Raw genomic sequence first — 283344 nt, 5'->3', positions numbered from 1 at the left:
AATCTGAATGTAAACAGCAAACCCCAGGCACACATAGCTCTGTAGTGTGGCAGGCAGTGGCCACGGTGTTACTGGGCAGACACTGGGAAGCTTCACTGGGACTCAGGAGTTAGTTTATTGCTTCTCAGGGTGAAACCCCTGGACTCTCTTCGTGTACTTCTGTCCCAGAGCAGCTTTGACTTTTCGGAGTTAGTAAGGTAATCAGGGTGGACGTCACAGGGTATCAAGTTCCTAAGCTTTTTAAAATGAAAGTGGAACTTGAAAGGATAGTTTACTGGTGTAACGTTAAAAGGGAAAAGATAATTTAGGATTTTTACTCTATGTCCACAGAATAAACGGTATATATCTTTTCCCCCTTAGGTCAACGTTCAAGGAGGGGCTATAGCCTTGGGCCATCCTCTTGGAGCATCCGGCTGTCGGATTCTTGTTACCCTGTTACACACGATGGAACGGAAGGGTGGACACCGTGGTGTTGCTGCCTTGTGCATTGGGGGTGGGATGGGCATAGCAATGTGTGTTCAGAGAGGATGAAATTACTTAACAATTAATCATGCCTAAACACAACTGGAACTTAACCTCCTTTTAAACTAGTACAGTACTAAATCACAGTATGTGAGATCATAGGACCAACCAAAGTGAGGATGGAAACCATCTTTCATAAGAACCCAAGGCTTGACAGTTTACGTTTTTTAATGTGTAATACTCAACAAGAGAATTGCAACCAACATTGTTATAAATAAAGGATAAAGCAGATCAGTCATCAAGGGCTCCCGAGTGAACGGCATCTTCGTAACCTCCATGCTTGTCATCTTTGCTCTCAGGGTGTAATTTGATGAGATCATCAATTCGAAGAATGGTAATTGCAGCTTCTGTGGCAAACTTCAAACTCTTCACTTTCACTATGGTTGGTTCAAACACCCCTGCTTGCTTGTTGTCTCGGGGTTTACCATTAACCAAATCAAGACCAATCCTGCAATTCAGAAAAAACTATCCAATGGCTTCTTACATAACATACACCCATCCCATTCCAGCTCTTTAAATCTGCCCACTTCACTCAAATGTTCATCTTGGGAAATGTTGGGACCTTACGGTAGACCCGTTAAGACTACAGTAGCTGATTACCAATAATAAGTACTAAAAGAGTTGTAGAAAGGTTAGAGGATAGTGAGGACACTGTTTCTAAACATCATTTAACATCTTAAGCAGGGACTGCTTAAGAAGATTCGGATCACCCCAAAACAATCCCCCCTGCATCTGTGGGACCCTTGCACAGGTACAGGGATTACCCAGAGAAGCAGGAAGAGATCTGGGAGTCAGAGGTGCTAACTAAAATACACTCATGCGAACATAATCACTAGCTATCATCTTTCTGGAGTTTAAAACAAAGCTAAACTACCACACAGGATACACAGATGACCATGAAAGAGACAAGGAAACTGTATGCTTACCATTTTAGATTTTTGCGTTCTGGATTAACCTGAGCCTCATTGTGGAAAGCTCTTAACTTTGCAACCAGATCTGTGGAGTCCTGGGCAGCGTTAACTGCCAGTGTGTTCGGAATAACAAGAAGCGATCTGGCAAACTCCGCAATAGCAAGCTGTTCCCGAGACCCCTGGGAAGAAAGACAATGCACTGTCTTCACAAAACCCACAGCAGCAGCGCAGGTCTCAAGGGCATAGTAACCAAATGCCAAAGATGGGGTCCCAGGCCCTTCTTGAAAAAACATGTTATCAGATGTTCTTACCATGCTGGTTGCGTAGTTCTCAAGGTATATGGAAAGGGCTGCTTCTACAGCGCCCCCACCTGGAACCACGGATTTTGACTCCAAAACTCTCTTCACCACACAAAGAGCATCATGTAAAGAGCGCTCCATCTCGTCACACATGAAATCATTTGCCCCACGTAGGATAATTGATGCAGATGTGCGAGCCTTAGTGCTATTTCAAAAAAATAAGTTTTGTATCAGTATTTATATAAAATAAATCTACATACAAATTCACCGTAAACGCCTTAACTGAATCCTGCTCAGAGTTCCTTCAGACACAGAAGCAGTGTCTGGGCCGGGCAGAAGAGATGAAATGGTCACTCCACCTCCATCTATCACGGCCTAACATTGTTCTCTCCCACGCGTATAACCGCTCCCGTCACTGCCAGACCAGAGCAGCAAATCAATGGGAAGGCCACCTACTTCTACTCATCGGTAAGAGCTGTACGGCTTCATAATTTAGAAAGCAGCTTACTTTTTGATCAAGATCAGCTCATCATCACAAATTCTCTCCTGTACCACCTCTTCTGCTTGCCCCAACATGGAAGCTTCAAAAGTTTCTTCTCCTTCCAAATTGGCCAGGGTTGACAGAACAGTTGCTATTAAAATAATGACAAAGATCTTTAAGTACTGTTTTCCCATGAACGTTTTCATACCTGGTCTTAAATTCAGAAACACTTTTGATAGAAATAATACACAGATGCAAGTTTAAGGTTTACAGTTAGGTATCATATACAAACCACTATCCTTTTATCCTGACATGGAACTATGTCATTTTGAGGTAAAGAAATTCAGCAGAACTTTTCCAGTAACATGAAAAGTGACTTCATAAGATCTCTCTGTCGCACGAAGCGTTAAGGGAGTAAAAAGTAAAAACTTGATGTTTCTGAAGCTGCTTAGTGAGGACATTCCAACGTGAAGACACACACTGGTACTTATGGTAACGTGACACACCACAGCTGGAGCCAGCAGAGGCCCTACCTCCAGAAGCTTTAGCGATGCGTTTAAGGTCCCTTTTTAAAACTCTTCTAACTGCCATAGCGCCTGTCTCCACAAAATACTTCAGGCACATGTCATCAATTCCACCGGTGGTTAGAATAACGTTGGCACCAGTAGCCAGGATCTTCTGGATCCGCTCCTTGGTGATATCGGATTCTCTACAGAGAAATGATAACCCAAAGTCATCTTCTGTGTTTATCTAGTTCTAACTTCCATTACATACTTCCCACAAAATGAACGCACATTAAATTACATCATCCTTTCCCTTCTGTGGCCAAAATTTAAATCAATTTACAGAAAAGTTCAAAAAATTTAAAATTACCACTTGTGCCCTCCACCCCAATGGAGTTCCTAACCAAAAACTGTGGTTAGAAGGGAAACAGTGACCCTGTCTTTAGGGATCTGGCAGGTCAACACTCAACCATGCTCTGGACAAGAGATACTACAATGGAATGCAGAGATGGTGAGAGGCCAGACTCCAGCCTGCAAGGTGACACGAGGAAAGCCTGAAGACCCGGAGTTAAGAAGGGTGCAGCACTGAAAGGGCCGGTAGGACCAGAAAATGGAAAACCTTTTGTAGGGATGCTAGTATGTGGACTGCTAACGAGTTTAGTATTTTTAAATAAGAGTATTATCAAATCGGTGTCTTCAAAAGGATCCCCTGACATCAGGGTGGAGACTGCACTGGAAAGATGGAGGAACGAGGCAAAGAGGAAGTAACCTGGAGATCGAAGACCATGTCTGATGAGAACAGATGGTCTGAACAGAAGTCTCGGTTTGTGGCCGAGGTGATGGAGAGAGTCAGCCAATGACTCCTGGAGTAAAATGGTTCAGGATGACAGAGAATTCAGTTTTTGAAAGGAACATCCTTCATGCGAGCTGCCAGGAGGCAGGCAGACACAGGATGGAAATCGTAAGCAAGCTATGGGGAAGGGAAACAGATCTGAAAGAGGCAAAATACACATCACTGAAACCATCTCACTTACCATCCAAAGAATTTTTAAAGTAGAATGAATTCAAGATGACCCTCAAATTAACCTCCCCGTGCATACTGAGCTAGACTAGATGCCACACTGCGGGCAGGAGCTCGAAGCCAAGCACATCCTTGGGGCTCCGCCTTTGAAGCTTAAAGTCTGAGTCCTACAAACACATACACAAACTGTGCTAAGGCCCAGGAAGATCAAGTGGAGGAACTCATGGCATAACAGAAATTAGACAGACGGAGAAAGAAAAGCTTTTTTGAGAGACTGACCAGCTAAAGAGTAAGTAAAACATTAACCGGTCAAAACCAGTAGGCAGAGGGTACATCACAGTGCAGGGAAGAACATTACTAAGGACCAGTGGGGGAAGAGTCTGGTGGATCCTAGTTCCAGGTGTGGCCAGACCACAGAGGAAAAAAACATCGAAGAAATTTAAAAATCTGTTCCAGAGCAATGGGAAACCTACAAAAAGCTCTGCCCTTGGAAGTGATGAGGTCGTTGTAGCTGCTGTGTGGAAAATAGTCTGGGAGAGGGGGCAAGAGTGAAAACCAGGTGGCCAGCTTGGCTGCCCCGACAACAGTGGGCAGGGGAATGGAAGGTAGATGAATTTGAGATTTGAGATAAAAATCAAGTGCTTTTGGGACGCCTGGGTGGCTCAGTGGGTTAAAGCCTCTGCCTTCGGCTCAGGTCATGATCCCAGGGTCCTGGGATCAAGCCCCGCATCGAGCTCTCTGCTCAGCAGGGAGCCTGCTTCCTCCTCTCTGCCTGCCTCTCTGCCTACTTGTGATCTCTGTCTGTCAAATTAAAAAAAAAAAAAATCAAGTGGTTTTAAGTGAGAGATTAGAAGAGAAAAAGGCATGAAGTAAAAAGAGGAGTTAAGAATATTTCCTAGTGTTCTCCAAGGGTCCTCATCACTAAAGCGGCACAAGTAGATTTATGTTCAGTTTTAAACACCGACTCTGCGATGCATAAAGTGTTCATAGGTGTTTGGAGCTCTGAGAAACAGATTTGAAGTTTCCAGCACAGAAATACTATCTGCAGTCCTAGAAGTGACAAGGAGTTATCCCAGGGACAGCAGAGCAGAGCCCGGGGCCGCCCAGGCATACAAAGACCGAGGGGGCAGTACCACAATGCCATGGCCGTCTCTTCAAGTGTTTCAAGAAGGGAGTAGTCACTAGCTTGATAATGGTCAAATGAAGACTCAAAGTGTCTAGTTTTCTAGAATTTTACCCTAGGGACCACTAGTGACCTTAGCAGATGGTCCTCCATTGGAGAACAGACTAGAACCGAGAAGGAGATGAGAAATAAAATACCAGCAAACCGTTTTTGTGTAAAAAACTTGGGACATCCAGCTGTGAAGAGATGGGCAAGGCTGGAGAGTAAGTGCAGCAGGACGTGAGCGGGAGGCTTTCATTTCTGGCTAAGAGAGCTACAAATTGGCTGCAAGTAGAATTTAGAAAAAGAATGAGAAATGGATGGGGCGCCTGGGTGGCTCCGTGGGTTAAAGCCTCTCCTTTGGCTCAGGTCATGGTCCTAGGGTCCTGGGATTGAGCCCCGCATCAGGCTCTCTGCTCAGCAAGGAGCCTGCTTCCCCCTCTCTCTCTGCCTGCCTCTCTGCCTACCTGTGATCTCTGTCTGTCAAATAAATAAATAAAATCTTTAAAAAAAAAAAAAAAAAGAATGAGAAAAGGAATTAGTAACTAGAGATGCAGCTTGAGTACACTTACACTAGAGGGTCTGGCCTTTGGTGAAAGAAAGGATACTTTGTTTCCTGGGAAGAAAAAAGTACATATGCAGCTCTAAAGGAGAGAGCCACATGTTGACAAAGATTTCTTGTAGGTTTGGGTCAGTTACTGTGTTTTATTTTTTAACAAAACCAACTAACCATTAAAATATGTGAACGACAGGGGTCCAGTGGAAGCAAACAGTCAAACTGAACTCTAGCTCTCTAGCATGCTAACCGATCAGTAACTATGTAGCATCCCCGAGCACCTGGCATCCAGCAAGCAATCAATCAACACTATGCTGTTTATTTGAGAAATTGTTTGTGGATATATCTTCAACGTTAATCACGCATCAAATCAAAATTTTCATCGAAGTTATATCACCCAATCTATCTTAAAACACCAAGTCACCACCGCTTTCTAACTTTCCAGAGAAAGTTTGACTTTGGTAAAGATTAAGTTTTCCGGACACTTAGGTGACTCAGTCGGTTAAGTGTGTGCCTTTTTCGCCTCAGGTCATGATCCTAGGGTCCCAGGACTGAGTTCCACGGTGGGCTGCTTGCTCAGCAGTGAGCCTGCTTCTCCCTCTGCCTCTCCCCTATACTCATTCCGCGCCCCAAATAAATAAGTAAAAATTAATTTTTCAAGTCCTCCAAGACACCCACACTTAAATAATCCCATTGTGTCATCACCGTCCTCTGCTACGTGGCAGCTGGTTGATTACTTGCTGTTATCTAGAAGTGTAACATTCCTTGTTTTTATTTTTTTAAAGATCGCACAAGCAGGGGGAGGGGCAGAGGGACTCGCAGACTCCCTGCTGAGCGCAGAGCCCATCATGGGGCTCCATCTCAGGACTGAGATCTCCACCCAAGTCCACAACAGATGTTTAACTCACTGAGCCACCCAGGTGCCCCACTCCTTGTTTTTACTATACTTTTTAAAAATTGTCACCTGCTCTAACAGAAATATAATTTACAGACATCTCTTTCAAAGGTCAACATACCTCTGTCTAATCTGGTCCAGTTTCTCAGGGTCCGTAATAACCACCTGTACACCAAGTTTCATTTTTGTTTTCTGCAGGCTGAAGTCAAGGCAAGCAATTTTTGCATTGACTATTCTCTTGGTCATGCCTATAAACGAACACATTAAATTCCTTTATAAGAACTGTAACAATGTTCCATTTTATAAAATACAACTATTCTGAAAGCATAATGAAAGTAGTAAGAAATATTAAATTATACCATCTCTAAAGACAGATGAATTTACATTTTTATTACATTTAACCTTACAAATTTTTATGGCCTCTACCTTTCCTTAACTTGCATTTTTCCCAAGTTTTATGTGCTTACATTACACAAGTGAAACTGAAAACCTGGATGTATACTTTCCTTTCCCCTTGGGCTTTCCTAAAGAACAGTAAGTGCTGGTCTTGGATAGATCACTTAAAGGATGTATATAGTACACAGTCTACAAAAAAACAAATTTTAGCCTTTAGTATCAAATCCTAGGCCTTACCCTGGGATCCCACCACACAGTTGAGTGCATAGCCACTGATGAGCATACTCTCCGTCTGACTTCTCCCATGGGCTTTCAGAATATTAACGGAATTGACCGGGTAGCGAGGCTGGCCTCTTACATCTGTGTATTTCACTGCAAGGACAGCATCTACTACCATATTGGCGAAGAAATCACCATTTCTAAGCCAAGAGTTAAGGAGAACAAGAACATGGGAGTGGATAATGGGTGCACACAAAAATCAAGGGAATTCAAAGGCACTTCCTTTCAGCAATCTCATCAAAGAAACAAGCATTAATTATGCCTTCAAAATGATGGGAATATTATTTATCAATGCTTGCAATTCATATGACTGTGACACTTTATTATTATCTCTCCCCCAGAAAAGCAAGGAGGCAAACAATTTCAACACAGTATCACTCAGCACGAAAACTAACCAAGATCTTACTTTTAAAAAAGCCTAAACTTGACTGAACCATCACAAGGATACATTCCAATGATTTTGGAAGACATCGATGTCTTAGCAGCATTAATCAGGCAATCTCTTCCAAGTTCATCTGTGTTAATAATTAGATTTTCACTGATGTATCGCACTGCCTCCCTGTTTGAAGTGTGTGGGAGAAAACACTTATAAGTTCACTACTCAAACTTCTTTCTTTTATCACTGTGTCAAAATGTCTTAGGCACCAATTTTCTGTTTGGCCATTTCATATAGGAGGAGGACACAATAAATCCTCCCTCTTCAGATCATGGCAATTTTATCTATCCCATAAGCATAGCCAACAAAATCTATTATTGGGAGAAAATGTGGTAGTCAAATGGGAAAAACAGAAAATAAAAAACAAACCATCAGCTCTACTTCTTACTTCAAATATTACTATTAAAACAGCACTTTTTCAAAATAAAATTTAGTCATTAACAAGATTTAAAGAACACTATTTACAACTATAACATCACATAACATAAAATTTTCTCTGAATGCAAACAATCTTACTTGCAAGCAAGTCGATAGCCACTAATAACTGATGTGGGATGAATTTTCTGTTTGACTAGTTCATCTGCATTTTTAAGAAGTTCGGCTGCAATAATAACCTGTAGAGAAAATATTCATTCCTCTTGGTCTGACAGCATGTGCAATGCATATGTAAAAACAACACAAAAATGATCAGCTATTATCAACCAGAATGCTACTGATGGCGAATAACTGCTTATTGGGAATCTGGAAAAAAAAAAAATTGTACATTTGTTTTTGTTTTTGAGAGGGAGAAAGAATCTTAAGTAGGCTCCACGCCCAGCATGGAGCTGACATGGGCCTTGATCTCATAACCCCGAGATCATGACCTGGGTCAATTAACCGACTGTGCCACCCAGATGCCCTGTACACGTACACAGTACTTTACATGCGAATGGCCAAAGGCTGATAGCCAGAAAAGTGTTCTGGCTTACAAACCAGTTCTGTGGAACAACAGTAGAGAACTACACATCCACTACCTTTAAATATTAAGTGCTCAACAGAAACCAACTCAAGACTCTACTCCTCCTATAACCTATACTATTTTAGATTATTATTTGGTTTATTTTAAAAGCCATCCTTCTATGTAGTGTGTGTACGTACGTGTACACACACACACACACACGAATATTACTCTGCCATCAAAAAGGGCAATCTTGGGGCACCTGGGTGGCTCAGTGGGTTAAAGCCCCTGCCTTCGGCTCAGGTCATGATCCTGGGGTCCTGGGATTGAGCCCCACATCGGGCTCTCTGCTCAGCAGGGAGCCTGCTTCTCCCTCTCTGCGTACTTGTGATCTGTCAAATAAATAAATAAAATCTTTAAAAAAAAAAAAAAGGAAATCTTACCACGGACCAGGACATGGATGGAATCAAAGGGTATTATGCTAAGCCAAATAGCTCAGTCAGAGAAAGACATCATATGATTTCACTCGTGGAATTTAAGAAACAAAACAGGATCACAGGAGAGGGGAGGTTAAAACAAAGTAAAATGACAAAGAGAGGGCGACAAACTATAAAAGACTCAATCTTAGGAAACTGAAGGTTGCTGGAGAGGAGGTGGTGGGTGGAAGGGGTAACTGGGTGATGGGCATTAAGGAGGGCACGTGATGTAATGAGCACTGGGTGTTATATCCAACTGATTAATCACTGAACTCTACTTGTGAAACAAGTAATACACTATGTGTTAATTAACGGAATTCAAATAATCATTCTTCTAAAGACATTAACAAATCAAAAACTCTGCTTCTGGGGAAATTATAATCACTTTATTTTTAATATTGTGAACAAGTTACTTAGAAACTGTATTTGTCATTTCAGAAGAAGTAGATTCTGTTTTTTTCATAGTTTGGAGTTTAATCTAGAAATATAAACATTTCCTCCACAAACTACTGTGTCTTTAGAGCAAACTACTATTTGTTCCTTACCAAATAATAGTGTTTCTATACTACAAAACACACTACATCAGTTTGCTGGATGATCTCTGAGAAATTTGTATGTTATTGTTCACATTTACTTGTTTGCACTCCTGTTTTGAACTCACGAGATTGCCTATCAGCATTTGACATAAAAACATCTTTGGAAATTTAAAAAAAAAAAAAAAAGCCAGTAATATTATTCCCCTAGCTAGTTATAAAGAGAAGATTTTTAGGACTTCTGGGTTTCAGGTAGTGGCAGGAGAAAACTAAACTTTTTTTTTTTTTTCTTTAAACGAGGGGCCTGAATACAGGACCCTGAGATCAAGACACAGATACTTAACTTACTGAGTCAACCAGGTGACACAGAAAAAGAACTTAAAAAAACAACAAAAAAAAAAACCCAACAAAACAAAACAAAACAAAACAAACCTCTCTGAAAAAAACAAAAACAAAAAACCACAACTCCTCTCTATGTGATATATGAATATTTTTGTAGCTGAAAAACTCATGAAACTTTTCTCCCTCTTAAGTATGTAGCTTGTTTCTGACTCCTTACTTATGGCTTCACTTTATCGAAGTTTAATTTTAGGAAAACCATCTATAGCCATCTACCAGGTGACAAATTACCTACCACTGAGGTGGTCCCATCTCCCACTTCTTTGTCTTGCAGATCAGCTAGTTCACAAAGAACTTTAGCTGCAGGATGTTCTACCTCCAGTAACTTCAAGATGGTTGCACCATCATTAGTAATAGTTACATCCTAAGAAATTTGCAGGGAAGAAAAAAGACAACACAATCACCGGCAAACACAGGGCATCTCTTAAGTTAACAGAAACCCATCAGAAACCCATTATCAACTTTACTACACCTTCCAATACCAGCACTGCAATAAAAACAGAGAATTCACAGAGCTAAATGTTTAGGCACTGCTATTTTCCTTTAAAGTAACAAACAGGTGTACTCACACCAATATCATCCACCAACATTTTATCCAAGCCAACTGGACCAAGAGAGCTTTTTACAATATTGGCAATGGAAGCTGCAGCCATAACTGTAGAAATGAGAAAAAAAGTTTTTTTAATTCCACTGCTCCAAATGACAGCCATTCCGGCTTAAAGTAAGTAAATGACATCCAACAGCCTCCGGATTTTCCAAAACTACAAATCTATCCTAATTACTTAAAATAAGATGCACAGACGTCTAACAACTTCAAGGTGTACGCGCTTTCAAGAGGTTCAACAACGACAAACGTCTTAATTCGTAACGTTTGTTAGGATAAACTCATCTTAAGTATCACAGGCTAACGTCCAACCGAAATTTCCTCATCCAACTTCACTGTAAAAACCTGTCAGCGATGGGTGGGGTCAGAATCGGAACTGGACACGGAGCACTCGGCATCTACTGCAGGTTCTAACCAGTGGGGTACAATGGGCCAGTCATCTGGATACATCTGGATGGGGTACAATGGATCCAGTCATCTGGATCGCGGCCATTCGCTCATCGGTAAAATGAGCACTTAAAACCAGGCTTTTCTGGGTAATGGTCCTAAAACGCGGCGCAAAGGTGGAGATACACGCTCCTGCTAATTAGAATCGAACCTAAGAGGCTCAGGTCACCAGGACCAAAGGGGACACGAGGCGTGACCGGCACGTGTCACTGCGGGGAGCTGGATCTCCAGGCCCGGGTTTGCTTTTCCAGTTCCAGGGCCTGGGCATCCGCGGCCAACCACGCGCAGCGGGACAGATCCCTAAACGTGCAGGACTCTCCGGAATTCCTCGCCAGCGGGGAGAGGGCGCTGCCGCCCCGCCCCGAAGCGGCGAGACTCGCGCGGTCGGACCCCGGGCCCTCTCCCGGAGAGAAAGGGAAGGCGCTGCGCCGCAGCCGCGGCCCGAGCCGGGCGGGGAACCGCAGCGCCCTGGGCTCGGCCCCGCACCGCCGTGGGCTCGACCCACGCCTTGTTCGTCCTTACCGTTCTGGGAGCGGATCGCCTCCCCAGTGCTGCGGTCTCCGAACACCGACAAAGGCCCCTCCATCTTCGCGGCGGGGTACACGTCGAGTTTCACTCTCACCGCGAAAAACCAGTGTCTTGGTCCCAAGGCCCGGTGGCGGCCACAACGGCGGCGGCGGCGGCTACAGCGTGGAACGAGCCCGAGCGAGGCCGCGGGGACTGCTGGGAACACCGTTCCCCCGGCCCGGCCGCGGGGCAGGGCGGGAAGGAAAGAAGGGGTGGTGGGGGCTGCGAGCAGTGCGGAAGAGCAGGAAGTGAGGTGCCGAGAGAGGGCGGACTCAGCATTTTCGCCCAATTAGAGAACGAATAAGAAGGGCGCGAAGGCAGGAGAACGGAAGTCAGGGTCTTGCACTGGAGAAGGAAGGAGGTGCTCGGCGGAAGCTTCTCCTCCCCTCTTCCAGGCCTGGGGTGCGCGTGCGCCTTTGCACATTCTAGTGCCTTCTAGAAAAGGGGGACGGTAGGGCGGAGCTTGGAGTTGGGATGTGACGAGAGAGGGCGGGCCCTTCACGGGAAAGCTGGGCTTCTGAGCGAGTTCCGCGTGTTTGCTTTTAATGGTCTTCGGCGAGCACGTGGCGAGTCACGAGCTTGGTTCCTGCGCTCACGGGCCTAGGCTTGTGGCCCGGAGCCTGGGTTGGACGGGAAGAGCTTTACATGGGCCATACGGGAAAAATGACAACTACGGTTTCCGAAAAGAAACCCCCATAGTCCCCCATTGTCCAGCGGGGCTGCATGTGGATCCCACAGCGACGGGCGGTCGCTTTGCGACCAAAGCAACTCGACCCTGGCGGAACACGGAGCCCAAACTAGCGGGTTGCGCCCCGCCCGCAAGCGCGTCGCTGCGACGTGGTTGGCGGGCTGCAGCATCACGTGCACGCCCGCGCAGGCAGTGATTGGAGGAGCCTAGGTAACAGATCGGCCGGTCAGCCGCTGGGCGGCTGGGCTTGTTAGTTCCGGGTGGAGAGGCAGGTGACCTCGGATTCCAAAAGCTTTTCCCGGAGTTAACGTGGCTGCTGCCGGCGAGCGGCTGGGACGCCGATGAGGGAAGGGCGAGAGGCTTTTCTGAGGCTTTGCCAGCGATCCCTCAGCGATGGCGCTCCGGTCGCGGCTCTGGGAGTGGCTGCCGGTTTGCAGGAACCCTGGTAATTCTCGCTTCTCTCAGATGACCCCCCCCCCCCGGGCCTGCACATGAAGTATGCGTTTGCAAGCCGTGTTTTCTGTTAACCCCCCCGAGCAGGGAACTGGCTAACAGCACTGCAGAGACAATAGGAAATTAAGAATCAGGGTCTGTGATGACTGTACCTCTGTGACCAGACTTACCTCTTCTTTCCCTTCCGGGGAGTGGATGGGGACAGAGGTGGGGTCATAGCCCTGTTTTGTCCCTGTTTGTCATTTTTCAAGATACCTGTGGTGGTTCCCGTTCTTAGGGTGTGGGGTCGCAGCGTTCTCAACCAGTTCCAAGCCAGCGCCGAAGCCTGACGTGGACCCTCTGGAAAATGCAGCCGTGGCCCCAGAGTTCACCAATCGGAACCCCCGCAATCTGGAACTCTTAGGAGTGGCCAGGAAAGAGCGGGGTTGGGGGACAGCGTGGCCCTCCCGTGAGTTCTGGCACAGGTAATTAAGGCGGCCATTTAATCGATCCTACAGAGCAGTGCACGGTACCCTACAAATTGTTTTCATCAGTTCAGTCAACCGGCCAGGTATTTCTGGAGATTGTCTTCTCAGGAAGCAGCCGTTTGGTGGCGGAGGGGTTAGTGGGCGGGGATGGCGGTCGGGGGACGTTGCGGGGAGGCGGGGATGGGCCCGGAGAGACAAACAATAAATAGGTGTCAGGGTCAGGGAGAAAATTTAAAGAGGGTGATGTTAGGAGGGGGAGACTGGGCGCCTGCTAAGGCCCCTTCTGAAAGATAAGAAAGTTTGCCAAGAAGAGCATTCCCGGCTGAGGAGATGGCCAGGGTGGGAATGGGCTCGTCTGTGTGAACCACAAGGCCCGTGTACCTGGAGCTCAGTGTGCACAGGAGTGGACAGTGTAAGATGGAAATGGTGAGGTAGGTGGGAGACATCATTAACTTTGTAAATTGAAGTAAGCACTTCACAGTTTTTCACAATAGTGGGAAGCTGAGAGAATTGAATAAATTTTGAACTTGAAGACCATTCTTGTTGCTCTGGGGAGAAGTTTGTAAGGGGGGGGAGAAAAGAAGCAGGGAGACAAGTGAGGAGTCTGTTCTTTGTTATAAAAATGGTTATTTATTGAATACTTTGTATTTACCAGGAACCCTTAGTTGCTTTTTGTGCACTTTCTCATTTAGCCCTTAAAATTACCTTATGAAGCAGGTACAGTAATTTCCTCCATTTTATGGGAGCAAGAGAATGGAGGCTTAGGGGAAACAAGGTTAATAAGCTATAGAGCTAAGTTATAAACATGTTTTTGTCTGACCTGCCTGAGAACCAAGACACTATAAATTGTTACCACTGTGCTGCTTTTTGTTATTTACTTGGTAAGCATTTGTTAAGAATGGAGTATTTCTTACAGACTATATAAAATTGTAATTGGAAGTTACATAGGAGTCGTAACTGTGTGACACATTCAACAAACCTTAGGCCTATGGCACTTCAAAGGCATTGCATGTCATCCTTGTTAGCGAAAATTTTATGTTTTGTTGTAGAAGATGGAATAAGGTTAATAAAATTTTGCAGTTGCTATGATGCATTTTTACTCAGTGTACATAGAAAGGAGTCAAAGGGAGTAGTAGGCGGATCACTTGAATTAACCTAAAATTCTTTTGACACATTCAACCTGTTTACTTAATATTGGATCATTTAAGTAATTAGAGATCTATTTTCCCACTTCTTTTTTCCTATCTAGTATATTCACAGTATTATCAGTATAGAATTTTGGCATATTATAATAGGAAGTGACCTTAGAGAGGATGAGTCCTATGCCTTTGTTGAACAAATGGTTTAAGACAAGGATCAGCAAACTATGGCCCGTGGGCCAAAGTTGGCTTGCAAGCTAAAAATTTCCTTCCTTTAAAATGTGAAAAAGAATTCCAAAGAATAATATTTTGTGATGTGAGAATTATAAAAAATTCAACTTTATTATCCACAAAGAACGTTTTATTGTAATATACCACCACTCATTTTCACCTGGCTGTTCTAGTATTATTATGGCTGAGTTGAGCAGTTGCAGGAGACTTTATGGCTTACATACCTAAAACATTTACTATCTGAGTCCTAATGGAAAAGGACTGTTGACCTTTGATTAAGAAACTGTGATTTTGGGGGCGCCTGAGTGGCTCAGTCCTTAAACGCCTGCCTTTGGTCCTGGGATCAAGCCCCACATCGGCTCCCTGTTCGGCTGGGAGCCTGCTTCTCCCTCTGCCAACCGCTTCCCCTGCTTGTGCTTTCTCTCTCTGTGTCTCTCTTTTTCTCTCTCTGTCAAATAAATGAATAAAATCTTTTTTAAAAAATTTACAAGTATTAGCATACCACGTACACTCTTTTTCATCTGATCTTTTTCATCTGAATCCTCTCTGGCCCCTTCAGAATACATCTTTGTGTCGTTGAGGAACAGTGGTTCTGGAGCCAGACCCCTTGATTGAAGTCCTAGTTCTATTACTTACCATTAGTTGTAATCTTGCTGAAGTTACTAAACCTTTCTGTGTCAGTTTCTGTGACCTTAAAAAAAAAAGAGAAAGAAAAAGAAAAGAAAGGAAAAACGCGAGATTATTTTGAAACAGGAGCTCTGCCTGTAAGCAGGAGGACAGTGCCTGGCACAGTAGGTGCTCAACAAATGGCAGCAGCAGCACTGCCGTAAGTGCTACGTCATTCTTTCTGGTGGCTGTGTAGAATACCTCCGTATGGCTGTCTTAGTGAGCTAGCTTCTTACTGATGATTACCTTAATGATCCCAAACAGGGTAGCAATGAATTGCCTAGTCCATGCATCTCATCAGTGAGATGGGCGTATTTTCATGGGCCCAAGAGTCTTTAATATTTTGTTGCTGTGAACAGTCTGTTCAAACCTTTTGCCTGTTAAGGTATTGGTTGTTTTCTTTTTTTTTTTTAAACTAATTATAGGAGGCTCTCTTATGTATGGAAATTAGCCCCATGAATAATATATGTTTAAAGTATTTTTTGTTTCTTGCTGCCTTTTGACTTTAGTTTACTGTTTTTTTAACTGTAGAAAACTGTCAATTTTTTCTTTATAAAGGTTGGGTGACATGGTTTGATGTCCTATATAAATAGGCTTACTTTAGACTTAATCATAGGAAACAAGCTATTGCTGGAGGGGAAAGAGGTGGGGGGATGGGATAACTGGGTAGTGGACATTAAGGTGGGCACATGATGTAATAAGCACTGGATGTTATTTAAGACTGATTAATCACTTTGAAACTAATGTTACATGTTAAGTGAGTTTAAATAAACTAAATAAGACTTAGTTTGAGGATGTAAAAAAAATCTGCTTGCTTGTATTACAATTTTAGTTTTTAATTTAAATCTTTGATCGATCTTATATTTATTTTGGTGTTAGGTGGAAAGTAGAAACGTAACATAATGTAAGTAAATATCCTTACTCACTGGAGGGTCACAGAACTTAGCTCTGTCTCCTGAAATCCTTTTTTGAAGTGATGCTGTGTAATTCTCACATCTCAAATACCAGATTTCTCCTGGATATTTGAGGTTAAGTGGAAATGTTTGGTTTATTGTTACTGAGGATATCCTCATAAAGACAGAAAAAACAGCTTTTCCAAGTCAAATCCAGGTTAACTATGTTGAAGTAAGTGAAACAGACATTGTATTCTTGAGAAATATGTAGGCATTTATTCACCCGAGGCCTTTTACCTTTAGGATCCTTTTGTGATTTTCTTCTCCTCTCATCTCACTTAGGTTGCGAGTTATCAGGACTCAGCATCACGTAGAAGCGCGGGTTGAGCATTGCAGCGGCCAGGTTGTGGTTTCAGCATCCACTCGGGAATGGGCTATTAAAAGGCACCTTTACAGCACCAGAAATGTGGTGGCCTGTGAGAGTGTAGGACGAGTGCTGGCAGAGCGATGCTTAGAGGCAGGCATCAACTTCATGGTCTACCAGCCCACTCCTTGGGAGGCAGCCTCAGACTCGGTATTTTGGTTTTCATGTACTTATTTTTAAAAAAGTAGGAATTCCTGACAGCGGGTCGTTACACAGTAACAATGGTTGCATTTATTAAGTTCTTTCCATGGGGCAGATGCTGAGGTGGGTATCCTGACATGCGTGACCTCATTCCATTCATTGCAGCCCAGAGGTCAGGAGTCGTATGCCCAAGTCCCCTGAGGCTGGCTTGTCCAGAGCGAGTCTGGGGTGACTGACTGTAGAGCCACGATGTCCCCCCACTCTGCTTCCCTGTCCATGTGTTAACATCTTGTCTGTATGATGAAATGCTGCTAATCTTTGACATCTCTAGAGTCTCTTATCTGTGTCATTATTACCACTTTCTGGAAAAATCCGTGTAGGCTGAGAGTTAGCAAAGAGCAAATCAGCTGTTTTAGTTCTCTTGGGAAGTGAACTGTTTATTGTCAGCTTCCTTGTTGTGCTGACTTAACCTTTTCCTTTTTTCGGATCTTCAAAACCAGATGAAACGACTGCAGAGTGCCATGACGGAAGGTGGTGTGGTGCTGCAGGAGCCTCGGAGAATCTATGAATGAGAGAGGAGCATCGTCCCGAACGTATGAATACAAAAGCTGTGAGCTGTTCCGTCCTCCAGAAGAGAGCATCTGGAAGAACATCCAGTTTGGAAATTTTGTCTAATCATGTAACTGTGAAGTGTTGTCACTAGTTAAGGTCATCCCCTCCTCCCCTTGTGTGTTTATTGAGGGGGCAGTGGTTTAATCAAGGGCTAAATTCTTCCCCTCTCTTGGACAGAAGTATCTGAGAAAAGCTGTTGCCAGTTATGATAAACTTTGCAAGGACAAATTAAATGTTGTTTATAAGTTAAAGAATAAACACAGATTATGAGCTGTTTGTGGTTACGTGAAATCTTTGCCTTTGAGCACTCTGTGGCGAGAGTATACATACGAGGTTTGTACAGACTACTTGTTACCATGTCCAGCTCGTAGTGGTTGATCTCAATAAATGAGAGCTGTTGCTGCAGAGTGTGGACCTTTTTTTAAAATAGGAAATGTCCTGGGGCACCTGGGTGGCTCAGTGGGTTAAGCCTCTGCCTTCGGCTCAGGTCATGATCTCAGGGTCCTGGGATCGAGTCCCGCATCAGGCTTTCTGCTCAGCAGAGAGCCTGCTTCCTCCTCTCTCTCTCTCTGCCTGCCTCTCTGCCTACTTGTAATCTCTCTCTGTCAAATAAATAAATAAAATCTTTAAAAAAAAAAATAAAAAAAAAATAAAATAGGAAATGTCCTTTTCAGTTAATTATTATAGACAGTGCTGTGAAGATAAAAGGGACAAATCATGACCTTATTTGGGCTCTTGATCCCTGACATGCAGAACCAGATGTGAAAGAAGAAGGAATGCGGTGAGGAACGGAAAGTGGAGGTGGACGGGAGCAGGGTTGGCTCATGCTATTTGGCTTGAAGTGAGAATGTGCTGGGTAGGAGAAGCAGCTTGAAGTGCAATCACCGGAATCTAAAATGAAGCTGGGCTAGGTGGGAATCACCGCAGCTCTTTGACAGGAGTCAATTACATCAAAATAACTGTTTCTGGCTATCTAAGCCTGGTGCGATGAGAAAGAACCTGGAAGCAGTTAAGGTGGCTTCTAGAGCATTCCCCAATTTTTAAATGGGTGGCCTAATCTCATACAGAAATGAAATAACATTACTATTTCTAATCTGAGTGTTTGATATTTTATTTTTTAAAAGATTTTATTTATGAGTGTTTGATATTTTAAAAAGATGGGTATGCATCAACATTTTTTTAAAAGTATGATTGGTTCTGAGAGGCCTTCAGAATGCAGTGACTTAGTAGTTCCCTTGTGACCAATAAATACCCCAGTGGAGACATTTATAGGTGTTTCTTATAGGCCTGATACTTCCTTGCCTCATCTTAAAGATTGGAGCATCTCACTTTGAAGACTGTAGTTGTAGAAGGCTTTTCAAACAAGTCCGGTGTCCAAGGGAAGATGTAAAGACCAAAGACTGGACTAGTGGCTTGGGAAATTGGCAATGACAAAAATAGGATTCACCTGGACATAGGGGTTTTCTCTGCAAGGAACAGGATGGCCCTAGATCATCTCTTCACCAGATTCCCTCAGTTTGATAGGCAGTTCCTGAGGGTCTTTATGGCAAGTTTGAGAGAGGGTGTTGCAGACCAAAGGGAAGAAATAGGTGGGGTGTGGGGGAGGGGACCGGGCCAGCTCACTAGGGGCGAAGTGCCAAGCTGAGCTGATTTCAGTGTGGATGAGATGCGGCCCCTCCCCTCGCCACAGCTGCTGTGATTGCCTCCCTACTGCTGTCCCTTCGGGTGCTGCTGGCCGGTCTGCGCTTACCCTTCTCCGGCACGGTTTTCTACCACCCCTCTTAATACGCTGGGTCTACGTAAGTGGCCCCTTCCAGCAACCGCAGAGAAATCGCTGCGGCCACCTAACTGGGCTCTGGCTGTGAAGGCGGGATCTCCTGCAGCCCCAGCTGGCGGAGGTGTGCAAGCAGACACCTGTGGGCGGGCAGGTGGCGGCGCGCAGCCAATCGCCGCGCGAGCCCCTTAAGGCCGGCGGCGCGGCGGAAGCGCGTGGCAGCACGTGGCCGCACGCACCCGCTGCCCTGCGCGCAGCTGCGTGGCCATGGATGTGGGCGCCGACGAGTTCGAGCAGAGTCTCCCTCTGCTGCAGGAGCTCGTCTTGGGCGCTGACTTCGTGGGTAAGGCGCGGGGAGTCCTGGCAGGGTCCCCGCTCAGCTCTGGGGGCCGTGAGCCTGCGGGGAAGGGCAGGGGCGGGGCAGGATGGAGCAGAGAGGTGAGGCCCAGCAGGGACGGGCGCCAGGCCTCAGGAGGCTCCAAGAGGGCCCCTCAGAAGGGCGGGAGAGTCCTCCTCCCGGCTGGGCGGTGCGACGTTAAGCGGCACCTACGGCCTTGGCCCCGCTCTGGCCCAGGTGGAGCCCAGCCCATGGGATGACTGGCCTGGCGTGTCCTTGCTTTGGCTTTCTCCTTTTCGTCCCCTTGACCTCCCCTGGCCTCTTGAGCACCGACGGTGAGCGAACGCGTTTGCCATCTGCAGCACTGACAGCAAGAATAGTGGAGCACTGGTCTGTGTCTGGGGACGCTTGTCTTTTTTTTTTTTTTTGGCTCACAGGTCTGGACATAGAGTTCACGGGCCTTCGCTCTAACCTGTCCCGCCCCCAGCAGATCAGGTAAAGCCAAAGCTGCCTTACAGCTGGGCTGGGGGGGGAGGGTGCGCTCACCTGTGCCCTTGAGACTAGCATTCCAGCCATGTCCCCTTCTTTCTCAGGCCCATTGTTGGCTTTGAGGGGGCAGGATGGCACTTTGGGGTGGGGAGGGGTGTCTGGGGACCTGACTTTGTCCTCTAAATGCTGGTAGTCTTCCCTAGTGGTCAACAAGGTAAAACGCTCCCTCTGGCTGAGAGGTGCCCATCCCGCTGTGAGGCCGCGGCGCCTTCATGCCCCTCTCCTTGCGTGTGGAATGAGATGCCTGTTTTTTTTCCCACAGTCTCTTTGACTTGCCCTCGGAGTGGTATCTAAAAACCCGCCACAGTGTCCAGCAGTTCACAATCTGTCAGATTGGTGAGTGTCCTCTTCAGCCGTTTGCTAGGAGTCCCTGAAGGAGGTACCTGTGTTGTCTTTGTGTTTCCTGCTGGTAAAACAGTCTTGACCCCTCTTGGAGCGACTGGCTGTGGTTTGGGATGCTTGTTTGGTTTTTGCCTGTGTTTTGCCTGTGGGCCTCCCACTGTGCAACAAAGCAGAAACCTAGTGTAGCAGCTCCGTTCTCCTGCCTCAGTTTGTCAACATGAAGGAGTCTATACCATCTTTCAAGAAAAAATGTGTATGATTTTTGTTTACAGAAAACTTAAACAAGATAATGTTATAAGCATTTTGCCCTGCAGCCTTTTTTTGCTAATGGGGCTTAAAGATCTTTCTCTATGGGCATAGACAGTTCTCCATTTTTAACAGTCACTTAGTATTCCAAACTGAATGTATTGATTGACTCAGTTTCCTGATGATGCACATTTGGGTGACCTTTTGTGTGTAATATAACAAGTTTTATTAATTGTCCTGCTGTGTACGTATGTATTTGGTAGACTTCCAGCAGATTTTACCGACTCTTTTTCTATGAACGGTGAACATCTGTGTGTGTGTTGCTCTCTCTCCTTTGCCATTCTATTGTGGTTTTTTACTTAATAGTAAAATCTCTATGGAAAGTATATGAAACAGCGTGTGGATATGTTTCTGTTGTCCTCCCCTACTTTGAAGCCTACTTCACTTTGTGTAGGGTCTCTTTAGCAATATGGACATTTTAAAGCCACTAATTGTATAGATTTTCCTGTTTTTTTTTTTTTAGCATTTACTCTGGTTAGTTTATTTTTAAAAAAAATTTTTTTATTTACTCTGGTTAGTTTTAAAACTAGAAAAAAGTAAATATTCTGTGTTTGAAGAACCATTCACCATTCTGTTTTAATAATTTCAATGTGAATTATAATTTGACAGTTCTCCTGTTCCAAGTCTCTGTTTTCTTTTTTTAAGATTTTATTAGAGCATGAGTTGGGGGAAGGGCAAAGGAGAAGCAAACGCCCCATGAGCAGGGAGCCCCATGAAGGGCTCACTCCCTGGGCCTTGGGATCATGACCTAAGTGGAAGGCAGATGCCTAAGCAGCTGAGCCACTCAGGCTCTACATTTTCTTTCTTTAGGAGATAATCTTATTCTAAGGGCTACACAGTATCTTTAGGTGCAAAGTGTTGCTCAAAGTGTTTCCTTTCTGAAGCTCACTTCTGGGACGTTTTCTTTGGTATTCATTTCCTCCTCTTTCTTTTAGGATTGTCTGTGTTTTCCAGTATTGAAGGAGAGTCAAACAAGTACGTGCAAAACACCTGGCTCTTGCCCACTGATCTTCTCCACCTGCTCCCCTGCAACTTCTGCCTCAGGGTCTGAACCACTTGGCCCTGGACACTCCATAGTCTCCTCTGCTTTTGTGCCCTTCCACCCCGCTGTCTTCTGCAGCTTCTGGCTCATCCGAGTCTCTCCCGGCACAACATCTTTCCTGGGGGCCTTTCCCAGCACTTAAGTTCTCCTCTCCCCATTTCTGTATCTGTGCCCACAAAGCAGCAGTTACCACAGTGTCAGAATGAGGGTGTTGTGGCTCCCAGGAACCAGCAGTCAGAAAGCGTGCTGAATGCTGAATAGTGGCATCAGGGTGGGGGCTAGACTCTTCCCTGTGGGCAGGATCTCTGCCTTTTTCCTTTGGCCCCAGCGCCACTTAGTGCTAGAAATAGCCAACATTCAAATACTCTTAGAATGAAAGGAGCAGCCTGCTCCGACACGTCAGCTCTGTGAGCTAGAATTTTAAAAATGGTTTCAGCTTTTCATTCTTACATTAAAAAAAAATTTTTTTTAAAAAGATTTTATTTATATGACAGAGAGAGACACAGTAAGAGAGGCAACAGAAGCAGGGGGAGTGGGAGAGAGAGAAGCAGGCTTCCCACTGAGCAGGGAGCTGGACGCGGGGCTCTATCCCAGGACCCTGGGATCCTGACCTAAACCGAAGGCAGTTGTTTAATGACTGAGCCACCCAGGTGCCCCTCTTACATACATTTATTTATTTATTTATTTATTTATTTATTTATTTATTTTATAGGTATGTAGCCCATTCGTGTAACTTCTTTCTCTTCCCGACGACATTTGGGATCTTGGATTCAGAATTCTCTTTCCAGGCTTCTAGTGTCCAGTTTTTGAATCAGTATGGCTTCGACTACAACAAGGTATGACAGCAGAGGAGGGAAGTGGGAAGGTTTTAAAGGTTCTCTGGTCCAGCTGGGCTGAGTCCGTTTCCTGTCCCCATGAACTGTACAAGGAAGGCTTCTTTCCCTCTGCTCCCCTGCCCAGAGGATGCCTCTACTAGTCTCCTTGTTCCTCGTCTAGTTTCTCAAAAACGGGATCCCGTATATGAATGAAGAGCAGGAGAAGAAAATTAAACACAACATCCTGACTGGAAACTGGAGAGTTCGCAGGTAAAGCCTCTTTCTCTGGGGCTTCGATAGTCTCTGGGCTGCTGTTCTTCTGAGTGCTCTGGGGGTTGGTGTGCTGGCCAGGGTATGGGCATGGTGACTGCACTCCATCCTCTTTAGCTGGGGTGGCTTTGGCAGTGTGCTACCTGCCAAACACACCAGCTCAAAGTGCTGGTGGTTCTGTTCCTCACCTGAGATGAGAGCCGTCCTTCTGCACTGAGTATGATTTTCATGTTGAAAAGTGGAGGGGAGGAAAGGAAAGGCACCAGCTCTTAACTCAGGACTCAAAGGAAAAAGCAGGAGCTTCATCCCAGTGCTGCAGGGGAAAAAGCAGGTTCTGGTGGTCTCCCTGTGAGAGGTTGCACTGGCCTTCAGTGCCATCTCAGGGATGTCTTGGGGGTAAATTAGAGGTAACCTTGATGAAACCGGCCATGTGCCTTGGCCTGGACATATTGCCCCGTGTTCTTGAATCTGTATGCTCCTGAGGGCAGGTTTCTGCCTTTTTTTTTTTTTAATCCTTTATTTATTTTTAAGGATTTTTATTTATTTGACAGTGAGAGAGCACAAGCAGGGGGAGCAGCAGAGGGAGAGGGAGAAGTAGACTCATTCCTGAGCAGGGAGCCTGATGCGGGGCTGGATCCCAGGATTCTGGGACCATGATCCAAGCCAAAAGCAGATGCTTAACCAATTGAGCCACCCAGGCACCCCTCTGCCTTTTTCTTGAGCTCCCAGTGCCAGTTATCCTACTTAAAACCACCACCACTACTACTACAGAGCCCTGCCCCAGGCAGGTCCTGCTCACAAGAGTCTGGAGCTGAACTAGTCATTTCAGCTCTTTGCACTTTAGATTTTTTGCCTTTATCAGGAGGAGAGGTTAAGTTAGACCAATTTTAAACTCTGGAATGTTATGATCGAATATTGGGTCCAGATAACTACGTAGTATTGGATGGTTTCTTTTTTTAAGTAGGGTGTATGACCAATGTAGGGCTTGAACTCAATCTCAAGATCAAGAGTCATGTGTCCCACTGACTGAGCCAGTTAGGTGCTCCTAGAGGTGACTTTTAAAATTTTTTCCTCCCCTGAGATCCTTATTCTTGGGTTTTCACATAAAAATATAGCTTTTTGTAAGAGAAGATCTATTTGAATTTTTCATCTTCTGTTATTTTCAAGTGTTGGAGAAAAGTCTTTCCTCATCTCGAAATAACACTGTTTTCTTCTATTTCTAATGTAGAAGGCGCGCTTACCAAAGTTCTGTCTCTTCCTTATTTCACCAGATGGTGCTTTTTCACCCCCAAAGCTGAATTAAGCAGACAGGACTGACAGTAGTGTTTAGTGGTGGCTAGCTTCCATGCAACCCAGTGAGGCAGAAAGGGATGAACCTTGCTCCTGCGTTTGGAGGGGAAGAATCGGCCGAGTGTTTGGTTCGCTCTTGCAGAACAAGACTCAGAAAATAGTCTTTTTTGGGTCTGTTTTGTTGCTGAGATCCCAGTGTGAAACCCAGAGTCCTCCAAAACTCTTGTCGTGTTAACATCGCTTGAAGGTTCTGGTGGTTTTCCCCAATATCCCACTTTCATGTGCCTGTTTCCAGTTCTCTGGATAAAGACCAGATCAAGGTGGTGATCGATGAGGTGACACGGTGGCTGGACTTGGCAGAGGAGGGCGACTGGATGACTCTCCCTGGTATTACTGGTACGGAGGAGGCTGCTCGCCCAGCCTGGCGTTGTTGGGGCTGGTCACTGTCGCATGCAGGGGTTGTTGGGTGCGTACGCTCTCCTTCCTGGGGATCCTGGGCATTGACTCAGCACACGTGTTGTCACTGGGGTTAGATAAAGCCCTGACCCCAACTCAGAAGTGGGAGGCTTTTGACCTATTTTGACTTTTAAGGTTGAAGACGTCCAGTCCTGTTCAGTGTCCTCCTTTTATCCCAATCCCGAGAGCCCGAGTTACTCTTATTTACTTGTGTTCATCTCTGGATTTTTTTTTTACCCCCCATGGCACTGTGTGGAATCACAATGAACCTGCCCTCAATTAGTGGTCCTTGGGCCTGGTCTCTGGACCTGTGGGGTCTCAGACCCTTTCCGAGGGGTCCACCAGCTCAAAAGTATTATCAGAATCTCACTCTGGTCATTTGCCATTGTCACCGGGCATTTGCATGGATAGTGCTGGGAGGGGGGTGGCGGTGGGTAAAAGCGCACGTTGGAGCGGACCTTCCCAGGGATCCTTTTCTTCGTCACCACTTCCGGTTTAGAAACTCGAAATCTAGTTTTTATGAACTACCTTTGTGGTGCAGAAGTCACCTTTATTATAAAGAAGTCTTTATTACATCTCGGTCTTTGCTCATCCTTTGATTTTTTTCTTTCTTTCTTTTTTTTTTTTTTTTTTAAAGATTTTATCCATTTATTTGACAGGCAGATCACAAGTAGGCAGAGAGAGAGGGGGAAGCAGGCTCCCCGCTGAGCAGAGAGCCCGAGTGGGGCTCGATCCCAGGAGCCTGGGATCATGACCTGAGCCGAAGGCAGAGGCTTTAACCCACTGAGCCACCCAGGTGCCCCCATCACTTGATTTCAGTGGGTCCAAATACATGTGCGTAAAACCTTGCTGTTGCTAACCACGGGGCAGCGCTCCTCTGGAGGAAAGCGCTCATGCACATCCGAGCTGGGAGCTCAGTCCGCACCTTTTCTTTGAATGGAATGTCTTTTTTATAGGAAAGGAGGGACTGTGGTTATTCTGATTTGGGTATTTTCAGTCCTTTTCTCAAGTGAGAAGAGTAATCCTCTCACTTGCAGGAAAATAACTCACAGAATTTGCTAGTGATAAAATTTGAGCTTTCCATCAAAACCCCAAATTTTGGAAAACTCCAGTCTGCCACCGTGAGCTTGACAAGCTTCCCAATACTGAGACTGTTCTGATGGTCCATGGCTGTAGGTACAAGTGTCTTTTGTTGATCGTGTATAACGTGTGAACGTCAGAAGATTCCAGTAACTCTGCAAATCAACATTTTTCATGTAACCAATGCACAGTGTTACAAAATCATGGGCAACAACATAATGGTTTTACTATTTTAAAAGAGAACTTTACACTGTTCAATGTACATTGTTCTAAGGCGATGAATGTCAAAAGCTCTAACCCTCACACAAAGGGTCACTAGGGTCGTCCATCTCCGAGTGGCCCTGGGATAGACTTCCAGAATGGACATGAATGCTGTGCCGTCCCTGTCGTGGGGGCTCCTGGGCTTGGGTACACCTAAGAGCTGTCTCTCCTTTGTCTCCATGCATCTCTCAACTTCTGCTTCTCCTGAGAGGAAGGTGAACCACCGTCTGGATGGTTCTGTTCCAGCCTTGTGTTTCCTTGCCACAGGCTTCCAGGCTTTTGAGGTCCAGCTGGTGCTGAGGCAGGCCCTCCCCGACATCTGGACGGTTCCGAGAGACCAGGGGGTGAGTTCCCACCTGTGAGCGGGTGGTCCGGTGGCTCCTTTCTCGCTCATTCCGCCAAATCTGGCCTTTGTGAAAGGCTTTCTCCCGTCTTCTCCCCTCTCCTTTCGAGATGAACCGCTGCTTTGGCTTCGTTCCCAGGAACCCAGGATTCAGAGAACTTGTCTCTACTCTTGTTTCAGATCATAGTGAAAAAAGTGAGCAAACAGCATCGGTGGTATCTTGAGAACACCTCCTGTGACCGAGCGAGCTGTTGGAAGGAGAAGATTCTTCTCTCTGCCAGGGGTTTCTCAGTGTTTTTCCAGATGCTGGTGAAAGCCCAAAAGGTAGGGGAAAAAAAAAAAATCTTTTTCTTGCTCTCTAGCAAGTATTTCTGACCATAAAAATAGCCTGGGTCCTCCAACAAAAATAAGATTCCTTGAGATAAGTAGTTCTTTCCTGTCAGCAACTGGCTTCCTAGATCTAGCCTTGCTTTCCCCAAACAGTGACGGGGAAAGTTCCTGGGACAGGAACGCTGCGTTCCTTCCCCCATTAGGCACACGGCCACTGCACTACTAGCCGACCTCGGACTGCTGGGGGACGGTCTTCAGTTTAGACCCTCGGCAGGGACACCCTGTCCCACATCCCTCCCGCGCCCCACTAGACATCCTGGCACTGGAGGCACTGGGCCACCTCTCATGAGGGTGCGTGAAGTGGGGGTGGACTGCCGTGCGCTAGGATCGCGGTGGGTCCTAAAGCTGCCCCCTCCGCGAGAGTGCGTTCACCTTGGATGTCTGTTTTTACACCTCGTCTCTGCACCTGTCGATTCCTCCAAGTAGCCCTTAGTGGGCCACAACATGATGATGGACCTGCTGCATCTCCACGAGAAGTTCTTCAGGCCGCTCCCAGGTATGGGCGCACCTGCCATCCCCCTCTCCGCCTTCACTTGCCACCTTGCGAGGGGGGGTGGGCCAGAGTCGTCCTCTGCTGTCTCCCCACGATCCGTCGGCTTCTGCAGAGTCCCAGCACCTCTGTGCCTGTTCCCATCTTCCCGGAGTGGAAGTCAGGTGCCCTTCTGGCAGAAAAACATACGTTTGAATGGATACTCTGACCCTGTTATGGAAGGTGTCCCAGATCCTTGTTTAAAACCTTATAAAATCAGAAATGTGAGCAGGAGAGAAGCTGCCTTCAGTCTCTGCTATAATCCTAACACTTTGCTTTTTTCTCTGTGAGTTCTCACAGATTAGATCACACTATATAGTTGATTTTGTTTGGGTGTACTTCCACTTACCCAAAGCATTTGTGTCATTGACTTAATAAGTGCTGTGCCAGGGGCTGTGTGGCCTTGTCTCGTGGCTGGGCCATACTTTTCTATGACCGATGGTTCCCTGGCTGGATGTGCAACAGGGTCGTGTAGCCACTAAAAACATGGGCTCGGGAGCCATGCTTGGGTCCGCGTTCCACCCTTGGTTATGTTGTGAGCTCCAGCAAGGCACTTTCTCTGCTTCCTTGCCTATAAAATGGGTTGTAATGGTACCAACATCCTAGCATCAGGGGATTAAAGGAAGTAATGTACACAGCTAGACAAAGAGGGTGAGATGGTTCTAAGATTTCCCCAAGAAATGAATTGACAAAACATCTTAGTTGGATCATATTGAGAAAATCAGAGAGCTAGGAATAAAATTCGTAAGCTATGACCCGAAAAACTAAGATGACAAAACAAAATTGCAGGGAGAACAAGAGCTGGGTAAGAAAGGGAAAAAGGTGGGAGAATGTGGCCTGGTCCTACAAGAGCAAGGAGGTGTGGGCCGGGGGCTGAGTCAGGAGTTGGGCTGTCCCCTTATGCATTGGGAAGCCACACGGAGGTGCCGAAACCTGGGGAAGTTGTCCACAGCACAGCCCTGCCCGCTGAGCAATCTGGGAACACACACCCAGAGAAAAGCACTGGGAAGTTGCTTGTTCGGGGAGTGGAACGAGGAGAGCAAGGCTTGTGTTGGTTGGTTTCGCAACAAACTTCTTTAAACTGTATCTAGGTAGGCCTTTGGTAAGTCGATCAAAAGCTTAATTCCTTGTTGGGGCAATTCCCTCATAGCTTCTAGCTGAATTTTCTTGGATCTTCTCTCAATAGTCCCTTATAAGTGACGATTTCATGTCTGTCTTTTCAACAGCACTTCTTTCTCCCTTTTTCTGTTGGCTAGAACCTTGCAAGCTACGTTAACGTTGACTTAACCGTAGACAATATCCCGAATCGAATGGGAAGCCAGTTGGCCTTGACCACCTTGAATGGCGATGGCAGTTTGGCTTGATCTATCCATTCTCAATAATCGGGGGAAAGGAAGTTTTTCATTCCCATTTTGTTCTGTTTGTTGCTTTATTTGTTAGTGTTGGGGACGGGCTAGGTTGGAGACTCTCCCTCCCCATGTTTACCAGCCAACTCCTTTCTCTCTGGTCTGTCAATCAGAAAGCTATGATCAGTTTAAGATGAACATCCACAGCCTGTTTCCTGTTCTCATTGACACCAAGAACGTGACCAAGGATATCTGGAAGGTAACGAACGGGACTGCTTTGGGTGAAGGAGTGCTCTGTTCCAGTCACACTTTACTTTGTCTCTTTTTAAACATCGTTCCTGGAACCCTTCTCTCCTGTTTTACAGCCAGTATTGGCTTCCTTTGTGTGTTAGCATTGGCTCGTCCTGTTGGCTTCTGTTTTCCTTCCCTCATTCAGGCTGCCATGTTTTGAATGAGTTCTATGGAGCGTGTCTGATCTAAATCAGCACTCCGCACGACACCTTGTGCGGGAGCTCCGTGTAAGTGTGAGGACTGTTTGCAGCCCGCTCTAAGAGTATCAGGCTGGAGGAGGCCCCGAAAGATCTTGACCAAGGCGTAAGGTCATGGGTTTTCCACCCTGAGTGCATTACAGTTCCCCAGGGAAGCCAGTCCTGACACCGGGGTCCCACCACCAGCTCCCTGTGGTTTAGAGGGATGGGGGAGGGGTGGTATTTCAAAAGCCCCCAGGTGGCTTGTGTTGTGCAGTTAGGGAGTGAACCACACATGGAGAAGAGAGGCACCCAACTGGCTTAAATGCCTCTTCGAAGTTAAACTGAGGAACAGAGAAAGGGGAATCAGATCAGCATTTTAAAGCATCTTTGCCCAGAGTATGTTTGTTACCGTACTGCCCGGGTTTCTAGCTCTTGCACGCTTCTGTGACGCTGCTCGTGTAGCAGAGTCCTAGCATGAAGCAGGAAGGACATGGACTGATCTGAGGGGACCCGTGTAGACTCCTTGCCACACAAAAGAAGATGAGCTCTAGGGTGACCTGGCATTGCCCAAGACTCTCTGGTTCTCGGAGCGCCTGGTGTCCTACGTGTGTGTCCTTGGCCATGGCCTGGCACCTTGGAGGCATACGTATATGGAACCCCTTAAACACTCTTTGAAGGAAGGCAGTAGGGGTTGTTGCAGTCTTTCTAGCTTCGGTTTTTGGGGACCTTCTAGGAAACCCAGGGTTACTAGGTGCCTGGACATCCTGATCAAGGAATGAGGACACACGTTTGAATAGAAAGCAGGGTTTGTAGGAATTATTTTGCAGGTTCTTTTAAGGACCATTTGGTAATACCCAAAGCACATAAGAAAAGCACAAGTTTTATTCTCCCTGATTTGTTTTCCATAATTTTAGGAACTGAATTTCCCAAGGGTTTCAAATCTTTCAGAAGTTTATGAAGTCCTAAACAGGTAAGGAAGGATTTTTGTTTTGTTTTGTTTTGTTTTTGGAGCTGCCTGTACAGTAGGGTTCTCATGGCGGGGGAGGGTTCATGCCCCAGGACACACCTGCCAGTGTGGGGGCATTTTGGGTTGTGACAAGTGGGGCTGTACCGGTATCTGGAGGAAAGGCCAGGATGCACAGAACAGCCCCCCACGGCCTAGAATCCCCCAGCCGCAGCGTTGCCAGTGTTGGGGCGGGCAAGCCCTGTCTGGAGGGCCAGGAACCCGTGAAATACCTACAGCTGTTGACTGTGGTGGCTTCTGTCGGCCAGGGTTTAATTTCTCTTGATCTGTGTCTGCTTGCTGGCGGGGTAGGCCCCCGCCGATTGGACTGTTGGCTTCCGCACCCTGGTGTGTGTCATGGGCCTGCCGGCGGGCTGGTGGGTGCGCCGTGAACACTTGAGTGACTGAATGACCCCAGTACTAGGGGTGACCCTGACCTTATTGTAGGAGAAGCAGCTCCCACCTCCCCTCACAGCCCTGACTGACTGAGGCCTGGGTTGTCCTGATGGTGGGGGTGGGAGACAGGGAGGGGCACCGTGCCTGGGAAGCACCAGGGTCGGGGAGCTCAGCAGCTTCCTCCCCGGCCGGCCGGGAGGACCCGCAAACCCAGCAGCAGAGAGAGCGGGCGCCACATCGCGGCGGCTGAAGGGGGCACCTCTCTGCAAGAACAGAGCTCATCCTCTGGTGGTGGTGGTCCTCTGACCTCTGCGTGGCGCTCCCCTCCCCGCAGCGGTCTCCTCTGGGACCTCGTGCTTCATGTTCTCCTCCCTACGAGGGTCCCCCGGGTCCCCATTTCCAGGAAGCAAATACGGAGGCCAAGTGCTGGTGATCTCCACTCCCTGCTCCCCCCCTGGAGACATTTGCGGCGGCGTCTCTCCCAGCCGCCAGCACACACAAGCGCCTCCTGTGTGCGGGGCCCAGGCGGAAAGGGCTGCCCTCCGCCTGCCTGTCCAGCGTCCTGCCCCGTGGTCCTCCCTCCCCTGGCTGGGCAGTGTCCCTGGCGGGGCCTCCAGGCTGGCCCTCTCCCCTCCCTCACCGTCATCCTCCTTCTCCTGGCCCAGAAACCGCAGAGCCCCCCTCCCAACTCTGCTCCCTCCCTCCCTCCCTCCTCAGTCTTCTCTTTGTGACACGCCTCTCTCCAGGGGCTTCTATGGGCCAAGGCCCTCGGAGGTCGGGTTCTCTCATGATCTCGCCCGGTGCAGGCTGCTCCGTCGTCTCAGTCAAGGGCCGATGCATGAGGCACAAGGCGTGTGGAACAGGCCTGCTGACCGCTGTCTGGTGCCCGGCACCCTAGCCTCTCCCCACCCCGCCTCGGTGGTTCCCCTCCCTGGACTTCTGGTGGGTTTTATAGTTTTCAGCCCATTCCTTGTGGGCGCCTGTCCTTCCAGCCATTTCTTAAGTCCCTTCAGGGTTGCTCCTTGGCCCTCTTCTTGCTCATTACCATGTCCCTTGGTGACCTAAGGCGCTCCCTTAGCGTCAGCTACCACTGCCCGTGACCGTTCAGATCTCCAGGACACCCCCGGCTCGCTGCCTGGCTGCCAGGCCGTCCTGCCCACACGGCCATGAGCATCTTTAACTTGGCCTTGTTCTCGGTCCCTCGAACCCACCTCTGTGCCTGGAGCAACTCACACAAAGGCCTGTGGCCCCAGGGGCCGTGCTGAGGGCTATGTGCGAATGTGAAGGTTTTGTTGGAAATGCACAGGCTCCGAATCCAGGCGTCCTGGGTTGAAAGCCCGGCTTTGCCCCCCCACCAGCCCACGAGCACCCTTGAGAGAATGACTGCATCTCTCTGAACCTCCGTTCTACCACCTGTGACCTGAGGACATGGTTGTGGGGAACTCGCAGGTGCCGATGAGATGAGCGTGCTTGGCCGTGGGAACGGACTCAGACCACAGCCTGCGCTCGGCCCGTGTCTGTGCAGCATCCGCTGCACACACCCAGGTTCTAAGAGGTTTTGTCAGGAAACAAAGGGAGGCTTTCCTCATTGAGCACCACCACCCGTGCCAGAGCCGGGAGTGGGCCAGCCGTGCCTTGTAGTCGGTGGACTCCTGTCTGTCTGGACGTTCTGAGCGTCTCTGGCCTCTCTCCGGTGTGCCCTTCCCCTGCACGCCCAGCATCCTTGCCACCGCCCAGCCTCTTTCATTCCAGGGATGGTAGAGGCCCCACGGGTATCTCGTGGCCTGTCCTGGCTCATCACCCCTACCGCTGGAGTGAGGTTTTAAAACGTGAACCTGATTGGGCCAGGTTTCTGGTCTGTCTTCCCGATACTCCTGAAGATCCCCTTTTCCAGCCCTGGCCTGCCCACAGGGGCTTCACTGCACCTTGTGCCTTGGCTTCGCCATCGGGCCTCGCTCCCTTTCCCTCGCTGCCTTTGCGTGTTCCCCGTGATCGAAATGCTGGCCGCCTCCCTGTGGCTTCAGCGGCCCGAGTTCCTCTGGTTCGGGACTCCGGGGGTACCGCCTGCGTCGGGAAGCCCGCCCGCCCTCCTGCCCTCGGCCTCCGTATCCTGAGTGCTCCGTGTGGGCCTCGGGCGCTGCAGCAGTGGGCCCAGGCTTGCGGACACCCCTTGGACCGTGGGGTAATCTGTGGTCCTAGCTGGTGTCACGTGTGTCCCGGTGCCTCGGCTCAGCTCGGCGTGGGGCAGGTGCCTCGAGCGACCCGGCCGCAGCCTCCAGCCCTGCTGGGCTCCCCCACCTGCCCTGGTGCCCGCCTACCAAGACCCTACGTGCCTGGTCCCGTTTGTCTTTTGTTTAAGGCACCCCAGTCCTGAGGACCCTTTTTGCTCCTATGAACGCGGTGAGGAGAGACCAAGAAGGGCTTATTTGCAATGAGTCTTCTTTATCCTGTTTTTCTTCTCTACCAGCGACTTGAATCCTACCAGAAATTCCGGGCCAGTGGTCATTCACGCGAGCAAGTGTGAAAAATACGGTATGTTCCCGTGAGCATAAGCCGCTCCACGGTCAGCCAGGTACTGAGGTAGCAGAACAGGACCTGGCCTCCCCGTGGGCAGGCGTGTGGGAGGGTCATGGGGGGGGGCTCCGTGTCCCCCTCCTCACAAAGGAGCATGGCATTGCAGCTCCTGGGGGTCGCCTGATCCCCTCGGGCATGCGGCTGGCCTGCCGGGAGGCTCTCCGCCCCGGCTTCGCGCTGCGGCGGGGGCAGCGGGCTGGAGACGGGTGCGTGTGCCCTTCTCCCCACCCGCATCTCTGGAGGAATGACGGTGGTCGGTGTGCGGCTGGGTGGGGAGCAGACCCCCGGTCCAGGCCGTGTTCTGATGGCTGCTCTGCTCTCTCTCCTCTTCTGGGGCGCTGCTGCAGTGGAGACCAAGTACCCCCACGAGGCTGCGTACGACGCCTTCCTCTGTGGATCAGGTGAGGGTTGTCCTCTGAAAGGGGGCCTCCTGCTTTACGTGTGGTACTCCCCCACCAGCCCGAGGCTCTCCGTTTACTTCCAGGTGGGTTGTGCGTCACGGAAATAAAGCAGAAGTTGGCATCTTTTGATGAGGTGATCTCGTTGAGTCTGGACGTGTCTTACATCTCTAGCTTTTCCCCCCAGTTCTTCTGAAAGTGGCCCACTTGCTCGTGTGGAGAGTACACGGGTGAGTGTTCCTTCCTTCCATCCTGCTCACGGAACGGTGGTCCGAATCCCTGAGCCCTTGGTGTCAGCTAAGCCCTCGGGGCTCCTGTGGCTCCCAAAGATGGGAGGGCGCCGAATGTTGTGGTGCAGAGACCGTTGCTGACTGGGCAGCTGCCCTCCTCCTCGGGATGGCGTTTCCTACCGTCCCGGCCTGCTCTGTGCTGGCGCGGGGCCCTTGTTGTGTGGCGGGAGGCCAGGGCAGTAAGGCCCGGTGCAGGGCCTCCCCTGCCTCAGGCCTTCCCAGTGTGGTATGCTGGCTTTGTCTGTTGCCGCCCCCCCCCCACCCTGTTTCTCATAACCACAGAAATCACTGTGAGGTGGGAGGACACCTCCTTGGGGTTCACAGAGTCGGGCTGGGGAGAGGGGTAGTGAGGTGGACTAAGGCGGATAAGGGAGAGATTCTCAAAGTTCCAAATTGAAACCTCAAACGCATTCCCCCCCATGGCAGCATCACCCTTGATGCCCATAGCACTGGGCCCCGAGGCACCAGGGCCACACTTGGAATACGCATTCTAGAGCATAATCCTTGGTGTACGTGTCAGTTAAATAGGATTTAGGCCTGATGGAAGAGCGGATCAAAATTGTAACAGGCTCTTCGAGGCTGACTTGGAAACCTTTTCAGGCTAATAAAATTAATAATGATTGTGGACCAATTTATTAGCTTTGGTACTGCCTATGTTTTTTCATTCTAGTAATGACTATTATGCATAGAAATACCCTATGCTCTGCACCTGGCACCTTCCATCCTTGCGTTCTAATCCTCCTGACCTAAAACCCTCGTAGGCGTAGTGAAGTTCCGTAGCAGCCCGGACCTGCCTGGCTATGAGTCCTATGGTTCCCCCGCAGACCTGGGCTCTGGTGTGTGGTCGTGTCTGCACCGAGGCAGGGCACGCGGGGATGAGGGCTGAGGGACAGTCATTCGGGATGGAGGGCGATATCCTGTCAAGTGGGCCTTTGGACCGTGGCCTCTCACTAATTCTCTGAGCCACTGCCGATGTTGCTCAAGGAGTCTTTACGCAAGTGTCCCCGATGGGTGGTGATCACCTGAAGCTCTACTGTGTCTGGGGCTCCGGAGAGCGCTCTGTGGGATCGGTGGGTTGGGGGAGGCCTGCAGATTTGGAGGAAGGGAGGGGGAGAGTGGTCTGAGGTGGCACCCTCCCCTGTTCTGTCCCCAGACCCTTTGCTGTGGCTGAGGACGTGTGCTTGACCGCTGGTGTGCCTGATTGCTTTGGGGTTTTCTCTGTCCCTGTAGTGCCGGCCCCATGCCCGAGCCCTCCTTCCCTCTGTATCTCGACGTGCTGGCTCCCTATGTGAACCAGGTGAATCTAATCCGAGCCGGGGTTCCTAAGATTGTGAGTAGCTTTTCTTTCGCTCCTTTCCCCTACTCAGAGGCGTGTGCTGGGAATCAGCCTGGTTTCCCTGGGGACCTCTCCGAGGTGGTCTGGAAACAACCAAAACCGGAGCGAGAGGGTGTTTTCCTGCCTAAACCCACGTGGGTGCGTGCGTTCCTTCCGTCCCCTCCCAGCCCAGACACAGCCTCTCTTAGCCTCTTAGGGTTTTCAAACCAGGAAGGTTGTCCATAAGAATTGCAGAAAATCTCCTCTGCTCTTCTCCCTGCCTTCTAGAATTTCTCAGGTCCAGATTGCCCCAGTATCCGACCTCCCATCCTCCTCCTCCATGTCCGGAAGTGGCCGGGGGTCAGCGAGCAGCAGGTCTACCGTGAGTTTCAGAATCTCTGCAAGTTCGATGTGCGGCGACTCTCGCGGAACCAGTTCCTGCTTTTGACCAATAAGTTTAAGGAGTAGGTGCCTTGGTTCTCCGCATGTCCCCGCTTGTCCCCGTGCCCTGCGGCCAACGCTGCCCTTTGCAGCTGCTTGGAGCCTGCTTGGAGCAGCAGGTCTGACGTTCGCACGCCTGACCTAAGAACGTCTCTCGGCAGTGCTCGGAGCATCCTGAAGGAGTACAGGGGCCACCCCACCCTGCAGGTGTCCCTGTACCGGTACTGGAGGCACTCCCCGAACATCAGCTGCCTGTTGCAGTGAGTGACCTGGAGCACTGTGTGGGTCCTGCCGGGGAGAGCGGGGGCGGAGTTCACTCGCTGGAGGCGTGTGTGTGTTTAAAGATGGGTTTACTTGAGAGTGCCCACGAGTGGAGGGAGGGGCAGAGGTGGAGAGAATCTGAGGCTGACTCCCGGCTGAGCACAGAGCATGCACAACGCAGGGCTCGATCTCACGACCCTGAGATCACAGCCTGCGCCCGAAACCGAGAGTCAGATGTTTCACCAACTGAGCCAGCCAGGCGCCCCACCAGCGTGTGTTGTAAAGGAGTCCTCGTCAAGCGTGGTGGCCTGAATGTCCTTCAGTAGCACCAGACAAGCATTGACTGAACGTCCGCTGTGTCGGGTACTATCGTGGGTTCTAGGCTTCAGCGAGTAAGGCAAAATCCCTGCTCTCCTAGAACTCACGCTCCAGTGGGAGGTAACAGCGAACAAGTGAATTGCAGGACAGATCAGGTGACAAGTGTTTATTAAAAACAAGAGCAGATCAGGAGGTGGGAGTGGGGGGCCAGAAGGAGGGTAAGGGAGAAGTGGGGACCCCATTAAGTCTCGAGGGAGGTCAGGGAATGAGCCAGGGAGAGCACTGGGGAGCCCTGTCCAGGCAATAGGGCAGAGGCCCTTGTGGGGAGGCATCCGGGTGCCACGGGGCCGTGAGAAGACCACGAGGAGAGGCTGGGGAGGAGCGTGGGCCCGACAGAGTGGAGGGCCGTGGGTGAGGGCTGCGGGAGAAGCTGCAGGTGGCCGGAGATTTTCCACACAGGTGGCTCTGCGTGAGGCAGACTGCAGAGGGCCACAGAGGCAGGCGAGTGGACGGTCCGGTTGGGGCTCGGGCTGTGTGGTCTGAGGGACCCTGTGGTCAGAGTCGGGTGCTGTAGGGGGATCACGGCCCGCCTGGAGCAGGGTCGAGTTTGAATCAGGGTTTTTGGCCTGCATAACTGAAAGATGGGATTGCTCTGAGGGTTTTGGCCTCCTGGTTAGGAGCCATATCTATAGAAAACTGGACGCTTGAAGAAAAATGTTTGGCTCCTAGGCAGTCTTTTCTCCATCTGTCAACCTCTGATGTAAATCACTAGGAAAATGACTTGTCTGCGTGTGTCTGAGAGCCATTCTGCCCTCGAGGCAGAAGTTCATACTGGGAGAGTGATAGGAAGACAGGAACATTTGGGTGAGCTGCTTGGGGGCCTGTGCATGTGTCCGTGCTTTTGGACCTGCCCGTTCCCCAGCAGCCTGCCGCCATCCACGACCGTGACCTCTCTCTCCTGCAGGGTCTGTGGCGTGGTCACCACCTGGGCCCTCCTGGCGCTTCTCCTCGGAAGACCTGGCCACTGAGGGCAGCCGGCAGCCCTTTCCCATCTCTGCACCTCCCTGGGACAGCCATCCGTTTGGGCTTTTTGCGGGTTTTGTTTGTGTCAATCATATTTTATTTGCAGACCAATCTCTGCGGTCCTTATGAGGAACTTTGTTTTGAAGGTGAAATTCTGTAATGATTATCAACGATAAAGAAATCCTTAGATGTGGTACTTTTGTGGTCAGAACTCTTCTTTCTATAAATGGGGAGACGTCCGCATCTCTGGGAATTTCGGCTAGACCCCCGGAGGGTCTCACGTGCACACAAACTAGCATGGGAGCTGGACAACAGGTGAACCAAAGGCTCCGTTATTTCTGGGAGAGAAATTCTTGGCCACTAGACCATTTCCCAGACCTAAACCCCTACCAGCCTGAGTTTAGTAAAGGGGGAAAAAATGAAGCTAAGTGTCCGTGTGCATTTGTGATGTTTTTGGTAATGTTTTATGATATATAATATTTAACATGCACCTCAGAAACAAAGATTACCCGTGCCACAGCTGTGTACCTTGCCAAGGCCCAGTGTGATCTCGTTACTGTGTTCCCTTGTGGTGGGCCATGCTGGGGGCCATGCCGGGGCCATGCCGCTCCACACCTCACCTTGTGTTATTTATTTTTTTTTAAGATTTTATTTATTTTATTTGACACAAGAGAGAGATCACAAGTAGGCATAGAGGCAGGCAGAGAGAGAGGGAGAAGCAGGCTTCCTGCTGAGCAGAGAGCCCGATGCGGGGCTCCATCCCAGGACCCAGAGATCATGACCTGAGCCGAAGGCAGAGGCTTAACCTGCTGAGCCACCCAGGCGCCCTCAGCTTGCATTATTGTAGCTTTTCTTTATCGGGAGCTGAACTTGGCTGGGCTGTTTGCTCAACTGTGAACCTCACTTACTGACTTAGCAAAGCCTCCTTAAATTTGGGGTGAGCGGTGGGGTATAGAGTTTTTCTCTAAAAGGCAGAAGCATCAGTGGCGGCAGCCGTCCCAGTGGAGGGTGTGGGAGCTGCCATTCTAGAAGTCCCAGGCTCGTCCTGAGGGACAAGTGACCAGTGGGCTGCTGTGCCTGGAGGTTCGGGGCAGCTCGTGGTTGGACCAGTGAAAGCACACTCGTGGGGGGCGGTGGGGGGAGGAAGTTTTATCCTTTTGTCCAAATGGCATCCTAGTGGGGTCCCCCTGCCCGCCATTGAATGTAACTTTGTATGCACTGAGGAGCGCCCCCTTTGCTCTTGTGGGCTTTTGGGGCTCAGTCTCGTTAGATGAGCTCCGTGTGCAGTAAGCAAACGTGAGGCACGAACACATGCTTGGCGGAGTGTACCGAGTGACCCTTTTAACTTTCCAGGGTTGGAGCAGGACCCGAACCCTAGGAGCTGGTTTGTGTAGTTCTGGAGTGAAGGCCGCCCTGGAGGGATGTGATGGGACTTGACTCCTGTAACCGTCTTTAACGGCCGCTGCCGCGCTCACCTGCAGTGGGGAGTGTGCTGGCCGAGGCGGTCTGGGTCTGCCCGTCGCACTGTGGGGACGATGGCCACGATGGCCACGCTGCCTCTTGTCCCTGCTGCAGGACGGGGGTGGGGAGGGAGAGCAGGGGTGGCTGAGCTGCTGAAAGCCTGTGGTTGTGATCAGCTTCGTGTGCTGTTCAGAAGTGCTGAGTGCGGGGAGAGCCCCGGACTGCCTTTTGCTGCGTCCCCCGCCCCCCCCCCCCGCCACCACCCCCGCTTTCTCCTCATGCCTGGGTCTTCACCCCGTGCTTTTCATGCAGTTCTTTCTTCCACCGTTAAATGAAAAATCCAAAGCAAATCGTAAACCGTTCCCTCTGCCTGCCTCCCGCTGTGGCTCTGGCCTGTCGTCCCCTTTCAGCCATGCTTCCCTTCACCATACCCTGGCTCGCAGGCCGAGCTCGCAGCCTGCCTCCAGCTGCCCGCCCTCCCCGCGCCTCTCCTGCTCAGGCTCCTTGCGCGGACTCTGCACCCAGGTTCCTGAGCCCCTCACCTGCCTGCGGGCTCCTGTCCCGGAGGCCGCATTGAGCACCCTTCCTCGTCCCTCAGCCTGGCTCGTTCCGCTCGTCCCTGCGACTCCGTTCAGCTGGCGTCTCCTCTGGGTTCTGGATCTGCGCTGTCCTGGTGGCCCCCTCAGGGGTCGGGCTTCTCCTGCCTCTGTGCAACGCCTGCGCCGTGTGGCCGGGCGCCTGGTCTGTCCCCTCGCAGGTGGGCTCTCTGCTCTCTAGTCCACAGAACCTGTGGGGCTCTCTGTGTCCTCGTGAGCCAGTGTTCCCTGTGCTACGGGAATGGACTTTGAATTCTTTGGTGCTGCTCACCGAGGCACCTGAAAAACGGGGAGTCTCCTCATTCTGCATGATTGACATGGTTCTGCCTCTACAGCTGAGGAAAAGGACACATGGCTGCCCCTGCCCCATCCCCGACCTAGGATGTCCTCATGACCCCTGATCCTATAGAAGTGACATGACCCCAGGCCTTGCTCTTAAAATGTTGGAATCCTTTTTGTAAACGATGAGATTTTTAGTATTAGAAAGATCATGAGTGGAAATAGTAGCAGTCCTAAAATGGTCATCTTAATGTTAGCCTTTTTGTATCTTCCAAGTACCTTTTCTCAGAGATAAAAGTTCATGTCATTCGGGCACCTGGGGTGACTCAGTCGGCTAAGTGTCTGACACTTGATTCTAGCTCAGGTCTTGATCTCAGGGTTGTGAGTCAAGCTCCATGCTGGGCATGGAGCCTACCTTAAAAAAAAAAAATTCATATCATTTGTGATCACTTATGGAATCCTTCTTAAGGAGCAAACAAAGCCTGTTACTTTCTAACCATTAAGCATCTCTGGTCCAGTTTTCCATCCATTTGTCTGAAAATCCTGTGCAGTCTAATGAAAATGCTAAGTCCCTTTTGCCGCACACGATGCCATGATCCCACATTCTGGGATTAGGATGTGGGTGTGTCTGGGGGCCAGTATTCTGCCCACCCCATTCTCCAGCAACACTGGCCTAGTCAGCTCACCACAGTCCTGCTGGGTAAGTGTGTGTATCCCCACCTTACAATGACAGAGGAGAGGCTGAAGCAAACTTTGCTGGAGGCCACACTTGCAGGCAGTGACCCACAGTCTCTGTTGGGGACCCCACATTGTCACCACGGTCTCTGGAACCCTGTGGTGTTTCAACCCGCGGCAGCTCACGCACGCAGGTTTCCATCACCCTAAGCCCTCCTGGGTGAACTATCATTTGCCCTGTCCCCTTTTCCTAAAGAGAAGTACCGGATCCTAGCATTTGGGAAAGAGGGACTGCAGGGGGAGACGTGGGCTCAGCCTGCTTTGTTGTTTATACTGGACCCTGCTCCAGCCTGCTCAGAACGCAGGGTCTCGGGGTAACACCCACACGGCTCCCACCCTGACCCCCTAGCCCACTCTGTCCTTGCTTCTGTGGGCGGGCGGCCCTAGCGCCTGGTGTAGACTTGAGCCCCCATCCTCCCAGGAGACCCCCCCAGGGTGTGCGTCCCACCTCAGAGTGGAGGAACAGAAAGGAAGTGCCCTCAGGACCGCGGGAGCCCAGCAGAGGTGGTTCCAAGGTGAGCTCCGACCCTTCTGCCAAGTGCACGGACACTTCCGCTCATGAACTTGTAAGGATGATTCCGTTAGCCTCCTGTGTACCAGCCATACCTCCTGCCCCATCCTCGGCCATGTGGAGATCACTGCCCGTGGGATCCTGGAGAGAGCCACGCTCGTGTGGCGTGTGCTGCTCTGAACTCTGTAGAAGCCAGAGTTTATACATTTTTACAAATAAAACATGTGGCAGAAAACAGAAAAAGCAGGCACTCATTCTTTCTCCACCTTAAAAGGTAGACTTGGACTTGCTCTTTGAAACCTCTCTGAAGCCAATACGTATCTCAGAGACCCTGTTCCCTCATCGCAACCCCTGCTCCCTGGCCGGTCTGTGGCGGGCGCCCTCCAGGAAGGCATAGGCGGACACGGCCAAGATGAAAGGGACGTTCGGGAATTCAGAGCCAGCAGGGGAGAAACAAAGACGGGGGTAGGTTGCAACCTTAGAGTGTTTGGGAGGCTTGTGGAGGTGCTGTGTGAGCAGGGGCATTGCTGCAAAGGCCCTGGGGTGGGGGAGTGCCTGCCTATGGTGGGGGGTGGCGGTGGTGGGGGTGAGATAGGAGCTGAGGGCGAATCAGGTGAGCCCCCATGACGCTTTTTTTCCAGAGGACTGAAGCCAAGGAAAGTTCTGAGTGGGGGTAGGGTACAGCCGGCTTAGGTTTTATTTAATTTAATTTAATTAATTAATTAATTTATTTTAGAGTTTATTTATTTATTTGACACAGAGAGATCACAAGTAGGCAGAGAGGCAGGCAGAGAGGAGGGGGGAAGCAGGCTCCCTGCTGAGCAGAGAGCCCGATGTGGGGCTCGATCCCAGGACCCTGGGATCATGACCTGAGCCGAAGGCAGAGGCTTAACCCACTGAGCCACCCAGGTGCCCCTAATTTTTTATTTTGATTCCAGTTTCAGTTGTAAAGGAATGGCTGGGGCTGTGTGGGGCAGAGGGCGAGGGGTTAGGAGGCTGTTGCCGTGGCCCAGGGATGGAGCAGGGGAAGCGGCCGTGGTGGGAGGCCGTGGGCTCTGCATCCAGGTGCCTTTTGCCGGTTAGAGCCCCTGTGCTTCCCAACAGAAGGGACGTGGGGTTGAAGAGCGAGTGGAGCTGGAGATGCGGGGTCTTGGGCCTGAGCAGCTGGACGTGTGGGTCGCCGTGTGAGCGGGTTGAAACTGTGCTCTTTCGGTGTCTGCAGCGAGGGGACACTTGTACTGTCACTGTCAAGATAGCGTCTGTCATCTATCGGTGGTTGGCGACTCAGGTGAGGCAGCAGAAGGTGAGTCTTGCCCCAGGCCCCAGGGTTAGGCTGAGGGCCGGGGTGGCTGGACCGCACACCAGAGCTCTTCGCGCCGCACTGCTGGGCCCCGTGCTGCAGCCGCTTTGCCTGCTCTCCTGGCACGTGCTTCCATTTTTACAGGATGCTGTGTGGTTAGTGTACTGCCCGAGGAATGCTTTGGTTTTAAGAAAGGCTTCCAGGGGAGGAAAACCAAGGGCCACTGCCGTGCGGGAAAGGAAATTTCCTCCAGGAGATGCTACTGATTGCTGAGTGGGTGGCTGGGGAACTGCTCAGCTGCCCGGACCCCGAGGGGGCCTCACGTGCTCGGGGACCAGAATGAGCAGCAGCCCCTCTCCGCCCCCCCGGCTCAGGGCGCATCTTAGCTTCTCTGCTGGTTCCCATAGGCACAGCTGGGGTCCCGTCACGGCTGCCCATGTGGACCCGGCCGCCAGCAGGAAGGGGTGGGGGGCCGAAGTCCCGGCAGCACTCTCGTCCCCCAGCTGTGCACTCTGACGGCCGAGATGCTGCATCCCTTGGAGGAAGGGGACCATGTCTGAATCCACACAGAGCACCCGGGTGAGTCCGGAGTCGGGGAACCCCTGAGGAAGCCTTCCCTGCTGCGGGGCTCAGCCCTGGGATCTGGGGCCAAAGCTCAGCTCACAGAGAGCTCCTTCGCTGCCGGCCCTGCAAGGATCCTCTGGCAAACCCAGGGAATGTCACCAGGCAAGGAAGTGTCCCATGGTCCCCGCATTCCTTCACCAAATGCCTTCATAGTACCACCCTGCAGTCACACCCGAAGTTATTTCTAGGAGAATTCTAGATGCTTGGCCATTAAGTTGCAGGCCAGATGGGGTCCTTTCCGTGCGCTTTAGAAACTGCCCACACTGGGGACTATTTACTTACCTGGGGGTCAATCTTGTGCTATAACCCAAGACCTACATTGGCATTTGGAAAAGAAATAGGAGAATCTTAATTGTGTCTATTTTCCTTATAAGTCTCATTTTCTCGTGTGCATGTCAGTACGTGGAGCTCAGGGCACAAATTATCAATAAATACGCACATCTGGATTAATGCTCAGCCTTGCTAGTGTGATAAGAGTAGACGACTGACATCATTTGGAGACTGACCATTTCCCTTTCGATGTCAGTGTTGACTTTGACAGGGATAAAACCACCCTTGGGAGGCTGGCCCTCCAGGCAGGACGCTCGAGGATGCAGACCACTGATGCTCCCGGTGTTCTGGGTGGGGCACAAGCCACGTCACCGTGTGGCAGGTGGACGTGCCCACACTCTGGGGTGGAGTCCTCTGTCCTCCACTCTCCAGCCATAGGAGGGTTCTAGACTGTCTGCGGCGCGATGCTCGGCAGGCACAATTATCGGGTCTGATCCGGGCAGTTGTGTGGGAGAGAGCCGGAAACCACCAGTAGGCAGATTCCGAAGAGTATGAGCTGTCATTCCAAGTGCTGAATGTTGTCCGCTGTCTGAGGGTCTGTGTGAGAGGCCCGGGGACCTGTAAAGTTCAGTTCCCTGAAACCGTAGCCACGAGCTCCCAGCTGTCGTGGACCCCATGCCTCTGCCGTGTGGCCCACCAAATCCATACACCACGAGCACCTTCCCCCGAAATCCACCTAACTGTGGTCCGGCGGCCAGTGTGAGAGCCTCCACAAAGCCCTCCCGGGATGTCTCAAGAGTAGTTACCACGGGCACGTGCAGACGGGGCGCACCCTCCGTTGCGTCTGGAACGCCACTCAAGTCCCTGCCCAAGCTGCTGTTCAGCCCCGTGCAGAAGGGGAACCCATGACAGGAGCAGGGAAAGTCTGACACATTCGGGGCTGTTTCCTCTTTGTCTCCCCTTCCTCGCCCCTCAATCCCTAGACAGGCTCTGGGAGGTGGAGGCTGACAGCACGCTGACCCGTGGCCCTGGCGTCATCAGGAGCCCCAGCCAGCTTCTGCAGGGCCAGGCCGCCTCCGTGGGTGCCCCTCTGTAGGATGGCTGGGCACGCCGGCTTCTTGGAGTTTCCTGCACGCTCTGAGAAGCGCCCCCGCGCCGGTGCCCCAAGGACTTCCCCTGATGCTCTGACCCCCCACCTCCAGTCCTGGTTCCTCCCTTACGTAACCATTATGCTTTTAGTGGCTCGGTTTTTGGGGCTGAACCCTGCTGGAGCAGACATGCTCCATTCCGCCGCTCCATCACCCTCACAGCTCACGCCTGTACCTCCCCATCGCAGACCAGCCAGAGCCCCTTCCAGTCCTTGGGGCTCTAATGCAGCCGCAGGCAACAATTCCTAAGTGACTTGCTTCCCTCCTTCCAGATCCAAGGCCACGGGGCTCTCTTCCTCACCTCACTGGTCTCCATTCAATGTCACGTCTACGGGGAGGCTGCCGCCGCTGCCACCACCACATCTAGTACATAATCCCTCCCCCCCTTGTCCCTCTGCTCTGCTTTGTCCTAATTAGCACTTTGCACACACTTCATTGTTTATTGCTTGTATCTTGTCTAGCATGTGGGCTCCGTGGAGGCAAGGTCGCTGTCTTGCTTACCATTGTGTCCCTGGTGCTGACACACAGGGACTTAATTCTTGATTCTTTAATCAAGAATCAAACTCCAGGCCCAGAGCATCTGATGGGCCAGAGGGCCTTTGGCTGCTGGGACAAAGGGTCACAGACTGAAATGAGAAATATCCTCTTGTATTATTTTATCACAAGCCAGGAGTGCAAGTACTAGGTAATTGGCTCTATAACCTGAGCACTGTCAGGAAGGAGGACTTTAAAGTCACTTAAACCAGGGGCGCCTGGGTGGGTCAGTCCATTAAGTGTCTGCCTTCAGCTCAGGTCATGATCCCGGGGTCCTGGAATCAAGCCCCGCATTGGGCTCCCTGCTCGGTGGGGAGTCTCCTCCCTCTGCTCCCCACCAACGAATGCATGCACTCTCTCTCTCTCAAATAAATAAAACCTTTAAAAAATCACTTAAAACCAGAACAATTTTTTTAAGCCAAACTGATTTTTATTTTGCCAAGTAATTTCTCCAAATTTAACCGGTCTCTATTCATAAATATAGTCAGCAAGGGAACCAATGTCTTTACTCAGAGGTTCATTTTGCAACCTATTCGTAGTTGTGGATGGTTCCCATGGATGAGCTACGACTAATCTGGCGTAGTGGTGGGTACTTGCTTACTTTGCTCTGAGAGCCTTCACAGCCCCCCCGAGATGGGCTCTCTGGGGCAATTTTGTGGTGTTGATCATTTCTTCTTCACGCACTGGGGAAGATCTCCCACGCAGACGGGATAGTTATGTTTCTAAGTAGGAATCTGGGTTAGGGTCCTCCATTACCACAGAAGGTCCTTAACCCTGGCATCTGACCACTCCATTTCAAAGTCCGTGTGTCTGTCCTTAACCAGCTCAGATCTGTTTTGCCCGTCCCAGCCTTTTCAGGCAGTGCGCACTTGGGCTGGTCCCCGCTCGCTTTTGATCAAGCGCCCGTCTGGAATGAAGTTGCAAACATAATTTGAAGGACTACCTGTGCATTTCATTTCTTAGATATGCCGTGAACTCCGCTGGACCCAGCTGGATTACCAGAAGCCTCTGACTTGATATCTACACCCCAGCATTATGCTCTCTGCTTGACTTTACAAGAGACGTAGATCTTTGAATACAATAGAATGTTATTTGTCAGTAAAAACACTGATCCATGCTACGACATGGATTGAAAACCTTGTGCTAAGTGAAAGAAGCCAGTCACAAAGGACCGTGTGTTGTATTTATAGGAAGTGCTCAGAGTATGCAAATCCATGGGGACCTTGGAGAAAGGAAGGGGAATGGGGAGTGTGAGCTAGGGGTACGGGCTTTCTTTTGGGTGTGATAAAGGTGTTCTAAAAATAGAAGGTGGGGATGGTTACACAATTCTGTGAACATACTAAAACCCACTCAACTCTACACTTTATTTTTTTTTTAAACATTTGTTTATTTTAAAGAGAGAGGGAGAGAGAGAGAGCATGCAGGAGTGGGGGGGGCGAGAGATTGAGAAACCCAAGCAGACTCTGTGCTGAGCACAGAGCCCGACGAAGAACGGCTTGATCCTGCCACCCTGAGATCAGACCTAAGCTGAAACCAAGAGTCGGTGCCCAACTGATCGCGCCCCCTAGGCACCACTGAATCGTACATGTTAAGTGGGTGAATGTGATGGTATGTGAATTATATCCCAGCAAAATGTGTGGAACGACAGAGGCGTAAAAAACACCACCTGATGACTGATCTCAAAGTCTTTGCTCACCGCAACCCCCGGGGAACAGCCATGGTAGAAATTCTGTTCAGACCGGGGTATGTGTGTGTCCTCCCTCCCGGCACTGTGCCCCACCCCACCCTTGGGACAAGTCAGCTGGCACAGAACACAAGTCATGGACTCTACAGGTTTTTTCTCTTTGTTCTGATGCCCAGGAGCTTAGCGCCCAGTGGCTGGTGTCCCGATGACTCCGCCCTGCATGTTTGTAGCACTTTCCTCTTGGCCCTCCTCTCTGGTGCTGCGTGTGCCCCCCTGACTTTGGCTTTTATCTTTGTCCACATGTTTACTTAATTTATGGGCCTTAGCTACTTCTCATCCTTTGTGGAATACAGGCAAGTGAAATACACACACGCACACACACCCCTGTGGACATTTCCCGAGGGCTGCATACAGGTAACAACTTCCTCGAACCTTCCACGTCCCCCTGTGATGCACCTGGTGGGTGAACCAGGGTGACTCCCTCTTCAACAGCTGGTTTTGGAGACCCAGTGGCAACTCTCCCTGGAGTGCTAGGGTTAGTCAGCCACTAGGGACCTACTGGTAACGAAGGCCCCAGCCCCTTCTTTACACCACCCCCCACCCCGACAAAGGAAAGGAGGCTCGGATATGGATGACCCCCCCCCGTATGGAAATTGCCAGGGGTCTGGCTTAGAACTGGGCGCTCTAATGTTAGGGCTTTCTGCCCAAGAATCAAGTTTCAAATGCCATTAGAAAAATCTAGTGGGTTGACAAATTTGTATCACATATGGCTAATATTTCTGGTGGAGCCGTTTGACAACTGCACCCCGAGACACATAGGCGCCCTTAGAAAAGTTCTGTACTTTTAGGAAGGTTGTCAAAATCAGGCAGCGGTCATTTTAGTTACGTTCAAGAGAAAGATGACAGGCAATAGAGTAATGACTACAATCATTAGAACCATTTGTTAGAAACAGAAAAGCCACATAGTGGCAGCAAAAATCAGAAACCAAAAAGGGGTTTCCACTGGTCAACTCTTTTCTCTTGTATGTCCAGTATGTAGGCCTGTCCTACAGGAATCTCCTTTAAACAATATGCAACGGGCAAAAATATTCAAGTCCCAAATTTCCGTTCTTCCCTCCTTGTTTCTTCCCAGATACGTTCATAGAGAAGGTAACAGGCTTGTTTTCCTTCTTTCTCCTCAATCGTTTGCATTGGGCTTTCCTTTGCCTTTGGTTGTCCTCCTGGACACGGCCCCTTCCTTCATTAATGCCCTTGCAGGATTCTTTCCCCTGGTCCCCACACGGATTTGCTCTCTCTGAGCGGGAGCCAGAGGCGCTGGTGGCGGGGGGGGAGTGTCACAGATAGGGGGATGACGCTTTTGTGCCCCAGACACGGGGCCACGGTTGGGAGCATCAGATTCATGGAAAAGGGTTTGAAGAAAGCTTCCTGATGCCATCCCCGTGTCTGTCAAAGCAAAGACAGAACTGAGTTGAGTAAAATGTCTCTCAGTCTTTTAAAATCCACACTGGGTGGTACATCTCTTCCTCCGTATCTGCATATCCTCGCCAGCCCAGAACAAGTTCTTTTTATTTTATTTTATTTTTTATTAATCTGTAATGTATTATTTGTTTCAGGAGTACAGGTCTGTGATTCATAGTCTTACACAATTCACAGCGCTCAGCATAGCACATGCCCTCCCCAGTGTCCATCACCCCATCACCCCATCCCTCCCACCCCCTTCCCTCCAGCAGTTTGTTTCCTGAGATTAAGAGTGTCTCATGGTGGGGCACCTGCGTGGCTCAGTGGGTTAAGCCTCTGCCTTCACCTCAGATCATGATCTCAGGGTCCTGCGATCAAGCCCACATCAGGCTCTCTGCTCAGCGGGGAGCCTGCTTCTTCCTCTCTCTGCCTGCCTCTCTGCCTGCTTGTGATCTCTGTCTGTCAAATAAATAAATAAAATCTTAAAAAAAAAAAAGACACCTGAAAAAGTGCTCAACATCACTCAGTATCATAGAAATACAAATCAAAACCACAGGGAGAGGGTGCCTGGGTGGCTCAGTGGGTTAAAGCCTCTGCCTTCAGCTCAGGTCATGATCCCAGGGTCCTGGGATCAGGTCCCGCATCGGGCTCTCTGCTCAGCAGGGAGCCTGTTTCCCTTCCTCTCTGGCTGCCTCTCTGCCTACCTGTGATCTCTGTCTGTCAAATAAATAAATAAAATCTTAAAAAAAAAAAAAAACCACAGGGAGATTCCACCTCACACCAGTCAGAATGGCTAAAATGAAAAAGTCAGGAAACAACAGGTGTTGACAAGAATACAGAGAAAGGGAACCCTCCTACACTGCTGGTAGGAGTGCAAACTGGTGTGGCCACTCTGGAAAACAGCACGGAGGTTCCTCAAAAAGTTGAAAATAGAGCTACCCTATGACCCAGCAATTGCACTACTCAGTATTTACCCTAAAGATACAAATGTAGTGTCCCGAAGGGGCACGTGCACCCGAATGTTTATAGCAGCAATGTCCACAATAGCCAAACTATGGAAAGAACCTAGATGTCCACCAACAGATGAATGGATAAAGAAGATGTGGTATAGATATGCAGTGGAATACTGTGCAGCCATCAAAAAAGAAATCTTGCCATTTGCAACAATGTGGATGGAACTAGAGGGTATTATGGCAAGTGAAATAAGTCAATCAGAGAAAGACAATTACCACATGACCTCACTGATATGAGGAATTTGAGAAACAAGACAGAGGATCATAGGGGAAGGGAAGGAAAAATGAAACAAGATGAAACCAGAGAGGGTTTTTTTTTTTAAGATTTTATTTATTCATTTGACAGGCAGAGATCACAAGCAGGCAGAGAGGCAGGCAGAGAGAGGAAGAAGCAGGCTCTCCGCTGAGCAGAGAGCCTGATGTGGGCTCGATCGCAGGACCCTGAGATCATGATCTGAGGTGAAGGCAGAGGCTTAACCCACTGAGTCACCCAGGCGCCCCACTTTTTCAGGTGTCTTTTGGCCATTTGGATGTCTTCTTTGCAGAAATGTCCGTTCGTGCCAGAACAAGTTCATGGCCCTCAGGTAGTTTGTAGGGCGAAAACAAAGGTTTCACTCAGAACACCAATGGTGATTCTTACATGATCTTGGGATTAAAATTTTATTGGATTTTTGAAAAGTCTTTTTTAAAGATTTTATTTATTTATTTGAGAGAGAGAGAGAGAGAGCATGAGCGGGGGAAGGGGCAGAGGGAGTGGGAGAAGCAGGTTCCCTGCTGAGCAGGGAGCCTGATGCAGGGCTGGATCCCAGGACCCTGAGGTCATGACCTGAGCCAAAGGCAGAGGCTTAACTGTCTGAACCCCCTGGGCACCCCAGAGATTAAGATTTTAAATCTCCACAGCAGCAACTATCAGTCCTGGCAGTCGCTTGCAGAATGTCGTCTGTGACAGTCACTGGGACAAGCTTCTGTGCCAATCGTCAGAGGCGCCGGCAGCAACCTCCCCCGGCAGGGGGAGGAGTGGCGGTGCTGGGAACTGAACATGCCTGCTCAGGGCCACAGAGCCGGGGGATGTAGAACCAGACAGGATCTGAACCCAGGACAGCTGCCAGGCGGAGGCCAGGGAGATGGGGGCAGTCGCCTCGCTGGGGACGGGCTCGGGGCAGCCAGCGGTGCTGCTGTCCCGGAGCGAAGTGCCAACAGATCCCGTGTTCTGAAGGCTCTAGAAGCTGCGGCATCTCCCGTCTTGTGAACTCAGAGCCACCCGTTCCACCCCTCCTGCCCCTCACGGCTCTGTCTGTAGGGGACAGCGGCTCTCTCGCTCCTGGGCCTCGGATACCCGTCCCAGTAGCCGCGGCTCATCCTCTGTGTCTTCGTTAGAGCGTGTCCTGTTTGATGGGAATGTCGTCGCTGTAGAAGAAACAGGAATTAACTGTCCAGTGTACGTCATTTATTAGTGCCACTGGGTGGCATCTGTGTCACGTCAGAGCCGTAGAGAATATCTCCTCTGTGTAATATTATTACTCACCCACGGGCCAGCGCCGGGTGGGCTCCTTTAGAAAACTGGGAGTCGCTGCCCGACTGTTCTGGGCGGCTGCCGCGGACGCCCTTCAGATACCCGGAACTCATGCAGCGTTGTTCATTTTGATTCTGATATGGAACAAAATAATTGCCTGGGACTGTATCCTCGAACAGCCTGATGATCTACTTTTATCAAGAACCTACCTAGAGAAATCTGAGTTTCTGGAAAATATTTTGTGAGGATTTTCAGTCCGTTCCTAGGTGATGTAGCGTTTGAAGCACATTCCAAGCTGGACCTCTAAAAAGCTGTGTACTTGGGCCACAGTGTTTTTATGCTACAAAAGCATTCATTATTCCCTCCCAAGAAGACCCGGGGAGAAATTGTATTCAGCTCTAAACGCAAGGAGAGCTAAGAAAAAACATCAGTGTAGTTTCCTTTTGGAGAATGCCAATGTTTCCCTCTTTGCTTCGACCACCAGGAAGCTCAGATCAAAATCTGTAGATAACTGTGAATTCATATTAGTATCTGTGAGACTACAGTCTGGATAGCTACGTGTTAATTTTTCCTTTGGACTCAATCTTTCATCTTACCTGTGCTTCTAAGGTCTTAATTTTATCTACATCATTTATAAGCATTCATTAAAGTCATCTCGAATATTTTATGTAGTTGAGAAGGGTGAAGACAAAGTAGTAAATACATACTTATGGACGGACATGTCTTTTAAAAAATTTTTATTTATTTATCTTTTTAGTGGGCTCTATGCCCGATGTGGGGCTTGAACTCGGGACCCCAAGATCAGGAGTTGAATGCTGTGTTGGTTGAGCCAGCCAGGAGCCCCCTTGGAGGGACATTTCCTACAACTGCGGGTCTGTCGGGGTTTATTGTCTTCCCTTTCTTATTCCTTGCAGCCATGTGACCAGGGCTATGGGAACGGGGCTAATATTCCTGTGGGTCACCACAGCGGCTGGGGAAGAGAGGGCAGGGGACTAACGTACGTGCCCATCCAGGAACTCTGGCCCTGTTTGGCCCTGCGGGCTCCCATTTGCCTGATCACCTCTGGCCCCCCTCCCACTCCTGGAAGACGTGCGGGTGACCTCATATTCAGGACGGCCAGTCTCCAGTCTGGAGCCACAATCCTCTGCTTTTGTGTTTCCCACCCGAGAAATGCATTGAGAAAATATAATATAGATAAATATAAGAAGTTTGCTTTTCACGTGCGGAACGATAATCAGTTTTGCCTCGTATTTTAAGACATCTGGCAGCCACATTCACAGGACCTGGGGCAGCCCCAAGGATCACTCTGAGTTTTTCGGTTACGACAGGTGTTCCTGGGACCCTGGGCAGAAGCAAGCAGGACCCCGGCCCGAACCTCCCGAGAGAGCCAGCCCAGCAAGGCCCCAGAGATCCTCCTGGGGCACTCTAACGAGAAAGCAGAAAAAGAACTCTTCCTTGGTCTCCTTGGTCTTTAGAGCTTTCTTTATGTCATGATAGCTTTTGCGTGCTTGTCCTTTTCAGCGTGGCTCTGTTAGCGATGTAGGAGCTCACCTCTCAGTGTCCCCAAAGGGCGAGAGGGACAGTTGTCATTGGCTGTCTTCATTGTCAGCCATCTTGGGGCATCAGAGAGGGAGACAGGCCATCTCACGGGAGGGGAGCGGGGCTGGGCCGGGTCCAGGCTTCGCCCACCCTCATGAGTCTCTGCTTGAACCTTTGGAATTCAGGGAGGAAACATCGATGAGAAGGTGTGGACAACTGGGGCGGTATGTGAATAGCGTGATGGTGTCTTGTGTGGGAGACAAAGGGACTTCGTTAAAACCCCTTTTGAGTGCTGCCTCTTAGAAATTCAGAATCTCTCACTTGCTTAAAAACAGCCTCTCACTCATTTAAAAACAGCAGATTTAATTTGGGGTCTGCCAAGGGGAACTTCCTTGGTTTGGTGAAATTCCCCGAAAAATAGCTGAAGAGATAAAAATGCCACTTCTTACAGAAGCAGGGAAACCGAAGAATACATATAAATTACGAGAATGATTTCCATTTTTTGAAAACCGGAGTTACCACTTGAGGGCACCAAAAAATAAGAAATCCGAAAGGGCTTCTCCTCGCCTACAGGTGGAGCCGTTTAAAACTCAAGCTTTTTTTCCCCAAATGGAGGGAGGGATTCTATTTTTTGAAATACGTTTTGATGTATTTTTGTTCTCAGGAGGGTTTGAGACCTGTGTCTGTCTTCCTCTGCCTGAGACAGACATCACTGCTCACACGAGGGTTTAAACCAGTTGGAAAAAGCTTTCTGAGACGCTCCAAGGAGCGGCTTCCCGGGGACTGCTTGGTGGGGCTGTGGGTATCCATAGCTTTGGCCTGGAGGACAGGACAATGGAGAGTCTATTTTAAGATACACTGGACATTCAGGGGCTAATGCTGGTCGTGAAGCCCCTGTTGGGACTGGCGTGGGGCCTGGGGACGAAGGCTGGAATGTGGGATGCTTGACACGGTGCGCGGAGCCCGGCGGTGGAGTGCCCAGGGGGTCTGAGAAGGTGCAGGAGAGGCCGTCTGCCCCGCTTCGGGTCTGGGACGCTGGGTGGAGGGGTTCAGGGTTCTCCAGATACCATCCCACCTGGCTGTCGGCCTCTCCTCGTGTGCTGCTCAACGCCAGCCCTCAGGCCACGGGATCCCTTTGCTGCCTGTGCTCTGCAGGGGGAGGGAAGGAAGGGGCTCTTCAGGGAGGGACGGCTGTGTTTGCAGCGGGTCTTCAAAACAGCTGAACTGAAAGTTTTGCCTTCCTACCCGAGAGAAAGTATTTAAGCTGGAAGAGATGAGTACTGTCGGGGTGATGAGGTTAAGGACCCCTCCTACCCAGGGCAGGAGGCCTTGGAGGTGGAGACGAGAGGCTGGGGGTGTGGCCCGAGCCAGCGGACACTTGGAGCCAGCAGACGGTGGAAGAGGCAGAGAAGGACCCTTCACTAGGGCCTTTCGGGGGGAGAACGGCCCCAGCTGGTATCCTCTGGTCTGCGGGAACAGTGACAGGATACGTGTCTGTTGTTCTAAGCCCCCATCGTGTGGTGACTGTTACTCTAGGAAGCAAACGCACTCTCCAGTGTAAATGGTGAGGGTAGGCCCAACCCCAGCGATTCTGGGCTCAGAGAGGAGCGCACACAGTCTGCAAATCACGATCTCCACGTCCTAAAACCAGATACCGCCCCGCCTGCAGCCCGCTAGGCTGGCTGTTATTAAACACACAAGCACACAGTGAGCATGTGGAGAGATCCAAGCCCGGCGCTGTTGCCCACCCTGCCAGCACCCGGCCCGGGAGTCCCACTGCTTGGGAACAGACCCCAAAACCCGCAAGCGGGGACTCCACACCATGTTCACAGCCGCTCTGCTCACAGCAGCCGGAAGGGGAGCGGCAACCGGGAGTCTGTGGCCTGAAGACGGGGTAACAGTGTGATGTTCCCCCCGCCCAGTACGATGCGGCCTCGGCCTCGGGGAACTCAGACACTCGCTGCAAGGCGAGCGGACCTGGAGGAGTCGGTGAAAGGGAAGACGCCAGAGCACAGAACGGATACTCTGTGCAGCTGCCTCCACGGGGCTCCTGGAGACAGAGCAGGGCTGAGGTCGCGGGAGGAGGGGGGGGTTGGCGCTGGGCAGGGGTGGAGCCTTTGTGCTCAACAGGGGCAGGGTTTCTGTTTGGGAAGATGAGAAAGTTCCAGAGAGGGTTGGTGGTGGTGGTTGCCCAAGAGCGTGACTCTGTAAGGCTGCTGAACGGTGCCCTGAAAAAGGGTGAAAACGATCAATTTTATGTTATGTCTGTCTTACCCCACACCCCCAGCTGCTGCACTGTTCGCTCCACTCTGTCCTTCTCCCTTGACAAATGCACCTTTGTCACAGTTGGAAGGCCAGCTTGGAGTTCTGTGCAGAGACACCGTGGCGCGGGGCATCTGGCCCCTTGGCCTGCGCCCCGCCCTGTTCCCTGCCTGCACTTGGCCCTGTCCCTCACCAGGAGCGGCCTCGCCAACACAGGCGTGGGTACCCTGGCAGCACGCTGACCGCGCACGGCCTGGTTTGGGGGCCCCTCCCGGCAGCGCCGTTCATCCGCGGGAGGGGGGACCCGGGGTTAAGGTCTCCGCAGGCCCTGGAGGCAGGCCGTGTGCTGCCTGTCTGATGGCCCTGGAGGCAGGCCGTGTGCTGCCTGTCTGATGGCGCCCAGAGTGTGACCTCCGGGAGGAAGACACAGGCCAGGCCCACGGCCTGGTGGCCATGGACTATGGTGAATGGGACATGATGGAAGTGAGCCACGGGGAGCTCAGGGCCAGGGTCCCACTTAATCAGGCCAAAGTCCTTATTGGATAGTTCGGGACACCTGCTACTTGGGCTGAGGCTTGCCTTGGGCCTGGAGAGGTGACTAAAAGTTGACGTGGAATTTGATCCCTCCTTCCGGCCGTGCAGAAGCTGGGCAGCTCCCGTGCCAGGAGCCAGTCCACCCTGGGAGGTCTCACACTCCTGGCCCACCTCTCTCGGGGCTGTGGGCATCTGCCCTTGGGGCCGCCAGCCAGCCAGGTCTGGTCCTGACTTTGCCTCAGCTGCTGGTGGCAAGAGGGAGCGGGGACACTGCGAATATGCTCTCTGGTGGGGGTGACTGGTGGCCGGGGAGACCCCGACGAGCCCAGAGCGGCAGGACCGCGCCCGGTGCTGGGCGCTTTGCTGGTGAAGGAGACACTGAGTCATCTGAGGCTTGGCTGAGCAGCCGTGTCCTGACCGAGCTAAAGCGGCCTCACGATTTTCGCAATCATGCAGTTGTTTTTGGCATCCTCACCGAGCCCAGAGTTTTCTGTCCTGGAGATTCTGTGAGCTAGCTATAGCCTTTGAATAAATCCCCTTTCCACTCAGATTAGCTGAAGTCTGTCTCAGGACCCTATCCAAACAAGTCCCTGGGCGCACGCGTGGTTTCCGGGCAGCAGGATCTGCAAGGCACCTTCCGGGTGTCCCGACGGTGGCTTCGGAGAAGGGTCCTAAAAACTAGATGGAAAGAAGGGGGTTTAGGCATGTCCCCCAGCGCAACTCTTCAAAAGGACATCCTTCGACAACCCAAGCTCAGCGACAGATAAGTGGATCGGGAAAATGTGTTCCGATCACATTCTGCTCCATACGATGGGGTCTTAGGGAGCCATAAAAAGGAAGGCAAACCTGACGCACACGACCAGGGGGCCGGACCTCGAAGAGATCGTGCTCTGTGCTCTGTGCAATAAGCCAGTCATAGAGGGACAGATACTGCATGCTCCCGCTTATGGGGGGCACTTCGGGTGGTCGGACTCAGAGACAGAAGACGAGAGCCCAGGAGCCCAGGGGCCCAGGGGAGACAGGGACGCGGGGTTCCTGTTTCAGGGGGATAGAGCTGAAGGTCGGGAAGATGAAAAACATCCCGGAGGTGCGGAGGGTTGTGCGGTTGCACAAGGCTATGAATGTACTTAACGCACTGAATCGGGGGCTTAAAATAGTTAACATGCTAAATTTTATGGTAGGTACATGTTAACATGGAAAAATTACGTGCAGAATAAGAGGTTTTCCAAAGAGCTGCTTTTGGGTCCATCTGTCCGATGATGAGACTTGACCCTGCATCAGGTTGCATTTCCTAGTCCTCAGGGGGGCCTTGGCAGGCTGGTCTCGGGAGTAGGGCTGGGGAGTCACCTTTGCGGTGAGGGGCAACAGGGGGTCTCCTCACGGCACTGCTCACCGGGATGGAAACAGGCTGGCGGCCGGGGTGCACGGCCTTCTCTGCCGGCGGCTCACAGATGGTGTGGACGCTCGCTCCTGCAGGGGCCACGTGTCCAGGACCCCAGGGAGAGCTTGAGAGAACTTGAGAGGTTAGCGGGGGTCTGCCATGGGGAGAAGCCTCCTGAAAGGGGCAGCCAGAGTACTCGTGGGAGAGGAGCAGGGTCACAAGCCCTTTGCCCCAGGGGTGGACACGTGTGTGTGTGTGTGTGTGTGTGTGTGTGTGTGTGTGTGTGATGGCACACATGGGGCCACATCTTGCTGGAGAAACAGACTCAGGACAGAGTCCCACCTCCTCTCTTGTGGAGGGAAACCAGGCCTAGGGCACCAAGAGGCTCTAATATTTCCAATTGTCCCTCTCCTCGCCATGGTACCTTGAAGGCTCTTCCCCAGCCCCCGCCTGCATTGCTCAATCATTGGAGGCAGTGACAGGGGAAAAAAAAGGAGGCTGCAATGTGCTAAGATGGAAAGAATCAGGCAGGTCCTTGCAGAGCAATTTTTCCACTGACCGTGACTGGGTAAGTGATAAGGGGCCGGGAAGAAGGGGGAGAAGAGCCATGCGGACCGGCGAGGAGCAGGGTGGGGGGTGTATGGGCTGGAGGGTGTGGGGGGCCGCCCCTTCTTGCTATTGACGGCCCCCGAGGTCAGTGTTGTGCACAGCGCAGCTCGGCTCTTGCCCATCTGGGCCGGACTCCCCCAGCCGTGCCACCCCCTCGTCGAGGAGATGGCCCCTTGCTCCGCAGTCCTCCAGATTAGAGCTGGCGACGTGGTCATCCTCGGGCTGATAAAGGGAGAGGCTCGATCCTTGCTGGAGGGAGGACAGTTTACACACCGACAGCATGAATGCTACAAAGCCATCTGCTAAAACGCCCAGTGGGTAGTAACGTTATGCCTGTGTTTTCTTTTCTTTCTTTTTTTTTTTTTAAGATTTTATTTATTTATTTGACAGACAGAGATCACAAGTAGGCAGAGAGGCAGGAGAGAGAGGAGGAAGCAGGCTCCCCACTGAGCAGAGAGCCCGATGCGGGGCTCGATCCCAGGACCCTGAGATCATGACCTGAGCCGAAGGCAGAGGCTTTAACCCACTGAGCCACCCAGGCGCCCCATGCCTGTGTTTTCTATCCTCTCACTCTTTCTCGTTTCTGGACATTTTGGTTTTGTGTTAGTTTCAAAGAAAAAAAAATTTTATGGGTATATAATTTGCATACAAAAAAGTAGCACATTTTAAGTACACAGCTTGGTGACTGTTAACAATGCATACACCTGTATAACCACCACCCTGTTCAAGAGGGAGACATTTTTTCTTTGTTCTCTCTTATATTTATTTTTCTCTTTTTAGTTCCTTCATATGAGTTCCTTGAACACATTTTAGAACTACACATTATTTTATATGTAGTGTTTTAGTATGGCTGTTTCAGTAGTTGCTTAGATTTATATTATATATATATAAACCCAAGGCTACTTATGTCATCTTTTTAAAAATACAAGTATAATTCACATGAAGCGTTATGTTAGTTTCAGGTGTTCAATATCATGATTCAGTGCTTCTATACGTTGCTCAGTGCTCCTCATGAAAAGTGTCCTCTTAATCCCCTTCACCTAGTTCACCTGTCCCCCCACCCACCTCCCGGCAACCACAAGACACTTTTCTATTGGGATGTAATTGACATAGAACACTGCATCAGTGTTTTTTGTTTTTGTTTTTGTTTTTTTAAAGTAGGCTCCACACCCAGCATGGATCCCAATGTGGGGCTTGAACTCACGACCCTGAGATCAGGACCTGAGCTGAGATCAAGAGTCAAATGCTTAATTGACTGAGCCACCTGGGTGCCCCATGACATTGCATTAGCTGGTTTTAGGTGTGCAACCTAAGATTTTTTTTAAAGATTTTATTTACTTATTTGACAGAGAGAGAGATCACAAGTAGGCAGAGCAGCAGGCAGAGAGAGAGAGAGAGGGGGAAGCAGGCTCACCCCTGAGCAGAGAGCCCGATGCAGGGCTCAATCCCAGGATCCTGAGATCATGACCTGAGCTGAAGGCAGAGGCTTAACCCACTGAGCCACCCAGGCGCCCCCAATGTAAGATTTGATATATGTGTGTATTGAAAAATGATCACCACCACAAGGCTAGTTAATATCCATACCACATGTAGTTACGTCTTTTCTTGTGGTCAGAACTTTTCAGATCTTAGCAACTTCCTTCTGTACACTACGGTATTGTTAACTATCATTACCTTGCTTGCCTTACATCCCCAGGATTTAATTATCTCAGAACTGCAAGTCTATACCTTTTGACCTCCTTCCCCCATTTTGTCCACCATTCACCCCCAGCCTCTGGTAACCACCAATTCTCTTTTTCTGTGAGTTTGGCTTTTTCCCCCCACATGTAAGTGAGATCATGTAGTATTCGTTTTCTCTGTCTGACTTACTTCCCTTGGCATAATGCCCTCAAGGTCCATCCATGTGGTTGCAGATGGCAAGATTTCCTTCCTTCTTATGGATGAATAATATTCCACTGTGTGTGTGTGTGTGTGTGTGTGTGTGTGTGTACAAACAACAATGTGGAATATATGTAAATGTGCTGTATAATACATTTTCTTTATCCATTCATCCATTGAATATTTTGGTTATTTCCATAGAAATGGCTTAAAAGGATAGCACCAAAGGAGGACCACGTTCTTTCTTCATGAATCCCTTTTCTCCCTAGTCACCAGCCCTCAAAATGCACATGAAATTTTTCAATAATATTAAAATGCTTTTGTGTTCCGTGAGCACGCACCAGCGGAGGGCGGGGTTGTGGTCCAGAGCATCCCAGTGTCAAGGACAGCTGCTCACGGCACACAGGACACCCTGTACCCCTGAACAGAGGTGTTGGTGTCCCAGAGCTCCCTAAGCACTGGCCGAAGGACAAGTTCCGTATCGTCCTGGGATGGAGGAGGGCAGTAAAATTCAACTCTGTAGAGCTGCTGTTTTGAGCTGAGTCATGTGCCCCCAAATACTGGTTGATGTGCTAATGCCCCAGTACCCCAGAACGTGACCTGATTTAGAAATCGGGTCAATGTAGGCATAATTAGTTCAGATGATGGAATCCAATATGACTGGTGTCTTCATAAGAACACAGCCGCAGGGGCGCCTGGGTGGCTCAGTGGTTTGGGGCCTCTGCCTTCAGCTCAGGTCGTGATCCCGGGGTCCTGGGATCGAGTCCCGTGTCAGGCTCTCTGCTCTGCGGGGAGCCTGCTTCCACCTCTCTCTCTGCCTACTTGTGATCTCTCTCTCTGTCAAATAAATAAATAAAATCTTAAAAAAAAAACACAGCCACATGAGGACATCTGATAATAGAGACAGAGATTGGATAATGTAGTTGTAAGCCACAGACAGTCATGGATTGCCACGGACAGTCACAGATTGCCATAGGGCACCAGGGATCACCAGAAGGCTGGAGGAGTTTGGGAAGGATTCTATCTCCAGAGATTCAGCACAAGGTCCTAGCAACACCTTGACTTTGACTCTCAGGTCCAGAAATACGAGTGAATCCATTTCCGTGGCTTGAAGTTCCCCGAGTTTGTGGTATTTTGTTATCGTGGCCCCAAAACCATGCCACCTACCACGCTTTCCCATTCTGTTTTCGCTGCATCCCATCGGTTAAAAAGACTCTGCTAAGCCCTAGTTTTTATAGTTTGTATTCTAAAAACAACTCGCTGACTTCTTGAAAATTTAGGCTGAATTTTAAAGGACACATTCTCTGAGCCACACTGACCCAACCCCACTACAGCCACAGAAGCAAAAAGAACAAAACAGCTAAGACTTATGAACACTTGGAGGATTCTTCCTATCTCCCATTTAATGCCCACACAGCCTGATGGAGGGAGTATGATGCTGTCCCCATTTTATAGGTGAAGAAGTTGAGGCTTTGGGAAGTTAAGAAAGTTGCCTGAGGACTCCAGAGGTGAAGTGGATTGAAACCCTCGATGGTGTGAACATGAAGCCTGTGGTATGACATGGGCCTGCTTGTCCCCACTGCTCCTTCTCTTTCCCCTGCTCCGTGCAAATGTTTGCCCAGCCCCTACCTTACCAGCAGGAACTCACCATGTTAAGGTCTGGTTGGAGGTTGATACGAGGAGCAAGACTTTACTGTATGTGTAACTGGATTGTTTCTTTTTCTTTAATTTTTATTTATTTATTTTTTAAATTTCTCTTTAGTGTTCCAGAATTCATTGTTTATGCACCACACCCAGGGCTCCATGCAATACGTGCCCTCCTTAATACCCACCACCAGGCTCACCCAACCTCCCACCCACCTCCCCCCCAAAACCCTCAGTTAGTTCCTCAGAGTCCACAGTCTCTCATGGTTCGTCTCCCCCTCCAATTTCCCCCAACTCCCTTCTCCTCTCCATCTCCCCATGTCCTCATGTTATTCCTTATGCTCCACAGATAAGTGAAACCCTATGATAATTGACTCTCTCTGCTTGACTTATTTCATTCAGCATAATCTCTTCCAGTCCCATCCATGTTGATACAAAAGTTGAGTATTCATCCTTTCTGATGGAGGCATAATACCCCGTAGTATATATGGACCATATCTTCTTTATCCATTCGTTCTTTGAAGGGTACCTTGGTTCTTTCCACAGTTTGGCGACTGTGGCCATTGCTGCTATGAACATTGGGGTACACATGGCCCTTCTTCTCACTACATCTGTATCTTTGGGGTATATACCCATAGTGCAATTGCAGGTTCATAGGGTAGCTCTCTATTTAATTTCTTAAGGAATCTCCATACTGTTTTCCAAAGTGGCTGAATCAACTTGCATTCCCACCAACAGTGTAAGAGGGTTCCCCTTTCTCCACATCCTCTCCAACACAGGTTGTTTACTGTCTTGTTAATTTTGGCCATTCTAACTGGTGTAAGGTGGTATCTCAGTGTGGTTTTGATTTGAATCTCCCTGATGGCTACTGATGATGAACATTTTTTTAGAGAAGTGTCTGTTCATGTCTTCTGCCCATTTTTTGATGTGATTATCTGTTTTTTGAGTGTTGAGTTTGAGAAGTCTTTTATAGATCTTGGATATCAGCCCTTTGTCTGTACTGTCATTTGCAAATATCTTCTCCCATTCCGTGGGTTGCCTCTTTGTTTTGTTGACTGTTTCCTTTGCTGTGCAGAAGCTTTTGATCTTGATAAAATCCCAAAAGTTCATTATTGCTTTTGTTTCCTTTGCCTTTGGAGACATATCTTGAAAGAAGTTGCTGTGGCCAATGTCGAAGAGGTTACTGCCTATGTTCTCCTCTAGGATTCTGATGGATTCCTGCCTCACGTTGAGATCATTTATCCATTTCGAGTTTATCTTTGTGTATGGTGTAAGAAAATGGTTGAGTTTCATTCTTCTACATATACCTGTCCAATTTTCCCAGTACCATTTATTGAAGAGACTGTCTTTTTTCCACTGGATATTTTTCCCCCACTTTGTTGAAGATTATTTGACCATAAAGTTGAGGGTCCATATCTGGGCTCTCCCCTCTGTTCCACTGGTCTATGTGTCTGTTTTTGTGCCAGTACCATGCTGTCTTGGTGATCACAGCATTGTAGTAAAGCTTGTGTTTGGATCAACCAGGAAATCAAAGAAGAACTTAAACAATTCATGGAAACCAATAAGAATGAAGACACTTCAGTCCAAAACCTATGGGATATAGCAAAGGCAGTCCTGAGGGGAAATATACAGCCATCCAAGCCTCCCTCAAAAAAACTGAAAAATCCAGAATACACCAGCTCTTTTTACACCTTAAAGAACTGGAGAATCAACAACAAATTAAGCCAACCCCACACACAAGAAGGGAAATAATCAAGATTAGAGCAGAGTTGATCAATGAGATAGAAACAAGAGATATAGTAGAATGCATCAATAAAACTAGAAGCTGGTTTTTGGAAAGAATCAATAAAATCATAAACCATTGGCCAAACTAATCCAAAAAAAAAGAGAGAGAGAGAGAAGGCCCAAATCAATAAAATTATGAACGGAAAGGGAGAGATCATGACTAACACCAAGGAAATAAAAACAATCATCAGAAATTATTATCAACAGTTATATGCCAATAAGTTAAGCAACCTAGATGAAATGGATGCATTCCTGGAAACCTATAAACTTCCAAAACTGAATCAGGAAGAAATTGACAACCTGAATAGACTAATATCTAGTAACAAGATTGAAGCAGTGATCAAAAACCTCCCAAAAAACAAGAGCCCAAGACCTGATAGATTCCCTGGGGAATTCTACCAAACTTTCAAAGAAGAAATAATACGTATTCTCCTGAAGCTGTTTCAAAAAACTGAAGCAGAAAGAAAACTTCCAGACTCTTTTTATGAAGCCAGCGTTACCCTGATCCCCAAACCAGGCAAAGACCCCATCAAAAAGGAGAATTTCAGACCAATGTCCCTGATGAATATGGATGCTAAGATTCTCAGCAAGATCCTAGCTAATAGGATCCAGCAGTGCATTAAAACGTTTATCCACATGACCAGGTAGGATTTATCCATGGGATGCAAGGGTGGTTCAACATTCCCAAATCAATCAATGTGATAGAACAAATCAATAAGAGAAGAGAGAATAACCACATGGTCCTCTCAATTGGTGCAGAAAAAGCATTTGACAAGATACAGCATCCGTTCCTGATTAAAACGCTTCAAAGTATAGGGATAGAGGGAGCATTCTTCAACTTCATAAAATATATCTATGAAAATCCACAGCAAATATCATCCTCAATGGGGAAAACTGACAACCTTCTCTTTGAGATCAGGAACACAAGTTTGCCCATTCTCGCTACTCTTGTTCAACATAGTACTAGAAGTCCTAGCAACAGCAATCAGACAACAAAGAGAAAAAAAAGGTATTCAAACTGGCAATGAAGAAGTCAAACTCTCTCTTTTCACAGATGACATGATACTTTATATGGAAAACCAAAAGACTCCACTCCCAAACTACTAGAACTCATACAGCAATTCAGTAATATGGCAGGATACAAAACCAACGCACAGAAATCAGTTAGTTGCCTTCTTAAACACTAACAGTGAAAACACAGAAAGGGAAATTAGAGAATTGATTCCATTTACTATAGCACCAAGAACCATAAGATACCTGGGAATAAACCCAAGCAAAAAGGTAAAGGATCTGTGCTCAAGGAACTACTGGATTGTTTCTTGATGTAGCTCGGGGCACAAACAGCATAAGAAGCCAGCTTCCAGATGCAGCACTTAGAGACCCACCTTCAGGTCTTGGCAGGTGTCGCCTGCTCTGAGGCTTTCTGATGTGTGAGAGTTGAAAAAACCCTCAAATTTCATCTCTAGGAGGATCCCAGGGAGGGCCCCTCGCCCCTGGGGAAGGAATGAGTCAAATGGCATGTCGTCTTGTCGAGACTGCACCAGGTGTGGGGAGAACACAGTATCAGAGGATCTGTGTCTCTGGAGTTGGTCAGGAAAGACTTTCCTGTTCTAGAACTTTCTAGAACTTTCACCTCAGGTTATTCCTTTTACAGTTCCAGGGTATCAGCCCTATTTAAGGGATGTAACAGTAACACAGATTAGTGATGACATCAACCTGGGTTGGGCTTAGCCGGACCTATATTAATAGGTCTCTGCCCATGACCCCTGACCTCTCCCTGCAGGCTCCAGGGATTCCCTGAGGGATGGAGGTGCACTTCTCAGGGGTCACTCATTTTTGCTTTGTGTTTGGAGGCCTTCTGCTTCCTTCATCCTCCATATCTCTCCTCTCAGCACTCAGCAATCCCCTTCTGTACCACTCCCTTCACCCCTGCATCTTCTGACACATGGACAGCAACCCACCCACACGTCCTTGTCATCAGAGCACAGGGAGAAGAGAGAATGTTCAATGGAACATTCTGAAAATCCCTCAATCTCATTTTGGCAGACAGTACAACCTCCCTCTCAGGCACATTCTCCCAAGAGTATGGTGGGCATACCCTTCTCTTGTTCCTCTGGCTTGGCTTTATATGGTGATGGGTCTGCAGGACGAGGATAGAGCAAAGGCTGGAAGGACCAGGTCAAGGACTGGAGAGCCACGGACCAGTGGTCCAGTCCAAATCACTGGAACTTGACTATACTTTCCTCTTCACCCTGAACAATGATTGAAGTTGGGCCAAAATTGAGAAGGCTGATTTTATTTATCTTGTCTCTTTATACTGTTGTAGGCTGGACATTTTTGTTTCTGATACAGTTTTTATAAGTAAACATGGGGAAGCTGGGCAACACGAAGGGAGATACACCTGCCAGAAACATTTAACCATTGTTTTCTTGGCCGCAGATGCTGAGTGTCTCTCTTTAGGGCAACATATGGACATAAAATTACCAATAATGAGCCCTGTGGATGGTGTGGAATTTGGGTGTTAACTCAGATCGTTTTCAGACAAGGGAGGCAAGGCTACATTTTCACCTCTGTAAACCACCTCTAAAACCATCTGCCGAGTGTCCATCAGGCCATGACTAGACACTCTGGTTCGACAAGAGAGAGATAGCAAGTCCTCATCTCTGCAATATGACAGGTGGCGATGACCGATGCCACGCATACCCCAAACAAACCTCAATCACCAGCATGGTATCGCGTTACACTCAGGTGACTGCTTTGCTAGATGCTGCGGGGTAACCAGCCAAGATAGACCGTTTCAGCAAAACATCAACCTGGGGCCCCACCAACATTCCACGGAGCCCAGTACCTGTCCAGTTACCCAGCAACGCTCACCTCCACTGTTCTCAGCCCTGTACGGGCCACACAGGGAAGCCCAGACGTGGTTCCTTTCCCAGGACTTACAGTCTATTGGGAAAATCAGATGAACACTCAAGAAATCATAAAACAATTTTATAACCATTATAAAACCGTCATAAGGCAACCAATATCTGAAATTGTGGTAGCAATTCTAAACAGAGTTGGCTTATCCAATTTGTTCTTTTGCCCAGCTAGTACTAAATGAGTAAGGCATTGCCTCCACCTCACGGAGCTCAGTTTTGTGGGGAGAATGGACACGTAAACAAGTCACTCTAAAAGTGTCATTTAATAGGTGCGACCATCATACTTAGAGAACTCTTCTCCGCACGGGTCCAGTCACTGCTGTGGAAATTAGCTACTCGTGGTAGACCCGACACTGCCTTTGGAAGTGACTGACCTGTTTCCAGCTCCTTCAGGGTGTTGTAGGTAAAAACGAAAACATTGTCCAAATCCACGTTCAGGAGCAGAAAAGGGATAACGAATGCAAGTTTAATGGTGCCCACCTAGACCCCTGACTCAATTTGTGATTGCAGACATTTTTTCTTTTAAGTAGCCCTGGGGTCCATTTCAAATGCAGGTCAAATATGTTGCTTTCCAGCAGAAAAAAAAAAAAAAAAAAGAAAGCCCAGTTACACAGCTGATGGAAGCTCAGCTATTCCTAAAGCAGAAATCTCCAGGAGGAGACTCTGTAGGTCTGGTGGGAAGGCTGCTAGCCAGATCCTACATGAACACAGTTTTGATCTTTTTATGTCTCTCTCTCTCTCTCTTTTTTTTTTATAGAGCCTCTAAATGCTAGCTGATGACTATCTCCAAAGGGTAATTTAGAAATTAGAGTTTTATGAAGGGCCAAGACAATGCTGGCCAAGTACGCAGGGCTGAACCCAGGGTAATATTTAGAACATCTAGAGGAGTGGATAGACTCCATGTCCCAAGGCGATGCTCCAAAAATATTCTTTCTCACAACTGGATTTTTTTCATGATGTTTGGACAAGGGAGAGCACAGGATTACAATCTAGGTAAAGAATCTAGAGGATAAAGTGTAGCCGATTAGGTGCTGATTGGGAGGACAAGGAGATATTCCCTTTGTTCGAATTAGGGAACTTGCCTGAGATGTGTGTCTTTGTGGAGGAGTGCCATACAGGAGTGTCCCCACGTCCCCACACAGCCTCATCTCACATCCTGCACACTCTCCTCACCACCCTGCAAAGAGTCTCCTTTCTGGCACATTCCAAATCTGGTGGGAGGCTGGAGGCCTCAACTCCCACAGCTGGGTCTCATCCTCCCAGGGTTCATGGAGGATGGCGACCTCTATGACCTCCTGGTGGGTTCGCTTCCCCGTGTTGTCTTACCTGCTGTGGTCTCTGCCCCACCACGGGGGCCTGTCTCCTTGCAGGAAAAGAAATGACAAGGGGGAGAAATATGCCATTTTTCTTTAAGATTTGATGTTTAAGAAATGTGTACTGAGAGTGAGGCTCATTACTTGGGAGAGACCCAACCAGTCCCAGACGGGGCAGGCTAGGAGAAGCCTGGAGAAGATTGCCTGAGGCTGATAGGATTCAGATCAGCCTGGGAGAGTTCTGTTCTCAGGGTTTTATCTTGGATTTTTATCTGGCCAGTGAGATCTGAAGTCTCCTTTGCAGGACAGCGGGCAGAAGGTGGGGCCTGCCCTGTCGATCAAACCGATGAGTGAGAGAATCACACTCATCACTCTGGTCAAGGTGGCCAGTCCAAATTTCTGGCATACCTGAAGTTGCTCTGCTCCCAAATGCTGGAGCAAGACGATTTGTACAGAAAGGGCCGTCTGCCACTCTGAGATCTGCCGTTTCAAACCCAGACTCCGAGGTCTGTTAGCTTCCTAAGAAAATGAGCGCTTGCCCCCGCCCCAGCCCCAGCCATTCTCTCTCAGTATCCCGGCACCCCCACACCCCCGCATCTAACTCTAAGGGGGAGTGCTGGACTCTGGGGAGGCACTTGATGGCTGTCTCCCCGTCATCCTGAGCTCAACACCCAGGGTAAGGCAGGCTTCCTTCCAGCGGAGGAACACATTCTAGGATGTGAGTGGAATTCACTGGGCGTCCCTGGGTTTAGCACTGAGCAAGCGCTCCATGGCACTGAGAGCGTTTGGAATCGGAGTGAGTTCCCCTTACGGGTTCTACCACTTATGGGTCCATTCTCTGGCCTTCTGGGTTGCTAACTTCCACTTTTCTTGTTCCTATAATGCCCTTCCCGAGGCCCTCCGCCCCGTTTCCCTGTTGTTTGTTGGGAGAAAGAGGGACGGTGTTTCTCTAGAGAACTTTGGAAGGTGGGACTTGGCTCATGGAGGTAAAGCTAGAATTTTCTTCCACGCCGGACGTTGAGGACCACAGACTTCACTTCCCCAGGCTCCGCTGGCTCTGTTCCCTATTCTGTCTACACCTCCCTCCCCCAAACTCTCCCTACCTCTCAAGAGGAGATGATTACTCACAAAGACAAGCCAGGCACAGAAATAGCCAACCTATTTGTGGCTTAAATGCAAGCAGTTTTATTTTTACAGAGAGTTGCTGTATTTTCTCTAAGTAGAAATCATTATCTACCACAAATGAAACCCCGGCTCCATCTGCAGGGGCCCCGCTCTTGTTAGGGGTGCCAATTAGTCACAAAGCAATCGGCGCCTCCTACCACCCACTCAGTCTGGGGGCAGAGCGCACCCTCTCTTCCAGGCTCCCCCTGACCGGCCCCTGCCCCTCTCCGCCCTCTGCCCTCACCTGGGCACCACCTTGTCTCTCCACCGTCCTGGTGGCCTGGTCCTCGTTCACCCCGTGACTGTCACCAATTTACAAATTGGGCAACTCGTTCTCTGCCAGCATGGACAGACTTTTCTGTTCTGTGGGGAGCTGGAAAGAGCGAACTGGTGAGGCCCCGTGTTCTGTTGACTTAAATAATGACGTTGGAGTCTTCCTTCCAGTTGGTCACTCTGCTCAGGGTTTCACAGCCCCCGTAGGGACAGAGCGAAATGTTCATAAAATCCGGACGGTCCCTGAGCTTCTGAGAAGCAGCAACCGTGGAGCAGAGGAGCAGAGTGGATGCTTCTGGCCCTCCCCGCTCTCCTTCACTCCCCTTTCCCTTCGGGGCATCTCCTCCTTCCGGATCTCGACTTTGCACCCTTCTTCTCTCCGAACTCCCTCTGCCTGCACCTGTCTGACCCCCTTCCCGCCAAGTGCTCCTTCTTTTCTGCCTCGTGGTTTGCTTTAGGCGGTCCCAGGTCTCCTTCCAGTTTCTGATGATCCTCTGGGAGTGTGAAGTCCTTTAGAAGGCCGCCCCTCTCCTCCCTTGGAACGTCGACACCAGGTAACGCCAGTGCACTTGGGCTTCCTGGGCCAAGCACCCCCGAGGTTCTGATTTGCTGCTCAGCACCTGCATGGCCGAGGATGCCCCAAACTTCACCTTGAGTTGCTCGTGGCTTGGAGGTCCTGAGGGAAAGCTCCTGCTCTCCTTGTCCTCCTCCCCCGCCTACCCTGGGGAGGGCAGAGCCACCCATCGGGCTTCCCACAGGAGCAGTAGGGCTCACTTCAGTCCTGCGGCTTAGGGACACAGTCAGAGGAAAGCCTGATATATGGGCTCCCGAGTCTGCTTTCCCACAGAATCTGAAATCGCCTTCTCGCCCTGTTTCGATCTAATTGGTCCCCCGGGTCCATCCCTACCTTGACACAGTAACCGTGAAGGGGTGCTTTTGACGAGGAAGAAATACGGCCATGAGTGGAGGGTGGGTCTTTGTGGCAGGGCTGGGTGAGTCAAACCATCCAGAATTTTCCAGCTTGGCCTTTAAGCCCTTACACTGGGGCTGTTGGAGAGAGGACAGGGGTCAGGGGGAGATGGGGGAGGAGGGGGAAGGGTAACATGACTGCAGGGGTGAGAATGCACGTCACGGGAACAGGTGCTGGAGGGGTGAGTGTCCAAACCAGGCGGAGAAGCGGTCCGGGCACCCAGGTCCACCGCACCGTGCTCGTGTGCTAACATGGGCTGTGACCCTGAACACGGGCTGCAGGGAGGGAACAGGTACTTAGTGACCGAACAGCATGTCCCTCATTATGCAGGTTGACATCGACACCTACGCCTCATTTCCTCATTGCAACTTCTGGCGGTAATAGGATTGGCCCCATTTTACAGGCGAGAAAACAGAGTCTTAAAGCGCTTTGCCCAGACCAGTGAGCTAGTTCCAGGCTGTCAGGAATGGCAGGGGTCTGTCTTTCTGGCCCCTGCGTGGTTTTTGCCCTTCCGTAGAACACTCCTCTGGGTCACCTCTCTCCTGAGCGCTGGCTGGCCCCGACGGTTCCCGGGGGTCAAGCGCCCTGCCTTCTCGGCAGCTCGTTCCCACTCCGGATCCGCGTGAAGATTTCCCCTTGAGCGTCTCACTGAATGATGCCATTTGAAGCACGGCTTCTGCTGATAAGCGTGGGACCATCTGCTTGGCACATCTCAAATATTTTCAGCAGTGGGAGAGCGGTTCTGCCTTCTTCAGGGAAGGAGGCTGCTGCCGTCCTCGGAGACGTGGGGACCAGAGACCCTGCAGGCTGGCGGGGTGGCGGGGCCCCAGGACGCGAAGGGGCGCCGTCCCTGCTGTCGCCTCTGACCCTCCCTGAGCAAATGGAGCTCGTGAGTCTGCGCCCCAGGTTTGAATTGTTCAGCCGCCCTTGGCAACCAGAGTAAGATCTTCCCTCTTCAAGAACCTATTGCCCGGTGAACTCTTTCTGTGCTAGCTGTTGTGACGGTGTGTTAGGCATTTGGGGTGCGCTGGCCCAAACCTCTGTACCCCCCTTCCTGCCTTTGTTTTGAAAAATGTGCTTCTTTGCTGGGTGAACTGTCCTCAGATGCCGTTTTTCAACTTCGGGGTTGAAACTTCTGTGTTGGCTTTTTCTCTTTGGCTCATGATGGGGGGGCAAGGACCTGAGGGTTGGTTCATGAGGCTGCTGCGGCCGGCCGTGGGGGCGGTTAAGGCTGTTTAATTTGTTGCTACGAGTGATAAAAGAGTTGGGGTCTGAAAGGCTTGTTACTATGTTTGAGTCCTCTGGGGAAATCACTGGACTAGAAGCAGCTGGGCATGGCCAGAGGCGAGCTGGATTTTTGTTCTGTTTTGTTTTGTTTTGTTTTGCCTTTCTTTAGTGGGCACCAGAACTCGTCCCAGCTTCTGTGGCTTGGAAACTCGGACGTGCAGCCCACGGTGGCAAGGCTCCACCGAAAGAAATCTCCTGCTCCGTCTTCTCTTTGACGTCTCTTGGCAATTATTTCCAGGTCGGGGTGGGGGTCGTTTGGAGGGAGAACGTATGGGATGTTGTTCAATTGCTTTGTAAGCAGCAGCGAGAAGGTGGTCTGAAGCCTCCCTCTAGAGCAAGGTTTCCCAAGCTCGCACCGTGACATTTCGGCCACATCGTTCTTTGCCGTAGGGAGCGGTTCTGTGCGTGGCGGGGGACTCAGCAGTGTCCCTGGCTGACAGACCCCCTCTCATCTGTAACAACCCAGATCTCCAGGTGCGCCAGATGACTTCCAGGGGACAGGGTCAGCCCCTTGCCTCTCCTTGCCCTGAGACCAGTGCTGTAAGTTGATCTTGCTGTACACTTGGAAAGAGAGCGTTAAAGCTTTTGCTTCTCCATGCGCGTGGCTCAAGTAGGAGGAAGCCAGACACGAGGCGTTTAATACCAGGACAGATGTCCCTGCCCTGCGCATTGCCGTCAGATCCCTTACCTACCATGGAAATTCCATCTCACAAATAGGTTTCTGTTTGTCCAGCTTGCTGCACACACACAGAAGGAGGAATTTGTCCTTTCCTCTGGAGCTGCACACCTGGGAGGTCCAGCCTAGGGTCAGGCCTCTCTTTTTGGTTGCGGAGGAACAAGAAAGTGTTTCAGATGACCCACTATGGAGGTTTTTTTTTTTTTCTCTCTCCCTCTCTCTTTTTTTGTTTTGTTGGTTTTTCTCTTTCCTTTTCCTCCCTTCCCGCCTCCCTCCTTTCCTCCCTCCCTTCCTCCCACCCCCTTCTTTCCTCCCTCCCTTCCTCCCACCCCCTTCTTTCCTTCCTCCCTTCCTTCCTTCCTTCTCCTAAGAGTGATGTGTCAGGCTTGGGATCCTGGACCATGCGAAGACTGTGGCCATTGAATGGGAATCTCTAGAGAAAACTTCAGCAAGCAAAATACATAGCACTTAAAAGTTTCTGCTTTATGCCCCGATAAAGCTGAAGAAACCCCACAACTCTCAACCTTCTTTGATTTCCCTTGCTTGTCTGTCAGCTCCACTGTCCATCTGTTTCTCTCTCTCTCACGGAGAGGGACGTGCAGGTAGCAGTTTCAAGGAGACCCGCTAGGACATGGGCTCTGCGAAGCCCACATCCTTAAACGTCTATGGAAACCACCAGGCTTGTTTTCCCTGCTTGCTGATTCATTATCTCCATTTGGCGTTTCCACGAGACTCATATTGGCAAAGCGCTTTTCATTACCTACATCGTCTTACACCCCAGCCTTCCAGAAATACATTCAAATGCCAATTATGCAAAGCAACTGAGGGTCAGGGGACCAAACTGCTTTGCTTGGGACTTGCATCTAGGAGTCACTTTGACAATGTGGCTTCGAGGCAAAGCAGCCTTAGGCACAGGCAGAATAGATCCGTGTCTCTGCAGTGTGGTTTGAACAACGTCAAATCTCTCTTCTCGAACACCTCTCTTGCGTTCAGATGCCAAATGGCCTATAATTCTTTTTTCTTTTTGGCGTATAATTCTTTTGATTTTTGCAAGAGGGAAGTGTGTGCTGAGTGTACCCTCTACCGCCATCAACCTGACTCCCTGTGGCCCGTGTGAGGTGTTGAGCTGCAAGCCCGGTGAGGGGGCAGCAGCCCAGCCAGAGGGAGGCCATCTGCACAGCGTGGGGAGGGAGGGGTAGAGGGGACCCGACCCTGGCGTCAGGGCTTCTGCTGGGTGAGGAGTGGGTCCCAGGGCAGAGGCCAGTGGCAGCGGTGGCCTGACAGCGTGGGGGAGGATTGGTGCAGGGGTGGGGGAAGGGCAGTGGCCCACGTAGGAGGCGATTTACTGCCCGGTGGATGGACCAAATAAGTAAATATGTTGAGGATAATGGCGGCCAAGTTTCTCACCAACAGAGAAGAGAATTAGAAATATGGAGAGGAAGAAACTAAACTGAACTCAGTGGTGTTGGATTCCAATCAGAGATGCGGGTGGGAATCCATTGCACACACTCACACAGCAGACACACCCACACAGACACACATGTGGTTGACCCTTGAACAACATGGGTCTGAACTGCTTGGGTTCACTTACATGCGCGTTTTTTTCTGATAAATACAGTACAGTACTGTAAATGTGTTTTCTCTTCCCTATGATTTCCTTAATGACATTTTCTTTTCTCCAACTTACTTCATTATAAGAATACAGCATATAGGGGTGCCTGGGTGGCTCAGTGGGTTAAAACCTCTGCCTTTGGCTCAGGTCATGATCCCAGGGTCCTGGGATCAAGCCCCACTTCGGGGGGGGTCTCTGCTCAGCGGGGAGCCTGCTTCTTCCCCCACCCTCTCTCTCTGCCTGCCTCTCTGCCTACTTGTGATCTCTGTCTGTCAAATAAATAAATAAAATCTTTTAGAAAAAGAGTTAAAAAAAAGAATACAGCATATAAGGTGCCTGGGTGGCTCAGTCTATTGAGCGTCGGACTCTTGAATTTGGCTCAGATCATGATCTCAGGTTCGTGAGATGGAGCCCCACGAAGGGGAGGGTCCAAGCTCAGTGGGGAGTCTGCTTGAGATTCTCTCCCTCTGCCCCTGCTCTCTCTCTCTCTCTCAAATGAATAAATAAATTTAAATAAAATACAACATACAATACATATAACATACAAAAGGGGCAGGTACAGGGAACATATAAGAGGAGTAGTGCCCCAAAATATCTAGTTTTTTGACTTACAAGACTAGGAATACCAGAGCAAGCGTGAGTAGCCGGGAAGGTCTGATCTCTGCTTTGGGTCGGCTGGGGCTGGTGTGCCTCTGTGAGTGGCCCAGCTGGAGACATCCAGGACGAGGGGTTACAGGGTCTGATATTCTGGGGAGCTGTCTGAGTTAGAGCTAGAGATTTCGGTGTCATCAGAGTGTGGTACTATTGAAGGAAGGGGTTGGACAAGGCCACCCAGGGAGAGTCTGTAGAGTATGAGGGGAAGAGGGTCAGCAAGGGACCCCAGAAGCCCAAGAGCTATGTAGGAAGAGATCCAGGGGAGGAGACAGAGAAGAAGCTGCTGGCAGCAAGGAGGAGAGCCAGAGGGAAGAAAGCACGTCTAGGCAATGGTGTCATCATGCAGCAGAAACATGGAGAAAGAGTCCATAGTCCTCTGTGTGTGAGCTGGGGAGCAGGGTGAGAGCGATACTGCCTCCCTTTTGCAGGACTCTTCTAAAAGCACAGTGCTGGCGACTGGATGCAGCTCATTCTTATTATTTGTCCTCATGAAAGGACTTCATTTGACTTCAATTATCACTACCTGAAAGGGTGAAGTATGGTGCCCTTCATCAATAGAAGTGTTTGTTCATAGTGCTGATGACTCTGGGTCATCCCATGTCACAGAAAAAACAGGGATCAGAAGAAACTGAAAGCAACTCTAACCTGGTTTTTTTGTTGTTATTGTTATGAGTTTGGCATTGGGTGGATGGTGCCTTAATAAATAAAAATCCATCCTCTAATAAATAATGTTCATCTTTTAGTAAGCAGTTATTATCCTTCAATAACAATACACAATCCATCCTTTTGTTAAATAACCTTTAACAAAAGTCCATCCTTCGAGGCACTTATTTATTTATTTGAAAGATTTTATATATTTACCTGATAGAGATAGAGTGAGAGAGGGAACACAAGCAGGGGGAGTGGGGAGAAGAAGAAGCAGGCTTCCCAGCAGAGCAGGGAGCCGGATGTGGGGCTCCATCCCGGGACCCTGGGACCTGAGCCAAAGGCAGACGCCCAATGACTGAGCCACCCCAACTTTGAGGCTTTTAATAAACTGACAATCAAGTTGATGGTGATGATGGTTTCTGATGACATTAAGGCCATTATTAAACATCCCAAAAGATGATGGTATGTATGGGTAGTGAGCTCCCCATGTTCATGACCCGTTGACCAAGAACTGGCATGGGGAGTAGAATCAGTGCTCACATGGACCTGGGCAATGCAGGCTCTGGTTCGGGCCTCGGTACTCACTAAAGATGTGAACTTGGGCTGCTTGGGGCTGAGCTTCCTCATCTGTGAAATACCCGCTTCCTCCAAGTTCCAAAAGTCCCCAACCAACACAGAGCAGTCAGACTTGTAGCAGTAAGGAGATGGTGTGAAGAAGAAAAATAAATCATCCAAGAAGAAAGACAAGTGAATATTAACCATGAAAGAGCCTCCAGACTCATTAGCAATCAAATAAATGCAAAGTAAAACAGGAACCTTTTATCACCTACTGAATTTGCAAACTAGAAAAATAAATGGAGACGTTGGGTGGTGAGGAGAAAGTTTATGCATATATACGTGTGGGAAAGAAAAGCATAAATATACTGTAGATGTCCGTGTCATCGGTCCAGGTGTTTTTTGGAAGACAATTTGTTAATAGGCTCATAAAATCTTCAAAAATATTTGTACCCTTTCATCCAGCAATTCCACTTTTAGAAATATGTCCTAGGGAAATAATTAAAGATGTGCACAAAATTTGCATCCAAGGAAGTTCATTAGAGTGCTTTGTTTTTAGAAATAATGATGAAAAATACGAAGCAATGGGTATGTCCAAGGTTAGAGGATTATTAAAGCTAAATGATGATTCATCCCCACAGTGACTAGGAAAGTCATGTCTTTGGAGACCATGCTGACACAGAGAATGTTTACAATATGGTATTGACTGTGAGTAGAAAAAAGAAAGCAGGACACCAAAACAGATTTAAAAAGCAATTTCAATTTTAAAAAGGAGCATGTGTGAGGCATAGGAATGAGACGAAAAGAAAGTATCCCCAAACGTGAAAGCAGATTAATTTTGATTAGTGGTTTTACATGTGATTTTTTTTTCCCCAGTAAATGTTCCAGATCTTCTCTGATGAACACATACTGTTTTATAATTAGAGAAAAAGGCAATAACATTTAGAAAATACCCCCATTCTGGGCTGTGATGAGACATTATAAAATGAGTGTGTGGGGGTGCGGGTCTCTTGGGGGCTGAGCCCTTTCTCCCGTCCCTGGGGCTAATTCACTCTCAGTGGGATTCGAGTGCAGAGACCACTCAGCCCCTGGCTCCTACCCTAGCAGACTCACAATTAGAAAGTCATCAAGTCTTTGGGGGAAGAAAATCCCCTATAATATTAGGGAATCTGATGCCTTCAATTCCTCAAGTAGGAAGATTGGAGGCAGACTAGAACGGGCTATAAAAGGCAAAGTCTTAAAAATAGGGTCCAGCCCCAGGGCAGAGTGGGAGGAGTTCCCGAGTCAGCCTCCAGCGCTCCCAGCCACAGGGTGCCCTCCACCTGGATGTGACAAGGGCTCTCCCAGTGTCTCCACTGCAGGCTTCCGTTTACGGGTCTGTAAAACGAGGGGGTTGGGTCGGACTTCTTTCTTAAGTGGGAGACCGGCTCAGCGTTCCGTTAGGGTGTGGACCTGCGCTCCTGCCCTGACTCTGGGATCAGGATCCACGGGGGCTCTCAGCCCCGATGCCCTGCAGGGTCCCGGGAACACCCTGGGGTCGGGCCCTGGGGAGGTGTGTGAACTTGGTCTGTTTACTAAGCCTTCCTTCTTCCCCTATAAAAAGGGGGCAATAACAGCTTCCTTATCATTTCTGGAGCTGATTGGAGGATCCAAAGTTAACTGGAAGGGCAGATGCCCCAGCTGCCTTCTCCTGCTCTGATGTATTGCTTTTTCCATCGGGGTTCTTCTGTGAGAAGGAAGAGAGAGTAGGAAGGTGCTTCTTTGATGCTGCCAGTAGTTCATACCAATAGTGGCGCCATCCCCCACTCAACTTGCCATCTCTTCTGACCCAGATCTTAGGCTGTGTTGGGGGATTGACCACAGCGGGGCACAGAGGGCTATAGGGACGAGCTCTCCTTCCCCCCTGGATTGTTACCACCAGGTAAGAGACAGCACTGCAAATATGATGTCTCTCTAAAGACGAGATGTATTAAAAATAAATGATTCGCATGTCTGGTCAGAGTGCACAGCACTAGACCCGTGTGGACATGGAGACGGGTTACCTTCAGTGTTATTCCTGTCTGGTGACTGCGTCCCCGTGTCCTCACGGTTTTCTGAGAGCTCAGCTGTGTGCTATTCTGAGCTAGCTGGTTTTGTCGACGACCAGCAGCAGCTACCCTTCCATCGTCCTGACCAGCCTCGCATGTCCTAGCCAGCCACCGACAGGGGGGATAACGCATAGAATGGCCAAGGAGCCCCGAGGAAGGGGGCAGGCGGTGAGCGTGTCGGGCCAGCTGTGTCCAAGGTGCTTCTGGCCACCTGCTATTTCCCTGGGAGGGGGGTCTGAAATTCAGTTTGGTCTGGTAAGACTAGGAATGCAATTTTTAGCAATGCGTCATTTAAATAAAACCCCACTGTAACAAAACAACGTGGAGAGTTATCATTAGTGTTTTTGTTTTTTTAAAAGATTTTATTTATTTATTTGAGAGAGAGAGAGAGAGAGAGAGAGAAACACAAGGGGTGGGGGGAAGAGCAGAGTGAGAGGGAGAAGCAGGCTCCCCGATAAGCTGGGTGCCCGATGAGGTTCAATCTCAGGACCCCGAGATCAGGACCTGAGCTGAAGTTGGACACTCAACTGACTGTGCCCAGACGCCCTGAGTTATCATTAGTTTTTAATAGGAATGAGTTTTTATGGGATTTTCATTTGCTTTCCAATCACATTCTGGCCAAAATCTGCCTTGGGATTTTTGCAATAGAACTTTCTACTAACTGGCACGTCCTGGACTGAAGCTGGTGGTTTTCTCCCTTGGATCACGGTGATGAGCTTTATTCTTGGAATCATTCAATATGTACTCACTGGATTCCTACTGTGTGCCAAGTGCTAGAGATTCAGGGAGGAATAAGATAAAGCCCTGTTTTCCACGAGTTTGCAGGTTAGTGTGGGAGATGCAGTTTTAGCTCCGCTGCAATGAGGAAAGTCATGGAGAAAGAGCACCAGAGTGGTCGAGGGGAGCTTTGGATGGTTGGTGCAGAGAACTGGGAGACGAGGAGGTGAGCGGGAGATACCTCCGGAGGGTCCGGGCCAGAGTCCCGGGAACGGAAGAGGGGCATGCTGTGGGTTGGTCCTGCATTTGAAATTCACAATCAGGCAAATGCACCGTGATCAATAATGTTCTGAAGATCTCACACGTGTGTCTATTACCTTTTGTTTCATGGAGTTCTGCTTACTGAAGAACACAGTAAGGGGAGCAGGGACGCGCCCCCTCCCCCTCCCCGATCCTGCCTTGATGTGCCCTCCCCATGCTTCACGGGCACGCAGCACAAGGCAAACCAAGCTCTGTTCCCCGGCTGGCCGAGCCGCTACCCTCCCGCCTGGGTCTCCACAGCAAGCTGTTCATTGACACAGCCCCCTGCTGGCTTCTTTGCTCCATCCAGTATCTCCCTCCATCCAGCCTTTAGACTAGGACCAGGGTAACCTTTCTAAAACACAGCTCAGGGCATATCTCAGCCCTGCGCTGAAACCTTTCAGGGCTCCCCAGTGCAAATGGCAGAGGATTTCCCAGCACGGCCCCTGGCGCACCTGCATCAGAATCCCCTGGGCTGTAGAATCACCAATTCCAGAGCCCCAACCCAGGCTTTCTGAAACAACGAGATCTTGGAATTTGCATTTTTCCTAAGCAATCCCGGGTAATTTTTAAGCACCAAGCTGGGTAAGCATGGTCTATAGAAGAACCCTAACATTTAGAGAAGCATCGTAACCTGTCTGTCATGCTTCAGCCCAGCTGTCCACCCCGGGCCCACCAGCCTTCTCAAACCCCACCCCCAACACCTTGTGCCCTCCTGCCTCCATGCGTCAGTCCATCTGTTACTTTTTCTTAAAATGCCGTTCTTCCTTCCCTCAGCTAACAAACTGCTACTGACCCTTCAAGGCCTAGCCCTGGAGAGCCTTCCTTAAAAGCCTGAGATGTTGTCTCCCACTGCATGCTTGCCTGGCACACGGCCAAGGTCCCCTACCTTCCATTTCCTGTATTGAATTAGGTTTAGTTCTGTCTCCCCTACAAAACTGTGCGGAAGACTGCGTCTTATTTATTTCTTCATCCTTAAGACTTTGGACAGTGACTGAAATCCAAACATTTGTTGAAAAATCGACAGACGGTGATCTCTCCAGAAAGTGAATTTGGTTACTTTGGTTTGACTTTAAAAGATAAATAGTTTGATTTCATGTGTTGAAAGACCTTTCCTAACTGGCTTTTATGAGGAGTACATGACAGCTCTCTTGCACATAACGAGTATCAGAAAGCTGAACGATGCTGTGGTCTGTGAGTTCAAGGATGTGAGCCTGAGTCAGAAAGATGTTCTTGCCAGTTTCCTTCAACATTTTGATTAGAAATCAATTAGAAATTAGAAAAGTTCTGATTTGACATATCTAGTCTTTGATTTAGGTTTGCTATGAAAAGATGAAAGCATTTGATTTCCTTGTGATGGTTCCCTACCTGGGCTTTCCATTATGGTAGCCACCGGCCCCATGGGGCTATTGAGCCTGTGAAATGTGGCCAGAATGAAGGAAGATGTGCCTAAATATATTGGAGTTTAAAGACACACTGTGAGAAAAAGAATATAAAATATCTTGTTAATATTTTTTATGTTGATTATGTGTTGAAATAATATTTTGAACACATTAGGTCAGATAAAATAGATATTAAAATTCATTTCACCTGTTTCTTGTTAGTTTTTTGTATGTGGCTACTAGAAAAATTTAAGACATATGGCCTGTGTTATCTTTCTACTGGCTCGTGCTGATCTAGAACCTTCTTAACCTCTACTTCTCTGCACTCCAGATTACTCTGTTTCCTCTCTTCTACCTCTAAAACACCACCCCCAACAACAAAAGCACCTATCATCCAACTATGTTACCTATGACTCTCCTCACTGTGACTACTTATACACTCCTGGTTTGCGTTCCCAAATTCCTTGAAGAGTTTCACACCTGGTTCATAGTTCTTTTTTATCCCCCCCAACCATATTACACTATTCCCCAGTCATTTCAATGTTTATGTAGGTAAGTCTTCCAAGTCTTCAAAGCCTGGCTCCAGGTCCTGATCTCACCTCAGATGACCTCGTCCTCCACGCTCCCTCTGCTGTTTTTCCCCTGGTCGAGCTCTGCACTTGTCAACAGTGATAACCGCAAATCTGCACCACCACAATCTCGGTTGCAGTCTCGGTTGCAATCTCTTTCTCCGGCCCCACCTCCTTTTTTCCGGTTCCCTACCTTTAGTACTTGGACTTCTACAGTCCTCTGTTAGCACTGGGGTCTATCAGATGGCTCCTGTGTCCTGTTCACTGTCATCTTTCTCCTGACCTCACCTTTCTCCTAATCCCTTTGAATCCTGTAGTCCGTCATCGCACCCATTCCCTTCCATGTCGTTTGATCCCGTTGGCGCTCCTCTTCCACCATTGCACCAGCCTGGGAAAACCCGAACCCTGGCTAAATCCAACCCCCCTCCTTCACCATGCTCCCACTTGGACAGCTGAACTGTAGCTGGAGAAAAGCACATTCATGATGAATTTTTAAATTCCTGGGGGTTTAAAGATGCACTGGTGGGCTCTAAGGTCTGCCCGAAATCTCACTCTTTGGGTATTTCCCTGGTCCTTTCCCTCGTTCACTTGGTTATTTCACATGCTGCCCACATGAAGAGAACCCTCCACCTCTCCCTCCACCTCTCCTCACTCTTAGCTGATGATCTAGCTTCTTACTTTGTTGAAAAAGGAGATACTGTACATTCAGAAGAGAATGTCTTCCAACTTCTAACACTCCTGCTGTCAGACTACCTGCCTAACTGCATTTTTAACTACACACTCTGCCTTCCCTTCTGCTCTGATGAATAAATTATGCTACCAGCAAAAGCCAGCAACTCCACCAAGCTCTAGACCCCTAAGTCATGAATCATCCACTGTTTCTTCTTTCCCGGAAAATTCGTATTAGTTTATCAACTCTCCCCAAACCCCTGCAGCCCTCTCCAGTTATTCCTCCATTTCTGCTTGAATTTGCATTGAATTTCCTCAAGAGGGTTGTCCATACTCCCCGTCTCTACTTACTCTCCTCCCATCCCCCCTGGAATCCATGTTGGTTAATCAGACTTTCACTTTCTCCACTGTGCCTGAACGGCTCTCATCAAGGTCAACAATGACTCTACTCTAATGGCGCATTTCCAATTCTTATCTAATTTGAACTTAGAATAGAGGTTAGCACAGTTGATCACACTTTGAGAAACACCTTTGCTTCCTGGACATCACTCTTCTGTGGTTGTCTCTTATCTCTCTGCCAGATCCTTCTTAGTTTCTTTTGCTTCTTTCTCTTCATCTCCCTGACCTGTGAACTTTGAAATGTCCCAAGGATTGGTCTTTGGACCTCTTCTCCTTTACATTTACCTGTATTTCATGGATAATCTCATATAGCCTCATGATTTTAAATCCCACCTGGTTGCATACAATATCTGTATTTCTACGCCCAGACTGCACCTGTTTCCCCAGCTCCTGACACTACTAGACATCTCCATTTGCATAGGCTTTTCTTTTCTTTTTTAAAAGATTTATTTCTTTATTATTTGAGAGAGAGATAGGCGAGGCAGTGCAGAGGAGGAGAGAGAATCTTAAGCAGACTCCCCACTGAGAGCGCGGCCTGATGTGGTGCTCGATCCCACTACCCCGAGACCATGACCTGAGCCAAAATCAGAAGTCAGATGCTTAACCAACTGAGCCACCCTGGTGTCCCATGCATGGGCTTTGCAAACTCAATATACCTCTCCTAACCCACTCCAACTGCACCTTGTCCATTCAGTAAATGGCTGAAAACTCATTCTCTCTCTACAATAACACCTCTCATCCACCAACGAACCAAACGGCATCCAGAATCCAACCACATCTTGCTGCCTCCACAACCACATTCTGGTTCGTACGTGGTCTGTGCTTTTTCTGTGGCATTTATTAGGACTTAATGTCTTTTTATTTGTGGTTTTTGTTTGGTTATTGACTGCCTTCCCACTGGAATAGAGACTCTAAGAGGTTGATGTTTGGTCTATTTCCTTCACTGCCGTGTCCCAATGCCTAGAACAGTGCCCAGCAGGAAGTTGGCTCTGAATATGTATTGGGTGGGTGAATGTGGGGAATATGACCGTCTTACCTACAGACTTCTATCAAAGACTGGTCTCTACAGCAGATCTTGGGTCTGTCATGCCATTGTATCCTGGATTCTGGTCCTGGTGTTGGGCTCCTGAGGGTATTGGGGTCTATTTCTTCTGTTTAATTATGAAATGAAAGGAGAACTTGCCCCAGCGAAAATCCTTTCTAGTACCTCATCTGAGTAGCTGAGGGAAGTGTTAGTCAGGAGATGAGGGATAAGAACAGTGGAAGCAGAGGCCCCAGGGGCTCCCGAAGCACACCACTGGGGAGGTAACTATCCTTCTCAGCAGGCTGCCTGTGAGTCTGGATGTCAGGCACAGCTGTCCTGAGCTCCACACGTGGAGATGTGCCAATGCTGGGCTTCTACTGACTCAATCCTCAAAATATCTAATATCACTGAGACATGCAAACTTCACAAAACATTGCATCTCTGCACCGTTCTGCTTCAGGGAAGCTTGTGAGGAAAAGGCAGATATCTATTAATTTAAAATACTGGTTTGATCAACTTCCTAAAGGTTAATTATTTTGCCTATGGAGGGACCCTGGTCTACAAGGTCAAAATTCAAAAAACAGAGGACAGTATTTTACCGCCACCATCAAAATGACAACAACAACAACAACGACTTGACAAAGTCAAGGACAAATTAAAGTTGGCACCAAGGAAGAGGCTCTCTGCTGCTGCCTACCTTGTCCTTTCTCCAGTGGGGGAAGTGGCATCTGTGTATTTGTTACATAACAGGAAGAAGGCGGGGACTGTGCATATATTTATTTTGCAATTCATAGACATGTGATAGGAAGTTTCTGAGACTCTTTGCTTTGTCGTCTCAAATATTTAGCGTTTCTATTGGTTTCCAGTTAGTGCTTTGTTGAATGTCTGTTAGTAGTGTTTTCCTGCACGGTCTGGCCTGTGCTTTGTGGTGATGTGACCACACCTTGTTAAGGCTCACCATCTGTCACTCAGGTCGTTGGTTTGCCTGGCACACCTAGTCTGGAGAGGTGCCCAGTTTTGCCAGAGATATTGAGACCACATAAGATAAATGCCTTCTAATTGTTCACACTTACAAAAATATCGGTACACGATTGAACAAAATTTTGCTAGCTATTCTCTCTCATTTACCCATCACTTATGGTACTTTATGCATTAAAAAAAAATGACAACAACCACACTGACCAGAAACACATTTTGTCTTTGCTCCTGAATGCAATTAATCTGGTTCCTCAGAACAGGAGACAGGTGCAGAAGATGAATGATTTTCAAGACCCCCTTCTGAAAGCATGGGCCAGACTAGACGTGGACACCAGGCACTCTGACCCTCCCACTTTGCCGGATCCCTTTTGGCACTGAGCCACAAGCAAATAATAATACAGAATTAAGGGCTATTGGAGGACCAGAAAAATCATGAAATCAGTTCTCTTTTCTGGTAAAATGTCTAATTTTATCATTGTCAGAAAGATAACTGTAGAGTCAGTTAAACATATTTGTTAACAACATGAAGTTCATGATCTGTTGCTGAAATGTTCCCTTCTCCCCCAATGCATCCATTTTCAAGCTGTCTTTTTGTTTTTGTTTTACTTATTTATAGAAAATTACCTGAAGAGCCCCTGCCTGAGGCCTCCTCATGGATGAGTCGAACGTGACGGCATTCGTTGATGAGAAGTCCACCAACGCCTCTACCGCCAGGAATACCTCGGCTGGGGACCTGCGCCGGGAAATCCCAATTGTGCACTGGGTAATTATGAGCATCTCCCCTCTGGGCTTTGTCGAAAATGGAATCCTCCTCTGGTTCCTCTGCTTCCGGATGAGAAGAAATCCCTTCACGGTCTACATCACCCACTTGTCTATTGCAGACATCTCATTGCTCTTTTGTATTTTTATTCTGTCTGTTGACTATGCCTTAGATTATGAGCTCTCTTCTGGCTATTACTACACGATTGTCACATTATCAGTGACTTTTCTGTTCGGCTACAACACGGGCCTCTATCTGTTGACGGCCATTAGCGTGGAGAGGTGCCTGTCTGTCCTCTACCCCATCTGGTACAGATGTCATCGCCCCAAGCACCAGTCGGCATTTGTCTGTGCCCTTCTGTGGGCACTTTCGTGCTTGGTGACGACCATGGAGTACGTCATGTGCATTGACAGCGAAGGGCAGAGTCACTCTCAAAGTGACTGCAGGGCGGTGATCATCTTCATTGCCATTCTGAGTTTCCTGGTCTTCACTCCCCTCATGGTGGTGTCCAGCACCATCCTAGTGATTAAGATCCGAAAGAACACGTGGACAGCCCATTCCTCGAAGCTGTACATAGTCATCATGGTCACCATCATCATCTTCCTCATTTTCGCCATGCCCATGAGGCTCCTGTACCTGCTCTATTATGAGTATTGGTCAGCCTTTGGAAACTTGCACCATATTTCTCTTCTCTTCTCCACAATCAATAGCAGCGCCAACCCTTTTATTTACTTCTTCGTGGGCAGCAGTAAGAAAAAGCGGTTTAAGGAGTCCTTAAAAGTGGTTCTGACCAGGGCTTTCAAAGATGAAATGCAACCCAGGCGCCAGGAAGACAATGGCAATACCACCACAATTGAGACTGTAGTCTGAGGACAGTGCAGGAAACCATGGACAAAAATGGTAGGGCACAGATTATTTGTACTTTGTGCTTGGACTACCACTTCAGTGTGTCCTAAATAGGGCACAGAAGGATGCCTCATCACCTGCATGAGATACTCATTGATGATAAGACCCTATCCTTGTACTGTATCTTCTGAAAAAACTCAAAATATGTTGGACCTCTATCATTTCTGTACCTATAAAAAAACCTTCGGTTCCTCCTCAGCTCTTCCAGCAGCATGTCCCACGAACTGTAGAAATTACTCTAGCAAGAACATGTACAGATGAGTATTGGAAAAGGTAACAAAAGCATTTGTTGGAACTTAAGAAGGTGGAGCCATGTAGCAGGAAGAACATGGGCTTTGGAGTCAGATCGATTCTTATCATTTGCTGCCTGTGGGAGCTCAGGCAAGTGGTTTGACCTCTCAGAGCCTCTTGTCCTCACTTATAAAATGTTTAATAGTAGTAGTCCATCCCTCCCAGGCTAGTGGTGAGGATGAAATGGGGAGTTACGATATGCTGAGCACTTGGCACGTTGTCAATGCTCAATAAACATCAGTCTTTCCACCTTGAAGTACAAGAAGAGAGACCAACTTCTGTTTTGTAACTTGTGCATGCACGCACACACACATACACACAGCTCATGTACAAATACTGTTATGTATTTTCCAGTGTTGAATGTACATTTATGAAGGTCTTTTTGCTTGAAGCATGAAAGCTTTTCATGGCACAACACCTCTGCTGGAAACATCTGCAGAGGTTACAACATCCAAACAGCCACGTGTTAGAGCATTATCTTGGGTTGTGAAGAAAAACATTTGGCCACCAGTAGAGGAGTTTCTCGTGGCTTTTCCTTCCCTCTGTGAGAATGCTTGATGTAATGAAAGTCTGTTTGGAAGTCCTTTGCTTGATGTAAGATTTCATGAATGGAACTTAAGTCACAAGTCTGTGAGGGTGATTGTGTTTTTGGAGCCTCCCCTCCCACCCCCATGAAGTGATGAGTTATTTATAGCCACAGAGTTGTCACCAGCAGCCAGACACAGGTTTCTGCACTTTGAACCCCATCTCCTCCTGAGCGCTTCTTTGTGTTAGTCCTGGGAGGAGACCTTGCAGCAGGGACTGATGAGAGTTTTGACCACATCTCAGAGGGTACGTGGACATTTTTCCCAAGAAAATCTGTGCAGGGCTTGGTCAATATCTTAGTGCTCTGCTGCTCTCCTGCCATGACTTGTGTCTGAGTCTTCAAACAGCATGTCCTGGGTCTCCCCTAGGAAGCCCGTCATGGCCCATAGACTATATTACTGTGTTTTATTTCCTTCTGCCCCTTCTAAGTGCTCCACAAAAAGGGCAATGCTTCATGTGGTCCTAAGGGAGTAAAATGTTCATGCCTATAAATGAACCCATTGGGATTTATCTTAACCATTTGTCTCCAAAGGGTCAGAGAAGCCATGATGAAAGGGTTCTGTTGCTGTTCATTTCTTCTCCATCCTCTCACTCTCGAAATGAATGATCACCTGTGATCTGATCATGGGAGGGGGGTGGTGGGCAGCTTCATTGGGGGAGATGCGCAAGTCTCTCCCACCCAGCCGAGCTTGGAGGCAGGTGGCTCTTCAGTGGGTGATGACATCTGATTCAGAAACCAGGCAGCTTGCTTTCAGGAGCCCAGATGGGTGTGGAGTGCTGACATTTACAATGATCTTGTTTTTGATGGAAAACAGAGCATCTTCCCTGGGAAAGAACAGAATACGGAGGTCAGAGCGGCCCTCAGATTGCCACCATCCTCCGGGTGCTGCTCTGGCTTCTGGGGTAAGAAAAAGGCATCGGCCTCATCTCATCTCAAAGGGATCTTTGGTCTCAAAGAGGAACCTAAAGACCCCAGGGAACAAGGACTTTTCACCCATGGAAAATACGGTGAACTCACGAGAAGCCTCCGTTGATTGCCTTCCTGCAGACAAAGTGGGGAAATTGAATGTGATCATAAATATAAAAATTCTTCCAAGCTTTTAAAGAGCAATGCCTTGCAAACAGGTAAGATTCAGAGTTTAGCAGTGTTCCAAGGACAAATTCCTCTCTCTTAACTAAACCCATTCCCCAAAGTGAACTATAAGGTTAAAACTAAATCAGGAAGAGTTAAGTAAATGTGCACATATGGAGGGGAGTAGGCTAGATATTTTGTACCCTTTGTGCATGTAGACACTTTGCCTGAGTCATCATAGGCTGTGTGGGGGGGTGCGTTTCTATGACTTCCCTGGGCCCCAGGAGAAGGTTGTTCAGATACAATGATTGTCCTTGATGAAGGGAACAGTTAATCACAGGTTGCCTTCTCTGCCAGACTCCATGATGTGAGCAAGGCCAAGATGAACAAGTGGAAACCCCCTGTGGTCTAGAATAGGAGTGAAGGACGCACACGTGTACTACAGCTCCAAGCTGCACACGAATCAAGGATAGGGGAGTGTTCTAAACGAAGTTGTGTTGAGGTCAAGAGGAAGGTTAAATCCCATGTTTTGTAGTAAAAAAAGGACCATATCATGGAGATGCCTTTTGGTTGCTGGAGGACATGTAGGATTTCAGAGGAGCAAGGAGGTGGGGAAGCTGGTAGAGGGTGACCCGAGCAAAGGCATGCACACCACCACCAGGGAGAAGCAGGGCCGGTGGCTGTGTCTGCCAGGGGCTGCTGGAGAAGCAGACCTTGGAGACTTACATGGTCGTGCTCACCATCCGGCTCCTCTCTCTTGGATGCTCTGCCTCTGGTCTCCTGGCTTCACATTCTTCAAGACTGTTGGAATGTAGCCCCCAGGACTTCTCTCTACATTCTTTCTCACCGACATCCTGCCTTGCCATGGGTGGCGGTCCCAAGTTCTTATCTCCACAGGTCATCCACTGGCCTTGATGAGGTGGCCAGGTGACCAGGTGACCTCAGCTCTTCTCCTTTCTGGGTGACACTCTGAGTCTTATGGCAACTCATTATCAATCTACTTCTGAAAAAAAAAATCTCCCAGGTCTGCCTTCTGACCATGCTCTCCCATCCTTCACGTCATTCACCTCCTGATGCCCACTGCCTTGGACTTCTATGTCCTGAGACCTCTTGTCTCTGACCTCTGTGTCTGCTGCTTCTAGGTGTCCCCTCTGTGTTGTCTTGTCTCTGTGCTGTCAGACCTCTGGTGTCCCCAGTCCATCACTCTCCCTCTGCCCCTTGATTCTCTTGCCCCCTTGCTCTTCCACCTGCCCTTTGCTTGGTTGCCCCCTGGCCCCAACAAATCTTCTGAGTGGCATGGAAAACCCTGGCCACCATCAGTGGAGGGCCCCTGCAGAGTCAAGGTGCCAACAGCTTGGCCCCTCTTCATGAATCAGGCCCTGGGCAGCTCTTCCAAACCCTCTCCCTCCTTGTCTCTCTATCTGATGCCTTTCGCCTCACTGCTACTCTTTCCTCACCACCTTCTTCATGGATCGCTGGAAACAAATCCAGGCCATTAGGCAATAACTCTCCAATGCTCCCTACTGTCCAGAGTGACTTGATTGATGCTGTCCCTTCTTTTTCTCTTGCCTGAAGGTTTTCCTCCCCTCCCACGTTTTCCTATCCATTGGCTTCTCAGCTTGTGGTCTTATTCCTGTTAGCAACCAATGTTATTTTCTTGTTGCAAGTAAAAAGCCAAGTCCTTATAGTGATCTATACAGGGTTCTACATGATCTGGGTCCCCTCACTCTCCCCAGGGTTAGTGGGGCTCCTCCTCCAGACATACCTGCCTCCTTGCAATCCTTCAAAGATGCAAAGTACACTCCCACTTCTGGGCTTTTCACCATGATGTCCCTTCTACCTGGAATGTCCTCCCCCCAAGTCTCTCTCACCTCCCCTCTTCCCTCAGGCTTCTGGTCAGATGTCACCTCAGCAGGGAGGGTCCCGCTGCCACCCCACACATGGCCACCAACCTCTCTGCCTCTCCCTCCCCACATGGCTCAGTTTCTCCTCAGAGCTCACCACATTGCCACTTTGCACATCCATTTGCATGCTTGCTCATTCTGGAGGATAAGCGGCTAGAGGGCAGGGACTTCCTCTTGCTCTTGGCTATGGCCCTAGCCCTGGAGGAGCAGGTGCTCCTTACTTGTGGTGGTGAGATCACTGCCCTCTCACAGGCTCAGGTCACTCCCATCTTAACACAAACAAACCATCAAAAACAAAACCCAATCCCTACAATCCTGTTCAGCATCTATCTCATCTCCCTTGCTTCACAGAGAACCTTCTGGAAAGGCCCCTCCACATTTTCTGTGTTATGGTTCACCCCTCTACACTAGCCAGCTGACTTGCGACCTTACTGCCACACTGAATCTGGATCAGCTTGGAATACAACATTGCCATGCCTGTTGGGTTCTTTTCTACCTTTTGTGGCACTGGACATATTGATCATACTCTTCCTGAAAATATCTTTTTTCTTGAGTTCTGGTTGGTCATTTTCCCTCTAACTCTCATTTTTAATCCTAGTCTACCAATTTGGAGGTTTACCACCTCTTACCTTGTCCTTCCCTGCTCCTACCTTAAATGGCCGTATCCGAGCTGGACCTCTGCTCTCTTGTTCTGCACACTCTCCGTTGGTATCCTTATTCATAATTGCTTACATTTTTATGACCCTCACATCCCACTGACGGACTTAACTCTGTTGGGTTCTAGTCCGGTGTATCCAATGACCTAAAGGGCATTTGGACATGATGTTTGCAAATACCTCAAGTGCAAGCTGTCCGGTTCCCCACCATTCCTCCTCTATTCTCTTCTCAGTGAATGACACCACTAGTCACCCTGTCACCCCAGCAATGCTATTCCCTTTGCACAGACTGCTCTTCTCTCTTTTTAATCTAGCAAACTCTATTCATCCACCTACATTCAGCTCATGGATCAGCCACTCAGGGGTGCCTGAGCTCCTGGATGACAATTTCAGTTTGCTTTCTTTTTCACAAGAATAGAAGCAACTAGAAGAAATAGTCCCCATCTTACCAACATCATACCTAAGGATCTAGCTGCATGTCTCTGTGCATAGGCTCCTCCCTTTTTATTCTGAAGGCACTCACTGTGTCCTTGGCTAAGGTGAGCCCTCATACCTGGGCTAGCTACAATTTTGGTAGGTACAGTTTTGAAAAATGACTCCAAAAATTATTAACCTCTTTTCTGTGACTGAAAACAAGATATCATCACTTCTCAAGGTTTTGTGGGTTGACTGAGATCAGCTGGGTTCTTCCTATTTGGGGTTTCCTATGGCTACACTCAGATGTTGGCTGAGGCAGCAGGGGTCTGAAGGCTGGACTGGGCGTGGCATCCATGATGGTGCCCTCATGGGGTTGACAGATAGCTGTGGGTTCAGCTGGAGAGGTTGTCCAGAGTTCCTACACTTGGCCTCTTGATGTGGTTAGAGTTTTTTTTACAACACAACAACTATGTTCTGAGAGGAACTTCCCTGAGAATGAGCTTTTCCAAGAGGCAAAAATCAACTGTTCATTTCTCACTTATTTGAATGAATTAGCATGTGGTTCAAAATACAAGTTTTCCCCCTCTTGTTTCATTCATATATAATTGACCTGTATCATTGTGTTCGTTTTAAGTGCACAACATTACGATAAGTTTTGATAAAGACACAATGAAAAACTTTCTCATAGTTCTAATTTCACTTTTCAAGATAATGTATTTCCCACCAGGACTCACTATGAAATCTTGGTCCTCACTTTAATAAGATTCCCTTTTGACAAATATTTACAAAAACTAGTCATCCTTGGATATGGAGATCTTCTTGTGCTAATTATTTTTAAATGTGTACATATAAGTGTTAACACAAAGGGTTGAGTTGTCAAAGCAGACTTGTTGTGAATTACAGATCTTACCCCATGGAAAGGTAATGATTCAAAAGTCACAGGCAAGCACAGGCACAAATGAAACACTCTTTTCTGGAGGAACCCCAAACTGAGCTGCAGCTCCCAAAACATACCCTTTTCCTACGTGAGAATGTAGCTTAGCTTTAGGCTGAGGAGTTTTGAACAATGTAGGTGAACACATTGTTTTCAAAGGAATGCATTTAGGTTTGAGGTGTGTCCATTTTGCAATTCTGTTTATCACACAGAAAATGTGTGTGTCACTATTCCTTCTTCTCCAGTCTTCTGTGTCCCATAAATCTATAAATTACAAATTTATTTACAATAACCAATCTTGACAGATCAGCTCTATCATGTTGAAAATAGGACTAGTTTCCCAAGTATAATACTTTCATAAAGCAGTCTGAATGAGATTAGTGTCTTTACAAGAAGCCCTGGTTGAGGTCATTCATTCCCCCAATGCACTCCCTGTAGGGAAGGAGCAAGTTACACCTGATGCTAAGGTTTCCTTTCTAAGGCCTCAGCTAACGCCAGGACTGTGAATGCCTGAGGCAGAGACTGTTCTTACTGCAAGTCAGACAGAGAGGAGGACCCTGCCCTTCCAGCGAGAAGACTGGGACTTAAAGCCTGACTCATCAGCAGTGTGCGAGTCAGCAAGTTTCCTCCCAAAGCAGATCCTGAGGCAAGGATTTGGTGCAAGTAATTTATTTAGGAGGTCACCCTAAGCAGTGATGGAGGGTTTGAGATATTTAGACGAGAAAGAGAGGAAACCAATACAGAGTGAGTTAGTGAGTAAAGGCCCAGGAGAGTGGACACTCCTGAGAGACACATGTAATCCACTCAGCACCGCCCTCCTGGAGGGATGAAGATGGTGCTGAGCCACCACCTCCTGCTTCTTGTAGGCAAAGGTTGCTCTTAGCGTGACAACTCCCAGCTCCTCTGGGCATGCCGTGGGTCCAGGCAGAGCACAGCTTGTGGGGAGAACACTGTGAAGCAGAGAGGCTCAGGAAACTTAGGCAGGTGCAGCTCCGCCTGTACGTGACCTCAGGGTGCTTTCAGGGCTAAACAATAGCATTTGCTCTAATGAGATAAAAATAATCTGCCTCACAAAGCACAAAGCAGTCATGCCAAATATAAATGAGATAATGTGTGTGAAACTCTGCATAAACTGGGAAACATCAATCAAAAAGCAGTTATTCCTTGGGGCACCTGGCTGGCTCAGTCAGTAGAGCGTGCAACACTTGATCTCAGGGTTGTGGGTTCAAACCCCACGTTGGGTGTAGAAATCACTTAAAAATTAAAAAGAAAAAATCTAAAAAAAAAAAAATAGTCCTTGAGGACATCATGCTAAGTGAAATAAGCCAGGCATAAAAGGGCATGAGATGCCTGGAACAGTCACATTCATAAAGAAAGAACGGAGAAGGGTGGCTGCCAGGGACTGGGGGGGAGGGGCATGGAGAATTCATGTTGGGTGTAGACAGATTTTCAGTTTGGGGAGATGAGAAGGCTCTGGAGACGGACGGTGATGACGGGTGCCGAGTATTGTAAATGTACTTAATGCTACTGAAATGGACACTTAGGAATGGTGAAAATGGTAACTTCTATATCATGTATATCTTGCCACAATAAAACAATTAGTTCTTATACTTTCAAGGCACTGGGCGTGCTCCTCAGAATGCTTGAGCGTCTGGCCCACCTATGGGTCCCCAGCCCATAGTGTTGATGACAAGGAATGAAGACAAACTCATCACTCTGGAGGGTGTAGCACCAGCAGCACCTCCGGTGTGAGCAGACACGGGGCCAATTCAACAATACCTCTCACGATCTGTACTTGCAAACGAGTGTGCAAGCCCTGCAGGATCTTGGTGAAGCCACTGCAAAGGGCCAGAGGGCAACCATTTTGGGCTTTGTGGGCCATACAGTTTGTGTTGCAATGACTCAACTCTCTCTTCGAGGGAAAGCAGCCACAGACCATAGATCAGCGAGTGAGCATGGCTATGTTCCTATAAAATTTTATGGACAGATACTGAAAATTGAATCTCGTGTAATTTTCACTTGCTACACAAATTTCTTCAGCCGTTTGAAAATGTAAACAACTACTTTTAGTTTGTAGCTTGCATAAAAACGAGTGGCCGCTCGCTTTGGTGATCACAGGGCTTTACCGCCCCGGACCTGGAGTATTTTGGGATTTCCTCTTCTGGAATTGCTTTTAATGTGGCCGAAGCACATCTGTCTATAGTCCTGATCTCAGTGGTGGCCAATCACCATTGTCCCCTGAAGATCTGGCTGCAAAAGGACCTGCAGACACCTTGACTCAAACCTGATGGATGAAATTGACAAATCTGAATAAATCAGAGAAGCATAAGGTGATACTAGAAAACGAGGGAAAGATGTTCTTTGGTAGCTCACTTGGCTATAAATATAATTCCTTTTCTGTACTCGGACCATTTTTTTCAGTCATAACAAACTAGATGCTCTGGATTTGGAAAGAATTCTTGGAGTTTTTCAGAGACTAGGAATGAAATGTTCATGTGTAAGAATTCATGTTGGGTTTTGAGAAAGATGAAGATCTCACATATGGCTTTTGGGTACAGCATGAATAAACTCTAATTGCCGACAAATTAGAAAACCAGAACATTCCTAATACTGGGTTGATTAGCACTGACAAGCTTTGTACCATCACCATCTTAAATAAGGAACATAAGCCTGTCTAGAGTTGTGGGATAAATATTTCAGGATGTTATTAACGCAAAGGTCATTATCACACTGATACACTGATATATGCTTTTGATCAAAGTGTACCCTTAAAATGATTTGGTCTTGGGCAAATGTAGAAAGAGAAAAAGATTCCTTAAAACACAATAATGGCACAATGAAATACCATTAAAAGTCCTGCAGTCCCACTAGCCCTGGTGGAGTGTAGTTGAGTGTTTATGGGAAATCAAAGTGAGGTCCCCAGGACTTCCCACCTTTCTTCTTTCAGGGAGAGGAGACAGGTGAGGCCTGAGGGGCAGAGCGACCCTTTCCCTTTCTGCATGACTGAGCCAGGGACTCACTAACACAGAGTATGTGTGATAGTATTGGTTGTATCTGGAGAGCTCAGCACCTAAAATCTTGCCTCTTATTTCTGCTGACTGAGAACAAGGGTTATTTCCCAGGTGACTGTCAGGATCCAAGGGCCTGCTGTGAGACGCATGAAGGAGGAACATGAGTGTTAGCCTGACTTGGATAGAGCCGGTCCATTGGTGGGCTCAGTCATCCATGTGTGGCCATTTTCTCCAGGCCTGTCCTCGGGGAGGGGGAAGCTCTCTACAATGACGCTCCGAGTATTACCATTCACAGATGGTTCCTGCTGGCTTAAACTTTCCCCTACAGACCTCGTTCCCAGCTTTCAATCATTTGTTTCTTCATCCTAACGTGGGGTGAACTGAGGTGGGAGAAGAGCATGCTGGTGAGGGCAAAGCATCCTGGAGGGCTACAGACAGACTAGAGTGGCCCACCACCCCCACCTCACCCACCACCCAGTCCCGCACAGGCCATACCACTGCTGGCTGTGGAATGAAGTAGAATGGTCAGGAAGGGGCCTGGGACATCTGAGGAACCTGCGCCCTGTCTCCTGGGTGACCAGAGATGAGCCCGAGTGACTGGAGGTGCTCATGAAATTCGCTGGAGTTCAGTGAAGGGACTGTTGGGGAAGACGAGGCAGGACATTAATGTCTTAGGAGCTCAGCTGTATCTGTTGCATGAGTGAGACCTCCACAGGTTAAGGTCTCTCCGGAGGGTCCCAAGGAGGCCCCAGCCCCTGCTTCCATTCACAGCCCGGACGAGGACTGGTGCTGACTCAGAGAACGTTCCGTACTCTACACCGGGAGGCTCCCTGACAGGGTCCTGGCCCACAGGGAGACCAGACTCTGAGGAAGCGTCGAGAAAATTCTATGGTACTTCGACAGAATAATTTCCATTTAAACGGAAATATCTGTTAAAGGTAATAATTAAAATACTGGGTTTGTGTTTTGTGTGACTTTGTTTTTCATTTCATTTGTCACGTCATTTTTATGATATTTTGAAAAAAAGTCTGTGGGGGATTGGAAATAAGAGCAGAGGGAAACGTCCCTTGCCGTGGATCATCAGGAAACCCATCTGGAGGCCTGTGACTTAGATTCTATTTCTTTTGCTTTCTCTTTCTGGGGACTTGTGTTTAACTATAGAGTGACACCGTCGTGTTGCATTATGTTGTGTGATGCTAGGCCTAAAGAAAAGTAGTCATCAGTGATGCAAAGAACGGAAAGTTCTGGGGTTTTCATGGAGGAGGCTGAGTGACCACATTGGGAAGAGTTTGCATGGCCAGGTCGCTGCTACTGACATTGCTCCCTACCCCCATCACCTAGACACCCCCAGAGGCCAAACTGCCGCCTCCTGCTGCCTCTACACATAATGCTCCAGTCACAGATTCGTCTGTGCCAAGTGCAAGGTGAGAGCACAGCTGGAAACACCATTGACATACTCCCATTCCGCATCTGCCCCCTTCCTGTACCTTCCTTCCCTTCCCTTCCTTCCCTTCCCTTCCCTTCCCTTCCCTTCCTTTCCCTTCGCTTCCCTTGTGGCACCCGAGTCTCTACATTCCACAAATGCTATACATAATGGGATGCTCAAGAATGACAAGTACCCGCTATGGCCCATGCCTTTGTCTGCCCAACATTCCACGCATCCTTTCCCCATTTGTAAGCCTCCCACACCCTCCACACATGTCCTGCCTCCCTCCCTGCTCAGAGCATTTCCAGTGAGCACATCCAGCTCCGAGTCGGGGATGTCCGGGTGGCACCCTTTCCTCTCCCTTTTTCCTGCCCCGAGACCATTCGTCTGGGTTTAGAGAGAAACAACGAAATAGAAAACCCTGAAAAGAAGAAAATCACAGGGTAGGAAAATGTTCATCATCTGGGTAATTAGCCTCTAAAAACACTGCTATATTTTTCCTTCCATTCACACTCTGTCAAACATCAGTCTGCACACACTTGAGATGAGTTCTGCAGTATAGTTTTTGCATGACCTACCTGTGCATGGGTTGATAATAAAAAACTTTGTAATGACGGACTGTCTGAATTTTTTCAATTCCATGATTTTTCACCAGAAACTAAGGCAACAAATTTCTGTATTGCTTCTAGAAACTTAAGCAGCTTTACGTTTGGGTATGTGCGGGACTCTTTGTGTTTTAAACAGAAAGGAGAGAGTCAATTTTGTGCAGCAAATTTTCCGCTTCTCTCCCAACATTATTCTTTTCTGGAATGCACTGAATTGAGAAGCAAGACCAACTGGCCAGAGTTGTGAGACTATTTGTGTCAACAATAATACCCACTTCACGAGAAGTAGAGATTAATACTGCCGACTCAAATAGCTATTTGCCAGATAATTTTCTTCAGGCTTCACGTACATATCCCACGCAATACTCATCACCTCGTCAGCACATACTTCTATTACATCTATTTTATAAAACTAGTAAATGGCAGAACCAGAACTCAAACTCTGACATCTGACCCTGGAGCCTCTACCCTTCAGGTTACTCAAACATTCAGTTCTTTCTCATATTGGCCAAAGACCTGTTCCACTGTTAACCCTCAAGAGGAAGCTGAGAAATTTACGTGTCGTGTGGATGACCTGAGGAACCACCGGGGAAAGATGAAGGTGGTCCTCCAAGCTTAATGTCTTTCACAGAGATAAGTAGTGCAGAGTTTAGCATTAAGAAAACAAAACCTTGGTGTTCTGGCCATTTCGTTGTCCCTGTCTTCCTCCTCCAGCCCCGTTGCCGTAGGTCGGTAGTTACAGTTAAAGCCCATGGAAGAGATGGAATTGGTGCCGAGCCGACATTCGCATTTCAGCTTTCAAAGGAAGGTTCTGCATTCAGCTGAGCTTCCCCTGCCTGTAAACAAGACAAGACGATCCCATGGAAGATAGTGGGGAACTTAATGCTGGGGCGTGGATCCTGTTTCTAGGTAGCGTCTGGAAATTCCTGCTCGGGGGTCATTTTCACCTGATGGTTGTTCCTCCTGAAAACAAGTCCTGTGGTCCTGTCCCTTGAAGGGAGCAAATGACATAAATGTTCCCAGAGCAGAACCTGGCAAGTTGGAGGGTACATGACAGATGGGGTTGGAAACATGAAGGGCAGTTCTAAAGCATCTTGGGAGTAGGGGAGAAATTAGACCATAAAACATAAGGGTAAAGGACGTGACAAACTACTCGAGCAATGAACTAAGAATGACATTGGTTTGAGAATGAGTTAATAGTACACAAAGTTATGAAAATGAATTCTGTAACAATTAGCAGGAATCTGTATCTTCTTTCATTAAAAAGCTTTAAATGATTTGAAATAAAATTTAAAAAATGTATGGACTCCATCCCTCTTCCCTGTTTTTAGAGCGCCTTCCTATTCCAGAATGATCCAGACCAGGCCCATCCACCATTTTATCTTCAAGTCTCTAGAGAAGCCTCATCTTCAACAGCTTTTGTCTCTCAAGAACCGTTGAATGAACAAAGAAAGATTTCATGTAAAAAACTAACAACCTCTTTCTCCCTCTGTGTGCCATGCTCAGATTCTTGGCTTATAAAAATTCCTTCGGTGCAACTGTGACATCTACCTTTGATCTGCTGACACCAGCACCAGCCACTACCTTACATTTTCACTTGATCACATTCTTGCAGTTAGTATTTTGTCACCCATGCTACATAATGTATGTGTACTACATCATATATAGTTTATTTGGTGTGTTTTGTATAAAAATTTTATCTTAGCCTATGTGGTTTTCTGCAAACTTTTCCCCTTCAGCATTATGTTGAGGGGATTCACCTACGCTGTTGTGTGTAGTGTTATTCATTTATTTTGACTGCTGAAATATAGTCCTTTGGGCAAATAGACCACATTTTACTTATTCTCTGTCAATGGACTGTTTCCAGCTTGTTAGCTTTTTTAAACTGAAAACACTGCTGTTTAGAAGCTTTTCTATGCATGTCTCCTGGTACGCTTGTGCAAGAATTTCTCTTGGGCATGTACCTAGAATTGGGATTGTTGGGTCAGATTTACAAAACAATGGCACAGCATTTTCTGAAGTGGGAAGGGTCAGATGGAGTGAGCCAATTCACACTCCCCCAAAATACATAGATACAGCTGACTCCCCTCTACACCTCTCAGTGTTCACCAGTCTCAATGGTACATTGTTGTAGACCTAATTCACATTTACCAGGTTGCTAAAGAGAATGAGCATCTTGTTATGATTCTTGACCCTTCATTCCATGTCCGTCCTCTCCACAATTCATGTCCACTCACAACTTCAGAATTTGACTGTTTTTGAAAATGAGGTCCTTGTAGATGTAATCAGTTAAGTTATGCTGAGGTCGTTGTGGATTAGGATATATCCCCAGTCCAATGATGTGTCCTTATAAGAGGGCCTTGCAAAAAACAGGCATGTATGCAGGAGAGATGTACGTGCAAAGGCAGAAGCAGAAACTGGAAATATGTCTACAGGTAAAAGGATGTTAAAGATTGCCAGCAAAACCCAGAAGCTAGGAAGAGGCAAGGAAGGATTTCTTTCCAGAGCTTTCAGAGGAGAATGGCCCTACTGGCCCCTTGAATTTTTTTCCATGGGTCAGATTTTTAAAAATCTCTCTTACAGTTTTTTTCATGTGTCTATTAGCCATTTGTATATCTTCCTTGGAGAAGTGTCTGTTCATGTCTTCTGCCCATTTTTTGATGTGATTATCTGTTTTTTAAGTGTTGAGTTTGAGGAGTTCTTTATAGATCTTGGATATCAGCCCTTTGTCTGTACTGTCATTTGCAAATATCTTCTCCCATTCCGTGAGTTGCCTCTTTGTTTTGCTGACTGCTTCCTTTGCTGTGCAGAAGCTTTTGATCTTGATGAAGTCCCAAAAGTTCTTTTTCACTTTTGTTCCCTTTGCTTTTGGAGACATGTTTTGAAAGAAGTTGCTGTGACTGATGTCGAAGAGGTTACTGCCTATGTTCTCCTCTAGGATTCTGATGGATTCCTGCCTCACATTGAGGTCTTTTATCCATTTTGAATTTAGCCTTGTGTATGGTGTAATAGAATTGTTGAGTTACTTTCTTCTACACATAGCTGTCCAATTTTCCTAGCACCATTTATTGAAGAGACTGTCTTTTTTCCACTGGATAATTTTTCCTGTTTTGTCGAAGATTGCTTGGCCACAGAGTTGAGGGTTCATATCTGGACTCTCTACTCTGTTCCATTGGTCTATGTGTCTGTTTTTGTGCTAGAACCATGCTGTCTTGGTGATCACAGCTTTGTAGTAAAGCTTGAAATCAGGTAGTGTGATGCCCCCCAGCTTTGTTTTTCTTTTTCAACATTTCATTAGACATTCAGGATTTTTTCTGGTTCCATACACATTTTAGGATTGTTTGTTCCAGCACTTTGAAAAATTCCAGTGGAATTTTGATTGGGATGGCATTGAAAGTATAGATTGCTCTGGGCAGTATAGACATTTTAACAGGGTTTATTCTTCTGATCCATGAGCATGGAATATTTTCCCATCTTTCTGTGTCTTCTTTAATTTCTTTCATGAGTGTTCTGTAGTTCCTGGAGTACAGATCCCTTACCTCTTTGGTTAGATTTATTCCAAGGTATCTTTTGGTTCTTGGTGCTAAAGTTGATGCAGCCACTTTGGAAAACAGTGTGGAGATTCCTCAAAAAATTAAAAATAGAGCTACCCTATGACCCTGCAATGGCACTAATGGGCATTTACCCCAAAGATACAGATGTAGTGAAAAGAAGGGCCATCTGTACCCCAATGTTAATAACAGCAATGGTCACAATCACCAAACTGTGGAAAGAGCCAAGATGCCCTTCAACAGATGAATGGATAGAGAAGATATGGTTCAAATATACAATGGAATATTACGCAGCCATCAGAAAGAATGAATACCCAAATTTTGTATCAACGTGGACGAGACTGGAGGAGATTATGTTGAGCGAAATAAGTCAAGCAGAGAAAGTCAATTATCATATAGTTTCACTTACTTGTGGAGCATAAGGAATAACATGGAGAACATTAGGAGAAGGAAAGGAAAAGTGAATTGGGGTAAATTGGAGGGGGAGATGAAGCATGAGAGACTGTGGACTCTGAGAAACAAACTGAAGGTTTTGGAGAGGAGGGAGATGGGGGGGATGAGTGAGCCTGGTGGTGGATATTAAGGAGGGCACATATTACTTGGAGCACTGGGTGTGGTGCATAAACAATGAATCTTGGAATACTGAAAAAACAAAATTAAAAAAAAATCTCTCTGGCAAGTCTTAATTTTCCCTAATTACTTAAATGTCTTAAATTACTATAGTCTTATATAAGTCTTGATATTTAATAGGAAAATTCCCTTGCCCTATTCATTTTACTTAGGTATGATATAGAGCAAATGATGCTAATGTATTGCCCATACCCCTTTGGATTCCTTCACGTTCTCCAGTTCACTACCAATTTTTCCTGGGAACACTTCCTAATACTTTATGTGCATCCTTTTATGCACACTTTTATGTGCATCCCTGTGTATCCTTGTCTCAGTCTTCTGGGGAACTTTTTTTAACAGTTTGATATTCCATATACATTTTATTTATTTATTTATTTAAAGATTGTATTTATTTATTTGACAGAGAGAGAGAGAGAGATAGAGAGAGAGACAGTGAGAGAGGGAATACAAGCAAGGGGGGTAGGAGAGGGAGAAGCAGACCTTGGGCTGAGCAGGGAGCCCAATGTGGGACTCGATCCCAGGACCCTGGGATCATGAACTGAGCTGAAGGAAGATGCTTAATGACTGAGCCACCCCGGTGCCCCCACATACATTTTATTTATTTGTTTATTAAATTACTTTTTAAAAAAATTATAAAAAAATTTTTATTATCCACATACATTTTAGAATATCTTTCCAGGTTACATGAAAATCCTGTTGAGATTTTGTTTGGAATTATATAGAACATACAGATAAGTTTGGGGGAGAACAATACCCTTCTGATATTATATTTTTTACATATGAATATGAAATATGTTCCCACTTATAGGTCTTCTTTAATAACTTTCAACAAAGTCTTATTATTTCCTGAGTAATAACATTAAAACATTTTATTAGATTTTTTCCTAGGTAATCTATATCTTTGCTGTGATAAATGGTGGGGTTTTTGTTTTGTTTTGTATTGTTTTAATAATGCTTCCTAACTGTTGCTAGTGTATAAAAATGTTATAGATTTTTACTCTTTGTCTTATTTTTCTTTTGTATGCCTGGTAATTTTCGGCTGAGTTCTGGACATTGTATATGAAAAAAGTGTTTCAGGACCCTTTCGTCAGTCTAGTGAAGCCTATGGACTCCTTCTTAGAGGAATATTATTAAATGAAGAAAATAACATGCATGGAATTACAAAGAAATCAATTATATTTAATTACAACCAAAAGGATCTGGATGTACATGGACCCCAGGTTAAGGACAGTATAGAAGTTCTGGATAATGTTATTTTCCTCCAGAGGGGGTTCACTGTAAACTTTGGTGAGGGAGATAGAGTTAAATCTAATAACCTTTATCCAACCATGAATTGAGCTGAATGGAGACTAAACTGGAGTTTTGGAAGGCTTCCTCTATCTCTGGTTTGCTCTCCCCTGCCAAGGTGTACCACTCCAGGAGTCCCAAGATCAGAACTTATTTTAGTATTACTTCCACTGAAGAAAAAATCCCAACCACCCAGTGTTTTAGGGAATAATATATTTGGCAGAAGCAAATACATTTCTGCAGATAATAACCTCAGACAGATTGTAGATATCAAGACATTTCATCACAAGGTTCTGACATTTAAAAACTGAGGAGTTTTCAGTTTTGTTGGCTTTCAGGGATAGGCTGGGCTTAATAAGCCAAATAAATTATTCTTTAGTTTTCTGCTGAAAACGCTGTAAATAGAATTTTACAAGTTCCGTCTGTCATCTTTTTATGAGGAATACTAACTCTTCCTCTAGCATAATATTTTTCTGAAGGAAAGAGCACCTCTAAATATATTTGTTAATTACCAAATAACAAGGCAAATGAAAGATTAGAGATCAGTTACCTTCTGTCCTTTCACTGATCCAAAAATTGTTTCAGATATTTTAAAGGTACAATTCTGACCTGTTAGTTAATTTACATTGGGTTTTGGCAACAGAAAGCATTATGTAATAGTGCAGCTTCCTTTTACCAAATAGAGATCTGAGCTTTAAAAAAAATCTGACTCTTTAAATTTAGAAATATTGAATGTTTGGTTAAAAAGGAATTTTTTTTAGCACTTTATTTTGTTAGAGTAGTTTTAGGTTCACAACAAAATTGAGGGGAAGGTACAGAAATTTCCTGTATGTCCCCTGCCTCACACATGCACAGGCTTCCCAACATCCCCTACCATGGGGTACATTGATTAGCACTAGATGAGCCTAGATTGACACATCCTAATCAGTCTACAGTTTACATTGTAGCTCAGTTTTGGTGGTGTACATTCTATGGACTTAGACAAATGCATAATGACATGTACCCATCATTAAAGAATCATGCAGAGTATTTTTACTGCCCTAAGTATCCTCTGTGTGTTGCTTATTCCTGCCTCCCCCAAACCCCAGACAGCCACTGTTGTTGGTGGTAGTTTTTTTTTTTTTTTAACAGTCTTATAGTTTTGCCTTTTCCAGAATGTAGTATTGTTGAAATCACACTGCATATGGCCTTTTTAGTTTGGATTCTTTCATTTAGTGATTTATATTCAAGGTTACCTATGTTTTTCCATGGTTCGACAGCTCATTTCTTTTTAGCCCTGAATATCATTCTATTGTCTCGAAGCACCATAACATATTTATCCATTCACCTACCAAAGGACATCTTGATTGCTTCTAAGATTTGGAAATTATGAGCAAAGCTACATCCATGTGCAGATTTTTGGGTGGGCCTAAGTTTTTAACTCCTTTGGGTAACTCCTTTGGGTAAATACCACGAGGTACAGCTGCTGGATTGTACGGTATGAGTATGTTTAGTTCTGTAAAAAACTGCTAAATTCTCTTCCAAAGTGGCTGTACTGTTTTGCCTGCCACCAGCGATCAGTGAGGGCTCCTGTTGCTCCGCATCCCCACCAGCATTTAGTGAGGTCAGTGTTCTGGATTTGGCCCATTCTGATAGCTGTGACTATTGTTGTTTTATTTTGCATTTTATTTTATTGTTGTTTTGACTGTTGTTGTTTTATTTTGCATTTCCTTGATGACATATGATGGAGAACATCTTTTCATAAACTTATTTGCCATCTGTATATCTTCTTTAGTGAGGCGTCTGTTAAGGTCTTTGGCCTATTTTTCAACCAACTTGTCTGTTTTCTTATTGTTGAGTTTTAAGAGTTCTTTTTATTTATTTTTTTATTGTGTTATGTTAGTCACCATACAATACATCATTAGTTTTTGGTGTAGTGTTCCAAGATTCGTTGTTTAAATATAATGCCCAGTGCTCCATCCAATACGTACCCTCCTTAATACCCATCACTGGGCTCACCCATCCTCCCACCCCCCTCCCCTCTAAAACCCTCAGTTTGTTTCTTGGAGTCCATAGTCTCTCATGGCTCGTCTCCCCCTCCAATCTCACGTCCCCTTCACTTTTCCTTTCCTTCTCCTAATGTCCTCCATGTTATTCCTTCTGTGCCACTTTTTGTACTTTGGATAATAGTCCTTTATCAGATGTATGTTTTTGCAAATATTTTCTCCACAACTGTATGGCTCATCTTCTCATTTTCTTGACATTGCCTTTCACAAAGGAGGGTTTAAATTTTAATGAAGTCCAGTTTACCAACTATTTCTTCCATGGATTGTATAAGAAGAAATTTTTGATATTTGATATTTGACCTTCTGATTTTTTTTTTTTTGGCTAAAAAGGATACAACAAGCAATATAGTAGTCTCCATATTATATTATTTATAATATAAATATAATAGTTTCCATATTATATTATTTCAACTTCTTGAGGTCAGCTAGAAGAAAAATATAGTCCTCTATAATATGTGGCTTAAAAATGGTCATTATAATCCTCTAGCTTATCTATGCAAATCAATTCAAACATTTACTGAGTGTCTTCTTCATACAATGAACCGTGGTAAGCATAAATGATATGGTCTTGCCTCAGAGTCTATATTTTGCACCATGCTTGAGTGTAAGCAGTACAGGATTTCTCCATGGGCTAAGTGTATTAATAAATCTGGAATCAAAAACAATTTGTTCTGAAAGTAAAGAACAACAACAACAAATATATACAACAAATATATATATATTTAACAAATATATGTAACAAATATATACAACAACAAATATATACAACAACAAATATATATATATATATGTATATATATATATATATATATTTAAAATAAGCTCCATGGGGCGCCTGTGTGGTGTAGTGGTTAAGTGCCCAATTCTTGGTTTCAATGGTTCCAGTTCAGGTCGTGATCTCAGGTGGTGAGATTGAGCCCTGCTTTGGGCTCTGTGCTCAATGTAGAGTCTGCTTGAGACTCTCTTTCTCTCCTTCTGCCCTTTCCTACTGCTTTCTCTCTCTAAAATAAAATGAATAAATCTTAAAAAAAAAAAGTAAGTTTCATGCCCAACATGGGGCTTGAACTCAGAATCTTGAGATCAAGAATTTTGTGCTCTACAGAGGTAGCCAGTCACCCCAACTAAATATTTTTTTGAATAAAACATTTATTTTCCATAAAATTATTTAGCATTTTGGAAACAATTTGGAAAAATCTAGAAATTGTTTTCAACTTCAGCACACATATAAGTTTTGAGTTTTATGATTTAGTGTTGTTCTCACTTTGAGGTGCATAGAGGGCAGGCCGTGGACACGTTAACTTTCCCAGTGATGGGGGCCACTAAAGGTCTTAGCATAGTTTGAGCTTAAGCTTTGACTCTATGAATTTGATTGAGAGAAGCTAAGAAGATGGAGACAGAATACTTGATTCACCCTGCCTGCTTCTCCCCAACACACCCTTCAGGAATCTTGGGCCAGGGATAAGAAATTCAAGGAACATGGTGACAGATTTGATGCAGAAAGCATGGTGATTTCAAAGTGATCACTCTCTTTCCAAGAGTTTGCACAGGGGGAGGAAGCATCATACAAAAGTTCTTCCATGATACAATGAATATTCTGGTCAATTTGAGGGATTCTAAGCTGCTCAAGGACGAGACAGAACCATAGGGTGACAGTGTTGCCCAAATAGCCTTACTGGGTGGCACTTAGTTGGGTTGCTTGTAGGTAGGTCCCCCTGGGCAGGAAAACCTCCAGGGACAGCAGGCAACCCAGAAAGGGAAGAGGGTATGGGAACTCCCAGGGCAGATGGGAATCGGAGAGGGGACTTATGTGTCTGGGGGATATCACTCAGCAGCAGGGGTGGGGAAGAGTCTGGGTGGTAGAGCTTCCAAGGGCAATAGCATTGTGGGGTTTTGAGACTATTGCATATGTTAACTTGATTGGATCACAGAATGTTCAGATTTTGGCTAAACATGGTTCTGGGTGTTTCTCTGAGGATGTCTGTGGATGAGAATAACATTTGCGTTGATAGACTGAGTGAAGCAGATTGCCCTCCCTAATGTGGGTGGGTCTCAGTCAATTTGTCAGAGGAGAATTTGCTCTCTTCCTGTCTTCAACTTGGGACATTGTCTTCTCCTGCCTTGGGACTTGCACCTGACCTGGAAGTTACACTACTGGCTGACCTGGGTTTCCAGCTTCCCAACGGCAGGTCTGGGACCTGTCAGCCTCCATAACTGCACGTGCCAACTCCTTTAAGTAGATAGACAGACAGATAGATAGATAGACAGACAGGTAGAAGATAGATAAAATATTTCATTAGTTCCGTTTCTCTGGAGAAACTTGACTGACACATGTTCCTTTAGAGCTACATCATTTTCTTATCCATGGCTAGCAGTTGCTGGGTACAGTTTCAAAGGGTCTATCAAGTGGGTAGTCTCTGAATGGTGAAAAATAATGTTTATTGGGACTATATGTAAAGCAATTAAATATAAGAATTTTAGTTTGGGCTTTGAGCTAACAGTCCTGGTTTCTGTGAAGAAGAAAACAGAACGGGGCCCATTTAGGTCCATTTATATGACAATTGCAGAGAGAAAAGGGGAGGATCTCTAATGAGTAAACATTCTAATAGCTAATGGTGCTTTTCCTAATTCTGGAGTCTTCTCTGTTAAAGATGGCAATGAGTCGGGGGGGGGGGTCTTCATTAGAACTCGCCTTGCCTTGCCTGTCCACACCACACCGGACCAGAGTCAACCAAGGGCTAGGGTAACCATGGCAACAATAACAAAAATAGTTGCCTCTTCTCAGCCACAGTCTATGTCCTTACTTTTCCCTGGCCAAGCCCCAGGCCATTCCATGAGCTTCCCTTGGCTGACAGCCACCTCGGTACATCTACGGCAGCCACTGGTGTGTTTGCTTAATAATTTTTTTCCTAATTAGAAGATATTAAGTTCCTATTATAGAGGATCTGAGAAATAGAAAAATATAGAGAATTAAAAGTGACCCATGTCAGAAATAACCACTAACATTTTTATATATTTCCTCTTCATCTCTTTTAAGGCATATTTATAATTATTTAACATCATTACTGTTTTACATTCACCTTCTTGCATCTTAAATTAAACCATAAAATTTTCCCATGTTATTAAATATATCTTAGAAGCTTAATTTTTATTTTTTTTATTTTTTTAAAAGATTTTATTTATTTATTTGACACACAGAGATCACAAGTAGGCAGAGAGGCAGGCAGAGAGAGAGGAGGAAGCAGGCCCCCTGCTGAGCAGAGAGCCCAATGTGGGGCTCGATCCCAGGAGCCTGAGATCATGACCTGAGCCGAAGGCAGAGGTTTTAACCCGCTGAGCCACCCAGGTGCCCCAGAAGTTTAATTTTTAATGGCAGCATAAAATGACATTCTGTGGTTGTAGCATGATTTGTCTGATTTTTGGATATCTAGGTTCCTGATTTGCCCATTAACAAGGTTCAGTCTCTACAGGGCCTTGGCTACCCCACTGGTGCTGGCTCCAGATGAGGTTGGGAAGGGCTATTTCCCCTGTCAGCTTTCTTATTTGCAGACATCAAAGATGGAAAATGCTTTCTTAGTTTCTTTCTTTCTTTTTTTTTTTTTTAAAGATTTTATTTATTTATTTGACAGAGAGAGAGAGAGAGAGAGATCACAAGTAGGCAGAGACGCAGACAGAGAGAGAGGGGAAGCAGACTCCCTGCTGAGCAGAGAGCCCGATGCGGGGCTCCATCCCAGGACCCTGAGATCATGACCTGAGCCGAAGGCAGAGGCTTAACCCACTGAGCCACCCAGGCGCCCCACTTAGTTTCTTTCTTCATCCCTCATCTCACAACATTTTGTTGATCTCATTTTACAAACCCTCTACTGAGAAACATTGAAGCTGCCAAAGCCAGTAAACCAAACTTGTTGGGAAAGGAGAAGAGCTGGGACAACTGGAAGTTTGTGGGGGTGACAATTGAGACACCATTTTGACAAGAACACTTTGGGAAGATGTGTTTTCACATTGAACTCACACCAAAATTCATGATGGGTCAGTCCACATTCATGAGGATGGTTATTGTCAAAAACATGGAAACTACTTGGTGTTGGCAGGAATGTGGAGAAGGTGGAACTGGAACGAGTCAAGCAAAAGTTTGTCTACCTGATGTGCTGCGAGCCAGGAAAGGACTGACACGGAGCTTTGCAGTAAGGAAAGGCTATTTATGGGTGTGGTGCCACCCAGGAGAACAGGAGCTAACGCTGAAGGTCCTGAACTCCCCAATGGCTTATAAGTAAGGGCAAATTTGGGGAAAGGGTCTCCAGAGAAGGTGAAAGCCATTGGTTGGAGGCTCATGAAGTCATGTCAACAGATGTTACTTAGTCACTTACAGTGCCACTTTGTCTCATCCCACGGAGCTCTGTTCTATGTCAAGATACTTGGAATATGAAAAATATTTTTATTTTCTATGTCAGCAATTTCATTAGGTATATGGCAATTATGTGGTTAGGGTAGTGCTTGCCAGCTACTTGTATGTACTTAAACTAACCACTTGTATATGTATAAGTTAGTGGGGTTGTGTTCTTTCATGTTCCTTTGAGTGATTAGCAAGCATTGCTATCTCCAGGGTCTGGGTCTGCATGTTCCCTGCCCAGTCCACCCATGCCTGGGACGATATGACCACTAGTGTTCGTTCTTTCACCTGAACTGATGAGATGGATCCTGGCTTCAGAACCCTGCTACGCTGGTGGTGGGAGTGTAAAATGCTACAGCAACTGTGGAAAATAGCATGGTGGCTCCTCAAAAAGTTAACTTAGAACTAGCATAGGATCCCACAGCTCCACTCCTACGTATACTGAGTATGGATTGATTATGAAAGAAAGCAGGGACACTCAGTTCATAACAGCATTCTTCACGAGAGCCAAAAAGTAGAAACAACCCAAATGTCCATCAAGAGATGAATGGGTAAACAAAATGTGGTACATATGTACAATGGAATTTAGGTCAGCTTTAAAAAAAATGAAATTCTGTTTTTAAAATTTCTTAAAATGATTTTATTTCTTTCTTTGAGAGAGAGAGAACAAGTGGGTAGAGGGGAAGAGGGAGAGGGAGAAGCAGACTTCTCAGCTGAGCAGGGAGCCTGATGCGGGGCTCAATCACAGGACCCTGAGATCATGACACAAGCCGAAGGCAGATGCTTAACTGACTGAGCCACCCAGGTGCCCCAGAAATGAAATTCTGACACCTGCTACAATCTGGCTGAATTATGAAACATTTTGCTAAGTGAAATAAGCCAGACACAAAAGGATAAATACTCTATGATTCCACTTATATGAGGTCCCTAGAATAGTCAAATCCATGCAGGCTGAAAGTAGAATGGTGGTTGCCAGGGGTGGGGGTGTGGGGGTAGGGGGAGATGGGGAATCATTATTTAGTGGGCACAATTTTGGTTTGAGAAGATGAAGAAGTTCTGGAGAAGGATGGTGGACAGCACTGTGAGTGTTCTTAATGCCACTGAACAGTATGCTTAAAAATGGTTAAAACACAAATAAGTGAAATCATATGATAATTGACTCTCTCTGCTTGATTTATTTCACTCAGAAATAACACGGAGGACATGGGGAGTTGGAGAGGAGAAGGGAGTTGGGGGAAATTGGAGGGGGAGATGAACCATGAGAGATTATGGACTCTGAAAAACAATCTGAGGGTTTTGAAGGCATGGGTGGTGGGAGGTTGGGTGAGCCTGGTGGTTGTTGTTATGGAGGGCATGTATTGCATGGAACGCTGGGTGTGGTACATAAACAATGAATTCTGGTACACCCAAAAGAAATAAAAAATAAAATAAAATAAAATAAAATAAAATAAACCTTATGCAAGTGAAAAAATGGTTAAAACAGTAAATTTTGTGTTATGTATAACCTTACCACAACACATGCACACACACACACACGCAAACACACACTCACACACACATGTACACACTCATACCCACACAAACTGGATACACAGCTGCAGGGGTGGAGCCCAAGACAGGAACTCGGCAGGAGAGTGAAAAGCACAGGTTCACCCCGAGATGTCGCAGGGCGAGAGCTGTGTCTGCCTCGTTAATGTTCCCTCCTTTGCATGTGGAACTGAGCTGACATCTAGGAGGTGTTCAAGGTTTGTCCAGTGAATGGGCTGCATTTGACAGGGTGAGACCCAGCACAGGGGTCACAGGGAGACTTTGGGGCCCATCACTACATTGTTGTCTGTCAACAAACCCTTCTGCACTCAGCTGTGTAATGTGGGGGCTCTGCAAACATGCTGGGAGCTCCCTCTGAGGTTCTGCTAGCTGGAGGGGTGGGGCTCAAGATGGGGGGTTGAGGACAGTATGACCCTTCACCTTAGTGTAACCCATCACCCTTCCCTGCTTTGTTTCTCCATGTCACCATGGATGTACACACCTGTTTTGTCTTTCCCCACCTCCTCCCACACTGTGGACTCCACGAGGATGGGGATCAGTGCGTCTCCTTTGATGCCACATCCCTGGCACTAGGAAACTTCTATGCCACTTGTGCTCATGTCAGGTTGGCTCAGACCTTCTGGAGCATCTCCTCAGGAGCCCTGGGCTTCTACAGAGCATAGGTTGAAAAAACACCAGATTCAAGCACCTTCTGTGGTCTGTGTCTATACAACATGGCCACATCAAGTTATGAACATGAACTTGACCTACTTGACCTCCAACTGACCTACTCAGGCAAAAACAAGTCATGATGCTCCATAGTGTGAGAATACTCACCCCAATGTTCTACCCATGTCAACAGGAAACGCTGGGCTCCCAGTCTGTCAGGGGTGTCTACGTCTTTCTAAACCAATGTGGGAACTTGACATCTACTTTTAAAAAAAGTTTTCTTATGGGAAACATCAAATATAGACAAACACTGAGAAAAGAGTATCGTGGATTCCCATGAAGTCAGTGCTTAGCTACCACAGTTGTCGACATTCTGCAGCTCGTCTTCCTTTACTCCGGCCCATTTCAGGGTCCTCGTTTGTACTTACTGCTGTGAAGTGTGTTGAAGCAAATCCCCGTATTGTGTCCCTCATTGACACTTCAATCTCTGAAGGTCATTCTTGATCCAAGAAGGGATCTTCTCTGTTTAAGAAGGTCATGCCCTTCAGTCAAGTAAATATCTTTGTAGGTAAGCATGTGGACATGGAGGAGAAAGGGACACCACTGGGTCAGCCATTCTGGAAGCCCACTGGTGACTTTGTAGTACAGTGGGGGCTCCTCTAGCCAGGTGGCCCAGACAGCTAAGTCTGGGGTTCAAGGACCCCATCACTTGGTGGGGGTGAGGAGCTGCTTTACTTGCTAATGTAGATCATACACATCTCTTGTTGCTCCTGATCCCACTTCATCAAATACAAGCAAACTCAACAACATCCACAGCATCTCAGAGGCTCACTGGTTAGGAATGAGGAAAGGCTATGTGGCCAGACCATGAAGATGCATCCAGACCAATATCTACAGACTGGACAGCCCTGGAAGCTACGGCCACTGGATTATCAGATGTGGTTTTCCAAGCGTTGCTACAAGGAATAGAGATCTCCACTTGTAATACGTATTCAACAGCAATAGGAAATGCACCAAAACTTTGAGGCTGAAAACTGGAAAAAAAGGGTTTTTTTTTTCAAAACAGTCTTTTGAGTTCATGACAATGAACACAAAGGAAAAATATATTTCTATAAGTGACTTGGAAGTAGTGCCCTGTGTCTCTACCGTGCAGCCCACAGCTTGACCTGATGCCAAAGATCCCACTTTCACAGATGCTGGAAGGGAGATGCTCTGTTCCTCAGCTCCTCCCCCCAACCCCCAACAGTGTCGTCAGAACATTTTACAGAGAGGCGCCTGGGTGGCTCAGTGGGTTAAGCCTCTGCCTTCAGCTCAGGTCATGATCCCAGGGTCCTGGGATCGAGCCCCGCATCGGGCTCTCTGCTCAGTGGGGAGCCTGCTTTCCTCCCTCTCTCTCTGCCTGCCTCTCTGCCTACTTGTGATCTCTCTCTCTCTCTCTCTCTCTCTCTGTCAAATAAATAAAATCTTTAAAAAAAAAACATTTTACAGAATCTGTGACAGCTCATTAGAGCTCAAGTGTGATCTCTTTTCCTTGTGTTGTGTCTCTTTTTCCTCCTAGGGCTTACCTGAAAGGCAACTCACTACCAGGGCTGCAGATCTCTTGGTAAGTTCCATGTAGTGGTTGGCTAGCATCACGCTGACATTGGCAGGGTTGGGGGTTTTATGTCTGTTCATGCTATATTGGCTGTAATGGGCCACCAAGAAACCTTCTCCGATAAATGACCAACAATTGCGATCTTCCTACCTCCCCTTCTAGACAGGCTCCGGGTCAGTTGGAGCACCTCCAGGCTGCAGGATGGAGCTGGGACAGATCGAGAGAAGGCTACAGGAGCTCAGTGGGCACCAAGAAGGCAAGTGATCCAACAGAGGAGGTGATGGTAGGGGCTCAGGGAGGGTTGGAATCCAGGAATCTGGGAGTAAGAGAGGAGCCCCAGAACTGAAAGGGTTGGGGGACTAGTAGTGGAGAATGGGAGGAAGGAAGAGTGGGAGGATGGGTCCCTGAGCTCTTTGGTCCGTTACCCGGGGGACACTTCAGTGATCTGAGAGAACATGGCAATGAGACACCTGCAGCCTGGACCTTTTGCCTGAGTCTGTGTTCTGGCTATGCTAGCACACCAACTAGTTACTCCAAACAAGTGTCTCAGCCCCCATGACTTGGTTTCCTTACCTGTACAGCAGTGATGGTTATAATCGTGTTCACCCCATATGTGGTTGTGAGGATCATGTACTACTCTGTGGAAAACACTAAGACTGTGTTCACAGCAAGCCCTGCACGGGACCAATCATTATGACATCTAAGCCCTCGGGGCCTCAGCTGAGGGCAAGAAGTGGTTATGGATGTAGAACTGGCTCAGACCAGCATTCAAGCATTTATTAAACACCTTGGACACGCTCTCACCCAGACACCATTTCACTTGCTCCCCATGGTGAGGTTGCTGGCAGCAATCAGTACTTCAACTCTAGACAGGAGAAGCAGAGACTCACAGAGGTTGCTCAGCTCTGAGCCAGACAGCAAGGCTTGGCATTGCCCTCACTCTCTGTCCTCTGTCGGCTCCCTCTGTCCTCCTCTGCCCCCTTGGCCTTTGCGGAATCGGGGCCATCCCTAAGAGCATGCCTGCTGACATAAAAAGGGGAAAGCAATGCAGGAAGCAAATGCCAGAAGCTATTTTCCGAAGCCCTGACCAGCAACATGCTATTTAGTACTTGTATGGGCCTTCTTCCATGATGCAGCTGCTCTAAGGGCACCAGAGCCACCGTGGGGTCAATGAGCAGCTGTGTTCTGACCTCAGGAAGCCGCTTACACACCTACTCGTGCCCTTGGAATCTCCTGGAGCTCCAGGAACACAGTGGAGCCTGACAGAAATCACATGACAGAGGAAGGAAGCATGCCAGAGCCTCTGATCCATGTTACAGCCCCTGAAACCCCCAGAATGGGTCCCTCCACCTACTCGTTCATTGGTGAGGAAAGCAGAGTAGTTGATTCAATAAGCTCAAAGCTTTCTTCCAAGGTGAGAGCCTCCATTTCCACCTCTTTATAGAAGACCCCCAAGAGTTTATACATGTAAGGAAAAAAGGGGATGGGTAGGGAGTAGAAGCCAAACACTGAATTCTTTTTCTCTTTCTTTGACAGGTTTGTGTTTTCTATTCTGTTGTTCTTGATTGTGGGAGTGGTTCGAAGTCCCAAGTATGCACAAACCGGTTGGAAATGTTTTCAAAGGGCAGCCAAATGGGCGTTTCTCTTCCAAATAACAAGTTTGATTCCGCGGTTATCTTCACTAATTATTTCACTTTGATTTTAAAGCTTGCTTTCTGAATAAATATTCCTAAATAGGTTAACAGAATAGTGAAATAAGATCATCCAGAAACATTAGTCATACGATTTTCTCTAGTGATAAGAGTGCTGGATTAAGGATGGGGAAAGAGTTTTTCTTCTGACTCTGTGTAGAGTGGTGACTTTAGAAGCCATTCACCTCTCTGGGCCAATTTCTTCCTTTGTCAAATTAAATGGGTTGGACTCTCAGGTGGGAAAGCATTATTTTTAAGATGTTCACTTTCCGCCTTCTTTTTCTTCTAGTCATGGGACCCCCTTTTTTGTTTGTTTGCTTGTTTGTTTTTAGGGAACCACTGCTTTTCTACCATTATGTACTTCAGATGTGGTCTATCACAAGTTTGGATTTCAGGGTCCCCTCTATGGCAGTGGGAGGAGGGGGAGATAGATGCCTCTCCGAGCATGAAGGGAAATGAAATTTTTATATTTTAAAGTTTAAGTGGCTAACACACAAAAGTGTATCTTACTCTGGGTATTAGGTAGCTATTGGTGCATCTTTAAACAACGCACATTTATAATCTCAGAGTCTCTGGGGGTTAGGAGTCTGGTCGTGGCTTAGCTGGGTTCTTGGGTGCAGTGTCTCACCAGGCTAGTGTTAAGGTGTTGGCCAAGGCTGTAGGATCATCAGAGGCTCTGTTGGAGAAGGGTCAGCCCCCACACTCCCTTAGTTGTTGGCAGAATTGATTTATTTCTTGTTACAGAGCTAAGCCTTCAGTTTCTTGCTGGAGGCTGCTCTCAGCAAATAGAAGTTACTCATGGTTCTCTGCCACATGGGCTTGTCCACCATGGCCACTTGCTTCATGGTGCCTTCTTCAAGACTAGTGAGGAAGAGTCCAACATGTCTGCTGGCAAGACAGAGTCTTATACATGCATATAATAACCTAATCATGGAGTGATAGCCCATCACCTCTGCCATATTCTCTTGGTTAAAGCAAATTACAGGTCTTGTTCCCACATATATGTGAACCCCAGGAGGAGGGTTTTCCATGGGGGTCACCAAGGGTCAGGATTAACCTGACCTGTGAGTGAATATTTAATGCCTTCCCCAATCCATTTATAAGTACCTCAAAGTCTTGGACTAAAACTGCCCTTTTACACACTAAGCAGTCATCTCATCTTTAGCTCCTTGTGATTTTTATTGGTAATGAGTCTCTATGATAAGGTCTAAGATAGACTTGACATTGATAGAATTCCATTCGGTAGTAAGCATTGTTGTGTTGTTTCCAGGGCTTTTGTTTTCAGTTTGACACCTGTGTTTACCGGATGGCCTCCTTCCCGGGGAAAGCAGTACTCAGGTGTTAGTGGGTGACAGATCCCTGTGTTTTGGTCTTTATCCATATGTGGCATTATCCCATTAGTGGAATACTCTTCAGTGAAATGCTTTTGTCTATAGGAGACTCTGATTTCCTTGGAATGGATGTTCATGTGTCCTCCATTTTTATTACGTCAGTACAGTAGTGATACATGACAACAGCCTGAAGTTCTCATCTTTGAATTCCCACGCTTTCATACCTTCCCCAAGTGCAGAGCATCCCTGGACTCTCCTTTAAGGAGATTTTCAATATCTATTCTTCTTATCTCTGATTAAACCAGGAAAAATGATGCAATCTGGGTTGGGGAGAAGAGGAACAGATGGAAGCTGTTTGTACCCAGAAGGGTTGGGGAGAAACCAAAACACTCTCACGCTGTTTCACGGGGCATCTAAAGACCATCTTAGAGCTTGAAGAAATAAATAAATACCCAATCAAATAGAAGCATCTGGAAGGTTGAAGGTTAATGGTCATTTTTCAGTTGGGAAGATAATAAACAAAGAGGATGATTACTTTTTAGAACTGCAGTGTTATTTTAAGCAGTCTTAGTAAACCTTCCCTTTCTCTAACTTTTCTTTCAAATGGCTACTCTGGGTTTTTAAAAATAACATTTTAATTTTAGAATAGCTTCATATTTACAATTTGTGAAGATAGTACAGAGAGATTCCATACACACTATTTCCCTAACTTTTTGTTCAAACTCTCCAGTGCTCTGTTGCCAGGCTCCCATATTTATCAATACCATGCCCCTAGTGTGTAAGAGAGAGAAATCTTTTTTTCTACCCCCTTTTCAGTGCTTAACTAGGTCAAAATTTTCAAAGCACAGAGATTAGGAGTGATGGTGGAAGAGAAAAGGGGAGAGAAGGGGGCAGATACAATAAATTCTTTAGTCTCAAATTTTATTTTAATGGTTAACTTCAGTTTCCCTATCTGCAAATCTTTACAGAAATGGCTAACAAGTGTCCAGTTGGGTAACCCAGTGCTAGGATCAGCAACAGTCCTTGTTCCTACAGGAGAACACTTCTCCCTCTCTTAGAGGTAAATTTTCTGCAGAGATTCTACCATTTATATTGTCCACATTAGCCCAGAATATTCTCTGCTGCAACATGTGAGGTGGCTCTTCTAAGGCCATTTAAGCAAAAGGTAGACTATGCTGAGCTCTGGGAAGAGAATGCAGGTTTCCACCTTGTCCTGGGAAGGAAAGAGGGAGGTGCAGACTCTCTAGGATGGAGTGGATCTTGGGACCATTTTTTAAGTTTCTCATCACACCTTAAATTCTATTACTGCAATCAAAATAGTGTAGCATTGGCATAAAGATAGACAAATAGATCAGAAGAATAGAGTCCAGAAATAAACTCACCCATATACTGACAAATGATCTTTGACAAAGGTGCAAAGGTGGGTGCAAAGGCAATGCAATGGAGAAAGAAATGTCTTGTTTTTTCTTCCTTCCTTCCTTCCTTTCTTCGTTTCTTTCTTCCTTTTTTAGTGGGGGGAGGGTGGCAAGGGCCAAAGGAAGAGGGAGAGAGAATCTTAAGCAAGCTACATGCTCAGCATGGAGCCTGATATGGGACTCTTATCTCAGGACTCTGAGATCATGATCTGAGCAGAAATCAAGAGTCAGATGTTTAACTGACTGAACCACTCAGGCACCCCCAAAATTGTCTTTTCAACAAAAGGTGTTGGAAAAATTATATATCCACATGAAAAAGAATGAATTTAGAACCATAACTTGAACTGTATACTGAAATTATCTCAAATTAGATCATACACCTAAATGTATAAAATTTCTAGATAAAAACATAGAAGATCTGTTACCTTGGGTTAGGTAAAGATTTCTTGCATATAACACCAAATTCATGAGCCATAACATAACAAATTAAAAATTATATTTCTCCAAAATTAAAAGTTCTGCTCTTCAAAAGATTCTGTTAAGATAATGAAAAGATATACATAACCAGTGAGGAAATCTTTACAAAGGGTATATCTGAAAGAACTTGTATCAAGAATATACAAAGAACTCTTAAAGCTCAGCAATAAACAAACAACCCAATTTAAAAATGGGCAAAAGGTTTGAACAGACACTTTGCCCAAGGTATAAGGTTGGCCAATAAACATATGAAAAGATATTCAGCATCATTAGACATTAGGGAAATGGAAATTAAAACCAGAGTGAGATAAAAACTACATGCCTATTAGAATGGCTAAAATTGAAAAGACTAACCACACCAAGTGCTGGCGAGGATGTGGAAAGAGTGGAACTCTCATATTCTGCTGGTAGAAATGTAGAATGGTGCAACTGTTTCTTTGAACACAGTTTAGTAGCATTTTTAAAAGTTAGACATACACTTACCCTACGATCCATCTACTCCATTCCTAAGTATTTACCCAGGAAAAAAGAAGATATACGTCCAAAGATACGTATATAATGTTCATAGCAGACAGCCCAAATGTCCATTAATAAATGAATGGATAAGCAAGCAATGTTTACAACACAATATTACTCAGCAATAAACAGGAATGAGTTATTGATACACGGACAAACATTGATGAATCTCAAAATAATTATTCTGAGTGAAAGATTCCAGACCAAAAAGAGTACTGCTGTATGATTCCATTTATATGGAAGTCTACAAAATGCAAATTAACCTATAGTGACCCAAAGCAGATAATTGATTGCTTTGGGGGAGGAGCGAGAGGGGGGATTACAAAGAAGAGGCACAAGGAAACTTTTGGTAAGGATGGATGTTTTCAGTCTCCAGTGTGGTGATGGTTTCACGGATGGATACATCCATGGAAACTTCTCAAGCTGCCTGATTTAAATGGACAGTTTATGGTATGTCAATATGTAATTTATTGTATGCCAATGGTATCTCAATAAAGCTATTTAGATTTTAAAAATTCTTCTATTGCACAACTTCCAAGAGGTTTTCAGCAAAGCTCCCTTTATCAAAATCTGAGATAAGGCAGTGCCAGAAGCTGCAAACTGAGAGGAGTCACTTGTACGGAATGAGAAGACATTCTGGAGCCGAGTCTTCTGCGGAGCCGTCAGTCAGAGGCACTGGGAGAGGGGAGGAGCAACAGCCAAGAGCCTGGACTTCATCTCTGCACTGAGTGCCCTCATATGTAAGATGGCGGCCTTGGGCAGCTTGACCTCTAATACCCAGTGCTTCGTGGCTCAGTGGAAGTACCCTGTGATTTTTCACTAGATGAATCTCGGTTTGGCTTCTGGCTCCACCTGTACTGGCCTTTGCTTTTGTAGCCCTTGACCTCTGCTCCTGGCTGTGCTCCATTAACACGGAGGGGGGATTGCTAACCCTCGATGCTGTAGGGAGGATCAGTGTACCTGGGATAGAGCAGGAGTGTTTGTTTTCTTCCTTTTCTTCTGTCTACTGAGTGGGAGATGTAAGGAATGATTTTTTTCTTCTTTCCTGGCACTGAGTTCAATTTCTACTTTGAGTCATGGAGAGTAGAAAGTAATCCATTTGGTTGGTTCCTCTCCTCAGAGTAACAGAAGTTTATGTCAGGCACATCCGTGAAGGTCTGGGTCTCACCCTTGCCAGGGTTACTCAGATGTCTTGATTGACATTTGGGGGATGATCCATAAAACTCACAGTTGAGTCACATGTCATGTGACTTCAGCTCCCTACAGACTCCGCCTTCCTTCGCTTCCTCCCATCCTTTTCAGGGAGGCAGTGGGCACTAAAGTTGAGGCATGAGCCTGAGGACTGCTTGGACCTGAAGCCCAGCCCCACCATTCCCTAGCCAGGGCAGAAGCTTTTGTTTTCACACCTGAAAATAAGGGGGATTAAAATCATTTCACTCACAGAGTGGTTGTGAAAATTCGGTGAGTCAGCACTTAAACCAGTGCCTCGACCTTGGTGACATTTGTTTTGTCATGCCCTGTCTGTCCTTCTGCTGGGGCCCTTGGTCCCTCCAGGCTCTTCCAAGAAAGACAGCTCTTGGCCACTCTGATCTCAGCTCCTGCAATTGATCTGGGGTTCTGAGGGATGGAGAGGGCAGAGCTTCCAGCGTAATCTATCAGGGCTTCCCTCTCTGGAGAGGCCCCTCAGAGACCTAGTCCTGGGGCAAGAGGGTGAGGGCAGAATGCCTTGCTACCCCTCAGCATGCATTCTCCCCCACCACCCCTCCAAAAAATCCCAAAACACCTTCGCCAGCCTCTCGAATGTCAAAGCCAAGGACTTCCTCCTTTGCTGTTTGCATTCTGCTTGGTACAGAGCGTTAGTGAGGAGCCTCACATGTGGGCAACCTGGATGACTGGATGTAGGATGCTTAGAAATACAGGGGCATACAGGGGGTACCTGTATCACATCATCAAATGCCAGCTTCTTTTGGTCCTCTGGGGTCTATGGAGGTGCCTGGTGCAGAAGGGAAGTTGCCAGTAGAAGCTTCCTTGGCCCCCTGACCCCCACAAGAATTGATGCTGGGATGGATGCATTAGACATGTTGGTGCAGGAGACCAGACCCTCTGAGTCAGAATCACATGTGCTTGGGAGATGGATACTCCTGTTATCTAATGCCCTTTGCAAAGGTCAGAGCTCAGCACGACGGGAAGTGCTCCTAGCGCACTTTCTTCTGGGGACATGTGCCATGTTCTGAGGTAGCTTAACTGGTAGGTTAATAATGTTTTCAAAGAGAATTCAAGCTGAAAAAACATATATTGAAGAGCAATGTCGTTCTGCCACCTTGTGGTAGTATCTTCCTGTGAGTTCTTGTTGCTGTAGCCTGTAACCCAGCAACTGCTAGGGAGCCCTGGCTTTTCCTAAAAAGGATGAGCGTTTAAGCCTGAACGATGTCTTATCAACTACCATTACCTTCTCAAAAAAGAAAAAAAAAAAAACCACACACACAAAAAAACAACAAAAAAACCCCTTGATTATTTAGATGTAAGCTATATTATCAGGATCAATCTTTGAGGTGTATGATACTTGAGATATTCATTCAACTAACATTCATTTTCCATATGCAAGGAGAAGTGCTAAGTTCTGGGGGAAAATATAAATAGAGTCTCTATCCTCAATGAGCTTAAATTGTGCCAGGGAATAAGGATACTTTTACATCAATTTCTATATTATAAGTAAAAAAATATATATATGTGTTAGGAGTTCTGGATACACAGGGAAAGAAGGGGATGACAGCATGGGAAATTGAGAAAGATCTAAGGAGGGAGATCATTTGAGCCTAGGGAGTCACCAAACATCTTTGAGTCAGGGAGGGACACGAGAGGATTGGGAGGGCAAGAAGATCACCCTGGAGTAGGAGTGGAGAGCCATGGTCTATAAACCTTTCATGCACCACTAAGAACCAAACAAAAACAGTGAATAAGCATTCCACTAAAGGTATTGATAAATTGTAAGCATTTATGGGCATAGCGTATACATTAAAAGCCACATGTTAAAAGCAACAGAAGAAAATAGAAAAAGAGAAACGCCCTATTACTCCTTGCTTTCCATTGGATTGATAGGCAGACCCCACTTTGGAGGTTAATGGTGTAGATCACGTGGGCAGGGAGACAAGCAAAGAGAATCAGACTCTCAGAGCCGTCAGGATGGTGCGGTAAGAGGTGATAGCGACCTACGTTAAGGTGGGGGCTAGATGTGAGTACAGAGACAGACCTTCAGAGACAAGCAGAGAACTGGCAGGAGTTTAGGGTGAATGAGCTGTTAAAGGCAGTTCTAGGTTGATGTTGTTTTGTTTTGTTTTTAAATCATGTGTTGTTGGGAAGGTGGTGAATCATGTACTGAGAGAGAGGGTACAGAAGAAAAGGTGGTTGGTGGGGAAGGTAATGAGATTGTTTTGGGTACATTAAGTGCTAAGTACCAATGAATCCTGTCTGGCTTACGTAGAGATCTGGAAGTTTATTTTCTCTGAGTCCATAGTAGAATAGTGTCATTGGATGGATCCAGAGGTGATGGCCCCATGTGGGAGAGCATGACGTTGCCCAGGGAAAGACTAAAGAGTAAGAGGAGAACAGGGCCAGGATGGACTCCCATAGTGGCCAAGTCCTAGAGATGATGGTAGCCCAGGTCCCCTGGAAAATACTTTCGGTGATGAAGAATCGCCAGCAGGTGTGCTGGGGAATGTCTCAGAACCAACACCGGTGAGGGAATGGAGACTCGGGATTGGGTAGAGGGACAAGCTGAATGTAATGTGGTTTCACCAGGTCTCAGCCCATCCAATGGCAGCTCTGAAACCCAGATGAGCCCTCTGAGTGATGAGCAGTGGTGCACCGGACTGGTTTCTCCCGGCTTGTGTGAGCAACTGTGTGCCTCCCCTCCAGCTCCTTGCTCGATGATGTCAGCTTAATCTCGAAATTGGCCACAATGGGAGTATTTACACCATGGAAACCACCCAACATGACAAGCCAGGGCTTTTTTCCTAGAGAACCGGTTGTGAAATATTTACTAGGATACACATGTGTGTCCCTAATGAGGTAAGAGGATGGAACCTTTATATCTTTGCCTCAACTAATCCTTGGATGCAGGCTGCCGCTGGGGAGAGGATGTTACCTTGGGTGGGATAGCTTTCTTCAGCAGAGGACTGCACCTGGTTGTGAGACTTGAGCAGAAAACATTCCCTCCATCTGGAGATATCTTAGTGCCTCCACTGTGAGCAGGGAATGTGGAGAACATACCATTATCCACCGCAGCCCACATTCTGGGCAACTGCTTCATTTAGTGACTTGACTTCATCTGGAAACTACTCTAGGAGTCTCATTAGTCTCTTCCTGGGGAAACTTGGAAGAGTAAGATTGGTCTTCTTTGCTGTAGGTAGGCTTGAGGCCACATGTTATCCATCATTTTCTTCCTTTTCTATCCATTCTAGATTCCCCTCCTTCTCAGCCAGCAACTCTCCTGGTCTGGGTAGCTTATCTGGTAGCCTGACCCAGATGTTCATCCCCAGGGGTTGGAAATCCTGATCACCACACCCTGCTGAGACTGTTGTTGGTGTGTGATGTCTCCTTATCATCAGAGCTGGGCAGGGGAATGCCAAGAGATAGCCTTGTGGACTGCCAGTGTGCAAATATGCTCTCCCATGCCCCATTGCAGAACGGCAGACCCTCCTTGTGATCAGGATAGGTTATGCTACTGGTAGGATGACTCCTTTTCTTGCCAGCTCATCTCTTGGCATCAGGAGGCTTGGTGACCCCTGGAGCCCTGGTGGGGGTATGCCTTCTCTGGGAACTAGGTCTTCTCACCTCACAGATCCAGGATCCTTTTGGGGTCTATTCAATTTTCACCAAGCATTCCAGGTGCAATATTCTTCAGGCTGTAAGAGAATGAGTCTGGCTGGCTTCCTGTTTCGTGGGATTTGAACAGTTAGCCTACGGTTTGGATGCAGAGCAGGGACACAGCTGGGCTCCCTCTCAAGTATACCCCGTAAGTGTTGCCCATGGGGAGTGGAGATTCTCCTCTCTTGGTAACAAGAAGAGGAGCAGAAAGAAATGTGATGCATTTGCCCCAACAAGCCTGGTAAGGAGTAACTTGGCCAATTCCAGAACTAACATCATTTGCTTGTCAACATTAGGGATGTGGCTTTTTATCTTGTCTTTGTATAATACTTCTTTTCCATTATTAAGTAAAGCATATTCTATTAAGTAAATTATGTCACTGATACTATAGCTTTCTCATCACGGACCTTATCTGTTTACCCTACACTGCTGCCCAGTTTTGAGTTTTCAGCCCCAATTTTTAAGGTGTCTCTATCTCAGGGGTATAAAATTCTCAAAGTGAAATTAATTTTAATTCCCTTAAAATGCCACACCACCCAATTAATAAGAGCCGAGAAGTGTAGAGAGGAAAGAGGAATTATTTGATTATTTGGTTCTTTGAAAAAACAGGAGAAAGATGTCAATATTTTGGGAATGATAATAATATGTTGGGTGTGTTTAATTGTCCAGGGGGTGTTACTTTTTGCCTGACGAGGCTGTTGATTTTTTGATGCTTTTGACTTTCCATGGTGATTACCATAGCTGAGAAAAGGTAGAGGATTGGAGATAATAAATGGTGGCTTGAATCTCCCAATTCTTGCCAGAGAAAAGTTCACTAACAACTTGCTGGATTGACTTCAATTTTGTAATGAATAGGCCATAACAGATCATTCTTCCGTTTGGTCCCACACTTGATTTTAGGCCATTTTACCAAACACCTAATCTAAAAGCTTCCTCCTGGCATTTATCCCTCTTTTCTCACTCTGTGCTTAGGAACAATAATCCTCACTCACAGAAATGTTATTTTCCTGTTCATTTATTTATCAACTGTTTTATTGAATTCTTCTTCATTGGCACAGCATTGCATTAGTCTCCTAGAGGCTGCAATGATGAATGTGTTTCTGACTTAAAGGGACTATGACTCCAACTGGCACAATACAAGGGTACCTAGCCTTATCCAGAACAGATATGTTAGAAAGCCTTTCTAACTCTATTCTGTAAGTGCCTGGTCTTTTTCATTATATTATTGAAGCAGGTTTATTGAGATATAATTTACATACCATATAATTTGCCTATTTAAAGTGTCCAGTTCAATGTTTTTTTAGTATATTTGCAGATATGCATCACCATTCCTGCAGTCAATTTTAGAACATTTCCATCACCTCAAAAAGAAACCTTTTAGCTACCAACCCCCTAAACCACTCACCATTCTCCTCTCCAGCCCTAAGCACCACTGATCTACTTTCTGTATAGATTTCATAAAAATGGAGTTATATGATAGGTAGTCTTTTGTGTCTAGTTTCTTTGGCTCAGCCTAATGTTTTTGAAGTTTATCCAAATTGTAGCATATATCAGTACTTCATTTGTTTTTATGGTTAAATAATATTCCATTCTATGGATATACCACATTTTATTTTCCCATTTGTTAGTTGGCAGACATTTGGATTGTTTCCATCATTTGGATATTATGAGTAATACCGCTATAAACACAAGTTTTGTGTGAAGAAATGTTTTCATTTCTTTTGGGTATATACCATGAGTGAAGTTTCTGGGTCATATGGTAATCATTTGAGAAACTGCCAGCTTGTTTTCCAAAGTGGTTGCACCATTAAACATTTCCACCAGGAAGTATGTGAGGCTTCCAATTTCTTCACATCCTTGTCAACACTTATTGTTGTCTCACTTTTGAATTTTAGCCATCCTAGTAAGTGTGAAGTTGTGGTTTTGATTTGTAACTCCCTGATGACTCATGAGGTTGAGCATCATTTCATGTGCTCATTGGCCATCTGTATATCTTCCTTTGAGAAATATTTCTTCAGATCCTTTGCCCATTTTTAAATTGGGCTATTTATCTTTTTATGATTGAATTGTAAGTAGGTGCCTGGTCATTAAGGGGAGCTGATATTTAAAGCTGCAGATCCCAATTGGGGGGTCACATGATCCTTAAGTGACTCACAGATACACATTTTAAAAAAATATTTCCAAAAAAGTGTACATATACCCATTGTGAAGGCTTACAGGGCATTTCTCTCAGATTTCTTTCCTTCATTCAAGGACTGAGAATCCAGAGTGGTCAATGAGTTATGTCATGCTCATCTGGAGCTGATGGTCCAGGGTTTTTTGAGTGAGATTGATGGTACCAACACAGTGGACAGAGCCATGTCTCAGGCAGCCATAGTTCCTGAACTGGACATGTCCAGCATGTACTCAGCCTCAGATAAGAGTATAAAGTGACATGCCTAATCTTAGTCCTTATTCCCTGTTCCTAGTCCTATACTTTAGCATCCTGCTTATACCTGAATCCCCTCCCTCCTCCAAACCATAGATGCTACTTGCTTTCCTAATATAGAAGAATGTGTTAAGGCTTGTAGTAAGTGTTGTCCTCTCTGGATTTTTGTTTTTTAATGCCTTACCCACTCCCATCTCTTGACCATGGTGTTGTTTTTCTTGCCCATGCTGCCATGATATGCTCTTTCCATGAAGCCTTCTCTAAATCCACTGAGCAAAATCAGTCATTTCTAGCTTTGGACTTAGAGTGTACTCTCTGGAGTCCTTTCTTATGCTGCTTGGTTAATTTGATTGCTTATTTATCCACTTACTCAACAAATATTTGACAGGTGCCTACTAAATGCAGGTGGTATGCTAGGACTAGAGGTATAACCATGAGCACGATAGATGAGATCCCCACCCTCACAGAGCTTAGAGTCTAGTGAGGGCAACAGATGATAAATAAATAGCGACTCTAAAGCGTGAAGTTCTAGGAATTGAAGAAGAGAAGCATGCTGAGATAGAGAATAAGATGTACAGAGAACAACTATTTAGATCAGTTGCAGCTGGCCTCACCAAATTTGAGAAGGTGCCAGTTTCCTCTGCTGGTGTGAGAAAGAGTGTTCCTGGCAGAAGAAACTGTATACACATAAGCCTTGAGTCAGGAAAGAACTTGGCGAGTATGCTGTTCACAAAGGAGACCAGTGGGACAAAAGCTTAGTTGGGGGGTGGGGTGGAAATAGAGGAGGAAGAACAGATTCATACTCTTGTAGGCCAGAGGCCAGAGTCTGGATTAATTTACAAGTGCAACGGGAAACTATTATAGTATTTTAGCAGGAGATTGCCTGACCCCATAAAAGGCATAAATTTTTTCATTCACAAACACGGGTGTGCAGAAATGTGATTTCTCTAAAACCGAATTCAACTTTGCTGACAAGTTTTCATTTCTTCTGAAGGAGAATTTTATCTTGCCACAAGTCAGTTGCCTCTAGTTTGCAACAGTCTCCTTCGGGAAACTATTAGGTTAACTGAGGAATCTTTCCAACCTCTCTGCTTTCCTCTTTCTCCCCAGGTGGTGTCTGGGTTCAGGGGAGGCTCCCATACTATCCTGCTGTGGGGAGGTGCTTTATGGTCCTTGGTCATCTTGTTCTTGCTGGTTTCCAAGAGGGTACACCATTTTTCAAGGCCACCTACATTGGGCCCACTTGGTTGGTCTCTGTCCCAATCAAGAGAGTCCTTTCAAGACCCCTAGCTCTTTTGGCCATTTCCTTGTTGCTCTGCCCCCCTGTGAAGTATAGGGGAGGAAAAATTTTCCTTCTACCCTTTTAAGTTCTTTGGCTGACCTAATAATTAAATTGACATAAGACAGCTTACTAGGAGAAAAACTAATTTAATTTTGTATGTCCAGCAACCCCATAAAAATTGGAGTCCCAAAGGCAAGTCCGGCAGTTGAGGTTTATATGTCATGCTGAGCTAAGGAATGGGATAGAGCCTGGGGCTTCAGAGGGTGGGAAGGTAATTCACATGACATAGGAAGAGTGAATGTTGGAAATTAGATGTTTGCCTTGGCATACAGATAAGTCATTTAGATAAAAATTATCTCTGGTAATAGCTCTGAGCCGGGCACTCTATCTAAATTTCTTTTAGATAAAAAAAAAATTTCTTTTAGGTAGATAAGGGAGACGTAAAAGTTTTTCTTGAGTCTGCTGGGCCTTGATTGCCTTCACCTCAAAATAATATGCATGCCAAGCTGGAATATTTTGGGCTCATGCATTCTGTTCCCTTTCAGAAGCTTCTTTTAAACCCACCAGCCTGAGCACCTTGGCATCGCTATCCAAATACTCAGGTATTCTGTGGGCACATGAATTGTCTTTGGGACTGAGATCCAGGCACTCCTCAGTTTACCTGGGATTCCTCACTTTCTTACCCTTCTATTCCAGTGCTGGGCCAGGAGTAGGGTGCTGGGCCCTTCCCAGGGACCCCCAGAATCTAAACTATTAATAATTCTCAATTTCCTTCTCACCAGCAGGCTGATCTCTGCCTTTTGGGTGGGAAATGGCTCTTCTGCCCTTCTGTGTGTTTTCCACTGTGAAGACAGAGTTACCCCAGTCCTGGAAAGTGTAACAGGTCAGTATATTCCACCTGGGGGGTTGAAAACTGGTTGCCTCCAAGCTCATCTTGGTTAAAAGTGAGATTTCCCTTCATCTGGTCCAGTCCCTGCCCTCAGGATGCTCACCTCCAAAAACACCTCTGTCCTCCATTCTAGAAGTTCTGGAGGTTGTAAGAGTGTCCTAGGCCCTCAAATAATAAATTGGAAAGTCTTGAGTACAGGCACGAGTCAAGTAAAACCAGCTAATTGGAAATCAGTAGGCTGGTGATCGTCAGCAATGCACAGCTGGAGGCTGGTGTCTCCACCTCTTTGGAACTCAAGGCTGCCTAAAGCCCTCTCCAGATTTTGTCCAAGGGACCCTCCCTTTCTTCTCCGCTTCTGCAGCTCATGCATATTTTCTCTCAGCTCTAGGAGCTGAAAAACCAGCTCTGTAAATCTGCATTTGAATCTTCATCTGGTCCAGAGGCCAGTGGCTCTGGGGCTAGGTAGCCAACTATTTACAAACTGTTCCTGATCTCAAGTGGGTGACTCAGGACCAAGGGCAGGGAGGAGAGGCCCTGGAGTCACAAGGGGAGGAATTTCAGGTGGGGATGGGATTGGAGAGCTGAAAGGGAAATTCACTGGCTAGGGCTTTGAAATTTGATTCTAGAGTGTTCTAAACATTCTAAAATTTCCCCCTGGCTGCCTCCTAACAAGCAGAGGACAGAGAAAGGCCAGTTAGGAGGTTGGAGTGGATGGTAACTGGGCCTGGGACGGCTGATTTGTTTTGCATTTGTAGACCCTGTGTGCACTTCTAAGTCAGGGACCTTATTTCATTATCTCATGGACCCTTGGAGAAGAGTCCTACCCGTTTGTGGAATTTATAAATTCTATTTCAGTCTGGTAACCTTCTCAACCTTTCAACCTTGATTATATTCTTGTTCTGCCAAGGACTATAAATTCCATATACATTTTGATTTAATGGTAACAACTAGCCAAAGAAAGCAGATGTCTCTTGTAAACACATTCAGGATCTATTTTGTCTCCTGAATAGGCATCTCCTGAGCGGATACCTCCAGGAAGGCCCTGTTTGTGAGAGATTAGACAGTTAACGAAGCCTGTGTGATTAAGGGGGAATGTGCATTTGCTGTTGGTTATTAAGAGGCGTCTAATTTCTCCCTTAAGCCTAAAGTCAGCTAGTTCCAGAGCTCGGGAAAACCAGAGTCCGATTAGCCTTGGCAGAGCCTATGCAAGCTGTCTCCCTCATTTACCAAAAAGGAAAGATTTGCTGGAGGGATGCCAAGGTCAATGAGAGACACACCCGTGGAGGTTGTATGCCTCCCGCCAAGATTTCCTGTCTCTTTGGTGGCAGATCTGCCCCTGCTGTGTGGACAATCATACCATCTGCATTGAGTCTGTGGGACAGGAAAACGTGAAGCAATAATCCATATATAATTAGCTCACCCCACCCAGCCTTTTCTAACTTCTGTAACCGCAACCCTTATAAGCATACTCTTGGGAAACAGAAAATCATTGTAAGAACTGCTCAATGGGGCTGTTTCACAAACTCTGGAATATAATTGTTTAAAAGCAAAGCACAGCATTCAAGGTGGAAAAGCAAATGAGAAGTGACAGGACAGTTAGGAACAGCTGGGGTGCAGGGACCATTTTCTCAGGCAGCAGCCTGTCACTGTGGACATTTTTCTTAAAATAAAAGGAGGATTGTCTCTTCCATGAGTGTCTGTAGGCCTGTAATGGCCACTGTAATGTTCAACAGAAATGCTGGCAAGATTTACTTAAACAGACCCATCAGAAAAATGTATCCTCAAATCCAAAGGCATCCTTATCACTGCTCACATGGCTTTACAACAAAGATGAAGACAGTGAATGACAGAGGAATGACAGTGTGTGACATGACATTACCCAGAAAGGTAGCTCAGAATCATCTAGATCTGGGGTTCCTAAACTTTTGGCATTGGGTGGGATTCACTCTTGAAGATTACCCATGGCCCCCAAATTGTTTTTTATTAAAAGTGGATTATATCTATTGATATTTACCATATTCAAATTTTTAAAGATTTATTTTATTTATTTTAGAGAGAGAGCGAGAGCAGGAGCAGGTAGGGCAGAGGGAGAGGAAGAAAGAATCTCCAGCAGACTCCCCACTGAGCATGAAGTCCAGTGTGGGACTCCATCTCACAACCCTGAGATCATAGCCTGAGCCAAACCAAGAGTTAGGTGCTTAACCTGAGCCACCCATGTGCCCCAGTATTTATCATATACAGAATCAACATGGAGAAATTTTAAAAACACAGAAATCCCAAGAGAGGCAAGATGGCAGAGGAGTAGCCGAATGAAATGACATCAGGTCGCAGGAGCTCAGCTAGATAGTTATCAAACCATTTTGAACACTGACAAACTCAACAGAAGATTGAAGAGAAGAAGAGCAGCAATTCTAGGAACAGAAAATCGACCACTTTCTGAAAGGTAGGGCATGCAGAGAAGTGAATCTGAAGCCATGGGAAGATAGACGACGGTGAGAGGGGCCAGCTCCCAGAAATCAGCGGAGCAACAGAGCACAAAATCCGAACTTTTAGAAGTCTGCTCCACTGAGGGACATTGCTCCAGAGGCTAAGTGGGGGGGGGGGGGGGGTGGAGCCCTCTCAGGGACAGTGTGGTCTCAGGACCCGCGAGGTCACAGAAGGATTGGGGGTGTCTGAGTGTAGCAGAGCTTGAAAGTATCAGTGTGGGGAAGCTGAATACAGAGACAGAGCTGAGGAGTGAGCTCTCAGCTTGGGGTTACCTTAAACTGTGATCTGCGGCACAGTCAGACCACTGTTCTTTGAGCAGGGACCCCACAAGTGGCAGATCCAGGGAGACTCACCTTCCTCCTCTGGAGGCAGGAATCTGCTGGGTTTGGAGACTCCAAATGGGGCCGTGCATCAGAGACAGAAACACTCGGTCACAGGTGGGTGAGCCCAGAGTGTGGCCAGAGATCAAGGAGACCCCTTTTCTCTGAGGGCGCACTGAGGAGTGGGGCCCCGAGTTCTCAGCTCCTCTGGGTTGGAGATTGGGAGGCTGCCATTTTCATTCCCATCCTCCAGAGTTCTACAGAAAGCATTCAGGGAACAAAAACTCCTGAGAGTGAACCTGAGCAGATTACTTAGATCGGCCCCTGGCAAGGGCAGTGCAATTCCGCCTTGGGCAAAGACATTTGAGAATCACTGCAACAGGCCCCTCCTGCAGAAGATCAGCAAGAGCATCCAGCCAAGACCAAGCTCACGGATCAAGGAGAACTGCAGAACTCCAGAGATAGAGAAAAGCAATGCATGGAATTTATGGTTTCCTCCCCATAATCCTTTAGTCTTGCAAATTTAAATAAACTTTTAAAAATTTTTTTCTTATTCTAATTTTTTAACTTTTCCTCTTTCCTCTTTTAATGTTTTTTAAACTAGTTTATCTTAACAATACCTTTCAGAAAAAAAAAAAACTTTTTGAACCTTCATTATTATAGTCACATTTTATCCTTCATTGTATTTAACCTTATTTTTTGTATACATATAGGGTTTTTTTTCCTAAAATGTTTTGGGATACAATTTCTTCTAATAGATCAAAATATACCCTAAATCTAGCACAGGGCTTTGTTCTAGTCTCCAGCCTGAGCACATTCTTTCCACCCCCTTTTTTTCTTCTTTCTTTTTCCAACCAACGTATCCTATCAATTCTTTTTTTAGAATTTAAAAAAATTTTTCATCTTTACATTCATATTCCACCCCTTTATCATGTTTGCCCTTATTTGTGTGTGTGTGTGTGTGTGTGTGTGTGTGTATTTTTTTTTTCTTTCTTTAAACTTTCTTTAAAATTTTTGGGAGGTAGTTTCTTCTAAGAGACCAAAATATACCCAAAATCAAGTGGGTGGCTCTGTTCTATTCACCAGTCATATATACACACACACACACACACACACACACACACACACACACTTTAAATATATATATATTTTGAAATTTCTTTATATATATTTTATATATAAATATATATATTATTTATATATTTATATATATATATTTATATATATATAAAGTTTCTTTTTACCCCCTTTTTACCCCCTTTCTCCTCCCCCCAGTTTGGAGTCTCTTCTGATTTGGTTAGTGTATATTTTTCTGGGGTCTTTGCCACCCTTTTAGAATTTTATTCTCTCATTCATATATTCTTATCTGGATAAAATGACAAGGCGGAAGAACTTACCACAAAAAAGAACAAGAGGCAGTACTGGCAGCTAGGGACCTAATCAATACAGATATTGGTAATATGTCAGATCTAGAGTTCAGAATGATGATTTTTAAGGTGCTAGCTGTGCTTGAAAAAGGCATGAAGGATATTAGAGAAATCCTGTCTGGAGAAGTAAAATCCCTTTCTGGAGAGGTAAAAGAACTAAAATCTAACCAAGCTGAAATCAAAAAAAGAATTAATGAGGTGCAATCAAGAATGGAGGCTCTTACTGCTAGGATAAATGAGGCAGAAGAGAGAATTAGTGATATAGAAGACCAAATGACGGGGAATAAAGAAGCTGAGCAAAAGAGAGACAAACAACTACTGGACCACGAGGGGAGAATTCAAGAGATAAGTGATACCATAAGATGAAACAATATTAGAATAATTGGGATTCCAGAAGAAGAAGAAGAGAGAGAGAAAGGGGCAGAAGGTATATTGGAGCAAATTAAAATAGAGAATTTCCCTAATATGGCAAAGGGAACAAGCATCAAAATTCAGGAGGCACAGAGAACGCCCCTCAAAAATCAATAAAAACAGGTCCACACCCCATCATCTAATAGTAGAATTTACTAGTCTAAGTGAAAAAGAGAAAATCCTGAAAGTAGCTCAGGACAAGAAGGCTGTAACATACAATAGTAGAAATATTAGATTGGCATCAGACTTATCCACAGAGACCTGGCAGGCCAGAAAGAATGGGCATGATATATTCAGAGCAATAAATGCGAAAAATATGCAGCCAAGAATACTATATTCAGCTAGGCTATCATTGAAAATAGAAGGAGAGATTAAAAAAAACTCTAGAACAAACAAAAGCTAAGAGAATTTGCAAACACCAAAGCAGCCCTACAGGAAGTATTGAAAGGGGTCCTCTAAGCAAAAAGAGAGCCTAAAAGTAGTAGACCAGAAGGGAACAGAGGCAATATACAGTAATAGTCACCTTACAGGCAATACAATGACACTAAATTAATATCTTTCAGTCATTACCCTGAATGTAAATGGGCTCAATGTCCCAATAAAAAGACACAGGGTATCAGAATGGTTAAAAAAACAAAACCAATCAATATGCTGTCTACAAGAAACTCATTTTAGACCCAAAGACACCTCCAGACTTAAAGTGAGGGGTGGAAAACAATTTACCATGCTAATGGACATCAAAAGAAAGCTGAGATGGCAATCCTTATATCAGATCAATTAGATTTTAAGCCAAAGACTATAATAAAAGATGAGAAAGGGCACTATATCATACTCAAAGGGTCTGTCCAATAAGAAGATCTAACAATTTTAAATATCTATGCCCCTAACATAGGAGCAGCCAACTATATAAACCAATTAATAACAAAATCAAAGAAACACATCGACAATAATACAATAATAGTAGGGGACTTTAACACCCCCCCCCTCACTGAAATGGACAGATCATCCAAGCAAAAGATCAACAAGGAAATAAAGGCCTTAAATGACACACTGAAGACAGATGGACATCACAGATATATTCAGAACATTCCATCCCAAAGCAACATTTTTCTCTAGTGCACATGGAACATTCTCCAGAATGATCACATCCTGGGTAACAAATCAGGTCTCAACTGGTATCAAAAGATTGGGATCATTCCCTGCATATTTTCAGACCACAATGCTCTGAAGCTAGAACTCAATCACAAGAGAAAAGTTGGAAAGAACTCAAATACATGGAGGCTAAAGAGCATCCTTCTAAAAAATGAATGGGTCAACCAGGAAATTAAAGAAGAATTTTAAAAATCATGAAAACAAATGATAATGAAAACACAACTGTTCAAAATCTGTGGGACACAACAAAGGCGGTCCTGAGAGGAAAGTATATAGCCATTCAAGCTTTTTCAAGAAACAAGAAATGTCTCAAGTACACAACCTAACCCTACACCTAAAGGAGCTGGAGAAATAACAGCAAAGAAAGCCTAAACCCAGCAGGAGAAGAGAAATCATGAAGATTAGAGCAGAAATCAGTGAAATAGATACCAAAAGAACAGTAGAACAAATCAATGAAACTAGGAGCTTGTTCTTTGAAAGAATTAATAAGATTGATAACTCCCTGGCCAGACTTATCCAAAAGAAAAGAGAAAGGACCCAAATTAATAAAATCATCAATGAAAGAGGAGAGATCACAACCAACACCAAAGAAATACAAACAATTATAAGAACATATTATGAGCAACTATATGCCAACGAATTTGACAATCTGAAAGAAATGGATGCATTCCTAGAGACATATAAGCTACCAAAACTGAACTGGGAAGAAACAGAAAACCTGAACAGACCCATAACCAGCAAGGAGATTGAAGCAATCATCAGACAAGATGCCCAGGGCCAGATGGCTTCCCAGGGGGGAATTCTACCAAACAAACAAGAGCCCAGGGCCAGATGGCTTCCCAGGGGGAATTCTACCAAATATTTAAAGAAGAATTAATACCTACTCCCTGAAACTGTTCCAAAAAATGGAAATGGAAGAAAAACTTCCAAACTCATTTTATGAGGCCAGCATTACCTTGATCCCCAAACCAGACAAAGACCCCATCAAAAAAGAGAATTACAGACCAATATTCTTGATGAACACAGATGCGAAAATTCTCACCAAAATACTAGCCAATAGGATCCAACAGTACATTAAAAGGATTATTCACCACGACCAAGTGGGATTTATTCCAGGGCTGCAAGGTAGGTTCAACATCCACAAATCAATCAATGTGATACAATACCTTAATAAAAGAAAGAACAAGAACCATATGATCCTCTCAATAGATGCTGAAAAAGCATTTGACAAAGTACAGCATCCTTTCTTGATCAAAACTCTTCAAAGTGGGGCACCTGGGTAGCTCAGTGGGTTAAGCCTCTGCCTTCAGCTCCGGTCATGATCCTGGGGTCCTGGGATTGAGCCCCACATCGGGCTCCCTGCTCTGCAGGGGACCTGCTTCCCCCCCCACCCCGCCTGCCTCTCTGCCTACTTGTGGTCTCTGTGTGTTAAGTAAATAAATAAAATCTTTAAAAACAAAACAAAACAAAACACACCCTCTTCAAAGTGTAGGGATAGAGGGTACATTTCTCAATATCACCAAAGCCACCTATGAAAAACCCACAGCGAATATCATTCTCAATGGGGAAAAACTGAGAGCATTTCTGCTAAGATCAGGAACATGGCAGGGATGTCCACTATCATCACTGCTATTCAACATAGTACTAGAAGTCCTAGCTTCAGCAATCAGACAACAAAAAGAAATTAAAGGCATCCAAATAGGCAAAGAAGAAGTCAAACTCTAATTCTTTGCAGATGATATGATACTTTATGTGGAAAACCCAAAAGTCTCCACTCCACAACTGCTAGAACTAGTATAGGAAATCAGTAAAGTGTCAGGATATAAAATCAATGCACAGAAATCAGTTGCATTTCTATACACCAACAGCAAGACAGAAGAAAGAGAAATTAAGGAGTCAATCCCATTTACAATTGCACCAAAAGCAAAAGCTACCTAGGAATAAACCTAACCAAAGAGGCAAATAATCTGTACTCAGAAAACCATAAAGTACTCATGAAAGAAATTGAGGAAGACACAAATGGAAAAAGTTCCATGCTTATGGACTGGGAGAACAAATATTGTGAAAATGTTTATGCTACCTAAAGCAATCTACACATTTAATGCAATCCCTATCAAAATACCATCCATTTTTTTTCAAAGAAATGTAACAAATAATCCTAATATTTATATGGAACCAGAAAAGACCCTGAATGGCCAGAGGAATGTTGAAAAAGAAAGCCAAAGTTGGTGGCATCACATTTCCAGACTTCAAACTCTATTACAAAACTATAATCATCAAGACATTATGGTACTGGCACAAAAACAAAGACATAGATCAATGGAACAGAATAGAGAGCCCAGAAATAGACCCTCAACTCTATGGTCAACTAATCTTCGACAAAGCAGGCAAGAATGTCCAATGGAAAAAAGACAGTCTCTTCAACAAATGGTGTTGGGGAAATTGGGCAGCCATATGCAGAAATGAAACTGGACAATTTCTTTACACCACACACAAAAATAGACTCAAAATGGATGAAAGACCTCAATGTGAGACAAGAATCCATCAAAATCCTTGAGGAGAACACGGGCAGCAAACTCTCCAACTTTAGAAGCAGCACCTTCTTCCTAGGAACATCACCAAAGGCAAGGGAAGCAAGGGCAAAAAGAAACTATTGGGACTTCATCAAGATAAAAAGCTTTTGCACAGCAAAGGAAACAGTCAACAAAACCAAAAGACAACTGACAGAATGGGAGAAGATATTCACAAATGACATATCAGATAAAGGGCTAGCATCCAAAATCTTTAAAGAACTTATCAAACTCAACACCCAAAGAACAAATAATCCAATCAAGAAATGGGCAAAAGACATGAACAGACATTTCTGCAAAGAAGACATCCAGATGGCCAACAGACACATGAAAAAATGCTCAACATCGCTTGGCATCAGGGAAATACAAATCAAAACCACAATGAGATACCACCTCACACCAGTCAGAATGACTAAAATTAACGAGTCTGGAAATGACAGACATTGGCGAGGATGTGGAGAAAGGGGAACCCTCCTACGCTGTTGGTGGGAATGCAAGCTGGTGCAACCTTTCTGGAAAACAGCATTGAGGTTCCTCAAAAAGTTGAAAATAGAACTACCCTATGATCCAGCAATCTCACTACTGGGTATGTACCCTAAAGATACAAATGTAGTGATCCGAAGGGGCACGTGCACCCAAATGTTTATAGCAGCAATATCCACATAGCCAACTATGGAAAGAACTTAGATGTCTATCAACATTTGAATGGATAAAGAAGATGTGGTATATATATACAATGGAATACTATGCAGCCATCAAGAGAAATGAAATCTTGCCATTTGCAAGGATGTGGATAGAGGGTATTACGCTGAGTGAAATAAGTCAATCAGAGAAGGACAATTATCATATGATCTCCCTGATACGAGGAATTTGAGAGGCAGAGTGGAGAGTTTGGGTGGTAGGGAAGGACAAAATGAAACAAGATGGGATTGGGAGGGAGACAAACCATAAGAGACTCTTAATCTCACAAAACAAACTGAGGGTTGCTTGGGGGAGGGGGTATGGAGAGGGTGACTGGGTTATGGACATTGGAGAGGATATGTGCTATGGTGAGTGCTGTGAAGTGTGTAAGCCTGATGATTCACAGACCTGTACCCCTGGGGCAGATAATGCATTATATGTTAATAAAAATAATTAATTAAAAAAAAGTTTAAAAAAAGGTAAAAAGAAAAAAAAACAAGAAAAACCCCACAGACATCCCAAAACCCTCCTGCCATCAGCTGAAAGAGATACAATATCATCTCATCACATGTCAGAAACACCACTCTTCACTTGTCAGGAAGCAAAAAAGCAAAGTGCACCTCATTTTCATAAAAATAGCTTTCAGCTCACGGGTACCTCGAAAGGGTCCCTGGCCCACACTTTGAGAACCACTGACATAGAGAAGTGTAAATGGCTCCTGTGTCCCTGCTGGACACCACTGAAGAACAGGTTCTGTGTCCAGGGGGACACCCAATTAGTGCTGTTTAGTTTTAAATCTATAGCCTGAAGAAGGGGGTTTAGCACAAGCTGGGAAAGATGATGCCCATTTTTTAGGGATAAAACATGTGTTCTGCAGAGCAGGTTTACAGCAACTCAGCAGCAAAGTTGAATGCCAAGTTTGTTTCTACTAATTCTTAGTCTACTTTTTTATGTGTATTCAATAAGTCTTCCTGTCACTTGTCATTAAAAACTGTCACTACACACTGATGAGAGAAAAACTCGATGAAGTTTTGTCCAAACCAAAAGCCTGATTTATGGCCACAACGCATACATTGTACGTCTGCTCTGTGAGTGAGTAGTCTGAAGGAAAACCATCTAGGGATGCCTGGGTGGCTCAGTCAGTTAAACATCTGCCTTCAGCTCAGGTCATAGGTCCTGGGTTCAAGTCCCACACTGGGCTCCTTTCACAGCGGGGGGCCTGTTTCTCCCTCTGCTTGTGTTCTCTGTCTTTCGCTAGCAAATAAATAAATAAAATCTTAAAAAAAAAAGGAAAACCATCTTGTCTTTGACGCAGAGATCCTGCTTCCTTGCATTCCTTTACAATAAAGCTTGTGATTCCTGTCTGTATGCTATCTATAATCTCTCAAGGTTTTACAAGATGTAAAAAGTACACAACCCTGTAAAAACTGTTCCTTCTCCAGAGCACCTGCTTCCCTGTGAAGGGTGTGTTTCCTGGGCAGTTGTCCTAACCTGGGCTTGAATAAACTCTCTTTCTTACTTTTAGAGATGCTAAAAGCTGAGTTCTGTTGGCATTGACAACCTATACCATTTATTGAGCACTTAATGTGTCTGGAACACATGGATGCTCTTGACCAAGGGCTGTCTGTGTGTTGAGGACAGTGGTGGGCACTTGGCTGCCATTTATTATTATTCATGTTTTATAGATGGGGAAACTGAGGTTGGAGAAGTAAATCACCCAGATGGCCCAGCTAGAATGTAGGAGAGCAGGATTTCAAACCCAGGCTGCCTTTTTGAAAGTTCAGGTGCTTACCTACAGAACTGTATTGTATCTCATAAGCAGTCTGTGCACACAGGGGCCTCTGGGAAAAGGCTGGCACGTGTAAGCTCACGTCCCCAGTCCATCTCTACTGCTATGTCAGCCCAACATCGGGTGAGTGTGGTTGTGCGCTTGGCATTGTACTAGATCCTGTGAAGGGCACAAAAAATAACATATAATGTTAAAAAGAAGGGAAGGAAGGAAGAAAGGAAGGAAGGAAAGAAGGAAGGAAAAGAAAGAAAGAAAGAGAAAGAGAGAGAGAGAGAGAGAGAGAAAGAAAGAAAGAAAGAAAGAAAGAAAGAAAGAAAGAAAGAAAGAAAGAAAGAAAATAAATAGCAGGTCCAAGGCAGAGTCACTTGTTCCAGGACAGAAAACCAAGACTTAATTGCAGTTTCAACCAACAGATCTTGAATTTCTTGGTCAGCATTAGGGAGATAATCTGCCAGATGAGACCACCTGCCCTTTGCCCTAAGGGAAGAAGAACTTGCCTCAAATAATCCTTTCTTCTGCTGATAACCTCCTTGTCCCACACCCCCTTCCTGCCTATAAAAATCCCTGGATGAGATGCTCCCTGATTCCTGAATGTTGAATAAAGCCAATGAGATCTTTAAATTTACTCAGTTGAGTTTTGTTTTCTAGCAGTGGACACACACACACAGAGACACACACACACAATCATAAGATATAGCCCCTGCCTTTGAGTTTTGCTGAAATAAGTGCACAAAAATGGAAAGTTGGCTAATGACACAAGTTAATTAGTATATGGCAAATGCCAAAGGAGAGGGTCATCCTTGGCATTCCGAGTGGGGGTGCTGCGGGGCCCAGAGGGGTTGACCAAGGCACTGTGGAGAAAAGAGGATTCTGTGCTGGGCTTAAAGGGAAGGTTTTTGGTTCCTGTTGTTGTTTTGTTTTGGGGTTTTTATTTTGGTGGAGTTTGTTTTTTGTTTTGTTTTTAGCAGGAAAAAGCAGTGGGACAGGAGTCAGAAACTAGGCCTTAGCTGGTGTTCCGGGTCTACCGCGTGTGAACTTGAGCCTGGTACGGAGGTTCTTGGGTTTGAGAGCTGTGGCACATCAGGGACAGCTCCAGCCCACCAAGGTCCCCGCTGGGCAGCTTGCCTCTTTCCTCACACGTGCCCAACATTCTGGTCTCCAGAGTCCCACCACCCAAGGTGGCACACCCATCCTTGCTGTGGTCTCTCAACCAGCAGCCATGTACAACACCGCTTCTGGAAGACTCACAATTTTCATGCTTTCTGAGCTGAGCTGTTCTCCCTGAACCCCCTTTGCAATCCCCCAGAAGTGTATCCACCTCGGGGCCCCTCACTTCCTTGTCCTGCAGCTTTGGGCAATTCCTTTGCCCTCTTGGGAACCTCCATCTCCTCACATGTAAGATGCACATAATACTGTTGTAAAGGTGAATGACTCATGCTTCAGACGTCCTGGGTACTTGATAAATCAGAGCAGCTCTTTATTGTCTGCCTCTGGTATACGGTACCTATACGGGTTATGAAATGTTAGATTGAATTTTTTATTTCTTTGTTTCAAATTCTCAGATGATCACAGAACTGGGTCATCACGGAAAGATAAAAAAGAAGTAGAAGAAACATACTGCTGGTTGTGTTAAATCTCCTCAGAGGGAGGGAGAGTAAGACTGTGTTTCCACCCTGTAAGGGACTCAGCAATTTTTTTATTTTAATAAATAACCACAAATCCCTAGTTATCCATTTCTGATAGGAGAAAATATTCTTTATGGGGACTAGTAACATCTTGTATGTAGCAATCTACTCAGGGAAGAAGCTGGATAGTCAAAGAAGACCGATTGTTGACTCCAGTCCCACATCCCTCAAACTCAAGTTTCTGCCTTGCTACTTTCCAGAAAATGAAGGGAGGGAGAGAGGTGGGGGGAGGGAGAGGGAAGGAGGGACAGAAAGAAAGACTGCTTTGTAAGCACCTTCACCAGCCTGTATGGTTGTCGTCACGATGCCGCTACTTTCTCTCTTTGACAAGCTAATAATTATTGTTGGTTTCTTGCCACTAAGTTTTTTCTTATGTGGGTTGGGAATCTCAATCTAAGAGAAGTGATAGTTTGCAGGGGTTTTTTTTGGTTTTTATTACTGAAGAGACATGAGGGATTTTTCAATGGACTATGGATGCCAAAGTTGTGTGTATATAGTCAACGTGACTGAGGCCCAGTGATGATCAGGGTGTATGGGGGAATCTTGGTGATTATTTCAATATAGCCAATATTCATATCCGTAGAGCTTTAAACTTACATGCCACTGTTATACACATCTGTCCCATTTAGATTTCATAAGTATCTTTGATGAGATTTCCACTTAGGATGACTTTATCTGAAATAACAAATGATCCAATCCAGGGTTAATAAAGAGAAGATGGAAATTTCTTTAGCTCAATTGAGAAGAAGTCCACAGAAAGGCTTTTCTCTGCCATCCACATTGTACAATTGTTCTTAAGTCTGGTAGGATGGCCACTTGTGGCAAGTTGGCATGTAGTTTCTTGTCCATTATTGGGGTACAGAGAAGCTAGGTTTGTGCAGCAGAATTTTTCTAAGAGCAAGGATGCTGATTTCCCTGAAACTTCCAGTAATCTCCTCATGTCTCACTGGCACTATAATGGCTTGGGCATGCCCATTTCTGAACTAACATGGCCCAAGGGATCAACTTCTTAGATCGACTTAGACTAACCAGCTGGGATATAATTGATATTGAGCACTCAACTATAATGTTTTTATATGTGTTCATTTTCTAGATTGGGAATTGGCAGACTATAGTCCTTGGAATAAACATGGCTACCTGTTTTTGTAAATGAAGTTTTATTGGAACACAAGCATGCTCCAAAAGTAGAGTTGAATAGTTGCGACAGAGACTGTGTGGTCCACGAAACCTAAAATATTTGCTATCTGGCCCTCAATAGGATATTTGTTGACCCTTGTTCTGGGTGAAGAAAGTGGAATTGAGGTCAAATGACCCCTCTGAAGTCAAGGAGCTAATAAGAGGCAGAGGCTAGATCCTAACCCATACACCCAAGCTCTCACTACCAACAGCAACAGGAGAGAATTTCTAGGGAAAGGCTTGCGTTTTTTTTTAATTTTTAATTTTTTTTATAAACATATAATGTATTTTTATCCCCAGCGGTACAGGTCTGTGAATCGCCAGGTTTACACACTTCACAGCACTCACCATAGCACATACCCCCCCCCAATGTCCATAACCCCACTACCCTCTCCTGACCCCCCCAAAATAACTTCACATAGATAAAATGTTGATTCATGTTATTTTGATGAGTTTTATTTAGAGAAAGTTTTAAGATGAAGGGAAACCTGTGAAATGACTGAGCATAGTATTCATAAAAAAGACACACATATGACGTCTATTTTTCCTTTATTATGCCTTCAATATCCCCTCCTCACCTTCCTCTCTCCCTTTCTGTGGTAGCCAATTTCCAGGATGGCCCCCAGCCACCTTCACCTTCCGGCATGTATGCTTTTGTGTGGTGTACTTCCATATTATATAAGGGTTGGTTTGTATGCCCAACAGAGTATGGCCGGAGTGATGGTAAATCTTTGTCGTCTGGGTCATTGTAACCTCTACCTTGGTTTCCTTCACTGCTTGCTCTGGGGGAGACCTAGTCATTGTGTAGGGAGGCTGCTCAAGCAGCCCTGTGGAGAGGCCCCCATGGAGGGTCACTGGAGCTTCGCACCAACAGCCACGCCAACTTGCAAGCCATGTGAGTGCACATCTTGGAGGCAGACCCACCTGAGTTGGATCTTCAGATGATGACAACCTCTGGAGATACCTGAGCCAGCACTGCCTTACCCACCCACAGAAAGTGTGGGAGAGCACAAATGCTTATTGCTATTTTTGAGTTGTGACATTTTGGGATGAGTCGTTAAGTTGCAGTAGATAACTGATACATGTTTCTTCCATACTGGGTCAGAAAAGTGGTGGTAGATTGGGTACGCAGGTCAGAAGGAAGGATTAGCCATGAAATAAAGGACAAAGAAGAAGGCAGTTAAGAAATCAAATGAAGTAAAAAGAGGGGAAAAAAAGAGAAGTTCTGTCCAGATTTATCAGAGAAGTCCAAGTTTGCTATTCAGATAAGAACAACAATAAGTAGCTTTTATGGATCACTTACTTGTGTCAAGCAACGTGGCAGAATCTGTAAGCATGCCTTCTTTAGGGCACCACGGGCTCTAATTTCTTTGGTTAGAAAATTTGCACCTTAGTGTAAAAGGAAAAGGGAAAGGGAGGGAATGGTAGATAGGAGGGCTAAAAAAGCTGGACAATAGAGAACACTGAAAAGAAGGCTGCACACAAAATGAATTTGTATGGAACTTTAAAAACTTGGTGGGGAAATGTTGAAAATGACTGTACGTGTGTGTGTGGTACAGATATAAAACAGATAGCCTTTCCCTTTTCCCTATTTCATTTGGTTCCCCACTCATTCAGTAACTATTTGTTCTAGGTACTGAGTTGTCACTCTTCTGGGCACTAGGAGTCACACTGAACAAAATGCAGCCACAGAGCTTGCATTCTGGGAGGATTTCCTCTTTTTCAGTGAGGGGAACCACCAAATACCCAGTCATCCAGCAGAGACCGGGGAGCTGTCCTAACTCCTCTCTTCCAATCTCTGCTAGGAGCTCCCAGATCTGATGAGCACTTCCTGTCGCTCTCTGTTCTCACCGTGGCTGCTTGACCTGAACACTCTTTATCCTGTCCAGGTGGATCTGTTTCCCCGGACCATGCAATAAACTACTACAAAGAACTGGGTGGCTTAGAGCAACTGAATTTTTTCTGAATTTCCAGAACTGAACCGACTTTCCAGAAACTAGAGTTTCTGGAAGCCAGAATCAAAGTACTGGCAGAGCCATGCTCCCTCTGACGGCTTAAGGCCTTTCTCCCAGCCCCTGGAGGTTCCTTGACCCACGGCAGCAGAACTCCAACCTGCATGTGGCATTCACCCTGTGTGCGGGTCTGCCTCCCCCTGATTTCTCCAGGTTGTGTGACATGTAGAGGAAACTCTCTCCTTTGGTTTCCTGCAGTTAAGTACCTCCTAACTTATCACTCTGAGTAGGAAATGGCTTACTTGTCTCTCTTCTTAAATCTTCAAGTCCTTTGAGGCTGTGCCTTCTTTGCTCCCCAGTGCTGAGTATAATTCTCAATTGAAAAATATCAATATTCAGTATGTGTTTGTTGAATTAACTTTCAGCTTTGTTGAATTAACTTCAGTGTCTTCTCTCGGGATTATGCCTGTTGTGGAAGGTGAGAAGAGGAAAAGTGGTGGTCCAAAGAGTCATCTCGTTCCTGCTCTAGTTTTGTGAGAGAATGCAATCATATGGAGTCTTGCTAATATGAATCTCATGGTTTGTATTTATTCATAAGCTCCCAGCTCTGGTTGTCTTGCTTCCTAGCAGGAGAAGCCAAAGAACGGACGTCTCTAATCTGAGGATTTGCCTTTTCAACCACCAACCTGAAAGTGATATTTTTGCTGCAGTTGCCCATGACACAGCTGCCACCATCCGTTTTCATATGTGCTTCTCATAACGGAACTCCACAGCACTCTCAAGTGAACGTCACAGGAACTTTCTCTTCCCTCTTGGCCCCTGTGAGTCCCCTCTGTTCTCTTCCTATACCTCTGCTCCTTTTTTGGTATATTCTCTCTTCCCCATGAATAGAGTGGTTCTCAAGGGTGGCAAATTGCCCTTCCCATAGATGCCCCATTCCTTAATATTTCTCTCACTTGACTTGCTCTTCTTATGGTGTGACCGACACTCTCCTCCTGAGAGCTGGGGTCTAGGATTCCTCCCTTTGAAACTGGACGGGGCCTGATGACTGCCCTGATCAATTGTGCATGCCCAAACTGGGGTTATGTGACTTCCAAATTGAGTCCACCTCTCTCCCTCTTCTCTCTCTCTGCTTGACTTGGAACCCAGCCACCATATTTGAAGGAGCTTGGGCCTCATGGGGAGGCCACACACAGGCATTCCAGCTAAAGTCTCAGTTGACAGCTGTGCTGACCATTGGACGTGGGGGTGAACATTCGTTCACATAACTCCAGCCTGAACCCTTGAATCTTCCAACCGAGGGCCAGAAGTCATGGAGTAGAAAGAAGCCATCCTTACTGGGCTCTGCCTGAATTCCTGACCCACAGTAACTTGTGAGAATTAATAAATAAAGATTGTTATTTTAACTCACCATATTTGAGAGTAATTTATTATATTTTCATAGGCCTCTAATATGCCAAGAATCTCTTTTTTGTTTTTTCCCTGGGTGGTTTTGTTCACTGTGCTGATGTCCAGTTATCTCTCTCATCACCACTTCTCCTTTGCAAGTGTCTCCCCCATAATTTCTTCCAGTTCCAGCTTGTTGTCCATGTTCAACATTGTACTGTCAGCTGCCTACCGGGCACCTTTCTCTGGGTGTTCCCCACACTCACTCTTGCACAGAAAGACGCTAACTCTCTTTCTCCTCAAGTTTATGTCTCTTCTCCAGTCCCTTCCCTCTTTCTGTTCTTGACACCACCAGCTTTCCCATCTAGAAACTTTCATCATCATTGATGCCTTCTTCTTTGCTGTCCTATCTAACCAGGTGCTAAAATGTGGGTCACTGGGTACGTTTTTAGCTACAAGTAATACAAAAGCCAGCTAAACATGGTATAGCAGTCTGGGTCCAATCAGAAGATAGAAACAGGGATGTTTGATATAGAAAATGATTAACTATGGCAAAAAAGTTACTCTAAGATATGAAGAAACTCTATATGGTACAGTAGGGCTGAGGGAGAGAACCCAAGGAAAGACAGTCTTGGAAGGGGTTCAGATCTCACTGGAGAAGGTGGGATTCATGCCATTGAATAATAGAGAAGTTCTCTGGGTTGACCAGGCTGGAGATGGTCTGCAGTTGCATTGGGTCCTCCTTTGGGAAGTGTGAGGTGGGGGAAGGAGGAGAGTAGCAGATAATTAGCAACCAGTGGCACGGAGGTTCTGGGAAGTACTGGAGAACCTTGTCTCCCACAGCACCCCTCCAGAGTGCCTTCTACTCAGAAAGCTTAAGAGCATGCTCACTTTATTTTTATTTATTTATTTATCTATTTAAAGATTTTATTTATTCATTTGTCAGAGAGAGAGAGAGAGAGAGAGAGAGAGAGAGAGCGTGAGCACACAAGCAGGGGGAGAAGCTGGCTCCCCGCTGAGCAGGGACCTGGACGCGGGACTCTATCCCAGGACCCTGGGATCACAACCTGATCTGAAGGCAGATGCTTAACTGATTGAGCCACCCAGGTGTCCCAGAATGCTCACTTTAAAGGAGAACTACTGTAAAAAAAAATTCATCATCACAGAACATATATTAGAGGATGAATGTGGAGTTGAGACACAATAAGTGATTAACTAACACACATGGCTTAAGCGAATTTAATGATCAGACACTGGCCAGTTCTAGGGTTCTCTTGAAGTGGTCAGCAATATCATCAAAGATCCTGATGTTTTCCATCTTTCTCCCACTGTGTTGGCCATATCTTCCCTCACAGTTGCAAGGGGCTGAATCACCTACAGGTATTTTACATAGAGAGCACTCTGTCCATCTCCCCCTGCCCCCCCCAAAAAAGAAGTGGTGAATTTCCTCTTTTGCATCAATTTTTCCCCTTGTTTATTTATTTTATTTAAACTCAATTACTTAACATACTGTGTATCATTAGTTTTAGATATAGAGTTCAGTAATTCACCAGTGCTCATTGTATCACGTGCTCTCCTTATGCCCATCGCCCTCTTATCCCATCCCCCCACCCCACCCTCCAGCAACCCTCAGTTTGTTTCCTACAGTTAAGAGTCTCTTGTGGTTTGTCTCCCTCTCTGATTTCATCTTAGTTTATTTGCCTCTTTGCCTCACTTTTTATTGAAGAGGAAAACATTTTGCAGAAGTCTCAGGAGACGTTCCATCAATCTGGTTGTAAGTCTGCCTGGGCTGCTGCGTGTCCAGGCTCTTCAGTGAAAGGTGGGCTTTGCCCAGAAGAGAATGCCTACAGGAACGCAGCAACCTTACCTGCCTCACACCTCTCTCCCCATTCCCTCTCCCTCTGGGTAGTCACAACGAACCTAGGTGTCCCGGATAGTGACAAGCCCTGAGTTCTACTCTTGGTCAGTGTGTTGACCTGTTCTTGGGGAAGGATAAAAAGGCTTTCCATGGTCTCTTTTGTCACCTTGACTTTGATATATCCTTACAGACGCCATTTCCAGTGCACCCTGCAACCAGATGGATTTTCCTCAAGAGGTAACTGTGAGCATCTCTTTCTCAATGAGGAGGAAGTTTCTGAGTTAAAATCACGGACTTTTGTACCAGATCATACAACTCATGTCGAAGTTCTGTCTCTCACTAATTGCACGACCCTGGGCAATGTATTTGATTTCTTTATGCTTGAATTTCTCATCTTTTAAATGAAGGTAATAAAAGTATTTATCTCCTAGGTACGCTATGAAGAATAAATTATATAATACGACACAGTTTTTGGCCCAGAGTGAGTCTTCAATAGGTATTGCTTTTGTCAGCTATTATTGTTCTTTTAATGTCCAACTGAATCTACATTTCTTAAGTGACAATTTAAAATCCTGTAGGAGCTGACCCCAATAAAATTTTCCCAAACTTACATTAAAATGGATGATCTTCCCTACTATGCCGTGGACTACTTGAGAGAAGGATTCTATTTTATAAGGCCAGGATTTAGCACAATCGTTGGCCAAAGTAGTTTCTCTCTGTTCCTATGTGCTTTCACTCAAGCAAAGCGCCTTGCTCATCGTACAGCTTCTGTCTCTTTCTACCTGTGCCTTACTTTTGCTGTTCTCCTGTCTGCAGTGTCTTTTCTCTATATTTCCTCCCTCCCATCCACCTTCCTTCCAGGTTCATCTCAGAAGCAATCTCTTCTCTGGTAGGATCTCTTTCCCATCTCATGTTTGAAAAATGTCAAGCTTCCCGGAAAACCAAAATAATAGTATAGAGCACTGATAGACTCTTCACCTACATGTAGCAACTGTTAATATTTTTGACATCTGCTTTTTTTGAGAGAGAGAGAGAGAGATGGGGGAGGGGTAGAGGGAGAAGGAGAGAAAGAATCTCAAGCAGGCTCCATATCTAGCTCAGAGTCCGACACGAGGTTCAATCTCACAGCCCTGAGATCAGGATGTGAGCTGAAACCAAGAGTCAGGTGCTCAGCTGACTGAGCCATCTAGGGCCCCTGACATCTGTTTTCTCTCTTTACATGTATCCTTTCTCTTTGGAACCACTTGAAAGTTGCTGACATTATGATACTTTATGCTCAGCAAGTATCATGGAAGAACAAGGACGTTCACCTCCAAAATGACAATATCATTATCTCCACCCCCTGAAATTTAACATTGGTTTGATAATACTATTTACTATTCAGTTTTTACCCTTGGGAAATCATTACTTTGCTTATTGTTATAGGGATCAAGAAATACCCAATAGAAATGACAGCGTGACTTAAGGGTCTTTTAGTAGAATTTTGCTCTTCCTTGCATATTCAGAAAAGTTTCTGGAATTTTGCTGCACACACCTGCCTGAGTTTCAGAGAGATATCTGAGCACCATCAGTTTGATAGCTTATGGTTTGTGTCCCAAAGGGGCACCCACTCATTTACCTGCAGCTACTATTATTTTAGACACCAAGCAGGGATATCTGCAGCAGCAACATATGTATGTCTGTGGTCTGTCACTTGAACTTGTGTTTCCAAAGCCAGATCAAGTGTCAGGCACAAGAAGATTGAGCCTTTACATGGGTGTAATGGTTGGAACACCTGGATTCCAGGCTTGAATCTGTCCTATAAGCCGCGAGGTGTGGTTGAGTTCTAGGACAGCGGTGACAATTTTTTAAAAAAGCAAAACTCAGCTGATGAATTTTGAAAGATATCATTAGCTTTATTCAACAATTCATGAATTGGAAAGCCTCTATTCTAGTGATAGAAAGGAGCTCTGAGTTGCTGTACAAAATGGAAGACTCTTACAGACAGAAGGTGGGGGGAGCTGTTATAGTAGCAAAGGGGGAGTTAACTAGAAGCAAGGCACACTAGAAAAAAGTAGATTGGTTATGGCGAGGTCACTTTCCTTCAGGAGATGGCGGGGGGTCCGTCAAGCAGGTGACCTCACTAAGGTTGACTGGCTGATTCCTGATTGACTGGTTTAAGATTCCCTTTCTGGGAGAGGTTGAAATTATAATTAAGTTATGTCTCAGTCCCACGTCATGGAGCTTAGCATAAGTGATTCCATTTTGGGCCTGCTGTCTTGTTTTTAACACACAGTACCACAAACTGAATCCACAGGAATGTGTTGTTTCACAGTTCTGCAGGCCAGAAGTCCAAAATCAAGGTGTCAGCAGGGCCTGCTCTCTCCGAAGCTTCTAGGGGATGACTCTTTCCTTGCCTTTCTCCCAGCTTCTGATGTTGCCTCCTATTCCTGGTATCTTTCACTTGTAGATGCTTCACTCCTCCATTCTTATATGTCTGTCTTCCCCTAAGTGTCTCTGTGTCTCTGCTCCACTTCTTACGAGGACACCAGTCTAATAAGATTGGGTTGAGCCCGCCCAACTAACTACATCTACAAGGATTATATTTTTAAATAAGGTCACATTCTGGAGTGATGGCAGTTAAGACATCAACATATCCTTTCAGGGCACATAATTCAACCCATAACATAGGGTCTTGAACTACCATCTTGGAGTTTGTATTTTCTAAAATGTTTGTTGCAAAAATTTAAGCAAAATACAGGAGAGTTATGTTCTATACCATTTGACGTTAGAGTTTCTAATATACAGTTTATATTCAAGTTTTTTCAATTACCCCAAATGTCCCTCATGTCTTCCTTTTTTGGGGTCCAGTCTCCAACTAAGGGTCACACATTGCATTTTGTTGTCTTGCCTTTTTAGTCTCCTTTAATTCAGGACAGTGGTCCTCAAACCTTCGTATATATGAAAATCTGCTGGAGAGCTTATTAAAACAATTTTCTGGGGCCCATCACTGAAGATTTTGAGTCAATGGGTCAGAGCAGGACCCATGGATTGGCATTTCTAACAAGGGAAAGCTGTGTCAAAGCTGCTGGCCCAAGGACCACACTTTTGTGAACCACTGATCCAGAACAGGGATTGGAAAACTTTTTCTATAGAAGGCCAGGTGGCAGAATAGGTTTTGTGGGCTCTGTTGCAAACACTCACTGCAAGTATAGGAAGAACAGCCATATACAATACATAAACAAATGGGTATGGCTATATTCCAATAAAATTTTATTTACAAAAGAGCTCTCTAGCCAGATTCGGTCCTCAGTGTGTTGTTCATATCCCCGACTTGGGAGAGTACTTCTGCTTTTTTGGAAGGGGGTGCCTAACAGACCATTGACATCTTTAAAAAAAAAAAGTTTTATTTATTTATTTATTTATTTATTTATTTATTTATTTACAGCATGAGCAGAGGGAGGGGCAGAGGGCGAGGAAGAGAGAGAATCTCAAGCAGATTCCACAGGGAGAACAGAGCCCAACTCTGGGCTCGATCCCATGACCCTGAGATCATGACCTGAACTGAAACCAAAAATCGGATGCTCAACTACCTGAGGACCCAGGTGCTCTGAGCATTGACATTTTTAAATTGTGTATTCAGTTTTCTTGTAGAATGCTCCACAATATGGATTCAGTTGTTTTATTCTGATTAGATTTAAATTAAACATCTTGATAAGAATATCATGTAAGTGATATTGTGTACTGTAGGGGAAAATTATGGGAGACTTTGAAACAGACCGAAAATAATATCGAGCAACCTCAGTGGAAGGCTAGGCACCATCTAATGGCCCCTGCTGGGGTATCTGATTCTATGGGGGTTTGTGCCTTTCATTGCCTTCGAGCTATTTTAAAACTTGAGAGATTGTTGAATACGGTTGATAATATCTATGATTCTTGTCTTTAGAAATGCAAATTGTGTCTATTGAATATGCAATTGATTTTTGACTTATGGATATTGACCAATCCTTCATCCATTGGGCAACTTCAGCATTCCTGACTGCTTATAAGTGTGTTGGACTCTCTCTTTGGATTCCCCTTTGAGCCAGTTGTAACACGCTACTGGTTCTCATGTTAATTAATGAGTTAAATAATATCTTTAATACATGTTCATTTTGCATCTGCATCTGAGTCATAATTATGCTCTTTTCAACATTACCTTTAGCAGTACTTTTCATTGCATCACTTTAGGATGCAGAAAATATTATTTTTTCCAAATATTGGTGATAGTAATCCTAATCATTTGATTAAGGTGTTTCTAGCAGATCTTTCCCTTGTAAAGATATATTTCTCCTTTACTAGGGAAATACACTTTGAGGGTGATACTTTGAGACAAACTCCTGTAACAGTTTTTCACCTGATGGTTTTAGTATCCCTTGAAGATCTTTGCCCGTATCAATTATAACCGAGGAGTTGCAAAATATGAACCCTTTCTAGATGCCCGCAGTTGGACATCTGAGCTCTCCCCCTGAGCCACTACAGTGCTTTCTCTTCTTGGGTTATATTACTCTTTCAATAGCATGGTGACTAAGCCAGACTCTGGCACTGTCTGACTTGGCTCAAACCCAGGCTTCTTACTAGCTGCATGACTGGCAAGTTATTTAATATCTCTCGCCTCAGTTTCCCTATCTGTAAAATAGGTGCAATGAAGGTACTTCTTTTTTTTTTAATAGGATCGTGTTAGGATTAAATGAGCTAAATGAAAGCACCAGACTGCTACTTTGCACACCATTACCCGCTCAAGAAATGTTAGCCTCTATCGGGTCATGATTATGTGTACATATTTGCATCCCAGCTTTGCCACATCTTAAAGTGCTTTTGGATCAGTCACTTAACGTCTCTGAGTGTGTTCCTCATTTATAACAAGGGTCCAATCTCCTGGTTTCCAGATTCATGCTTAAATGCTAGCCAGTACGGTTTGGCACGGAAAAACATTAAAGAAAAGATGAGCTGTCACCGCTGGGGTTATTCTGTATCTTTTTATTTGCTCTAAGAGAAGGTAAATTTTTTTGAGCTCAACACTTTAGATTTCTTTTTACTTTCACACTGTGCGTAGCTCAGAGCCGTTCACAAAGTGTGGGTTCAAGAGAGTATCTGAATAGAGGAATTACCGAAGCCCTGCTGGGTGGCACTCACTTCGCAGTCACGCCTTTGCCTCTCACACTCCCCGGCCCCGTATTCGTCCTGGCTCCTTAACGTGGGAAGCCCAGACTTGGGAAATAACACTCCCAGGGAAGGTTGTGAGAGGCTGTGCCGGGCGAACGCGGGACCCCCGTGCAGGGCGCCGGCGCTGACTCCGCAGAGCAGGGCAAGTGAGTTCCCACTGCTCCAGGCTCCGAAGCGACGCCGCTGTGGGACGGCACTCACGGCTCGGCACAAAGTCTGACCCCCTTATTTTCTCTCCCCGGCCGCGGGTCCGGGTTGAGGTACGGTAACTCGAAGTTGGGACGCTCCCACACCGCGACCCAAAGCGTGCGCAGGGAGAAAGCGAGGCCGGGGTCGGTCCCCGCCGAGGGCCGGCGTGGGGACTCAGGCCCGGGCCACGCACCTGCGCCCCGCTCCCCGCCGCGCCGCTTCCTGCCCCGCGCGTGCCGCGCTCACGTGACCGGGCCTGGGCGGAGCCTGGGCGGGCGGGGATCACCTGAACAAGGGAGTCATGTGAGCGGGGCGGGGGAGGGGGCGGGGCCAGGCGCGGTCACGTGACGCTGTTCCGGGGCCGCTGCCGCTGCCGCTGCTGCTGCCGCCGCCGAGCCCAGCCGAGCCGCGCGCCCCTCGGGCTCTTGCACCGCTCCCGCTCCTCTCGTGCCCGTCTCCGCCTCTCCGCCTCCAGCTCAGCCTCCGCCCTGGCTGCACGACCATGTCCCGGCCGCGGCCCCCGGCAGCCGCGCGCCGCTAGCCCCGCGCTCGCCGCGCAGTCCGGGCCGGGCGCGATGGGGGCCGCCGTCGGCCGGGGCGCCCACCTGGGGCCCGCGCCCGCCGGCCGCCCGCTGCGCTCCCTCCTGCTGCTGCAGCTCCTGCTGCTCGTCTGGGCCCCGGGAGCCGCGCTGGCCCAGGGCGCCGAGTTCCCAGAGCTGTGCAGGTGGGTGGCCCGCCGGGGCGCAGGCTTAGCTCGCGCTGCCCGGGGCGCGCAGCTGGGCTGGGTGGGGGGCGGGGGCGCTCTGGGGAGAGGCTGGGCTCCCCGAGTCGCCTTTCTGCTGGGTTTGGGTTCCCCCGGCCCCGAGGGAAAGTTGCCCGCGTAGTGGCGAGGGATGAGAGACCGAGGGGTCGTGCGCGCGCGGGCGGGGGGCGCGGGGTACTCGCCGTCCTGGCACTGGCCCGGGGGGCCGCTGCCTAGCCACTTGTGGCTGTCACTAAGTCCGGGGCGTCTTTGTGTGCGAGCGGCCGGCCGCCCGGACCCAGCCGGGTGTCACACTGCGGGCGCCCTCCGCCCAGCTCTTGCCCTCTCACAGCGGAGCGCCTGCGAAAGTTGGAGGACGCAGGAACTACAGCTTCGCTTTGTTCCCACTCCACGTTTTCCTCAAAGTTCACCAGCTGGTCTTTGGAGAGGGCCCTTAGTGTGGAAGGATACCGCACGAATGGCCTTAGAGTTGGAGGGGGGGGTGGTTTCATTTGCTAATTGATTTCCTCCATGTAGGTTTTTCCTTTTCTCATTAAAGTAGCTTTTCTGCAGAAGGTGACTGACTTTTTTTTTTTTTTTTGGATCAAGGGACTGGAGGGTGGTCATCCTGTATTGGCTTTCAAGACTTTACCCTTCACATCTCCGAGCCTAACTTCCTGTCTAGTTGCTCACATGATGTCATTGTCTCCAGGGTGGATTATTCTAGTGGAGCCTTTTGCTCTGGGAATCATGATTGTATAATCGCCAGTCCCATCGAGGGCTGTTAGTGTCCTACGCGGGTGAGGATGGGAGAACTGCCAGGGGCAGTTCTGACCAACCTTTTGTGGACTGTTTAGGATGATGGAGAAACCAACTTTTATTTATTTATTTATTTTTAAACTTTGGTAAAAGGAAGCAGGGCGAAGAGTTCGGAAAGACCAGCGAACTGGTGCTTCCAGGTTACATCTCAGAATGAAGTTGAGCCCGCTTTGAGCTGAACTTTGAGTTTGTGGTGGGGTTTACGGGATTCTTAGTTTTCCCTTGTATCAGACATGGTCTAATTTGTACCCCTGAGTTTAGAACTCACAGATATCACTGTTCTAAGGAGAGTGAAACTGAGCTCACAAAAGAAATTCTTTGCAAGGTCCGTGTTCTTTATTTCTTTTCCCTTTTGGGGGAGAGGGGAGGAAGGCAAACGGGAGTGTTTACTGCACATTAGTTAATAGGTTAGTTGGCTGCCCTAAGATACATATTACACAGTAATGAGCGTGGTACACGGAAAAGGGGGTCGACTTCTGCCAGGTCAAGCTGCAGCTAACATTTGAAGGAGGTGGTTTTGGAATAATGGCTGCTGCGACCAGTCCTGTTGGGAAGAAAGTAACTGGGCTAGTGGTCTTGAAGTCTTGGTCCTGTTACAAATTGGAATTTATTTTTTAATAGTTAAGGTTAAAGTTGGTTTTGATTGCAGAAACACGTAAGTGGCTGATAGGGGGCTAGGGGAGGGGCTTAGTTTCACCGAAAGTGAGTCCTCAAAGCGACTTGAATTTGAATCTGCATTTGTTAACCTCCTTTTGGAGTGGAACATGGCTTCTGGGTCCAGTAGGAAGTGGCCTTTGTATCTTCAACTTCACAAATGCTATAGAGTGCTCTAGGGTGATATGCATTGTTAGTGGGATAAATGCGTCCTCTGCAGTCTTAGAATATCTTTAAAGTTGGCGTGTTTGCTTTTTCTTCCAGATTTTCTTAGGACAGCAAATCTCCCCGTCCATTCAGGGGTGGGCTTGGACACATTTCTTTTCCGTGTCTGTTACTGCTCTGTGGTTTTGTGTTGAGACTTCTCCAGAGCTGTGCATAATCTCAATTTTAAACTTAATATTCCGCCAAATAAAATTCTTCCTATTTGTTCCTGTTTTAAGTGAATACCTTGGCTTAAATGCTTGTTAAGACATTTTTGGGGGGGGAGTGTCAAAAATCTGTGTGTACTTTTATGAGATAACGCTGGCTAAAATTCCTTAACTCTAGCTTATATTTGGAGAACAGGAATGCAAGCTGATAATTTTTTAAATCCAGTATGAAAAGTTCTACTTAGTATCACCAAAGCGGGTTGTGTTAAGCTGTCTTTTTATTCTGTCTCTGGGAGTCCATTTGTCCGAAATGTGAATGATCCCCCCAGATCCCCCCCAGAAGTATGAAAAGCAGACTGTACAAGTGTTACTCTTTGTGTAGCTTCGTCAAATGGCAGCAGGCCCCAGGTAGACATCGCAGTAGACACAAGGATCACATCCCAAATATTTGTAAATTGCTTGTTTGTAACACAGAACATACTTTTTTCCACCGAAAATTCTCTTGTTCGTTGTGGTTTGGCATCTAGGGCAGTCACCGGAAACCCGTCCTCCATGCCACAGTTTGTAGTGCCCAGACACTGTACAGCTTTAACTAGCGCCCTGCTAGTAAATTTGTCATTGTCTCTCAATAAAAGAGTTGGGTCCCAGGAAGCAACTTCTCTCTTACCCAGTTCTCTAGAACCAAAAAGGGTACTTTTCATCTGCGATCCCTTAGAACCAAGAGGAGGGAAGTTGAGTAGGCTTCAGGGCTGCCTGCAGGTCACCTGGTGAGGCCCCTGGGTGAGGGCAAAGCTGAGGGCGAGCTGTGGGCCTGCTCTCTTCTGGGGTAAGGAGGTGGCAGGGGTGTGGTTCCTGGTGCATTTAGTTACTGGGAGGGGTGAGGGACACAGCGGAGAACTATTGGAGCAGCATTTGTGCTCATGGAAGAGAGAGGTCTCTGAGGGTTGTGCACTGAAAAGCAGGAGCAAGAAAGGCGATTTCCCCAAAGGCAGGGGCTCTGCCGAGTGCTTCACATGCCGCTTCTTAGAGCGCCTTGGTCGAATGTTTTCTAAGACTCGAGATGATTGCTGTGCCAGGTGAGCCCTGAGCTGGAGAAGAAGTTGGTGGATTCTTCGTCACTCAGCTGTTTCGGGAGGTGGTGTGCTAGTGGAAAGAACGTGTTTCCTGAGGCCAGTGTGACTGGCTGTGGGTCTGGCATGAACAGAGGTCCCGAGGAAGGAGGAGTGTTAGTGCTGCTGAGGAATGTCTGGAGGTCAGTGGGGCTGGAACAGTGAAAGCGAGTGGCAGGAGGGCAGAAGCCAGGCCATGCAAAGTCATCAAAAGTCACCAAAAGTGACCAACATGCTCTCTGCTCGTCTGTAGCCTTACTCATCACTGTGTGACTTACGCTTTGGAAACTACCATTTTACATCATGTATGGTAGATGAGTTTCCATTTTGTTTAGGTGTTAACCTCCTAAGGGGTCCTAACAGTTTACACTAGTTATAAAATAATGCATTGGGCTGCTTGATTTAAGTGAAGTACTTTATAATTTATTCAGAACAAGTTTCCCCCCAATTGTTTGGGTACAAATGCTGGAAAGTTTTTATTATATTGAGAACAAGAGAATAATGAAGCCAGCTGGGAGTTGAGGTTGGTTTGGTTGCTGTCTCTAAGGAGGTTTTTTTTTTTTCCTGCAATTTTTCTGAAGGAACAATGCTTATATGCTTAATTTGGGCCACATGTTAAACCTGGACCACATCCATTTGTGTGTGCAATTTCTTGCAACAATAAGTGTGTGTAGAAGCCCAAGGTTGTTAATTATGGGTACATTAGATCTCATGCATTAATTCTTAGAACATCCTGATAAATTCCTAGGAAACGAATTCTTGGAGGGATTTCACATCTTTTATCAGTGTTTTGTAGAAGGATTTTTGAAAGATGGGGTTGAGAAAAATAATTCATATGTTCTCGTCTTTATTTTGATCTCAGCATGTAAAACTGTATTGTGCTGGTCAGAGGATTCATTGGGGTCTCAGAACAGGGACTTAGTGGCAGAAAGTAGCTCATTACTTTGGAGGTAACATTCTTCTTCTTTTTTTCTCACCGCACCCTCCCCCCCCCTCCCGCCCGCCCCGGTTGTGGGGATCTGTCTCTTGGTAATGCCCCCATTGGTCATTGACGGTGTATGAGAATGTGGAAGTGGCTGAGATTGGGTATACCTGTGGGTCCTTTGTGTCTTCCTCATAGCTGACTCGTGACCACTGAGGGACAGAAGCCTGAAATTACACCGATAGTGTCTCCTCATCTTTAATCCTGGCAAGGTGACATAGGATTCATTTATTCCTCAATAATTTCTTTAGCAGGGGGACAGTTGGGTGGGGCCAGAGCTGAAATTGGAGCCACCACGAATGGAATGGCATGGTGTTGAAATCCCAGAAGATTGTGCTGGCCACGATTGCTCTCCCTAGGGAGGCAGCACCCATGCACACCCTTCTCTAGTTATTTTTGTTAGTTTTAAATAATGTCATTTTAGTTTTGATTTTCTCTTTGATCTAAAAATAATCTAGGTGTTAAACTAGCTTTTGGCTATTATACATAAAAAGCTGTTGAGTATTTGCACACAAGATTTTGCATGGACTTTCCTTTTTTTCTTAAGTAGATATGTGGGAGTGTCTGACTATTCATTTTGCGTTGTCCATTGTCCATTTTGCATTCCCACCAGCGTTATATGAGAGTTTCAGTTCTCTGTCCTTGTCAACACTTGGTCTTATCAGTCTTTTTAATTTTAGCCATTCTAGTGGGTTTGTAGTGGCATCTCAGTGTGGTCTTAATTTCCATATCCCTGACTCATGATGTTGACTATCTTTTCATGTGTTTATTGACCATTTGGACAGCCTTCAGTAATGCCTATTAAAACCAGTCTTTTGTCACCCTCCTCCCCAGTTCTTTTGGGGAGGGGTCATCTTAACAAGTTTTAAGAGCTCTGTATGTGTTCTGAGTACAAGTCCTTTCTTATGTCTGTGTAATGTGTACTGTGAATATTTTTTCCCGGTCTTTGGCTTGCCTTTTCATTTTCAAAATACGTACTTTGATCAACAGATACTTTTAAATTTTGACAAAATTCAGTTTATCTTTTTTTTTTTTAATGGTTTGTGTTTTTTGTAACTTAAGAAATCTTTACTTATGCTAAGGTTTCTTAGTCTCAGCCTAATGACATTTAGGATGGGTAATTCTTTGTTGTGGGGGCTGCCTTGTGTATGGAGGATGTTAAATTGCATCCTTGTCCTCCACCCAGTAGATGTCAGGAGGGAACCCCCTGCTCCCACCCCAGTTGTGACCAACAAAAATGTCTTCAGACGTTTTAAATGGCCCTTGGTGGACAAAATTACCTCCAGTTGAGAACCATTGGTCGACTCAAAAGTCAAACAGATTTTCTCTTACGGTTTTCTAGAAGTTTTGTAGTTTTAATTTTATGTTTAGCCCTATGTTCAATTTTTTTGGATTAATTTTTGTGTATGATAGGAGAGGCTGAAAGTTTATTTTTTCATGAATATATCTAGTTCTGTTTACTAACATTTTATGTAGGATGATTAAAGCTGTTTTTAAGTGAGACTGGATGGTAATTTTCTTTGCTATGCTGTTCTTGGCTGAGTTTAGCATCAAGAATATATTTGCTTTGTGGAAAAAGCTAGTTAGTTTTTAGTATTTTATATGCTGTGGGAAAGTTTTGTGTAAGATGGGTGTTTTCTCTTCCTTAACTGTTGGTAGAACTCACCAGTAAAACTATCTGGGCCTGGTGTCTTTGAGAAGGTAGAGTACCATGGAGGAGGAGTTTTGCTTATGCTTTCAGTTTTACCTTCTTTATGTATCTAGTCAGATTTTCTAGTTTTTCTTGAGCCACTGTATCAAAAGTCTGTATTTCCTGGAAAGTTGTCATTTTAATTTTGCATTCATATATAAATGTACAGCATGCTACTCTTATATTTTTGAAAATACTCTTTGTCTCTCTAGGTGAATTTTAAAAGTTCTGATGTCTGTGCATTTTTGTCTTCATATTTAGTAAAGATTTGTCTACCTCTTTTGTTTACCAGCTCTGTCACTGTGTATTTTCAATTTTATTAATTTCTGCTTTCTCTTAGTAACATTTTTGAAAAGCTTAGATCTTTTAAGTCCTTTTACATAATATTAGATGAATTTAAAGCTATATGTTTCTTTGTTCCAAGGACCGTATCACTCAGAGCTTTGTTACATATTTGTTAACCCTTAAATTCTAAATAGTTTCTTTCAGGAATCCAGAAGTTCTAGCTGTTTCAACTTCCTGAACCCATTGGTTGTTTAGAATCATTTTTCTCTAGGTGAATGGATAATCCCCCCCCCCCCCACAATTGTGGCTAGTGAATGGGGTGGAATTTATTGACATTGCCCTTGTGGCTTAGCACCTAGTCAAGTCGAGAATGTTCTGTGTGTTTGGAAAAACTGTTCTCCATTTGGGGAAAAGTTTCTGTAATTGTGCTGTTCAGCTTTTCTTTACTGTAACTAATTCTTTGTCCTGCTTGACTTGTCTTTAATACTTTGTATCTGGCTACTACTTAGAGTTCCAGGAGAAAGTCTTGTCTCCCCTCTCCCAGCTTTAGCTATTTTGTTGCTCGTAAGCTCTAAAACTTTTCTGTTGTTTTTTAAACATTTGTATTTCAACAACTTGATGTACAGTCACTGCTGCCTGTGAATCTTTTTGGCTGCCACAGTTTTCATCGTTCCTAGGAAGATAGGTTGTAAAGTTCTGCCCCGATTGCTCTATTAATTCTCCTTCCTTGGACTTGTTTTCTTTTGTTGGTAGTTTGTCCTGGTTTTCATGGTGTTGGTGCCCTTTTGATGACTGGTGATTCTTGATTGTGGTCTTGGCGGTGAGTCTCCTTTTGGACATTTGTTGCCTGTTCTGATGCAGCTGTGCAGGGTAGGGCTGGAAGCAGTTGTTGGATCTTGGCTCTAAACGGTTTCGGAGGAGTTTGGGGGATGGGCGAGGCGGGCCTCTGGCTGATGCATCTTGGTGTCTGCTCTTCAAATCTCAGGACTTTTCTGCCCTCGCAGGTATCACCCCCAGCCTGCGCCTGCCAGGAGATAGCTGATAAAGCCGTGCTGATTGCAGTTGGCCAAGTGCAGTGTGTCCTGCTTGCAGCTGGAGACTCGAGAGCTGGAGTATTGAGCTGACTCTGGCAGATCTCCTCTCTCTGGGTCTCAGTTCCGTCCATGAGAGAGGGCAGTGGCTGTCTCGGGTTTGAATTTGGACCCCTCCCTGTATTCGTTGCTAGGATTCAGGCCAGTTACGGGTCCTTTCATGCCTTAATTTCCTTTTGTGTCAAACCAGGGTGCTAGTCAAGTTTTTAGGGTTGGTTTGAGGGTTCAAATGCATTTCAGTGCCTTTCCCAGCCTCCGTGTTCGCAAATGGCGGTGGCGGTGACGATTACTTTCTGTCTGTGAGCTGGAGTTGCTGCATTTATCTTCGTGGTATTTTTAGCCTGTTACCCTGCACCCCCGGGGTTCTCTATTAGTGCCTTGGGGTTTCTGCCTCAACCGGAGAGCATTGCTTCTTTAGCCGTTTTCTACATTGGCACCCCCCCCCCCCGAAAGACTCCTCTTGAGAAAGAAACGTTTCCATCGTCTGAAAAAGTTTAGAAACCACTGGACTGTGTGATTCTCGGGGTCCATTTTGCATCCAGAATTCTGCGGTTCGGAGGTATGCATCCTTCAGGATTCCTTCAGTTGTGAGCTGCAGAAAGCCCCACTCAAATTCCCTTAAACAAGGAGGAGCTTCATGATGGGAGGTGTAGGCTTTGGGCGGATGCCAGATGCCATATGTCAGGCCGGCCCTGGGCCCCTTCCTGCAGTTTTCTTGGCTTGTCTTCCTTCCTGGGGTGGCTGCAGCAGCTCCACCGTCCAGGGAAAGAGAGAGAGCCTCCTTGTTCATCTCCTGTCCGGGCTAAGAAGCCCCGGCTGACTTTTGTGTGGGTGTCAGTGGTCAGCAGGGGCCCCTTCTTAGCTCTCTGTGGGCTTCCCTGGATGGAGGGGGATGGGTGCTGGATTCCAGGCTGCCTGTCGTCAGTGGGAACGGGCATGGGAAGGCAGGCCAGGGGTTGGGGGGATGGACGTGCAAGCACTTCCTCAGCTCTGCCGGACTGCTCAGCTGCAACAGCTGCTGCTGGAGAGGATTTTGAGGTGCCCAAAGCCCTGTGTCATCTGCCTATTTTGGTCTCTGCGTTAGCCGGCGCGGGGGACAGGTCGGCGCGCACCCTTCCCAGCGGCGGAGGTGGGGGGGAGGTGCCAGTGGCTCCAGTTCCTTTGAGCATGAAACTTGCCCTTCAGAGCAGCCGGAGACCTTCGGGGGGGGGGGATTCATCTGTGAGCTTTTGTGGGCTCTGAGATCTGCTGGGGCAACTGTCCTTCGCTTACCATCCGGAGGGCAGCTTCCTTGGGTGGAGAGAGCAGATCCTGACGAGTATTACGGTGCCCAGGCGGCGAGGAGAGTTGTAGGAATTAGAGAGATCGTGAAGGTGTCACTCAGTTTTGCTTTAAGGTAGGGAGACAAAGATTGAGGAAAGTGGCCTTTGAAATCTGGTTGCCCGTGGGCAGCCTGGGAGGGAAGGTTAGGAGCTGTCTTTTCAGTCAGAGCCTTTGGGCTTGAGTGTGCAAATACTCCTCAGGGCCCACCAGGAGGATGCACCATTGGATTTTGTGTGTAAAATTCACTTGTTGCCATCTGTGGGTTCTCTCCACTCTGAAACCAGTTACACGTTGTGAAATGATGTTTTGTACTGAAAACAAAAAACTCCCCCGACACTCCCTGGTCTTTGCCCCTGGTCTGAAAATAGAAAGCCAAACCACCAGAGTGGAAGTGCTAAGAAGTAGATTCCTAGAAGTGACAAGGGCGCATCTCCACTGAGTCACCCTGTCCTTGTTCCTCCGAGCGCCTAGGCCTGCTGTGTGCTGTACACGTGTTCCTCACCACAAACAAAGTGATAAGCCAACGTGGCTCTCCTTTCCGTCTTTGTAGAGTTGGCCTTTGGTTGACACTTTGGTGGGAAGGGCTGCAGGCAGGGCCCCTTCATAAGGAAGTGTGCGCTCCTCCAGGGCCTTTCTGTAAGATGACGTACAAGCAGAGACCACGAAGGCAGTGCCTCATACTGGGGACCGCGTGTCAGGTGCTCTGGCGGGGAGCGCGCTGATGTGGCTAGGACATGGCACAGGGGCCGTTGTGGCATCTGAGGGAACAGGAGGAGAGGGCTGGAGGGGAGGTGGAGAAGTAGCTGGGGGCCAGGTCCCATAGGCCATTGTAGTGACTCTGGCTTTTATTCCAAGGGTGGTGGGAGCCCTGGGAGGATTTCACGCAGAGGAGTGACGTAGGGTGGGGGTGGCCAAAGGAGAATGCTGGGACTTTTGATAGACTAGGTAGGCAGTTACAGTGGAGTGGACCAGGGTTGTAGCAAACGGCGGTGAGGAGTGGTTGGAGTTGGGTATTTTGAAGGTGGAGGTGATGGATTTCCTGATGATTGCTTCTGGGATGTGAGGAGAGAAAGACAAGCACAGATTTTACTTTAGTCCGTGCGATTGGAAACTGCACTGCAGTTGGAATTGCTGTTTTCAGAGCTGGGGAGAGCCATGGCCAAAGCAGGTTTAGGGGGAAGGCAAGGCGTTGGTTTGGCCATGTTGATGTTGAGATGCGTTCTAGCATCTGAGTGGGGAGGTCAAGTGGGCAGCCAGACTGTGCCTTTAGGGGTCGAGGGCAGTGCCTCGGGCTGGGAATGTCAGTTTGGGAGCTGCTGCATAGCTGGAAAACACTGGAACGAGTACTTAGGGAGTCGTGGAGGCCAGGTCTGAGGGACCCCATTCCTGGAGGTCTGCCGGATGCCGGGGAGCCTGGAGGGGAAGCTGATGAAGAGCTGCCAGGGAGATGGGATGAGAACCAAGAGAGCACAGTGTTCTGGAAGCCCAGGGAAGATGGGGTTGTAGGAAGAAAAGTGGTCGGGTATGTTGAATGTGGAGCAGTTGAGTACCACGAGGACTGAGAAGTGACCAGTGGGTTTGGCAGTGCGGAGGTCTTTGGTGATGATGACACAGGTTTTGGGGGAGTGGTGGGCGAAAGCCCAGTTGGCTTAGAGGGAAGGTGAGAGCATAGGCTGTGCACCCAGTAGGTTTGGAGTTTGCTGTAAAGGGATCAGAGCTGAGGGTGGGTGCTGCGCTGGCGTGTGGGCCCAAGCGGAGTGTTGTAAAGAGCGGCATCTCTTACAAAAGGTCGGTGTGCTGAAGGGAGTGATCTGGCACAGAGAGAAAGGGAGGAGAAGAGAGGACACAAAACCCGGGTGCTGTCCCCAAATAGGGCTGATACTGACGCGGTGCCCTGTGCGTGCGTTTCCTTTTCCCTGTTGGCTCTTGGGTTCTTCCGAGCTGCAGGGGCCGGTCTGACATTTGAACCAGCATCTTCAGAGCAGAGACGTTTCTCCTGTGTCAACCGCACCGGCCTGCTGAGGACCGGCAGCTGATAGTGGCCTCGTCCGGATCGCAGCCGAGTGGACTGCGCAGCGGCTGGGAGCGCAGACCTCCCTGGTGCTTTGCTCTCTGAAGGAATGGCACTGGGGCTGGGAGGGTTTTCGGGGACGCTGGTGACAGCTTACGAGAGGACGGAGCATTATGGTTTGAATCCTGTGCCGTGGGCTGGTGGGTTGGCCTTAAAAGCAGTTGAATTCAGGCATCTGTATAATTAAGGGGGTTTAGCCTGTAATCCAACTTTTCTTTATGCATATGAGGAACAAAGCCCGCGAACATCCAGGTAATTACTCTGATTTTTAAAAAATCCTCACAGAGGGTTTAGAGTTGAAATACAGGCCTGCATCCTAATAGCGGACCTGACCCGAGTTAAAAGGCCACGGCGTGGCGCAGGAAGGACAGGCGGTCCTTTTTGAGAGGTTTGTGTTGTGGAGGGGCCCTTGCCAGTGGACTGAGAATTCCACACCTCGTACTGTGCTGGAACCTCCTTAGGAAGGGTATGTGCCGTCCATTTCATCCTCCTCCCCTGCCAGAGTTGCAGATTCGTCAGGCCTCTGTTCTGGTGGCAGCTGGTGGCTACGTGGCCCAGGCGTGGGTGGGCCCAAAGTGGCTGTCTTGTCCTGAGAGAGCCCAGGAGGCAGCGGGTGTTTGCGTGTGTGTGTGTGTGTGTGTGTGTGTGTCCTAAGGGCCCCCCCGCCCCCTCCCCCCCAGTCTCTGTCTCGAGCTCTCCCAGCTCCGTGGAGATGGCCCAAGATAAGGGCCTGCCCCCTCCACTTCCTGGCCAGTGTTATGTGACATTCCTTTAGGAGGCTCTAAGCCAATGTACCTTTTTTTGTAAACTCCATTTTGAAGCAGCCCGAAGCCTTCTATCGATCAGATGAAAGCCTTAAATCCTAGTCCCTCAAAAGTTCAGTGTTCCTGGTCATGCTTTCCCTCACAGTGACTCTGTGCAGCAGCTGAGTTTCGTAGATGAGGAGGTCGGGGCTCGGGAGATTAAGTGTGTCCCACACAGCTGGCCAGGGTGGGGCGGGAGCTGGAGCCACGTCTGTGGGCTCCTGCCACTTGCCATGGTACCTTTCTGAGTGAGGCTCACCTCCCTCTCGATTTCACACGACCTCTGTTAGTCACTCATGGTGCTGGTTTTAAAACTTTGCTGGGCCACCTCCTCACCCATCCCCTAGCGCCTTGGGCTCTGGTGCTGACTTAGAGCCTTTCTTCCAGCTGGATCCCTCTCTAGCCAACTGGCTTCTTGCTCCCCGACCCAGTGTAGCCACCCGGGAAAACCAAAGACTAATGTCTGGCACTTTCTTGTCTTTTTTTTTTTTTTTTTTTTTGTTCAGGCCCCATATCTATATCCACAGCTCTGTGGGCTTTTTAGAATAGGAAGTGAAGTACTTCCTATATAAGCTTTTGCCATGCTGTGTCAAACTCATGTGTCCCCTGGCCTTGAGACCAGGACGCCAAATCAGATTCTTCTCTTTTAGTGTCGGCCGCAGAAAGTTGTTGACAACAGTGGTTACATTAAGCTCTTGACATTCTGCTGCAAATGTCCATTTTGGAAATCCTGCCTCTTTCTGCGCCCTCCTTTTCCCCTGTGTCCCCCTCCCCCCTTCTTAAGTTTAGGAGACTGTTCCAGATTTTTGAAGGTTAGAGAGCTGGATATACGAGCTGAGAAACTATCTGGTAATGATAAGAGGCAGAAGTGAGCCAAACGATTTCCTGAGTATTCTGCAAGAGGACTTGGATGCAGGCCAAAAATAGGAAAATCTTTTTTTGATGTTCAGGTTGGAAAGACTTTTCGCTTGTCCCTAAAATTTTAGATTTGCTGCTCACTCTGGATTCAGAAAAACATTCCTCTAGCCAGTTACTGTGCTGTGTGAATTTAGCCGGTGTGTTACCAAGCTTTGTTTTTTTTTCTTGAAGAAACCAAATTATAGATTCACACATGCTTATTAATTTTATTACTGATTCCATCATACCTCTGTACGGCTTTATAAACCAATAATTAATTGTAGGCCAGTAATAAAAAGTTTAATAGCTTCATGACCATGACCATAACCCCAAGACTCATGGAGTGCGAGGGAACTGAGGTGTATTTCAGGAGTGTGACTTGGTGGCAGAAAGCGTGAAGAAGCACATCAGGTTCATGAGGCTGTTTTGTGTTGCGGGGGGAAAGAACTCAGTCTTCTAAGATTTTTTTTTTTTTTCCTCTAAGAGGTTGGGCATATCCTACATTTTATAACGGAATTTTATGTACTCTATTTTAGATGTTAGTGGTTTTAAAAGTGAAAGAAAGCCAAATTCTATTTTGTAAGAGATTGCAGTTTTGCAGATACTTGGTGATCACAGAGAGGAAAACCTGAGAGGTGTCCCAGGAAGACACCAGCCTCACAGAGTTTACACAGTTTGTCCAGTTGTACGTCTCTGGCTTTTTCTTGTGAATTTCCTCTCTTTCGGACGGACGTATCGGCCTTGTTCAGTGGGCACGGCCCTGCATTTCTCTGTTAGGCTTTCTGGACTCTGGGCAGTTGTGTCTGGTCAGCTGGCTTTGCTGCTTCGTCGTGCCCCTGGCTGGGTGTGTTCTTGCCCGGCATGGGTTGTGCATGTGGCCTTTGCTGGACCGTGTTGGGAAAGTCGAAATGCCTTCCTGTCTCGGGCTTGGTTGACAGTATGCTACTTGTGTGCCTCCTTCTCATGGTAATCTGCCAACACCTTTCAGGATATTATGAAATTTAAACCAAATGAGGTTAAAATGGAACCTCTGTGCCACTGAACAGACACGGACTGACTGTGGTCATCCAAGACACTTTCGGCTGAGGCCGTAGGAGTTGCAGTCGGGGCTGACAGTTTTAAGCTTCCTTTAAGGGAACTACTCAGCCTGCATGCTCACTTTTTATGGGGAAATTAATTGTCCATGTTTAGGGCATATTTCAGGAGCAGAATTCACTTTAAAATCAGAGATGTCTTAAAGACATTTGCCTTGTGTGTGACTTCTGCCCCCGTCCCTGTTCCCCACGGGATCTGAAGGAGTGATAGTAGGATGTTTCCCAGTTACTGGTGACACTGTTGGACTCTTGGTTGGGGTATCAAAGGGCAGCTCTCTGCTGAGCCGAGTACTCCTTTTGAGGGAGAGTGAGTCAGAGATGAGTGTCCCTCTCAGTGAAGCCCTCAACCAGCTTGGATCCACAAGGCGGGCGAGGGCAGCTGTGGGAAGGGGGCCGAGGGAAGTGATACGCTTCCTTAGAAGGCACTGGGTGAGGGAAGAGTTTGCAGAAGGCGGCGCCTTTGGTGGTTGGCAGTTCAGAGTGTGCAGAAGAGCGCAGATGTGGACGGGGTAGAGAGCAGAAGTGTGAAAGTGTGGAGGAGAACTTGAGTTGGGAAAGTTGCAGTCTTTCAGGCAGTGTGGCCCGGGGCTATCTGCATCTCGCACAGGTTTGCAGCCTTTCCTCAAGGGCCACCCTCAGGTGCATTCGCTCATGCTGGGCGTCTGCGCCACACAGGATCTGTCATTTTAGTGGCGTTTATTGTGACAAGATTTAAACTAGAGTTCTGTGGACGATTTTGTCAGTTGCAGTGTTGTAATTGAAACTATTTTCTGGGAAGTTAAAAAAACTTTGAAGAATTGAAAGTAAATGAGGCAGTTCACCTTGGTGGTGAAACACTTGCCCTTGGAGCTCAGACAGACCTGGCACATTCCATACCTGCGTGACTTGGGGCAAGGGGCTCGATCTTCTGAGCCTGCGAATCTTTGGCTCCCGGGCCAAGGTGCTCAGGACGGTGGAAGAAGGGTGGCTTTGTTGGGAGACTGCGCCGTGCTCCGTCCTGGCCCACGGCGGCTTTCTTTCCCCCGCAGTGCTGGGGGACGGGGGAGGCCATGACTGCCCCGAGGAGCACACGTTGTGTGTGGGCCGTGTCAGTAGTGCTGGTGTCACAGCTGCGGGTCCAGGGCACTTACTGGGTCTACACGCATGTCTAGAAGTGTCAGGTGTGCATTGAAATGAATTTGGGTTTTTTGAGAGTTGGAGGGGGGCGTCGGCTTACTACACTACGCTCTGGAAAATGGGGTAGAATGGCGTGGACCTTGCTTGCTTTTGCTCGTTTTCAAAGCCAAGGTTCTCACACAGATGGTGCGTCCGGAAGAGCAGTTCTGCTGGGAACGGGCTGCCTCCTCGGAGCATGTCGACCGAATTCCGCGAGGCTGGGACCGTGGGCAGGGCAGCTGGGTGCTCTTCCCCTTGACCAACTTCTTCCCCTGGCCTTTGTGGTTCTCCCTGCTCCACCTCCTTGCGTCCCGTCATTTCCCTCGGAGCGGGTGGGGGGGTAGCGTAGAGCCGCAGTGACCTGGAAGACTTGATACGGGTTTGAGTGTTAGAGATTCAAGGAAATACCCCTGGGCTCTCATCCCTGCCTTGCTGCAGGAGACCTTCGCCTAGCAGACACACTTGAGATGCACACGTGTGCACTCTCGTGAGTGTGTGTGTGTGTGTGTAGACCACATTTCTACACAGCTTGCAAATATTTTCATCCAGAGGTTTAGTGTCGTATAGATTAGAAACATACTATGGTCGTTCCTTCCTGTTGATGAAGGACTCTACACCTGGTATTTTGGGTTGGGGTTGTGGGGGCTGCCAGCCCGGAGGGGCTACCCTGTGGTAAGTGGTTATATCAAGCCCCAGGAGAAAACCAGCACTCAGATACTTTCATAGCCTCATCACTCCTCACTCCCGAGCCCACTTACCATTTTGATGAATCTTGACAAAGTAGTTATGAAATGCAAAATCAGGAAAGAAAGAAAATCAAACAGAGGAACATTTTTCTTTCTAGGGACACTGATTTCCAGATAATCAAGACAGTATTCCCCATTTTCCTTTTTTTAAATCTCTTTTTCTGCTCCCTAAACACACACTCTTTACAACTACCTTGTTTAAATATCCGCTCTGCAAAATCAGCAGTGGATTTCTGTTTTTAAGAAAAGTATAGCATTTTAGATACCGTGCGGATTTCTTTAGAGTTGATTCCTAGCAGTCGATTCATTCTCAAATGATACCTTTATGTACTGCTCTCATATACTTAGGATTGCGAAACACTTTCATGATGCCACTCTTAAGGTTTTAGATTCAATGTCTAGTATTCCAGAAAAACGTAGTCATTGCTCTTGAATAAGAGGTTAGCATTTTTCTTTAATTAACTGTAATTAATAGAAAAGTTTTACTAATACTTTGCAAATAAAAGCACTAGCTTAAAAGTTTAAGGAAAGATCCACAGTGTGTTTGAGTGGCTTTCCTTTAAGAATAAAATCAAACGGTGTGGTTGAATCTGCAACACCCCCCCCCCCCCACCCTCCCCATGTAGTGGGCCTTCCCCATCTCCTGGACCTCACCCAGCCTGCTGCTGCTCTCCTCCTCCACCTTGCCCCAGCCACACTGCCCTCTTTTCCATCAGGGTGCTAATAAGTTCATTCCCTCTGCGGGGCCTAGCAGTGGCTAGTGCAGCTCCTGGAATATTCTTCCCACCATATCTTCCCCTGAGTTGCTCCGTTTTGTTGTTTGAGTCTCAGGGCAAATACAGTCTCAGAAGACTTTTCAGTCTAAATTGGTCCTTGCCCATTTCCCAGCACTCATGATTTCATTTTTGCCAGAGCACTTAAACTGTTTACCTGTTTGTTTTCTGTCCCCTCCCCCCCAGTACATACTGGGGGGGGGGGCTGCTTTGATCACTGCTGCACCCTTGAGTGCCTTTGCAGGAAGTCCTTAAATATTTGTGAAGCAAATGAATAAAGGTTAGTGAAGGTCAAAGGAAACAGGCCTTTATTGATGACTTTCTCATGCCTGGTGGTACTTGGGGTATTTTCTTTTGCCTTTAGCCTTCCTGGCTTTAGGAGATAACTATAAGGGGTTACTGATAAAGAAGCTGAGTTCAAAATGGGTGGTTGCTGGAGGGAAGACGGTTAGGGAGATGGGCAAAATGGGTGAAGGGGAGTGGGAGGTACGGGCTTCCCCATTTCATCCCCTTTCACGGGGATGAAAGGCACAGCGTCCGGAACAGGGTCCGTGGTATTGTAATAAATAGCCTTGCCTGGAGGCAGATGGTAGCTGCACTTGTGGTGACCATAGCATAAGGAATAGAGATTCTGAATCACTGTGTTGCACACTTGAAGCTCAGGTAACATTGTGTATCAACTACACTTGAAAAAGAGCCACGTTCAGTGGTAACCAATTACGAGCCTAGCATACCTCCAGGCCTGCGCCGTGGGAGCACACCGGCCTGTTTTTCAGGTTCCCAGCCACGGCTGTCAGAACCAGGGGAGCGTTGGGCCACCCTGCCTGAGTGCTTCCGTGTGCTTATGTCCCTTTGCTTCTCGGCAGGTAAATTTGATCAGCCCTGGGTTCAGGAGAGCGCTTGGCTCCTTGCCTGTCAGCAGCCCCACTTTTGGGGCTCCTTCCTTACTGGACAGGGCTGTCGGGGGAGGGGAGGGCTGCCTCTAGGCAGGGAGAGCCACGTTGCCTTGTGTTTTGTGCGGGTCTTTGTCCCGAGGCCCTGGGGAAGGCAGGCTCTGGGAAGAGCACGGCTCCTTCTGAGAGCCGGTGCCTTCTATCATCAAGGTGGTACTGCTCTGGGGAGATACAGTCCCACACCTGAGTGGAGTCAGGGCTTAGCCACCTCTCCCCCACCAACTCCCGGGTAGGCTGAACCAGAGCAATTCATATGTAACTTCTCTTCAGCAGTGCAGTTGAATTAATACAGTGTCTTCGCATTTTGCAAGGAGCTTTTTAGTTACTTTCCTCATTTCCTGTCTTTAGCCTTGCTGAGGAAATGACCCCTATTTTACAAACGGACAAAACATTCTCTCCAGGAAGAGTGGAGAATTGAGAATAATTGTTTTGACAGAACCGACAAACCATTATTTTGTCCCAAGTATGCAGATTGACTCCTGAACAATTAACTCAGTATTTACTTTGCCAGAGGCTTGAATGGAGAGTGAGTTTTAATGCATGTTAAATGCTTGATGGAGTGGATCAAACTAAAGTAAATTTTGTCTGATTTTGAGTCAGATAGTTGATTTATTGCACAACTTCTTGTTAGTTTGGATCTGAACTGTAGCCATAAAAGGTAAAACCAGAAGAGAATTGTCTTTCATGCCATAAATAGTTTTTATATAACATAAAGTTAAAAACAGTCCTTTGGCTTTTCAGCATTCCAGTGTGATTGGAAGGGTTACTATCATATATTCAACATAATTCTTGAGCAGTTACTTATGGGAGTTGATATTCTTAAATTGTAGAATATTTAAGTATTTTGATGATGGTCAGTCTTGTGGCAGCTTCAGGGCGGATTGAACCAGAACGAGGTGGTATTTAGTGGTTTGTGCCCTGGCTTCTGTTCAGCTTAACATAGTTTGACTTTAGTATTTTTGGCTGATGAAAGTATATCTTCTAGATTGTGGTAGTCTTGAGTAAAAGTGGCTTTAATGTGAAACTAGGGAGAAGTTTAATTATTGGCAGATCCGTGACAGTGACAAATTGTTTTTCTTCCTTTCTAGTTATACGTGGGAAGCTGTTGATACCAAAAATAACATGATTTATAAGATCAGCATCTGTGGAAACGTGGATGTTGCCCACTGTGGGCCATCAAGTGCCATTTGTATGTACGACTTGAAGGCAAGCACCTATCATTCTGTGGGTAAGTAGAACTACCCTTAAATTACTGGATGTATAGGATCCCAATTTTGCAAAAATGACTATAGCTATCGACACATAAGCTTATATACGCTTATATTGTGTAATATACGTTTTCTATTTTATCGTGTGTTAAAAGTAAGAATTTACATGTGTCCAGCGTGAGATCAGATTAGGTTATTTCCATCTAGCGCAGTTAACAATCATGAAGAATCATGAAGAGGCATGCACATTTGTATTTATTGATACAGAAGGCCGTTTCCTAGATGGCTCTGCCTTCTCTTGTTTTTCTCAAACCCGGTCTTTACTTTTCTCCCTCCTTCAGGCTCATTTCTTTTAGTGCTCGGCCCCTTCACCCCTTCTGTCTGCTTTCCTCTGTGCTTCTTTGAGTCTCAGGCTCTTACTGTTTATGTGCGATCAAAGGTGGTCATTGGTTTTAGGCTTATAGTAAAAATTTACCAGTCCTAAGGACTGCCAGTCCAGGAGATGAAAGTGCAAACTTTCCTTTTTTAGGGCTCATTTCATTTCCCCAAATGCCCTCCTTTTGGGTTAGGATCCCTTTCTTCTGGTGAGGAGGATGGGTTCAGGTTGGCGGACAGTGGCAGCCCTACCGAGTCACATGGGGCAGGAGAGGGGGAGATGCCTAACGGAAGAGGCAGAGGGCTGACCTACAGGTGTTTCCCTGGGTTTGGTGGCATGAATGTCCGCGGTGACCTTGGACCAGGGCAGTTTGAACAGTGAGATGTGATGGTGAAGGAGTCATGAGGTGGAGACTGTGTGTGACTGGGGCCAGTGCAGTAGTGGGGAGAGGCTACTTGGCAGGTTTTTGGAGTTGGGAGGGTCAGCTTGCTGTGGTAGCTCTGTCGTTTTGAATGAAAATTCCTGAACACGGCTAAAAAGGCTTTTTAGAAAGCAGTGTTTGGAGTGACAAGAGTAAGGTCTGTGTGGCCTGCTGGTGGACGCAGTTTCTGTTGGTTCCTCTCTCTGCCAGCAAGGGCACTGTCTAGACTAGAAACACTGGTAAGAGGGAAGCGAGGCTCGGGGCAGAGATCTGAGAAAGCACCAGGTTCTGAACTCTTGGGCTGGACGAATTTTATTTTGTGACCTACTTAAAATCGTGCAATGAGGTGGCCAACTTCCTCCTGTTCTATTTTGAGGACTCGTGCCGGGAGGCCACAGGTGGGCCTGTTGGTCACTGTTTCTGAGGTTTTCGGAAAGAGGAAAGGGAATCTTCCTCATGACTTTATTATAATATTTGACGATAGTATTTCTGGCTGATGAGAAGTTCAGTGTAAGGGATGGATACTGGATGCAGATAAGTAAGTGTCACTGGCAGGGTGATCTGTGAAGGTGGAGAGGCTGGACAGAATTTTAGAATGACCCACGGTGGGTTGGATTTGAAAGCCCCGCAGGAGAGTTGATTTTTTCTGAGATGTGAGTAGTGGATCCATTATAGATTCTTTGTGCCAAGAACGGGGGAGGTGATCTGCTAAAATGTGTTTTTAGAAAGCTGGGCCCAATGGAGTAGGAGGTTGGCTAAAGGGGAGAGGCCAGAAGTAACTAGTTGAGTCAAGGTACAGGGACGCCTGGGTGACTCAGTTGGTTAGGAGGCTGCCTTCGGCTCAGGTCATGATCCCAGCGTCCTGGGATCGAGTCCCACATCGGGCTCCTTGCTCTGCAGGGAGCCTGCTTCTCCCTCTGCCACTCTGCCTGTGCGCGCTCTCTCTCTCTCTCTCTCTCTCTGACAAGTAAATAAATAAAATCTTTAAAAAAAAAAAGTTAAGGTAGGGGTTGACTGTGAGGTGAACGAGCACTTTCCCATCTCCTTTGACCCCCAGACATGCGTGACACAGATACTTTCACTCCTCAAGGGGAAGAATGGCCGGCTAGATGGTGGCCCCTTTCTGCACTGTCCCTGTTCTTCACCTCAGGAAAGCAGACTAGTTTGATTGAATGCGAATGACCTTAAATTAGTACACAGATAATCGGGAATCAGATCTGATTTTGCCAGTTTGTGTTGTGTAATAGAAACAACGGAATTTGTTATTATAAATTTGGTTTCATAACTAAATAATAACTAAATTTGTTGTGTATTTATGTGCCAGGCATTATGTATTTTAAGTAAAATATCTTGTTTAGTTCATTCAAAACTTTCTGAAGTAGGTGACTTCATTTTCCCTTTTTATAAATGGAGAAACGGAAGCCCAAAATGGATACAGGAGCTTGTCAGAGGTTGCATGATTATGGATTCAAATGTTGACAGGTGGACTCCAGAGCCTGTGAACTTATTCTGGGCCGTGTCATGGGGTCACTGGACAGTTGCAGAGCTAAAATGGGAACGATGATGGGAAATCCAAACTCCTGGCTGTGAGAGGACAATTGAGAAACTAACTTCTTAGGAACTTGCTAGAAAGGAAAGAAAGTGAATTTTGAAAACAGCCTCAAAAACTAGAGCTCCCAGTAGATCAGAGGAACAGAAAAGCTAGTATAGCAGTAGATTGAAAATAAACGAGAACTTCAGTATAACCACAAGTTGGGGTGTAGTTTAGCTATTTGTCCATTAGGAAACCGCTTTAGACCTTTCCTTCATATCCTATAACAGAATTTTCAGATCAGTTAAAATTAAAATGACAATAGAACATTGGGAAGAAACCTAGCAAAATAGAAATATAATCTAGGGGATGTAGGACCTTCTCTTAATACATGATAAGACAGACACACAACCCAAGGAAAAATGGCAAAGTCTGAAGACAGGCAGTTCACAAAAGAGGAATCCCAGATGGTCAGTACAACTTCATTAGTAGCCAGGTATAAATGCAAATCAAAGCAATAATGAAATCCCATTTTTCTTGTATCAAATTGGCAGAAGTTTAAATGGTTGAATCATAGAGCATTGGCAGGGAGCCTAGAAACAGGCACATGCCTGTATTGCTACGGGGAAGATGGTTGTAACTCTTTTGGGAAGATAATTGTTGATGTGTGTTTTATGGTACCCACAAAGGCTGCTTTTGTACTTAGAAATGAATATTAAGACCTCAACTTTGGTTTAAACAATATTACATTATTTTTGATTAAAAAAATCATATATTAGTTCTTCCTTAGGCAAATGATACTGTTCCATATATAAATCTGGCAGAGCTTAGCAGTCATTTTTATGGGACCCGTGAACAGCATTTGCATCCTTGTTGAATTGTCTTTGCTCCAATTTAAAATTTCTATGTTTTAACATTTTACCTATTTGATTTCCTTTTGAAGTACTTAATGTGTCTGATCTGACAATTAGAACTTTAGTACTAATAATTATAAATTCAGTAGTTTAAATTTGTAAATACAATTAGTTTGAAATTCTCTTAGATGTTCTAATACTGTGTCACAAGTCGCAGTCAGTTGGTCAGTTATAAGCTGTGGATCGATTGGAGTCATGACACTGAACTTTGCCAGTATGAAAAAATACCGAATACAGTCACATTTCTCGTGCCATCCCAAATGTTAATTCTTTGGTCTTAATTTAATTAATCTTTCTGAGGGTTAGAAGCTATACATCTACTTCAGGAAGCCTGTTACCAGCCCACAGAACTGAGGTGTAACATACCCACCAGGAAAGAATGTTAATTGTGGTTACTTACCGCCAAAGCCTGGGATTCTGACCGGCTTCTTGTTGATGACCTGGGCAGGACACAGGGAATCCCGTTGTGGTTGCTGCATCAGGTGCCTTCATTTACTCTAAGGAGGCTGGCCCCTTACTTCAGATGACATTTGTATTGTTCATATTTTGTGTGCACTCAGAGAACTCTGGAACAGCCATCCAGGTTGATTGCTGAATTGAATTCTGCATCTCTGACTCTTAAGATGTAAAAATCTCTTTTCCTCTTAAGCCCTGTATTCTTTCATTTTCTTAAAACTGTATAATTCTTTTGGTTATTTAAGATGACAGTCTGGTTCAGTTTTAGATATAACTCATGTTTTTGTTTTATTTATGGCCTCTCCTGATAGTCCGACAATAGCTGTTAAATTTTAAAGCCTATATTCCCGTTACCTACTTTTGTAAATCCTACCGGTAGAGAAATTAGCACTGTACATAGATTTTGGTACAAGAATTTTTTTTTGGTAGCATTGGTAACTGTGGCAGATATGCTGGCACAACCTAGCTGTATGGGTCTGGTTTGGTAAATTGTAACATATTTTATTCTGATTTACTTGATTAAGTCATATCTTAAAAGATATATGTATAAATTATATTTTGAAACAGCCAACACTGAATATCCATTTATTTATTTATAACAAATACTTGAATGAATCAGTCACTAGAACAGACAAAAATCCCTTTTCTTGTGGAGCTTACATACCAATAGTGGAGTGGGGGCTAGACAAACACAAACAGTGGCTAGGTAGTGCACTAGAACGTGATGAGTGCTGTAAAAAAGAAAAGGAAGGAGAGTCAGGGGTGCTGGAGGTCTCAGGAGTGTGTGTTCAAGAATATTAAATGGGGGTAAATATCGCTGAGAAAGTGACATTTGAGCAAAGACTTAGAGCTGAAGGAGTGAGTCAGGTGGCTCGGGGAACAGCCAGTGCAGGGGACAAGGGGGAGTATCTGAGCGGGGAGGGTAATTGGTGGTAGCAAGAATAGAAATCTCTTTTAAAGAGTTTTAATATAAAGAGGAGCAGAAAAATGAGGCAGCAGCTGGGGGGGGGGCGGGAAATTGGGTAGAGAGGATTCTTTCTTCATTTGGTGAAAGAACATGTGAATAGTTCACGTTGAAGGACACGGCACAATAAAGAAGGGAAAGGAAAGTGGGTAACTGGGGAAGCCTTGCCGGAGCACATTGGTGACTAGCACGGGGAGGGCTGCCTGCCTGCCTGACAGGCTCTAAGCGGTGTGTTGGGGAGGCCGGGTGGCCGCGCGGTGGGCCCTGCGGCCGCTTGCGAAGTCGGGATTGCCAGGGCTTGCGGCCTCAGCGAGGCCGAGTTGCGAGCTCGGCTGGGCTCGGCCGGGGACGGCGAGGGTTGCAGGCGAGGCCTGGTAGGCCTGGAGCGCGGCCTGGTCTGGCGGGCTCGGGTGAGCGCGGCCTCACGCGTAGGGTCTGCAGGACCCGGCGCGGCCTGGCCTGTAGAGCGTGGCCTGGTCTGGCGGGTGCGGGCGAGCGCGGCCTGGCGGGCCTGGCGCGCAGGGTCTGCAGGACCCGGCGCGGCCGGGCCTGTGGAGCGTGGCCTGGTCTGGCGGGTACGGGCGAGCGTGGCCTGGCGGGCCCCCTGGCGCGCAGGGTCGGGAGGACCGGGCGCGGCCTGGCCTGTAGAGCGTGGCCTGGTCTGGCGGGTCCGGGTGAGTGCGGCCTGGTCTGGCGGGCCCGGGCGAGCGCGGCCTGGAGGGCCCGGCCTGGAGAGCGCTGTCTGGCGGACCCAGCGCGTAGTCTGGCGGACCCGGCGCGGTCTGGCGGACCTGGCCTGGAGACCGAGGTCTGGCAGACTCGCCACGACCTGGCGGGCCCGGCTAGCGCGGTTTGGTCTGGCGGGCCCAGGCGAGCGCGGCCTGGTCTGGCGGGCCCGGCCTGGAGACCGCGGTCTGGCGGGCCTGGAGGGTCTGGCGGGCCTGGCGCGCGCAGCCTGGTCTGGAGGACCCGGCCGGGAGAGCGCGGCCTGGAGGACCCGGCGCGGTCTAGTCTGGTGGGGCCTCGCCAGCGCTGTCTGGTCTGGTGGGCCCGGGCGAGCTCGGCCTGGTCTGGCGGACCTGGCCTGGAGAGCGCGGTCTGGAGGACCCGGCGCGGTCTGGCGGGCCCTGGTGAGCGTGGCCTGGCGGGCCTGGTACGCAGGGTCTGTAGGACCCGGCGCGGCCTGGCCTGGAGAGCGCGGCCTGGTCTGGCGGACCCGGCCTGGAGAGCGCCGTCTGGTGGGCCTGGCGCGCGTGGCCTGGTTTGGAGGACCCGGCCTGGAGACCGTGGTCTGGAGGACCTGGCGCGCGCGGCCCGGCGCGGTCCGGAGGACCCGGCGCGATCTGGCGGGCCCGGCGAGCGCGGCCTGGTCTGGCGGGCCCAGCGAGCGCGGCCTGGTCTGGCGGACCCGGCTTGGAGAGCGCGGTCTGGAGGACCTGGCGCGCGCGGTCTGGCGGGCCTGGCGCGGTCCGTCGGGCCCAGCGCGCGGTCTGGAGGACCCAGCGCGCGGTCTGGCGGGCCCAGCGCGCGGTCTGGCGGACCCAGCGCGGTCTGGCGGACCCGGCCTGGAGAGCGCGGTCTGGAGGACCCGGCGCGGCCTGGCGGGCCTGGGCGAGCGCGGCCTGGTCTGGCGGGCCCGGCCTGGAGACCGCGGTCTGGCGGGCCTGGCGCGCGCAGCCTGGTCTGGAGGACCCGGCCTGGAGAGCGCGGCCTGGAGGACCCTGCGCGGTCTGGTCTGGTGGGGCCCCGCCAGTGCGGTCTGGTCTGGCGGACCCGGCCTGGAGAGCGTGGTCTGGCGGGCCCGGCGCGCGGTCTGGAGGACCCGGCGCGGTCTGGCGGGCCCGGCGAGCGCGGCCCAGCCCATTTGGCGCCGTCCTCGGGAGCTGGCCGTGGGCCTGGCGTGCTGGCCGCGGCCCCGCAGTCCTCACCCGGCTCTTGTCCGGGGAGGACGGCCAGGCTGGCCGGTTGCCGCGGTTGTCTGCCGCGGTTCGCTGCGGCCTCTCCCCGAGTGCCCCGGTTGGCAGCCGGTCCCGGCCACCGGGCGGAGAGGGCAGAGGAAGAAGGCGAGATGGACAGGCGGGTGCGATGCTGATGGGGGCCTGGCGCTTAGGGATGCCGGTGCCCCGTGCCGCGGCGGCAAAGGTTGGCTGGATCCCTCCCAGCCCGAGGCCAGGACCCTCTGCGTTTCCTTTTCAGGGCGGGCCCAGCTGTTACGAGGAGCCCCCAGGAGCTCTGGGCACAGGGCCGGAAGGGGCTGCTGTGTGGGGGGACGGGAGGCGTGGGGGAGGGTCTTCAAGATGGGGGGGGACCGTGGCCTGTGAGCGCCCCCTTCTGGCCGCGGCGTGTGCAGCTTGCTGCGGTCCTCGCCCGCCCTCCGTGTCTCCTGGAGCGCAGCACTGCAGGGGCGCGCCGAAGCCCCGCCCCGTCTCGCGGCGCTAGACACGCCTACCATGGGCGGGGCCACGGGTGCTGTCCACGGGCGCTGTCCTTGGTCCCGGAGTCTGCAAGGGATTGTGTGCTCTCGGCTGAGAAGAAGGATTTTCGGAAAGATCTCGGGAGTTTTAGGGGAGAGAGCGATTCAGGCAGACCTTTGCACAGAAGGCAGGCGGGCAGTCGGGAGAAAGAACCAATGGACTGTGAGACTGGTGCTGTGGGGGCAGCTCTGGAACCCATTACCTCCTCTCCACTGGCATCTTAATTTTGATCCTTCCCCCTTTTTTCTTCCTTTATTTCTTTTTTAAAAGAAGATCTCAGGTATTTGTATCGGATTGGACCAATTATAATCCTGAGTTCATGATACACAGTCATAACTGATCTGTGGACTAATCTTCTGGGTTGTTTTTTTTGTTTTTTTGTTTTTTTTTTAAAAATAAGATTATTTATTTATTTGAGAGAGAGAAAGAGCACGAACACGAGGAGGAGAGGGCGGGAAGGTCAGAGGGAGAAGCAGACTCCCTGCTGAGCAGGGAGCCTGATGCAGGACTGGATCCTGTGACTCAAGGATCATGACCCGAGCGGAAGGCAGTTGCTTAATCAACTGTGCCACCCAGGCACCCTTTCTTGTTCTTTAATTAGCTGTTTTGGATAATGTGACTACTAACTAATAATGTGATTAGTTGTTTTGGATAATGTGACTACTAATTAATAATGTGATTACTAACAAAATCTAGTAACCTGAGAATAATCACTATCTACGTGTTTTCTCCATCTTCCTGTCTCCCTTCAGTGGGAGTAATAATTAACCTGTATTTAAAATTTTCTTCCCTTTCTTTGTTTCTTTCTCTTGCTGTGTCTTATCTCTTTCTCAAGAGTCTGTGTGTGTGTGTGAGAGAGATATTTTTATCTTTCTAGAAAGTGTATATCATACTATGTGTGATTTTCCGGGACTTAAAGTGGTAACAACAATGTTATGTTGCTAAAGATCAACCAACTCGTTATCTTTCACTGTGGTTTGTTCCAGCCAACTTTTACATAAATATTGTGCGGCTCTCCCAAAGGTAAGTTATGCACTGTTCTACTGATGGGCATTTCAGTTGTTTCCAGGTTTTTGCTCATGTTTCACGTGTTTCATGTGCATTATTTTCTTCTGTGTAGATACCTAAGAGTTCAATACGTAGCTCATGGGGTACATGAATGTTCAATTTTAGGACCTAATGCCATGCTGAAGCAACAAAGGAGAGCTAGACCACTCTCCTCCAACACTTGGTATTTAACTTTTGTCAGTGGAATGGTTGTTAATTAGTATGCCTTGTGGTTTCAGTATGTAATTCCTTGGTTACCAGTGGTGTTGAACATTTCTCTTCATATACTTACTGACATATTTTTCTTCCTTTTAATTGATCCCATCCATTTTATATTGGGTTATCTAGTACATGTGATGTGTTCTCTCTCTAGAAGCCTTAAAATTTTCTCTTTGCCTTTAATATTAAAATTTACTAAGGCATCACTAGGTGTGGGTTTTCCCTTATCTCTTCTTTTTGTGTGTTCTTTCAGCTAGAGGTTATTTTGTTTCACTTTCTAGGATTATAGAAGAAAAGTTTTTTATTCTTTTCCTGTGTGTGAGAATAAATATTCTTGATGCCAGTTCTTTGCCAGCTTTGTCTATCTTCCAGTTTATAAGTAGTTTGTTTTCATTAAGCTACATTTTGATGAAAGTAAACTTTTAAACTTAAGAAGTCAAATATATTAATATTTCAGAGTTAATGCTTTGAGTCTTAAATACTTTTCTACATTAAGATCTAAAAGATAACTATATTTTTTACTAAAAGTTCTAAAGTTTGATGTTTATGTCTTTATTTTAGAGTTTATTCTTGTATACAGTGGTAGGGATCCAGTTTTTATCTTTTGTCACATGTGGATTCTCATTTTGTTTAGTTCCCTTTATTGAGTAGTCTCTTCTTTGCCCATTGATCTGTTATTCTGTCATACATCAAGGTTTGATTCGTACATATCTCTCTGTGTTCTCTGTTCTAATCTGCTTGTGAGTTTGTTCTTATACCAATTTATTACCATATTGGTGTGGTATAGATGTTTTATTCCAGATTATTGCAGTGACAGACCTAGCAAACTGAGATGTAATCACCCTACTTGTGGGCCATTCTAAAGAATTTTTATTTTATAACATGTATGTTGGGAAATTATTGAAGAACTTGAGCAGTTGAGTTATATATTCTGATTTATGTTTTCTAAGATCACACTGGTCGAGGTAGATGGGGAAAGGGGGGATGGTGAGGGACAAGAGTGGAGGCAAGGGGACCAATCTTATACTATTGCCAGAGTGTAGGTGAGAGATGGTGTGGTTTTAGTAGCAGCAGTAGTAGAGGTGGTGAGATGTGGGTGGATTTGAGATGGAGGCAAAACCATTAGAACTTTCTGATTTATTGAATACGGTAGATAAGAGAAAGATAAGACTCTAATGTGTTTGGGGCTTGACCAGCAGCTTGGTGGATGGAAATGCCATTCTTCAGATGGAAAATTCTGGGGAAGGGACAGTTTGTAAGTTTATGAGCCTTCAGATGAATTATAGTACCACTTTTAATTTGCTTATGCTTGGAAATAGCTTTATGGTTATAAATGTTTTATAGTTTGTTCATGTCCTTTCCTTTCCAAATAGGTGATTCTTCTTCAAAAACTGTAACCAGATCTCTTCTGGAATTCAACACAACAGAGAGCTGTAAGCAAAGCCCAAATCACAGAATCCAGAGTAGCATTACCTTCTTATGTGGGAAAACCTTGGTGAGTCCACACAGAGTCACTTTATAATGTTCCGTTTGTTAAAAATGTTTGCCCGTTAGGCATTCTTGCTATAGTGTTTTTCTGGGAAGAATAAGTGAGCAAAATTAAAAACACAAACAGAGCCATCAAACCACCAACCAAAACACCATCACCATTAAGAACCAATATGTAAACAAACCGTAGCCCATAGTTACAACTTTTAAGTGAAACTTGACCTACATCCTGTATAAAACTACAATTCAAGGTGATTAGTGTGTTTAAACTCAAAACACTGTTGAGTGTTTACTGTAGGCATAAATTTTTTTCTTTCTAAGACTTCTTTACCTAGCATATTATCTTGGTAGTTTTTAGGGCAGTGCCTTTATTATTTTTTTTTTAAACTGTTTTGGTTTCCTCATTTACGTTAAATTGGGAAGACCAGCATCTGTCTAGAAGTCTTGGCCAGTAGGTAATGGCCATCAATCACACCTTTTTTGAGTGTTACTGGCATTGCAAGGGGACATCATTATTTAAAGCACGATGTTTGTTCTTACTCTTGCATATTGAGTATGAGTTGTTGGTTTTAATCTCTGGTGTATAGAAAGGACCTTCCAGTAAATAATTGCTAGCTTTTAGGAGAAGCAATTTATATATAGATCCTACAACTGTTCTCGAATCAGAGTAAGAACCCAAGTGTTTAGAAAAATAAGGTTGAGGAAACTCATGTAGGCTGCCAGATTACTTTAAAGTATTGTTTTAGAATTTGGTGCTGTGATTGTTGCATCTTTAGGCCCATAATGTCTCCTCTGAAGAACTTTAAAAAATAGAACTTAACATTGTTAATTTGGGACCAGCCTGTCAGATGCACTCTTGTCTATGTTGGAACCTTAGAAAAAAGATCTTGTTGCAGTGGTATGAAATATGGAGGTCTGTGTTATAGAATAGGCTAGCTGCTGCTTTAATTTTAACTCATTTCCTTCAGGAGTTCTGTGTTCATCACACGAAAACCAGAATTGCGAAGAACTCCCTAGATTTGCACATGGGAGTGTAGAGGTGAATTTGGTGTCACGTATCAACCCAGCAGTGCTGTGGTTGACCATTTTGGAGTCGACCCTGGTTGCAGTCTGTGTGGAGGGGCTGCCCTTGAGTGTGGGGGTGTCTAAAGCGAGGCTGGTGTGTGAACTCGGTCGGGTCCAGATGGGCCTCCGTCCTCAGCTTACAGGAAGTATGAGGTCACATTTTCTGGCTTTGATTTTGTTGGCATTTGGTTAAGAGAACATTTGGAGTCTGAGAGTGGAAGGGCTCTGAGGACTACATCCCAGGAGTTACTGTGCTTGCATAGTTGGGGCAGTAGAACAGTTTTGGACCAGTTATACCAAAATTCCAGCATGATTTCACGAAGCTTTTGTCTCATAATTTCTGGGTTTGGGAACTTCTTGATGACCTTGATTAACTAAAACAGTTGTGTCCTCCCTCCTCCCCCTCCTTGCTGCTTTAAAAATTTTCATTAGCCTTTACTGTTTCTAACTTTAAGGGGGGAGGAAAAAAACCCTTACAATATGCAGTATGGTAACTTATTTTTACTTTTTTTTAAAAATAGGGAACTCCTGAATTTGTAACTGCAACAGATTGTGTGCATTACTTCGAGTGGAGGACTACTGCTGCCTGCAAGAAAGAGACATTTAAAGCTAATAAAGAGGTAACAAGGGGATTCAAGGTCAGGTGCTTACTACTAAGGACATTCTGGGACGTTTAAGATTTGAAACACTGGCACAAACCTTTTGGGGTAAAAATCTTTTTTAGTTTTCGAATTCCATTTGAGTAGAGGTACCACGTGATTTAATTGTTAAAATGATGCTGGGTGGTTTTTATTTTTAGGACAGGGCATTTGAAATACCCTAGGATGTGATTAGAAGTAGACTGTCTCACCGTCTACCGTCTCAGTTTAGTTAGTTAGTTAGTTCTTGGTTTCTGGTGCTGTGCATCTCAATGACTGCCATGGATGAGCTTGTGTTTAGATTAGACACTCTCCCTCCTGGCATCCATCTCCTCAGCCTTGGGATGCCTCCTGGATGCTGTGAGTTCAGGCCAGGTGGCCCTAGCCAGTCGGTTCTTCGCTGGTGTCCGGCAGAGACTAGAGGGCTGCTGTCGTTCCTTCCACTCTTTCTCTGGTGTTCGGTCACGTCGTCCTTGGTGATTCCTGCAGTGTCCTCTCCCCGAGCCCAGAGACCGAAGTCGGCTTGCTGTGTGGCCCTTCCCCCTGCCACGTCTCCCCTCCTCCCCCTGCAGGTCCGGAGGTGGTTTTCTGTGCTTCCTGAGGCGACAGGCTTCACGGGTTGATTATTCTCATGTCTCCCCATTAAGTTTTATGTTCTGAAGGATCGAGTTCAAAGACTCTCTTAGGATCTAGGATCTGAAAATGGGAGCAATCAGTTATTTTCACTGATGGCCCAACACAGTGTCATTCAAGAAGGGCGGAAAGAGAGGAGTTTGTTTTTAAAGAAATAAAGCCACACGAAGCTGTAAATAATAAATGATCAGATACGGAACTGCAAGAGGCAAAATGTTGCCTCCTGGAAGAGAGCGTGAGGGACACCGAGTGAGTCTCAAGTGTGGGGAGAGGGAAGGCCTAATACAATGACACTGACCTTGTCGTGACAGTGTCAGATTTAAACCTTGAATTTTAATGCTTTGGTTACCCTGTGTGCCAGTGTGCAGTTAATGGCAGGAGAAGCATCTGAGAGCCACAGAGAGACACTGCCTCCTGCTCTCTGGTGGGGCCTCAGACCTCTCCGGGCCCCACAGATGTCCTCCCGGGCTCTGGTTCTCCGGCTCAGCAGCAAGACCCGTTTTTCCCTGTTTTGACCGTTGTCTTGCCTGGCTTTTTTGAACTGTTACACCTGGTGAAAAATTACTTCGCAAAATAAATACATAAATGCTACTTGTTTTCTATTTTCTTTGCATTGGAGGTCAGAAGTCATAGACTACAGCCCCTGGGCCAAAGCTTGGCCCTGGCCCGTGTTTGCACAGCCCCAGAACGAAGAACAGTTTTTACATTTGTACAGGATTGTGAAAAAAGCAAAGAAGAACAAGAGAGACCTGTGTGACTCAGAGCCTAAACTATTTACTTTGTTGCCCTTTATAGGAAAGTAACGGGGGTGGGGTGGGGAGGGCTTGCTCTAAATCAGTTTTTGATGTATGAGGGGAGGAGTGTAGTCTGTGTTTCTTCTCCAAACAGTGACATTTAATTTCTCTTAGAAGCCGATCTACAGATGGATGAGAAGTGTGCAGTGTGTCCTCAGTGATCCTGTCTTTAGGTCTGGTTGGCAGCCCGGGCCTTATTCATTCAGTTTTCATTTATGGAGGGCCTGTCATGGGCCAAGAAGCAGGAATTTCACTAAATTTTGAAAGGCTTCTTGCTCTTAGAGGACCCATAGAGTGAGGGTATGGGGGGCAGGTCCTTGCTCACGGCCTGGATTTGCTGTGCCTCAGGTACAGGTCAATGGAGGCAGAATGGGCAGAGGCGCATGGTGGCCGCTGAGAGGCCGGGCCTCACTGGAGCAAATCCTGGTGGAGCAGGTTTCCTCTTCTCTGTCTTCAGTGAGGTTTGATTACAGCTTTATACCTTACAGGAGATGGTATTGCTTCAAAAACTGTAGTAAATATTTTGTGCAAAAAAAGAAAACCCAAAAAACCCAAAACCAATCCAGATGTGGTTCGTGTCACTGGAGTCTTGATTTCTGTACCTCATTTCAGTTGTCAGTGGCTTTGTCGGAGTTAAAACAGTTGGGGGGCAAAGCTCATGGTAGTTGCAGATGGTCTAATGCTTGTTGAGTGGATTCTGGTAGGGCTTTTTTAAGATAGTAATTTCTTTAAAATAGTTTGGATGTACATCCCCTTCCCATCGCACTCTGAGGAGCGCAGAGAACTCAGGCCTGGGGTGCTTGTGTTCTTAGCAGAGCTCCACGAGTGCAGTTCATATACGTCTGGCGCTAACAAGGTTGATTCACTGTGTGGTGTGAGAGGCTGGCCAACGACCTCCTTCCCCCGCGGCTACATTCCTGCTCTTATGAATGTCTCCATTGCTTTGCTCCGTGGAGCAGGAAGTGGGGAGGACTTTCCCCAGGAGCCTTGACTGTTTTTCCGATGCACGCTCCAATTCTGTGGGGTGCTGTGTTAGGCGTGTCTTCTAGTCCTTCCTGGAGGAGAGAGCCGGCCAGAAGTTGCTGAAACTGCCCTGAGCCAGGCGTCTGCGGACCTTGCTTACTGGAATCTCTCAAGTCTTTGGGTGAAGCTGAGCTGGTGGAGAACTACAGGCTCTTCCAGACGTGGTCCCGGCTCTCCTCCGCACCGGCTGCCGGCTTGCTCCCTGTTCTCAGAGGCCTTCAGCTTGTAGCCAGGGAGTCGCTCCTTGCCTGCCGGTTCCCTCCCCTGCCACAGGTCGGGTCGCTCCCTGCTGGAGTTACTGTCTCCGCGTTACCTTGCTGGAGGATGACAGGCTTTCCATTTGCAGGGTGCGGGACGCCGTGGTCCCTCTCACTGGAGCCTTGTCACAGTCCGCAGGAATACCTTTGGTTTTGGTTGCTTTTCTGCAGGGTCCAGTGTGAGGCTGGACCTTGCTGGCTTCGTGTGCCGGCACCCCTCACCCCCACCCCTCCAGCCCCCTCGGTCGTCAGCGGGACCACTGATCCCCTGTGGGCACCGGGAGAGTTTGCTTTAGGGGTCCCGTTGAAAGCAGTTCATGTGTTCCCTGAGGCTGTGAGGAGCTGCCCTTGACTCAGTCCATTTGAGCCCTGAAATCTCAGAACTGTGCTGGGGAAAATGGTTAGTAGGTCAGAGCAGTCCTGCAAGTTTGATCATCTTTCCAAGAAAAACTTGTTAGCTGAACAATAAGCGGTTAACTTTTGTTATACAGATCTACCTGCCTGAGACTGGGTTGGGGGCGGCTCCATCTAAGAGACTGAATGTGTATCGCCTTTGCACCATCGTAAAGCTGAGGTCAGGGATCGCGTGTTGATCAGGGATTCAGTTTGAAGGCAGAACTGACAGGACTTGCTGATGGTTTTGGATGTAGAATGTCAGGGTCTGGGATGATCTTAAGGTTTCAGCTTGAGCAGCTGGCTGAATGCTGAGATGGAGAAGAACGCTGGAGTAAGAGCAGGTTTGGGGGAGAAATAGAATCATTTCTTCCCTTTTTTTTTACTTTTTTAAAAAATTTTTTATTTTTTATTCAACTTAGTTAACATATAGTATATTCTTAGTTTCAGTGATAGAATTTTTTATTTTTTATTCAATTTAGTTAACATAAGGTATTATTAGTTTCAGGGGTAGAATTTCTTATTTTTTATTTAACTTAGTTAACGTAAAATGTATTATTAGTTTCAGGGGTAGAATTTAGTGATTCATTAGTGGCATATTAACACCTAGTACTCATTTTTAAATGTTAAATTTGAGATGCTTTTGGGTACCTAAGTGATAATGGGAGATAACAGTAACAAGTAACACTTAATATGGGCTTGACAGGAACTGTACCAAGAACTTTATATACATTAACTCATTCTGTCCTTAACAGCAGCCCTCTGAGCTAATGACTGTCGTTATTTCCAGTTGACGCATGGGGAAACGGAAGCACAGAGGTTAGACTGGCTCACGGCTGTCCTAAGTGTCAGCAACCAGAGCTTGGACTCAAGCATTCTGTCTCTGGAGTCTGCTGGTGAACAAGATCTGCTGTGTGTTGCTAGGAAGTCTGGAGTTGGGCAGGAGGTGACCAGGGGAAAGTGTAGACAGGGAAGTGACCAGAGAAGTCAGGTGTGGAGTACCTCTGCATTAAGAGATAGAAGGAAGATGAAGAATGTTCCCAGGAGGCTGAGAAGGAGCATTCAGCAGGTGGAGGGAAACCAGGAGCCTCTGGGGGGCTGGGCAGCAAAGGGAAGAATGGGGGTCAGGCAGTAGGGAAGGGCCAGTGACACTCAAGGCTGAGAAAGCACACCATGTCTACAGCAGGCGGTCGGTGGTGACTAGGTGGGAGTGGTTTTGGCAGGGTGGGGATAGCAACCTCCCGTACCCATGTTCAGGCAGAGTGGAAGGGGAGGAAGGGGAGTGGATGAGGATGGACCAATCAGGTAATTTCATTGTGAATTGCAGAGCTCCGGGGTGAGCACTGAGGGAGGGTAGGGGCAGAGAGGTCATCTGTAAGCTGGCAGATACCATAGCATGCTGATGGAGATGGGGCAGTCAGGAGGGAAAAACGGTGGTGCTAAATGCAGAGCATCTGAAGCACTTGACCTTTGCTTTGTTTCTTTTGTCTCCGGGGGACCCCACGGCCTGATAGACCGTAAGCGGTAGGGACCAGTGTCCTGTGACATTGGTCAGATGCTCTGCTGAGCCGGTACCCTGACAAGGCGGGCGTCCAGGATTCACCTTTTCTCTTCCTCTCTTCTAGGTGCCGTGCTACGCATTTGATGGAGAGCTCAAGAAGCATGACTTAAATCCTCTGATCAAGATTAGCGGGGCTTACTTGGTGGACGACTCTGACCCAGACACTTCGCTGTTCATCAACGTTTGTAGAGACATAGGTAGGTTTGGGGGTGGTGGTGGTGAGGGATGTCTTCGAAGGCTTCTCTGTCTTTGCCTTCCACCATTATTCCTAGTTGGATATCCTTGTCACTGAGTCAGCCCTCTAAGGAGGCAGGAAGATGTTCTCTGTGCATAAGCCCCCCTCGGCCCCCAGTCAGTTTTGGTTCCATCACACATTTTATTCAGACTGTTGGTCCATCTCAGTGGATTCTCTCTGCCAGACATTTTGATTCCAGGATTCTCGGGTAACTGATTTCCAGCGAGATGGTGGGAGAATGAACGGGGTGGGTGTGCTGGAGGCCCCAGACCAGCTGCAGCAGGGTGAGTCACCCTTCCTGTGGGGGGCCTGGGGAGGACAGCCTCTGGCCAGCTGGGTGTACCCACGTCTGTGGGCTTTGAGTTGCAGGCTGGGCGACAGGGAGAGAGGGATGGTCAAGTGACCTTGGGAACTGGGTTGGGATACATATTTTGTCCTAAGCCGGCTTGGGCTTGGCTTTCTTCTTAGGTGCCAGAAGTGGTGTGGGAAGCTTGGGTGTCTTTGCTAAATTAACTGAAGGCTGTACATGGTCTTTAACTAGGACGTTAAGTGTGACTAAGGCTTTGTTTTGTCGGCACTTTCTAGAACCTAGCCTTGTGTGTTTTTCAGGGAGTTGTTAGTCCCCTAGACCAGGACTTGCCTTTCTGCTACGCCAGCAGCAGTTCTGTCACGAGTAAATTAGCAGATGAAAAGATCAGTTCTAGTGTTACCTTTATGCTCCTGTTTCTCACACTGTCTGTGGGACTTTGGCCTTAGAAACGTTGGGAAAAAAAAATTAAGAATAAACTCAGTATGGGACGGTGTGGCTGAGTGGTAGGTATATGAGTTTACGGTGAGTTGTACAAATACATTATGTACCATTTTGATTATTTCTGTGTTTAGGGAAAAAAAAAAAAAACAACTGTTGTTTTAAATGTGAGCATACCACATACGTGCTTCACTAAAAGTGACCAGTGATAATTTTAGGTTTTTTGTGTGTCAGGGCTTTTACATCATTCTTTTGTTCTCCAAGGACAGCTTTTAATGTTCTTTTGGAAAAAGGCAGACGAACAAAGCCTGTGTCTTAAATGGGTCCGTAGCTCAAATTTGATTATAAAGCTGAAGAGTCTTGCAGATTATTGAATTCATTTTAGTTTAGAAAACATTTAGATTCCTGGTCTTTTATCATTTCGAGGATTTTCTGAATTCAGTGGCGATTTTCTTATAAATTTTTTTTTTCCTGATTATTGGCAGTTTGGGTTGAACTTCAGTGACTTTGACTCACAGTAATTTTGTAAATTTATAATTTAAAAGTTAAGAAAAGTGGATTTACCAGTTTCTGTCCAGACCTTCTCCATCCCCAGGAAGTTGCCTGGGGCCGCAAACCATGTTGATAGTGACCCTGAGACCCTCATGAGCAGTTGTGGGCTGGCTCTGTGTGTCCTCGCTGCACACTTGGGGATCTTGCCTCCTCTTTGGCCTTCAGTAAACCAAGGGATCTGCTAATGCCACGGGGAGAAGAGGCACAGCTGGTACTCGATGTGGACTCAGACCAGCCCCTGGTGGAGTTGTGCCGTACGGCCTTGACGCCCTTTCCTTTTCATCAGCTGGTACAGCCTCCTGCCAAACTGGAGAAGATAGGGCACCCCTCCCCGGCGCCCTGACTGAGAAGGCTGGCCCATAGTTATTCCTTTGTGAGGGACATATTTTTTGAGGCCGTCATGTGCGAGGCCCTGAGTCCCAGCCCTGGATGGAGCTGCAGTCAGGTGCAGTATCGGTCACTGGCCGGGGACACAGTAAGCCTGTGACTCTGTACAAGTAGAGTCGCAGATCATCTGACGTCTGGCTGTTGTTCTGGGCACATCTAGATATTCTTTAATCCTCCGCCAGACCTTCGGGGAATGCACTTGGCATTGGATAGTTGTGCCATTAGAGCAAAGTCACAGGGACGGCAAGGGATGTTTTTAAGGCCTCATCCCAGAGCTGTATGTAGGTTCCTTCCGTGAACTTTCTCATCTTCCCACCAGTCCACGGAGTGCCCGTGTTTTCTAGTTTGCTTATAGCTTGGAGAAGAGGATAATGCTTAAGTTAGTGTATCTTTAGGGAAGGGGGGGAGAGTATGTACGTACCTTGAGTACAAAGTACGTGACAGTCCCTGTCTCTCATCACCTCTTCCTGCCAGGAGCAGCCCAAGCGCCGTGCAGTCTTGCCTCTGCTTCCCAGTGGCCCCCGCAGGGCAGGACGCGTGCACTTCCTGTGTCTGGAGAGGTCCCTGGTGCACCCAGCATCTCTCTCAGAATGGGGTTGGAGCCTGACTTGTTTCTGGTTTCCAAACTTCTACTAACTTGTGTTACTTTGAGGACTTTCAGAACTTTTAGACTGAGGTACAGTCTGACAGTGTCACATGGGATATCTTACAGACTCGCTGCGGGACCCCAGTCCGCAGCTGCGTGGCTGTCCGGCCGGCACGGCTGCCTGCCTGGTGAGAGGGGACCAGGCCTTTGACGTTGGCCAGCCCAAGGAGGGACTGAAGCTGGTGGACAAGGACAGGTGGGTCAGCGCTGGTGTGCGAGTTCCTGCAGATGCTTGACTGGCCTGTCTGATGCCACTGTGCCTTGGATCATGCCGTAGATCCCGGGGGCCTCGGTGGACTCCTTGCTGTGGCTTGTTCTAGCACGGAACTGGTGGTGTATCAGGCCAGTGCTTTGGTCCACAGAAGACTCTGGAGCATAACCTAAATTTAAAAACGTTTGGGAGGTTTCTATATGTGTGTCTGTGTTAGTTTGCCAGGGCTGCCATAACAAGGGGCCGTAGGCTGGCTTCCGCAGTAGAAACTTATTTCCTCTCCGTTCTGGAGGCTAGGAGTCCAAGGTGATGGGAGGGCTGGTTTCTTCGGAGGCCTCTCTCCCTGCCCCGTAGATGGCTGCCTTCTCCCTGTGTCCTCGCGGGGTCCGTTGGTCTGTGTGTCTGTGTCCTGGTCTCTCCTGATAAGGACGCCAGTCCTATCTGGTTCGCTCCACGTCCCCACCCCCGACGCTCCCATGGCCGCATTTTTACTTCCTCTCCTCTGTGTAAGCCTTGTCTTCGGACCCAGTCACATGCTGAGGTCCTGGATATTAGGGCTGCAGAGTATGAATTGTAGGGGGACACGATTCAGCCCATTACGCTGTCCTGAGTGACAAGTGGGTGACTCCTCACAGGGGAGAGGGGACTTTGCAAAGCGTGGGCACTGAGTGAGAGAGCTCGAGCTAGTCTTCAGAGAAGAGGAAGGCCATCTGTTTTCGGCGGGTCTGTGGCTAGCGCACCAGGAGCGGCAGGCGTGTCCCGCCGGGATACCCCCGCGTGCTCGGGCGGCTGGGGCTCTTCCTGGCTGTGGGAGGTCACGGCGGCCGGGGCGCTTGGCTGGCTTCAGGTTAGAGAGAGAAAGATCTTGGCTTCCACTTACAAAGTTATTGTTTAGAGAAGAAGCGGTCGTGCAGCCTCGTGGACAGAAATGCGCTCGGCCTGCTCCACTGTGTTTATTTTGTTTTCTTCGATTGTTTATAGTGTTTTCTCATTTGTCTTACTTGAGTAGCTTTTCTTAGTATTTAAATTTACACATTGGTCACTTTATTTATTTTTAGAAAGAAAATAGCATTCATTGAGGTTTACTTGAAATCAGCTTTTTAAAAATGGAAATTGAAGGTATTTCGTACTGTGGCTTCCTTTATAGTTTAGTCTTTCTTCTGCTACCCCTGGCCCCCAAATGAGTGAGCGGGATGAACGCTCAGGGCAACACGTCAATGTGAATGGAATTCATACTTCCATAACACTCTTTTCTCAACGTGTGTCATCCAGGCTTGTCCTGAGTTACGTGAAAGAAGGGGCCGGGGAGCTGGATTTCTGCGACGGTCATAGCCCGGCGGTGACCATCACATTTGTCTGCCCGTCGGAGCGCAGAGAGGTGAGTGGCTCGTCCGCAGAGGACTTCCTGGCAGCGTGCTCGTGTGGGCTGTCTAGGTGAGCGCATCTGGGGCTGGTGCGGGGCGCTGGGTCTGGGGCCAGAGAGGGGGAGCCAGAGACAGCCACGGTGGTGGAATTCCAGGAAGGCGTGCTTCTGGGGGTGGGGGGGCACTCCTGCCTGCGTGAGGGTCTCAGGGGGACAGCAGGCTGGTGCTTGTTTCTCCTCCCCAACCCCAGAGGGGCCCTGTGTGTGTTGATGCCTGTGGTATTGCGTGTCTGTGGAGGATGGCCTTTTTTAAAAAAAAATTTATTGGACAGACAGAGATCACAAGTAGGCAGAGAGGCAGACAGAGAGAGGGGGAAGCAGGCTCCCCGCAGAGAGCAGAGCAAAGAGCCCGATGCGGGGCTCGACCCCAGGACCCTGAGACCATGACCCGATCCGAAGGCAGAGGCTTAACCCACTGAGCCACCGAGATGCCCCAAGGATGGCCTTTTGTTCTGGTTTGTGTGAGATGATTTTAAGTGATTCATGGAAAGATTTTGAAAATTTATATAGTAATGATGATCTGAATGAACATTTTAAAAACCACATGTATAATCTCAAACCTGTGATTTCCTAGCTAGTATTTGTTAGAATGAGCAAGGTGGAAATAGCTAATTGGTTTATAGAAACGTAGTAAGAAGTGAGCAGAGCACATGGTGTGCAGGCCTGGCCAAGCTTCTGCAGGCCAGTGGCCAGAGTTCGGGGGCTTCTCAGGTGGGAGAGTCCTGGCCGGAAGGAAGGTGCTTGTTCGAGGGTCTCGCCGTGAAGCGTTTCACCCTCCTCCCACACTCGCAGGCGGGTCCCTGACCCTGTCCTCTGGCTGTTCGCTCAGTTACAGCACACTTGTAAACTCCTTGAGGGTAGGGCCAGGGTCTGGCTGTCCTTGGGCCCGTGCCCGGCCGCGTTGCACGTGTCCGTTGCTGTTCGAGTGTTCTAGCAGGTGTGGGCTGCTGATGGAAGGGAGATAGCCCCCGGGAGGAAGGGCAGGGCTTTCCTCTCATTTATTTCTGTCTCCTCTTAATAGAACGAAGGAGGAGGAGTTGAATTCTTTGGCGAGGGAAGCGAGCTCCCCCTCCCCACAAACAAACATGGAATTTGGTCTGGTTTCGTGCTGGCAGCTGGCCCGTTTTGTGTGTGGGGGATGTGGAGACAAAAGTGTAGGCCAGGCCAGCTTTCCACCTCGTGTCCGCAGACTTGCAGGGCCACGTGGCGTCTGCTCAGTGAAGACCTGACTGGCCAGCAGTCGACATGAGTTCTGAAGGTGAATGTTAGGGACGTTTGCAGACACGGTCCGTCTGCGCCTGCGGATGTGGGGTGAAGTTCTTCATGCCTGACGAGACAGACTTTCTCAGCTGGCCGGGGTCTTTGTGCGGCCCCTTCCTGCTCGTACGGGGAGAAGCGGTTCATTCCACCACAGCGAGGGGAGTAGGGAGTCTCTCCCCTTTCTTCTCCGTGGGATACAGGGCAGTTGGTGGTGTTAGGAAAGGAGGCAGCTTTGTTATGCATGGAGCGAGAGGTTCCATTTCCAGCTTAACTGTTCGCCAGACAGATCTGGGTGACATACGACACCTGAACACTTGAGGGTTTCTTTAAGTGTTTACCAGGCTCATTGAATGTCCTTAGGAGCTGGAATTTTAGTAAATGTTCACCTTGTCATATAGATCTTCTTAAAAAAGCTTTATTGAATTTACATACTGTAACATTCTCCTGTTTCAAAGTACAACAAAGTGGTTATTAGCATATTAACCAAATTTTGCAACCGGTAGCATGATCCTAACATGGGAGCATTTCCATTGCCCAGAAGAAACCCTCTGCTCGGGAGCCGTCCCTCCCTCCGCACCCCAGCTCTGGCAGCTGCTAGTTCACTTTCTGTCTCCTCGGAGTTGCCTTTTCCTCCTTGATGAGCACATCTTGCACTGGGGGGCCTTTTGTGCCTGGCTTCACCACTCGGCGCTTAGCACTCCATCCCTAGATGTCCGGTGTCCCCAAGCCAAGTAGTTAAAGCCTTGATTTTAAGTCGGACAGAACTGGACTTGAAGCTCTGTGTCTTACTAAGTTGTAGCCCATGTGTGTAGCCCTGACGCCTTGTCTTGCGCCTGGTGGTACATGGCCGGCGCAGGCAGCATTGGCCCTGGGGTGTTTCCAGAGGTGGCGACGCTATTCCTGGTACTAAGACCAGTGAGACCGTTCTCCCAAGGATGGTTGAGAGGGCGACACTGCACTCTGGTCAGCAGTGATCATGTCCTTCCCTGTTCACACCAAACACGAGCATCTGAGCTCATGTTTGTAAAAGCTGGTCTCTGGCAGAATTGGGGTTTGTGGTGGGTCATGCCCTGGCTTCCCCCGGCGCGGGAGCAGATTCAAGGACCAGTGAGGTGTGCCCAAGGCCCCTTTGACAACCAGAGCAAAGGAGTTTCGGACCATCTCCCCAGACACACGCACGCACGGTGACTTCCGCTCAACTTGTGGGTTCGTCTGGCGCATTCCCTTCCGCTCCAGTAGAAAGGAGGGAACAGGCCGCGTGCCTTCATGAGTCATGGCTGCGTGCAGAGGCCGTGGCTGTCAGGTGACATCGAGTCCAGGCTGGGCTCCCTGGGTGGACCTCGATTGTGACTCCTTTGAAAGAGACAGGAACGGTTGCAAGTAAACAGAGTGTTTCTATGCCCGTGTTGAGGCGGTTCTCGGTCTGAAACAGGAACGGAAGAACATAAAATCCCAACAACGTACCTTTGAGTTTTTCAGAAGCGTGGAAAATCTGCATTTAAAAACATTAATTTTGCTCCTTTCAAACCATTCCTGATAGGGCACCATTCCCAAGCTCACAGCAAAATCTAATTGCCGCTACGAAATCGAGTGGATCACCGAGTATGCGTGCCACAGAGATTATCTGGAGAGTAAAACCTGCTCTCTGAGCAGCGAGCAGCATGACATCACCGTTGACCTCCAGCCACTCCGACAGGACAGAGGTGAGGGGTGCTTCGAAAGGAAGTGGGAAGGGGCCCACTTCGCCTCTGTCCCTGGGTGGGTGTTTCCAAGAGGGGCTCGGGTGTGCCCGAGGTTATGCCCTGACCCTCCAGCACCTGGGGACGTAACAGAGCCTCTCCTCATCTGTTCCCCTTTCTTTAGGTCCGTCCTCCTCTTACTACACTTCAGATGGGAAGGAATATATGTTTTACTTGAATGTCTGTGGAGAAGTTGAAGTACCGTTCTGTAGTAAGAAAGAAGCCGCCGTTTGCCAAGTGAAGAAGGCTGAACCCTCTCAAATCAGAGTAGCCGGAAAATACCAGAATCAAACCCTCCGGTGTGTAAACAGTAATTTCAAGTGCATTGTGTCTGTTTCTGTGAAACGTAACTGACTCCCCTTGTCTCCTTTCTCCTTCCATTTTCCATAAAGTAACCGGCAGGTCCGTTAATCCGGGATTCCTTCCTGTCTGACGTAGGCGAGTTGCCATTTGTCACCGATCCTGGCTTTCCAATAAGACCGTTTCTGTGAAAACGGTTCGCTTTATCCTCTGTTGTGTGTAAGGAATCACATTGTAGGAAAGGTATTCTGTTAGGTTAAGAGTTGATTCGGCCTTTGTATTTTAAAATACATTATTCTGAGGAGTTCTGATTTTTCTCTGGCACTTTGAGAATCTGAAATGCCATTAACGTTACATCAAAGTTTGAAACAACTAAGAAAACGCACTCAGTACAATTCCTGTGACCCGTAATTTGGTAGTCATCTTCACAAAAGCGTTATGAAAATGTAGCTCTCTGCAAATGAGTGCTGTCCAGGGTCGCTCAGGTGAGAGCGTGTTTATGGCAGTTGCTAGACACACTGTGTGTTTCTCCAGCCTTATTTATCTTGTACAAAATCCAAAACGAGTAGAAGAGTTTTCATGCTCACAGCAAAACCTTCAGTGCTTTCTTCCCGCCAGCTATTACTTTGAAGCAGGAGGACGACAAGCCCATACATTTGGAACTCATTTCCTTTAGACGTTTTTCCCCGGCTGGCCAGAGAGCTTGCTGTTTTATGTCAGTGCTGATGGCGGATGGTATGCAAAAGGCTTCATGTGGAGACGTGTAACGATTTGAGCTTCTTTCTCGGTTCCCCCAACCCCTGTGTCTGTGTCGCAAACATCCAGGTACTCCGATGGGGACCTCACCCTGATCTATTCTGGAGGGGACAAGTGCAGCTCCGGCTTCCAGCGGATGAGTGTCATAAACTTCGAGTGCAACAAGACGGCAGGTGAGCGCCGGTGGCACGTCCTCGCCCGTTGCCTTGACGGGAGCATGTGTGTCCTCGGGAGCCGTGTGCAGACGGACCAGGCAGACGTTCTGCTTTGGACGTGGCCCCCTCTGGTCCCCAGACTAGGTTGCTCTGTTGGAGTGGGTAGGAGTGCACCTTCTACCCCATCCCACCCGAGACACACACATCCTGTTTCCATTTTCCTCTGCTCTCTGTTTGTTTTGGGAAGGGGCCCAGCCCTGGGCTTGCTGGGAGAGCGTTTCTTTCTCGAATTCTGGCTCGCACCAGAGCGTGTGCCGGTCAGCGGGGTGGGTTTGCTCCCCACCCTCGAGGGGCGGTCACTAGAGAGCTCTTTTCTGAAGGAAGTCTCAAGAGGACTCTTTCTGCAAATGAGCGGCCCCGTGGTAGAGGCCGGGTGTGGGGGATCACAAGAGGTCACAGGGCAAGTTTGAGTGGAGCGTTTGGTTTTTCTGAGCAATGAGGATAGGCCTTCTTGAGGTCACAGTGGTGCTAGCATTTCAGAAAGCTGTGTTGCGGTCTGTATCATGATGGTCTCGGGCACAGTCTACATCTGCAGGGAGGTGACGGGGTCTCACAGTTATCAGAGGACTGTCACACTCGTCGGCCTCCAGGCTGGGACCCCAGGCTCACACAGGCAGGCTGGGCCTCTGCTCGGAGCTTGCACTGGAGCGGCCTGCTTGCGGTGGGCTGCACCGCCACAGAGGCTCCAGAGCCCCCTCCCCCGACCCCACCGAGGGCCAGTCGAGATGAGGCAGGTTCCTGTGCGGTTCAGCGGGAGCTCCGGGAGGGGCAGCTGCACACGACGTGAACTGTGCTGGAGGCTCGTGTCGGTGACGGTGAAGGGGTCAGGGAGGTTGTGATCCGCACCAGGGTCTAGGACATTGCCTCGGCGACAGGCGAGGAGGGAGCTCAGAGGAGAGCAGATGGGAGGCTTTAAGTCAAAGTGCCCTTCCCTCCTGCGCCCCCGCCCCGCCTCTGCTTGTGTTCCCGGAGCACACACTCCGGTCTCACCCTGGAATCTGCTTTGGTAACATCCACGTTCAGGGGGATTTGTTCAGTATACATTATGTCCTTATCCATCTGCTTAGAACCTGTGAGGCCCCAGGATACCATTAGGGCTGTGCGCTTTCCGGGCGCTCAGACCCGAAGCGTAGAGGGAGAGACGGCACGGAGCCTGGAGTGCGGGTCGTGCCGGCTGCGGGCGAGTACGGCAGCCGGGACCGTGTCGGGAGGGAGGCAGCGAGTCAGCGGTTTGGGGTGTGGGCAGCAAAGCTGATCGGGGCTGTCAGGGAAAGAGGAGGAGCCGCTCGGTGAACTCCATGGGCCGCGTCGCGGCAAGCCAGGCGTGGAGGTCCGGTGGCCGTGGGGATCGGTCTCTGTGGCAGAGGGAGTGGCTTACGCAAAGGCCTGAATGTGGGCAGGTGTGACTAGGTCAGAGCTTCGGATTCAGAACGTGGCTAAAGATGACCCTCAAATGGAGGGTGAGAAACATGTAAGTCCTGCGGAGGAGTTGGGTTTTCTGTAGAAATCAGTGTGGAGTCCCCAGGGCTTGAGGTGGAGGGTGAATGAGTGGTTTGGGCGCTTCTCGCGTGTGGTTTGAACGCCCCACTGCCCTCCCCAGACTCCCCGTCCTCCTCCCCTCTTCAGGCTTTCAGGGGACGGCCTCTGAAGTCCCGCCCTTCCCCTGTGTCCCCAGGCCTGGGAAGTGTGCCCTGCTCCTCGTGCTGTGTCCCCAGGCCACCAGGCCCCTGGGCGCCCGCCCTCCCCTGCTGGCCGAGCTGCTTCGCTGTTGGCCGCTCCTGTGGTTCAAGTCTCCCTCCGACCTTGTCTTTACCCTTTTTGGCCCCGTTCTTTTCTGGGCTTTTTATAAATGACTTGGCTGAGATCTTTGCGCTCGCACTGATCTCATTCGAGCATGCTGGGTGGATGGAATAATGATCTAAATAGATCCCAGCAGGTGAGGAGGATATTGAGAAGGGTACATAGTCTGGGACGGCTGGGATGAGGCGCCAGCACTCAGAACTTGTGTGGAACATGCTGAGGCCGAAGAAAGCGCTGATGGCCATCTTTCCCTCCTCTGTCTTTATCGCTGAAGGTTTTCAAACATACGAGGAGAAGGTTACAATGAAAGTGTATATGCTCACCACTCTTTACTCAACAGTTGCTAGTATTTTGGCACGTTGGCTTCATGTAAACTTCACGTCAGCACCGATGGATCAGAACGTCCCACCCCACATCCGCTCCTTCTCGTGACCTCGGCCTCTTGCTGGCCCGACAGGGTTCACAGAGATGTCCTCATGCGGAAACTTAGTGTCGTCCTAGGCTGTTTGAGTTAGGATGGTGGCAAGAAGACCGGACAGGGAGATGTTAGAGGTTTTGTGAGAGGTTTTGAGCCTGCTCTCACGCTGGAGTTGGGTCATAAAATATTTACGACTCCTTCCAGCTCTGTGATTCAACTTCAGACTTTGGAGCAAACTATGTACTGTAAAAGTTACTGCATTATTATTTTGTTCAAACTTAAATTTAGAGTTCTTAGAGAAAAATTCCTTGGTGGATTTTATTTATTTGGATAGATGTAATAATGTAATTTTTGTATGTGAATGGTTGTTAATTGGTTATGTAATATGATGTGGTTTATAGTTTTAACTTGGATGTTCTAGAATTATATATGATCACGATTCTAGGGCTTAAGTGTTTTTAAGGCCCAGAGGTGCATGCATTCATTCTTCGAGCCCGTGTGTGTGTACATACACACAGCCCTTTGTTCGGCAGCCAACATCTATTTCGCTGTAATGTGATACTTACTATTGGGGATCTTGTTAGGGAAAGATATGAAGTCGTGTTTTTTTTTTTTTTTGGATGAGTGATATATTGGAAGAGGCTGGTACAAAGCTACCCACAAATTTAACTGGCTCACTACGTTAAAGGTTTATTTTCTTCAGTTCAAGGCAGGTCATCGGAGGTGCTGGCAGCAGGGCTCCGGTCCGCGGGCCTGTCTTGTGCTTCCCATCCCGTGGTGTTGCTGTCCGTAGACTTGGCCTCCGAGGATTCTGCAGAATGGGAACAGCATTTTTAAGAAAATGGGCTAGAACTAAGTGGCATAGCCCAACCTCGGAGGCCGGGAGGCTGGGAAATGCAGTCTAGCTGTGCAGCTAGAGGGAGAATTAAAGTAGTTGGGTGAGTGGGTAGCTTTGTCTTTGCTGAAGCGTGAGGTGGTTCGATGCTGTAGGCGGAGAGTGACGGGTTCCATGGGAGGAACTCATTTCCCCCTGAGCCGGGTAGTTCCGGCTTTATCACTCTTCTACAGTTCACTGGGCGGTGAAAAAGGAATGCGAGTCGCGATGCACACTAGTGACGAAAACGGGCGCTCCCTCCTCAGTAACTTTCAGATGCAGAATCAGCCCCAGAGTGGGACTGGGTACTCAGACCAGGCCTAGTATCGTTTAATGGTTTGTAAACTTCGCCTGCTGAAAGAGTAATGCAGCGAATACTCCAGGTTTGGGGGAAACACAGATCCTCTCCAGATAGCGAGATGCAAACCCAGACAGACCCAGCAGGAGTAAGCGGTCCTCAGTCGCGTGGGCGGGGTGACCGGCAAAAGAGTTCCGCTGCGGGAGGAGGGAGGGCCGAGGGTCCCAGCCGGAGAGGGTGGGCTCTTTGTTGTCGAAAGGGAAGCTGGGAGTGCTGCATCTTAAGAATGGCTTAAAGTCCATCGTTTGAGAGGGAAAAAAAAGGAAAGAAAAAAAGCCCCACAGTAGTGTAAGGAAGTATTGCCTTGTGGTTATGGTTATGAGCCAGACTGTCTGGGTTTGAATCCTGGCTCCTCTGCTTTCTAGCTAGGAAACCATACGCAAATTGTTTAACCCCCCACCCCCCACCCCCATCTATAAAAACGGGGCTAGAACTGTACCTGTGCCAGAGGATTAAATATGCCAAGATCTGTCGTCCTCAACCCTGAGCCCGCTTTATGCAGACGCCCCCCTGTAGCCCTTCGGTGCTCGGTGCCTGGTTCAGGTTGTGCTCCGTACACACCGGCTGCTCTTGCTGGTATTATAATTGTAGTGTTTATAATATTAAAGATTTAAGAGAAGTTGCAATCAAAACATCATTTGCCCTTGGTACAAAATATTATTTCCCTTCCCTTTAGAACATTGTGCACTTCAGGGCACCAGACCTCAAGAAAGGCAAATCATGCCGGAGGTCCAGAGAGTTGTTAAACCATCAAGGGGTGGAAAACAGAGCTCTGTGCCAGCGGTCCACCAGCTTGGAAAGACGAGGGGATATTTCTAGTAAGGGAAAAATGATCAAAGTTTGCCAAATCCCAGGCTATGTGGATCAGGGCAGTGGCCCAGGAAGCACTGACTCTCAGGCCAGAGCTGAGCCATCAGGGCCCCCAGACATGTGGCGAGCGGAGCCTGGGACCCCGATGAAGGCCTGAGGGTCGAGGATGCTGGGATGTCTGGAGGCGTGCCTCGGGCTTTGGGAGAGCACGTGGGCCTCGGCACACTTCGGTGGGGTGGCTGTCCCCAGTGACCCTTCCGTTTCAGGTTAGAGATGAATCTCAGAGAACTCACCCTGCTGGTCATTGCATCATAAAGCCAGCGGCGCTCCTAGAGCTCGAGCTCTGGTCTCCGTCTGCCTGTGGGTGAATCCCTTGTTGTCTGACGCGGGGGCCACTCATGAGCCTGTTCGGGGCTGACCACGGCCCGCGTGTGGCAAGCCCTGCCCGGGGGCTTACATGTTCTCGTCAGGTACCCATTTCATGCCCGTGGCGAACGTGCTGTGAACAGCCTGACGGCTTACTCAGACCCTCCTACCAAGGTGGAAGGGACAGAGGCCTGCCACTGAGGGGTTGAGGATTGTCTGAGACTCCAGAGAAGCCTGTCCAGTCTCTGACACCTCTGATGTCTGGGGCTTGGCACTGCCCTGCTGGCGTGGGTGGTCAGTGGGCTGACCAGGTTTGGGCCACATAATGGAGTGCTTGTTTTTTCCCTTCTCAAATTGCACAGTTAATGATGGGAAGGGAGTGCCTGTATTCACCGGGGAGGTAGACTGCACCTACTTCTTCACGTGGGACACCAAGTACGCCTGTGTGAAGGAGAAGGAGGATCTCCTCTGCAGTGTGACTGACGGGAAGAAGCGATATGACCTGTCGGCGCTGGCCCGGCACTCAGGTAGGACCCGCGCACCCCGTGGGGCTCCGTCTGCCTGGTCACGGGAACCTTCTCTTGCCTCTTTCCCTATGAAAACCTTTGGAAATGCTACTTTTCTTGAACTGTCAGCTAATTGTTTCCTGGCCTTTACCCCTCCCCCTTTTCACGCAGCAGTTGTACAAGTTATTAGGAATGACGCTGATAGGAGGTAAAATACTTGAGTTTGAGGTTGACATGACTCTTCTAAATGGGATGCCCTGGCTAATCTTGTCCTAGTTTAGTAAAAAATGCCAAGTCCCAGGCCTTGAACTTGGTGATTAGAAAGTTTTTTATTTTAGATACACATTCTTGTTGCTAAGAGAGTAGATCTTGAAAGGTCTCCTCACACACACACATGCACACACTTGTATCTGTGTGTGGTGTGGATGGTAACTAAACATGGGGGTTATCCCACAGCCGGCACACAGATCAAGTCACGACGTCGTCCACCTGAAACGACTACCATGTTCCATGTCACTTACATCTCAGTTAAAAACAGTCAACAGCAGAAGTTTAGAGTCCTACAGCAGCCTGGTTCAAGTGGGCCGTGTTTCCACCTTGCCCCTGGCCTCGGGCTTCGAGGGCCGGACAGTCGGTGTGAAGGCCGATGTGGCTGGGGTCACTCTCTATTTTGACCCCCATGCTTTCCCCCTTCGTCTTACTGTCTCTTTTCCCGTCTCTAAAGTGGGGTCTGCATCTCCTGTGCAACCTCTGATGCTTGTGGGGCTGAAAGGAGAACGGGCATGGGAGCCCTCGGATGCCATGTTCCTCGCTGCATCCGAGTGACGAGGTCTGTCCCCGAGACCCAGCGTCACGGTAGAGACCGGCCGAGCTGGAGGTAGTCTGCTCTGCAGGTGTCGTGGGGCATAGGCTATGTGGCAGGCACCAGATCGGGTCCTGGCGAGCGCGACCCCTGCCCCAGGCCTTTGAACTTCATGGGGGGCGGGGGGGGGGTGTGTGTGTCGAGAGACTGAGTGCTAAGAATCGGGGTTCCCAACAGGGAAGCTGAATCTAGTTGGGACATTTTTAGTTTTGCCCTTTCGGCAGCCCTGGGATTAGGTATAAGTAGAAGCAAATTGCATCTGTAGAGATAATATCTGAGGTAGAATGCTTGCCTAGAGTCACGGAGTTACCCTTGCCGTGGGAGTGATTACTCATGCGCTCTGAGTCCTCATCTGGTTTGGACAGTATGATAGTAGAAGGAGGAATTCCTCTCTTGTAAGGAGTGTCGGAGAGCTTCTTTTTGACACGGCACCTCTCTAAATGTTCAGGTTTGGTGAACTACCTTGGCAGCAAATGTACTTTGTGCGTTAGTCACTCAGCACCCGGTCAGCCGGGAGTGATGCCATGGTTCAGTGCTGGTACGTGTTTGTGAAGAGCTCGGCTTTGTACCGTGGAAAGAGAACACGGTGTTGTGCGTGGTCCTGAGTGAGTTGTCCGCCTCCTGCGGGCCTCAGCTTTGTCTCACTAAGCTGGGTGGTACCGTGAGAGCCCTGTGTCCGGCCTGTTGTTTAAACGCCACCGCGTACGGACACACACAGGGGCCGGCGAGCGATACAGAGACACATGCGCTCACGCAGCCGACGTGTGCCCCCCTTGGGCTCTCCAGGGGCCTGGGCGTTTCCTCAGGATCCACGCAGACTGCTGCGGTTGCCTCAGAACTCCTTCCTTGCTGGCTCTGAACGGTCCTCCTGCCTTACAGCTTGTCAGCTCACCCACTCCCCGTGGCCTTGTCCCTGTTTGTCTTTGCATGGCCTCCTGTCGGCTCTTCTCGGTTGTTGACGTTGGCACAAAGCTCTTCAGAGTAACTGTTACCCCGACGAGTGGTGGCCTCTCCCTTCTGACCCCCAGCATCCTGTCTGTAAAAGGACTGCCTTCAGTCTCTGTGTGCCCTTCACACACATGCCTGATTCGTCCCTTTGGCCACTGCCTACAGGACGCCTCCGACTCAGGGTCCTGCTCTTCCCACTTGCGTGCGCGCCCTCGACCTTCTGTGAAGTTCTGGTTCTGTTCATACATGACTGGATCACAAGACGTTTGAGCTCAGGGACCAGTGTGTCTCGTTATTTTCCTGAAACAAAGCGTGGCCTGCACTCGGTCTGCTGGTGGGGAAGCGGGGGCAGGTGTCTTTGACCTTCCCGGTGGTCGGAGGAGGGCGTGGGACCGATGGCGTGGTGCTCGGCCGGGTGCAAGGCACAGGTTGCCGTCTGGATGTGCTTTTCCATTTCTGATTTCACACTTCGGTCCTTGGGAGAGTTTCGCTGATTGCTTCTCTGTCCCTACCTCGTGGTAAGGCTACTCTTCGGAGGAGGTATTGGGGCACGCTCTGTTTCTGTCCCATGAAGTGCGAAGCCTGAGGAGCTCAGTGAATTTCTGTGCCTTTGGTCTGCCGCACCCAGAAACGTGAGCACTGGGGTTTAGGGACTACATGCTTGGTGAGCTTTGGGTCTTTTCCTTTGGCTTAATCACCATTTATGGTGTGACTCACAGAGAAATAATCACTGCCTTTGGCTAAAAGAATTTTTTTTTCTTTTAAAATTACAGAAGTGGAACAGAATTGGGAAGCTGTGGATGGCAGCGAGGGGGAGACAGAAAAGAAGCACTTCTTCGTTAATATCTGCCACAGGGTGCTGCAGGAAGGCCGGGCCAGAGGCTGCCCTGAAGACGCGGCCGTGTGCTCTGTCGGTGAGTTGTGCTCAGGGCGGGGCTCACGGTACTGGTTTTCCCAAAGGCACATAGCGCTTGGCTGCATCCGGTTTGGAGCGAGTTAGAGAATCCTCCTGTGGCTTCTGTCCGTCTCCTCTCTCTGGGCTCAGCGCAGCCAGGACGGGGAGGAGAGCGACTCACATGGAGGTAACCACTCGGGATGCTCTAGAAACTAAGTGCTCTGCTGCCAGGGAGTGGCCAGAGCCGTCTGAGGTGAGCTGCCCCTGTAACTGGGGTCAGAAGGAGCCAGGTTGGGGATTACTTGGTCATCTTTTCCCTTTGTAACTTGGAGAATAACATTGCCAGGACTTGTGTGAAACTGATCTTCAGTTTTTAACAGCTTTACTGCCCGTGACTGTTGAGTTACGGCTTTGGACAAGTGGCATCTCATCGTACTCTCCGTAGAAGAGTACTTGTGCCCCTTGGGTTCCTTCTGCTGTAACTCTGTCGGTCCCGTGGTTTTCCTGCAGAGGCTGCCCGGTTTGACGTGGATGTTTTGCACAATAGTTGTCTGCCACTTAAGGCTCACCTGGGAAATGAGAGGCAGGGGGAGTAATCAGAATCTGTTACAAACATTAGATAAAGAGTTGTGAACCCGGGTTGGGTTTTGGGAATTACCCCGGTATTCCACATTGCTGATGTGTCTCCCGAAGCTGGTCCAGGCATGCCCATGCCTCTGTGTAAGCAGGACTGGGGACAAGGTTTCAGGGCTTCATAGTAAAAGTCAACTGACTCGAGAATGAAGTAGTCACCTGCCTGGCTTGCTGGACAGGTTCAGTTAGTTTCTGCTTTGGTCCTGGGACAAACTCTAGCCTCTTGGCTGTGCTTTCAAAAGACCTGTGTTTCAGGGGAGCCAAGGCCCTGGAAGTCGGGGAACGGTGTTACTTTCTGGGATGGTGTGACCTGCGTGCTTGCTGTCTGCCTCTCGTGCCCACGGAGCTGGACATTGTTTATCGTTACTGCTCTGTCCCAGTGGGCCTAGAGGTGGCCTTGGTGTCCTCAGTGTGGCTGCCACGGCCTGGCCAAACCTGTCCCTCGAGAAAAACCCACCGACCACGGGGCCAGACTGGGTGGGCTGGGAAGAGGTCACAGCACCCTGCTGGGTCCTGGCTGTCGCGTTTGTACCTCTTTTTCTACATCGTCATCATTTATAATTATGTCTTCTGTTTTCCCTTTCTTCCAGATAAGAATGGATTTAAAAGTCTAGGCAAGTTTATTTCTTCTCCCACAAAAGAGAAAGGGAACCTTCAGCTCTCCTATTCCGACGGTAGCGACTGTGGCCACAAGAAGATAACGACTAACATAACACTCATCTGTAAGCCAGGTGAGCCCTTTTGAGAAGGGGGAGAGGCGACATGTGCTGGTGGCTTCTGTCCCGGGTGAGATTGCGCCCTTCATTTCTGTTTCTCACGGGCCGCTGCCCAGAGGGGGAGGTAGAAAGGGTTCGTACCGCACATTTCCAGTTCTAGAACTTACAGAGGCGGTCTGTGGATTTGAGACCCCAGCCCCCACCCAAGACCAGTCCAGAAATGGAGAAACCATATGGTGTCAAGAGCGTCATCTTGCAATTTTCCAAATGAGTTATGGGTCTCCGTGCGGCTTCCTCTTCCTCGGGACTGATACCGCGCGGCTGTGCGCCTGCTTTACTTCCTCCAAAGGGGGAAAATCGTGAGCGCTTGAAAAATGTTGTCCGTGATCTCACCCTTTAGAGACAATGCTCTTCTTCACTTATCTATATTTATGGGTTTACATTGTTGTACAGGGTCAAAATCTGTATATATTCAGGATTTTTTTTTCAATGTTCCTCAAAACATGGCATTTTGTGAATACTCTTCTGTGTTTCGCAGTTATAGTTATAATTTTGAGGGACTTCCTTGTTGATAATGGTTTGGTCTTACTATTTTTAACCATTTTCCCTATTGTTGGGTTAATTGTGTGTCTCCAGGGCTGGCGATTGTGCTGTTGCAGGTCCCTTGTCCGCCTCCTGTTGAAATATTTTCTTTGGATCAGTGCCCAGCTGTGGGAGAAGGTCAAGGGCTAGGACTATTTTTTTGTTTTTGAGTGTTTTTTGAATTGTGGGTAATATATATGTAACACAAAATTTATTGTTTTTAAGAAACTGTAGTAAAATGCGCATAACATGAAATTCAACATTTGGCCTTTCTAGGGTGTCCGGTTCAGTGGCATGAAGCACATTCCCAGCGTCGTGCCGCCATCGCCACCGTCTGCCTCCAGAACTTTCTCATCTTCCCACTCTGTCCTCGCTGAACATGAGCTCCCCACCCCCATCCCTGGCAATTGCCCGTCTTTCTTGCCTCCACAGGTTTGACGACTCTAAGAACCTCACGTCAGCGGAATCCCAGTATTTGTGGGACTATTTTTAGTTGAGGACCGATTAGTGATACATTTGTCTTCCTCACTGACAGGTGATCTGGAAAGTGCTCCAGTGTTGAGAGCCTCCGAGGATGATGGCTGCTTCTATGAGTTCGAGTGGCATACAGCCGCGGCCTGCGTGCTGTCCAAGACGGAGGGCGAGAACTGCACGGTCTTTGACTCCCAGGCAGGTGTGTGCCTGCACACCACCTTGGTGGGGTGCCCTCTCCAATGGCTTAGGTTTTTTTTTTTTTCCTTAAATATTTCCTGTGAGAGTTTAAGAGCTAACCCACTTGAGAACTAGACTAACACTGTTTCACCAGAGTTCTGGTGTCTGTGGAGATAAAGAGGAAGCTACTGCCTCTTAGATGCTTGGTAGAGGGCCGTGTGCAGTGAGAGCAGAATGCGAGGACCACAAGGAAATGAATGGTGTTTGGAAAGGCTCTTTGCATAAGTTAATGGCCTAGAAACCCGCCTTTGACTTTTCACGAGGGTCACTGCGTTGTGGTCATCTCGCTTCACACGGACTGGTTGGTTGTTCATTGGTGGTTTTGGGCCTTGAGTCTGGTTTTAGGTTAACGCAGTAAAGCGGGCATGGTGGTGGCAAATCCATCCCCAGGGCAGATGTCCGCCAGGGCAGTTCCGGTGGCCTGAGGGGAAAGCATCTCTTTGGCCATTTCGCGGCTCCCTGCCAGTGGCCGGTTCCTGGGAAGACTGTCTTTGAAGCTGTGAGCCTGGGGCCACCCTTCTCGACTGTGGTCTGACTGACCTTACGTATGGCGTCGTTTTCACTCTTCCTTAGGGTTTTCTTTCGATCTGTCACCTCTCACAAAGAAAAATGGTGCCTATAAAGTTGAGACAGACAAGTATGAGTTCTACATAAATGTTTGTGGTGCGGTGTCTCTGAGTTCCTGTCCGCCGGGCTCCGGAGCCTGTCAAGTAGCAAAAATGCAAGTAACTTCCTTTTTAGTTACGGGCTTTCCTTCGATATCTCATACTGACAGATGTTTTATTCAGGACTAGGTGTGTTCTCCACAGACATCATTGCTTTTCAGGGAGCAGTCAACTCTAAGAAGCTCTGGCTTCAAAAGCAGAGGATGCCAGGAGCTCGATTTCCTGGAAAGGGAGCAGGTCGCACGCATGCTCGGAGTTTGTAATACCTTACTTCAGCAAAGCTTGCGTGTCTTCGGTTGTTAGATAACGCACATGTTTCTCTGTTCGGTGTGGTAATAGCTCGGCGGGGGGGGGGGGTGGTTGTACCTTAAACCAGCTATGCTGAGTGTGGCCTTGGGTCCTGGTGTGGGGTGAGGCTGCCCTTCGGCCCCACCGCAGACCCCGGTGATCTGTAGCCCTGGGTCGGGGACATCACCCCCGCGCCCCCCACCCCCGCACTGCGGTGGCCTTGCTCCGGGTCACAGCATGACAGCCCTTCTGGCCCTGCTGGCCCTGCTGTCCTTCCTGAGAGATGCTTGTTTGCTTGTTTTAGTGGTAATAAGGCTTGGAACTTGGGACTGAGCAATGCTAAACTGTCCTATTACGACGGCATGATCCAGTTGAACTACAAAGATGGCACGCCCTATAATAATGAAAAGCACACACCAAGAGCCACACTGATCACCTTCCTCTGTGACCGAGAGGCCGGAGTCGGTGTACCTGAGTATCAGGTAGGAGCTGTGCGGCATGTGCACGCGTGGGCCTCCATCACCGATGAGAGCCGGGAGGGAGAGAACGCTGGTCTCGTAAAGGCAGGGGGCAAGAAAACAGTGGGTAGAACAGGGCTGGTGACTTCTCTGGAATGAAATGAGGTTCTAACCATAGGTGAGGCGTGAGCTGTGGTCTTTCCTGGGGAGAAACCATCAATGTGTCTGGCTCCCTGAGACACAGGACCCTGTCATGGGCCCTTTACTTGGAAGCAGAGCTATTATTTGTCTGGTTTCTTGGCCAGTCAACATCTCCTATGATTTTAATTAATCTTTTTAGATTTGCCGGGGTATGTAGGCACCGTTCATCCAAGCTGGTTATTCTTTGGGCCGTACACTTCGGTGGTTACCCACGACCCTGTTGATTTTGTGTATGAAACTTGCATCAGAAATCATGCTGATGCTACTCAGCTGACTCCTAATCTATTACTGGGACATCGTCATTTGTAATAAGACAGGTGTAGACGGGCAAAGTAGACTTTCTTTCCTGTGGTTCTTACTTACGGAAAATGCCCGCCATTTCTTAAATGCTGACTTTGTGTTAACGTTCTGCTTTTTCTTTGCCATATGTCCCATTTCTCTCCTTGTCACGCGACCAGGAGGAAGATAACTCCACCTACAACTTCCGGTGGTACACCAGTTATGCCTGCCCGGTGGAGCCCCTGGAGTGTGTGGTGACCGACCCCTCCACGATGGAGCAGTACGATCTCTCCAGGTGAGGCCAGGGCCAGCCCGCCCTTGGCCTTGGCCCCGGCCTGGGTCCAGGTTGGCTTAGGCTTGGTTGGTGAGCTCATAACTGGGTGGATAATGGGGAGTCAAGTAAGTTCTGGGGGCGCAGGGCCAAGATAAGTGGAGTTTTAAACAGAAGGAATTCTAACAACGGTCTGGTCGCCTTTGTGACGTTCACTGCTCCTTGTCATAGCAAAGTCTGTCTTCAGCTGCATCATTTACAACACGGACTGTCAGTACAGAGGTGTGGGGGAGGGGGCGGTGCAGGGTCCGCTGAGTGCGAGTTCAGTGAAGGTCGAGCTAGTGGTGGGTGTTGTGAGTCACAGTGAGCTGCATCCCGTGGTTTGACAGGTAGGGCAGTTTCGTTCTGTCCGTAAGTTCTAAGAAACGAGTTGTCGGACTGGGATCTGTTAGCATCAGAAGCATACATTTTGCCTTGACATTTTAGTCTCGCGAAATCCGAGGGTGGTCGTGGAGGAAACTGGTACGCCATGGACAACGCGGGCGAGCACAGCTCGTGGAGGAAATACTACATAAATGTGTGTCGCCCTCTGAACCCGGTGCCGGGCTGCGATCGGTACGCGTCGGTGTGCCAGATGAGGTACAAGAATGAGCAGGTGGGTCTCACCCTCCCTGCAGAGCACGTGACTCGGCGGGTGGAGGTGGGTATTTTAGAGGCCGCTGAGACAAAACCCCCTGAGCAGGAGGAGCGCCCCCCGCACGTGATCGCGCTTGAGTCGTCGTTCGGATTTAGAACTTCACGAAATGCCTTGGAGCTGGCGGCCTCCGGTCACGGCACGGGGTGGAGGATGCTCCGATGCCTGGTGTTGACAGAGCTCACGTGTGTCTTTCAGTCTGTAGCCCTCTGTGAAGAACGGTTTTTGGCTCCAGAGGCTCTTGGTTCTGCTCACGCCGGGGAGTGTGGCTCGGGACCGTTGCAGTGGCTGTGGCGGGGCCGTGCGTGCTCCCTTGCTTGGGGTGCCTCCTCCCTGATCCAGTGACCGTCACAACTTTGGGCCCTTTGCCTGTGTTCTTCCTGGTCAGGGAATCTTAAAAGATGTATGTGTGCTGCTTTGAAAATAGTGCATGTTACGTCGGGAATGTACTTTTCCTGGCGCCTGTCATGAGGCAGCTTGGAGCGCACCCTGGTGGGTCGGAGTGACGTTCCCCGCTGTGTGTGTGCGGGCACACCCGTGTGCGCGTGCTCTGTTGGAGCAATGGCCTCCGAGTACAGTCAGTCATCGTTGTCCCTGGGTTCTGTGTTTGCGAGTCACTGCCTTGCTGGTACGGGTCTGTGGCCCCAGATCAAAAGCTGCAGTGCCCCAGTCCTTTGTGGATGTGTGTGGACTGGCCCCAGAGTGCATTCCCAGTGGAGGCGGGGCCAGGCGAAGCTCTTCCTTCTCAAGGCCTGTCCGATCGACGACCGTGGAAGGGGACATGCTGGGCCGTGTGGGGTCTGGGGGCAGGGCTCGAGGTCCACCTTGGATGCCTGTTGGGATGGCCTCAGACCGATCACTCACCACATCTGAACCTCCCTTCCCCTTTCATAAAATAAAATAGAATGTGCCAGCAGGAGTTCTCAGGATTTAAGATCATCATCTCTGTGGGATGGTGTCTGTATAGGTACCTGTTTCCCCGGGAGTGACGGGGTGATGTTTGTGGCGACTTCACAGATCACGAGTGCTGTGAAAAACGAGAATCAAATGAAGCAGTCAGGAAGAAGCCTTGTTTTCTCTGTGGAGGGAAAACCTAATAGACCCGTTTGTTTGCAGGGCTCCTTTTCTGAGGTAGCATCCATCAGTAACTTGGGGGTCGCAAAGGCAGGCCCTACGGTGGAGGACAGCGGCAGCCTCCTCATAGAGTACGTGAATGGCTCGGCGTGCACCACCAGCGACGGGAGGCTGACCACCTACACCACCAGGATCCATCTCGTCTGTTCCAGGGGCAGCCTGGTAAGGCGCGCGTTGCCCGTGACCTTGCTTCCTTCAGGGTCTTCCGTGGCGGAGTGCCAGTAGATGTGCGTCTTCTGGAGATGAAGGAGTCTGGGGTGGTGGTTCCTTTCAGGGTTTTGTGTGGATGCTATCCTGTCCCTTAGTTCTTTTCAGCTGGTGATGGAGGATCCGGACGACAGAACAGGTCTTAGGGACATTCATAGACGAGGAAGCTGGGGTCAGTGCCGCTCAGGGCCACAGATGAACAGGGAGGGTTATATGTGTAATTTGTGGGCAAATCAAGGATAAAAAATGAAGGCCAGGAAATAGAGAAAGTTACAGAGATTGCTTCTGGCCCTGAGTTCCTCAGCCAGGGCAGAACAGAAGAAAAAATTCCACAAATAAAACTGCTCTGGGGGTCATTGTATGGTCCCAATCGTTTTCCTAAAAAAAAAAAAAAAGTCAGTAAAATGTATATATAACATAAAATGTACCATTTAAGCCTTTTTAAGGCATTCAATTCAGTGGCATGAAATACCTTCATGGTGTTATGCCCCATCCCTGGCTCTCATGCTCAGAACTTGGCTGTCACAAACTCAGTCGCTTTTTAACCTGGGGTTTCGCATTTATATCTGGGTCATGTGTTTTTTGAATAATTGCCAGACTCTTAGATGAATGCGGAGTGGAGATAACGGAATTCACGTTTATTATCCAATAAGTTATTTAAAAGGGTCAGGTGCGCGTGCTGAGTACGGCTTCCTCTGGCTTCGTCAGAGGAAGAGCACAGTGTATCCAGAGCCGGGGTCCCGTGGACTTTGCCCCCCACGTTCCAGGTGCCTTGCAGATCCCGAGGTCTCTGTGTCATTTGCAAACACACTATTTTTTCCAAGAGGTGATTTCTTTAGAGGTCAAGAAGGGGTCTCTGATAAGGGGATGAAGTTATTAGCTGGGTGAGTGTGGGCCGGTGTTGTGCAAGAGAGGTGTTCCATGACTGCACAGTAAACACACTCCATGATTAGCCTGGGGTTGGGTTTGCTGCTTTCTTCCTCAGTCTCAGGAAGGGTTCCCAGCTGCCCAGCCCAGCCCTTGCCCTCCTCTGGGCACGTGTGTGACCCCTCCTTAGAGCCTTGCCTGCCTCCCCCTTCCCACTGTGGTTTCTCGTTGCCGTGGACATACTGGACTGTTCCAGGCGGTTTTCCAGGGTCCTCAGTTTTCCAGCTTTCCTGTGACACCTTATGTGGACTGTGTTGTGTTCTCAGAGTGGCCTCCCGTAGTCACTATATCTCCGAGGGCCTGTGTGGGGCTGGCCATGCCCCGTGCAGCCAGAGACCGTGAGCAGGGGTCACGTCTGCAGGGTTCCGCAAGCCACGGGACTTTCAGAACTTTCACGGCTAAAGCTGTTCCTTTTCACAAACACACTGTGGGGCAGTAGGGATCGATGTACTTCTGTTTTACTGGGATGGGTGTCGAGGCCAAGAGGGTGGGGGACTTCCAGGTCTGAGGGTGCTCGGTGGGCAAGGTGCGGTCTCCCCATCAGGCGACCGCCATTTCCTTCTCCTGTGAGCCTGGACGGGTGTCCTGACTCCCTGGGCCCCTGTGTTCTCGTCTGTGTACACATGGTGGGTGATGACAGAACCGGGTTCCTGGGGTCATGGGGAGGCTCCGTTGAGAAATGCTAACAGAACTCCCAGTGGCGTGATAAACTCTCGGTGTGAGCTGCTGTGGCTGCAGAACGTGGTCCCGCGTGTATTTGGGGAACTTCTCTCTCACACACACCCAGAAAAGTGCACAGAGTGTACGTGACATGGACAGCTGGGAGCACGCTCACACTGAGCTGGGAGCAGCTGCGTGGAGCACAGGCGCCCCTTCCAGTCACTTCTCTGCCCCTGCGCTGGCCTCCGACCCCACAGGTCACTTCTCCCCAGTTTTCGGCTTATATAGGTGAACTCTCTGTGCCTGGCTTCTCACGTTGCGTGTTCTTAGCATAGAGCGTTTCTCAGAAGCACGGGCTTAAGCGCAAGATTTGGACCCCGGTTGTGCTGTTTACTGCCCCGTGACCTCAGGTGGATTTCGTGACATCCAAGCCTGAGGGGTACCATCTTTTTAGTAGGAATAATGAGGACATTACATCGTAACTAGCTAGTGCAAACAGGCGGCTGGCCAATCATGGACACACAGTTAAACATTCAGGAGGGTCTGGCTGGTTTCATGTATGAGGCCGCTGCTGTCTTGGTGAGATTGAGCCGTCCTGTCGTGCTGACTGTCCCCCGGGTTTACTCTTTCAGAATCCTCACCCCATATTTTCCCTCAGTTGGGAGTGTGTGGTCAGTTTCCTGTGGAACACAGAGGCCGCCTGTCCTATCCAAATAACGACGGACACAGACCAGGTACGTGTGCGGTCGTGGGGTGTCTCGGTGAGCCGGCTCCGAACCTTCCCACCCGGGTGTCCCGGCTCTGCACTCGCCCCTTCCCTCGTGCTTCCAGATCTGTTAGTGATGCCCTCGTTTCCTGCGTGTTGACAGCAGACCTCTGGGAGTCCTGTTGCGTGGCTCTCCCCCACCCTGGCTCGCAGATGCTGGGCTAAGAACCAGACCCTCAGCCTTACTCCCCGCTGACTGCAGACTCCTGCCCTTTGCTCCATTCCCTTGTCCCATTTGTGTTGCGGTGGCACCCCGGGGGGCTCTGAGGGTTCGCCACCGCCGAGAAGTGAGTGGTGAGCACATCGCTTTAAGACCTCACACGTACCAGTGCCCCATCATCTACGGGACCTGGCCCATCTGTTTTGGTGTGATGCTCAAGGTTCTAAAACTCTGACCCCAGCCCCGTTACTGCCATTTCTTCTGTGTGTCTGTTGCCATCCTGGCGTATCCTGCTCTTGGGCATGGCCTGTGCTCGTGTCCTCGGGCGAGCCCTCCTGCGGGGCCTGGCAGCCGGCTGTGCTGTGATGTGCTCTCGGACTCCGAAGGGAGACTCGTGGTTCCCACAGCCCTGGCTGTTTCCTCCGTGGTGGGACTTCTTTCTCTCTCTCCACCGTTAAAATCTCCGCTTTAACAGCAGAACCTAGGCTCCCCTGAACAGCTGTTCCCAGCCAGGGTCGTGGGCTGGTGGAGCCTGCAGAGGGTGGGGAGGGCAGGGTGCCGCACTCTGTCCTCGGCAGTACGTACCACGGCTGGGGCTGCTGCTCCTTTCCCCGCATCTGGTGGACTGCGCAGGAAACAGACAAGGGGGAGGGGAAGGCTTACGACGTCTCTTAGAAGAGAAGGGACGTGAGGTCCCTTCTCGTGCCTCCCATCACCATTGCCTTTAGGTGAGTAAGTGAGGTGGAAAACAGAACACTTAAACCAACTTTGTTTTTTTTGCTTGTTTTTGTTGTTAATCAATCATGTCTGCTGTCTGCTGGGGGTTTGAGGTCAGTGAGAAGCGTGTGTTCTGTGAGGTCCGTGCGCCCAGGCTTTGGAGGTACGCTGTGTTTTCTGAGTTCCTGTGTCTCTTTCCCCCATTGCTCCTGCAGGCCTGTTCCATAAGGGACCCGAACAGTGGCTTTGTGTTCGATCTTAACCCGCTGAACAGTTCCCAAGGATACGTGGTCCCGGGAATCGGGAAGACTTTTGTGGTAAGAGTTATGTGACGAATTTCCAGTTTGCTTTGAAACAAGGCAGTATGCACTGAAGTCACCCGCAGCTGGGGTGGCTGGTGGCAGGTGTCTTTAGGAATGTCACAGCAATGGCAGCTCTCACCCAGGAGGAGACAGAAAATCCAAATTCAAGGGGAAAGGGAGGAAAAACTCAGTCCCATCCTGCTGTAGGGTTGATGTGAGGGTGCCATTTTTCCAAAAATAAATTATTCCTGATCTGTTGCTGTGTGTCTGGAGCCGTGGTTTTGGGCCAGCAGCGTCGGAGTCACCTGGAATTTGTTTGAAATACAGATTTTTGTGGGGTAGGTCCATCAGTTTGTTTTAACCATCCCCCAGGTGATTCCGATGCCCCCTGGAGTCTGAGAACCACCAGTCAAGAGGAAGTGGTAGTGGGGCACCTGGGTGGCGAAATCGTTAAGCGTCTGCCTTCGACTCAGGTCATGATCCCGGGGTGCCGGGATCGAGCCCCACATCGGGCTCTCTGCTCAGCAGGAGGCCTGCTTCTCCCTCTCTCGCTCCCTCTGCTTCTGTTCCCTCTCTCTCACTGTCTCTCTGACAAATAAATAAATAAAATCTTTAAAAAAAAAAAAAAAGAGGACGTGGTAGTTACCTGATCCTAGAAAAGAGAGATGATCCAGGTGGCTATGTTCTAGAATCTTCTGACAGCACTTCTTTCATTGATAGGCCTGGCAGAATGAGAGAGTAACCTTCGAAAACACGAAGTTGGGATAAGAACGTATTTTGTAGATCTGATACCGAGGTGCAGGTACACCTCACACAGGAGAGCATACAGCTTGTTTCGCTGCCCGGCAGAGCACCGAACAGGGTTTGCCTCTCAGCAGCTCTGTGGCAGGTCCTCCACCTACCCCGCAACTCCCAAATTGTTCAGGCAGTTTGGTTTATAATAGGTGAGAGCGTATGTGTCCACACGTGAGAGTGAGAGGCAGGCAGACAGACAAGAACGTTGTTGACCTGCGTAGAGGACGTGCTGGAAGGTACTCTGCCTCCTAAAGAATGTGCTAGAAGCAGGCCAGCCAGGCTCTGCCTGTGGCGGCTGGCAGGGGTGTCAGGAGGTGCCAGGTATGTTGAGGTTCCTGGGTGACAGCATAGCCTGCTGCCATCTACTTAGGACAACACTGCCTTCTAGCCGACTCCCTGGCTTTGTGCCCTCGTCCCCTGGGCCTGCTGGGCTCCGCTGCCCCCAGGTCCCCCCGGGGCCCTCCCTCGCTGCTGAAGCTGCCGAGGGAGACATCTCCCCGGGGCCTGCACCCCCAGTTGGAGGGGCCGCAGGTGCGGGCAGCCAGAAGCCAGTGCCCACGGCTCAGCAGGGCAGGCCCGGGGGCTTCTCTCAGCCCTGATGCTCATTCACAGACGAGACCTTGAAAGAAGGAAAGGGAACCTGCCCCAGCATTTTGTCCCCGAGGTCTCCTGCGCATAGCCCACCTGGTGGCTGAGCCCCTAACTGGCCATTTCCGGAGTAGGGGGCTTCAGTTTTTAAGGAAAGCGCTTTCAGCGTGTGACCTCGATGGTGGACATGCCGTCTGCGAGCGCTTAGCGGAAGTGGAGGAGCCACCCTGTGTCTTCCTGCTCTGGAGCGTGTCCTGCCTCACTGTCCGGACAACGCGCTGTCCGCATTCTGTCCCCTGCGGCGAGCCTCTTGCCTTCATGGACGTGGCGCTGTGTCAGTAAACACGCTGGGCATTCCTCTGAAGCAGCTTGTGGGCATTGTCATTGGACTTCAGATGTCGCCTTCCGTGCGAACTTCAAGGGCTTCACGGCCTGAGCGTGTGGTTGGTGACTTGAACACTGTCTGGGTCGTGGGGCAGCGTTTGAGCTGGTGGGGCTCTTGTTCGTGGCGAGTTACATGGCCCGAGTTAACGTGCGTGGTTCTCGCTGTCTGGCCCCCAGTTTAACGTGTGTGGTACGATGCCCGTGTGCGGGACCTTCGATGGAAAACCAGCCTCTGGCTGTGAGGCGGAGATTGAGACAGAGGATCTCAAGAATCTGAAGCCAGAAAGGCCGGTTGGACTCGAGAAAAGCCTGCAGCTGTCCACAGAGGGCTTCATAACTCTGACCTACAAAGGGCCTCTTTCCCCCGCCACAGGTGAGCTCTGGACAAATTGTGGTGCAGCTCTTGGGTGTCCCGGGGTCTCTGTGACTGGGAACCTTCTGAGCATGTACCGAGAGCCACCTGCTGTCCTGCCCCCCACCTCCCGCCTCTGGGCCGTGGCCCCGCACTCCCAAATCGTCCTGTGTGCTCCACCAGGTCCCAGTGTGCGACCCTGTCACGAGCGGGGTTGTGCTGTCGGCTCTCCTTCCTCCTGTCCCGTCCCCAGCCTCCTCACAGTCAGTCCCTCAGGTGGTTCTTGGACGTAAAGATTTTCGACCTCTGGCTTGGTACTAAACCTCTTTGCTTCAGTTCCCTCCCGGACCAAATGGGGATGATGGCGTCACCTGCCGCCCCTGTGGACTGCTGCCACCCCTGGCTGTAGGAGCCCTTCAGTGGCCCCCGCCCCCCACCAGCCTCCCCAGTATTCTGTGTTTGGAAACATGTCTTTCGTTCACTCCTGTGTACCAGGAACTCAGTATTGTCCAGGAACCAATGACATTAGCTCATGTTTGGGTTCACGAGCGGATGCTGCGGTTCCGTTTTCTGGAATATCAGGACGGAGGACGTTATGTTCACCGCATGAGCCCGTGGTTGTGTGGGTCACTGTTGCGGTGAGAGGGGCCACTCAGCAGTTCATGTCAGGCCCCGGGAAGCAGACCAGCGTGGTGGTGTCGTCATTTTAAAGAGGGGCTGTGAGGTTTGTTCCCAGTGGCCACTGCTGCTCTGGGATGAATCATGATGGCTGCTCTGTTTCTTAAAGTCTGGCCTCTTCGTTCCCCAGGGACCGCTGATACCTTTATCATCCGCTTCGTTTGCAACGATGATATTTACCCAGGGAACCCCACATTCCTGCATCAGGACATTGACTCTGGCCGGGGGATCCGAAACACTTTCTTTGAGTTTGAGACTGCCCTGGCCTGCGTCCCTTCTCCTGTGGATTGCCAGGTCACAGGTAAGACTGAGAGCACCCAGCTTAGGAGGCCGGTCGAGGGCGTGCGTGTGTGTGTGAGTCTGTCTACACGCACGTGCAAGCGTGTGGTGGTGTGTGGCGTGTTTGTGTTCTGTGCCTCTTTGATCCTTACGCTTGAGATGTTTCTCTTGAAGAGAATCTGGACTAAGGGTTTTAATCTATATTTTGGGATCAGAAGCTATTTAAGAATAGAAGAAAACTCAGGGGAAAGAAATATTATAAGATCTTATTTGAGGACCTAAAAGAAAGGCTGTGAAGCTGTGTAAGGCACACCCCGATGCCAGACAGTGTCCCCAGGAGGCCTTGGGCTCTGTACCTCCTGTCAGTGGTCCCCCTTGCGAGGGGCAGCTTAGAGGGGCAGAGCGAGTATACGTAGGAAGACACTGGGCTTCCTGTGGCTCTCCTGATTCCTTAGCAACCAGCATCAATTTCGTGCATCAGGGGTCTGCGGTCAGGGGTCTTTGGTCAGTGAGAAAGCAGGGCTAGCCTGTGTTTCCGTGTATTTCAGATGATGCTGGGAATGAGTATGACCTGAGTGGCTTAAGCAGAGTCAGGAAGCCCTGGACTGCTGTGGACACCTCGGCTGATGGAAGAAAGAGAACTTTCTATTTGAGTGTTTGCAACCCCCTCCCTTATATTCCTGGATGCCACGGTGAGTTGAGAGCATTTGACGTGAGTTCCGTCTGCCTCCCTCCTGTCCCCTGCCCCAGACGAGCTCCCGGCTCTTGCAGGCAGTGCAGTGGGGTCCTGCCTGGTGTCAGAAGACAACAGCTGGAACCTGGGCGTGGTGCAGATCAGCCCTCAAGCTGCAGCGAATGGGTCCCTGAGTATCGTCTATGTCAATGGTGACAAGTGCGGGAACCAGCGCTTCTCCACCAGGATCACGCTCGAGTGCGCTCAGACCTCGGTGCGTGAGCGGATGAACGCAAGCGTCTGCCTGTTGGTGCTTCCCTTCTCTCCATCTTCTCTCTGAGTTCAGAGCTGCCCCTGCTTTCCTGGGTTTTAGGCCTTCAGTAGTATTTGGCTGGATTCTGACTGACTTCAAAACATAAAAACATAAGTCGTTGGTTTCTATTATAGGGATCCCCAACATTTCAGCTTCTGGATGATTGTGAGTATGTGTTTGTCTGGAGAACGGTGGAAGCCTGTCCCGTCATCAGAGTGGAAGGTAAGACCTGGGGCCCAGCCCCCCGACAGTTGTAAACGGCTGAAGTAGCAGAGACTCCAGACAGCATCCTAGGTGCAAAAGCCCATCGTGTTGGCCACGTGCGTGGTCCTGAGCTGCTACGTAGTGGAGGGATCGTTTCTTACCCGTGGGTTTTGACTCTGGTGCTTGGCTGACTTTGCCAGTGACATCCTCCTCACCTGCCTGGAGTGATGGTGGGTTATTGCCTTCCTGCATTTAGGAATCTTAACTTGGGGTTTTGATGGGTTAAATGGATCTTTACCCTGTGACCTTGGCTTCTCTGGAAGGCTGTCTGATAGGCAATTTGTACTGTGTGTACAAGCATGATGAGAAAACATGGAAACGGCATTTAATGCTTATTTTAAGACAGTAATCACCTGATTAAAAATTGGAAGACTTTTTTTGCCCGACAGTGCGAGTGTCGGTGGGGTCACGGTTGCCCTTCATCTCTGTGTGTTCTTGAAGGAGACAACTGTGAGGTGAAGGACCCGAGGCACGGCAACTTGTACGACCTGAAGCCACTGGCTGTCAACGACACCGTCGTGAGTGCCGGCGAGTACACCTATTACTTCCGCGTCTGTGGCAAGCTGTCCTCGAAGGTCTGCTCCACTAGCGACAAGTCCAAGGTGATCTCATCGTGTCAGGAGAAGCGGGGACCCGAGGGATTTCAGAAAGTGGCAGGTACCGTACGGTTTTTTCTGCTCTTGTGCAAGAGAGGAATTACGTATTAAGGTGTTACGCTGAAGGGGGATCTCTTTCTAGAGTCGGAAGACAGCTGTGTTCTGGTGAAATATTAATGGTGCTTCTGATTTCATTGGATTTTCTTAAGCAGAATGTGTACCGGCAGATGTCGTTAGAGCATCTTATCTGTTGGTTCTTAGCCATTCCAGTTGCCGATGCTTTGTTTTAACTCAGGGCAGGCTGAAGTAGCCAGTGGCGGGTGTTCTGAGGTAGTACTTCCTAGAGTTGAGTCAGAGGGGAGGCATCTAGGATGGGGTTTGGCTCTGAACTTACAGCGCAGGCTGTTGTTCACAGTGCTGCCTCAGCAGCTGGGCGAGTGAAGCTGTGTTTAAGGACGTTTAAAGATTGTATTGTAGAAAGAGCGAGAGAGCTCGTGGGCACAAGGTGGGGGGAGGGGCAGAGGCAGAGGGAGAGGAGCTCAGGCAGACTCCTCCTTGAGCACGGGTTCGATCCCGCGGCCCTGAGATCATGACCTGAGCTGAAACCAGGAGTCAGACACTTAACTGAGCCACCCAGGTGCCCCTAAGTTTAAGAACTTGGAAAAAGAAGTAGCTGATGTGACAAGTGTGTGGGGAACTCGTAGGGGCCACCTCTCAGGTGACGAGGCTGGGGAGTGGCTGCCGCTCATCGTTCCCACCCTCAGTGGGTAACGTGGTAACCTGGGGTGAGAGGAGGCCTGGGGCGCAGCGCGGCCGGGAGCAGGTTCCAGCGCCCGGGGCCGGGCGTGCCCGCTCTTCTAGCCCTTTGCTCAGGGGATGTGACGGGTCTGCTAGGGCGGGCGTGGGGGCACCAGTCCTTGTTTTGATCCGGTTCTTTCTGAGCAGGTCTCCTCACTCAGAAGCTGACGTACGAGAATGGCTTGTTGAAGATGAACTACACTGGGGGGGACACTTGCCATAAGGTGTACCAGCGCTCCACAACCATCTTCTTCTATTGTGACCGGAGCACCCAGAGGGTGAGTGGGCTCCCAGCCGCGGCGCGGCCGCCGGGCCGGGTACGGCTTCCCCACACTCCTGCCCCTCTGTCTGCTCTGGAGTTTCAGACTCCCCTGGGTAGCTGAGTTTAGATGCCTCAGTTACAGAAGGTGCGTCGGAACCTTGGTCAGTTTGTGTGAACCTTCGTGACCATCCTTTCCCGTGTTCGCTCCCGAGATCCGAAGTGTGAGGAGCGAGCTGGAGTGTGCCCTCTGACGCGTCTCTCCCCTTCCAGCCGGTGTTTCTTAGGGAGACTTCAGACTGCTCCTACCTGTTCGAGTGGCGGACGCAGTACGCCTGTGCGCCTTTTGACCTGACCGAGTGCTCCTTCAAGTGAGTGGACACGTCCGTTGACTATTCCGCACGTTGGAGGAACGTGGGCCAGCTTTGGTGTTCGGGGGACAGGAGGTTAGCTTAGGTGGTTTCTCTAAGCCTTCGTCCCTTCCTAGTCAGATGAGCACTTGGACTAGGTTAACTTCCAAATCCTTCACAACTTCGGGTCAGGGATTGTTTTGGGTTAAGATGCACACCGAGAGGGGATTGCAGTTGGGACAGAAGACCTTGCGTGATTCCCAGGTGTAAGTGCAGTGGAGTGATCAGGACATCACCTGGCCTCCACTCCACCCTTGTCGGCCCCCAGACGTAGGTTTTCGGGGGCCATCGGTGGCTCTTTTGGTCTCGGGTCACCTGTGGTTCCTGGAATTGGGTGGTTTTGGGTTGTCTTGATGTAAGAGAGGGGGCTTTACGGTGTATGACTCCCAACAAGAGTTGTCCTTAGAACTGTCACAAAATAGGCACGTTGTATCCCATCCCTGGAAGTTTTGTCTGTGGTTCTGAGCGGTTAAGGGACATGCTGTCTCTTCTGCTGTGTGATGACCTGAAAGGGATCGCAGGGGTGTAGCGTTCAGTCCTGGGGGAAAGTAGAGTCACTTCCATGTTTCCCTTCCTTCCTGTTCTGTTTGGTTGCGTTCTCTCCTTTTATTTAGGTAAAGTAATTATTCTTTGAGTTTCAGTAACGTATGGTAAAGCGTACATTCAGGAATCTGCATTCAGTGATGTTGAATCGTCATTTGTTTTGAAATGTTTCTTTTTCCAACAAAATGCCTCGTGAGCATTTCCTTGTGAAACAAATTCATTTCTCATTTCTAGCGGGTGTAAATGACCTCCGGGTAGACCGCCCTGATTGGCTTAGCCGCTCTTACTGCCCTTTGAGGCTGTCTTCCGCTTTCTGAGATTTGTGTACAAAGAGCTTTTTTTAATATTTTTATACATAAAGCTTTTCCTATCATGTTTTTTATGCTCCATTTTTAAAAGAATTAATGAAGTAAAAAATGGCCTAATCAGTTGGAATGGAAGCTTACACGTGCACATTGTAATAAATTCATGAAAGTAGAAAAATGTATACAGTGAGGTCACCTGGTCGGTAAGTTTTTCTCTGACTGCACCATCTAAAATCTCAGCCTCCCCCCACCACCCAGCCCCAGACTTTTTTCCTCTTCAGCTTTAATTGTCCTCTGACATCTATACTTAAAAAAAACTTGTATCCTGTTTCTCCTGGTAATTTCTGTGAATTTCATAAGATGGGTGATTTGTATCTTTTTGGGTCAATATAACCTCTCAGCTTAGCACATATGTTTTGAACCAGTGGATGCTTTCCGATCTCCTCTTCCTGCTGGGACCTCGTGGGGTGGCGTCTGTGATTGCGCCTCTGCTCCACCTGGACCTGGCGCCCCCGGGGACAGACACTTGTCTTGCTCCCCGTTTACACTGCGCCTGCTGTGGGGTTGGCTCTGAGGAACGGTTGTGTGTGGGGTGTGTACAGTAAGTGAATTTCAGCCTGAGCAGACGGTCCGCACCAGTGCACGTGCACTCCCGTGGCCGCGGTTGCCTTGGGGCTGGACGGCAGGTGGCTGCCGCTGAGAGTGCTCCGAGCTGGGAGCGCTCTGTGGGGTATGCTGTTCGCCCTGAGCACGGGGAGTGCTTCCTTTGCAGGCTTCGTCTTTGCCTTTCTTTGGATTAATACACGACTTTGCTGAGCCGAGTCGTGAAGTTTCCTGAGCTCAGGTTCTGATTCTGACGGGAGGTGGTGGGCGAGGTCCAGTCTGAAGTTCTGTCCCTGGGCGGGACCTGAGGCCCAGGATGTCAGGCCCAGCCTGCACCTCAAATATTGAGCCTTTCCAGCGCTCAGTGTCCACCTGGAGTACCCGGTGAGCCTAACCACAGTGTTCTCTTCCCTCCAGAGATGGGGCTGGCAACACCTTCGACCTCTCGTCCCTGGCAAGGTACAGTGACAACTGGGAAGCCGTCACAAGGACAGGAGCCACCGAGCACTACCTCATCAACGTTTGCAAGTCTCTGTCTCCCCAGGCTGGCTCCGGTGAGGGAGGACTCCTGGTGGGCAGATGGCTTGTGGTCAGACTGGGGGCAGATCGAGCAAGAACAGGGTTCTGTGAAGGCGCTTTGGCCACGAGGTGGCAGGAGGAAGTAATTATTTAAGGGTCTCAGAACTGATCCCTGGGATGGTCTAGCAGAAGTCCTTGTTGGGAAAAAAAAAAGAAGAAAGAAGTCCTTGTTGAAGGCTCTTCTGGGAACATAGTAATCTTGTTTGAGCATGAGTTGGAGGCGGGTGGTGGGAATCATGGTGGCAGGTGACTCTTGGCAGGGTAGGAGGAGACACAGGGAGTGAAATAGATTGAGCTCGCGCCTGTGTTTACTGAGAGTGATGTGGGCGGGTGAGCCTCTTCACCTGAGGTCGTGGGCCGCTTCCTCTCCCTTTCTGTGCCAGGCAGATCAGTGACAGCGTGGTTCCTAATCCATGAGGTGGGACTGGTTTTTTATGCGGGGCAGATAGCACAGACGTTTTAGGGACTGGGAAGTCAGTAACTCTTCAAGATGGTCCTTGAATGTGGGCCATTTGAAATGTCCGGTTGGCTTACCTAGGTATTTTAGCTTCGACACATTGGGGATCAGAAATAACTGAGGCTGTGAAATCTTGGATTCTCCCCACACCCCGTGCCTACCCCCTTCCATCTGAAGTAAAACAGCATTTAACTGAGAAGTTCTGTGGCATCTTTGTCATCTCACGTGGAAGAAACCGCAGATGCCAAGTGTATCGCACGTCTGACGTTACTTACCAGATAAATCGCAGGCTGGAAGATCAGCAGAGGTAACGACCGTGTCTCCTCTCACAGAGCCGTGCCCTCCGGAAGCGGCCGCGTGTCTCCTGAGCGGCTCCAAGCCTGTGAACCTCGGCAGGGTGAGCGAGGGGCCACAGTGGAGAGATGGTGCCACTGTCCTGAAATACGTCGATGGTGACCTGTGTCCAGACCAGATTCGGAAGAAGTCAACCACCATCCGCTTCACCTGTAGCGAGAGTCAAGTGGTAAGTGACACAGTTTCCTGAGCCCCCAGTGCGGCAGCTCTGGGCCCGTACGGATCTCAGGGCCCGTGAGGTGGCCTCACTTCCCCTGTGTTGTGAGTGGAGGGTGCAGTGCTTGGGACGTCCTGCTGGACAGCGGGTGACGGCCGTGTTGCCTCAGCCCTGTGGCTCGTGGGCACCTACCTCTCTTTGCTGACTCCTCCCCAGGACTTGGGGAGTTCTGACTTGCAGTTCTAGTCTCAGAATTAGTGGATTCTCCTTTAAGTTTGGTCCCCGGAAGGTCCCCCCAAGGCTGTAGAGCAAACTGCTATTTGACAGTGCCCTTTGCCTTTACGGGTGCAGCTTGGGAGAAGCCGAAGGTGAGACAGACCAGGTTCAGGGCTGCTCTGTACTTCCTAGCTTGCTTACTCAGCTGTGCTGAGCTGTTCACACGTGAGTAACACGAGCTGTTTCCGTCTTGCCAAATTGTTGTGAGTTTAGAGAGAAGACGGAGGGGTGGACATCACTGCTGGTGCACCGCTGGGGTGCGGTAATGGCTGGGCTCATTTCCGTGGTCCAGGCCTCTCTCTAAGGGGTTGCTGTGTGTGAAGTTAAGCAGGTGTGGGACTGACTGAATTAATGGTTTCTCTAGACTGTTGTTCCCCACAGGGACATCTCCACGTGTCCCTGAGATGAAGGTGAAGCGCCGCGCGCGCGCGCTCTTCAAAGTTAGGGTTGTAGCTAATTTTTGGAATAAGGACAAGCCGGAGCAGCCCACTCAGTGTTCTAGGATGGAGAGCCCACTGGCTGCAGCTCTGTTCGGCCAGCAGTGGCAGGAGGAGCTCTGGGGTCTTCCCTCTGACAGGGGCAGCAGCTGGGCCTTCCTCCTCGGGGAGCTGTACAGAGGCTTCGCCTAGACGGGCGCCACTGGGGACTGGAGTCCTGGGCCCTGATAGACCTTCTCAGCTCCGTAACTGGCAGAGGCTCTTGGCAGAGGAAGAAGGAGCTGAGGGACATGTGGGAGGAGACATGAGGGCGGTGTGTGAGGGGCTCTGCCAGGGTGTGGCCCAGGAGGCTGGGCTGCAGGGCATGCTGTGGCCTCGTGGTTAAGCTGCTGCAGGTTTATCTGGAAAGGAGTGTATTCTCTGCATCAGTCTTAGCAGCTCTGTTGTGGACAGGAAGCTTGGGGAAATACAGAGGGCCTTCGCCGGTGCAAGTGGCGGATGAGTAGAGGAAATGACGAGTTCTCTGGCTGGGGCTCTTTGTTTAGTCTGTAAATAACAGATTTGAGTTCCTTTGCGTTTCAGAGTGTTATCAGCTATATACTCCTTCCTGACTCACCAGGGCCTTCGAGCCCGCTTCCTCACCCTGTCCCCTGCCTGTCTTTCCCTAGCTGTAGCTGGGGGAGCACCTCTGTGGTCCCCCAAGTGGATTTCCGGCTCCGAGTCTGTCTCACCTTGCGTGTGTTAAGGCCCCAGTGCAGTCCCAGGAAGATCTTGACCCTTTGCTTTCCTCAGTCTGCCCTCGGTCCATGAAGACCCTGACCAAGATTCCCCGTGGTGCTGCCGAGAAGCTCCTAACTTGGCGTAAGCTGACATGTCCTAGAAATTGTGCCATGTTGGCCGTGCTCTGTCCTTTGCTTGTAGAACTCCAGGCCCATGTTCATCAGTGCGGTGGAAGACTGCGAGTACACCTTTTCCTGGCCCACGCCGGCGGCCTGTCCTGTGAGGAGCAACGTGCATGACAACTGCCAGGTCACCAACCCCGCCACAGGTGAGGGACACTGCCGGTCGCCAACCCCGCCACAGTGAGGGACACTGCCGGTCGCCAACCCCGCCACAGTGAGGGACAGTGCCGGTCGCCAACCCCGCCACAGTGAGGGACAGTGCCGGTCGCCAACCCCGCCACAGTGAGGGACAGTGCCGGTCGCCAACCCCGCCACAGTGAGGGACAGTGCCGGTCGCCAACCCCGCCACAGTGAGGGACAGTGCCGGTCGCCAACCCCGCCACAGTGAGGGACAGTGCCGGTCGCCACCCCCGCCACAGTGAGGGACACTGCCGGTCGCCAACCCCGCCACAGTGAGGGACAGTGCCGGTCGCCAACCCCGCCACAGTGAGGGACAGTGCCGGTCGCCAACCCCGCCACAGTGAGGGACAGTGCCGGTCGCCAACCCCGCCACAGTGAGGGACACTGCCTGTCGCCAACCCCGCCACAGTGAGGGACACTGCCTGTCACCAACCCCGCCACAGTGAGGGACACTGCCGGTCGCCAACCCCGCCACAGTGAGGGACACTGCCGGTCGCCAACCCCGCCACAGTGAGGGATAATGCCGGTCACCAAACCCCTGACACTGATGGATGCCAGCAGGCACCAGCACCCCCCAACAGTGAAGGACAGTGCCAGTCACCCCCCCCCCCACAGTGAGGGACACTACTAGTCACCCCCCTCACACACACACACAGTGAGCAACACTGCCAGTCACCCACCCCAATAGTGAGGGACATTGCCGGTCACCAGTACCTGATAGCGAGTCACCAGTGCCCATAGTGGGGGACCTGACAGCAGCTGGGGAGCAGGACACCGTCGGGCAGCAGCATTCTGTCCATGTGTGTGCACGTTGGCCGCTTGTCTTGGCTCTCCCCAGTTGTGTTTACTTGGACTTCTTTGGTGGGGAAGAGACTGATCCACCTCCCTGCGAGCCTGGCTGTCCCAGACTCCTGCTTCCGAGGGTGCCGGTCCCAGCCGCCGGAGGCTCGCGGAGCTGCCCGGAGTCGGTGTCTGTGTTAACCTTCCAGTGGTTGTGTGGGGGCAGCTGGGAGACCGCGACTGCATGGCTGTGCTGGGGACCCAGCAGGCTTCAGCTGGCATCCCTTGGCCACGGGAGGGCCACGGGAGGGATGCCATCAGGCCCTCCTGAATCCCACCTGAGTCCTAGTGGCTGCTGTGGCCCAGCCCCAAGGACACTCGGAGGCGCTGTCGCCTGAGATGATGAGCTATCCTATAAACTTGGAGACCGCAGCCTCATGGTATAGACTAGTGGGCCAGGAGCCTTTTTAGGGCCCGGTCAGTGAACGAGGCCAGTGGGGGACTCCCGGCAGGAAGTCACAAGTCCCAATAGCCAGCGTGGTCCACGTGTGAACATGCTGGCTTCACTGTGCATCCCCCTTCCCCCCTTTCAGGACATCTGTTTGACCTGAGCTCTTTAAGTGGCAGAGCGGGACACACGGCCGCTTACAGTGAGAAGGGGCTCGTGTTCATCAGCGTCTGTGACGACAACGAAAACTGCTCCCCCGGTGTGGGTAAGTGCTGTGGCTTCCTGCCTGTTGGCTGGCTCTCCCGTCCCCAGGGCTGTCCCCAGCCCCCATGTTCCTGTGGCAGGAGAGAGGAGTGGATCTGAAGACCGATCACCTTCCCTGCTGTAACACTCCACGCACGCGGGGGAGGCACGGGACCACGTGATGGAACAGTAGATGCAGGACACTCGCTGGAACCATGCGGGGCGCTCAGAATGACGAGCGTTCGCTCTGGGTTTGCAGAAGGCTGGTCATCGGAGTCCGTGACTGTGTTTCCCTCTCCCTCCATGTTCGCGCAGGGGCGTGCTTCGGGCAGACCAGGATCAGTGTGGGCAAGGCGAACAAGAGGCTGACCTACGCGGATCAGGTCTTGCAGCTGGTGTATGAGGGCGGGTCCCCCTGTCCCTCCAAGTCCGGTCTGACCTACAAGAGCGTGATCAGCTTCGTGTGCAGGCCCGAGGTGGGGCCCACCAACAGGCCGATGCTCATCTCTCTCGACAAGCAGACGTGCACTCTCTTCTTTTCCTGGCACACGCCTCTGGCCTGCGAGCAGGTGGTGAGTCTGGGGCCCGTGTGACCTCTGAGAAGTGCCTTCCTGACGCCTCAGTACCCACAGCCCAGGTGGGCCCTGCTCCCCCCACCGACTTTCCTACAGTTCACTGTCCTCCGCCGCTCCCCTCCGGAGGGCAGCCCGCACCGCTTAGCCGCCCGCGGTGGTCCCAACAATGAGTAGGTGGGCCTGCCCACGCATGGGGGAATGTTGATCTGTTTTCTGTGCTGCTTTTGTGCTACTGTTAAATTCCTGGCGTGACTTCGCGGTGGTGGTGAGAATGTTCCTGTGAACTCCAGTGAGGTCCTCCCTGTCTAACAGACGGAGTGCTCTGTGAGGAACGGAAGCTCCATTATCGACCTGTCCCCGCTCATCCACCGCACGGGGGGCTACGAGGCGTATGACGAGAGTGAGGATGAAACCTCTGACACCGGCCCTGACTTCTACATCAACATCTGCCAGCCGCTGAACCCGATGCATGGGGTGCCTTGTCCTGCCGGCGCGGCTGTGTGCAAGGTTCCCGTCGACGGTCCCCCCATAGTAAGTATGGGAAGCGCGAGGCGGAAACGAGTTTTGCAGGATTTTCAACAATTGTCATGTTGTGTTTCTTGTTTTCAGTGGAGGGTTACTTAAGCAGAAAGGAGGGTACAAGGGTCTGGGACTGTGTCCTGGGTCCAGTTGGGGAAGATGTACGTAGGGATTTGTGCCTCGAGCCATCAGCTGATGATGGCAGCCCGAGGGTCTCCTCGCACTGGAAGGAACCGTGAACGCGTGTGAGTAGCTAGACTTCTGGTGTCGTGTTAGGATTCTCAAGGTTGACCCTGATCAGGAAACTTTTCTGTGAAGTGGCAAGAAAGAACACCGATAACTCAATTTCTTTCTTTGAAATGTATGTCTTGGGTACAGAAAGGTTGCCCCTCCCGAGCACATTGGTAAATGGGTCCTCCTGGGGCAGGAGCAGATCTGCTGAGTGCTGGAGGCTCTGCCTTGAAAGCTGGGGGCTCCTAGCACTTTGTAGTACAGCTTTGGCTCTTTGAAACTTGTCTTCATGAGTCATTTTCATGTTTTATCACATCCCTGCTGTGCTTTATTATTTGAGCTGCATCTCAAAAGGGTCTGTTTTTTCTTTTTAAGATTTTATTTATTTATTTGACACAGAGAGAGAGATCACAAGTAGGCAGAGAGGCAGGCAGAGAGGAGGGGGGAAGCAGGCTCCCTGCTGAGCAGAGAGCCCGATGTGGGGCTCGATCCCAGGACCCTGAGATCATGACCTGAGCCGAAGGCAGAGGCTTTAACCCACTGAGCCACCCAGGCGCCCCAAAGGATCTATCTGTAGGCTTTGGACAGTCCTGTCATAAGATCTGGAAATGCCCTTTTTTTTCTTTAAAGATTTTATTAGAAAGTGTGCGTGTGTGTGTGTGTGTGTGTACACATGAGTGGGGGGAGGGACAGTGGGAGAGGGAGAAGCAGGCTCCCTGCTGAGCAGAGAGTCCGACTTGGGGCCCAATCCCAGGATCCTGGGATCTTGACCTGAGCCGAAGGCAGACACTTAATTGACTGAGCCACCCAGGCGTCCCTGGAGATGTCCTTTTAAAAATGGGCATTATCTGCAGTGTCACTGGGGAGAGATGTTGGGAGTGCATGGGGAAATTGATGGTGATAGGAGTCTTACAGAGTCCTACCTCCATGAGGAGCCGAGGGCCTGGGTGAACCACATCTTCGTAGGAAGCATTTCAGTGCCGTCCTCTCTGACCATGCAGGTTGGGACCTGGATGTGAGTCTTTTCTGAGAGGCTGGATCTGCTGTATTTTCCTGCCTGCCTGTCCTTTTTCAGATCTTAGAAATGATAGCCAGTTCCCTACTTAGAGCAGGCGTCGTGTCATTGTGGCCTGAACACGCCCCACGGTGATGGACGAGAGCCCCACGGCTCACTCTCCCACTCATCACCCACACACACACCACTTCTGGCCATTCCTCTTTCTTTCATTCTTGGGTTTATTTGCTCAGAAATATTTACTGAGCAGCCAGAAGATGCTGTGCTGAGCAGTAAAATGTCATGGGAAGCAAGCCTTTGCCCTCCCAACGAGGTACCGAGGGGCAGTGCCAAGGAAACTGAGGAATCCGGGGCAGTGCTGGGCATGAGGAGGCGAGCCGGCGTGCGGGCAGATCCGTGGGTCCCTGTGGCGCACCATCGGTAATAAGAGACCACGCAGCATTCTTGAGACACCTGGAGAGAGAAGATCCTACTGCCTGGTATCTTCGAAAATTGACCATGGTTGAAAATAGAATCCTGTTGCTAGAAACTGTGGGATCGAAACGGATGACCGCTGACAAACTGAACTTTCTGAGTAGTGGCTTTTATTGTCAAGACTTGTCAAGTCAGTTGCTGTTAACCTAGTTTCTTTAGATGCTCATTTTCAAAACACATGAGGTACTCTGTTTGCAGTTCTATATTAGCCTGTGTTCGCTGTGCCAAGGAGCAATGTCCTGAAATGCTGTTTGCTTTTTTCTTTGTTTAGGATATTGGCCGAGTCACGGGACCCCCAATACTCAACCCCATAGCTAATGAAGTTTACTTGAATTTTGAAAGTAGTACTCCTTGCTTGGCGGACAAGCATTTCAACTACACCTCACTGATTGCATTCCACTGTAGGAGAGGCGTGAGCATGGTAAGTGTGCACCGTTCACAGTCTGGGGGCTGAGGCCTGGGTTAGTGAGCCGCAGCTGCAGGCCCAGAAAGCTTCGGAATTAAGGATGCCCGTGTCGAACACGGATGCAGTCGTGTGGTACGTCAGTGGGGTGCTGAGTAATTTAAAACCATTAATTTTTTTAAAAAGACTTTGTGTGAGAGAGACTATGAGAGAGAGTCAGTGTGCACACAAGTTGGGGAGGGACAAGTGGGGAGGGGGAGAAGCAGGCGCCCCGCTGAGCGGGGAGCCCCTGAGGGGTTTGATCCCTGGACCCTGGGATCATGACTTGAAACAAAGGCAGACACTTAACCGACTCAGTCACCCTGGTGCCCCAAAACCATTAATTTAACAATGAGTGAGCCCACACTGAATTAATGGGGCAGACTTTGCATAGCGAGGCTCGCTGGGATTTGAAAACGTGGAACACTTGAGCATAGGAGCGGTACTTGAGGTCTGCCAACGTACAGAAGTGTCAACTCTCTTTTTCCTTTTTATTATTATTATTATTATTATTTTAAGATTTTATTTATTTATTTGACAGGCAGAGATCACAAGGAGGCAGAGAGGCAGGCAGAGAGGGAGAGGAGGAAGCAGGCTCCCCGCTGAGCAGACAGCCCGATGCGGGGCTCGATCCCAGGACCCTGGGATCATGACCCGAGCCAAAGGCAGAGGCTTTAACCCACTGAGCCACTCAGGCACCCCTCTTTTTCCTTTTTAAAAACTATAGCATTAGTGAAATATTCTTACTGGGAACTCAGACTTTTGGCAGCTCTCGTCATTCAGGGTATGACCCAAGATTTAGAATTTAGCCAACAAAAGAAGGCCTCTCGGGAATCAAAATAGCTCTAACAGAGTTCCGTGTGTTCCTTCTAAGGAGGTTATCGACTTCTGTTCTACATGCATTTAAAAATAACACAGTTTCCCTCTTACACTGTTGGTGGGAATGCAAACTGGTGCAGCCACTTTGGAGAACAGTGTGGAGATTCCTCAGGAAATTAAAAATAGATCTTCCCTATGACCCTGCAATTGCACTGCTGGGTATTTACCCCAAAGATACAGATGTAGTGAAAAGAAGGGCCATCTGTACCCCAATGTTTATAGCAGCAATGGCCACGGTCGCCAAACTGTGGAAAGAACCAAGATGCCCTTCAACAGATGAATGGATAAGGAAGATGTGGTCCATATACACTATGGAGTATGATGCCTCCATCAGAAAGGATGAATACCCAACTTTTGTAGCAACATGGACAGGACTGGAAGAGATTATGCTGAGCGAAATAAGTCAAACAGAGAAAGTCAAGTATCATATGGTTTCACTTATTGGTGGAGCATAACAAATAATATAGAGGACAAGGGTAGATGGAGAGGAGAAGGGAGTTGAGGGAAATTGGAAGGGGAGGTGAACCATGAGAGACTATGGACTCTGAAAAACAACCTGAGGGTTTCGAAGGGGCGGGGGGTGGGAGGGTGGGGGAACCAGGTGGTGGGTATTAGGGAGGGCACGGATTGCATGGAGCACTGGGTGTGGTGAAAAAACAATGAATACTGTTACGCTGAAAATAAATAAAAAATTTAATTAAAAAAAAAATAACACAGTTTCCATCATGAGTACCGTTCTGTTACACAGAGTTTCTGCATATGTTTTCTCGTGCTTTCTCTCTGTGAACAGGAGATAAATGATAGGTTGTGGCCCCCATTTCACAGGGACGCAGCCTCTGGGTGTCGCCACTGACTCACACGGTCCCGCAGTGGCTGCCGGGACCCCACCTTCTCGGGTGGTGAGCTCTTCGCCCCAGGCAGCCCGGCTTCCCAGCGCGGAGTCGGTGCTTCTGAAATTCAGAACACGCTGAAAACTTAGTCCTCCGACGCGAATGCATGGAGGCTGCTTAGGGTGTGCATCCCACCTGATAAAAATATTCCTGCGTTCTGCTGCAGAAACGTGAATGTGCGTGATTATAGGACCGTGTGTGTGAGAGGGTGTGTTAGAGAGAGGAGGGATAGGAATATGTAGCTTGAATTGCCTCTTGAAATCCTGAAGACGATGAGCTCTAAGGCTTATCTGGCCCTAGAAGCTGTGGTAACAGATTTTGATTCTGGAATGTGTCCTGTGAATTCCCTAAGCGGACTTTCTGGTTTCTCGGCCTGTAGCAGGTTTGTCAGGCAAAGGGAGCTCTGGCTGTGACCGTGATGGGAAGGGAGGGGGAGGACACAGACCATCGCTGCCTGGGGCCTCCCCATCTGGTGGCTCACCCCACCTCAGGGCCCTCGGACATGTCCCTGTTCACAGACTGTCCGCTGGCCGTCGGGATAACCCTGAGTTATGGGGGCGCGGAGCTATGATCAGTGGATCCCTTTTATCTCTGTCCGTGAGTCTGCATGTGCTCCAGGCGGCTCTGGGCACACACACCATAAGCCAGGGGGCTTCCTCTGTCGAAAGGCTGTCCCGCTCTGCAGGATTTCATTCTTCAGACAGGATTCTTCTGAGGATCCCCTGTCCCGAGGGGCGCTGGCTGTCTTGCCCTCCCACGTGGAGAACGCCTAACGACTTAGCTCGAAACCTGCTAACCACACGTGGCCGGCGGTGCACAGGGCGGGCGCCGGTTCTCAGAATGAGCAGTGTTCACGGGCTGTCAGATACAAGGCATCTCACACGAAATTTGCGCTCAAGTTTGGAAAGATCTCAAAGAGATCTGTTCCCCTTTCGTTTTTATTTTGAGTGGGAGTATTTTTCCACTGAAGTTTATAGAAAAACTGATTCTTAACAGCAGCTAAAAATGAAATTCCTGACCAGCCACCCCGTCTCTTTTTGTGGCTATTGCTGGGCGAGGGAGGGCACAAACACAGTGACGCGGACTCCGTGGCCTGGGCACAGTCTGGCTGCGTGGCGTGCCCTCCACGAAGGTCCTTGATTTGTAGCAGTGGGGGGAGACGCTGCCGGCGAGCAGGGCAGAGCAGTCGCCGTCGCCCCCCACTCTGCGGTGGCCGGGTCTCACTGTCACACCCTGCTCGGTCAGGACGGTTAAGGAGCCGGCAGTGTGGAGGACACAGAGACTCTGTCTCTAAGTGGGGGGCCCCTGGAGGTCGTGGGGGGCTCATGGAGGTCGTGGGAAGGCTCCAGCTGTGTGGGCAGGACACCTGGCCGTGCTGGAAGGGCCGGACTGGTTCCTTGCAGCAGGTGGTGACCAAGGCCCCTCCTGGAGGGGGGCTGCTACGGGTCACCCAGAGCACCTGGCCGTCTCCCGGCCACGGCCACAGCCCCGGAGGCAGGGGTCTCTCTCTGGTGCCAGCTGAGGGAGGAGAGCTATGTGAGGACGCTGAACTTGACCCACGTGGGTTTTCTTTCAAACAGGGAGCTCCCATGCTGCTGAGGACCAGTGACTGTGACTTTGTGTTTGGGTGGGAGACCCCGCTGGTCTGTCCCGACGAAGTGAAGGTGGATGGCTGCTCCCTGACGGACGAGCAGCTACGTTACAGCTTTAACCTGTCCAGCCTCTCCAAAAGCACGTTCAAGGTAACCCTGCTCAGCTAGAGCTCGCTGGTCTCCGGACACGGCGGCCCAATCCTTTGTGTTGTAGGGGGTGGGCGCCTGTGACTACTGAGGCCCGGTGCATAGAGGGGCAGTGGGCTTCGCCCTGCCCTGGACACCCAGGATCAGCTTGTGATCAGCTTGTGATCTAGAATCTACAGATTCTAGACTGTGCAACAGACAAGGCCCAACTAGCGCTGGAGTTGTGTCCCACGGCTCAGAGGTTCACTCCTTAGGGCTTGGTAAGGGTTAAATGACGCAGTGGAGGTCAGGAGGCTGCTTGGGGACGTGCATGTGACCGTGTACCTCATGGGGGCAGGGCCAGGTCTGGTGCACCCAGCAGAGGCTGTGAGTCACACCCCTGTGTGTCCTGCCAACCCGGCTGGAAGACGCAGACGCAGCTCTGCCGAGCTCGGAATGGTGGATGGAGGGAGCTCGGACGTCCCCCGACCTGAGATACAGCTGGGGGGGGCGCGCTTATCTAACTGGCTTGTGTGTCATGGACTGTTTGTGGTATCGGTGAGGCCATGGGCATCTTGAGTTACTGGTGTTGGGGGCCCCTTCGCCTTGGGGCCTGTGATTGAGATGTTACTGGGTTATGCACCTTGGACCATGCCCACCAGACACCGGCACCTCCCAGGGTATGGTGGCTAGTGAGTAGTGAGCCCCAATGCTCATGCCCTGGCTCCTGTGATGGAGAGCTTGCACAGGTGTGACAGGTGCGCGGGTGTGAGCAGAGGGTGGGGCCAGCACGGAAGGCACGCTGCGTGCTCAGGTATGCTGTGTCTGCTCTCTGGTCATCATCTCGGTCCTCAGCACCCCCGTGTTAGCAGGTGGGGAGCCTGGGCTGAGGCCTGGCTGTCAAGCCCAGCCAGCAGTGTGTGCTGTGGCTGCTAGGGGCTGGGAGGACGAAGAAGGCTGGGCTTGTGGGCGGACGGAGGTGCAGATCCTTCCAGTGGCTGGAGGGAAATGCCCCGACGGTGGGTAAGGCAATGCCCTCTGGAGGAAGGTCAGGATTGGAGAGCAGGAAGGGCGCACCGAGATACCCGTGCGCAGCCCCGAGGCGGCCCCTGCTTTCCGGCAGGAACGTACCTCCCTGCAGTGACGGCTCTCCCTCCATGGCGAGACCCACTGACACCTGCACGTGCTGTTGTCTGTCCAGGTGACTCGAGACTCACGCACCTACAGCATCGGGGTGTGCACCGCGGCGGCAGGCCTGGATGAAGGAGGCTGTAAGGACGGAGGTGTCTGCCTGCTTTCTGGAAGCAAGGGGGCATCTTTTGGACGGCTGGCATCCATGAGGCTGGATTATAGGCACCAGGATGAAGCTGTCATCTTAAGTTATGCCAATGGAGATAATTGTCCTCCAGGTAAATCTTGGGAACGAGATGCGTTTTATGTTCCCGGTGAGTGTGGTGTCAGACCTGGCCGCGGGAGGAAACGGAGGCGTGGAGCTGCAGGTGCCGTGAACGCGGACGCCGGGCTTGGACCCCGCAGCGTTCTGTCCACGCAGCCCTGAGTGTGTGTTCGGGCCTCGACACATCCTGGCCTGTGAGCTGCTAGTCACATTGTGACACGGGCCAGCGTCTTGATGTTGGCTTAGGGTGGCGGCTTCCGGATGGGATCCTTTTGAGCCTTCCTAGATGACGTGCCCGGCAGGGAAAGCACGGCTGGGGTTGTGCTGATAATCAGGGTTACATAGATGTTCTTCTTTCTTCCAGAAACTGAGGAAGGTGACCCCTGTGTGTTCCCCTTCATATTCAATGGAAAGAGCTACGAGGAGTGTGTTCTGGAGGGCAGGGCGAGGCTTTGGTGCTCCACCACCGCTAACTACGACAGAGACCACGAGTGGGGCTTCTGCAGACACTGTACGTAGCGGGGCATGCGTCTGGGCTCAGGCTGCTGCTTGGCCGGCGTCCTCCACACGCTGGCTTCGTGCTCAGACCTCTGTGGATGTCTGGGTTAATTCTGCCGCGTGTAGTTTTTCCACGTCAGGCTTGTTTTCCGTAGAGAAAGGACATCTCGGATGGCTCGATGGGATGTGTTACGTGACCGCGTACGTAGACCAAAGTAGGGCAGGGCTGAGAGGCCGAGGCCAGGGGGCCACCAGGGCCCGTCCTGTAACTCAGGCGGTGTATGTCCACACGGCGTGGCACCGCCGAGTCCCGGTCATGGGGCTGCGGGGCGGCACGGGCGTCGGCAGGACTGGTGGCAGGCTCGTTGGCCGGCTCCCTGCTGTGTGGTGGGCACCGGCCAGGGTTTTGGGCCGAGCCAGGCCGCGTGCCGTTCGGAGACACTTGGAGACCAGGGCTGTGAGCCAGTCCTGCTCACATGTGGCAGAAATGGATGTGAGTGCTCAAGGAGCGTGACGAGGAAATACACAAAAAACTATTTAATTCTTGTGAACGATCAGGGAGCAAGAGGCTGTAAAGAAATTCTAAGTGTTAAACGTCCAGGGGCTATTGTAGTTGTGCTTTGAGGCTGATGATGGCCGTGCTCCGGGTCTGTGGGACGGCGCTCAGCGTTTTAGGTAACTACAGGGACCTTACTGTGGCTCTGTTTCCTGTCCTCGTTCACGTGTGACCAGATGTTGAATACCCGTCCACGAGGGACTGAGCCATTGCCGTGGGGCCATTCAGAAACCCAGGAGGAGACAGACACAGGGCCCTGAGGGGCCTTGGTCTGTTTCGGGTCGGGGCATGTGAATGAGACAGCCGAGCTGTGGTGGGGGTGCGGGGGCAGCAGCAGGCGGGGGAGCTGGCGGGGGACCGGGCTGCGACCTGACTTTTCCCTGCGCTGCTCCCCAGCAAACAGCCACCGGATGTCCGCGATCATCTTCAAGTGCGACGAGGATGCGGATATCGGCAGGCCACAGGTCTTCAGTGAGGTTCGTGGCTGTGAGGTGACATTTGAGTGGAAAACCAAAGTTGTCTGTCCTCCAAAGAAGATGGAGTGCAAATTCATCCAGAAGCACAAAACCTACGACTTGCGGCTGCTGTCCTCGCTCACCGGCTCTTGGTTCTTTGTCCACGAAGGAGACTCGTGAGTACCTGCCACCCCGGCCTGCCTGTGGCGGGCTCTTGGTGGCCCGCTTCCATGTCCCTGTGGAGCTGGGCTGCCACGTAAACCCGGTGCTCGCGGTGGCTTGAGAGCCCCGGTTCAGTGCCGACTGGGCCTGGTGCCCAGAGCCGGGTGTGAAGGCGGAGGTGGACGGGGAGGGGTCTTTGGAACCAGAAGCTGACGGTCCGCGTGCGACAGTGCGTCTTGAGGAGCGTCGTGCTCATGAGGGGCTGCTGTCTGCTGCTGGGTGTTGGGGGGACGTTGACTTTTTCAGCTCTTGGGCACGGGACCCCATAGGCTGTGCGGGTCTGAGGCTCGTGCGGCTGTGGCAGCCACTCCGTGACTCCGCCAGAGGCCCTCCGATCAGGCGTGCTCAGAGTGGGCGGGGGCGTGGACTCGGAGGCCTTCGGTCCTGAGGTCAGCAGCTTGCTCGGACTGGAGCGCTGCGGGTCCCAGCTCAAGCCCTTCTAAACCACACCGCCTCCGGGTTCACCCCACCCGCCTGGGTGACACGCCGCCTTTTTCAGTAACCAACTACTCCGGGACCTTCCTTGGAAAGTCTGTTTCGGGGCTGCGTTCGGAGCGGGTGTGGAATGCTTGGTTGTCACAACAGTTCCTGCTTGTGGAAGTGATGGCCAGAGCCGCACTGGGGTGCGCAGGGCGGACGGACCCTGCAGCCCCTCCCCCGTCTCTTTGTGTCGCTCCACAGGTACTACATAAACCTCTGTCAGAAAATATATAAAGGGCCCCTCGACTGCTCTGACAGAGCCAGCATTTGCAAGAAGAGTGCGTCTGGTGTCGTGCAGGTCTTGGGGCTCGTCCACACCCAGAAGCTGGACGTCTTAGGTAAGGCCCTGGTCCTTGCAGTGTGTGATTATAGGTGTTGCTTCGGAGTTGGGAAGCTGAGAGCATCCTCCTATGGCCAGGAGGATCAGCACTGTCTTGAGTTGAAACTGCCGGATACCATTCCCAAGGACTGTTTCTCAAGCATTTTGTTAATTCCTGAACATTAGAGTAAGCACACTTGTATTCCTAGAGATGGCAGGTCCTAGCACGTGTGTGCAGAGGGGTCGCCTGTCCGGGGAACTACCCTGAGAGGGTCACAGTGGCTAAGGTTCCTCTGACTCCTTGCTCCAGCTCAGGCTCGAGCGCCAGAGTCTGCATACACACGCTCCAGCGTTTAGTCGGAAAGCCTGAACAGTTACGCAAGAACTTGGTAAACATAATCCAGAGGTACATTTTTGTAGCGTCTGAACAATTTAGAAAATAGCGAAGCTCTTTTTAACAGCGTTAGTAAAAAACTCATTTTGCAGTTGGTTGTTGAGTGAAAGATTCTTTCATTATTTATCCGAGAGCGAGCGGGTGAGCACGCACGTGAGAGTGAGTGTGGCGGGGATGGGGAGAGGGAGGAGAGAGAAAATCTTTAGCAGGCTTCATGCCCAGTGCAGCACCCAACACAGGGCTTGACCTCACGCCCCTGAGATCATGACCTGAACTGAAATTTAGAGTCAGACAACTGGACCGAGTCACCGAGGCACCCCTGTCTTTCATTATTTAAAAGGCAGATCTTTCTTAGGAACATCTGGGGTGCGTTCGGGGGACCAATAAAGAAAAACACTTTTACCTTGTTGGAGTAGAGTGGGGTCCCACATTGTCGTGGCTGGAGTCTGCTCAAGCTGTTGGAAGGGAGACAGGGAATTCCGAGGGAGGCACCGTCCCCGTGGCGGAGCAGCTCGTCGGTCCCGTCGCCCGGAGTGGCCCTCCCAGCGCGCCGCTCACTGCTGTTGCCCACCGGCTCACGACGAGCGAGGGTCGAGGGTGGCCCTCCGCTGCTCTCGTGGTTGTGTATGGACACTGGATCCGCCCTTCCCCCGGCTTCCCACAGCCGGCTGGAAGAGGTTTGCAGAGTGAAGGCCTCAAGGAAGGTTTGGCCTGCAGGGATCGCCTCGTCCCCAACACGCCAGGGGCCTTACTCCTTGGCCCTCGCAGGATGGCTGTGCAAGGACAGAGCCCAGAGGCCAGATGCCCGGGAAGGGCTGCAGCCATGTGGGGTGGAGAGAGGGACTCTCTGTTCCAGGAGGTCGCTCTTATCTGCAGCTCTGCTTTCTGCCTAGCAGTCCTCACAGCACCGCGGGGGTGGGCTCGGGGTTAGAGTCCGTGCCCCAGGTTGGGCAATGAGCCGGGGAAGGTCGGGCTGATGGCCGGGGAGTGTAGGGTGTCTGCGGTCAGAGCGGCATTGCTTTGGTTCCTGTGCTCGGGCAGTGTAAGGATTTCTCTTTAAAGCGGTAGAACTTTCAGAATTTTGCACAGGAGCCTGATACTTAATTCATCCAGTACAGCTTTGAATTTGGGCAGGGCTAAGGGCCTGGGCCTTCGGCTGAGCAGTGCCCCGTGCCTTGACCTGCGTCTCAGGAAGACTAGGTGGGAAGCGGGTACCAAGGCCTGTGTTTCCCCTACCGCCCGCGTCCCGGAGGTGTGAGAGTCGGGGGCTGTGGGGTGTGCGCTGTTCCCCAGGCCCCCGCCCTGTGCCCCTGAGCCAGGCTGGGCTTAGGCACCCCCGGACGGCTCCGGGCAGCCCCTCCCCCCCCCCCCAGGAGCTGGAAGCAGCAGCACCATTGACCTGGCAGCCACGCAGGGTCTTGTGTGAGCCCACGTGCCTCGCGGACCCCGCACGTCAGGTCTCCGCGGTCTCTCGTCTGTGATGTTTTCAGAACTGGGAGAGTTGGACGCAGAACCGGGATGCCCGAGAAAACCAGAGCTGTTCTGTTTCTGGTTTTTCTCTTTGTAGTTGGGAGGTCTAGCCCCTGGCCTGTGACTCTCAGGGTTCCCCGGGGTGGGGGTGTGTTGGAAAAGCATCTACAACGACCCTAGAATCCTACAGAACTGGAGCAGCTGTGACAGCTGCCGCCAAGCGAGGCTCTTCTTCTCTGTGTGCCCACCGTGCTGGACACGTGGCAGACACTTCGGGCCGTGTTCCTCTCAGGCAGGCGAGGAGACATGCTCAGCATCCCAGAGTCAGGCAAGGAGTGCACAGGAGGGGATGGGGTGTGAACCCAGATCGTCCCCAGCCCTGCCAGGTGTGGTGCGGACCCAGAGCAGTCACCCAGCTTGGCCATGCTCCGAACCCAAGAGTGCAGACTTAGAAGTTGTGAGAGAGCCAAACATTTGTTCTGTCTTGGCCTTTAACACAGATGCTGATTTCTGACACCGAAGCTTTTTATAACCAGAAATAACGTCACTTCTATCCTTTGTATGTTTCAGATGACAAAGTCATTGTAACTTATTCGAAAGGTTATCAGTGTGGGGAGAATAAGACGGCATCTGCCGTCATAGAGCTGACCTGTGCGAAGACCGTGGGCAGACCGTCGTTCTTGAGGTGAGAGGGTCGGGCCTGCAGGGGAGCTGAGGAGAGTGTGGACTGAGGCTCACCCCATCTCTGCCCCTGGTTTTCACTTGCGGGCGTGCGGGCATGTGGGTGTGCAGATGTGTGTGCAGGGAGAGGGTGTTTGTGCAGCCACTGAGACTTGGGGCCTGGGGAGGGGGCTGGGGCTGTTAATTGTCCTGTGGGGTATGGGGCTGCTTGGCACAGGGAGGGATTTCCTGGAAAAGGGGCGGGGACACAGGGTCACTTGACCAAAGTGACTTATAAAGTGATGTTTCACTGGCTTCTGCCTTCAGCATCGTTGTAGAACCAAAGGAGCAGCAGTTGGTGCCACCCAGGCCAGCTGTTCAAGCGGCCTGAGACCCCCACGCAGGTGGGGCTGGCACCTGGGGTGCTCTTGGATCACCCTAGAATTTTCCAGGCAACTGTGCATCTAGTGCTAGGAGCAGTTTCGCCAACAGAGGGAGCATACGAGCTGCTGTTTCCCAGTGATTCTTTCAGAAGCTGGGCTGGAATTTCGGGGGAGACCCGGGAATTGTCCAAGGATTTCAATCAGTGTAGGAGTCAGAAAAGCTTGTAAAATAAAGTTCAAAACTTTGGGAGCAAGTTTTTCCAACTTTTAGATGTTGCACTGTTTCTTTTCTTTTCTTTCTTTCTTTTTTTTTTTTTTTTTTAATATTTATTTATCTGAGAGACAATGGGATGGGGGCAGGGAGAAGCAGGCTCCCCACTGAGCAGAGAGCCCGATGTGGGGCTCGATCCCAGGTCCCTGAGATCATGACCCGAGCCGAAGGCAGCGGCTTAACCCACTGAGCCACCCAGGTGCCCCTGGAAGCCAGTCTTGTAGGCGTGAGCAGCTGCGTGTGGCCGCGGCTGCCCAAAGCGTGACTGGGCGTGACCGCGGTCCTCGCTTGCTCCCCAGGTTCGACATCGACAGCTGCACTTACTACTTCAGCTGGGACTCTCGGGCCGCCTGCGCCGTGAAGCCCCAGGAGGTGCAGATGGTGAACGGCACCATCACCAACCCTGTAAATGGCAAGAGCTTCAGCCTTGGAGATATTTATTTTAAGTAAGTGGGACATTTTCCTTTTGCACACTGGAGTGTATTCAGAATTAAACCAGCGATTTAGATCTTTCCCCCGTGGTGGGGGGAGCTACGGGGTAAATAGGCAGTGTGTGTTGGTTACTGTCTCTAGGTAGCTGTTGCATTTTGCTTCAGCCAAGGGAAAGCATTACTCAGCTATTAAGTTTTAACACCAAAGATGGTGAATTCTAGCAAGAATAAAAATAAAGTCGCTCCTCCTCCTCCCCTTCGATAATCCCAGGGGTTGGCCACCTGACCTCAGGGACAGGCCACAGCTGCTGGCCGTGCCCGGGGCGGGCTGAGGTGGGCACAGTGCGGAATGCCGCTCAGAGCGCAGGCTGGGAGGCAGGAAGAAGATGGGGTGGGAGTTGGCACCCTTGGGTGTCTTCACAGGCTCCTAGGCTGGCCGAGCTGGGGAAGGGCCGTGGCGGGCAGCCCTGCACTTGGGCCCGGCTGTTTGGGTCTATCCGAAGTGGGTTTCTGGAGGGACTGGAGTCACTGCCATCCTTTTTTCTCTTCAGGCTGTTCAGTGCCTCCGGGGACATGAGAACAAATGGGGACAAGTACCTGTATGAAATCCAGCTTTCCTCCATCACAAGCTCCAGAAATCCTGCGTGCTCGGGTGCCAACATATGCCAGGTTAAACCAAATGACCAACACTTCAGTAGGAAAGTTGGAACTTCTGACAAAACCAAATACTACATTCAAGGTAATTGCTTTCTATCAATACTCCATGTTCAGCTTCTTCAAAGGAGGGACTTTAAGAATTTCATGAAGAAACTCCCTTCCGTCGAAATCCCTAGTTTGAAAGCAGAAGCCGGGTCTGAGTCTGTGTCCTGCCACGCAGTCGTCAGAACCATTCAGCAGTACATGTAAGATGAGCATTTCGCTGTAGGAAAAAGTCACCTTACTTCACAGATAAGCTCCTAAAAACCAAAAACTTGGTCTCGAGCCAAGGTTGTGAGGTGGGGTGAAGACAGAAGATAGAGTGTGTGTCCGAGAATTGCCTTCAGTTTGGCTTTGTCGTGTTGCTTCTTTAATGGGCAGCTTTAGATGTTACTACGGAAGAGTGAGACGTGTTACGTTTGTCCAAAGGATGAAGAGAAAGGGGAGACACCCTTTACAAAGTTAAGTGTGTTCCAAAGTTAAGTGTGTTAAAAACCCAGCTGACTCTGTTGTAAAAAGAGCTCCTAAGAGATTCCCCGAGAGGAGAAGCAGCTGCTCCCCGAGTGGTAGGAGCCCAGACGTCCGTGTGTCCACTCACAGACGCTGAGCACCACTGTCCCTGCACGTGGCCTTGCCCTGCGGGCCCAGCAGACGGACCCGCTAGGTCAGCCTGATGCACTGTCTTGATTTCACATCATGGAGTAAACTCCCATGGTTCTCTGTTCCTTTCCAGGAATTCTGAGTTTGATTAACTCGAGTCACGTCTGCACGTGCATTTATTTATTTGTAGTTCCTAAATCCCCTTTCAGACCTTTGCACTTTCAGTGTTCACCAACACTAGAAACTCAGTTTAGTTTTAAGACCACCTTTTGCATTTCATGAAGAAACACAGTTTAAATCTCTTCCCGAGTCTCCTGTCATTCCAGAGGGCCAGAGTAGGAAGCCCGGAGCCCCATCTCGCTGTGATTCGGAGCTGCCATCGGCTGCCCGTCAGCGTGGGGACGTGCGCTCACATGCCGGCCTGGTGGGGCGGTCCGTTCAGGTCACGCCTCAGCCGGTTATGAGCGCGAACTCGTGGGACCTTCCCGAGCCCGGCCCGCAGAGCCTGGGGCTCCGGGCTCCTTTCCATTCATGGACGTGGCTGCCTCACACACTAAACGCCCTGGCCCCATAGCAGTGGCGGACTGTGCACGTCGAGCCACCTGCAGACTTCGGCGAGGGCAGCGTCTGCCCGTGGCTCGTTCCCTTCCGACACCAGCTGCGGGTTTCGGGGCACTTCCGTCACTGCCCTGAGGTTTGATCATCTGCAGGACTCAGGACTCATTTGACCTGTTATAGTCACGGTTAAGGATAGAAACCGGCCACGGGAAGAGGCACCCAGGGTAGCGTCCGGAAGGGAGCCGGATGCTTCCATCGTCCTCCCGCTGTGGCGGGAGGATGGGTTCTGTCCCCAGCGCTGGTGTGCGACAATGCGCATGGACTCCCTCCAACCAGGGAAGCTCACCGGTCCCCCAGTGTCCCGGGCTCCATGTGGAGGCTTGTTCAGTGGGTTGGCTGGCTGGTTGCCCACTGGGTCCATTTCCATCTCCAGAAGTGCTGATAGCTCGTGGCCAGCCCCTGTTCTGAATCCCACGGTTAGCTGAGGACAGAGCCTGACCTCTCTGAAGCAAGACTTAAGTCTTTCTCGCTCCCTGACGAGAGGCGGGGGCTCCGTGATGTGTGTCGGGAGGCCCGTGGGAAAGCGCACACGCGGGACTCTTGAAGAAGGACCTCTATCTCTGATTTTAAGTCCATGCAAACTTCTTACATGGACTTAAAATCCGTGGAAAGGTGAAGTCGGGCCTTTATTGAAATATCGATGGTAACGTTGCCTGTGTTGTGTCTTCCTGTCTGACAGATGGTGATCTAGATGTGGTGTTTGCCTCGTCCTCTAAGTGCGGAAAGGATAAGACGAAGTCTGTGTCTTCCACCATCTTCTTCCACTGTGACCCTTTGGTGAAGGACGGGATCCCCGAGTTCAGCCACGAGACCGCCGACTGCCAGTACCTCTTCTCCTGGTACACCTCTGCTGTGTGTCCTCTCGGGTGAGTACGCTGTCCTGGCATGGGCGGGAGCCTCCTCGGTCACTTTGCCCTTGGGACGTGCACGTCCTAGCTGTACCCCAGCTGGCTCACTCACAGTGCAGCTCGAGCATCTGTTGGTGTGAGTTCTCCGCCCCCAGTGCTGTCCTGTGGGAATATGCTGGCATGTCTGAGAAGCAGGGAGGCAGGCCCACGTAGCCAGGACCCCGCTTCAGTGGCTCTCCAGGTCCTGTCCTTCCTGGCACCCCCACACCCCCAGAGCCACCGTCTGCCCCTCCCAGCGCGTCGGCGTCCGCCCACAAGCACACACGAGGCCGCAGCCCCCTCGTTCTTTCCGGCCTGCCCCGGCCCACAGTTCTCCTCACTGGCTCGAGGGAAGCGGCCGCTGTGTCTCTGTGTTCCTGGCATGTGTTTCCTTGCGCTCTAGTGCCGATTGTCATGGGGTAAATGTTCCTTTAGCTTGAACAAAGTATCGTCTATGTTTGAAGGAATGAGAACTTGTTCCACAGATCTTGAAAATCGGCCATATGCCGGGTTCTCGTGGTAGCGTGCGTTTGGGTGCTGAGGACGCCCAGTGGGGGAAGGGCGGTCGGGGCTTCTGTGCGGCCTCAGGGAACCCACCTCTTCTCGGGCCCACGGCCTTTGTTCCTCCGCCCGGTCCACGGCCACGTTTAGAGGCCCTCACGTAGACACGCTGTTACACGGTGCTTTCCTCTTGGGTTTGTTTTCTCCCTGTTTCATCCACGCCAGCTTCTCCCAGGAGGCAGCCGTTCTCTGTGCTGAGACTAAGATCGGGAAGGAAAGTTGTTGCCGTGTAGTTGTCTGCTTTGTGTCCTGGAGGAGGGTTTCTCTGCGGCCGGAGCTAGGGACAGCGGGGGAAGTTCCGGATCCCCTCCGACCTCCGGTCAGCTTTCACTTTTAAAAAGAGTCCCGCTTTGTCCTGTGTTTCCCAGGAACGTGGATGTAAGGCACGTGTTAGCCAATTTCTACATCGGTGCCGTGTAAACAACACGGTGCAGTTAAGACCCAGTAACGAGAAATTAACTGAAAAATAGAGACACTCTGGGACACTAAAGCACGCTTCCGAGTAATTCCTGACTCCCAGGAGCGCCCAGAAGTAGAAAAGAGGGCGCACTTGGAAGCGAGTGAGGCCGAGCGCCTCTCCCGCCAGAGCACCGGTGTGGCCGCGGGGCTGTCCCCGCCCAAGCAGATGGTGAAGGGGAACACGCGGCTCCTCCTCCTCCTGGATTGGGACCAGATGACTTGGCTCCGGCTGAGCCCTGATCGGTGTGGTTATCCGTACATGGTCGGGCTATCGGCTGCCCTCTGACCCAACTCGAACCGAGTGGTTTTCTGAGTCTGTAGCATCTGTAGCCACCAGTTCACTGCACGTGTGGCATGTGGCGGTGCCCTCGTTCCTCCTGAGCAGCCCAGAGGGTCCCGTCATGTTCCTCTCTGCCTTCTTGGGGGTGGGGGGGGAGGGCGGGGGCAAGCATTGCCACCAGGGGTTCTGTCGCCGCCATGAGTGCCCGCGGGACCAGGAGTGTCGAGTCAGTCCACAGACGTCTGGTTCTCTGAACAGAAAGGGTAGTCCGTCCTGGTGCTTCTGGTTTTATATTAGTTAATTTTTACTACTTTCCTTGGTTAAGGTCCTGGACCAATCTTAGCTGGTAGAATAGCAGGTGTGTTCGTCCCTAGCCCTGTCTCCCGGGAAGAGCAGCCTGGATAGATGGTGCCGCGCCCCACGCTGTCTTGGGGGGGATCCTCAACCCCCACGGTGCAGACACTGCGTCCCCAGATGAGAGGCAGGGAGGGAGAGTCCTTCTCCGGACAGCAGGCGGCCACTGTTTGTCCCCAGAGAAGAGGGCTGCGGGTCCTGGGAGACCTCTGGGGCCCCTCGTCCCTCTCGTCCACTTCACAGGTGCCTCTGTGCCCTGACAGTTGTCTGGTGGGATGAGCCAGGACTCTGGCTGCGGTCCTCTCTCGCCACTGTGTGCCGAGTACCGGGCAGCGCCGTCCACCCGTGTGCTGGACTCCTGTCTAACCTCGCTGTCCAGGGACTCTGTCACTGCCGCTGTCTGCATCCTGGCTTGGGGACTGCGAGGGTTGTCACTGGGGTGGCATGCCCCCAAGTGATGTGGCTTCCTTTCAGGGTGGGCCTCGATGGTGACGGTACGGGCGAGGACATGCCGGAGCGCAAGGGGCTGTCGGAGCGAAGCCAGGCCGTCGGGGCGGTCCTCAGCCTGCTGCTGGTGGCGCTCACGGGCTGCCTGCTGACGCTGCTGCTTTACAAGAAGGAAAGGAGGTGAGGAGAGGGAGGCCGTGCGGGGTGAGGGGCTATCCTGGGATCTGGGCCTGTGTGTGTGTGTGTGTGTGTGTGTGTTGACACTGTGTATGCAGTCTCTGAAGTTTTATTTGGTAAATGGCTACGTTCCTGTGATGAGGTGTTCGATGTGACCGGCGCCGTGGAGCCCATCCCGGGCATATGAGTCGGGCTCTGGTGCTCCCGTCACAGAGCAGATGCTCGGGGCGCTCAGCCTGGCCTGCCGGTTTCTAGGACGTTGGTCTCTGGTTGTGTCCAGAGAGAGACAGAAGGTGAACACCTTTTATGAGCACACTGTGTCCTGCTCAGCTGAGCCCGCTGCACTGTCTTCCTCCTCCTCCTCCCCTTGCCAAAGTGAGCATTTGTGAGATGCGTGCCATGTGTGATGCCATCCTCTTGGCTCACCTTTCCTGGGTAAAAGGGCTCATCCCCGTGTGTGGCTGTCCACCCAGGAGATTGCAGTGTCCTGCACGGGTGAAGCCCAGAGCCCAAGAGCCTTGTGGTGTGACCCTCCCGTGCGAGTGAGGGCTGGCGTCCGGAGTCCTGAGTGCAGCCATCCCGCCCCGTAGAGGCTGGCAGGGGATCAAAGAGTCAGGGCAGAGGACTGGGTATGAGCTGGTCTTGGGTTAGTCGTTTGGCACACATAATCTCAGTGCAGCCCGGGGTGGCGGGAATATGTGGCCTTTTCATAGTCACACGGGTCAGCGGAAAAGCACAAATATTAGGTAACTTGCCCTTGCTAGACCGCTAGGAGGTGGAGCAGGGTTCAAATCTACTTCTGTACAATTCCAGAGTATTCTTTTCACGGAACTGGGTTATGGCCCCACTGCTGTGGGCTAAGCGGGCCGTGCCGTGGAGGGCTGCGTCGCCGGGCTGCCGGCTTCTCTGTCGGGCGCGTGAGGGCCGGGGCTGGGGGAGTGGGGCTCCGGCCCTGCTGCTTCTGCCCTGCAGCGACTGTGCTTGCCCTCCAGGGAGCTGGTGGTGAGCAGGCTGACCAGCTGCTGCCGGAGGAGCGCGAACGTGTCCTACAAGTACTCGAAGGTAACGTCCCGCCTTCCCCGCCCCCGTGTGCAGCTGGCCGCCGGTGCTGACATCAGTCCGTGATAAGGAAAGTGCCTTCATCGTCGGTTGTCCTACGAGAGGGAAAACATCATCCGTTGTTTTTAACCCAAACCCACTATTTGTCCTTTTTTCCTTCGAGTTTTTCTCGTTGTGGTTACAGCTTCAGTTGCTTCTGCTTTGTTGGTTCTTTTTAAAAAATAAAAAATAGTGAAAATTTTTGTGCCATCTGCCATTTGGATGGATGCTTTCAGATAACTTTCCCCAAAACGGGCATTATTTGGCTAAAGGCTCGTGGCTCGTGATACTCCTGCCAAACCGCTTCCGAAAAGGCTGATCTCAGACACAGTCGTGTCCTTCCTGTGGCTTCTCTTCGGGCTCGGCCCTGTCCGTCCATCCCCCCCCTGCACCCCCGCCGACACCTCCTTGGGTAGAGGCCGCTTTCCTGCCCTTGGTGACACTGTCTGCCTTGGCGGGGTCTCAGCAGGAGCTGACAGTTGCCAGCCCTCCCTCCCTCTCCTCGCGGGGAGCCTGGGAAGGTGGGGAATGCAGTGGGCAGAGGCGGGGGTCCCCGACTCCGGGGTAGGTCATGGAAGGGAGGGCCACAGAGGAACAGAATGCAGCGGGGCCTCAGCTGGGCTCCAGGGTCCTGCTTTGTCTCTGGCAGGTGAACAAGGAGGAGGAGGCGGATGAGAATGAAACGGAGTGGTTGATGGAAGAGATCCAGGTGCCGACCCCGAGGCCCGGGAAGGAAGGACAGGAAAACGGCCACATTACCACGAAGTCTGTGAAGGCCGAAGCCCTTACCTCCCTGCATGGGGACGAGCAGGACAGTGAGGATGAGGTTCTGACCATCCCAGAGGTGAAGGTGCACTCGGGCAGAGGGACTGGGGCCGCGGGTGTGCCGCACGGGAGAGTCCCGCAGAGGAGTGGGCTTCGGGAGAGCGCTGAGGGTGCTGGGGTGCTGGCGAGAGGGGACCGGGCCCGCAGAGGGAAGCCCAGGCCCGCGCCGCCCAAGACCGTGAACTCCGGCAGCCTGGCGTCCTTCCATGACGACAGTGACGAGGACCTCTTACACATCTAGTCTCCTGGGGCCTCCAGGAGACGTGGGTCCGGCGTCGCCAGGCACCTCCAACCAAATAAGACTTCAGCTCGATGATGCTTCTATCATTTTTGCCTTTAACAAAAACTGTTTCAAAAGGGAAGAGTTTTTGTGATGGGGGAGAGAGTGAGGAGGTCAGGTTTACAGTCCTTGGAACAAGGCTCTGCTCCCATCACTGGGGACAGAGCCGGGGCCCTGGGTTTTGTCCCCAGCCCTCACATAAAAGCGTGGCAGCCGTGCACGTCATACTATGTGCCCGGGCCACAAGCGTCTTGGAACCGAGGGCTGTGTATTTGAGAAAAACCCTTGCTGCTTTAGGCCCTGTAGGGTTTTGACCATTATATTTTAGCATTTAATTCTCTCCTCCTATTTATTGACTTTGACAATTACTCAGGTTTGCGAAAAAGGAAAAAAAAAAAGAAAAAAAAAAAAGAAAAAAAAAACCAAAAGAAAAAAAACAACCCAACAGTCTTTTTCCTGCCGGCTGGGGTACCGTCGTGGTTCATCCGTTGTCCGGAGGAGGAGCTGTCGGTGTGCTAGGAAGGTTCTGTAGGAGATTTTGAGCTGGTCAATAATGTAGCCTCTAAGTTAGAACGCTCCATTCTGTCCTTCCTTTTTGCTTCCTGATTCTGAGGGGAACGCGCACGTGCGGGCACACCCACGCGCGGGGCTCCCCGAGTGCCTAGGCTCTGGAGGGTTCGCCTGGTCTCTGCCTTTAGTCAGTCACGGCTGCAGCTTCTTGCATGACATCCTCGATCCTAGGTGCACAGGGCACATGTATCAGTATTTCTTTCGCCGGCTGGTGAATTCAAACAACCCACCCAAAGATTGATTATTTGTGTGTGTGTGTGAGGATGGAGTTGAGATGTCAGAGAAAATCACTTCTTCCAGATTTGGGATATAGGTCTCACCTCTTCAGGTTCTCATGATACCACCTTTACTGTGCTTATTTTTTTAAGAAAAAAAAAAAAAGTGTTTATCAACCATTCGACCTATAAGAAGCCTTAATTTGCACAGTGCGTGACTTCATGGAAATTGCATGAAAGCCGATGGGCCAGCATCTCGCCCTAGCATTGCACTTGGGATTCCTGCTCTGGGGGTGCTGGGTCGACCTCTCAGTGCTGCAGGACGGGAGGGCAGGAGCACTGTCCTTCCCTGGCTGTTGGCACCTTTCTTGAAGTGTTTAATGAATGACTTTTCTCGAATTATAGAATTGTATATAGACTCAGTGGTATTCATGTACTGAAAAGCAAGCTACCCTTGGTTTGTACTCGGTTTGGCTGGCTAATTTGATTTCAACATGAGTGTATTTTTTAAAATTGATTTCTTTCCTCATTTTTTTTCAATCAAATTTACTGTAATATAAAGTATTCAACAATTTCAATAAAAGATAAATTATTAGTCGTGTGTTACTGCTTTTCCCCCCCTTGATGGTGAAATGTTGCCGAGCCCGCTGCCAAATCTGCCCTTGTGTTCTGTGAAGTTCCCGAAGAGGTCTGGGTTTGGGTTTCGGTGGTGCGGGCTCGCTGTCTTAGGACCTCGACCATCGCTGCCCTGGGCTCTCAAGACCTCACCGTCTTCGCCAGCTGTTGCTACAGGTAGTTTCAGGAAAATGTGCCCTGACAGCAGATGTTTTCAGAGACGTGGTTTTTTTGGCAAGAGCACAACCCTCATCCTTCGTTTCCTTGAACCAACTTTCTGATGCCCTTTTGTTGGAGACTGTCCAAGAGCAGCGGAGAGGGAGAGTTGGGGGGAGGTAAGCACAATGTAGGCAAGTGCGTGTCAAGGAAATCCATAGTACAGTGGAAATCTGCTCTCACTAGAACACTTAAAATCATTCGAAACTAGTTCTACGCCAACTGCTAAAATTGCACAGTGCACACGAGGGCCCTTTAGAAGAGCTCACTGCCGCGTGGGCATTTAAAACAATCTCGTGGAATAATGCAGTCCTTCATGTGAGTGTACTGATGGGCCTGGAGGACTTAACTAAGTCTCTTTTTGGGGCTGAGGTCACGAGGGAATACTGAGCATGTTGGGGGCAGGTGGTGTGGACAAGGTGAGATTTAAAGAAACCCCCTTGACCACCTTCTGAAGAACACCTGTGATTTAGGTGCGCTCACACGGCTGGCTTCTCCAGGTGGACTTCACTGACTTGGGGTTAGCCTTCCCTTCGAACTAGCCTTGCCGTGTGGCCAGGGAGCATGGGGTGAGCGAGGGATGCTGGCAGAGAGCCACAAGTTGGGTGCTGTGGGCGCGGGGCTGACCGCCCGGCCGGACTATCCATGCACCTGTCCAGGCTCAGGCGGGGACGGTGATCCAGGCAGGTGGGGAGGTAAGGCTGGAGTGGGCTGGGACTCGAGGTGTCTCCTCAAAGTCCCAGTGAGCCGTGTGCACCTGCGCCGAAGACCTGTGAGAGTGTGGAAGGGCAGGGTTGTAGCAGAAAGGACCGGATGTGCGCTAACACCCAGTTGGCCGTGTGAGCCGCCCTGTGGCCCTGCACACCCTGGAGAGCCTCTCAGCTTGGAAGGAACTAAATAAAGACTTTTCTTAAAGATGGAGGGAAACGGGGCGCCTGGGGGGCTCACTCCATTAAGCATCTGCCTTTGGCTGAGGTCATGATCCCAGAGTCATGGGATCAGTCCCCCCCTCAGGCTCCCTGTTCAACGGGGAGCCTGCTTCCCCCTCTCCCTCTGCTTCAGCTCCCCCAGCTTGTGCTGTCTCTCTCTCTGTGTCAAATAAATACAAAAAATCAAGAAGATGGAGCGAAAGAGCAAAGCAGAGCTTGTGACTTGTCTCCTGTTTCTTCACCTCTTAGTTTCTGTTGTGTGCTGCCCAGTTTGCAAACCAAATTCAGTGAAGAATTACTTCTAATATTATTTTGACGCAGTGTTAGAGGAAAACCAGACTGAACACATGGTGCAGTTGGTCGTCACCCCTGGACAGGACAAAACCGGGGGCCCCCGTCTGTGCACTCCACTGTGTGGGTGACCTGATGGCTGCTCTCAGCACCATCCTGGAGGAAACGGTTTTGGGGAGCTGGCTGTGTGGGGCGTGTAGCTGGACACACCGTGGGGTGCGGTGCCCCAGAAAGCCCTGGTGGAAGCCAAGGGCCACATCCCAGCAAACCTTGGGACCTTTGGCTGCAGACTTTTTTTTTTTCTTTAATTTTGAGATAATCAGGACATACAGAAATTTTGAACAAATAGGACAAGGAACTTTTTTCCTTCTCAGTTGCTCTTTTTAGTTTATTCCAGCCCAGAGAGTTCCACTTTCTTCTTTGTACTTCCATGGCCTTGACAGGGGAGGTTGCCCTCCTCACCCTGCTTGGGGTCTGACACCTTGACAGGCCGCTGTCCCCATGGGCAGCCCCTCCCCCGCCCGGCCCCTGGAGGATCCCTGTTGTGCTCTGGTCCACCTCGTGGCCTTACCACTCTTGTTCAGGAAGCATGGGACAGAGACCTCAGGTGGGACAAAATCATACTTCAAAGAGGAAGTTTTGTCATCATAGGGTGGTGGTTCCCAAAGTGTGCTCCGTGGAACCCTTGTTCCGTATGATTTTAGTCAGTGTTCTACAAAACCTGGAAAGGGCCTGTGCCCAAGTCAGTTTGGAGGGTCCTAATTAGCCTTTCTTGCCACAAGACCTCTAGAGTCTTTAAAAGGAGGGATGGCTGAAATTACCATAAAGGATGTGAATCTCCAAGAATCTCCATAAAGGCCAGTGAATCTCCAAGAAAGGGTATGGTATGCAGGGCTTTCTAAGTGTTTGTCAGTGTCCCCTCGGGGAGCCTGGTGGCCTGTGGCCAGACCCCCGAGAAATGCTGTCACTGTGGACCACAGTTCTGTTGTTTTCAGGGGGTTCACAGGGAACGGGCTGGGGGGTGCCGTCTGATAGACACAGAGGGCCCAAGAGCTGTGCCCCGTCTCGGAACCTGCTCTCCCTGAGGAAACCCCTGCCGTCTGTGTCCCCGCAACACCTCTCCCCCATTCGGGCCCAGTTCTCAAGCCGCTGACCGTGGCACTGACGTTGATGGGGGCTCTGTGGATACTGGCATGCCCTTCTCTTCTCCACACATGCGAGCAGCCAGTCGATGTTGGTAGGGGTTGAATCGTGTCCCCCTAAGTTCACGTGTGGAATGCTAAGCCCTCACACCTCAGGATGTGACCTTAGATGGTCTTTGCAGAAGTCAAGTGAGGTCAATGGGCCCTGATCCACTAGGACTGGGGGAAAAAGGGAAAATTTGGAGAGAGACAGACATGCATAGAAAGAGGATGTGAAGACACAGGGAGGAGACGGCCTTCCACAAGCCGGGGACAGAGGCCGGGAGCACACCCTCCCCTCACGGCCCTGGGAAGGAAGCAATCCTACCTTGGTTCTGGAGTTCCGACCTTCAGGACTGGGACATAATACCTTCCCGCCTGGCCCCACTGCTTCATTACATAATCCAGGATCCGAGGACCTGTCGTGCTCCTAGAGGGGCCAGGCAGCCATCGGGCCCAGAAGGACCCGTGGCTGTGTCTAGGGCTGAGGCTGCGCTCCCCAACCCCCACCCCCCACCGCCACCTCCCGGGACCTGCGATGGACTCTGTGCCCGATGGAGAATGAATGAGTGAATGTACGGGTGGTTTTGCGGGCTCCTTTGTGGGGATAGGGTGGGTGGGTCACTGAGAGCCAAGCGGGTTCTCGTGGCCCAGGCTTGGACCCAGATACCTTGAAGACATGGGTGCAGGCTTCTGGGACTGGGCTGCCCGCGCCCGGTTGGGAACAGAGCTGAGAACTGAGTCCAGCAGATGGCCTTGGCTCCTAACCCCACTCGCCTGTGCTGACCAGTCCGTGCTTCCTGGACCCCAGCCGGCTGGTCACACCCGTGAACACTCCATCCTCCGGGCTCTCGAGGCAGGAGAGTAAGAAGGAATACGCCAGGTGGCTCGCATTTGATATGTGTGTGGGACGGATGGAGACAAGAAGATGGTCATGGGCACGCCAGGCACACACGGGCCACTGGGTCAGGACGGTCCCAGAGCCTGGAGGGGGAGGTGGAGACAGGAGGCCCCTCCCTCTGGCCGTCTGGCTGAGCCCGGGGGCGCAGCATCCTGCCGGCGGCCTCCTGCGTCAGTGGATTTGGCGTGGGGAACGCAGAGTCATCAGAGGGGCCCTGACATCAGGGAGGAGCCTGTGGTCGCGGAGGAAGCCAACGCCTTTGATGACGCAGTCGAGCCTCCCCGTGGCTCCCATGCTGGTTCCTCATTTCTGGAGGTTTCCAGACTCCTCCGTGCACTTGAGCTGTCCTTAAGGCCCTTAAAAGAAAGGTGCTGTCCGGGAGAAGGTGCTGGGGGTGGAAGGCTGTGAGGAGAGGACATGGTGGTCCCTTCCTGGCAGCACAGAGAGGGACCTACAAACCCAGGGCTGGAGCCTGGGACAGCCATGGTGCCGAGGGGAGCGTGCAGGCGGGCCGCCCGCGGGGTGGGGGGCACGGTGGTCCGTTGGTCCTCTGTTGCTTCTCCTCCCCGAGGGCGTGCCAGGCCCTTGCCCAGACCCAGGGAGGCTGCTTTCTCCCCTGAGAGGGGACGCTGGGGAGGTGGGGGCAGGGAGGGGCCTTGCTTCTGCTGCGGGATGTGTTGGAAGCAGGCCCTTTGCTCCCGGCTTCTTCCGTGGCAGAACACCTGTGTGAGGGGAGCCAGTGCATCTGTGTTACAAAAAGCCACTTGTTTTTCTTCCTGTGGAGGGAAAACCCAGCTCTCCCCTCTCCTGTGTGCTCCCTTGCTACTCAGCGCATTTCGCTTCTGGTCACCAAACATGTGGGATTTCCCCTCACACCTAGCAACTCTGCTTGCATCAGTCCCCCCAGGAGAAGGGCTCGGTCCCATGAGACTGTCCCCCACGTCAGATGCCAGTTGCAAATCGTCGGTCCCCAGGTGACCCATAATTCTGTCCGACCTGGATGCAAATCGGGTTCTATGACCTGTTCCCCACTGGTTTGCCAACCCGGCTTGCAGGATTCAGGGAAACACGTAGATTTACCCGTTTGTGGAAGGATATGACAAAGGAACAGCGGAAGAGCCAGACCAAGAGGTAGGCAGGGCCAGCACTGGGACGGTCCCAGGCACGGGAGCGTCTGTGGCCGTGGGGCTGGGGCGCGCCCTCCTTCCTGTGTGGGCGTGTTCACCAGCCAGGCCGCTCTCCAGGCCCTGCACTCTTGGGGTTCTTCGAGAGGCTCCGTCGTGCAGGCTCGGCGGGGACCACGAGCTCCGTCTTCCGCTCTTCCTCCTCAAGAGAACAGGGCGGCCTGAAAGTTCCAAACTTCTGTGCATGGCGAGGTCAGTCCTGTGACCGGGAACCATCCAGGAGCCATCTGGAGTCACCTCATTAGAACGAAGGACACTCCTGTCACCCAGGAAATTACAAGAGTTTCAGGAGTTCTGTGCCAGGAACCGGGGCAGAGACCTGGACACATTCCCTATGATCTCCCGCCAGTAGGAAGAGCTGCCCTTCAGCTTGGAGCGTGGGAGGTCCTGCTCTGGGGGGGGTTTGCCCCGCCCTCCTCCTTCCCGCCCTCCCAGCCAGCGCTCCGCCCTCTGGCAGCAGCCCCAGGAGGCAGGGGGACTTCAGAGCCGCACCCCCCTGAGGTGGTCCCTGCTTTGTGCCAAAGCACCCGGGAGAGCCCCGGGCTGGAGGCCGGCTCCCAGCTCCCAGAGTCCAGAAACACAAGGGCACCCCTGGCACTGGGAGCATCACTACCTGCCTCTCATGGGTGCGGGAGGAGCGACCTGTCCTTGTCTGTGTCCTCCTAGGGTGGAGATGGGGGCTCGGAGAAGGTATTTCCTGTCTGACGGCATGTTGATGTCCTCTGTCAGCAGCTCCAGTCGAGGCTCCTGGGGTCCCGCCCTGTGCCCAGACGGCCCCCTGGACCCAGCATCCCGCGTGTCGGGTGGTCTTACAAGCCAGCAGCTGGGAGCTGCCCGGGAAATGATCAGATGATGATGCCGGTGGAGTCCCACGGGGTTCTGGAAAGCGGGCTGTCCCATGCCGGGGTGAGGATATGGGGAAATGGGCTTGTTTGGGGGGCCTGGCTCCCCCTCACCACGTGCCCAGGCTGAAGGACCGGCCAGCCAGAGAGCCACAGGCTGCTTCCCTGTTCAGCCCGTGGCGCCGCCCACAGTGAAGACGCTGCTCCCAGGAGCCCATGGTATCTCTTCCCGGTACTGCCGCGCTGCCACATGGCCACGACACTAGCCGCGGAAGGCCACGCGCTCTTGTCTCCGGTTTCTGGGGGGCAGGAGGGCGGCCGCAGTGCAGTTGGACCCTCCACAGTCTGGGGAAAGATCCGCTTCTGAGCCCACATAGTCCCTGCTCTGTAGGCCCGAGGGTCTCCGTCGGCCGGGGCGCCCCATGTCCCTGTGGACTCCCCAACAGGGCCACGTGCTCCGGCAAAGCCAGCAGTGGGGGGACGGAGGCCCAGCAGGGCGGCTGTTCCACTGGACGTGATGTAATCCCACAAGAGCGTGGCCACGTTTGTGGGATTTCACGGGGACAAGCCAGTCTCAGGAGGCGAGCACCCGGGGGCAGACTCATCGGGGGCCACCTTCCCCTCCCTGCCCACCACACCCTTCCTGCCTTTCCTCACCTTCTGCTTGTCCACCCCCCCCCCCGCCGCCGTCCAGCCCCACCATGCTGTCACTAGAGGTTAGGGGCACAGCAAAGCTGAGGGGCCGGCTGGGGGGGGCTCCCCTAGAGCCCTCTGCCTAAGCCATCCCTTTGTGAGTCTCTGCCCACCCCCAAACTGCGAGCCGCGTGGGGGTAGGGGCTGCCCGTGTCAGTGTCCCAGGGCCTGGTGCTGCTTGAGATGCAGAGGGACCCCTCAGGTTTTTGTCGAGGGAGCGAAAGCGCTAACGCGTGAGTTGCCGACCCGAGGGCAGGTTAATAAATTAAGGCATGTTGCTCCAGAGCAGAGTAAGGTTCAAGTTCAATGACGGTGTGAACTTGGGAAGTTGCCGCTAGCTCCCTAAGCCTCTGTTTTCCCAGCTGTGCAGTGGAGAGAGGGATAGCACCTCCCGCAAAGGCCGTTGCGAGGGGTTCGGGAACCCATGTCGGAGCCCTGAATCGGCGGTCGATGGCCCTTGTCACCGGCCGTCGAGGGTTGACCTGGCTGACGGCTGGGTCCTTGGCCGTGCTCGTTCACTGCTCCCTTTCCCACAGGATGCCAGCCTGCAGAGCCCTCCGCAGCAAACGGGACCCGTGCTCAGCAGAGGGGTGCTCGTGACCAGGGGCACAGCAGGGGTGGGGGGCTCCGCGTGGGGGCCTCAGGCCGGCAAGCGAGTGGGAGTGCGAGCTGCCTGATTATGCAGACTCCGCTGCTGTCCAGGGTCAGTTTGCTGTCTTTGATTCAGCCCGGGGGGTGGGGGGTTATAAGAAGAAGTGTTGGACTAGGTAATCTCTCTGGAGGAGCCCTGCAGAGACCTGGGGTAGGGGGGAGCGGAGGAGGGCGGGTTACCCAGGGGCCTCTCCCTCTCTCGTCTCTGGGAGGGAGCTCTGACTCCAGAGAATTCGAACCTCTACCTAGTTGACTTGCTTCCCAGACAAGCCATGTGGCCGGTCACGCTCCTGCCTTCCGCCCTTGCCCGACACAGGCTGCAGGGGTGAGAGATTGCTCCCAGTTGGTCGGCTTCCAGGCCGAGCATGCTCGGACAGCGGTGTGCTCTCCAACCAGCCCACGGCCCAGAAGTGCGCACGGAACTTTGACCCCGGCCATCCGGGCAGCCCAGGCAGTCTGGCCAAGGCAATGAAGGTGCTGGCCCCGTTATGCTCACCGTGGATGATGTTCTGGAGCAGGTCGGCGAGTTTGGCTGGTTCCAGAAGCAAGCCTTCCTGACCCTGTGCCTGCTCTCAGCTGCCTTTGCCCCCATCTACGTGGGCATCGTCTTCCTGGCTTTCACCCCGGATCACCGCTGCCTGAGCCCCGGGGTGGCCGAGCTGAGCCGGCGATGCGGCTGGAGCCTGGAGAAGGAGCTGAACTACACGGTGCCCGGCCCGGGGGCCGCCGGCGAGGCCTTCCCCCGTCACTGCCGCGGCTACGAGGTGGACTGGAACCAGAGCGGCCTCAGCTGCGTGGACCCGCTGGCTGGCCTGGCCACCAATAGGAGTCACCTGCCGCTGGGGCCCTGTCGGCATGGCTGGGTATATGACACGGCTGGCTCGTCCATCGTGACCGAGGTAAGGGCAGGCCCTGGGTCTGGGGGAGCAGGTGGGTTTTAGGAGCAGGGAGGAAACACACAACAAATCCTAGGGGGTTCGGTTTCACATCAGGTTAGAGGGAGGAGAGTCCTACCCACTGAGCATTTAGGACACTTCTGGCTCTGTGCTGGGCACTCTGCGTCCTTCCACCGTCTGGTCCCCTACGGGCGCTGGGCGCTAGAGGGGCAGGTGGAGGTCGGGGAGCCCTTTGCAAGCCAGACTGGATTGTTGAACACGGGTCTACGGGGAGACAGTTTCCTCTTCTTTCTGCCCCACTGGCTTCTCCAAGAGCCTGTAGAATTCACTTGGGGTGCCGTTAGAATGGTGGGTCCCCCTCCATCACTCGTGTGACAGCTACGGGCCCGCTGGGGTGGTTTGGAAGTCGGAGTCAGACTGTTTCAGTCCCGGCCGTGCCCCAGATCCGCTGGGCATCCCTGAGGATGTTACGCAGCGTCACGGAGGTACAGGTATATCCGCTTCCGACAGGGTCAGTGGGTTCAGCTGTGGGTGGCGGCCCCACTCCTGGCCTGCAGGAGGGGGTAATGGGGTCAAAAGGCCTCGCTTGCAGAGTTCAGTGGGTCCTTTCTGTATTGTGCCTCGAGAATATTTTAGTCAAAGGCCACCAGATATTTTTTTCCTTTGTGGATCTTTTTGAAAGTGTTGCCAAGCGTGGGCCCTTGGAAATTGGCATCAAGGTTGGTTGTTGAAGCCGCAGACCAGAAGCTATGCAGAGGCGCTCTGTTAGCAAAGCTTGGTTTGGGTGCTTACCTGAAACCGAAGGCAACTGAGTGGTTTTGGCGTCAACACAGCCAAGGCTCTTACAGAGGAAGGGGCTGTGTCCTCTCCTCTGGCCTGATCAGGTCCCTGCAGCGGGGGTTGGACTGGGAAGGGGACAGAACAGGAGTTTCCCTTTCAGGAGGAACAGATGCAAGTGTTGCTTTACCTGAAAACGCATGAACACCTGGTGTCCAAGCGTTCCTCTGGTGACAGCATGTGCTAATTCGGAAACAATGAGTTGTTAACGCTGATTCGAATTCAGGGCTCTGGGGAGGAGCGTGGGGGTGAAGGGTGGTGACCCCGCCCTCTCCGCCGGAGTGCAGAGTCCTTATGGAAGGTTGCCAGAAAAAATGCAGGACACCGAGTTAAATTTGAATTTCAGATAAATGATAAACAATTTTTTTTAAATTTTTTATTTCTTTTCAGCGTAACAGTATTCATTGTTTTTGCACCACACCCAGTGCTCCATGCAATCCGTGCCCTCCCTAATACCCACCACCTGGTTCCCCCGACCTCCCACCCCCCGCCCCTTCGAAACCCTCAGGTTGTTTTTCAGAGTCCATAGTCTCTCATGGTTCACCTCCCCTTCCAATTTCCCTCAACTCCCTTCTCCTCTCCATCTACCTTTGTCCTCCAGATTATTTCTTATGCTCCACAAATACGTGAAACCATATGATACTTGACTCTCTCTGCTTGACTTATTTCACTCAGCATCATCTCTTCCAGTCCTGTCCATGTTGCTACAAAAGTTGGGTATTCGTCCTTTCTGATGGAGGCATAATACTCCGTAGTGTATATGGACCACATCTTCCTTATCCATTCATCCGTTGATTCAAATTAAAACCACATTGAGATACCACCTTACACCAGTTAGAATGGCCAAAATTAGCAAGACAGGAAACAATGTGTGTTGGAGAGGATGTGGAGAAAGGGGAACCCTCTTACACTGTTGGTGGGAATGCAAGTTGGCGCAGCCACTTTGGAGAACAGTGTGGAGATTCCTCGAGAAATTAAAAATAGAGCTTCCCTATGACCCTGCAATTGCACTACTGGGTATTGACCCCAAAGATACAGATGTAGTGAAAAGAAGGGCCGTCTGTACCCCAATGTTTATAGCAGCAATGGCCACGGTCGCCAAACTGTGGAAAGAAATAAACAATTTTTTAAGATAATTATGTCCCAGATGTTACACAATGTTTGATGCTGATAACTGAGGCAGGAATACAAATGTTGCACGAAGACACACTTACACACACATAAAAAATGTGTTGTTTATCTGAAATTCAGATTGTACCAGGCACACTGGATTTTTTTTCCTAAGCCTGGTGACTTTGCCTTCATGCCAGACGAGGAAGTTCGGTCTGGTTTCTGCAGAGGAACAAGACAGTCCTAGCGGAACATTGGGAACTGTCTGGTTGCGGGGTGTGTCCCCAGAAGAGACACAGGCCTGGCCTGGGCTGGGGGGAAGGGCCCCAACTTGCCTGAGGGTTCTTGGTGGGAGGGGGGTGAGCAGGGCAACTGAGCCTGAGCCTGGACCACAGGAGAAGGAGGGGTTGGGGCTTCGGAGAAGCCCGTCAGGGTGGTGGCCGGGAGGGGTGGGGCAGCAGACAAGGAGGGGCAGCGGGAGGGGGAGGGTCAGACACGCAAGGGGACCGAAAGAGCTCCAGAAACAGTGACAGTCTGCGGCAGCCCAGCTGGGCTCCCAGGAGACCCTAGATCTAAGCACTGGCAAGGACTGAGGGGCTCCTGGCACGCTCATTCACAGACGGAGTGTGCAGTGCGCCAGGCGGTGGGGGTGTGCTGGACGCTAGGGTGGGAGAGGGCAGGAGCCCTCTGCAGCCCCCCCACCCCCACGCCTTTAAACCCGCCTTCACCTCTGTTTCTCCTACTGTGCTGCAGCTTATTCTCAGGGGCTTTGCCTTCGTGATTCCTTTCTGTAGGAATAATCTTTAACTCAGCCTCGCCTTGGACGTTGGAACCTGCTTGAGGGGGGATGCTGAAGCAGCCCTTTTGCACATCCCAGCGGCGCTGCCCTTCCGAGCTCGGGATGGGGCCTGGGGCTCCATCTGGGGAAGGAACGCGCACGTTCCCTGACTTCTGAGTCCCCTGCCCTTCCAGCTGCAGCCCCGCAGTGGGCTGGGGCCCCCCTCCTGGCTGGTTAGCTCCGTCTTCCCCGGCCTGTGAGTGTGAGCCGGAGAAAGGGCTCAGCCTCAGGTCACGGGAGGGCTCTGTCACCGTTCCCAAACTCATGTCATCCTAGAGATCTCCTGGCTTCTGGCCTGAGATCTGCTGAGACCGGATGCACAGCGGTCTGTGTTCTGACAAGGACTCTGGGGGATTCTCGTGATCAGACGAGCTTGGAGAACACGGACTGTGTCTGAGACCCCAGGCCCTAGCCCTGGCGAAACCCCAGTGGGAGCAGCGACCCATCCAGCGCCCCCCACTCCACACCACCCTAGGCTTTCCTGGGGGCTGGGCCTGTCTTCCAGGTATGCACAGATGTGCTGGGGGGCAGTGGTTGGGTGTGAGTTGGGGAGGCACGAGGCATGAAAGGTGACCCTAGACACAGACCCTGAGCCTCGTGGGGGACAGAGATCTCCACAGGCAAGGCCAGATGCCCCTTCCTCCGGCTCCGTGAGCGCCCTGGCTTCTGCACAGTCTGGGGGACAAGATGGCACCCTGGGCATCTGAGGAAGGGGGGCAGGGACACCTTACAGACATGCTCATGACCAAGATTAGAAAAAAAGACACAAACTGGTGCCCAATGCAGTGTAAGCGGGATGTGGTCTTGGACAGGTGGGTAGAGGCTACGAGAAGACAGTTGGGCGGTTGGAGAGGCAGACCCTGGGACAGCCAGATAACACCCAAGAGCGATCGGTCCCTCCATTTCCTAACGGCAGGGCCCACGGCAGGCCGGGAAGACGGAAGACGGCAGAAGCTCTGCGGGGACGCTGTGCTTTCAGCCAAAGAGAGTGAATGTTTGGGTTTGGTAGAGGGAAAGCCCACGGTGCTGAGTGGTAGCCTGTGGTGCCTCCCAGAGCTGAGCCACTCCCAGGAGCCAACCCTGGGGTGCAGGCGGGGGTAGCAGGTCACAGGACAGACTTGGGATTCATTTCTGAAAGTCAAGTGGTAACCCAGAGTGCTACCCACATTTTATATTGAAAAGTGCTCATGTCAAGGAAGTAAGCAGCCGGTCAGAGGGACCCCCAGGCTGCCGGAGCCCAGAGCCCTGGGGCCCTTAATGGTCGACCCCAGGGCCCGGGACTGGGGGTGGGGGGAAGGGGCTGGCTTTAACCAGCACCCGAAATATTTGTGGGCAGTGGGGTATAGTCAGACCTCTATTCTAAAGGGTAAAGTATTTGTTATTTACCTAAACCCTGTTCACAGGACTCCTCCTCTTCTGTGCTCAACAGAACTCTCTTCCCAACTCTGTGAGTGGAACAGGACAGGCGCAATACACATGGTTCAGACTGGGAAACTGAGGCCCGCAGTGGCGAAGTGACTTTCTTACCGTCACACATCGCCCAGCGTCATCTGGTAGAGGGAGCCATGAATCCGAAGTACTTAGAGTAGGACAGAGACAGGGAGAGAGGAAGGGTGTGCCCCAGGGCTGTGCCAAGAATGGGGACGATGTGAGGGCCCCAGCCGTGGAGCTCCACACCTTGCTTCTACCTTCTCTGCGTCCCAGTGAAGAAGTGGGATGCCGCTTCCTCCTCTTCCTCCTCCTCCTCCTCCTCCTCGGGGTTCTCAGTGCCCAGGTGTGTGCCCCCTGCAGTGCGGCTTCCCCTAAAACTCAACAGACCCCTTCCCCAGGTGGGTCTGTCCTGCCTTTGCCCCTGGCTCCCTCCTGCCCTGTCCCTCCCCTCCCTGGCTCTGGGTGCAGTGTTCCGTCTGAGTCTCCGGCCACCCTGGGTCCCGAGCACAGGACCCCAGCGCCCACACTGCTCCCACCAAGCCTGGCTTCTTGCCCAAGTGTCTTTGCTCAGCCCCTCCCGGGGCCACTCATGGCCACACCCCCATGACAGAATCTCCAGGATCATCGGTGGACTTCACATAATTAAATATATAATTAACAGGTACTTAATCAAGGGCTTTTGACCAGTTCCGGAAAACGTGTGCTATTTATTTGGCTACATTTCTGTCTTTAGGAAATTGCTGTGCTATACTTCTTTTTAGAAGACTCATCTGCTGGCCATGTTGTCTTTCAATAACTGATGGCCAGGGTCAAAGCTCTTGACAGTGGTGAGGGTAAAACAAAGATACTAGGGATATAGTGGTAGCAGGTGAGATTCACCGGAAACCTGAAATTTGTCTTATGAAAATGTGGTAAGAAAAAAGTGATGAGAAACCCTTGGGGCTATCACACTTCAGGGTAAACACTGATTTTGTCTGGAGAGAGGACGGAAGGGACACTTGGACTTACACATTGTCTTGTGTTTCCGGCCCCTCCGACCACGGCGTGACCCGCAGTTTAACCTGGTGTGTGACGACTCTTGGAAGGTGGACCTCTTTCAGTCCTGCGTTAACCTGGGCTTCTTCCTGGGCTCTCTGGGTGTCGGCTACATTGCAGACCGGTACGTAAAGGCCAAACTGACTGAATGCAGCGGCAATGCCGTGAGGAGAATGGATCACAGGGGACCGTGGTGGGAGCGTCTGGCTGGTTGAAACCTACCGCAGATGCTGATGGAGAGAGGCCTGGTAGCTAGAGCTTTGGAGTGGGGGAGGGTAGCAAGATGGAGTAAGTGTGGGGATTCAGGATGGATTTGGGGGGTCAAGACTCATGCATATTGTATAGTTGGGTGGTGGGCTGAGAGAAGACGGAGACAAAGCCAAGGTGTACACATGCAGCACATGGGTGAGGTGAGGGTAGGGACAGAGGGGGTTAGAAAAAGGCTTCAGTTGTGGGGGAAGGGGAGGGGGAAGCCATCCCGAGTTTGGTCCTGTGCTAAGCGTAGCCCAGGAGGCAAAGAAAAGATAGGGAGTTGGGTACGTGAGTTGTGCTCAGAAGAGCGGTTTGTGCTAGAGATAAACATTTGGGATTTGTCAGCAGGAGCTGGTATTTAAAGCTGTCCACCATGGTTGAGATAAGCAGCGAGTGTATAGAGGTTGTTAGGGAAGGAGTTGCTGGCAAAGGAGATGTAGAGGAAACGACAAGGAGGTAGAAAGACACCCACTGTCCCAGCATAGGGCGGAGCTATAGAACACAAGACGGGAGGAGTGGCCCGAATCTGTGGACAAGGCACCCCACGACCACCAGGGACAAGGATGGTGTCGGGGGAAGGCTGAGGAGAAGCGAGAGAGGAGGAAGTAGAGTTTGCGTGTGTGGACAACTCTGTAAGGCAAGTGGGGTGGGAAGGACAGGGGACAGGCAAAGGGTCCAGGACGGGGGTGACCGCACCATGGAGGGCTTGAGGAACCAACGGGGCAGCAGAAGGGCTCGGTCCCAAGGAGCAGGTGGGGCAGCCTTTGGTCGGAGGCACAGATGGAGGTGGACGCAGACGACATTAGTTCTGATTATTCGGGGGTGATGGGTGTGCGCGTCCAACGGGAGGTTTCCACATTAGTGCAGGATGAGGATGTTTACTCGCTGGTGTGGGGGCCGAGCTGGGCAGGAGCATGGGGCTGGAGGCGAGGGGCAAGGAGTAGGGGATGTTGGGCCCAGGCTGGAGTCTAGGAGGCAGGGGGCAGCGAACGCAGAGGTAGCAGGGTGGGGAGATGTGGGGGTAGGGAGATGTGGGGATAGGGACCAGGTCGGGTGTGTGAGGAGATGTGGAGGTAGGGACCGGGTCGGGTGTGTGAGGAGATGTGGGGGTGGGGACCGGGTCGGGTGTGTGAGGAGATGTCGGGGTGGGGACCGGGTCGGGTGTGTGAGGAGATGTGGAGGTAGGGACCGGGTCGGGTGTGTGAGGAGATGTGGGGGTGGGGACCGGGTCGGGTGTGTGAGGAGATGTGGGGGTGGGGACCAGGTCGGGTGTGTGACCACACAGGAGGTTGGCCCACTGCTTCCTCGAGTAGCCGCTGGAGTGTGGGATCAGGTCGGAAAAACGGAGTCAATGAAGCTCCCCACCGGGATGAAGAGTTAGCAAGTGATTTGCCCGTTTCATTCATGAAGAAAGGAAAGGGAAATAATCCTCAACTGTTATACCATGAGAACTGAATATTTTCCTGGAAAAGTTTTTGAGGCCACTGATCAGGCTAGCATGTTAATAATAACACAGTCTGCTGGGCGATGAGAGGGGGCACACGTGGGGACCTGCAGAGCCCCCAGGGGAGCAACCCCCCCTGGCTGAGATGCCACATGCCTGAGAGCATCGGGATCCTGGCTTCCTCCTTGCAGTGCATTAATGAACCTCAAAAGGGCCCCTGCTCCCTGAGGACCACACATTTGGGCCCTTGGGTCGGGGGGCAGTCCCTCAGGACACAGTGACACATGCTTCCCCATCAAGACCCTCACTGTCGCTTGGTGCCCATTGGACCCCAGATACTCAACACTCACCCCCACTTCCCTGTCTCCTTGCCTCTGAAGGTTTGGCCGGAAGTTATGTCTCTTGGCCACCACCCTCATCGGTGCCATCTCGGGTGTCCTCACGGCTGTGGCGCCGGACTACACGTCTCTGCTGCTCTTCCGCCTGCTGCAGGGGCTGGTCAGCAAGGGCAGCTGGACGGCCGGCTACATCCTGAGTAAGTGTCCCACTGGGACGCCTTCCCACCGGGCAAGCGGAAGGGGGTGGAGCCAAAGGTGGAGGTGGGATTTAGGGGGAGAGGGTACATTCGCAGGGTCTAGAGAAACTGTGCTAGCTCTAGTTGTATGGGACTGCCCGTCGGACCGGGCAGGGCGCTACGCGGGGGCGGCCTCCCTCCCTCCCTCCCTCCTCTCCTGCTTCTCTTCCTCTCACGTTCCCTCCCTCCTCTCTCCTTCCCTCCCCTTCCTTTCCCTTTGTCTGCCTCACCTTCCCTCCCTCCTCCCTCTCACCCTCCCTCCTTCTCACCTTCCTTCCGTCCCCCTTCCCTTCCACCCACCTTCTGACCCTCCTCCCTCCCCGCTCCCTCCCTTCCACATACCCCCACTCTCACCTTCCTTCCCTCCCACCTTCCCTCCTTCCCACATCCCCTCCCTCCCACCTTCCTTCCTCCCTTGTTCCCTCCCTCCCTCCCTTCCTTCCCCAGAAGGCTTGTAGGTCACATACTCCCTGGGCCTCTGCTGGTGACTCACTGGTCTCCCTTATTGGCTTCTCTTCTCCCCATCCCTCAGCGTGGCAGGACCCAGGACTTTGTCCTCCCCGTCCCCAAATGTGCTCCACCTGCAGACCCCCACCCCAGCCCGCTGTCTGGCAGTCAGCATGGCCCCTGCTTCTCTACTCCTGCTTCTGGCCCCTCAGGGGTCCTGCCGCTGGCTTTCCTTTCATAGCACACCCGGGGCCACCATCTCTTCTCTGTTCCTGCCCCTGGACCCAGGCCAACACCATCGCTTCACTTCCATGTGGGTCCCTTGTCTCAACTCAGCAGTGGGCGTGGGAAAATATTGCCGCTCTGGGCATGGGCTCTGCTCCACATGCAGCCCAGGCCAGCCTCTGCACGGGGCCCCCAGGATGGCCGCAGGTTCCGCCTTTTCCTGGAGATCCTCATCCTCGGTTGCCTCTGCCTGGAATTTCCCCCTTGAGGTTCACCCCCCTGCTTTGCTGTCTGAAACACTGCAACCCCTTCCCTCTCCAGCTCCCGATCCTCTCCCACCAGTTAACTTCCCGTCCCCCCGGGGCACAAAGTGTGTTCTGGACTGGCACGTGATTTGCTCATTTGCTGGGTGTGCCCTCTGCCGTCTCTCATGAAGATGTGGGGTTGTAAGGGCACAACTCTGCTGAGGACATGCCCCGGACGCCTGGAGAGGTGCCGGGTCCCTGGTGGGCACCCAGAGATGCTTGTTAAGTGAATTACAGCCCCGGGGCCGTGAAAAATGTCGCAGCACAGTCTGGAGCTTGCCGGGGCAAAGCTCTGGGGAGGAGGCAGGGGCCCGTGTTCAGGCAGACTGAGCCCGGAAGCATCCGAAGGACGGTATAGACGGCAAAAGGGGGGATTAAAAAAGGAAGAGCTGGAGAGAAGCAAAAGGGGGGATTAAAAAAGGAAGAGCTGGAGAGAAGCGGGGACTGACAGCCAGGCGTGTCTCAGGGACCTTGAGCTGGGGAGCATCAGCGGACGAGGGGAAGGAGCTGGGGACAGGCAGGGGGAGGTGGGCAAGGTGTGGGGGCTCGCCCGGAGGGAAGGAGGCCACGGGGAGCGCAGGAGCCCTGGTGGTGACTCATGTCCTGTTTCAGTCACAGAGTTCGTGGGCCTGGGCTACCGGCGAACGGTGGCCATCCTCTACCAGACGGCCTTCACGGTGGGGCTCGTGCTGCTCTCCGGGCTGGCCTACGTCATCCCTCACTGGCGGTGGCTCCAGCTGGCCATCTCCCTGCCCACCTTCCTCTTCCTGCTCTACTACTGGTACGCGGGTCCTCCACGGGGGCCCTGCTCTCTCTCCACCCCCGGGACCACGCTCGGTGAACTCCGACTGCCTGGTGACCTCGGCGGCCACATGGGCCATCCTCCAGTGGCCACGGTGACCTGTCACTCAGGCACAGGGCTACTCCCGCCCTTTGTGCCATTTGGGGTGTTCTAATATTACAGGATGACCCCATTATGTGGGGGAGCTACCCTCAAACAGAAACTCTTCGAATTTGCATCCCCCTAGAGAGAGGGGCAACGCTTCAAGTCAGATAAGAAGCCACCTAGCCACAGAGTAGTCATTTGCTGTTCGTTGAATGAATGGATGAATGAATGAGTGAGTGAATGAATGAGTGATTGAGAGTTCCTGGGGAATGTGTGCATTCAGCCATTGTGAGACAAACCAGTCCCATGAGGTATTAATCTTACTAGTAGACAGCCTTTGGCAGGGTCCCAAGGCATAGACAGCTGGACAGATGAGTTTTAAGTTTTGATTGTGGGGCAGGGAAGGGGTGTGGAGGGGGCTGCGGGGAGAAATACCTCATCCTAACACCCCTCATCACCAGTCTAAGGACAAATTACCGTGGGTAGTGCCGAAGTAGACCCAGTCTCTAAACCAGGGCTCGCCGCGAAGAGCCGTATACCTGTGATCAGGACGAGTCTGCTCTCTCCCCATCAGGATGAAATCCGGGGCTCCCCCGTGGGGCGGGATGCCCGGGCTGAGTCTCGCTGGCCCCGCAGTGTGGGCCTCAGCCTGAGTGTTTCCAGAAGACCTCATGCCAGAGATTCCCAATCTTCACGTTGTCACATCCTTACCCAGTTTGAAATGACCACATACTATCTATTTATGTGGTTTGGGAGATATTTTGGGTCCCGTTCAACTGCCCTTGTATGACGCAGAGACCCCCTGCTGTCCCACAAGGGTCAGGGAGCACACGGAGCATTGATTTGTACCAGGAGTTTCCAGGGGGACGAGGGCGGCCAGTGGCTTGCGGAGAGTGGGACCCCTGCTCCGTGACATGAAGGCCACAGAGGAAAGCAGCCATTCCCTCTTTGCCCCTAAATCTTAGCAGGTGGCACTGAGAGTGTGAGGGCCCCACCCACAGAGCTCCTTTGTGGATCCCTGGGCTGGCACAGGATGGCCCCAGACCCTCGTCCACTAGTTGCTTGAGGAATTACAGTCCCGAAGCGAGGAGGGTTGGTTTCTCAGAGCCATGGCCTCGCTCCCATCAGGCCTTCGCATCAGATGCACTCTGGAGGTGCCCACACGTAGTGACAATCCGTGTCCACAGGTGCGTGCCCGAGTCTCCCCGGTGGTTGTTGTCACAGAAGAGGAACACTCAAGTGATAAAGATAATTGACCACATTGCCCAGAAGAACGGGAAATCGCCTCTCCCTGATCTCAAGGTGACAAAGTAGCAAGCGGTTTCTCACATCACTGAACCTTGGGTTGGGTTTATGATTTATTTATTTACTTATTTTTTAGAGATTTTATTTATTTATTTGAGAGAGAGAGTGAGCAAGAAGAGGAGGGGCACCAGCGGAGGTAGGAGCAGTGGGAGAGGGAGAAGCAGACTCCTCACTGCACAGGGAGCCTGACATGGGGCTCGATCCCAGCACCCTGAGATCCTGACCTGAGCTGAAGGCAGATGCTTAATCCACTGAGCCACCCAGGTGCCCCGGGTGATTTAGAAAATGCTTCTGGGGCTGCCTTGAGGAGCGGGAAGGCCCTGGAAGGATTTGGGGTGATGAGCGCTGAGCACAGGAGTGGGGGGGCGCTCTGAGGGCTTCTTCCGCTCCCCTGAGCTTGGACGCCGCTGATGCTCTTCCTCCCTCCTAGATGCTCTCTCTCGAAGAGGATGCCACCGAAAAGCTGAGCCCCTCTTTTGCAGACCTGTTCAGCACGCCGCGCCTGAGGAAGCACACCCTTATTCTGATGTACCTGTGGTAAGGGACCTTCTGGGCCTCCCCCCACACAGAATCAGGGTGCTTGCCCGAGCCCTGGGATCTGAGTTAAAGGCAGTGGAACAATGCAGGCGGAAAAGGAGTTTTTAAATGAATTACAAGCAGTCACTGAGCTCGTAGAAAGACATCTTTATTTCTCCCTTGAGGATGGAGTAATGGGGGAAAGACAGCCTTCCAGTAAGAAGAGTGTGTGACGTGGGCGGGGTCAACAGCAAGATGAGTGAAGTAAGGTGGCGGGATCCCAGGGCTGCCGCCCCTCTCCCGGGTCTGTCTTCTGGGAACAGACATGTCTTGACTTGTCTGTTGTCAATGGAAATGGGTGAGATTTCGGTGGCTCTTGATGCTTCCAAAGATGCAGAGCCCTTCCTCACATCTTGGCACTTTAGAGACCCTGCATGGCAGGGCTGTGCCTTTACCGCCCACTGATTACAAGACTCACTCCCACATAGGGCCTCACCCTTGTACCCCGGCCCACCCCCGGGGTCTGCACCCCTCTCCAGGCTGCTCTCTTGCAGTCCCCCACCCTGTTCCTTCAGAGGACATCTGGCAGTCTCCCCACCCCCCAGGCTTTGTCCTTGAGGTGCGGGTGGTTCTTAGCAGTCACTCCCCCAACCCCTGGGGCTCCCCCTTCATCTGGAGCCACTCTGCTCCTTGTACAATCGTTTCTGCTTCCAGGAATATTTTACTAGAACCAAGGGTCCAAGCTAATAGCATGACGCCTGGTATATGGTAACCTGGCAAATATTCACTGACAGTCAAATGAATGACCACAGTTCCATAGAACCCATCCGTGGTGCAAGAGATGCCAGCCAGGCTGACCGTGCCCTCCCTTTGCCCCTACCAGTCACGTGTGTGTCCCTGTGCTGGCCCCAGAGTCCTGCAGCCAGCCGCACGATGGTCCCAGGAGCCTCTGCAAACACCCAGCTGCCCCGTGCACTTCTGTCCCCCCCCTTCCCTCCTCCCCTCTCCACTCACTGCCCCCACTGCCATCCCCTAATGCACTCTTCTGGGGGGGGGAGGGGTGTGCTTTGTCCTCTCGACTCTCACACTCCTGCACCCACTCCCCTGCACATTCTGCTCTGCAGAACTCCCCTGTCTACACCCTCCGCTGGCTTCCTAACCCACTGAGGATAAAACCAAATCCCTTTCCATGGCCTACCATGAGCCAACCCTGGACCCCCCTCCTACTGGCCTTCCTTCCACCCGCTCCTCCCCTCCCAGCCCTTTCCAGCCCTGTGACTCCAGACAGCGCCCGCTTCTCTCTATGGCTCAGCTTCCTCATCAGCAAATGGGGATCAGGGCAGGACCTCCCTCGCCGGCATGTTGGCAGTTTCATGAGATAACTTGTGTAAAGGGCTTTGTAGAATGTGTCTAGTCCCACGGACGGCTGTTTTAACATGTACATGCAATTCATGGGCTCTGCCGAAAGATGGCAGCACTGCACACTTGTTAACTGGTTTTTGACCGGGAAGCCAAGCTTAGACATTCCTTTCTTTTAAAGCAATCTCTTTATTGGTAATAGGTGACTCTTCCCACTTAACTGGGACAAAGGGAGGGCATGGTGAGCCCCTCGGAAGTTAGGAATGATTCGGGACTAGAAACAAGAGCATCACAATGTTTCTTGGTGTGCAGTTGTATCAAACAAGGGAGTATATTGATGAGAAATATCAGTTGTGATCTGTTTTAGAGCCAAGAGGCAATTTACATGCTGGGACAAGAGCGCAACTTCTTATCAACCAAAATCTCTTCTCATACTGTAAATACCAATATAATGATCAAATGTTTCTATCCTCCAAAATTACGTAATGTCACCAAAAAACAACCCATGGGACTCTCTAAAACCTTCCGGAGTGAATTAGCCAGTCCCTGTCAGTGTCTGAGCCATATTCGGTACCCCTGCTACTCCTCCCTGGAATGCGGATGGAGGGGTCCTGCGGCCGGCTGCAGGGTGGAGGAGGGGGGGGCGTGCTGTTAATGACAGCACCACTGTGCCGCCGGAAAGACTTGGCTGGCGTCTGCTCTGCTGTGCTCTGTGGACTTGACCTTGGGACGATGACGATGATGACACCAGTAATCACTCATCTTTAGCGAGTGATTTCTATGTGCCAGGAATCACTCCAGGCACTCAGTGTGGGACAGGGAAGGGGTGAAGAGAGGGCTGTGGAGAGAAATAGCTCATCCATGCGTCTTTTGTCACCGTTCTGTGGAGGGCGAACCTGATCTGTGGGGGCCACTGGAGTGGGACACAGCCTCTCTAAATGAGGGCTGGCCGCTAAGTCTTACACATCTGTGGTCAGGACAAGTCTGCTGTCCCTTTGTCAGGGTGGAACAAGGGGCTTCCCACTGGGAAAGGATGCTCTGGCTGAATCTGGGTGCTGGGACAGGATGGGACTGTGTCTGAGTGTTCTCAGAAGAGCTTAATCCATTTGTTGCATTTACTGATGAGGGAACTGAGGCAGACAGGGCTTAGTTAGGTTCCTCAAGATCACACAGCTCATACAGCGTCTGATTGCTGAACCTGCTCACTCCTGGTACCCTCCGCCCACCCCCCTGTAGCTGCCGTGGCCTCAGGGTCCTCGTTTGCTGGCTCTAGGACACGGAGTTGTACCCCAGAAATCATGACATCACATCAATCCTGAGAGAGCCTCTCACCGATGGCCCCTCTAGGACACCCTTCCTGACTTTTATCCCCTCTTCTCATGTCACTCCAGGACGTTCTAGATCGAGCGACACCCGTTCCTCTCCGGTGGCCAGACTCCGAACCCTCCCCCATCCCACAGACAGGAGCCTCGTTCTGAGCCTCTGCTTCTCCTCTGTGCTCAGGTTCACGAGCTCTGTACTCTACCAGGGCCTCATCATGCACGTGGGCGCCACGGGCGGGAACCTCCACCTGGACTTCCTGTACTCGGCTCTGGTTGAATTCCCGGCGGCCTTCGTCATCCTCACCACCATTGACCGCTTCGGCCTCATCCGCCCGTTGGTGGTGTCCAATCTGGTGGCGGGGACAGCCTGCGTCGTCATGATCTTTATCTCCCACGGTGAGTCGGGTGTTCCCTCATTCTCTAGATGATCGTATTATCGAACCATGGAACAGTGTTTCGGCTCCTGGATATGCCCCTCGAACGAGAACAAAGACAAAGTCAGGGTGTTACCCTAGTCTACAGCTGTGTGTGTGTGTGTTTTAATTTTAAATTGGTATAACATACACATGATGAGTAAATGACAAGTGTCACGCTACTTACCTGTCCCACCGTTGACTGACACCTGTGTGGTTTTCAAGCGTCTGCCTCCCGGGGTATAAGCTGTAGGGAACACTCGGGCACATGTCTCTTTATGGGCCTAGACTCTCCTTTCCCTCGGGTACAAATCTGTGAGTGCGTTTGCTGGGTCAGGTGTGGTATATATGCAGCTCGAAGTGGATACAGGCAGGTTTCCAAAACGGCTGGACCAACGCACACTCCCACCGACGATGCCTGAGCATTCCAACTGGTCTACACCCTCGCCAACACTGGGTATTGCCAGTCTTTTGGACACCAGCCTTTCTGGCGGGCCGTGTGTTTTCGTCCATCATTCTTATGACCCAGGATAATCCAAAGCAGAATGACTTTGGTCCGTTTCGGTTTGAGTACACAAACTGCCTTTCCTAGTTGTTATGTTTGGGAAGATGGTTGCAGAAGCACAAGGCGGATTTGCCATTTCCTCAGTTTGTGTTGCTTGTGCTCTGCCCGTGTGGGTTAAAGGAGCTGTTTCGGGAAGCTTTTACAGAGAGGGTACTGTGGGAAGCGTTTCCTGAAAACTGTTTTCTCAAGAACCAGGCTGTATGGATCAGGCTGAAAATAAAAAGACAACTCAGTTTTCTTCTTCCTCCTTGCATGGAAAGAACGGCGAGGTCTGGGAAAGGAGCAGGGTCCGTCTGAAATAGATTTTATCCACCATCGTCCCCATCTCCCTATTTCTGGGATCCTGCAAAGACAAATGGGAAGTTGTTTGTTTCTTTGTTTAAGTAACAGCAATGGGGGTAGAGAAGGAACCAAGATCTTAGATTGTCAGTTATCATCAGGACAGAACCCAGGCACCGTGCTCTCTGGTCTCATCCCCCCCGCCAAGGTCTCTCCCCCCACCCCACCCTCTCCACTTGCCTCTACCGAGTCCTTGTCACGTGAGATGATAAACACTCACTCCCTCCTCCAGGAAATATTGCAAGTGCCTTCTGTGCGGCCAGCGCACATCCCGACCCTGGGGTCACAGCCATAAGCGAAGCAGAGAAAGTTCCTGCTTCACAGAGTTCACGTTCTAGAGGGAAAAAGTGCAGGTGAAGCATGGTGGGCGTTAACCCTTTGTGCGGTGGTCAGGGCGGCCTCGGCAGACCTGAATGAGGGGAATGAGCCACGTCACCATCTGGGGAATGTGCTTCCGGGCGGGAGGATGGAAGTGGGAGGACCACCGAGGAGGGTCGAGCTGAGCACTCAAGGAGCGGCCAGAAGCCCCGTGCCTGAAATTGGGAGAGCAGGGCGGGACCTGGGGGACAGAGGTGGGAGTTAGCAGCAGGCAGCCTTGGACGGTGTCCCCCATATGGAAGGAAGCACTGGGGGCTTTGGGCAGGGATGCTCCCCACAGTCCCTCTGGCTGCTGAAGGGAGAGGTGCCCCCAGTGCCGATAGGAAACAGGACAGCAGAGCTGCTCACTAGATTAAAGACCCCAGAGTGTATACGCAAGGCCCTCCCTGTAGATCCCGTCTGAGTGAACTTCCTCTTCTTTTCTCTTCAGGAGGCTGGGGGTATCCATGATCTGGTTTGGCTCCCACAACAAGGTGGTGAACAGCAGGGGGCTGGGAGACTGAGTGGGACCCGGTGGGGAGCCCGTTCCTAAGGCCACCGTGTCCTCCCTCTGGGGACCCTCACACTGGCGGAGTGAAACAGGCATGTCCTCCATGAACAGCCAGTATCTGGGGACAAGGGTCAAGAAGACATGATGTCTATGACCCCAGAGGCTTTAATGAGTCCCCTGGCATGGCCTGGAAGCCACTTGCTTGTTAGTGTGTGGAGTAACCCAGGTGGAGCGGGTGATGGGGCCCAATTCCTCGATCGGTCCTCAGTAGGGGGAGGGCTTCCCGAACCCTTGTGGAATGGGGAGCCCCACAGCCGTCTGCAAAGATGCAGCAAGGGTTTGCTTCCCTAGTGCTTGAGTCTGAGACTATCCTGAAAGGTGTTTCCTTTAAGACAGTGTGCTTGGAAGTGAAGGCTAGATTGAGAATTAGAAATCCGGTCCCTCAGCTCCAGGGCTGCCGACGAGGGGCCGTATTTCTTGTGGACCTCCTGTGTCAGGCTCTGGCAGAGACACTCTTGCATGGTAATTAAGAAGCCAAGATTTCTGGAGCAGTCATGGTGGATGTTTGACATTCGTCATCTCAAAATCCCACAATAGCTTGTAGGCTGGCTATCACCGTTCCCATTTTACAGCTGAAGAAACCAAGGCCCAAAGAGGTAAGTCACGTGGCTGACAGGAGGCAGAGCTGAGATCCAAAACACACGTTCTTTCCCCTGTGCAAAGAAGCCTCCCTCCTGTGTCACCATCAGGTTCTGAAACCTTGCAGGACTCCGTTTACTTATCCCCAACTGAAAGGGTTAGACAAGGCACTCTTTCTGCCTCTTCCAGCTCTGGGGTCCAAGCTTCCTAATGGGGCTCTTCAAGGTGGGGCACTCGTGGGCACAGTCCCCATGGGAGTTCCCCACCTCCGTGTGTTTCCCATCCAGATCTACACTGGCTAAACATCACAGTGGCTTGTTTTGGCCGCATGGGAATCACCATTGTGTTCCAGCTGGTGTGCCTGGTGAACGCCGAGCTGTACCCCACGTTCATCAGGTGGGTGCACAAAGCAGGGAGTAGGGGAGTGTGATGGGGTCGCCACTGACCTAGCTGGGCACTAGCCAGGCTCAGCGAGGACCAGCACTTCCAAAACAGCTGCTCTAAGGCTCCCCCAGAGGTTAATCCGTTTGGACACTGAGGTGGGGGGTGGGCGTTAGAGAGAGCGTCAACGGCTAATTACAGGAGAGAACATGAAATGGGAACTTGGAATGGAGTGTGCAGTGGGCAAGCCCAGGAGAACAAGCGTCTGCATGGAGAGAGCCCTGGTCAGGGAGTGTGAGACCGACTTTCAGCCCAGCCCTCAGCTCCAGCTCGTGCCTATGTCCGCCAGCCGTGCGGACACCTGTAGACATAATGTGCTCAGAGTTCTAACCATACGATGACACAAAAAACATTTCTAGACAGCTGTCACTTTGCCCTTAACATCACCGTTATTCCCATTTTACAGATGAGGAAGTTGAGTTTTAGAGAAGGAAAGAGCACTTGGAAGAGGCACAGAGCCAGAAAGTGGCAGGGCATCTTTCTGACCTCGATGGTGGGCTCTTCCTGGGACGACATAATACTTTTCTGTAAACCTAGCAACAGGCCTAGAAGATTCATCATAATTTAAAAAGATTTATTTATTTATTTGAGAAGGTGGGGAGGGGCAGAGGGAGAGAAAGAATCTCAAGCAGACTCCTTGCTGAGCTCAAAGTCCTGTGGGTGGGGAGGAGGAGCTCAATCCCACAACCCTGAGATCATGACCTGAGCTGAAATCAAGAGTCAGATGCTAAACCGACTGAGTCACGCAGGTGCCCCAGGCCTAGGAGATGTACTGTTTAAAGTCAGGTTTAGACCAAAATTCACTGTCACACGCAGTTTGCTGAGTTTGAGTTGTATATGTATTCATTAATCTGCCACACAATCACTATAGGGACATTGCCATCTCCTCCAAAGGCTTCCTCAGGCCCCTTTGCAGTCAGTCTACCCCTTCCCATCTCCAGCACCTGGCAACCATCTCTCTCCCTTCGGTTTTACCTTTTCCAGAATGTTATTATGTAAATGAAGCAACATGGCCTTGTAGCCTTTTGTGTTAGCCTCCTTTCACTTAGCATGATGGAGGCCACCCACGGGCTTGCAGGCATCCATGCCCTGTTCCCTCTGAGTGCGGAGTGGTGTTCCAATGTGTAAATGATGTACCACGATTTCCTTAGCCATTTGCCAGTTTATTGACATTCACTGTTTCCAGTCTGGAGTGATTCTAATCTAGCTGCTCAGAAACATTCAGGTATGGGTCTTGGAGTGGATATATGTTTTCACATCTCTTGGGCAAAAACTTGGGCGTGGTTCATATGGTGCGTGTTTAAATGTATGAGGAGCTGTCAGGATGTTTTCCAAAATGGCGGGCCATCTCGCGTTCCACCAGCCATTGGAGAGAGTTCTGGCTGCTCTACAGCTCCATCAGCACGTGGTGTTGTCAGTTTTTTATTGTGTAAGTCATTCTGGGAGGTAGTGGTATTATTGTGACTTTAATTTACAATTGCCTCATCTCTGACAATGTCGAGCTTCTTTGTATGTATTTACTGCCATCTGTGTTTTAGGAGACTCAGTTTTAAGTGAAGGTGATTTTTATTGTAAAAGTAATTAACTGCTTTAAAGCTCCAATTCTGACCTTCTTTAGAATGTGGTATATTTCCTGAAACTCTTTTTTCTGTCTGTATGGTTTCCTGTTTCCCATGCCATCATGCCAGTGGTTTCTCAGAAATATTCCAGGTCCCCAGTCTCTTAGCTACACAGCAATGTGAGCCCCTCAGTCAGCCAGAAGACGCAAGGGTGGCTCTGATGTACTCTCCTCTTCCCCATCTGTCCTTCATTAAAAGACCGTTGTCTACTCTCGTCTGTAAAAGGTTGCTTGGACTGAGTTCAAAGAGATGAAGGCAAATTAGAGAGAAAATCTTCTACATTTGGCTGTCCTGAGCCCAGAGTCTAAAATAGCTGGGCCAAACAATTCCATTGTCATGGCCACCAGACCCAAGGGACAGACTGAAAGTGTAAACTGTCAAAGGTCCTGAGGGCCTGCTCCTACGGGGAAGAAGGCCAAGCAGCCCATCTCGAGGAGCCCTTGGCCATTTGCTCAGAGAGTCTGTGATGAAGATTCTCGGTAACTGGGAACAGAAGCCAGACACTGAGAACTGACTTTAAACATGACCTACACACACACACACAAGAAGACTTTCGTGAAAGTTCTGATATTTTCAATAAACGGAATCGAATCTAAGTCATTAAAAAAAGAAGATTATTTCAGTTACTTTATTACTTCACAAGGACTCCAAAGTCAAAAAATTATTATCAAAGCCATTTTGAATGTGCTTCTTACTCACAGGAGGTGAGTAAGAAGTGAACAATAGTCTCCTTTTAACTACAGCACATATTTTCAAGAACATTCTTTCGGTTTCAATAGGCACTGCCTTGTGTTGAGAACGGTCTCTCCTTTTTGTCTCCTCAGTATGGTATGAGTTCCCTGAGTAAAGGAGGGACAGGCCATACATCTCTGTGCCTCTGCACCTGGTCTCCAGCTGTGCTAAGCAGTCACTAAGTACTTCTAGAACGACTGAATGAATCAAGCACCACAACCCCATGACTTTTACATCAGGGACCTAGTTTCCTACTTCTTTGAGCTTCTGTGTGGTTATTCAATTTTTTTTTTTAAGATTTTATTTATTTATTTGACAGACAGAGATCGCAAGTAGGCAGAGAGGCAGGCAGAGAGAAGAGGAAGCAGGCTCCCTGCTGAGCAGAGAGCCCAGGATCCTGGGATCATGACCTGAGCCGAAGGCAGAGGCTTTAACCCACTGAGCCACCCAGGTGCCCCTGGTTATTCAATTTTTAACTTTTTAAAGACATAGTTTCTTAAAATAATAATAAAAAACAATGGTGCCTTTTCTTTCTCCTCTTGGACATCACACTGAAGCTACCAGAAGAATGAGAATTAAAAAAAAAACCCTGCAAATTCCAGCTTTGCAATGAGGATGACCCTGAAAGACAAGTGTGAGAAGAAGGGCTGCCTAATGCAGTGAGGTTTCAGAGGGTCTGGAAGATTCCAGGGATGCACACCATGACACTAACTCTGGGACAAGGCCAGCAGTTTTCCAAAATAGGAAGCATACTTGGGAGGGTATAACCCACGAGCCCTTGTTTGCAGTAACAGGATGGGTATAGGGGCCGGAGGCATAGGTTTCATTCCCCAAACACTGGGAGGCTGAAGGTGAAGCAGGGAGAGTGAGGCCAGGAACCTTCAGGGGCCTTGAGGACAGCAACATGCTGCAAGGCAGGGTGGAGGAGAGAGACTGTGTGGTGAGGATTCTGCACTGCCAACCCCTGTAGACTGGGAGCGAGAGATGTTGAAGCACCTGTTCTCATACAACCCTGGTTGAACAGAGAATTTTTACTAGTCTAGAACATGATCTGGCCCCTTCCCACAAATTCTTCTGAAATGGCTGATACAGGAAGAAATCACAGTATTAAAAGATGAATAATAAGGGGGTAATTCACCCAGTTATACAAATACATCATGAAAGAAAGGGAGAAAAGGAACAGAAAAAGCAAATGACAGATAAAGAATACTCTCTGGAAAAATATTGTCACAATGGAGGTGAAAATTGTAGCCCCAAATACCTCAATTAAATGCAATATTAATTAATCAGTCATATGCATAAAATAAGAGTTTAAAGCAGAGATTAAAGTTCTTGAAAGAATATGGGACAAGACGATTGAAATGGAAAACTATCTGAAAGCAGTGCAAAGGAGAACCGATCTAGTGAGGGAAAGGCAAGGTAGGATGAAGAATTGCAAAATGAAAGTGAAATAAGCAAAGTTTAAAAGTCTTGGAGATCACAAGCACACGTGCACACGTGTGCGCACACATACATGTCCCAAAGAAGACAACTGAAATAACGAAACAAAAAAACTTTAAGGGAAAAAAAAACCTTTACAGAAACTTCTGGAAATAAAAGAAGGTTTGACTCTACGATTTGAAGTGGCACTCAGTGTAACAGGAAAAATGGACTCAGAAGGAACAATGATAAAGAATATCCTAGTTAAATTATCAAGCCAAAACTGTAAGTCACAGATATAAGGAGAATATCAGATTGATTATCAGCTTGATAATCACTGAATGTGGGATTAAAGTGAATGTGATTTTGACAACAGAACAGCGGTAAATGTCATAAATCTGACCATAAAGAAATGCTAGAAGACAGGGAAGGGAAAGGAGACGGAATGTTGCATGTGGTAGCCTTAGTATACTTTTTCCAGCTTGGAAAAAGCCATATTACTAAAAGCTGATATGGGTGCCTGGGTAGTTTAGCGGGTTGAGCATCTGACTTCTGATTTTGGCTCAGGTCATGGTATCAAGGTTGTGAGATCGAGTCCCACGTCAGGCTCCAAGCTCAGTGGGGAGTCTGCTTGAGATTCTCTTTCTCCCCTTTCCCTCTACCCTCTGCCATGCTTGCCTGTGGGCTCTCTCTCTCTCAAAAATAAATAAATAAAATCTTTTTTAAAAAAGCTGGTAAATTATGTAGTGCTTTAGGTGTACTTAAAGATGTAAAGGGTAAGGCAAACACTAAAACAGTGGTATAATTTACTGAAAGCAGTGCATAAAAGGATGGAGGAAGTGGAAATATATAAATTTTATAATTGTTTATAATAGGAAGTTAATGAATACTGCCTAAAGAAATAGAGCAGTAAATGTATTACATAAAGTTATAAAGGTTAACATTTGAATAAAAATGCAAACTTTCCAGGGCCCCTGGCCAGCTCTGACAGAAGACCGTGTGACTCTTGATCTCAGAGTCCTGAATTTGAGCCCCACATTAGATGTAGGTTACTAAAAATATATATAAGTAAATACAGTTTAAAAAAATACAAACTTTCCAAATTATCAGAAAAAAATACACGTAGCCAACACATACTGAAAAGAAGACACTAGAAGCAATAAAGAGCATGGTATAAAAGCTAATGACAGAATTAATTCCAAGTGCTTCTGACATTTAAACAAATACAATGAGGCTGAACTCCTCTATTGACAAAAGGAAACTTCTTTGGTTACAAAGCAAAACCCAACACTTTGTTGCATAGCTGAAGTACAACTTTCCTTTGGAAGGGTTGAAAGAAAAGAATGCGTGAAAGCTTATCAGTAAATGCAAACAAAAAATATAGCAAGACCCATAATCTTATCAGACAAAGTTGAATTTATGTCAAAAATGTGTCTAATAGGATAAGGGAGTCCATTAACAATGATAAAGAGGAAATCCATAATGGTCTCACACAGAGAGTTTATAAAACATTTAATTCATAGAAAGCTCCAATAATACTGAAACTGTTCTAGACTATAGAACAAGGAGAAAGGTTTAAAAATTTTTTTATTTTATTTAAAGATTTTGTTTATTTATTGGACAGAGAGAGAGAGCACAAGCAGGGGGAGCAGCAGAGGGGAAGGGAGAAGCAGACTCCTCAATGAGCAGGGAGCCCGGTGTGGGGCCTGATCCCAGGACCCTGAGATCATGACCTGAGCTAAAAGCAAACACTTAACTGACTGAGCCACCTAGGTGCCCCCAAAAAACATTAAAAAAAAATTTTTTTTAATTTATTTTGACAGAGAGAGACCACAAGTAGGCAGAGAGGCAGGCAGAGAGAGAAGGGGAAGCAAGCTTCCCGCTGAGCAGAGAGCCTGATGTGGGGCTCGATCCCAGGACCCTGAGACCATGACCCGAGCCGAAGGCAGAGGCTTTAACCCACTGAGCCACCCAGGCACCCCCCCAAAAAACATTTTAATAAAACTAGGATAGTATTGGTATCAAAGACCAACAAAGATAAAGAAAATAAGGAAATTATAGGCAAATATTGTGAATATTGATTAAAATCCCAGACAACATATTACCAGAACAGAATAATGGAGACATTAAAATCATAATATATCATATCTAAGATGAGTTACTCAGGAACACAAAGATAGTTCAATATTAGAAAATCTAATAGTATAATTCATGCTAGTATATTGAAAGAGTTTTTATAGAGCTAATAAATTAAAACTAGACTATTATCTCTTTAGATAGTGAAGGGCATTTAATAAAATTCAACATCTGCTGTTGTTATTACAATCTTTCCATAAAACAGGGATAGATAATTTTGCATATAATTTCCTCTATTTCCAGCTAAGAAAAAACATATCATTAACCACTGATAAAGTAAGTTATAAATATATTTAAAAATATAATGGCAGGGACACCTGGGTGGCTCAGTGGGTTAAAGCCTCTGCCTTTGGCTCAGGTCATGATCCCAGGGTCCTGGGATCGAGCCCCACATCGGGCTCTCTGCTCGGCGGGGAGCCTGCTTCCCCCTCTCTCTCTGTCTGCCTCTCTGTCTACTTGTGATCTCTGTCCGTCAAATAAATAAAAATTAAAAAAAAATAATGGCAAACACTAAGAAATGATATAACCAACTAAGATGAGATAGTGGTGGGGGTTTGGAAAGGAAATGCAATGCACTACTTTTATAATTACAATTGCAGAGAGAAAGAGATTATGCAAATAAGCATAATAGAAGAAGCTTAAAAGCAATGTACTAAAGAATAAAGCTTTTCCCAGTTTATTGTTCCTAATTTAACCATATTTTTAAAACAAAGTCAAGATTATTTATAGGAATACAAAAATATCCAGCACTAAACAATGTAAAATTTATCAACAGTCACAAGAAATATGAATGTTCTAAACACCCCAGTTAGAAGGCGAAGATTGTCAGACAGGACAAAAAAGTAAGACCCAACTGTGTACCGCTTACAAGAAACTCACTCTAAATATAGTGGCGGGGCGCCTGGGTGGCTCAGTGGGTTTAAGCCTCTGCCTTTGGCTCAGGTCGTGATCCCAAGGGTCCTGGGATCGAGCCCCACGTCGGGCTCTCTGCTCAGCAGGGAGCCTGCTTCCCTTCCTCTCTCTCTGCCTGCTGCTCTGCCTACTTGTGATCTCTGTCTGTCAAATAAATAAATAAAAAAATCTTAAAAAAAATATAATGGTGGAGATCGTTTAAGAGTAAAGGGATGGAAAAGGACATTCCATGCAAACACTAATCAAAAGTGACCATCTTTATAGAAGATAGAGTGGGTGTCAGAGCAAAGACTATTACAAGGGATAGAGGGGATCCTTCCAGGTAGATCTTTTCTCTATTCTCCCATCTAGCTTTCTTTGTTCTCCATTTCTCAATACCTTCTCGCTACCCTTCCCTATCTCTTCAAGTGAAAAAAGAACTCTACTCACACCAACCAATTCTCCAAGTCTCCAGACACCACTGGGGTATCCTATTCAATTCTGACATTAACCCCCTGGGGTTAGAGCAGACCCCACAAGTTAAGGGGTCAGCCCCACAAGACTGCCCCCCCCAAACTCTGATGCCAGGCACAAGTCTCAGGCTGTCATCTGTACTTCTGACTCACTGGTATAAATCAGGATTCCCATAACCTGCTCTTCAAGTTCAATAATTTGCTATCATGTTTCACAGAACTCAGAGAAACACTTAATTACGTTTACTGGTTTATTATCATAAGGGACATAACAAAGTCTCTAAATGAACAGCCAGATGCAGAGGTACTTTAGGGTGAGGTTTGGAAATGTCCCCTAAACACAGGAGGACCTTTTGTACCCCGTAGGAGATTCTGTCCCCATAGACTTGGTGTGGGCTACCCTCCCAACACATGGGCATTTTCACCAACCCAGAAGCGCTCTGAACCTATAGTTTGGGGTTTCTATGGGTGCTCTGTTACGTAGGCATGACTGATTAAAAATCATTGGCCATTGGTGATTAACTCTATCTCCAGCCTCTCTCCCCTCCCTGCTCTTGCTCTAGGATAAGGTTAACATCTGGAAAGTTGAATCACAGACATATCATCCTTTTTGTTCCCTGTATTTTATCAGGAATCTTGGAGTGATGGTGTGTTCCTCCCTGTGTGATCTGGGTGGAATCATCACCCCCTTCCTGGTCTTCAGGCTGATGGAGGTTTGGCAAGGCTTGCCACTCATTTTGTTTGGTAAGACTTCATGGGTTATTCATTATTCTTTCCTTCCAGCCCAGCATGATTGCTTAAGACCTCTTTGACCAGTGAATGATATCCTCTGGTGAGTTTACAGGAGACAAGGACGATGCCGCCCTTCTGTTCTCTCCTGACTCACTCTGTCTTGTTTCATGGGAAAGATAAGATGCCATTCCCAGAAGGCAGGCCAGATGTTACCTCTTAAGGTTCTAAAATCCAATAATTCATCCCATAGGACAAAATTTGGGAGGCATTTTGACATAACCTCTCGCTTTCTTATGAATTTGACTCCCAATTTTTGTGCATATAACATGTAATTGTGGGAGGCTTGATGATGCTAAATTGTCACCCTTCTTTTGCTCAACAATTGAGAATAGACACAAGGAGGTATTAGGTTTGTTAGTGATAATGTTGGATTAGAGCAGGAGGAGAACACTTTTCCTCCTCCCCAGACTAAGACCTTGGGTCTTCCAAGACCTAGCTTACCTATTTGGCAGAAGGCAAAACTGCTGTCTTGTGCAGAGAGCTGCTGTGTCTGCGCCCCAGGCAGACCCACCAAGGAGTGGGGGAAGGAGAGAGGGGAGAGAAATAAGGATAGGGGAGGAAAGAAGGGAGGAAGAAAGGGGAGAGAGAAACAAGAGTGGCCCACCCTGACCAAGATATATTCTTTATGCTTCATATCACATATATAGTAATATAATATTAACATATAGTAACTATAGTATATTTTATAGTTTATAGTAACTATAATATGTATTATATATAAAAATAAAACATTATAATATAATTATCTAGTATGTATAGTTTTATATACAGTAACTATAATCAATATAATACCTATTATGTGTAATACTAAATAAATTCCCTAATACTTAAACATCAGTTACGGTAGAATTTACGTAGAAGTAAAATGAAGGCAATATTCCCTGTTCTTACTCTGACATTTTCCCAGTAATCCTATTGCTTTAACTTTTTCCCGAGATGCTCCTGACTTCTAAAAACCAGGTTCATTACCACCAGCCCTTTAGTTAGCGGCTGGCATCCCTCGGAATGCCATTGGCTGTGCTCTAAGGGCTCTATGTGAACTCTGTTTCCTTTGAAGCGGTGTTGGGCCTGGTTGCCGGGGGAATGACGCTGCTTCTTCCTGAGACCAAAGGTGTCACCTTGCCAGAGACCATCGAGGATGCAGAGAACCTCGGGAGGTAAGCCCATGTGCTCAAGGACTCGGGGCCACGTGCCTCCATGTCCTCTCTTGGTCTTAAGGGTGTAGGAGCTTTGCAGGTATGGTGTGCATTTTTTATTATTCCCAGAGTTGCTGGAGAGAGAAACACAAACAACCAGTGGCTTTGGGTAAGGAGAGATTGGAGAGCACAATTACGTGTTTTTAGTGGGCAGTTATCTGTTCTAAACTGTGGGATGGAGAATCTGTGTCTGAGATGCTGACTGACCGAGGACCGAGTCCCTAGCTCATCCCCAGAGCGAACTGTTCTGTGTTGGGAACGTTTTTTAAATCAATCTTCTGTCCTTTCAACAATTGTTGGTTCCGGGTCTTTAATGACTCTCTTTACAAAGGAGAACAATTTAAAACATTCATTCCTGTACCAGGGACAAGTGCTTTAATGGAGTCTCAGATGCTACTCTTTTTATTTTTTGTTTTTTGAGAGAGAGAGATATAGAGTGAGAGTGAGTATGGGGGGTAAGGGGCAGAGGGAGAAGCAGAGAATCTCAAGCAGACTCTCTGCTGAGCACGGGGCCCAACGGGAGCTGGATCCCATGACCTTGAGCTCCTGTCCTGAGCTGAAAGCAAGAGTTGGACACTTAACGGACTGAGCCACCCAGGTGCCCCTCAGATGCTACTCTTAAAGCGATAAGAAAGGAAAGGAATAAACAGTGCTGAGGAGGTGGCCACTTAGCTCCCCCTCCAGGCTCACTCTGTGGATTCCATAGGAAAGACACATGTGTCCCTGTGATGAGGAGAGACAATGGTCTGTGGTGTCAGAGAGACGTGGACTCAAATCCAGTCATCCACGTGGCCATGTGACTTTGGGGATGTTGCTGAAACTCACAGAGAGTGAACTTCCTTGCCTGAGAAAGAGCCATACTAGTACTCAGTTTGGAGGGAAATGCAGTAAGATAAAGTAGGTGACATTTTATTTTTTATTGAAGATAAAGTAGGTGACATTTTATTATTTTAAGATAAAGTAGATGACCAAGTGATCGCCTGGCACATAGTAGGTGCTCAATAAGTCTGAGATTTTCTCCATGCTTCTCGCATCTTGTGTGAACTCCTTGGTGAGTCTCAAAACTAGGTATGCAGAAGAATCACCAGAAAAGAAGTTTACTGAAATGCAGATTCCTGGGCCATCTTCTAAGGTTTTTGACTTAGTAAATGAAGGGTGGGACCCAGGAAATCTGTGCTTTTAATAAACTCCACCAACCAAGTGCATTTAAGTGCTAACTAAACCTGACTTTGAGAAATTCTGGGTGTCTCAGTACTGATAAGGAACAAACATTCTATTTTAACTGTAAACACATTTTCTAGTTGCTGACAGAGAGCTAATGTTGATTAGCAGATTTTAAGCCGTTTCAGTACAATTTGTCCATAGACACCTGCTCATTCTTGAGACCTCCCTCTGCTGGCCTCTGTTGCTTGCTAATCTCATTTTCACCTTTTGTTGTGAGATTTATTCCCACAGACAACTTTGCAATAGTTTCTTCTTTCTTTTCTTTCCTTTTTCTTTCTTTCTTTTTTAACAATAGTTTCTTTCTTTCTCTCTCTCTCTCTCTCTTTCTTTTTTTTAAAGATTTATTTATTTGAGAGAGAGAGCAGGGGGAAGGGACAGAGGGAGAAAGAGTCTTACGCAGACTCCAAGCTGAGCATGAGTCCAACACGGGGCCTGATCCCACGACCCTGAGATCATTACCTGAGCTGAAACCAAGAGTCAGACACTTAACCAGCTGAGCCCCCCAGGCGCCCTGCAAATAGTTTCTTAATCAAAACATTGACTGTTTATTTTAACTTTCATTTTTATTTTTGGCTGCTACAGGATAGCAAAGCCCAAAGAAAACACGATTTACCTTCAGATCCAAACATCAGAACATGCCGGCACCTGAGAGAGATGCTTCGTGGGGACTGAGTGGCAGAGAGGAAGATGGGGTTTTCATCTGAAGAAAAGAAACCCTGATTTCTCTGTGCTCTTCCTCACACTTGCCTGCCCCTAAACCAACAGCCTGAAGAAAACTAAATGCGCTTTGCTTTATTTTCTTTCTTTGAAATCTCCCAAAGCCCTATCTTTTATCTACTTACTTTTCCTGGCGAGAACTGTTGGTGGTTACCAGTTACTTAATTATCTGAAATACTTGGATGATCCAATAGAATTTAAATATTACTGTAAAAGAGGCCTCTGTTACTGGTTTCCTAAAGACAGTGTTGTTTTATTCACTATTTGAAAGCAAATGTCATTGTATCTGTAGTATCTATCTTGGCAAAAGTATTTTAATATGCTGCCTTCTTGAAGGGCACTTTGTTTTCAAACATGGCGGCACTTCCTGCAAACCATACCCGAATCATGTTGGAAATATGATCCTTCTCTGAAGGCTAGAAGAACTGTAACCTTTTTAGGAAGCAGTTTTTGTCCCCTTTGCTCCAGGAATATTGTATTTGATTTCACTCTTGGTTTTTGTTCTTGTTGGTGATTCTAGAAGTTTAACTCCTATGCCAACTGCAAAATATTCTAGTAAATACATCAAAAGGAGTTCAGTTTACTGTGAGTTATAAACGGTTCCTGTTCTGGTCGAAGAAGTGATTTTGTTCCTAGAGTACACCAGAAGGTTTATATTAAAATTTCTTTACCTGTGAAATAAACCAGACAACAAGATAGCCAGCCTTCAGAGCACATTGGGAAACAAAGTTTCTAATGTGAATGGGAGGCCAGGTGAAAGACAGG

General features: G+C 49.1%; 7 protein-coding genes across 7 annotated transcripts in view; 6 read left to right on the top strand and 1 right to left on the bottom strand.

Moving 5' to 3' along the window:
* ACAT2 (acetyl-CoA acetyltransferase 2) overlaps nt 1-766 on the top strand; it is a 14612-nt gene extending 13846 nt beyond the window's left edge. The window contains exon 9 of the mRNA XM_080805525.1: nt 361-766. Coding sequence (XP_080661651.1) covers nt 361-531 — 171 coding nt within the window. The 3' untranslated portion in view covers nt 532-766. The remainder of the gene's footprint in view (nt 1-360) is intronic.
* TCP1 (t-complex 1) lies at nt 673-11598 on the bottom strand. Its single transcript, XM_080805524.1, has 12 exons — nt 11380-11598; nt 10376-10461; nt 10042-10170; nt 7978-8075; nt 7474-7584; nt 6984-7165; nt 6472-6598; nt 2747-2922; nt 2241-2364; nt 1745-1937; nt 1449-1612; nt 673-970 (listed from the first exon to the last, which is right to left on the bottom strand). The coding sequence occupies exons 1-12, from the start codon at nt 11441-11443 to the stop codon at nt 754-756; spliced, it is 1671 nt and encodes a 556-aa protein (XP_080661650.1). The 5' UTR covers nt 11444-11598; the 3' UTR covers nt 673-753.
* A 291-nt stretch (nt 11599-11889) lies between these two features.
* On the top strand, nt 11890-17408 carry MRPL18 (mitochondrial ribosomal protein L18). Its single transcript, XM_080806115.1, has 4 exons — nt 11890-12557; nt 12843-13029; nt 16304-16535; nt 17027-17408. The coding sequence occupies exons 1-4, from the start codon at nt 12506-12508 to the stop codon at nt 17096-17098; spliced, it is 543 nt and encodes a 180-aa protein (XP_080662241.1). The 5' UTR covers nt 11890-12505; the 3' UTR covers nt 17099-17408.
* Nucleotides 17409-19179: 1771 nt separating this feature from the next.
* On the top strand, nt 19180-36952 carry PNLDC1 (PARN like ribonuclease domain containing exonuclease 1; the record flags this gene model as incomplete). The annotated part of the gene is made up of 17 exons (XM_080805874.1): nt 19180-19255; nt 19687-19744; nt 22201-22324; nt 22485-22573; nt 24159-24259; nt 25928-26004; nt 26184-26327; nt 26820-26889; nt 28442-28527; nt 29653-29708; nt 32605-32669; nt 33059-33112; nt 33297-33339; nt 34630-34729; nt 35003-35178; nt 35317-35415; nt 36699-36952. The coding sequence occupies 17 exons, from the start codon at nt 19180-19182 to the stop codon at nt 36760-36762; spliced, it is 1482 nt and encodes a 493-aa protein (XP_080662000.1). The 3' UTR covers nt 36763-36952.
* A 45413-nt stretch (nt 36953-82365) lies between these two features.
* Nucleotides 82366-83343, top strand: MAS1 (MAS1 proto-oncogene, G protein-coupled receptor; the record flags this gene model as incomplete). Its single annotated transcript, XM_080806872.1, has 1 exon — nt 82366-83343. One exon carries the CDS (start codon nt 82366-82368, stop codon nt 83341-83343), a length of 978 nt encoding a protein of 325 aa, XP_080662998.1.
* A 66203-nt stretch (nt 83344-149546) lies between these two features.
* IGF2R (insulin like growth factor 2 receptor) lies at nt 149547-246424 on the top strand. Its single transcript, XM_080805342.1, has 48 exons — nt 149547-149856; nt 167779-167918; nt 177674-177795; nt 179375-179473; nt 184217-184349; nt 186787-186916; nt 188204-188309; nt 191155-191317; nt 191478-191652; nt 192479-192582; nt 197613-197777; nt 200340-200480; nt 201685-201825; nt 202928-203065; nt 203677-203824; nt 204361-204538; nt 205174-205289; nt 205752-205920; nt 207076-207255; nt 209520-209621; nt 210746-210847; nt 212777-212972; nt 213760-213930; nt 214457-214600; nt 214680-214855; nt 215029-215116; nt 215600-215815; nt 216700-216830; nt 217085-217182; nt 219090-219226; nt 220041-220231; nt 221854-221980; nt 223388-223507; nt 223801-224057; nt 224373-224591; nt 226571-226720; nt 230091-230252; nt 231430-231637; nt 231989-232135; nt 233075-233309; nt 234037-234173; nt 236589-236703; nt 237632-237778; nt 238315-238502; nt 240357-240543; nt 242693-242845; nt 243835-243904; nt 244590-246424. The coding sequence occupies exons 1-48, from the start codon at nt 149708-149710 to the stop codon at nt 245004-245006; spliced, it is 7488 nt and encodes a 2495-aa protein (XP_080661468.1). The 5' UTR covers nt 149547-149707; the 3' UTR covers nt 245007-246424.
* Nucleotides 246425-253668: 7244 nt separating this feature from the next.
* On the top strand, nt 253669-283067 carry LOC308345045 (solute carrier family 22 member 1-like). The gene is made up of 11 exons (XM_080806974.1): nt 253669-254232; nt 259501-259604; nt 261557-261711; nt 263340-263508; nt 264801-264915; nt 265349-265455; nt 268297-268511; nt 271227-271335; nt 279282-279394; nt 280500-280599; nt 282445-283067. The coding sequence occupies exons 1-11, from the start codon at nt 253822-253824 to the stop codon at nt 282509-282511; spliced, it is 1665 nt and encodes a 554-aa protein (XP_080663100.1). The 5' UTR covers nt 253669-253821; the 3' UTR covers nt 282512-283067.
* The last annotated feature ends 277 nt before the right edge of the window (nt 283068-283344 follow it).

Source organism: Martes martes, assembly GCF_963455335.1.
Source record: "Martes martes genome assembly, chromosome: 6".
Taxonomy (NCBI): Eukaryota; Metazoa; Chordata; class Mammalia; order Carnivora; family Mustelidae; genus Martes; species Martes martes.
The sequence above is the reverse complement of the archived record's forward strand: the minus strand, read 5'-3'. Positions and strand labels throughout refer to the sequence as shown.

Excerpts from the sequence above, each read along its gene's own strand:
- TCP1 (XM_080805524.1), bottom strand. The coding sequence starts at position 11,443 with ATGGAGGGGCCTTTGTCGGTGTTCGGAGACCGCAGCACTGGGGAGGCG. Across the intron at positions 6,599-6,983 it reads CTGTGTGGTGGGATCCCAGG|GCATGACCAAGAGAATAGTC; the intron begins GTAAGGCCTAGG and ends GTTCGTTTATAG. Across the intron at positions 1,938-2,240 it reads GAGCTGATCTTGATCAAAAA|CACTAAGGCTCGCACATCTG; the intron begins GTAAGCTGCTTT and ends TTTTTGAAATAG.
- IGF2R (XM_080805342.1), top strand. The coding sequence starts at position 149,708 with ATGGGGGCCGCCGTCGGCCGGGGCGCCCACCTGGGGCCCGCGCCCGCC. Across the intron at positions 226,721-230,090 it reads GTAGGAGAGGCGTGAGCATG|GGAGCTCCCATGCTGCTGAG; the intron begins GTAAGTGTGCAC and ends TCTTTCAAACAG. Across the intron at positions 240,544-242,692 it reads TCTGCTGTGTGTCCTCTCGG|GGTGGGCCTCGATGGTGACG; the intron begins GTGAGTACGCTG and ends GCTTCCTTTCAG.
- MRPL18 (XM_080806115.1), top strand. The coding sequence starts at position 12,506 with ATGGCGCTCCGGTCGCGGCTCTGGGAGTGGCTGCCGGTTTGCAGGAAC. Across the intron at positions 13,030-16,303 it reads TCCCGTGAGTTCTGGCACAG|GTTGCGAGTTATCAGGACTC; the intron begins GTAATTAAGGCG and ends CATCTCACTTAG. Across the intron at positions 16,536-17,026 it reads GGGAGGCAGCCTCAGACTCG|ATGAAACGACTGCAGAGTGC; the intron begins GTATTTTGGTTT and ends CTTCAAAACCAG.
- LOC308345045 (XM_080806974.1), top strand. The coding sequence starts at position 253,822 with ATGCTCACCGTGGATGATGTTCTGGAGCAGGTCGGCGAGTTTGGCTGG. Across the intron at positions 265,456-268,296 it reads CTTATTCTGATGTACCTGTG|GTTCACGAGCTCTGTACTCT; the intron begins GTAAGGGACCTT and ends CTCTGTGCTCAG. Across the intron at positions 280,600-282,444 it reads GATGCAGAGAACCTCGGGAG|GATAGCAAAGCCCAAAGAAA; the intron begins GTAAGCCCATGT and ends TGGCTGCTACAG.